At 35.7% G+C, this 288,358-nt stretch overlaps 3 protein-coding genes and 1 long non-coding RNA gene across 5 annotated transcripts; all 4 read left to right on the top strand.

Moving 5' to 3' along the window:
- The first annotated feature begins 13,403 nt into the window (after nt 1-13,403).
- On the top strand, nt 13,404-19,517 carry LOC124414826. Its single transcript, XM_046895910.1, has 4 exons — nt 13,404-13,624; nt 15,372-15,623; nt 17,775-18,051; nt 18,390-19,517. Exons 2-4 carry the CDS (start codon nt 15,488-15,490, stop codon nt 19,441-19,443), a joined length of 1,467 nt encoding a protein of 488 aa, XP_046751866.1. The 5' UTR covers nt 13,404-13,624; nt 15,372-15,487; the 3' UTR covers nt 19,444-19,517.
- Nucleotides 19,518-133,128: 113,611 nt separating this feature from the next.
- Nucleotides 133,129-137,768, top strand: LOC124414815. Its single transcript, XR_006930075.1, has 2 exons — nt 133,129-133,222; nt 137,532-137,768. It is a non-coding gene; the product is annotated as an uncharacterized LOC124414815 (long non-coding RNA).
- A 262-nt stretch (nt 137,769-138,030) lies between these two features.
- On the top strand, nt 138,031-254,867 carry LOC124414814 (monocarboxylate transporter 10-like). 2 transcript variants are annotated; one of them, XM_046895894.1, is made up of 9 exons: nt 207,145-207,390; nt 209,001-209,173; nt 245,360-245,545; nt 248,011-248,158; nt 249,770-250,046; nt 250,723-250,966; nt 251,075-251,212; nt 252,565-252,843; nt 254,471-254,867. In XM_046895894.1, the coding sequence occupies exons 1-9, from the start codon at nt 207,227-207,229 to the stop codon at nt 254,848-254,850; spliced, it is 1,989 nt and encodes a 662-aa protein (XP_046751850.1). In that variant the 5' UTR covers nt 207,145-207,226; the 3' UTR covers nt 254,851-254,867. The 2 variants fall into 2 exon arrangements, with proteins under 2 accessions (XP_046751849.1, XP_046751850.1); XM_046895893.1 differs by lacking the exons at nt 207,145-207,390; nt 209,001-209,173 and adding an exon at nt 138,031-138,827.
- Nucleotides 254,868-285,302: 30,435 nt separating this feature from the next.
- Nucleotides 285,303-288,246, top strand: LOC124414876 (DNA damage-regulated autophagy modulator protein 2-like). Its single transcript, XM_046895987.1, has 6 exons — nt 285,303-285,785; nt 286,442-286,563; nt 286,779-287,005; nt 287,118-287,256; nt 287,387-287,544; nt 287,619-288,246. Exons 1-6 carry the CDS (start codon nt 285,715-285,717, stop codon nt 287,691-287,693), a joined length of 792 nt encoding a protein of 263 aa, XP_046751943.1. The 5' UTR covers nt 285,303-285,714; the 3' UTR covers nt 287,694-288,246.
- Nucleotides 288,247-288,358: the final 112 nt, after the last annotated feature.

Raw genomic sequence — 288,358 nt, 5'->3', positions numbered from 1 at the left:
TTTGTTGAATTATTATTTAGACAAAATATTTATGAAAATAGGTAATTTTTCTTAAGATTCAAAATATCGTTTTGGTTTCTACAAAAGCAAACTTTATCTAGTAAAAATATTTTTTGCTCTTTCAGTATTACCCACATGGAAGAAATGAAAATTTGACGTCTTGAATCCAGACTCAATTAATTGTTTAAACAAAAATTGAATCAAGTAAAAACCGTCTCGGTGACGAAGTGTAAGAAAAAATGATTCGTGCAGATTAGATCCGTTGATGTGATACGATTTCGCGATCGTGAACAGTGTTGCAACTAATTAATTACATTTTTAATTACATTACTAGAGTAATTAATTATTATATATATATATAGAAAAGTTATAATTCTATTGGAATTAATTAATCATTACAACAGAATATTGTAATCATAATCCAAATAATTAGTAAATACAAAGTGAAAATTGTTATTCTACTCAAAACAATGAACAATTACATATTAATCATTATTCTTTCTAATTATTAATTATTTTTATTAAATTTACACTTTTTACTATGTAATTATCAATCATGACGAATATAATTACGATTTTCTTTTGTAATTATCAATTATTTTGAATGTAATTATCATTTTTCTCCTGCAATTATCCATCATTTTTAGGATAGTGACAATTTTCTTTATGTAATTATTAATTAAAAATTGATAATCAAGCATTTTTGCAACTCTGACCGTGAAAGTAAGGCGGCGATTTACAAGCAACTACGGTAAATACGTCTTATTGCAATCGCCTCGGCGTACCAAGGATTTGTCATCCGGCGTGAGAAATAAGAAAGAAACAGTTTTTAGCTCGGATAGACTCGCCAGTCTGTACAAAGTCAGAGTAAACGACAATTCTGCGTTACAAATGGCCGCACGAGAGATTCCAGCTCGCAAAACTTGAGGCAACAAGACTCGTTAAATTTTAATGTATCCTTTCACATTTACTCTACGTGTCTTTTCAAGCGTAAAAATCCTCTACTTTTTTACTCAAAATTCCATCCGCCTTTTCATTTTTACAGTCGTGCGCCATTTTATCGCTGCACCGGTTCACAGAATAATCAATGACATGGAAAAATTCTGCGAATCAGAAATCAAAATCGAATTTTTTAACCGTTTCAAATTATTATTATTAATTTCTACTGAATTTCAAACACGCTTGATCGAAAAATCGGTAAGCCGATCAAATTTCAAAACGTCTTCGTCATTTTCTTGACATTTTTGTTGTTGTTGTTTTTTTTTTTTTTTTTTCTGTTGTTTGTCTTCTGGCCTTGCGGTATTCGTTGCTTTTATTATTACCAACGGGGAGGGGAGGTTTTCACTTCAACTTATTTCAACCCCTGACGATATTCGTGGATGGTACCACTAGGCTCCGCCGCTATACCTAAATATACATATTGATGAGGTAAATATTTCCGGGACTTTTGAATGAAGCTGAAAGTTCCGATATATTTCAAATTATTATTCAAAGCAATCAAAGCCAGTAGATATACCAACTAAGTAACAACTCATTTGAAACCAGCCTACCGGAAGAAGATCCCATAAATATTCAGGTGAAAAACTTGAGAATAATTAAAAGCAGAGTAGAAGTAAAAAAGAAAAACATTGGGTAAAAAAAAATTATCGTTTCTTCGGAATTGTTTCCTTAGACGAGGGTTGAAATTTCGATCCTTTGGAATGCTTTGATAAGCTGGGCAAATTCTGATACCCAGATTAACCCTAGAACGTTAACGGAGGGGGATGAAAAAACACCCTGCGTGAATTGAAATTTTCAATATTTCCATATAGTTTTAAAAAAAAATTTTTTCACTACGTTTTTTTGCACTTCTAACTGATTTTTCATCACTTTTTTGGAACTTAAGCTGAAATTTCTTTGGCTCATGTGATGTGTTACTGTAAACCGAAGAAAATGAAACTCTATGGTACTTTTAACGACACGACGTATCCGAGGGATGGAATCTAAAATATCGGAACTTTTTTTCACCCCATCCTTACCGGGAGAGGTAATAAACAATAACGTCACCGTTTCAGGCTTAAGAGAGCATATCCGAGTAAAATATTTTACAAGTCGAAGGACCATTTTTTATCAAATTGGGACACAATATTTTTGTACACTTTGTTTCGTTCGTTTTTTTTTTTTTTTTTTAAACTCAATTATTCATTTGCTTATGGTCCAAGAAAGGTGTTAAATTTAGGCCCGAAAACGAACGTTAAAGTCAAAATGTTCGCGTTAATAAAGAAAAAAGAAAAAAAAAAAAAGAAGAAAAACCGGATGGAATCGGATGAACAGTTTTTTAGATATAAATTCTCTAAATTCGCCTACTTTTCTAGCCATCTATACGGATTTACCCCCGTAAAGAGTTTTGAGCAAATGGACACAAAACGGAGGAATTCAAGGGGCGAAAAATGGCCGCAAGTGGAGACGTATGCAGACCTTAGCTCGTTAAGAGTCGGCGAGCAGGGTGGCAGCGAGCATTACCTCCCATGCAGCATCGAAATAGCTTAATCAAGGAGAGACAGTTCTTGCTGAACCTATCGATACAGCCCTATTAGGAAAACCTGCAGCCCGGCGGCGCGGCGGCGGCGGCGGCGGAGGAAATGGAGTCGAAAAAAGGGGGAAATACAAAAAATATTCAGACGACTCAAGCTCAATTAAAATAGTTCCACGTACAGGCAGGGCTGGGAGTTCGATAGTCGCTTTAAAACGGAATTTATAAGACCATTCGCAATGAGTAGTAGAGAATCGAAATTAGCTTTCGGAGGCATAAAGTCATTACTGACTACACTTTGATCTTCCATAATGACTATTAGAAATCGAGAAAGTGATTAATTCCAAGCTTCTTCTATGACATTGGGAAAGCGATGTATTAATTTGAATTTGAAATCATTTGTTTGAAATTAAATGACGCGTTTTAAAGAAATTTTAATTTTACGCCCTAGGGCGTAAGGTTCAACTTTACACCCGCAAATGGTAAATAAAAGATCATTATAGACGGATTTTTTAACGAGTTTATAGCTACAGCTATAGACAGTGAGCGAAGAGTTCTCGAAGGATCAATCATGCAGTGCATGTATGCGGAATGTATGCACATAACTTTAACCGACCACAATGAAATACTTTGAGGTCATAAATTACCTCACAAGACCTTGCAAAACCTCAACGTTCTGCTGCTGGGGATAAAATTTCAAATTGGAGGATCTGCTAGGTCTCTTCTTTCAAAGAAGGACAAACACTTTTGTGCTCGTTCTCTTGTTACACATACGAACCAGTCCTCATCCCAACCTTGGCTGCTCGATCATTAGCAACGATTTGAAGTTGCGTGGGAAAAACAAATTTGAAATTTTTTTTTCTTGTTTTTGATTTCGAAAAAAGCAACCATAGCTAGGACTGGACCTTTATTCAAAAGTGTGATAACTGACTTTTGTGCAGGAATGAAAATCTTTACAATGGATTTAATATACGTAAAGAACCAAAATTTTAACTGTCAAAAATAACGAAAGTATTGGAAGATCCGACGATTCCCTGTTTCTTTTCTCTCTCTTTCTCTCTCCCTCTTCCAGATTTACTTCTCCGTCGAACAACAAAGTTTGCTCTCGAGTCTACCGTCGACCCATAATGACTCTGAACATGGAAGCCTAATTGCGAGCTGGCATCTCCGCAGTGAATGTTGAGGTAGTTCCTGCAGACCGTACGTTATAGCTCGGTTGTATTTATGTACTGGACTCTCTCCTGCTCTGGGATCGAGGGAAGTTGCTTCAGCTGATTGATACAGTAATTAAAGATGACGACTGGCCGTGTACTCGGGCAGGTTGTATATCCAGTCATAACTGTATCGCTAATATAATATATTATACTAGCGCACGATATTTAGCTCCATTCGCGGTCGTAGCTTGCCGATTTTATACCGATCGTCCAAAGATCGAGCCAATCCTTTGCAGCCGACTCAGTAAGGTGTCACCGATGATTTTGTATCCGAAAGAGAATTTTTTTCCCCAATCATGAACGCCGATTTTTACCGATCGTGATCCGATTGGCGAATTCCCAATTACCTTCACTGCAAGAAATCGTTCGGGATCCGGTGGGATATAATTCTCTCCAACAACTGGTGTTCCGCGGCAGCTGTATTATGCCGATGCACAACTGCTGGCATCCGGAGAATCTGATTCCAGTTCGTGCATCATCATCGTATTCATTATCAGGGCTGTTAAAACCGGTATTACCCGTCAGCTGGAAGGAGTACTGAGTTATCGGATTAGTCTCGGTTCGATTTTACCTGGAGAAATATATACACCTGGGTACAATATTGCAACATGATACTACCGGTATCGAGAGCGCCAGGAATCGGGAATCGGAAATTTGAAATCGTGCCGATCGTCGTGATTTCATGATGCCGATTTTTCGAGGAAAGAAACTCGCTTCACTGATATGAAAACTAGATTTACGATTCAGTAAAGTCTCCGAAAAATCGGCAAGCCAGATTTACCGATTTTACCGATCTCCCGGGAACGATCGAGCGGAAATCGATCGCGAATATGTTGCGCTTTGTTCCGGGTGGTCCGCGAGCTACCATCGACTTAAAAATGTCAAGAAGCTGAAGCTGTTCCGCTCTGCGAACCGTGACGACAGGCTGTTTCGTACATCGGAAAGTCATCACCGATGCATAATCAAGTAGATTTACAAACCGGCGTATTGGAACGAAGTTTAACATTCGAATATCCGAAACGAACTTTGGCAGGTTTTGGCTTCTTGATTCTAAAAGAATTTTTTCACATTATTCAAAATTTCAATCTTTAAAATGATTTTTCAGAAAGATCTATGAGCATATTGAATAACGGATGTTGACAAGCTCTTGCATTTCTGGTTTTGAACTTCGATACTTCAATTAGAACTTGTGTAACGTCTCAAAAACTCGAGAGCACACACGTACGTATTTAGTTTATAATTGACCGGTATTTTGTTCGACTTTCCGCAGTGCGAACGGATAGATCGGTGATTAAGCAAAGTAATTACAAAGGCTGAATCGGTACCGGTTGAAGATTCATCTCCATCATAACGTACGCCGGATGATCTATGCTCGGTTTATAATACCCGCCGCGATCCATGCGTGGTGGAAATTCAATTCTACGCCATTTATCCACCCTCGTCGTGATCAATATCGAGGATTTTTCTATCCACCAGACATTCCATTACCTCCGCTCACACCCGGAGCCTCATTCATCCTCCCCCTGCAAGCATTTATGGACCAACATGCACTCCCACTTATATTCAATGCGACACGTACGTTCCGTGTTCTCTACTTCTGAGAAGCTGCGACGATTTCAAACATGGAACTTTAAGAAACGGTACAAAGAATAACCAAGAATTTCTAAGATTCTATTTTTTTCGTACCATGGATATAAAATATGCGTTTCTAAAATACATTCAAATTCGAATTCAAAGATTTTCAACTGAGAATTCAGCAGCTGCAAAATTACGTATTTACAAAGCTTTCCAAAAACGGTGAAGCAAAAACAGACAAACGATAACAGTGATGTAAGCAATAGATCTCAATGTTTTTGGGTTAGGTAGTATCCTTAGATACTTCCAACACTTTTTTCATCATTAATCTTTGATTACATCAAAGTCTAAAATTCCATACTCGATGCTTTTTGAACCATCGACAAGAAAAAAAAATCGTTCGACATGACCATGAACCAACTTTCTGACTCAATTTATAAAACAAAATATTTTATCTCTGCTAGCAAGAATTAAATCAACGTTAAATCAACTTTTAAAAAAATACCTAACTAAAAGTCCTTGAGTGATTTTTAACCTTTAATAACTTTCGAATAAGTGAATTTGTCAGAAAATAACAAGAGACCTTTTTTCTATATCAATTAATTCTCCACAAAAATATCTCCACGAATTTTCTGTACGACGCATCGTTACTTATAGTTATAAATATCAGAACAAGCCACAAACCATTTTTCCCATGATATTCTTATGGAAAATAGAAAAATACGATGCGCAGCCCCTTAATGTTAATATCAAAATCTGAAATTTTAACAGGCGTACTTTTATCCCAGAATGGAACTTTTGTATCCGTTTGTAAGCAAGCGGAAAAAAAAAGAAAAAAAAACAACATTTTTTGCTCCTTTTGAAACACCCTAATATAAACCGTTGAATAAATTACACCGCTTGGTAATATCTGCACGTTTCAGGATGACGAGAATATGAATAACAGGATGCGTAGGAGGCTTATCATAATAATTATGCGACTTGCCGATGGGATAGTCACATTTATTTACCTCCTAGTTAAAACTGGTTGCGATCTTCAGCACGTGTGCTGCACATGCAAATATCAGAACAGAGCTTTTTCCGAGTCCTGTCGGGGCTTATGGGTGGTTACCGTCCTCTCACCTGACATTCCGTGAACTCGTTTCGGACGTTTGCTTATGGCCGAGTCCTCGTCCTCGTCCTCGTCCTGCAGGCTCCAGCCATTAGCCAGGCTTGTACTCTGACCGCGAGTCGTTCGCTTGAACGTCGTCGCGGCGAGGCAAGGCGAGGCGAGGCGAGGCGAGCAAAGCTATGCGAACCCAATGGAGATGGAGATGGCGATGCGATGGGGACCGTATAACTATCCCATACGTATATACGTATACACGACTCTTTACGAGAATCCTTAGAGATATTTTCAAACCATCCGCACTTTAAGGCCCAACAAACGCACCTTGTTCGATCGTATATATATACCGAGATGGTCGTCTTATCAGGTGTTTACATAACGCGGAATTTCATGAAGGAATCTTGAAAGAAACAGCCGCTTACTTTGACCTCACGGAAAGGGTTGTTTTTTTTTTGTTTTTTTTTGTTTTTTTTAAGGAGACACGTCAATTTTTGTGAAGAAAGTCAATTTCCTATTACTGGGACTACAATTATGTGGTAACTTGTCAGATTGCAATTTCCATGGTAACTTTTCTTCTCTACGTTCCTCCGATGGCTGTTGATTTTTTTCAGATTTTTTACGATGAAAATTGAGACGCAAGGAACTTTTCGAAAGATGCCACTTTTTCACGTTATTTTTTGACGAAACTAAGTGAAAACCACTTGTCTTCAAGGAGCTTCGTTATAAGTTCAAGTTTCAAGCGAATCGAAAAAGATTAGAATTTCACCGACGTGTCTCCTTAATTTTAATTTTTGTTGTTTATTTTTACTTTTATAAAATCAAAAGTGCACAATCTTGGTTAAATTGATTTTATCACAAGATTACTGGTAATCCAATTCAAAAAAAAAAAAAAAAATAACTTCGAATTCGTTGTGGACGGAAGACTTTTAAACTCTCACAAGAATAAATATTGCAATCTATAGTAAGAAATCAGAGATTTGTAAAGTCGGATGAGAGTTCCGTGGAATCGTGAAAAGAGAAGAAGAGTTTCTCCTTAGGGGAATTTTTTTTTTTTTTTTTCTTGGCGTCAGATTTGTCAAAGTTTTGAGGAAACAACCTGTGGCGAGAGAGAAAAATGTGTTTGCTTAACGTTGAAGCATGTGCACCGCGAGATTTGCCGGAGGCAAAGATAAGCGAGTTAAAAACATCGAAAGCTGATTTCAGAAGTATGTACAAGAGTATCTGTGGATGACTGGAAGAAGATGGAGAAAAGAGAAGAATAAACACGTGTAGGTATAAATATACAAAAAGGACTCTCGAGGCCTAACTCTCTCTCTCTCTCTCTCTCTTTTTCTCTCTTACCAGTTGGTTTTTATCTAAACGACGCCGGAGAAGGTAGAAGAAGGTGGGTATCTGCTCCTCGTCATGGCGCCGCGAACACACTGTCTATGCAAATCAAAGTCGTTCAACCCGAAGATGCACGAGATCCGATAAGAATGACCTGCGGAGAGCGAGCATGCAAGAGAATCTCGTCGACCCTCTCGACTCACTCGAACTCAACCACCCATCGACCGACGGGTCTCTGTACATGGAAAAGCTGAAATGGAAAGTGGCCGAGGCGAGGCCTCGAGGTCCAGGAGGTGGGCACTTACGTGTGTTGTTGCCACATCGTCGTCGTTACAAACCGGAGCAAACACTCACCGCTGGGACCGACGCTTCTCTGCGGTTCGACATCCTTCGATTAAGTCATACTCGAGGTCCACGGATGGACGAGTGGACAGGAAAGGTCGTCACGTGATGAGTTTTTTTTAGACTTCTTTCTAGGTTCGAACGTCCTATGTGAAGGTTCACTTGAACGTGATGATTGGGACCTAAGAAGGATGTGTATGTTTTGTTTTGAGAAGACCCAAAATTGGAAGATATTTTCATTTTTTTCACGGTTAGGCATAACGTTTCTAGGACCTCGGTGGATCCTTTATATCCATCACTATTGAGAATATAGCTGGTTGTTAGTCTTACTGCAGTGGATGAGCAGCAGAAAAATTTTTCTTCACTAGAATGTCAATGGTATTGGAATTTAATTTCAATGATCATAGATCCAATGTTGATTGTAGTATCCAATCGTTGAGATTAACGTTACTGATATTTTTTGCAGATACTTTTTTACGGCGTGGGCATTGAAAAGTCCACTTTTTGTGATAGTTTTCGTTCCGTAAAGTGAAACTTTATACGGTAGCGAACAAAGTTGCGGAATAAAGTCTTTATTCCGCAGTTTTGATGCGCAGTTCGAAGTGCGCATCCCAAACTGGCGAATAAAGTAGCTTCGTCGAACAGATTGCGACATAACCTCACTCTTCGTTTTGCTTTTCAATGCCCATACCGTAAAAAATATTGTATGTGGCATGCCCGTAAACCGTTTTTTGGCTCGGATAATTTCAGTACTCGCTTCCGGCTCGCCTTCAGCTCGTCCTAAAATCTTTATCCTTGCCAAAAAAACAAGCAGTTTATGGGCATGCCACATAAATAGCTATTATAATGTTTCAAACGACTCAAACTGCAAAAAAAAATCAATTTTTCAACAATTTTAAATCTCTAATATTTACACTCATTGTACCTGTTGTTGTCTTCCAGGATCTCAAGGTCGTGAATAGGATTTCGCGTCGAAGGATTAGGACATGTAGAGCCAATATAGGTTACAGTAGGACATCGAGGATCACGATAGGTACAAATATCGAGCAGGCAGGTCAATCAATAGGATCTGAAGACCAAAAACGACTTAATAGGGCCTAACTTAGTACCTGCAGGATTAACTGAGGCCCTAAACTTCGACTAGGAACAAAAATGGAGACCATGCGAAGACCTTTCCTTGTCCAATCGTTTATCTAAGGACTTTGGCCATAGCTGAAGAAACTAACTCAAGCTTGCGTTCACTTTGGTATCGTGTCAAGTGTCCAGTGACGAATGGTTAACCCTTCGTTTATGTATCCTTAATCATCGATCAGGTGGTCTTCTATTCCTCGATCATCATCAAGTTCCCGAGCTCGATCAGCGAGCTTGGTCGTTACGAGATCGCGTCTAATGATCCCGGACGTTGGGAGAGCCAAAGACGTAATTCATTCAGCTGTAAGCATTGCGGAATCTCTTTCGTCAAATCGTTCTTCAATCCCGAGGAAGGATAGCTGGGATGATCCAGATAACGATCGCGAGTCGAAGCTGAGACGAAACGCTTCTTCTTTATCCTTTGTTCAACTTTTTCCGGACGATGCTCTGATCCTTCATGGAGGACGGACGGACGCTGCTCATCTTTCTCGGAATCGTCGCTTCGGTTGATGGGAAAGTTTCGCCAGAGACTCAGTCAAACCAGTCGACACGCGATGAATAAAACTTTCCGAGGTTTTCCCTCGATCGCCATGCCACGCCAGGGATGAAATGGTTCTTTGAAAAGTGAGCTCTCCTCATCCTCGTCGACAATGACTTGACCACTCGGGAAGAAATGATCACTCTATCTCTCGTTGGATCCAAACCACCGATTTTTGTACTCAGAGTTCGGTGTTCCGTTTTCTTTATGGTAAAACCTCACATCTTGAAAGAGGTCATCCATTAATTACGTCACACGCAAAGTGGGGGGTGTCGTAAGCTTCGTGTCGTCACATCTAATACGAGATATTGATTCAACTGAATGTGGCTACGAGCGGAATGATCGTTGAATAAGTATGATATTTTGAAGTTTAAAATTGTTGCTGTTTAAATTTTTCTTTACAGACTTTCAATTTTTAATTCAGTAATTAATAGTACGAAAGAATGGTCTTCTAAGTCCATGGACACAGGATGAATAATCCTTTGTTCAGTACTGATTTTTAGTACTTTATCTATCTAGTCTGAGAATGTAAAAATAGTTACTTAAGTAGTTGAAAATATTGAAAAATGATGACAATATTACTAGTCCTGTTATAATCAAATTTCTAAATAAAAAATTGATAAATAATTTCGATCACGGTTACGTTAATATGATTACTCGTGACAGAGACGAGAAGAAGTATGAAAACCATAAAATTTGTCTGACATAATTTATGAATGACCCCTAAATTTCTCTGATCCTTAGTCCTTGCAATCCTGAAAGAAGAGAGACGAACGAGTAGAATATAGCTTGATGCCAATAGCCTAAAGCTGATCCTGCTAATTTTTCCGTACAGTTGAGTACCCGCATCGAAGAAGTGAGCAAAGCTATAGCTTTCGAGTAAGTACACATCGAGATGACTTTCTCCACCAGGAGATCGTGACGCGTCCTTTCAACATCCCGCGTATTTACCGGAGTCTCAATAAGCGAGAACAGTGTACACACATACACGCAACTTCCGTAGATACGAACTGCAAGCCGGTTACATCCGGTACCTACGATACCATTGTAGGATTGTAACTCGCGTGGATATCGATGCGCATGAAGTTGAGTAGGTACGTACGTGAAGGGCATGGAATGCGCCCAGGGACTTAAATATAGACGAAGGTCAAACAGCGAAGGTGGAATGTCGACTGCTTTGGTTAAAGCGCGGCGTCGAACCGAGCGAATTGGTTGCTCTTCCAATGGTGTAAGAGGGACTTGAAGTGACTTCGAACTCTGTTTTCACTGCCTCTTCGATCCTTCCAGATTCTGATCTAGAAGACTAAATTTTAGGCATTTTTCAAACTAGGATAAAAAAAAAAAAAAATGAAAAACATTTTCAGTGGCCATTTTTTTTTATATCATTATTATTGATATTTGAAGAATATAAAAAGAAAATCAAAAAATCGTCGAATTACAGGCCGGTGCAGTGGGGGCTACAAAAAAAAACGGTGCTCCCTTGTTGACGTGATTCCAACCCTTGTAGTGATCTAAACCAAACGAAATAAAAAAATTCTTCATATGAAAAGATGTCACTATCGGATTCACAAAATGGCGTCGACATAAAAAAAAAAAACATTTTTTTTACCCCCTTTTTTTGACCCATTCGAATTTTTTAAAAATACTTAAAATTGAAATTTTCCAAAATCCAAGGCAGGAGCGATAGACAGATGTATAAAAAAGATTTTTGTCAAATTTCAAAGGAATCGATAAGGTAGAACATGATATATCATGACAACCACCTCTAAAAAAGTAGTTTTGAGAAAAACGCGTTTGAAGTTTGAGAAAAAATTCCAGTAGAATAACTCAGTTAATAATATTTAATACTCACTTTGGATTAATCGGTAATCCCAGATCCATACATTGGGCATTCTTCTTTTTCATAAGCAATGTCTCGCGAAGTTCTTTCTGCTAACCGAACTGTTCTGCCTTTTCTTGAAGCAGCAGAAGCTCGCAGTTCACATCGATCAATTCTAACTTTTTTACGTCTGTAAATCCGCTGTATCTCCGAAAATAATTCGAATTTTGAAAAATCCGTTTAAGAGCATATTTTTGAGGGTCTAAACTTTGAAAATATGCACCAAAAAAAATCAATTTTTTCAAATTTCTAGACCAGAATACCCCCTTAAGCAGTTCCAGAGTCACCCCCCTTCATCTCGTCTGACAACAACTTCCGGGCAGAATCGCATCAACGGAAGACTTCTTCCGCGACCCTTATGTCTTGGAATGGAAACTGGAACGAAGGAAACTTGGATTGTGATATTTCGTGGCTCCGGCTGATCGTTTTCGCAATTTCACCGCCACTGCAGTTCCAATAAATCGCTAGTGATCTAGTGCATGCCAGCTGACGCGGATACCACCTCGTATATTAGATTCCAGAAGAGAAAAGCACTGGCTGGCGACTAAAACCTCTTCGATTCTTATTCGGGCTTGTCAAGCATCCGCTACTCCCACTACTTTCCGTCAATTTCATTGTCTGCAACTTTTCTCGAAGCGCATTTTCCGACCATCTGTGGTGAGACCTTAAACAGCACGTGCTTACCTCACTTCCGGTAGAAATTTTACCAAACGACTCTTCGTGTCTCGAGATAATCAGTTTCAACTACAAACTCTCGAGTTAGGTACAAGTATGTTGCACAGCTTTTCATCCGGCATTACAGAGCAGTTATGCAGTGCAGTGTCACTCAACTTAAAGCCACTTTACTCCAGTCAAGCCAATGATCCTTCCTTATCCGAAGTTATTTACGATAAATATCCATGATTCTTTGATATTTCCACGTGATATTGCAAAAATTCTTGCTGCGAATCGATTAACTTTATATCTGAATAATATTTTCGAATTTTTTAAGCTTTCCAACTCAAGGTACCAAAATGGTAGGAATATTTTCGTCGGTAACAAAAAAAATGCTCTGTAATCCGTTACATCTGCTTAAGAATAGTAAAAAAAAACCTAATTTTATTACACTCGATCCTATTTAATTATTTTACAACTTTGCGTCCTTGAGTGGGTAAAATTTCTAGTGATACAGATGCAAACGTTTGAATAACAATAAAAAAAAAAAAAAAAAAAAAAAAAAATCGATTTCAAAATATTTTAACAACCTTGCCAAACACAACAGCGCGTAACGAATTGCAAAATCGATGATCATCGGATGCGGAGAGAGAAAAACCGCGTTGGACGGATGAACGAACCTCGGCGTGAAATTGCGACTCGAAGCGTGAGTCGCTCGCTGACGGAGAAAAAGCCTGAGTGAAGAAAAAGTATGGAGTAAGAGCGAGGATAAAATAAAAATCGAAGGGGAGAATCAACGCGGGTGTTTTGCGAGCAGTTGATGCAGGCCGACTGCAATCTACCTTCAATTTATCTAGCCAAACGTAGAGCCGGCATTGAAAGGTTCTCTCATTCTCTGAGCTGTGAAAGAGCGGGCCAGACGTAGAGGTAAAAGGTGAGTAGAGGTAGATCCTCCGGAGGCAGAGGGTAGGGAACGCGAAACCTCGGCCTTGACGGCAGTCTGCCTTCGACTCTCGCGCAAGCCGGACTGCGGCTACCTGGTCACAGTGACGAAGGTCCACGTGCGAAGTGACGAGCAATGTAAACAACAAGGAGCGAGTGAGGCACCAACGAACTTCGAAAAGCGGTTTTTCTCGAGAGTCGAGAGACTTCCGTTTCCGGTCGAAATCGCCTCGGCGTTATGTGCCGATGCAGCGGCCCGGAGTCCGCAAGTGTTTTACGGAAATTGAGGGAGAAATCCGCACTGCATATCCGGTCGCGAAATGCCCGGAACATCCGAACGCAGAATTTTGGTACCAGATGTTATGCACGAAACGTTTCACTCGAACGACTCCCCGCATCGTAGGTTAGTCTTGGATGTGGTAAACCGATATCGCGAATCGTTTTAAGGAATTTACTCAACTGACGAGCGAGAAGATGGTTTGTTGAAGAATTTTTTTTTAACAAGTTTTAACTTTAACATTCTCGGATTAAGTGCGAAAATTTTTTTTTTATTGATTTTAATCATTTTTTTTTGTAGACCAAAATTGTAAATGAAAATCAGTCGGAATAAAATGTGAAACCAAAAAAGTTGAAAACGATCGTTTTTTTTTTTTGCCGTTTTTTTAAGTTAAAAAATATAGTAAAGATCAAAATTTCAGAAAATATCTGATTCATTCCAAAGCCATTAACATGCTGAATCTAAAAACGTTCGATTCTTGAGGAATGTTTGAAAAATTCTTGAAAAAAAAAACTTTCTTTTGCTCGTCAGTTGGGTAGACCCAGTAAGGGGTTACACGCACTTGAAAGGCCGGAAAGAGTGATATTTTAAGAGTTTTTCATAAAGAGACTTTTCAATTTGCTGATTAAAAAATTTGTATACGTCTCGGGGTAGCGTTAAACTTCATTCTCATATTTTTTATTTGTGAAAATAATGATTTTTAAAACTGCTACAGTTGATATTCGGGAGCACTACGGAAAAAAGCGATCATAGGAAATAAAAAAAAACAGAAAAGATTTTGTTTACGTAAGATATTATCCGTTCTTTGATCGATGGAATAAACAAAATATTGATTCTTAAGAAAACAGGGGCTTCTCGAAAAAGAAAGATTTCGATTTTCGATAAAAAATTTTCGCCCTAAATTGTTTATAAAATGGAAAACGTCTATCGGCGAGAAAAAACCTTTGATCAAGGACTGAAAAATATATTCTTAAAACTTGTGTAAAAATTTGAGACTGATCGGTTTTGCCGTTTTCGAAAAATCCTGCTCACTCAGTTTGGAAAGATAATTTTGAAAAAAAAGCTTTTAAATTTCTGAAGCACTGTAAAACGCTACGGGGCGTCTTGCAGATGTGCTTCGAAAATGTCAGATCGATATGAAATTCGGTACATGTATACCCTTGAATTATAAGGGTACATGCTCATTACAAAAAGCGAATTTGGAAAAAATCGTTTTTTTTTTAATTCAAATTGCGTATAACTCCTTAAAACCTGCATAAATACTCTAGTGAAAGTTGCATTCAACGATCATTCAGTTTACCAGAAGTACAGTTTTCATCCGAATCCATCAGGGTTTGAATCAATTTTTTTCTTCAACAACGACACCTTATACAATATTGATGATATACATGATTCCTCGAACGTGACGATTAGATACTTTGAATACTGCATCACGAGTCACGTATATCGGCAGAAAGACACGAAAAATGTGATATCGCGTTTTGGTATCGTCGCATAACGAGTTTAAAAGACGTTACATCGAACTGTCGTGGGCTCGTATCGATGCCAATGGTCCATTTATGGACCGGGAGGATCGAGGATTGCGTAAACTTTGAATTAGCGTGGGTGACGTGATGCCCACGGTAAAAGAGAAGAGAGAAAGGTATAGAGAAGGAGCGAGATTGAAAATCGCGTGGGCTTTGGTACAGTTGGCTTGATCCGTGTGGGATGTCGCGAGATTACGTCTCCAGCATCCGAAGTCCGAGAGCTCGGGCGTCGTTTGCAGACTGACGACAAAACACAGGACGACATTCCCGTTACTAAATTCGGACCATTCGACCCGGAAATTCACTTCGGAACTTCCTTCGAATTCCATCTTGCGTTTCCTCCGCAGGAACTCCAACCGCGAACGGATGACCCGGCGACTCTCCCTTCGGGTGGGACCAAGAGGGACGTTCGAGCTGCTTGTCCGTGAATAGCAAATGAAGAGATTGTCCGAGAGGCAACACAATGCCGGTCCCCGGTACAAGGAGATTATGCAGAGTCGGCCTCGCCGCGGTTCTAGTCACCGCTATCTACGCCCTCGCCTTCGTCGACCTGCCCCCCCAGCTCCAAGAGCCCTTACCCGAGCCGCCATCCACCCTTGGTAAGCAGATTCATCCATATTATTTTAATTGGCCCTCCAGTCAGCACTCACCTAATGTCCAGGCTCGATCAACACTCCAACGTCGGACATTATCGAGCCACACTGAAATAACAGCGATGCCTTAATTCCGTAGCTAGACTCCATCATCCGGAAACAGCACATCCAAGGGCCTTGAACGATTTTTTTATTCTCGATGTCCTTCGGTCCTCTGCAGTGTTGGTCCTAGAAGAAAGGTCCAGACGCGTTGTTTGGGGTCTTTGGTCTGGGTTCCAAGCTTCCGTTTTCCGTTTTTTGTATTTCCTTTTCCTAGATCCTGTAGCCAGCTGCTTGGGACGAAAGCAATACTCGACATTCCAGGTGTTCCGAGATCAATCTCGCGTCGTAGTGTACGTGGACGTATCATTCAGCTTGGTCGTTGTGACGTTAATTGCGTCTCTTCCTCGTGGCCGTTGGGAGTTGTGCAGATGGTTGTCGGGAAGAATTTTCACCTCAGGTTGTGCAGAGCGAGGAGAGAAAGAGAGAGAAAGAGAGTTATACGTGTCGTGAAAAGACTATATTACACACATTAAGTCTAAGGTGGAGTGTGAGAACTGCGGTGCAAGACGACACTCTTCTGAAGACAAATTGGCAAGCGCGTCAAAAAATTTTAATGTCAAGTATAGTCGTTGGATGAACGTCGAGTATAATATTCGCGTCAGAAAAGAAGAGATTGATAATCGTTCTAGAGAGCCGTTACTCGCGTTGAAAAGTTACTCCTCGACACTCCTGGGTGTCATGTCGGTATGTACGACATGCGATATAGTCCGGATTCGTAATTTCGCCTGGGAAACCAGAAACTAGATCTTCGTTATCCGGGAGGATCGATTTGCCAGCGAAGGCGTGCATTATGCATTAAAAATTCACCCCGCGTAAGCCTGCATACTGATCCAACCGCAATTGCTAGTCGAAGAGTAGCCGAGCGTTCTGTTCGCAATAAATTATCCTCCAATCGCGGATGACCTCTTGCTTATTAGCATTCCTGATACATAACTTTGCCCGCCGACAACCAAGCCCCAACTTCATTATTACGGCACCATAGGAGACGTTGGGAATCGGCAATGGACTCTCAAAGAAATGGAACACTTTCAAGTGGACCTCGTCTTCCATCGTATCGAGATCATTTGCCGATGCGGATGTACGGAATGAAATTCGAACCCGTTTAAAACTGCTCCTTGATCTCGATGCTTCAGTTCTTTGCTTATCAATATTTCCTCGGGGACATTTACTCACGTTAAAGTCACGTTATGCGAGGCAATGCGGGGTTAAAATCGCGCCTCATTCAGCCAGCTATTTATACTGTTCACCTTGTTTTACTCGAGAAGTTCACCAAGGTAAGTGTACCGGTTATAGACACGTTTAGACCCAATTATTTTGACCCTTTTATTTTCCGAAATCTATAGAATTATGGTACGAATTGTGATTTTTTTGGTGACTAAAACGAATTGCTAGAGGGTTAGATACTCCATTTTTTGGTAATCTTAGAACCAAGGATCAAACAGATGCAACCAAAATGGTCAATAACTGGAACAGGGTCAATAACTTGTTCACTTACCTTATTTGCTCGACATTCTGGATTAATGATCGGTAATTGAAATCTTTCAAAACCGTTACACGATCTTTTGGCCCCTTTTTTCGATGTCCAGGGGGAGAAACGTCGATGATAATGATGATCATCAGCAATCTCGAGATGTAATATAGCCAGTAGCGAATAGGTCCGTAGAAGCAATTAGTGTTTCCGATTAGAAGCTGCTGGCCCGCAGAACAGAGAGGATGAAATGATTGACTCGGACGGACGAACGGACGGCCGGAAGCTGCATGTATAAAAAGTGAAACTGGAGTGAAGGTAGACGCGTTGGTCGGTCGCAGGTCTGCAATTAATCTTAAGAGAGAACTCGTTCTCGAAGTCCCATCACACCAAGTATTGGCATATCATTAGGGACTCCACCACCTCCTCCTCCTCCCCAGGACTCGAGTCTATCATCGATTGCACTGGGATGCTACCAGCACTTGGACTTACTGGTCCCAGGACAGCTGGCCTCGACTTGATGCCCAGATCACCTTCGAGTGTGTACACGCACCAGTCTTAGTGACCACTGCTTGGCCTTATTCCAGGCGGAGAGCCTCCGGGCACCCAAAGCGTCGTGGCCTATTCCTGGGCCCGCAGACTGGCCCTCGATTACCGGCCCTCGACCGACTGTCCCACCGGACCCGGCCTCTCGCTCCGGGGCCTTCCATCGCCCTCGGCGTCGCCCAATTGGGTCGAGGCTCTCGATGGTCGGCTCTTCCTCTTGAGTGCTCACCTCGACCAGCGCGTCACTGCCTACCCCAATCTCAGGGTCATTGCTGTCAGGAGCAGGCCCCTGGAGAACTTGGTCTACTGCACGGTCTGGTGAGTAGATCTGCGTGCCTAGATATGGGTACAGTCTGTGAGTCGAAGAACTTGTTAGCTTGTATTCAGCTCCGTCGCTCCAGCGATTTTCAAACTCAATCAGTCACACTTCAGTGGAACCGCGTAACAGTCACACTGGGTCGAATTCACCCCAGACGTGATGTTTTGCTTTAACAATGAGTTACAAGAATTTAGCAATTTAACAAAAGTTAGCAAAGTTTCAACTGTTTTGAAATTGACCGTAACATCAAAGAATTCTTACCTTCCCACCATCCTTCTCAAGAGAATAACTTGCATCCATCCACCGCAAGTCCCTATCAAATTTCTTCTTCTTTCAGGTTAGACGAGGGTGGCCAGTTGCGTTCGGTGTCAATGGAGGCCCTGGTCTCTGACATTTGGTTGGACCAGTGGGGCGGAGTATCAGAAACATACACGGGAGTGCTAATCACGTGTCCATTGCCCCGGAATTCATCTCCACGTCCGATTCGAGTGACGGTGGTAGGATCATCGTGCGCTGGGGAAGTTAGTCAGAGCGTGGCGGTGCGTTTGAGAGAAGAACGGGAAGAGGACCGTGGTCGGCGGTTCACGGTGTGCGTGAAGGGCCTGGACTTCGACGAGGACATTTCGGCGGAGCTGGTGTCGTTTGTGGAGCTGAACCGAATCCTGGGGGCGGAAAGGATCTACTTCTACGTTTTTCACGTCCATGAGAATGTTTTGCGGGCTCTACGGGTCTTCGAGCGATCGAACGTCGTCCGGTGGGCGAACCTCACGCTGCCTGGAAGTCTACCAAACGAGGTTGAGCACCGTCGAAGGCTTCTGGAGAGTGACGTGTGGCTCAAACGGCGGTTGGAACTGGTCCCCTACAACCACTGCTTCTACGACAGTCTCCAGGAGGCCGATTTCGTCGTGCCCCTCGACCTGGACGAGGCCATCGTACCCGTCCACACCGACAGTTGGGCCCGGCTGATCGAGGACGAGGAGAAACGGCTGGGCGCTACCTTCCGCGACTTCGCTTCATACGCCGTCCGCAACGCTTATTTCTTTACGGAGCTCCAGCCTGCCACACCACGCAGTGGCGCCCCCTACCTGAATACGCGACGCGCATGCGCCGTCTCACCAGAGGGCGACGCCGTCAAGAGCTTCGTTTCGACGCGGCGCGCACTTACCGTCCACAATCACTACGCCCTGGACACTTTACGACCTGCCACGAAGCGGGCCCATCATTTCTCACCCCAGGATGTTCTCAAGCATCATCACAGGCTGTGCGACGACAGACACTTGGACTGTGATTCGCTGATGCGTGACGTTACCACGGATTATTCAGCAACGAGGTTCGCGAGCGAACTTGTTAACAGGACCGAAACTGTACTCGGTTACCTTAACATGCTTTGATTCCTTCGGGACACCTTCGTTGTGGTGTAATCATTGTTCGATACGTTGATTGACAGTTCTTCTTTCTTTTTTTTTTCATTATTGAGTCATTAGGAATCAGTAACGAAATTCGAACTTGCGATTTTCGACTCCGGCGTTGACTTTTTTCAGAAGTATTTCTACCTTGCGACGAAGAAATTAAAGAACTTTGAAAAATTATTATAAGCTTTCTACTTGCTGCTGGTTTTATGCTCTTTTTACCCCGTTTCCTCCTGTTTGTATGATATAAATATTTGATACAACGTCAGTCGAGTAAGTTAAGAAAAATCCCGTGTTTGAGTGTGAGTGTGTGTGTGTTTGCCTTGTGTTTCTCTCATTTTATTACTTGGACAAATTTCAGAAACAACAACATTGTGTCTAGACACAGACTTGATTATGGATATCTTGATAAAGTTTTTCTCTGAAAGTTACTCTGAGGAATATATCTTTCGGACAAATGTCGGTTAATATTCCTCGGGGAAATTCTTTCAGTTACGAGTTTTTTTCCCCTTATTTAAAAAAGTAGTAGACAAAATGCCGGGCAACTTCTCCTCGAAGCTCCGTAGGTCAAAAAAAATTTTCGCACAAAAATACGGTCCACTTATAGTTTGAAATAATTGTGGAAGATGAGTTCAAAATGTACGTAAAAAGAGGTTCAAATTTCAAAAAAAATTTAGAGAAATAACCATCACACAGAAATTTCTGTATCCTATTTCTTTCCACCTTGACTTCGAATTTTCAGGGTCAACATCCGAAGGTAAAAGACACGGGGGTGAAGATTAAACGCGACGAGGGGTAAGTGACTGAAAAAAATCGTCAATTCGGAAGAGGATTCAATCTCTGGGATCCTTAATTGACGGATTATTACTTTTTTGCGTAACGCCAGTGAAGGATCACGATTGAGTTCGCGTAAAAATTTTAGCACTCGTCATTTTACGTACGTGACTTTCTAATATTTCTTATTTATTCTTTGCAATTCGTTCTTCATAGAACTTTCTACCAGCGTTAATTCATCCAGGACACGGAATTTTTAAGCGAGTCACGGCCGTTTCATTAGTTTGAAAGAAGGAAGACGGGTATTAATTTTTTTTACAACACCCTAAATTAAGTTCACTTCACACCATTTTACTGTCTGAGAATTTTCTGTTATCTATGGGATATTAATAATTTCTTATCTAAATACAAAGGGCGAGAAATTTATGTGCAAAAATGACTGAACTTTGTCAGGCGGTTATAATCCGGTTAAGTATAATAATTCGTTCACAATATGATCAGCGATTTTCATTTCCGTAGATCGGGAATAATGAAATTGCTTACGTAAATTTTTCTCCGGTAGCTTTTATTACAATTTTCAGATTTTTACAATGAGAATTGTGACGCAAGGATATTTTCGAAAAACACCACTTTTTGACGTTGTTTTAAATAATAACTGGACACATGAGGAACGCAACTAATTAGAACCGAGTGAAAACCGTTTGTTTTATGGAGCTTTATTATGAGTTCAAGTTTTAAGCAAATCGAAAAAGTTTTGAGTTTCACTAACGTGTCCCCTTAATGATAACTCACAACTAATGCTTACAAAACAATTATTTTCTATTTTCAGACCAAATAACTAGAAAATTACAGGCTTGATTTAAGAGACTGATGTAATATAAGTGAAAAATCGTTCAGGAAGGTCTTTTTAATTCAGTTCTTTCCAGTAATCAACGAATCAGAACAAAAATACGTTAAAAAAATAGAAGAAAATATCTTTACCAAAAATCCGACTCCGTTTCATACATTCGCACACATATTTTGTTTCTTTTTTCATCTAACAATGAGTGACGAATCGTTTTATGGTGAATCGATAGAAGATCTCTAGAATTATTCTCTCTAATTATCAAAAAAAAAATTCAGGTATCGTTTTTCACCGAGTAGAATGTTAGAAAAAAAGATGAAATGATTTTGAAATTTTGAGAGTTGGCGTAAAATACTTTTTCGTAAAGAATTGTTAAATTACTTAGAAAATAATGCCAGCTTGTAGATTTCTTACTAAAGATATAAAAATTTTCATGAAAATCTACAAGTTCTCATAAAAAACTATGCATATTTACAACTTTGGGTGAAAACAATTTTTTCTACCAAATTGTACAAAACTTTCAATTTTCCCTAAAAATTCGTTTAAAGATCCTAGAAATCATTTTCACCAGAGTATCCACAACCAATCAAAGTCACTCAAAGTTCGAAAATCTCGAACCTCTGCAGTCCCCTTAATCCGCGAGTAAATTCGCGTCAGCAAATCCCGTTATGCGTTCGAGTTTCGAGCGAAGACAGCGCGAATTCGGGTCTTATAAATTCGGCAATTAACAGTCAGGAAGGGTTGTAAGTGTGATATCGGTGCGAATCGGTTGACACGCTGTTAGAAATCTGGTGCATTTAAGGGGTTTAATACGCTTGTAGCGGGCGAAGCGACGTGATTCTTTTGATTTTTTTTCGACATGATAATAAATGTTTATTGTAAAACTGTGAACAATAATAATTAGTACATGTTTTCATGTACTTGTACAATTTTTTTCATTGAAAAATATTTCAAAATGGCGGAAGTACAATTATATTCCAGGAGCGCCTTTTTTGGGCATCAGTTGCGGTGGAACTCAAAAACGATTCATCTGAAATCAGAAATGTGAAAATATTTTATTCGTATATTGCATTGGCTTGAGCCTGAACAAAGGATTTGTCAAAACTTTGATTTCAAAAAAGATGTCATCAATTTTAACAAAAATTTTTTCTTTCAGTAAAATTTGAGATTCTTTGTTCAGACACAAGTCAATGCAATACACCAATAAAATCTCTTCACATTCTGATTTCAGATGAACCGTTTTTGAGTTATGATATCCACCGCAACAGATGCTAAAAAAAAAGGTCGCTCGCGGAATATAACTGTAGTTCCGCCATTTTCAAATATATTCCAATGAAAAAAATTGTACAAGTACATAAAATCACCTACTAATCAATATCATTCACAGTTTTACAATAAACAATTACTATCCTATCGAAAAAAAAATCAAAACAACCACGTCACTTCACCCTCTACAACTGTATTCAACCCCTTAAATGCACCACCAAAAATATCCTTATTCATAAAAATCCAAGAAATATTAATATTGATTTTAAAACCACTTACTGTCAAGAATCTAACAATCACCACCACAAACCTTCAATTTCCCACTACTCGACGTGTAGACTTTTATCAACACCGTAAATTCCATAACCTGCAATCCCTGTAGATTAGATTCATTTCCGCGTATAAAACGCGTCCACGATTTGGCGAACCCTTAAGGGTAGGAAGGTAGGTACCGTGAGCGAGTTGAACCACATCGCGAAACGTAGGGGTAGGTCAGTAACGGCTGTGAGAAGGGGGTGGGGGTGGAAGCGATCCCTCAGCCACCCCTTAAATACAGATGTTGGAAAGAGGAAGGAGGAGTGGAAGGGGATGGAAGAGGGGGCGACGACTTCCGGAAGCGGGACGCCGGGATAAACCGCAAACCGAGTCGAGGGCAGGGAGTCAGGCATGCGCCTGGGGGCGACGATCCTCTGGTTGGGGGCGAAGGTATGCGGACTGTGTCACCGGCACGTGGGACTCCAGTTATCCTGGCCGAACCGCCGGGACCGCGACGGAGCCTTCGGGACTTTTTAATCAGGAGACGTTGAACAGTGCCTTTCGTGTCTCTCGCGTGCTTCGCCCTCGGCTGCTTTCTGGTTCCCTCAGGATTCAATCTGCGTGTTTAAGATGATCGTTGCGTTGTATTTTGCTCCTGGAATTCCTGTGAATTATTATTTAATACGGGAGTTTTGTAATAAATATTTTAGGTGAATTAAAATTTTTTATATTTGTGCGAGTTTATTGTTCTGTGATAAATTGTTTGATAATTTTTTTTTTTTTTTTTTTCTTTAACGATTACTCGGTGAATAAAATTTTTTTTTCATCAACGACGCGTGATTGGTGATTTGGTTTGATAATTTATTCTCACAACTGCTGAGGTGATTTGTTGTATCGGAGAGGTAAACAATATTCGTACCGTGGAATAAATGAACGAATGTAATTCGTTACATTTGATACCCTGATTAAAACAAGATTTCATCGCAATTCTCTGGGTTCGTTGAATCGTTCTCGTTTCGCCTGGAAAGATCAATTACCATGAGGATTATGTAGGCAGCGAACCTCCTGCTTGGTCAGTTCTATAACGAACGAGAATAAATGTTTATTTTGCAGTCCACCCACCCTCCCTTCACAAAAACAGCAATCAATTTGATTTACGTTTATAATAACGGACTTTTTGCCAGATTTATTGTTAATTCTAGATGGGAAGGAAAACGTGAGGGTTGTTTTTTTTCTTTCTTTTTTTTCGTTCATTTCGTTCAGGGGTGAAAGAAAAGGGCAAGACGATCCTATATTAGGGGTTGGATCAGGTGTGTACCGTACGGCGAAAAAGTAAATCAAATAAAAGAAAGCAAAACGAAAGTTTTAATATAATCAAATCTGAAAATAAATAATTATACCGTGTATCAAATTTTTATCGTCAAAATCTCATTTAAATTGTAAAATAAGTTATTCTTTACGCGTTTGTTTAAACAAATCTTCAGTTTCAACGTTCGTGTGCTTTGTAATTGTAATGTGAACGTTTTTTTTTTCTACCTCGTTTCTCCAATTCGATACGAAAATTTTACGTACATTCATATAAAAGGTAAATTATTCGTGTGGAGAATTTGTTTACAATGAAAATATGATGTGCATGTAGGATTCATTGAAATCGAAAAACAGTGTTTAATATATAATTTTAATAACAACACGGTACTTGAATAACTAATTTCAAAGTACTTGCTTATGCTCGAAAAATTCTTCCTTTCAATTCTTTGCTTCAAAACTTTCGTTTTATATTGTTATTTTCTTTTTTTTTTTTCATCAGACATTTTTTCACGCAGACTGTACGTAGCTCGATACATCGGTTTATTTCATTTCCACCGACGACGATGAGAATTTCCGCTAAAGCCAAAGTCTGTTTTTTCTTCTTTTCCTCTCTTTCTCATTCATCTTGTTATTCGCCACTTTATTTGCAACGAGAAACCGTGAGTCGTTTTTTGTCGAAGTGGAATGAAATGATTCATCTTTTTTTTTCTGCAACTTTCTATTTTTCGTAACGTCGCAAGTTTCTATTAAAGTACATCACCGGCTGGAACTCAGCTGGAGTGTAAAAAAAGTGCTGGAGAATTATTAGAGCCGTTTATTTCTCGTTTTTATTACGAGTCTAAAAAGTTGGTACTCGCTGTGATTATTTTTATCCTCGATATTTTTTTTTTTTTTTTTTTTTCTCTCCTTCTCTTCTTTTACAATCGCCCTTCTTAACTAATTAAGATTTCAAATGCCTGCAACTTTACCTCCTTCGTCTAATTGCCGATTTGCTATTAGCACACGGTGGGGAATACTTGAGACTAGTACTAAGTGCTTGGAAAACAAGGGCGGAAAGGAGGGTAAAAAAAAAAAAATGAAGAATGAAAGTAAAAAATATGAAGATAAAATACCGAACTACAGTGAAATTATTATTCCTGCTTGAGCAACTCTTTTGGAGAAGGGGAGAAATTATGAGAGGCAAGAAAAAAGAAAGGAATAATTGAGCCACAAAGTATCAGAGAGAGATCGAAATGCCTCTGAGTGTCGAAATAATGATCAATAAACATCTCAATGGCTCTTTCTGCCTTGAACTGATCCTCGATATTCGAACTCCTAATTACCTGTTGATCCTCGCGATTTCAAGTCCTTCGATTCGTGCTTCGGACTTCGGACTCGAGGCTGAAGTTGGTGACGTTAATTTATCGAAATGTTTAAACAAAAATTACTATTTCGCACCCTTGGAGTTGCAATCCAAAGAAGTTAAATTTGTGAAATCTGAGTTTGTTGATTTTGTATTAACCGGTTGACTGGCAGGGTATTTTTGAGTTTTTGTTCCAAAACTGGTAGAAGCATATTCTTTACTAAAATACACAAAAACTTGTTTTAGGGGGGTTTTTGATGTCGTCGATAAAAATAAAGGTTGAGATTGAAATTTCCAATTTTGGAAAAAAGTTAAATTTGGAGGTTTTTAGGGACGCTCATTCTATTCCTGAACTTGATTTTCACTCCGCGGTCTCCTGAAGGGATGAAAAATAAGGGTTGAGGGTGAAATTTTTCAGCTTTTCAAATCCAATCTCAGATTCATGAAGTTCAAATGGTAGATCCGAAGAACGTGAACGCCAAAATGTAAATTCCTAAGAATTCATTATTGTTATTTTTGTTTATTCACATTTCAACATCAATTCACGATTCAGATAACGGATTTATAGTTAGCAGCCCAAAAAAAAAAGGAGAAAAGATTTGACAATCATACGATCACTTAAAAAGTATGTACTTCAAAGAGTGTAGAATAATTATATATGATTTGGGTAATTTTTAGGTTAGGATTTTGAGTTTAATAAATCTGATTCATTAGTAGAATAGAGCATACCAAAAAATGGTTATGTAAAAATTTTCGTCCAAGTATAATACTAGTCAACCGGTTAACGGTTTGCTACATTTCAAGTAATCCTACAATTGCAAAATAACAACTGAATGTCAGTTTAAATTTCCCTCAAATTTTTGTGGCGTTTTTTTGTTTCAGATAAAATTTATTATTCCGATAATCTTATAACAAACACAAACTAAATTTTCTTTTTGCAAAATTGCGCAACGAGAAAAAATTCATTTCCGGTTACAGAATGTTAATTAATTAGTTCAGTACAAGCATATAAACGAAGAATCTACTATATATTACTATTCTTAGTTACTGTAGCGTCGAAAAACTTTTCAATTAACATGGAAAGCTTCCATGATTCTATATAAAAAGAAACAAGAATTGTAGGATGAAATATGGAAGGAAATAAATTTGTCTAAACACTCAATTGAGCCAAGAAAAATTCTTGCAATTTATTGACTCACAAGGGAAAAGCCGCTGAGGCATAAAAACCCCTTATTATTACAGTAGTAAAGTCATATGTCAAGAGTGTATAAGGTGTTAGTGTTCGATCAACGGTTGTGTCTCGCAAGTCGAGAGCTGCCGTGAGATTCATAGGCCGAAGGCATTAATCTACGGAGGTTAGATCGGCAGGCGAGAATCTACTGTTTAAATTGGAGAGGAGAGGAAGAGAACAAGAGAGTTCCGAGCGCGACCGAAACGGCCGGAGACTCGAATCGGACTGACTAACCGAGCGTCGATTCCCGGTCAGTTATTTATTCTTCCAACGATCAGCGCCATCTTGCGGTCAACGACGATACACCCAATCGCGTAACCTCGCGATCGCGCCTAACCTTACTTCTTTTCCTACCTCGAACTTAATTTTTCTGTAACTATCGCGATAGTGGTTTACCTGTAAAAAAAATGTGAAATAAATTTTACCAACAGATCTAATGTTGCTGTAATCAGAAAAGACGAATTGATATATAACAATATTTATGTATCATCGATCAAACGATTATTCAAGATTATCGATTGATCGTTAATCCGATGAATCTTTAAATCAACGATTTTAATTGTCGTTTTTTCGATTGATTGATTAATCTAGTTTATCGATTGATCGTTAATCCGATTAATCTTCAAATCGACGATTTTAATTATAGTTTTTTTCATTATTCGATTGATCGTTGTTCTAGCCAACCGTAAAACAAATTAATGGAAATCGTCGAAATTGAAATTAAATCATATCATAACTGTGACGATATCCGTTTCACTTGAATCTTCTAGTAACTATAACGAGTGAAATTTCTCTCAGTGCACGTTAGCAACGAGGTACGCGAGCATTTTTAGCCCGTTAATTGTAACTTCCTCGTGAAACGAGTCGTTTCTCCGCATTCATTGAGTTTCAGGTGCTGGTTTTAGTGTCGGGCTGGTCGTTATCGAAGCGGTCGTTGTGTTTTTAATAGAGCGTATAAAGAGGCGTGGATAAGAATCCGGCCCTCATCTTGTGTGTTTTCGAATGACCGAATTCCAGTTTAACCCCAAGTATTATCGAGAATAAACTTTGCTCCATTCCATTATACAAACCCTCCACCTCGTGCGTTGTTATAAAATGTTTTTGCGAGAGACGTTTTTTGCCTCGAAATGTAATAAATTCTTCTCGTTAGATCAGGAGTAACACGAAAAAGGAAAGGAAATGGCTCAAACACGGTACTTAATTAAAACCACATTTTTTTATTTATGCAAAAAAAATTTTCTCACCAATGATTATAATCTCCGAATAAAATGGTATTCACATCACACGAAAAGTCAAACAAAGTCGATTCTTTATCAAATTTTTTCCATTAACTGGCACTTCAAGAGCTCAAAAAGAAAAAAAAAAAAAAAACGCTACCATAACATCTTAGAAAAAAATTGCTGAGAAAGTACGTAGGAATTTTTTCGTCTCTTGCCTCTGACTTTTGAAACATTCTTTCTCAGAGTAACTTTAGGCTACTTGTACTAAACGTCCCTTACAGCATTAACAAATAAAGCACGTGATAACTTTGATGTTGAAATTTTGTTTCATTTAAGGTAATATAATTTAACATTATACGCAATTCAAGTGAATATTTCATTTACTTTGACACAATGTTTCGTAGTTTTTGTAGGGAAGGGTGGGGCAAAGTGAACCCCTTAAGAAAATAATACCTAAAATCGAGATAAAATGTTTAAAGTAATTATGGTACCCGAATAATTCATATTTAATAACAATTTCAGCTGGTTAATTTTATCCCTTGTTATTTGAATAATTTTATGGGTCCCAGTTTGCCTCCAAATTTTTTGAGACATCAAAAATTTTAAGGTGCCCACTTTGCCCCACCTTTTCCTAAAAAAAATCTGATATTTACTCGTAGTGACCGAATTTTGGTTGTCAAAACCGAACATCTTCCGAGCTTAGGTAAAAGTTGCAAAAACGATTGCATTTAACGATCGCACGTAATCGTCTCAGGAAATTTCCATCACCAACAACCGCAAAACTAATGTTGAAAGCAAGTTTCTGTGATAATTGTGCGAGTGAAATAGGTTAAATGTCGCAGAAGATGATATTGTGGGTAATCAAAGAGACTGCATCAGCAAGAGGAGCCGTATCCGTAGAATTCACCGCGTTAAGTGCAAAGTGCAGTTAATTAAGTTCGCGAAAAGTGCACGGATGTCGATCGGTTTCAGGATTTTGACGTTCATCGCAGTTCGACAATCGTCGTAGATGACGACGGCGAAGGCGACAATGAGACGGAAATGAGTTAAGAAGGTTGGTTGGCCAGCGATCCGTACGTTTTTTTTTTTTTTTTTTTTTTTTTTTTTTACTATACACAATTTCGTCAGGACATTATCCTGCGTTGGGTATTTATTGAATTATTATATTCGTGAGCTGCGATTATCTCTTCAATAATTTGGGAATAGAATGTACTATATATATAGAATTATTCATAGAATTATAAACAAGAGCTTAGATTTTTCGTTGCTGTGTTTAAAATTACTTCGAAATCATTTTTAATCTACTAAATTCGTTCGATTTCGTTCGATGGTTGTTTCGTTGTTTTTTTTTTTTTTCAATTTAAGATATTTTTTTTTTTGTTACCATGCTAGAATCGGTGAATATTCCATCTAATCAATGATCAACAAATTTTTTCGCAAAAACGATTTTGTTATATGAAAAAATATTTTTTGTCATTGGTTATTTTTCCATACATTATTTTTGTCGCTGGTTATTTTTGTGCTGTTTGTTTTTGCGATTTGTCATACTTTCGTGGTTTATTTTCGTCCTTGTTTTTTTTTTTTGTACAGGTTATTTTTTTTTTTGCTGGTTATTTTTTCACTGGTTATTTTCGTAATTCGTTTCTATTTTTCGTACATTATTCTACGCCACTGTTTAGTCTTGCGCGTGTTATTTTTTGTCATTCGTTATTTTTCCATAGATTATTTTCGTCACTGGTTATTTTTGTGCAGTTTGTTTTTGTGATTTTTTTTATACTTTCGTGGTTTATTTTCGTCATTGGTTACTTTTGCCATTAGCCATTTTTGCGTGGGTTATTTTTGTCATTGTTTTTTTTTTTTTTTTTTTTTTTGTATACGTTATTTTTTTTTGCTCGTTATTTTTTCACAGGTTATTTTCGTAATTAGTTTCTATTTTTCGTACATTATTCTACGCCACTGTTTAGACTTGGGCGTGTTATTTTTCGTCATTGGTTATTTTTCCATAGATTATTTTCGTCACTGGTTATTTTTGTGCAGTTTGTTTTTGTGATTTTTTTTATACTTTCGTATTTATTTTCATCATTGATTCATTTTGTCATTGATAATTTTCATGTGGGTTACTTTCATCATTGGTTACTTTTGTGCAAGTTATTTTTGACGCGTGTTATTTTTACGCAGGTTATTTTCGTAATTCCTGTCATTATATATTCTCGTGGATTATTTTCTGTCATCGATTATTAATTAATTTTGTCGCAGTACCAGAAATAAAAAAATAAAAAAAAAAAAAAAACAACAACAACAACAACAAAAACTAATTCTCATTTTTTTCGGCAAACTCGCAGAGTTCGATGATGACGGTGCGCCATGGAGAAGTGAGCCACGTGATGAGGCACAGCAGTTCGTGGCCCGAGCGTGCTGTGGCCGTGAAAGTTCGCATCAACCCCGTAACAAGGGCTTACACAATAATACCAGAGTTCTGCGCCAGTGACAATTACAACCCCTGCGAATTACCGGCGGGCAGTTCTACGATTCCACCCGAAGCGGGGAGGGTTTGCATTGTTAAAATTGACGAACGGCGAGCCGCAGTCGAGGCGAAACTTTCCGAGGAATGGGATCCGTTCCAGCAGGGGATGATGACGGACGTCCCCGAAATGCCGCGGAAAATTCACCGGCAATTCCACAGGCGGAACGACACCTGGCCCCCCCCCTCACTTCCGGTTGGTCATCGTGGGGTCGCAAAGTCGTTCAGCAGCGAGGCTGAGCTCAAACCGAACCCGGATTGCCGTGGCCTTCGGAACCTGGAAAATGGCGCTGCCCGTCTTTTCATCAACCAGGAGAAGGACCCTCGGGACAATATGGTTAGACTTTGTTACTCTGTAGACTCCGATCTAATCTCAAGTTATTACCTGCCCAGATGGGACATTCAATGCCAAGTTGACCAGACTTCATCCTCGCTGTTTTCCTTTTCTTTTTCTTTTTTTTTTTTTTTTTCAACCTTTTTTCCATGCAATAATGTATAGCAATAATTGTGTGGCTCACAGGTATTAAGTTGAACAAATTTTTTTTTTTTGTATATTTTATAAAAAATATGAAAAATATCGTTTGACGGTCGTACATTAAAGTGATGTTTTCATTTATCAATTTGTTTTATTCAGTTTTGTGAATGATGATCAATTGGTTTGATTATTATTATTATTATTACTATTATATTTTTTTTTTAGTCTCATGGAGTCATTTTATCTTTGACTTTCAATGATTGACTTATTGGGTACTTGAAACAGTCCTGTGGGGGACGAAACGTTGTTCAAAAATAAAATAAATCATTAAAAAAATAACTAAAAAACTTTACAATGTAACACCTCTGATTTAGATGATTATTAACCACGATGGATATGAAGAAAATTAATTTATGACAATATCGTGATCAGAAATTTGACAAATTACATTTTTTTCTTTTTTGTGCTTTCGGTTTTTTATGCGACGAATTTTGAGAACGAATGTTATTTTTGAATACATTTTTCCTATGATTTTTGAAATTGTGTCATAGATTTTCACTCCTTAATTGTTCGAATTGTTTTTGTATCGTCTGCGGCATAAACTCGATTATTTCATTCTTCTGATCACGGTTTTTGATCGCTGTTTTCGATTTAATTAAAGCTTTTTTGAATGCAATAATCTATGGTAATATCATGATCTGAAATTTTACAAATTTCCATTTTTTTTTGTGTGTGTTTTATTTTGCACTCAGTTTTTTTATGCAACAATTTTTTAATATGAATATTTCTTTGAAATGCGTTTATTTCAAAAAAAAATTTGAAATTCCGTCAACACTTTTTGTTCCTCAGCTGTTCAAATTGTTTTCGGATGGTTTCCTTCATAGTTTCGATTATTGGTTTTTGCTTCGTTTAATCAACACTTTGAGAATATTGGATTCGAAAAAACCAGTGCATGAGTATTTTGAACATTTGAAAAAAAAAAAAAACATTCTCATCGGCCAAATCTATATGATTCTGTAATAAAAACATGTTAATATCGAGAAGAAATTGAAATTGGCTATGAATAATAATTTTCACAACCAGAATAAACAGCGACAAACCAATTTATGTATAAAAATTAACGAATAAATGTTAAAAAAAAAAAAAAAACGCGATTCAAAATTTTCTGAGATGCCTGAATACAAAAAAAAACGACTGCTTCGCGGTAAAGCGTATAAAATTTTCAATTTTTTTTTTTTCTTTTTTTACAAGAAAAATATGCGAAACTACGAATGAAACAAAAACGAACAACAATAACAATCGGAATACCGTACCGTGCTGTAATAGCTTGAAAAAGTTTCAATCATGAAAAACAAAAAAAAAAAAAAAATGGCGAAATCCAGTCAAGCTTACATCGAACGAAATTTTTTGCAGAACAAAATTTATCTAAAAAAATGTATCTTCCAGCGTTTGGGGGGTGATCCGAAGCTGTCGAATCACGCGTGCCCCAAATGCACGGCCGAAACTCTACTGCTGAAGATCGATCCCTTCAGGGTTCAGCCTCAGGCGCCGGAAACTTCGAAACGAAACTGTCCGGAGAGCGGAACCTTCACCGAACGGCGTTTCCGGTCCCAATCGACGCAGCACGAATCGCGTTCCGCCATTGCGAGGTCAGGATTGGGCCAACGCTCGAAAAGCTTCGGGGGTAACTTGCAGCGATGCAACAACGCGATTGTCGAAGGTGAGAACGGATCCCTCGGCCGCCACGTCCTGGATCAACGCAAGGAAGCCACCCTTAGGAGGCACTATTATCCCGAGGGTGGCTGGGGATACGTGATCGTCACTTGTTCAGCTCTGGTCCACTTCCTCGGGGTTGGACTTCAACTTGCGGCGCCTGGGGTTTGGCACGTCACCGCTGAAGTCAAGTTCCACCATCCCGCTCTTCATTCCGCAGGTTAGATTCCATTGCATGCTGATTAACGAGGCATTTTTTATCCTTAAGGTGCTTATAAAGACCCGTTGTACACCTCAAAAACGCGGGGATGCAAAACTTCGATACCGCTTGAGTGATCAGAGTGAAACTTGGGCAGTTTATGCCTTATTTTGGCAAGAAGTGGAGCGATTTTTTAATTTTTGAAAATTTGAAAAAATATTTTACAGATTGGTTACCACACACAGAAATTGGCCCAATTTTCTAAAAAAAAATTGTAATCCCTCGAAAGCTCTGAATTATAAACGTGGTTTAGTCTGATGAAATACGACTTAATTAAACAACCGCTTAATTAATCCCATGATGTAGGAATCCGTTTGAATTTTTTTCAACCCTTAAGGCGTCTACCTAACTCCCCAGCAAAAGAAAGGGTTTCTTCAAGAATTTTTTTTGATAAGTTTCAACTGTAAATATAGGCTTTGTTAGGCTTGATAAATACACTCTCGAATTACATGAAAATTTTTTTTCTTTGATTTTAATCACTTTTTATTCACCAAAATTGTAGTTGATTTCTCGGAGATGGTTAACCTGAATCCAAAAAATCGAATGGTTTCAGATCCAGCATACTTATAGTCTTGGAATGAATCATACGGTTTTTGATATTTGAAAAATTAACAAAACGGCGGTCATTTTTCGAAAAAGTTGAATAAGACCGCTTTTTTTGCCGTTTTTTGGACTAAAAAAATATATATTCAAAATCAAAATTTAAAAAAAACGTCTAATTCATTCCAAGGCCATTAACATTCTGAAACGAAAATCGTTCGATTTTTTGGTTACAGGTTAATCATCTAAGAGAAATCAACTACAATTTCCGTGTATAAAAAGTGGAGGTGGGGTTGAAGTTACGAATTTGAAAAGTTCCGAATATGCCCAATTACGAATTTTGAATATGCCCAATTACTTGGTGGCGAAACTTGAAATAAACAAAACAAACTTTGAAGAAAGCTGACGGGGGTCAAAGTTCCGAACTGCAAGATTTCGAAAATTCAAGTTACGATTGAGCAAAGTACCGAAAAATGAAGTTTCGATTGAGTAAAATTCCTATAAATAAAATATACTCACACAGCGTTGTTTACTCGGCGAGTGGGTGAAAAATAATTAAAAACCGAAAATCAAAATGACCAAGATTCCGGATATAAAAATGTCGAAAATCCACAACAAAGAAAGATCGAAGTGGTAAAATCTCACCAAGCCAGAAATTCGTAGAATTGAAAATCTTTGATCATTCAAAATTTTGCTCATTTTTGCACTCTCGAAACTTTGACTTGGCGGAGTTATGCCCTTTAGAAACTTGGCCCACTCAAAGCTTTAATGTTTGGTCAAAACTTGATTTCGTAACTTCAAATTTCGTCCCTAGTTTCGGAACCTTTCAAATTTGGAATTTCAACCCAACCCCAAAAAGTAATTAAAATCAATAAACAAAATTTCACATGTATAATTCAAAAAAATTTTTGAAAAAACCCTTTTTTTCTGCTCGTCAGGGTTTGGGTTGAACCCTTAACGCGATTGCAGCGAGAAGCTCGTTTGGGTTCCTCGCAAAATGACCTCCGAACAAGAAATGCATTTCACCATTGTTCCCAGTGGTTCGTTTAATGGGATGGGACGTCCGTTTAAACTTCGTTCCGCGTATCGATTACCAAGCCAGAAACGATTCCCACGAGAACGTTACGCAGCAACTTCTCGACAGTCACAAATCCGAGTTAGTTGTGTATAAATTTCGAGCTTGATCACCGGGGGTTCTTAGTGGGCCAATTTGTTCTCGGGTCCGTCGTGCCTTCCGGGCACCCCTTCGGAGTATATGAGCTGCGAGTATAAAAAGCCAAGCCAAGCCAAGCCAAGCCAAGAAGCTGAGGCGCGGTTGTACATTTTGGCGTTTTCCCCTCTCTCTTTTCTTTGTCGATTTATGAAAGCACCGAAATTGAACCGCCGCTAATCCTTGATCAACTTGATTCCCTCGACTCGGTTCGGGCTTTTACTTTCTCTGAAAGCTTTTCGTTTGCTCTTCTTTTTCACTCGGAGTTAAACCAAGTTCAAGGCTGATTTGAGAAAAAACCAAGCCAGTTGTGTACGCGATTCGTGTGGCTTTCCAATGGATCAAATTTTTCTCACCTATAGCTATAAGCGAGCCGATGCTTTACGCTTGAATTTCAAATCTCAACCCTTTACAGTAAAAAAATCTAACGCAGATCGAATTTGAAATTACGAAACCTATATTTTAAAAACTGGTAACATATCTAAGCATATAAGCTTTAGAAAATTATTAAGAAAACAATTTTTAGTTATTTCAATGGACTTTTATTATCACGAGTAAAATTGCATTCAATCTTGGTTCGTTTGAATCATCAAGTTTAAATTTCATCGCATATTTATACATGCCTGAAGATATTTTTTATCCGTCAAAAATAAATTCCATCCGTCAATTTGGCGACCATCGATTTAGTATCCATCACAAATAATTTCGCATGGATTTAATTTGCGAAAGCAGCTATTAAAAGCTCTCGGAATACAACAACGCGGTGGGCGAACGTCTTCCTGCATCATCTCGGTCACCGCGCCTTAGTCGAGAATCTGCATAATCGTTCCTCGCAAAGTGTAAGCCTGAAATTTGTTCATTTCTTAGTTTATTTTTTATTATCATTATTATTATTATTATTTACAAGCGATAAAATTACAAATGTATGTACTTACATGAAAAGTACGTAAGTAATCGACAGGAATTTGCGAAAACCTGTGAGTAGGATTGTCACACTGACAGTAAAAAATCCTTTAACAATTAACAGAGAAAAAAATTAAAAAAACTAAAAAGAAAAATAACTATAATTTAGCTGGTTAATAAAATAATCTAAATTAGCCGTATTTGAAATTTATTTTAAGTTTCTTAGGTGAAAAATTTTTGATTCTTGATTTCAAATCGTATATTTCGGCTCCAAAATTCAAATTTATAGCGAATGTCTTCGACCAGGTTCATTAATTTCTGTTTCTCCATTTCCGCCGAAGGCCTGAAAAATGATAAAACGATGACGATAACGTTGACGATAACATCTTGTTTAATTGTACTTCTGAGAAACATAAACGAACAGAAAGAAAAATACGAATAAAAAAAAAGGACAACGAGAAACATAAAAAAAGTATAAAAAAAAAAAAAGAAACAGGTATCGACGGTGACGTTGACGGCGTTTGTCGCAGCAGCGATCAGTTTCCGAAAGATAAATTAAATCGGAAATCAGGTAGCCACGACGACGACGACGACGACAACGCGACAGGGTGAAAGAGAAATAAAAGAAAATCGAAAGTCTGTCTTTTCTTTTAATTTTCTACTTTTTATTTCAACTTTTCTTTTAAGGTACGTTTGCGAAACTCGTTACGCGAATCGAAGCAGCCTGCAATACATTTTTTTCTTCTTCTACGTCTTCTTCTTCTTCTTCTTCTTCTCTTCTTCACCTTTTATTCCTCGGCTCCGCTGCCGTTTCGCCGTTAAGAATTATTTTTCGCAAACCTCTGAAGTGGCGCGCGCGCACTTTTTTATTGCAAGATCAAAGCTCAGGCCGTCCCGAGGCCAAAAATCGCATCTTCAAGTCGACTCTCTCTCTATCATCTCTTGAGCTCGTTGAACTGTTTTTGCGCCTCTTCCTGCCGTGAGCCACGTTTTGCGGACCGAAGCCACTTCGCTTTTTATACACCTTCGCGATATAATCCGCTATAAAATTTATACCGCGCTTCACGCGATATCGGAACTCTTGCAGGGACGGATGGATTTTATCGGCACTCGGTTATTGTTACAACTGAACGATTCTAAGATCGATTGTTGAGAGAAAACAGATTTGTTTATTTGTTTTTTTCGAGCAAATGAAATTCTCAGTTTTTCAGGCAGGATATTAAAGTGAAAATTTTTTTTTCGTTAGTTTCAATCCAGAATATCTGAAACAATCTTTTTTTTTTTTTTAAATGTGACAATATTTCGATTTTGATTAACTAAATTTTTTCTAAATTATTATGGAAATTCATACAATCCACGTGGAACGAATTTATGTTTATAAAAGTTACGTTTTCAACGGATTTTGGTGATGGAGTGTGGCTTTGAAATTAAACATTTGATGGTCAGTTGTGCTTTGGCGGATAAAATTCAGTGAATCACTTAAGCCGAAACACTTGGTTTGAAATCATATTAATAAAAATTTAAAGCGTCAGGATTTTCTCTCGATTTTAATCGGATTTTGGTATTAAAATATTTTTTATCAAGTGGCTCGGCCGGAATTAACCGATTAAAATTGCTCAAAATTCCAGCCACATTTCATCGCTTAAATTCTATAGACTGAAGGTAAATTCCATCATGCGGCGTAATTCGATCAGATAAAAATGAAGGTTCCATCGAAGACTGTCAATCTTCATAGATTCTCTATCGATGATCAAAAACACAAAACGTGGCTTTCATTTTCTGATCCGTAAAAATCGAAAGTGATTTTAAAATCTCTCTCTTCGAACCTTGGAAAGGAGCTTTCAAACTCACCACGTGATGAGAAAACATCCAAAAATAATAATTTTAATGAGAAACAAGATCGAATCTTGAGTAAAGGATTATTTTTTTATTCTTTAGATGTTTCCGTACGTAACTCCCATGATCGAAGAACAATAAATCAGTTTTCCTTCCATGAAAAATTCCACTTTTAGTGCAATGTGGGACAGGCTTAAGGTCATGTAGCATTCCTACCTTTACCGACTGGGCAAAAATTCCCCAGTTTCCTCCGTTATTCAATGAACAAATAAACGGAAAGGGTTTAAATTTCAACCGTGCTTCGTTTTCGAAAGTTACTCATATCCTAAGACTGTCATCTTTGATGTATGAAATTATTTTAATTCTTAGTTTTCTTTTAACGAGCTCGATATTGAATGAAAACTGTCTCACGATGGCTCATTTCACTCCTCATTCTTTCCAGAATTGCTCAAAGGCGGAAGAAAAAGAAGCAAAATATCAAAGTATCTCAAAATTATGCACTTTTTGGCCTTGGAAATGCTGAAAATGTGTAAATCGAATCATGTGAAAAGCTCTGCTAAATACCGTCAAAATTTGAATCCTTTTCGTTAGTTTGTTAACTTGAATAATGAAAAAAGGTGAGTTTACTCGGTCGGTAAGTATAGGACTGCTACGTAGCCTTAAACCGTTATGATAAAAGACGCGAGGCGAGAGACTGAATGAAAAGCTGTACTAAATACCGTCACACAGATCCGTGCACGCAGCTAAGCGGAAATGGGAATGAATCTGGTCTGTGGGTCACGCACCGGAAGCTTGAATGTTGGTCATAAATTACGGATGGGGTGTGGAAAGGGTGCAGGGTAACTTTTCTCAATGAAAGCTCAAAGGCTGGACCGCTGGCGCGGGCAAAGCCGGAGGAGATTCGTGATCAGATGATTAAGATGCGACCTCGGAATCCCATCAATCACTCCGTCAAGGCCGGACACCAGTTTTGCCGAGGTCCAGGCGTCGCTCTGGGCCCCGTGGGCCTTATTCGAGGACAATGGAGAGCTTCGGGTTCCTCGGATGCCTCGGACGTCATTATCGAGTGGAATTTCGACACGTGGTAACTCGATATTCGCCCACGTATGATAGGGAAGGCAAGGGAGGCGAGGAACGAACCCGCGGGAATTCAGAGTCGAGGGATAAAGAATGGAAAAGTTAAAGAAGAAGAGCGAGAAGGGGATGGATGAAGGATCAAAATTCGCAAGGGTGGGGAGTTTTTTCGTTTATACACTGTTTGTTCGCGGAATTTATACTGTGGTACTGATGAAAAAATCAAGAGAACTAAAAGGAATTTATCGGCGAGGAATAGAAAGTTGACTAAGCACAAAAACGATCAGAAGATAAAACCAATTTATAGTTATCTACTCTATTTACCGACATTTTTATCCTTGCCGTCTAGAGTCTCGAGATATATATTTTTTTTTTTTTTTTTTTATTGGTTTTTCTTTTATGTCCTGAAAATTAAATGTACGATTCATTTGAAAGTCGGCTTTCAGATGTTCTTGGAATCGCTGTAAAGAAGAATTTCTACCGACAAAGAAAAAATTACTTTGCTGTTCATTCACCAACTCCCTTGTGGCAAATCAATTGCTTTATTTTTCTTTGCGAAAAAATTAGTTTCCAGATGTTCGGAAAATCGCTTTGTGAAAAATTTATTTCCTGTTAATTTGGCAAAAAAAAAAAAGTTGTCCAGAAAAGAAAAAAAGGCATTCAAAAAATAAAATTCCCATTTGATTAACGCGTAAGAAAAGTTTTCCGAGAAGTTATTCTCGTTTCTGTAAAATTTTCTTTCATCTCCGGAAAAAGTTTTTTCTCATTCTCTGGAACTCTGGTGGGGTTAATTGGAATTATGTCCCAGAAGCGCAATATTATATCTCCTAGCCTGTATTTAATTTCCGCGATTGTATGAACATCAACACGTGTCTTAATCTCGAACAACACCTGTTTTCGGGAAAAATCGCGCCACTGTAGGTGGAATAGTGAAACGGTGATCGGCGTGACAGCAATAATCGATTAAAGAGGAGCTGGATAAGCATGGATGGCTGCGCGTACGGCGGGAGTACAGAGGGAGGAAGAGACACGTCCTTAACGAAGCGTGCCGGGAATTTCAAGGTGTCCAGAGAAGATGGAAAGTGATTTCGCTGTCGGTGGACAGGCCATCAGTTTCCCTTAGACTCGAGTCCAGCTGAGTCGCGCAGTCCTGGATTCCCGGTTTTTTCCAAAAGTGCTATAATTATCGGCCAGAGCTCCCGACTTCCGGTCCCCCCTGGTGCCAATTTCACACCCAATCGACTTCCGGTGATTGAACAGCCGATTTCACCCGCCGATCCGACGTCACCTTTGTGCGACCCTTTATTTTACACGCTGCGGGATACCTCGGATACCTCGCCATGGGGGATCGTCTTCGGGACACTTCCGTATCCTTTAGGATACGCAGGAATTCCTACAGCGCCGCTGTTACGGGCGATGAAAACTACCAGGATGAACCTCGCGATGCTGATACGGAATCCAAAGTCTATGGTGATGACATTTCTCAAGAATGTTCTTAACGATTTATCTGTTTAGGCTATTTCTCTTTATTTATTTATTTATTAATTTTTTTCGGTTAATTTTGAAAGAGGGTAACTTTATTACAGTTGTTTCAATCTTTCGATAGACGGGAATTGCGAATTTTCAACAGGAAATAAATTTCTGGAGGATGAAAGAAAACATTGTTCAGATATTTTCAAGATATTCTCAGAATTTTGAGAATAATTTCAAAATACTTTTTTTATGGATGTAAAAATTTTTACAAATTTGAGAAGAACGTTGTAAGTGTAATGAATCTTCGGTCACTATCAAACAGTCGTCAAATGATAAACACTAAGTCAGAATCTATTCTGTACTGTGCTTGAGCTAATGGCCTCAAATGAAAATTTTTTCGAGTTATTTTCGAGCAAAAAATTGTCTCAAGTATTTTCCGCTGATGAGTTTTTTTCTATTCTGAACTGAACACCGACGTATTTTGACGAATACTGTTTGTTCTATGATTTTCCACGATTCTCCGAAATACGTTACATGCATTTCGATTTTCTTCTGAAAGTATATTTTCTTGTTTGAATTAAAACCGTCTGTGTTTGAAATATTGAAAAGCTTTGCAATTTTTTGGTAAAAAGATAACAGAAAGAAGAAACGAGTTCACATTATTTAGGTGAAACGATTTCAAATTGACCGATAACCGACCTTTAATAACTCATGCAATAATAACTTCGGATAAAAATAACTCATGACAAAAATAACTTCAGACAACAATGACTCGTGATAAGAAAAACTAATGACAAAAAAAAAAAAAACTTCAGACAAAAATAAGTTATGACATGAATAACTGATGACAAAAATAAATTCAGACAGTAATAACTTCAGATAAAAATAACTTATGACAAAAATAACTCCAGACAAAAATAAATCATCACAAGAAAAAACTCATGATAAGAATAACTTCAGACAAAAATAACTCATGACAAGAAAAACTAATGACAAAAATAACTCATGTCAAAAATAACTAATGATAGAAACAACTCATGACAAAAATAACTTCAGACAAAAATAATTCATGACAAGAATATCTCGTGAAAAAAATAGCCTGTAACAAAAATAACCTAAGCTAAGAATAATAGTTAATAATAAATAAATAATTGATATTAACTAATAGTAAATAAAAAAGAAAAATGATTGGTAGATGTATTTAGTCATTCGTATTACTATTATTATTATTATTTTTTATTAATATTGTTTTTAGGTTATTTTTAATACAGGTTATTTTGTCCGACTTATTATTTCCGCGTTATTTGATCCTAGTACAAATTTGACCATGAAAAAAAAAAAAAAAAAAAAAAAAAAAATCCTTACAGAATTGGAAAGCGCGTTGATTGGTGATAGGCGTAAATTCTCTCTGGACAGTGCGATTTTGCCGCAAAAATCATTGCGGTCAAAGAGGGAACCGGACTCAAAGCCGAAGCTCTCGCCGAAAAAGAACTCGATTCGTCGCTGCGGCTGCTGCGCGCACTGCGGCAGGCGAGCCTCTCTGAAGCAAACAGGGGATTCACTCTCAGGCAGCGCCACCAGGCGGCGAGACTCTGCAGCGTCGCTGTCGACCTGCCAGAGCGTGGTGACGCTGCCGTCAACGGGGCGGGAAATTTTGAATTTGAATTTGAATTCGAATTTGAATGAGAGAAATGGCGCGAGGTCGGCTAGGAGGGACTCGGGACTTAGTTTGAGCAGCGTGAGAAGGGACAGCAGCGTCTCCATAACGCCGAAGATGATGAGGCGCCGTTTCTCCGAACAACTGATCCTCGAGGCTGGCCTCGGAGGCGAGGATGCCCTCCAGGAGGAACCCGCTGACGAGGCCGAGGAGTCCCTGACTACCTTGAACGCCCGCAAGAGGGTTACCCTTAAAAAACACTATTACCCAGAGGGTGGTTGGGGCTTCGTCGTCGTCGGTGTCGCTCTGCTTGTTCAGGTACTATCCCACGGGCTGCAAACCGCCTCTGGACCTCTTCTCGTCGCCGCTGAACACCGGTTTCAAAAAACCGAAACTGATACAGGTACGGGATATTTGATTTTTTTTTTTTTGAGATGACGTTCTTAGCAAATGGCCGTTAAGTTATAAATTATAGATGCAATGATTAATCCAGTTCAAAAAAATAATTTGACACCACTCGATTCATTCGGGAAAAATGAATTAATTGATCGATTATTTCGGACGTTTTTGAAACGGTGTGTGTGTAATCAATGTTTCATAAATTTCAGTACTTAGTCTTGATATTATGATGATTAATCGAATTTGAAAAATATTCGATTATTTTTTGTCATTCTTAGTTCTCAACTTCTTATTGCAGCTATAAAACATGGCTGGCTATTGTGTGGAACGAAAAGTTCGTCATTTTATTCACAATCAGTGCTTATTTGTTCAACTTCCATAATACATATTTGAACAATAATTGCTCAGCGTTTTTATTTTAATCGAATGAATCTCACGCTTCAATTATTTATGACTAAAGTGGTCAGTTGCCAATTCTACGCAATTTCCAATTTCTAAGCACTCGCAATTACTCACAAATATTCTGCTGATTTTGAACTCCGATTTTCATTAATCATTGTAATATAATCAGCGTTTGATAATCCAGCTTCAAGTAGATTACTTAAAAAAAATAAAATAAAACCGCTGATTAATTTTCATCGATAAAACTCCTACACAGAAAAATAAAAATCGTTCCAAAGGCGAAAAAAAAATACCGTCACAAAATTCTGAACGGTGACAAAATACGAAAAAATTCTTATTCCACGTCTAAAGAGATGAAACATCAAACTTCATAACTATAACAGCGTGATTGGGATTCCACTTGATCTTCAGAAGCATAAATCTTTCGATCTTACGATTATGGCTCGCTCTCGTAGCTCGTTAGTCGATAAAGATTCTCTGTAAGGTTGTCACTCAATTTTAAGGCACCAATCAGTGTTCGAAGATCCTGACAAATCCCATAAAGCGAGTTAAGCGCGTTGAGAGATGATACCGATTGTGAAGGGAAAAAACGACCGAGAATTAAGTGCCTGACAGGGTCAAGTTCGAGGACGTGATCCAAGTCGCGCAAATAATAATCGAGCACAGTGTATGTATGTATGGTGCGTGCCTGTCAGTCAGCCTGCTTGCGTGCAAGACTAGCCGATGTGATAAAATTTAACGACGTTGTACACAGATTACGACGTGTTTTTCCCCCTTAAAGGTTTTCTTTTTCCACTATTATTATAGACCTGAAGTGTGATTGCGTCATTAAATGGAAAAAAAAAAAAAAAAAAAAAACAGAATCTAAAAATTGAACATTTTCCCTTAGTCAAAATATTTCTTTGAATCAAACCACAAACTCATTTTCGATTTAAATGAATGTTTCATTTTCAAATCGTGTTCCATATATATGCCTTAGAATAAAATTTCAAACGAAACTATTTTTTCTTAAGCATTATTTCTCTTGATTTTCTTCTCTGAGATATAAATATCAAGATTGTTATTTTTTTTTCCTAGTTTTTCTAATTTGTACGTTAAATTTCGAAAATTAAGTTGTCTCTTGAAGAAAATTCTTTTCCTGTTCGAGAGTCGATATGTTTTTGAATGAGAAATTAATCTGAGGCAGTGAAAGACATCAGAATACTGGCATCGATCAGTAGAAAATTAAAAAAATGCTCGCCATTTTATCAGAGGTAAAAAGTACCTGTTTTTAACGAAAAGGCGAGTTTTTTTTTTCGATTTTCCACTTGTCGATGCCAGTTTTCTTATGTTTTTCACTGCCTAGATTAATTTTCCATTCAAAAATTTATCGACTCTTCACCGGGAAAGGAATTTTCTTCAAGAGACTATTCAATTTCCAAAATTTGGTGGGTAAATTAGAATATCTTGTTATCCGATTTTTAGAAAGAAAAAAAAAAAAAGAAACGAAACGTTTCTGTATATTCCGACCTTTTGCAGGAAAAAAATTAATACACAAGAAGAAGTGATTCTGTTAAATATTTAATTTTATGACATCCATAAGTTGATTCGAAAATAAAACATTTATTTGAATCGCGACGATCCGTTTGTGATTTGATTCGATGAAATATTTTGAGCAGAAGAAAATGTTGATTTGCTTGATTCTTTTTTTTTTTTCTTCGAACTGGGAAAATTAAGCGAACAATACGAAATTCAATTTAAAAACAATCGCTTCCCGAATATAGTAATAAAATTTCATCAATTGAAAGCAAAAAATCCGTCTCGTTTCGAAAAAGGGTTTTGAAATTCAGTCGAATTTTATTTCGAGCGGATTTTATCCCCTGACTGGACGAAGTAAACGAGGTTACTTACATATATTGTTGAGAAATTCTTCCCTCTCGAGGCGGGAGGGAGGGAGGGAGGCCTGCATCAATCTCTATTCATACCTCGTCTGCAGGTGTATTCACGGCTAGTCTAAAGGCGGAGCCGCCTCGCCTCGTGGTTTCAAGTTTCATAACTTTCGTGAGGCTAGGCATCTAGTGCACTATAAAGTATTTAATATCCGGTCACATGCATATTACGAATCGTATCTTCCATACAAATGCAGCTAACCGTTAAACCGGCCGTGCAATGCTGCAATATATACGTGGTGTATGTAAAGTATTATATGTATATATGTATATTAAGGTGGCCATTAAAAAAAGTTCATGCTCTAAGTTGAAAAATTTTTAGTTTACCTCGAAAAAAAAAGATTCTGAAGGTTTCAATGCTTTATTCTCACTATTGAGGGGTGCCGGCAGATTTTTTGAATAAAATATTTTTCATTTTTTTCTCTATTCATTTTCCTTATAATATAAGATTTCATTTTTTCTCGGACCCCGATTTTTTTTTTTTTAATTTATAACGATCAAAAATACTTTTCACTGAAATATTTTCAATTTTTCATTTTTCATTTTTCAAAAGTATTTTAATCCCAGATTTGATTTTTATTTTTTTTCTGTTCTTTCTTCTTCTTTTTGAATCGTTCCAAAATTCAAAAAAATCGGGGTCCAAGAAAAAATGAAATCTTATTTTAGAAGGAAAACGAATAGAAAAGAAAACAAAAATTATTTTTAAAATCTGCCGGCACCCCTTAATAGTGAAATAAAGAACCGAAACTTTGAGGATCTGTTTTTTTTTTTCAAAGTGAACTCAAAATTTTTCAATTTAGATTATGAACTTTTTTTTTAATTTAAAAAAAGCGTCAAATGCCTCAAAGATATAGAATTTTGAAAAAAAAAATCTCAATCCACGTGTATTTTAGATGGTAAATCTTTTCACGACAAGGGAAAGTACTTAACGTTAATTTTTAGGGCTGTAACTTTCAGGAAATTTTTATTTCGACATGTTCAATAAAATTTTAGGTCAGAAATAAGAAAAAAAAATAATTGTCTCAAACGAATCACTCCAGTACACTATATATATAAAACCGACGGAGATGTTGTTTATTCTTTTTCTTTTTTTTTTTTGTCTCGATCTATCTCCCGATCCCGATCCCAAAAAGAATCTTTTTACTGGGAATTTCTCGAATTCGGCAAACAGCAACGCTGCGTAAAAGTGAGAGGAGAGAAGCTCCTTTGATTCTATCCGGAATTTTCTTATCAGACACGTTAAAGGAACGTTGAAGGAATTTCATGTAGATCTGTCACTGCAGCGAGTAAAAAATCGTCTTTTTCAATTCAGTGGTGCTGAAAGCTTGCGTCAAAGCTCACATTAGAGGGATATTCGTTTTTCAGGATTTTTCACTGCGTGAACGGAATTTGGTTTTTTCTTTTCTTTTTTTGTCTCTTTTTTCTCCCATCCTGTTTGGAAAAGAGAGAGAGAGAGAGAGAGAGAGAGAGAGAAAATCGCGAGATTTGAAACGCTGACGTTTGAATCACGCGGCGTTTTTCTCATCACCCAAATTAAATCGTGAGTGCCGGAAAAACTTTGAGGATATTCGAAATTAGGATTTCTTTTCACTTCGTATTTTTTTATCTTCCTTACGGTATTCAAAACATTTTATCTCATCTATCATGATTCACTTTGCATCCAGTGTTTCTGTTTCGATAAACGATGAATCGATTTGAAAAACTGTCATTTCCGGTGAAAATTATAGGTCTAAATTTAAAATATTCGAGATATGGCTGCATTTTTCATTTACAAAACGTTTTTATTTAAAACTGCTATTGATAGATGAAACATTACTTGACCACCGCGTAAAGCGGAAAATCCTACATCAAATTATGTTCTCATACGTCAGAACAATGGAGTCGGATTAACAAATTAAGGAGAAGGAAATTATTTCATCGAAATTCCCCAGACGCCGTCGATAAGTAGAATTTTTTCTTTCTTAATGCGTTAATCCGACTCCGTTTCCGACGTCTGAGGACAAAAATTCGATGTAGAATTTTCCGCTCTACACGATGATCGAGTAATTTTTCACCTATCGATAGCAGTTTTTGATGAAAACGCGAAGCAAAGAAGAAATTCTACTTATCGACGACGTCTGAGGAATTTTGATAGAATAATTTCCTTCTCCTTAATTTGTTAATCCGACTCTATTCCCGACGTATGAGGACATAATTCGATGTAGAATTTTCCGCTCTACACGATGATCGAGTAATTTTTCATCTATCGATATCAGTTCTTGATAAAAACGCAGATGAAAAAAAAAAAAAAAAAAAAAAAATCATCCGTTTTCTCGAAACACCGGATATGCAGCTCAAAAATGACTTCATATCTCAGTTCCTGAGGATCGGGAACCCCTTTAAAAAAAAAAAAAAAAACAAACGCAGCTATGCCCAAACATTTTTAATTCAGACTTATTTTTACTGGACTATGTAACAGTTGTTCGCGTCGTTAAAGCGCCCAGAATATAAAACCAGACGAGGCGCTACTTGAAATGTAGAACCTGACGTGTCGACGACGAGGTCTTGCAACTCGATCGCGGAACATCGCCGAGCGATCATTTCTGGCCACAATCGGTGCCCCAAATCGGTTTTATTCCTTTATGGTAGGAGCGTTAACTTATTCTTAAGGGGTCCCGTGATCGACGCCATCTGAATGATGAAAGTCTGCAATTTCCACGAATCCGGGGACGATGCTTGCGTAGTATCCACCAGACCAGAACCGACGATCGCGACGATGACGTCACGAATGCAGATTTTAACACCATTCGAATTTCGCATTTTTATTGCGCTAAACTTTGACTCGATTTTCAAATTTTCCGATACTTCTCGAACGGGATCTCACCCGTGACTTTCACAATTGTTAATTTGTAAACTTCATTCGGGCGTAGATAATACGGGACGTTCTATGTCAATTTCACTAATTGTTTCCCCTAAAAAATTTTAATTCGAGTCATTTGTTTCATACGATTCTCCGATTGTAAAAAATACTTGTAAATTTTTTCAGATCTTTTCTTGGAAGGGTTCGTTTCTTCGAGTTCGATTCTGAATATTTTCACCCAAGAACACAGAATTTTTCGTCATTGTCTGAAAGTTCACGAAACGTTGAAACACAGTATATTGTTTATTTGAAATATTGAAAGTCATAAAAGTAAAAAAAAATAGAAAACAATCGAAATCAGAAATGAGTTTGTTTAAAACTTTTAAAGATTCTTAAAAACAGCTGATTTTCAGACCAATTTGAATAATCGTAAAAAATCAACGGCTGGGGAAAAAAATTCAGGAAAAATTCAGAAATGCTTTTTCTGAGATCGGTGAATCGAATAAAAAAAATCGCAAAACGATTTAAAAATGGCGAGAGTAAAATAATCATCTAATTCGCATTAAAAGCCTCCTACGTGTATTATAACACTCGTGAATCTTATCGATTGACGCAAAAACTGAATCGTTGAATGATTTACATGGACAGCGATATTACTTTACTTCTTTTTTCGCGGTTGGAGGAAGTTTTTTGCGACAAGCACGTATCGCAATATCGCAAAGTTACGGGTGTACAGATCTGTTGTCAATTTTTTATCACTGAGGCCAAACAGGCTGGGCGAATTTTTTCGTTTTCCCCTCAGCTGCGGTGATCGTGCCTTGACTGTAAGTTTGGATATTTGAATATCCGTCGATATGTGTTTTTGCATTCAACATTGTCGTTGACAATTCTTTAGGGTGTTGCTTGTAACGCAGCGTATCGTTCCTCGGAGAAACCGATAATTTCGAAACCGAGAATCGTCCGAATATCAATTTCAATTTTTCTGTCGCTTTTCTCGTCTTTCAACGTTTCTCCTCCTGTCGTGCATTCGAAAACGAGTTGGAAAAACTTTTGGCGAGCTTTTACTATGCTTTTGCACAGATTTTTCTCTGCCAAGTTTTTTTCACCACACCATCAGACATCATTTACCATCGATTGTTTTTCTCATCGATATTACAGAGAGGAAAAAATACGTTTTATACACCAAACTTTCGGTCGTGCTTTCGCGATTTAAGGTGATGCACATTTTATGGGGAAATCAATTATCCCATCGCGGTTCAGTGGATCGAATAAGCCCACTTTTCGTCGCTGGTTTAAACCGTCGGAGCTTCGTTACTTAATACCGACGAAAGTATTTAATTCCCCATAACGAGTTGATGGGGTAAATTGGCGAGTCAAACTTTGACAATATTCTTTGATCTTTGATTACACGTGAGCTTAATACTCTCTGGAACTGACAGTAATTATCGGGTTTGATCCGATAGATCGAATAACTCGGCTTAGCATCAAAGCGGAAATGAGCTGAACGGCTCATCCGCATCGTGAGGGAAAAAAATTGTGGCCAGTCAAACAAAATTTTATGGATGTACAAAAAGTGGTTTCAATCGAATCGAATTTTTCCGTATTCGAATAATGGGTGGAATAGTTGGAATCGATTACATTATTCTATCGAATTCTCCAGTTCCGTTTCATCTGTTTTTTAAAGTGGGTTGTGAGTAGGATGAGTCGAACCAAAAACGTAACCGTCAAATCCTTTTTGACAGGAAAGTAAACGAGATTTTTTTTTTTTTTGGTAATTTTCGAATAAATTTCTAGTTTGAATTATTTCAGTAAGTCAAATGACCGAATTACTCGAATCATTCCGTCCGGATCTCAAAATTCTGGTTTATTTTGTTTTCATCATTTTAAAAGTAGATAATTTAATTTCGTTGAGATTTTGTTTGACAAAAAATCAATTCAATTTCTGAAAATTATTCGGTAAATTTCAAATTCAAAGGCCAATCATTTTGAACGATTTTCAAATTCCGTAAATGCAAGAGAAACTTTTAAGGAGAATGAGAAAAAATTTGATTTATCCAAACTTGAATCAAGTTACTCGAAAACTCGATCAATTACTTGGTTGAAAAAATCTAATCATTTAAAATTTTAAATTGTTCAATTCAATTCGAAACGTAGGTCAAAAAATTTCCTCGATAATCAGTTTTTGTGCGTCTATTTGCAATAAATGCAAGAGAAGCTTTTAAGTAGAAGTAAATTCTGCAGAAAAATATTTGCACAGACATGTTTTTTCGCGAGAATTTGTGATGAGAAAAAATTTGAATTATCCAAACTTAAATCAAATCACTCAAAAACTCGATCAATTACTTGGTTGAAAAAATCCAATCATTTGAAATTTTAAATTGCATATTCAAAAAGAATTGCTTGAAAAATCCGTTTCTGCGCATCTCTTTGTCAGTCTCTCTTTTTTTCTCGGCTGTTCTATTTTCTCCCGGAGGTGATTCTGCGATCCTAAATCCACCTGCAAGAGCTCGTCGCAAAGCTTCGGGCGAAATCATCCGAGGTTATGGCCACTGGTTGGGGTCAGCTTGATAATACCGGAATGACGGGCTGGCCTGGCCGCTGTGAGTGAAGATTCGTGTCAATAATTTAAGCTCGGACTTCCGCATTGCCGCCCGGAAGACCCTCAATATTTCATTTCCGCTTGAAAATTTCACAATGCCAGCGCCAAACAACCGGCGAAGGAGATTCCGGATGTTTCAGAAAATTTGAAATTTTCGGGACACTAATTTAACAACATTTAAACTGTACATCTTTTTTCCCGTGCGTTCAATTCATTGATTTCGGGATTTCAATTTTTCGAATCTTTGTTCAGTCGTCACTGATAAATTCGGATTCGTAAAAATTTCCGAAAAAGATTCGAGTCTGACGTTTGAAAAGTTGACTTTTTGACTCTTCGATATTTTCTCAATACAATATTTTTCCTTTTGAAAAGCTGCCGATTCTAAAAAAAAAAAAAAAGAAAAAAAAAAAATTCGTCACAAATTTATTTATACATTTTTGCGTTCTGAATTTTCATTTTTCTACAAAACATCTTTTCAGATTTCTAGTCCATCTGCATTTTGAACGACGACTTTTTACTCTTTCACATTTTTGTACCCCACCCCAAAACTCAGGGTGTGAAAATCCTGCGAATTTCGAGGAACCGAGATTCGAATAAACATGATATTCAAATAACACAATTTTCGAATAAATCCAAGCGATACGAATTCCCGAAGGAACCTGAATTTCGAAACCGTTTGGAATTTTCATCCTTTAGCTGAGTAATGGGACAAAATTAGACTCTTCAGCCGTCGCGCCATCTTTCTCACGCCCTTTTACAACCTAAATCGAATTCCTCGGGGGAGAAATTTTAACGAGGATATTACAAGCGAGTGTCGGATCATGTTATTCTCGTCGCGTCGACTTCTCACGACAGAGTTCCGATTATAAGCACCCGTATTTAGCAGAGTGATTTTGAAAAATTTCGGATCATGTTCTCAATTCAGTCGGACTGTTCACAGGGTGAAACTGACCTTCGAGAATTTAAAGATAGACACGAGATTCAGGAAATCTTAAAAATGATCGAGATCTTAATGGAATTTGAGAATCAATTTAAGGGTTGATCCGAAATATAGATATTTTTTTTTTTTTTTTTTTTACTTTTAAACATAACTTGTCACAGCAATCGAAAATAATCCGTTGATAAAAATTGAAAAACTAGCAATTTTTAAGGGGACACGTCAGTGAAACTTTAAGCTTTTTCGATTTCTTGGAACTTGAATTCATAATAACTGATTAAAACCGAGTAAAAACTACTTTTTTTTATAGAACTTTATTTCGAGTTCAAGTTCCAAGCAAATTGAAAAAACTGAAGCAAATCTATCTGTAAAATCGTGAACGCGTTCTACACGAAATTTTTCAAACACCCATCGATAACCTCCCAAAAATGAATTCAACCTGTGTGAGAGTGAAAAAATCTCAGAAAGTTGAAAGGATCGCAGCTCGGCGTAATAAACTTCCTTAAACACGGCAATTATCGTGAGATCGAAGTCCCATCCCGCGGCATTCGCAAGTCTCCGAATCACCACCGTATGGGGATGAAATTTTTCTTAGCGACGCCCTCCTCGGAACCACCCTTGGAGCCCTCGACAATCGGTGGATAAATATTATGGCCGACATGGGGAAGGAGAGAAGAGAAGAGAAGAGAATTCGTTATTCCGAACGTTTTTCTTCCCCTCTCCGAAAACTTTTTTTCCTCTTCTTTCTCTCTTTCCCAAGCTCCGTTCCACTCTCTATCTTTCTGCTTTTTTTCTTTTCTTTTTCTTCTTCTTCTTCTTCTTCTTCTTCTTCTTACGCTTTTTCTTGTCTCTTCTGTCGCTGGGGAGGAATCGCGTGTGTGATTTGTGAGAAATCATCAATATACCGCAGCTCTCCTTCTTTATACGTCGAAACGTACACCCTCATATTCATACACACCAGCAGGGGCACATTTTCCGGTTAGCCGTTACGCCCCCGATGAAATCCGTCATCGGCGAACTTCGAGATTGATATTCGACGGGACGAAGCGACGACGCGACGACGTCACCCGCCCTCAAAAGCTCGCCAAGCCCACTAATGACGCGATCCCCTTTCCCCCTTTTCCCCCTTTCCCCTTTTCCCCTTTTCCCCTTTTATAACTCCATATCCATCAACCCTACTCTGTAATACGCCCACGCGAAATATCCACCCACCCCCTCACCCCACTTGTATGCCTACTCAAAGATAAGTATGATGATCATCAGGTTTTACGTAGTCCATCGTCGAGGGATATTAATAGGATAAGAGAATGACGGGGTTGGAATTTTGAGAAGATTATTTCATTCATTCGAATTCGATTCTTTGAATCTAGAGAAATTATTTATTATAAACAGACTATTTGACTCTTTGAGTTACACGTTATTGGGCCGAGTAAACTTTTTTGGGAAAATAGCGTTTCATGGTTTGTGGGGGAGTGGATTACGCTCCTGAAATCAGATTTTGAAAATTCAATGTGGTCAGTGAAAATTTCAAATTTCATCGAACTCGATCAAAAAACTCTATGCAGGGGCTTCGGGGTAGCTGATTGGACTCGGTAAACTGAATTTTTAAAATCTGATTTCAAATTCGTAATCAGCGACCCCAAAAACCCCTGGACGGAGTTTTTTTTTCCAGATTTGTAATTTTCATTCGCCATATTGGATCCGTCATCTTGAATTTTTAAAATCCGATTTCAGATTCGTAATCGACGACCCTAGAAACTTATAATTTATGTTAAGCATGTAAAGCCTGTAAAAGAGTATCTTTCTCGAAAGTAAATAATTCCTTCAATTTCGATTTTTATATGATTTTGAAAAAACTTGGTGCACGAATCACACTTGGAAAATTTTATAAAGCTTTAAAAAATTTAAACTGAACTTCTTTCGGGTTAGTTATTGTTTAATCACAGAAACCGTTCAGTTTTTTGACTTGAAGTGTTGTACAAAAAAAAAAAAAAAAAAAAAGAAAAGAAAAAAATGTACAAGCGTTTTCATTCAAGCAATTTGCATAAAAAGGAATTTTCATAAACGAAAAATACAAGTACCGTTCAATTTTATTATCGAGTCTGAAAAACTGAATGTCTGTATTAATTCTAGTAAAAAAGAAAAAAAAATCAAGAAACAAAAACCGAAATAACCAAAATAACATTATCAATTTTTCTGCAAAACAATTCATTTCGAATTGATCACAGTCTTGATCCACTTCATCCGTGTAGATCGCTTGAAAAGTAATAGAATATCGAAAATATTTTTATCTAAAGAACTGTTGATTCCATTCCAATCCATTTTTTTTTTTTTTTTTTTTTTTCTATTTATTTCAAAGTTTATACATTCAGGTAAATTCAGTAATTTTTTCATTACGCAATTTACACACAATATTCTTCATACTTGAAACTTTGAGAGATGCGAATAGAAAGAAGGTTTAATTTTAAAATATTCTACTCCGATGTGTCCCCTTAATTTGAATCGGACGCATAACGCGATTTGTTGATAATTGATCATAGCCGTGTGTTAGAGGTTAATTCCTCTATTGTGAAGCTCGGTTTGTATGTTTGTGTTTGTGTTTTCTTTTCTGTACAGCGTGTGTGTCACCTTGTATTGTGTACGATTTGGACGATCTGATTGTGAGAGACCGGTCGTCGGATGAAAACAGGATTATCGAACAGTACGAACGCGATCGTCGAGCGATAAAGTCGAGTGAGAAAGTCGAGCGGTAATTAACATATTAATATTGATGTGAAGTTTATTGTTTTCGTGTTTATTTTATAAATATTATTCATTTTGTTTAAAAGATAAACTTTTCTCGTGTCTGACAATCTTGCGGAAATAAGTCGAGCAACACTAATTAACAAATTATTTTCTTACCGAGTTTATTGTTATCATAATTTGTGTATCCATTGAAATTTCTTGCACGTTTAACACGTGATTTTTAGTTAAAAATTTCTAACTTTTAAACTTGATTTCTTTTTCAACAAAATACAGTCTTTATAAATCGAACGATATAGATTTTTTTTAACGTATTCCTTAAAAGCGTTTATAAAATTAGAAAGACTTTTACTTAGAACTTAGAATTTCACTTTTTTTTTATCTTCTCTCAGTCTTTAGTCAAGCTTTTCATTAAGCCCCGAATCATGGCCCTCGTGGACGCCTTCGACCTTTTGCAGCCGCTTTTGTCACATCGTTGATTTAATTGTTTTTTTCTTCCTTTTGTTTCCCTTATTCGCGAATTCCGTAAGTGTGTGAAAAAAAAAAAAAAAGAAACTTGTGTTTATCGCCTCAAGATGATACTTACGAGCCGGTTTATCGAGTTTATTTAACATGTGATTTATCAGCAGTCAGACAGATTTATTATTATTTATTTATTTTATTTTTTTAGAGAGAATTTAGATTAACGAGAAAGTGTGTTTGAGGAGCCAGCTAAAAGACGTGACGATTCTTCATTCCACGAGCTTATTGCCGAAAGAAGCTCTTCTGCCTGTTCGTCTGTGTTAATAAAAGTGAAATAAATAAATAAGATTCTTAAAACAAGGGTGGAAAAAAAATCTCCGACACTCAGAATGCTCGCGTCTAGTACGTTTCACATCTTCGCTAATTCTTCCCTCAAATTTCTTAACGGTTTAACATTCGATTTTTCTAACGCATTTGTGATGGTGGGTGACGAGAGAGAAAAGAAAGGACGTCGATATCGAATTAAAGCAGACTTCTGGATCTGGGTAAGTTATTTTCGATCCTTGGATCATTGTAAGATGATTAAAAAAAAGACGAAATAATTGAGGAACGAACAAAATATTCAATCAAATTACTCGCATCGTTCTGGAAGGATAAAAAACTGACAGTCGTATATCGAATGAATATTCAGAGACTAGATTTTTTCTCTGATCCTGTAAAATTTCGATCTTACTGAATCGAGTGATTATTCCTCCAACCTAAAATTTGAACTTCTCAAATTTTCCAGCAGACTATACTTGTGAAATATTAATAATTTGCCGATAGAATCTGCGAACAAAAAATAAACGAATAAGTATAAATAAAATCGCTTCGTTTTCCTCGCCACTAATTTTCGCATTTCAATAACCGCATGCTGCACAAAAGTTTATCGTCATCTGCAGCCTGACAGATGATCGTAAATAATTAATGAAAGCACCGCTAGATCGAATAAAATGAACAACGAGTCGCTGCATTACACAATCAGTTTAGGACGAGCTCGAATTGGAATACGCTAATCTGAACAATTTATACTTTTGCTATTAACAATTAGCGCGGTTTCACCCATATTTACGAGAAGAATAAATCGTGGCGGAAATTTCCACCGGATGAGGTGAAAAGGGAAAAGGAGAAATAAATGCCACCGATATTTTCCACAGATCAACCCAATGCTGCGAAAATTTTTTAAACCGCTCACGCATAAATGAATATTGAAATTGCTTTGCAATTTTTAATGTACGAAAGTAAAATGTATACAATTTTATTTATAATTTAAGTTGAAATTATAATAATAAAAACGCGAGTTTTAAAGACACTTGTCAAATTACGCTATTTGCAGAAAAAAATTAATCCCCGCGAATTTATTTTAGTTACGGCCGATTTTTCAACCATAAATTTTTTTACCAATTATCTTTACATTTGATGGTTGAATAATTCTGTAAGATGTTTTATTTGAAATTATTGTTATTAACGTTATTCTCATTGTTATTATTGTTTTATTTTAATCCATTAAACAATCTTTCGACATTCCTTCTATCGAATTCAAAATTTACTATTTCAAAATAGTTATTAACTGGTTGACTGGCACGACATTTTATACTATTCAGGCTTGAACTGGCAAAGTCAATAAATGAAGCGAATCACATAATATTTGGAATATAGGGACGTTTTGAGTCGCTGAATCGAATTTTGGGGGTTAATTTTTTAATTTTTTCAATTCCTCAGGAAACGTTTTTAAATCTTTGAACTGCGGTAATTGCAGCAGATACTCTAATCTTGTCTAGAACTCTCAACCCCTAAAATTGGGGATGGAGGAGAATTTTTCAATTCATTCAATACCTTATAAATTTCAATTTCTCCTCTATCGTATTAAAATTTTTTTTACTAATAGTTTTTCGTGCTTTCAATTTTATCACGGTAATTATTTTTTCATCTATCATCCCTAAAATTTAAAAATTGTTATTAAGGATTGATTTTAAAATTATGACTTCAGATCCGTAATCAGTGACGGCGAGAACCCCTATAAACATTTTTTTTCTGTAATCTCTGTAACATGTGAACACTTGTAACTATTTTAGGTCGGACATTTTGCATCTGCAATATTGAATTTTGCAATTCTATCGCCAGATTCAGATTCAGTGACCTTAAAGATCATTCTACACCAAGTTTCATTCAAATTGGTTTAAAAAACAAGAAAGTTATTCGATTTGAACCCCAAAACAAAGAAGAACTGGTGATGAACTTTTGAACAGCAACAGTATCAAATTATCATAATTAAAACGATATGAGAATAAAATAGGGTTTCATGTTCTTTCCCACCCTTGAAAAAAGTTCAAAAGCAACACGAACACAATTATACTCGATGTTAATCGAAATTCTCACTTATTTCTAGACTTTGTTTAACAGAGAGCTTGAGGAATGGAAAAGAGTAAGAGAGAGACGGAGGGCTGAGGGGTGAGGGGTGGAGATAAGGGTAGAAACTTGTTTCCTGATTCCTTTTTCTCCTTCTCTCTCTCACGCTCTCCTTTATGGAAAGGAATCTTGAATCGTATACTAATAAGAGAGGGCCGTGAGAGCTGTCGACATTCGGACGAGAATTGAGAGGGTGCAAATATCTTTTTACGATAGACGTGCGCTACGGGCACTCGATATTCCCAGGCGAGAAAAGGCCTCCGCCGTCTAAGAGTGGCCCATAACGCGTCCCATGAACCCGTCCGAGTACCTTTTCCCCAAGCCACGTATACGGCTTTCTCTTTTCAAAATATATGTCTCGACATAGGGGATAGGGATGAAATAATCTTTACCCGATGAAAAAGTGGAAGCCCCTCTTTATTCTTCTCGTCTGTCATAACCATGCAGGGAAATCTTCTTCTCAATGCATTCGAAATGATTCTTTGCTCAGTTTTATCACGTCTCTGGAAACATTGGTGATGATTTTTATGATCTTAAAGGTTCTAACCAACTGACGAGCAAAAAATTGGTTTTTTCAAGATTTTTTTTTTTATATATTTAAACTGTGAATATTGATGTAGGCTTTGTTGGGCTTGATAATTATACACTTTCGAGTTACGTGAAATTTTTTTTTTTTTTCTTTTATTTTAAACACTTTTTATACACGAAAATTGTTGTTGAAAATCAGTCTACAAAAAGGTAAGTCTGCGGTGTTGATGATTTCTCGGAGAAGGTCAACCTGAAACAAAAAAATCGAATGGGTTTAGATTCAGCATGTTAATGGTCTTGTAATGAATGAGACGTTTTTTGAAATTTTGTTTTTCAACTATAATTTTTTGCAAAAAATGGCAAAAAAGTGGCCTTTTTCAACTTTATTGAAAAATGGCCGTTATTTTGTTAGTTTTGCAAATATCAAAAATCGTATAATTCATTCCGAAGCCATTAACATGCTGAATCTAAAACCGTTCGATTTTTTTTTTCAGGATAACCACCTTTTTTCAAACTGATTTTTAACTACGATTTTTGTATTGATGAAATCAAGTTCAATTTTTTCTCTTTTTGCTTTCCGTTCTACCAAATTATTTTACAGCTTTAAAATCTTCTCTTCTCTTGAGCTTCTCTTTTTAATTCGATCATCCGTCGTGACTTTCCTATAAAAGCTCTTCTTACGGAAATTAGACAACGTCTACACTTGCACTTCAGAGAAATGGAGGACAGAGGGATAAAGTCCCTCTACCACGTAACATCGGAGCTCCTTTATAGGTATATATATATAACACGGTGTAATTCTCATCTCAAAGTTATCAAATATGTACTCTGGTTCGAATTATGCGATAGCCTTTGGCGAAAATGAAACGAGCTTTGAAACGACTGCTCATCCAAGCGAGACAAGTTCCTAAATCGAGCCCTACTCGCTTCAGTATTGTGCTGGCAAAAAAGGATCGAAAGCGTAACCAGAAAATGATGAAAGCTTAAAGGATTTGTTATTATCTGGCCGTTTCTTAATTACAATGATATTTAGCTTTGGTCCTATTACCGTAATAAGCTTTCTCCAGGTATTCGGCGAATGGGTTCCGTTATACGCTGATCTAATTTACTAATGGGCTTGTGAAATGTGGAGGAAAACTTGAGAGTGGAATGTAATTATCGGCGCAATAGCCACCTGGCGAAAAGCTCGTTTCACTTTTGTTTCTCTACTGCTTTTGCTGAGAGAGTGAGGAAAATTTATTGAATCAAATTTTGGAGGTTTTTAAAATATTTGGAAAACTTCTGCCTCCGATGTTAGGTGCACTTATCCGTTTTCGTGATACGCTTTGGTTATTTCAATTCGAATAAGGACAGACCGCAATAATGTATGTAAAAATAACCCGAAACAAAAAAGAAATGAAACTAGAATAACTCAGGACAAAAATAATCCGAACGAGAATAACCCAATAGAAAAATAAGGCAAAGGAGGATTACCCAAGTGAAAAATAACTCTTGACAAAAATAATCCAAGATGAAAATAACCAAAGATAAAAATACTTCAAACGAGAATAACCCGAGTCAAGAATAATCCTTGACAAAAATAACCCACGATAAAAATAACATAGACAAAAATAACCCAAAATAAAAATAACTTGAACAAGAATAACCCAAACGACAAAAACACAAAAATAACCGAAATAAAATGACCTGATCCAGAATACGCCAAGACAAAAATAACCCGAACCAGAATAACCCAATTAAGATGACAATAACCCATCACAAAGAATTGACAAACATTAAATTACATCGAATTGAATCTAATTTGATTAAATTGAATTTTAAATGCAATATTTTTGTCATAAATTATTTTTTTGTGAGTTATTTTTGTTCAGGTTATTATTTCTGTGTGATTTGGCCTTAGTACCAGCTCGAATATTCTGAATTTCAAAAATATTCAATCAAACTGTTATATTCGTTGATAATATTATTGACGACGTAAAAGGCTAATAACTGTTGAAAGACGTGTGGTGATTCCGCCGTGAAATATTGTCGGGAAAACAAGAAAAGGGGACGAGAATAACGCGAAAGTGGGGGGAATATATGGGGCAACATTAAAATGATTCATATTTATCGCTGTTGTTACGGTCTTCTAATGTGTATACGAGTGAATTGCTTTTTCAACAAAGGTCGACCCCTCACTGCGACTCGACGCGTATGTTTCCTTATACTCGACGTCCGGATGCCCGGGGTGAATTGTATATGTATACCTAGAGTGTACAAAATGCAGCAGGGGATGGAAATGAAGATACTAAAAATAGGGGTGATCGAAACGAGGTGACATAAGTAGCGAAAAGTGATGCGGATTTTTTGTAAAACAATTCTTTTTACGTATCGTTTTGAATTATTTTTTCTTCCTCATCTCTGTGGGTCAAAGAGTTGAAATTTAGGCGACATTTTTCAGGATATTTGTTATTATACATTCAATGCTGACTTAAGAACAATAATTGGAAAAGATATGATTTTAATTAGAAGCCTGAGAATCTAGATTTTTTTTTCATCAACTGATCCTTTAAAAAGGAAAGATGTTTCGAGACGAAGAATCCATCTCTCTTTAAAATTTGACGATTTGAAATTGAGACGAGAAAATTCAGATTTTGTAAACCGTCTGGATAACTTCTTGACTCAATCGAACACTGAGAATAAATATCAATCGTTAACAGTCACCAGAAAATCCTAGTAAAATGAGCATCGCTGTTGTAATCGCCGTTATAAATATTGTTGGGATAACAATAAATTGTGGCAAAAAAAACATAAAAAAAAAAAAAAAAACTTTTCAGCGCAATTAAAGTTTTCAACAATACGTGTCCCGGTAATTATTGCAGTATTTAATTTATTCGTTTATTTTACTAAATATTTCCATTTTAATGAAGCCTGAAGTTTGATTAATTGTTTCACAAAACATGGTTTTCATGGTTTTTTCAAAGATTTTTCACATCGACCCCAAATTCTAACAACGGATTCGTGTTCAGCGGGAAAAAATTACAAGATTTATACAGTTCCAGGCCCAGCACAGGCAACTTTTTTAGTTTTGTGGTCCTGTGTTATTGAACACGTCGAGTGCCATGATTGCTAGAACTGATAGATTTTTTGTTTGCGATGGAAAATCTTGTCAGTTATAGACCGTGTAGTAGCCACAGTTATGAATTTCCATCTGCGAGAGAATGTCGGAAAGGAGGTCGCATGTACCGACTTGCAGAAATTGCGCTTACTGATAGAGCTGCTGCGCGCAGGCATGACTTTCCCATCATCCATCGGTGCAACGAAGCTTCTCTGCGCAGCAGCTTCTTGCCGACCGAGGGCATGAGATCGATACTATTCGACGACAACCGGTAACCGCGGATTTATACGGATAACAATTCAACGGCCAACTCTCGATGATCTACCGAGTCATAAATTCAAACAAGCTACTGAACAGGCTCATCAAGTTTGCCCAAATTTATCGCGGTTCGACTGTAAAAAAAAAAAAAATACGCAGGTTATTCGAACGCCGTTTATATTTAGATCGGAAAATTTTCAAGATAACAAATTTTTATCTAAATTATAAATAACGAGATTTTATTCGCACAAAACCAATTTTTCAATATTAATGCTTATCGATCAAAGAAAAAATCGACCATGACAAAAACTGTGGATGTTTGTTGACAAAAAAAAAAAAAAAAAAATATATATATATATATATATATAAAAATAAATAAACAAAGAACTGTTTCACTCGTTATCCATAAAAAATATCGATACAAAAACACAAATTCTGTAAAAATCCTTCTTTACGGAAATATTTGTCATCATGAATTCTTGTACCCTTGTTATGTTATTTCACACCGAAAATTGATGAAGTCAAATTCAATTTTTTCTTTTGTTTTTTTTGCCTTTCGTTCTACCAAATTATTTTATATAATTCACGAATTTTTATATCAGGTATATATTTTTTTTTGGCGTCGTGATTTTTTTTTTCTCCCTTGTCCCGTTGCGCGCAGGCTTTGTATTTTGGCGATAGAAAGAAAAGAGAGCAAAAAAAGAAAAAAAAAAAAAAAATCGTGACAGCTCACGACGCGGAGCAATAACTCGACAAAGAGGGGGGAAAGTTTCCAAATAAACCGTATGTAGCAATAAGAATTCATGGATTCTGGATAGATAAATCACAGGTAACGAGACAAAAGGGAGACGGGAACGAATCTATCGGAATTTTGCGGAGTTTCAGAACCGTGCGGAAGAGTCTGTAGAAAATTCAATAGTATTACGTACCTACTCGTGTCTATACCTCGTGTGAAACCAATCTGTGTAATGCATGACAAAAACTGCACCTGTACCACCATGTAGAAAACAGTGTGTAGAATAATAGAAATTCTACAATATCGAGAAACAGAAATTTGTTTTTTTGTAGTTTTTTCTTTTTTTTTTTTTTTGCTCATTCTTCGTTTCATTGAATGAAATTGTAGACTTTCGGAAGAAAACTTGGAGCGGAAAAAAATTTCACTCTCCTTAACGAAATACGATGGTTTTTACCGCTTCATTTTTTTTTTTCTTTCCTTTCCTTTTTTTTTCTCACGAACACGAGTTTTGCGTAAGTACAGATATTACGGGTCAGTTTATCGATTTCCATTCGTACGCGAGGTTGAAATCGGTGTAAAAAAGAAAGAAAGTAAAAAAAGTCGGTTTTAAACCGTTGATAAAATTTATATTCACGCGTATAACACGCGCCGCAGGTGCGGGAGATATTTTTTTTTATTTTTTATTTTGTCACAGGACAGATGATGAAAAAATTTGATTGCAAAACCTGATCATCAAGGGATGAGAATTTCGTATAATACTTTAGTTTATTAAACGCTTATTTTAACAAGTCGCGACTCTACTATTATACCTTCAATGATAAAAATATGCGACAACGAATCTCGAATGTATCTTTTTTTTTTTTCTTTGATCTGTTTTTACGTTAGTGATTTTTAGCGATCAGGAAGGATCGGACTAATGATCGAGACGCGAAATCGCTGCGAAGAGGCGACCGCCTCTACGTTTACAAATTCCGAATCACCGCGGGGGTTGTATTCTATGTTAGGATTCGGGGCGGGGATGAAACGGAAGCGGAAGTGAAGGGTCAACCCTGGCTTACGCCGCGTCGCATACTGCTGGAAGTACTAATATCCCAGATCGTTAAATTTATACGCGGCGTTGCGGGGCAAAACCGGGGATAAAACTGCCTCGTAAAATAGTTCGCTTATCCGAAGAATATCCAACTATTCTACCCCTGAACCACCCCCCCCCCCCCCCCCCCCCTCCCGAGAGAATGATTATTCCAATCTGCGCTACGCTTTCTCGAATTACTTATCGTTTCGTTTATAATAGCAGCAATTTGTGCCCGATTAATTTCAAGGATTGAAAAATGCGATAACCTATCCAGGTGTTCGAATATTTTTCACTTGTTGCAATTATAGCTGACGAAGAATTTTTTTAGATTCATCAATTTGTTGGGAATATCGATTTTTTGAAAATATTTTATCCCCTTTAATAGCTGATTTTTTTTTTTTTTTTTTTTTTTCATTTTTGACACTCTTAACTTGTGTAATTATTATTATTTTTTGTGTACTTTTTACGAAGAACTTAAATTTTGAAACATACGCAATTTTTTTTTATTTTTTTTTCATCTTGGAAAGAATTACTCTAGAAACAAGAGCAAGAAAAAAATGTTAAACACAAATTTTTCACGAATTTAACCTAATCTCTTCAATTCTTTTCGATAGTTTGGAAGCTGTCAAAATGTTTGTTTGAAAGTAAAAAATTTTTTTTTTTTTTCTTATATATAAAAAATCAATTTTCTAAACGAACGAATACAGGATTCGAAATTTTTAAGAAGGAAAATATGTATCCAATAATTTTTTGACCAAATTTGAAGACAGAATAAAAGCCTGTTTCAATTCTGTTATTAAAAAAAGTGTACATTCATGTTTTTCCCGTTTAAAATTTCAAATGAATTAATTATTCATTCAAAGAATTGATTTGTGGAAAAATTTTCAACTTCAACCGAACATTTTTATAGGTTTCAAATCATACAGCAGGGATAAAAAAAAAAAACTGACCGTAGAATGAATTTGCTAAACAATAAAAAATAAATAAATAAATAAATTGCTTGTGACAGCTTTTTTTCGTTAATTGTTGATCATGTTTCGATGAAATTTTCAACTGGATGAAAAAAAAAAACCTCCGTCCGCAGATGAGGCCGAGGCGTCGAGCGGCTCGTGCATGATTAATAGATCCGAAAGTGTGTTCAGACTCTCGATCGATAAGTCGAACTCTCGTCGGATTACGTCGGGAGGATTGATGAACCAAAGGATCGCTTATTATCGACCGAGCATATCCGCAACCAGTTGCAGGAACCCGATACTCGCCTTCGGAGCGTCCGGCGACCTGGTAAATAGATATTCTCAATTTCAGCGTCGCGTCTAGACGCGTCGAACGAAACTTGGTTCGTCATTTTTTTCACTCGATGAAAAGCGTAAGGAAGATTGAAAAATTTTTGAGGCTGAAGAAATTGATCGAATTAATTACCGCCGAAACTCATCCGGCAACGAAAGCTCGATAAGTGGCAAGAAATCAAAAACGTTTTTTTTTTTTTTTTTTTTTTTAATTCTTGTCTATTCAATGAAATCAGGATCGCTAGATGATTTTTTTTTCCAAATATAACACTTGAAAATTAAAGACCCAGAATTATTAATCGAGTAGCAGTTGAGTAAAGAAAAAATTTTCAAACATATTGATCGACGGAGAAGATCGATCGTAGAATAAATCAGTGATTAACGTGCGCTTTGGTTGTGAAACGAAAGAGGAAAAAAAAAAAAAACATTCGATTACAAATCGGTACAAATTTAGTTTACCTTTAATTATTTATTTGTTTATTTATTTATTCTTATAGTAAATTTAACTGTATTTTAAATTCGTTAGATTAAGTTTTCTCGAAAAAGAGATCGAATCGTTGAATTATTTGGATAACCGAGTGGCGAGAAAAAAAAATTTTGTAACTAGAAAAGTAAAATTGCATTTATATAAATTTCTTGAACTTGGAATTTATTCTCTCGTAGCGAAATGGCGGAGAAAATATAATAAATTCTCATTGAAACTTAACTTTCACAACGTTAAAAAACTCATTTGGCAGAAATTAAAACCTTTGATTTGACAGAGAAACGAAAAAGTAATTTCTGTTTCAAAAAACACTGTAACGATTAATTTTACTTGTTAAAATATTGATACGAATTTGTTGATAGTTGAAACTGTATTCTACCATTCTCTTGTACTGATAAAGAGAAAAGTAAAAAACTGTTATACATATGAGGCATTCCAAGTGAAACCGAGGCGTCATTTGCAAATATATATATATATATTTTTTTTTTTTAATAAAAAAGATCAAAAGATAAAAATTATTCTTCTCATTTATATTAAAAAATATGCAAAATATCAAAATTTTCCAGGATATATTTTCTTTTTCCTTTTTTTTTCGCTTCTGCATGGACTGTCGTGATTAGATTTTTTTTTAAATTTATTTATCGCTTTTTATTTTGGAAACTGAAACAAAAAAAAACCAAAAAAAAAATATACAAAAACAATATGAGGCAGCCGCGCAGCCCACTTTTTAATAATGATAGATACAACTTATTTTTTACCAAGAATCTGTGGAAAAAGTAAAAAAAAAAAAAAAAAGATCGTCGCGCCACCTGAAAGAGTAGCGAGAAAATTCTTTAAAAAAATTAGTCTTATTTTTGAGTGGAATTAATGCGAAAAGAAAAAAAAAAAATTATTCAAGGATCTGATTTCACTTGGCATGCCCCGTATACTTGCATGAGACTGATTGCAAAGCAATTTTTCGGGACGCAATTTTGTTCTGCAGCTGTATTTCTGCATTCCCACGAATTACAGCGTATCCGGTATTATTATTATTATTATTATTATTATTCTCTTCGTGAAATTTAAAAGATAGTTTTTACGACCCCGGGGGTGAGTCTCGTCTCAAGCGTCAAGCCAGGACCGGAAATCCCGGGGATCAGAGGACGAAGTAAGACGAAACAAAAGAAAGAATAAAAATAAGAATAAGATTAACAACAAGAGAAACAGGAAGCCGCGACGATACGCGAGGGACTAATTTCATTTTGCACTAAAATTCGCCCGGTGCAACGTCGAGGGTCCCAGTCGCCTGTTCGTTATGGCCGCACTTCCGCTTCCGCTTTTTACTCGGCGTTGCAGCCACCCGTCCTCGAGCGTCTCAAACTTGATCAGAATCGCCGATTTTCTCGATCATTCTTTGCTCCTAGGAGGATAAAAGCGATACTCGAGCATCGTCCAACGACCGAAAATCAATCTTCGGATCCTAACCGTTCGCGTTTCCGGTCTGCAGATCGAAAGATTGAATTAGCGAAGGAGGAAAGATCGCGTATATTTTTTGAAAATTTTAAATAATCGATAATCTCAGACTTAAGTTAAGTTTTTTTTTTTACTATTCCTCTTTTGATTTTTTTTTTTTTTTTTTGATTTTTTTTCTTGTGCCCGGATTCAGTTTTTTTTTTCACTATTCCTCTTTTTTAATCTGTTTTTGTTTTTCTTTCCTTTTATCCCGAGGTGTCCGAATATTTTACAAGAATCCTGCGATTGTTGTGCGTGAAAAGAAAAAAATTAACGCCATTTCAAAGACAACTTTAGAAAATTTAACGACACTTTCTGTCGCTTTGACAAAAGCTTGGCTCATCTTCTTTTCTTTTCTCTTTTCAAGTAAGAATGCAATTTTTCGATCAGATGTATGTAAAACAAATGAAAACACTAGGGTCGCGCAAAAAAACCGACTATCTTTTTTTTTTTTCGAGTCTCGTGTGACAAAATGTTAGTTTTTGATGTTTTAAGAGGCCACTCCAAAGGACGGTTCAAAAAAAAAATTTTAAGAGGTCGCTCCACATTTTTTAAAACTTCAGAAATCGTCAAAAATCGATTTTTTTTCGAGAAATTTTTTTCTCGCTACGGTATAATTTCATAGACAAAAAAAAAAAAAACTAAGTTTCCGAAAGTTTTAGTTCGAAATTTAAATTTTGAAAGGTCGCTCATAATTTTTTTTTCAATTTTTTGGTGCATTTCTTTAGATCTTTTCGAGCGACCTTTTAATATTCATATTAAAATTTCATACATTTTTTTTTTTCAATTTTGTAAGAAAGAATCGATAACAATACACCACGACATGAATTAAAAATCAAACAAAATACTTAAAACGTAATTTTTTTAATTTAATTTTTTGACGACTTTAGACATTTTTAAAGCGATTATTTGGAGCGACCTCTTCAATTTTTTTTTTTCCTCGAACTGTCCTTTGGAGTGGGCTCTTAAAACATCAAAAACTAACATTTTGTCACACGGGACTCGAGAAAAAAAAAAAAAAAACAGTCGGTTTTTTTTTTTTTGCGCCACCCTAATAAACACATATCGCAACTTCACTCGGCCGGTCTTTTTTTTTTTTTTTCAAAATTCAGAATAAAAAAAATGAAAAGGAAAAAGCAATCGGGAAGTAAAAATTTAACTCAACTTTTACGAAATGTAAATTTTTCGTCAACATATCGTCGAACGTTCTTTCTTTTTCTTCTTTAAAACCCGTGCGTTTCAGCGACGCGAAGTAGGGGGTTTTGATGCGATGATTTTTCGACGGAAGGGTTAGAAGAAAGTAAAAAGTGTGCGACAATACGACAAAAAGAATATGTTACAACGCTAATAAATTCACGGAAAAATGGGAATTGAATGGTACCTTTTATATATACCTACTCCCGGGGGTTACGGGTCCGAATTGGGTGTAAAAGTTTATTAAAGGGTGTGGAAATACGCGGTTGGTTTTTCCCTTGCATATACATCCCCATACTCATATAGGTATGTGATATCCTTCTAAAATAGGATCGTTTAAATTTTTATAGATATTTTTATTATTCCGCGATGTGCGGATCCGCGGATATCTGCAGAGCTTTCGCACATGTAACACACGCGAGATGCAATTCACCTCACGGTTCGTTGACCGCCGATCCGCACCCCTCCCCTCCCCCCCTCCCCCCCTCCCCCCCTCCCCCCCTCCTTTTTTCTCTCTAATCTTATTTGTCTCCGTCGAGTTGACGGGGTTTGATAAAAGTAAGAAAAATAAGAAAAAAAAAATGAAGGGGGTTGGGAAGAAAAAATAAAGTGCCAAGTTAAGAAGAAACCGAGATTCGAGCTTTGAGCTTCGAGCTGCATGCGAATATCAGATGGAATTCCCTCGAGATCGACAGAGTTTCTCTGGAAACTCTCAAAACTCGCCGTAGAGATGAGATATATACATCGGGGTGGGTACTGGATAAGAATAAGAAAAAAAAAAACGGGCCGGAATCGATGCGGAAAAACGCCGAAGACCTCTTGATTCAAACTCTCTAACCTCTCCAAATCGCATCCCGTTTTATTTGCGGTGAAACTTTTTTTCACTCGATGTTTGAATTATTGATGGACAAATTTTTGTACTAACCATAGTAATTAATAGGTATTCGACCGTTGCTCGTTTTTTTGTTTTTGTTTTTGTTTTTGTTTTTGTTTTTTTTCCCCCTTTCTCCTTTATTACTTTTGAAGAAAAAAAAATTGAAAGAAAAGAATGCCAGTTTTTTTTTTTTTCTCTTGGGATGAAATATTCTGAAACCCGGGAAGAAAAATTGGCGATCTGTTGAACTTGTAAAAAAAAACTTGACGAAGAAGTTTTCAATGAAAAATCCTCCCCGACAACATTGATGATTCTGGGTGTAAAATTATGTGAAATTTTTGAAATAATAATGACAAAAGGGAAAATATACAAAAATATGGATGACAATGAAATAATGTGATTTTGAAAATAATGACCGAAACAAAAAAGGAAAAAATCGAAAATAACGGTGATGGAAATTTTTATTCAAATCGTTGTTAGAATAATAATAATAATAATAATGATAATAATAATAATAATAATCATAATAATCATAGGTTTAATATCCGAAAAATCAGAAATGCGAACCAACTGAACTATGAATAATAACCACGTGGTAATGATTTTCTCCTCACTTTTGAGTATACATCCGTTTGCAGTGAAAACGTGGCTGAAAGAAACCAGATCTTTGACACTGGATCAGTTAAAACGTCATCGCGCTCATAAGCTACGGATGAAAAGAGGGAATCGGATATATTAATCACGGATTGTTTGTTAATCCGCATTTATTAGCGGTTATAAAATTAACTTGGAACGGTTTATGAGCGCCGCGCATTTATTACCACGAATATTCGTGATTATTATAATAATCTTTCAATTGTTTGTAAAAGAGTGGAAAAATTTTGCAAGCGATTCAGATTTTAAAGATTATTTATTTATGAATATATGCTTGCTTCTTGAAAAAAAAAAAAAAACGAATTCCACTCGCTTTAACCTCATATATTCCAAATGCAGGTATAAGTTTATTACAGATCGTAAGGCGTTTAGATAGCGGCTAAACGCGGTTTATCGGCCTATTGAGAATGAATTTACGAAGGTCGTAAAAGTCGGCTAAAACGACGATCAATAAGCCATCGTTTTGTAATTTACATTTTTGAGAAATTTAGAAAGAGAAACAGAGAGAGAAAAACAGGATTTTTTCAAAAATTTTTTAACAAGTTTTTAACTGTAAATATTGATACAGACTTTGTTAGGATTAATAGATACACTCTCGAATGATATAAAAAAAAAAAAAAATTCTTATTGATTTTAATCACTTTTTATACACGGAAATCGTTGTTGAAATTCAGTCTGAAAAAAGGTGGGTTAAACTGGAACAAAAAAATCGAACGGTTTTACGGGGTTTAGACTAAATCGTTATTCAAGTGCCTCGCGGCCAGTACTTGAGGCGGAAGAGATTTTTTTACTGAAGTGGAAGAAAAAAAAAAAAAAAAAAAAAAGTAAAGAAAGAAAGAAACGAAAAAAAAGTGGAAAGAAAGCGTTTCTTACCCTCCGAAGGGTTGGCTACCCCCCGTAGAACGGCGAAGCGCCCGTTTCCTCCCCCTCGGAGATAGTAAAAAGGAGAAATCTATATAGAGAAAAAAGAAAAAACAGTCAGAAACGTGTAAAACGAGACTTGAGCCGTGTTTCCCATCCGGGTGCAACAAGCTGCAGGGAGCGAGAGTGATTGAAACGGGAAATAGAAATAGAAAAGAACTGAAGGGGGGTGAAAAATAAGAGCAAAAACGAAACGGAGCGAAGCAAAAAAAAAACAAAGAAAATACAGCAAAAAGGGGAAAAAGAGAAAGCGCCGGGGTAGGGGGGGGGGGGGGGGGGTTAAAAAAAATGCATAGAGGGGCAAAAAAAGAAAGAAGAAAGAAAAAAAATTTGTAACAGAAACGTAGATAGAAGTGCATAAAGCTGATCGCTAGCTTGACGTCATACCTACATGCGAACCCCGACGCGACGCCACTATTCAAACTAATTTTCTAAATGCAACGTTGCAGGCGGTCCACCACCCCCCCCCTTCCACCCCCCCCCCCCCCCCATTTCCTCCTCATCGCCGAGCTTTCGCCACATCCTCGCTGTCATGAACGACGACGGTACCGTTTTAGCGACATGTTTTTCTCTTGCATGCCTCGACTGGATGAGAGAGAGAGAGAGAGAGAGAGAGAGAGAGAGAGAGAGAGAGAGAGAGAGAGACTTTCTGACTCCCTTCAACCCCCCTCCCCATAAACTCGGCACAAACGCTACCAATTCACCGGAATGTCGACTCAATTTCACCCCTTTCGACTCTTCGCTATATCCGGATCTCCGCCTGTCAGTTTCGAAATAAAAAGAAAGAAAAAGTGTGATTTTATTTAGTAGGGAAATTAGGTTTTATTGAAACATGCAGCGATAAGTCAGGGAATCGACAGGAATTTTTAACAAAAGTAGAATAATTTTTGAACTGTGTGTTTTTATACCGATTAGTCGGTATATCGATATGAAGTTTCAACGAATTTCAACTGCGATAACGAAATTGAAAACTGATTTTTTGTTGGAACGTTTTACACTGATTCGTAATCCTTGTTCGGATTTGTAATCGGTACTTATTTTTCAAACAGATTTTAAATCAACTTTCCCGATTAGATAAGAGACTTGAAATTTTAAACTTACCTCGGAACTTGATGACGGTGAAAAAATTTGTCCGAAAAGTTTTTTCATCACGCACAAAACTGAAAAGCAGAATATGGTTATTTAAATAAATTATTTTTGTTGTTTTTTTCAGTTACTATGTTTTTAAAACTGACTAAATAGTGTAAAACAATTTCTTCAGATTTAAAACGAAAAACGTGATGAGAGTGCAATAAATAATAATTGATGTATGGATAATTCATCCACAAGTCCGTATGAAAAACTTTGATGATTTGAAAAGGAAGAAAATTTATTCACATAATTATTCAACTCTGAGTTTTAATTCGTTGGAAAATTGACAAGAATTATTAGCAAATTTTTAATTAGAACAGTGATAAAAAAAGTCAGTTCATTTTTAGCTTTGAATTTGAAAATTTTCAAACTCTGAATTAGAATACATGAATTAATCGGATGAAAAAACGTTCGGATAACAAAAATCTGGGAAGATTGTCATGCGGGGAAAATTTTTAAATTATTAAAGCAGAAAGAAAACATGAATAAATAAATTTCATTAATCCATTGGAATGTTTTGCAACGAATGATGTCTGAATGAGTAACAAGGAATTATCGTAAATCAAATTCTAAGAAAATTCGTCGGAAATTTTGAGAATTATGAAAGTTTTAACGTTCGGGCTTTCAGCATTTTGTAACCGGAAGTTGAGAGATGTGGCCAAAAATTGTGTCGTATCTCAAAGTAATCGTTAATTTTTTCCCAAAATCAATTCATTCGCGAATTCATTCAACCGTTTTTCTTTTTTTTTTTTTTTTTTTTTTTTTTTTTGAATTCAGGATTGAAATTTTTTTCATTCTTCTGTTACACAGGATACGAGAAATAATTATTATTTAGAAGTTGAAAAAGGAAAGTGAGTAAAAAATTTTGCAGAAAAATTTCACCACGTGACAATTATTATATGACAGAATTTTTAATGTTTCAAAATTTTACCGGTTTTTACGCTGCATCTTTTTTATTCATTCACTCGAATCGAGACGTATTGTGATTAGTTCGAGTTCTAGAATGAAATAAATGAAATCTACTGATTTTTTAATCATTTTGAAGCGATTTATAAGCTTTTGTTTTGGATCAAAAATTATCAAAAATCTATAAAACAAGCGATTATGAAGTCGAATAGATGAAATTTACTAATTTTTGAACGATTTCAAAGCAACTTAAAACTAAACATCGATATCTGAACTTTAATTTTTTAAAAAATTATCAAAAATCTACGAAACGAGCTGTTCTAGAATGAAATAAATGAAATCTACTGATTTTTAAATGATTTTAAAGCGATTTGAAACAAAGCATCGATATCTAAGCTTTTGTTCTGTGAAAAATTTTCGAAAAATCTATAAAACGAGCTATTCTAAAATTGAATAAATGAAATCTACCAATTTTTTTCACGATTTCAAAGCAATTTAAAACCAATCATCCATATCTAAACTTTCATTTTGTCAAAAATTGTAAAAAAAAAAAAACTGTCAAAAATCTATAAAACGAGCTAATTTAAAACAAAACAAATGAAATCCACAAATTTTCTACTGATTCTAAGTCAATACCAACCGAAGAATTCTCGTCTACGTTTCCAATCGTCCAAAATTTCAGTCCAATTTCTTCGTATTTTAAACCAATGTTGATAATTAGCAAAAAAATTCAACAAACAGCATGAATTACTGGCGAACCAAAACGTCATCCTTAAAGTCGAGAGCGAGGGTTTTTCGCGCGTCTCTGGTCGACCACGTGGAGCAAAGACAGACGCCTGCGCACGCGCGTCGCCTTAATCTCGGTGAAAAGAGCGAGAAGCAAACTGGATCCTCGGCTTTCCGCGTGTCCCATTCGCGGCCCGGTTCGACTCCAGGTTACCATCCAGTCGGCCGCTTCTCGCGATGCCAACCGCGCGTTCCTCCGCGTCCTCAAATGCGGATCGTCCTGAAAACCGCCGAAATTATCAAGTGAATTATTGCCTCCACGTAGTGAATTTGAAAAAAATTTATTTATCCATTTATTCTTTTTTTTTTCGTTCGTAAACAATTTTCTTTTTTTTTTTTTCTTTCTTTTCTGTTCCATTTTTAAACCTATTTTTCGACAATTTTTGCAGTATTTTTTGATTATCACCCTCGATGAGATCTCGATATTAGTATTTACAAAGCGGTTATCGACGATGAACAAATGACAGTTAATTATTTATACAAGGATTATTACAATTTTTCATTTATATCTTTGAAATAGTTTTTGTTCCTTATTTTATTTTATTTTATTTTTTAACGCATTTATTTACAAGTTCGATGATTTATGTAAACCATTGATCCTAATTCTTGACGAATGTTGAATTATCCGAATCACGTTGAAATTGAATATATATATATATATGTGTTTTCTGTTTTTTTTTTTTTCTCTTTCTTTCTTCTTTGCTCTTCTAAATTATCTTCTGATCTAGTTTCGCAATAATTTTATCACACTTTTGTTATTGATAGTTTTCATCGTCGACGATTTATTATATAACCATCGATTGAAATACTTAACGATTAACGGACAGATTTACTTTGCGATTCGTTCACACATCTTTTTACTCTGTATTCGAAATTTTTTTTATACTCAAACCACGATTTTAAACAATTTCCGTTGATTTATTAGCATGGAATTCGCTAAAAGTTGTTAAATTTTTCATATAACTGACCTGTCGATTAATTATTAACGGTTTATGTTTTACGAGTGAAAATTGTTAAAAGTTGATGATTAATTATTTTCATTGATTATAACAAATTAAATGTAACAAAATATGTGAGAACTTTAGTTGGCTAATAAAATACGATAAATCGTTGAGTCAACTATTTGTTTATTAATTAGTTTTTCGAAAGTTTATGAAATTTGGTTGAAAATATTGTTCGGCACAAAATGAAGGTCGAGATTTTTAATAACAATATATCGAGAGTCAGTGAAAAATCAGATAAACGATTGTGATTATTGTATAAATTATCGGGCAAAGAAATATTCCAAATATTTAGTATAATTGATTGTTTATTTAATCGAAATTTTATTTTTGGAATATATGTATATATAATCTCTACATTTGATCCCTTCATCATCGTCGACTGTAATCGAATATGAAATTCTCTTTGCAAAACTCAAAGCGATGCCTGGATTTTTTCTCTTCCAATTCAAACGTATCGGATCAATCAAGTCAGAAACAAAAATAAAACTTCGATCCAATTTGTTTATATTCATATTATAATCGGTTGGAAAATATCGTTGGCAAATAATATTACTTTGAGTAGTTATTTTCATTTTTCAATTTATCTGAAAATATTGAAACAAAATTTATTGTCAATAGTCAAGCTATAGAAATATTTTATCTCGACGAATTTTTTTTTTTTTTTTTGTTTTGCAAACGATTTGCACATTTGATTTGATAGTTGACAAATTTTCTACAGGTCAATAGTACAAGTATTAAACAATTTTTCCTTGTCCAAATATCCTTCTTTGAAACACATTGTGAAATTAATCTTCACTTCTCGGAGATGTGTTTCTATTATTCTTACGAATATTAACCAATTTTCTCGGGACTCTATTGTTTGTTTAACCAGTCTTTCAAACCTCGGTACATTGATCGAAGTCTGAGATTGTTTTTCCCAGGAGTATAAGAATAAACCTAAGAATGTATAATCAAGAATTTCGAAATCCGTTTACAATAAAAATCGAACTCGAGTTACGAACTTCGCTTCACTGACGTTGGAATAAAATAAAACATGTTTAATCCGTATATAAATTTAAATTATTATTGAATATCTAATATATGTATTTAATGTTGTATATGATCATAGGATGTAAAAATCTTCGGCTATCCGTTGAAATAAAAATAAAACTATCAGAGTTCAAAGTCTCTAGCGCAAAATTTATTTTTGTCCGCAAACTAAACATCAGGTTAGCATATTGTCTCAAGATCTATAAATAAATCATTATTGATCCCATCAATTGATAAACGATTTTCAGTCGTTCAATTAACGTATTTGATATGAAGAGAAAAAAATTTTCAAACAAATTCCGTCTAAATTTGAATTTTCAGTTACAAAATCGCAATTTCATTCTTTTTTTTTTTTTTTCTGTCTTCTCTCCTCGACGATGGTTTTTACAAAGGAAAATCGATTCTATCGATATTTTGACTGTTTATTTTGCTTTATTTTTTGCATATTCATGCATATACATATATACCTATATGTATATATGTATAAATTCTCGTGACGATCTATCAACGTGAATGAAATGGATCGACGAGCTGGGGGGAAAAAAAAAAGTAAAAAAGGAAGAAGAAATAAGAAGAGAAAAAAAAAAATATCCGAGATAATGAAAAATCTGTCATTAATTACGAGCGAAGCGCGAAAAGCTAAATGAAAGAGCGTAGCGAGGAGGGCCGTCAATGCTCACGATAAAATCTTCATTCATCGTCGTCGGTACGGCGAATGGAGATTACCGCGTCATCGTGCGTGGTGGTGGCCTCGTTATAGCGTAAAAGTTCGACTCTCAAACGCCCCTCCCCCCACGGAAAATTATCGAACCCCGGAAAACCTCGCGCGTCATTCTCGATGTTTCCATATTTTTCCTTCTTTCTTTTTCATTTTTTTTTTCTTTTTTTTTTTTTTCTACCATCTTTTCGCCAAAGGTGCCAAAAGCCAAAGGCGAATAATCGACGCGGAATCGAGTACAATTATTGCCAAATGATGTATGATGATCGAGAATAGAGAGAGAAAGAGAGAGAGAGAGAGAAGAAGAAGCAGATAAAAAGATTGGATGATTAATGGGAAAATTTGACGGTTTTAGATCGAACCAAAAGTAGGTAGTGATATTAATTTTCGTTTCTTTGTCATTTTTTTAAATTTTTTTCTATTTTTCTGTTTTTATATCGACTAGAAATTTTTTCTCCTTTTCTCAGGATTAACAAAATCTCGAAATTATAATACAAAAAATTATTATCACTTTGTACACGGAACCGTGTTTTTTTTTTTTTTTTTTTTTTTTGTTTTTTATTTCGATCATATCGAAGGAATTTTAATCGCTGTTATAAAACTTTATGGTATAACCGCGGTTAGAATTTTTTTTTTTCTCTTTTTCGATACATTTTTGGGAATTTTTTTCTGTTTTAATGAAAAATTTTTATAACATATTTCAATATTTTTTTCTAAACAGGCGTATTGATTTGCTTAGAATTGTCATAAGTCGAGATAAATTGACGTTAATTATTCTTAGATTCACATTTTGAAAAAATTTTGTTTTCATTGAAAAATTTTTCTCAAATTCCACTTACTTGATGAATTTTTCTTCTAAATTCTATACGAAATTAGACACACTAATTGTTATTGACTTGTTATTCATAAATCTTGATTCACTGAATAATTTTTGAAATTCCGAGAAAATTTTATCACCAAAATAATTAATTTCATCTGATTTGACAATTTTCAATAATTTTTACATCGAATAGATTTGACATCGAATTTGGTGAATCGGGTTTCTCAGCCACGTGCAGTGAGTGAAAAAAAAAAATTTTCCCAACTACTTCCGCCATTTTAATCTATCGATTTTTGTGTCTAGCTGATGAACTTTGGGTAAAAAAAAAAAAAAAAAAATTTTTTGAATCAACAGTGAAAAACGTTCCAGCGACGAAGTGAGTGATAAAAAAACAGCAACGAAAAAGTGACTCGTAACAATTGTGATTGAAAAATGGCGAGCTGACGATCTATGAAATAATTCGAACCGTAAAAAATCGCGGATCAAAAATGACGCCGCGGTCATTGACGAGGTTGGTTGATCAAAAATCGATGACTCACACAATTTTATCGATACATGGTGACCACTGTACGGTCGAAAAAAAATTCCCATACTTGAAAAAAATAAATAAAAATAATAATATTGATTTTTTCTGAATAAAATTCAAGCTAATAATAAATAAAAAAAGAAAGCCACGATTAGACACGTTTAAAAAATTTCTCTTTCAAATCCCGCGAAATTCTCTGACTTTTTTCTGTGACTTCTTAGACCGTTTTTCGAAGCTTTGACATTTCGAATTTCCCTGGTGACTGGTGGTCACGATGTAAGAGATAGTCGTACGTGGATTATTTGTCAAATTATTGCGATCGAAGTAGTAAAGAAGAATCTGGCTTGATTTCATTTCGAAGACTATTTACCAAAAACTGATTGCAAAATAGGTTTTCTTCCGTTTTTATGAACAGTTTTTAATCAGTATTGATGTTCTTTTATCGAAGTAATCGATATAAACGCAGTGTCGCAATTTCAAATATCTAACGATGCGAAAATGGCGAAAAAAGTTTTGTTTCAATGAATTTTTAAAAAATAAACACAATTTCAAAATTGAAATTAGAGGATAGAACGAATCTAACGGATTCCCAAAGCCATTTTTAAACTTCCATTCTTCGATTTTCAAAGATATCTTCTCAGCTTACGAATATAACAAATCGCGCGACTATCTCGTGATAAAATTATCAAATGGTATCAAATTTCTTTTTTTTCGTGGGGGGGGGGGGGGGGGGGTTGAAGTTGAAGTTCAAGACTTGAAAAGTTCCGAATGCGTGAAATTCCGATTTTTTTGCTGGCGAAACTTGAAGTGAAGAAATCAAATCAGAATTAAATAATCTAAAATATCAAAATTCCGAATGATCCAAGATTTTTTTCACTCACTGAGCAAAATACGCTGTACGAGTACGTAGATTTTAAATTTCGGAATTTTACTCCGTCGAAACTTTATTTTCCCAACATTGCTCTACTTTACGGAACTTTACTTTAGTGGATAAAATATATGAGAGTTATGGATTTTAATTCCAATTTTTGCCACCATACGGCGTGACGTGAGAAAATTTTTCAGAAAAACTGTCTTCACGTGTTAATCAAAGTCAATTTTTTTTTTTTTCTTTTCATTTTCTAAAAACATTTTGCTCACGTCACGCCGTCTGACGGCGGGAATCGGAACTAAAATCCAGAACTCACGTATTATATACACTTACTTTTTCAGAACTTTGATCCAGTCATTGAAAACTTTGTTATTTCGTAAAATTTTGATTTCTATACTTCAAGTTTCGCCGGGAAATAATTCGCGATCGAACGCTCTTTGAAATTTTTAAATTTGGAACTTCAATCTCGCCCCTTTTTGGCAACCAACCTTACTGGCCAGGCGCAGGTGAAACGTGTGATGTCAATATCAATATCGCGGGCTCGATCCTGGCCGCTATTGGGTGAAGAAGGGGCGAATTGCGTCACGGCCGGAAAAACGACGCCGGGCGTCGTCGGGGGTGGAAAAGGGCTAACGAAAAGGGGAAGCCTGCAAGCGAGGCGAAAGGATCGGGCCGCCGTCCTGGCCCAACGCGAGGGCCTCAGTCCCCAAGTTCAGGCGAGGCGCCTTCTTTGCAGGCATTATTACCCGGAGGGTGGCTGGGGTTGGGTCGTCGCGACTGCAGCGATGCTCGTTCATCTCCTCGGATCGGGCCTGCAACTTTCGGGCCCAGCGACGCTCGCCTCATCCGCAGCCCTTAAGTTCAATCAATCGTCCCTGAACACGGCAGGTAAATATGAAAATTTGGATCGTAGATCATGGAAGTCGAGACGACGAAGGGTTTGTAGTGTCGAATTTTCTATGATACGGTAATTTTTTTTGTCAAGGGGAGAATTTTTGGAATTTAGAAATATTTGAAAATTTGTTGAAAGATATGGGATATTGATTTGACGAGGATGATGGAAAACCTTTTTTATTTATAGAATTTTTGAAGTTTGGAAATATTTAAAGTTAGTTCGATGGATTCTTGTGTCGAATTTTCAAAGATACGAAAGTGTTTTTCTCGTCTAGAATTTTTGAAATTCTAAAAGATCATCTCACACCTCATACCTCAATGCTACTAACTTCAGTTTTAAAATATCAAAAAGTGAAGTACGTAAAACTAGGATAAAAACCGTCAAAACTTCCCACTTTTTTTCGTTCTAATTCTGTTCACATCAATCTGAAAATTTCTAAAAAAAAATGTTAAAAAATCGAATTCTGCTATTTCGATCTTGCATCAATCATGTGTCTGAAGTTTGCGTCGGTCAAGCTCGAAGGGAAAGAATTCAACCACTTTTAGATTTACTTTTTCTAATTCGTTTTTTTTTCGTTTTTTTTTTTTTTTTTTTTCTACCTGCGTTTGCAAACAAAATTTTGTATCCGATCAATTCTCGAGATCGATTAAACCAACTATTATCACGACTTTGGTTTCGACCAAAACAATTTTTCTTAAACCGATTAAATTTCCGAGACGATTTTTAATCAATTCTGAAGACTTGGACTTTTTGTATTTATTAAAGAAAGAGAATAAAAAACAAAAAAAAAAAAAACATCAAAGATCTTGAAACATTGTCTTTCATTTATATTTCCTTCGGTAATTGTTTCCAATGAGATGTGAATTCAAAAGTGAAAACATTATACCCGAATTTTTGTCGAGACGTGTTCCTTTTTTTTTTTTTTCGCTCTTATAAAATATAGCGTTGATTTTTTTTTTTATTCCTTTTCCTTCTTCGTTTTAGTACATTATATACCCCCCCCCCCCCCATCCCCCTTTTACCGAGCTCTTTTTGCGGACAGCACACGAAGGTCGCGATAAGAAATGCGAACTTAAAACTCGATCTGATAAAAGTGGGAGTAAAATTCATTATATTCTCGAAGGATATCTCCTGAGCGGTATGTCCTTCGCGTCTGAAACTCTTGGCAGAGATTCAGAACATCCGACGAATCTTCAGCGTCGAATTTCACTCGAGACAAACGAATGCAGAAAATCAAAAAATTTAAAGTTCAAAAGACGTAAAAAAAAAAAAAAAAACGTAAAAATTATAATAATATCGACAATCTATAAAACAATTGTTAAAAATTGTTAAAAAATAAAAAATAATATCTGTCGCCTTAATTTCAATTTTACGGTTTTGTAGGTTCTTGTTAGTTTTCATTTTTTTTTTTTTTTTTTTCATATATTATCCAATCTTGTGCGGTTTTTCAAACGGCGGGAAAATTGTTTTATAAAAACGTGAATGATACGCGTTATGCCGTTATGATAATTTAATCCGTCAGCTTTTCGTATCTGTACGTATATCTACTTAATATTACAAAGTTTCCACGTCTCGTTGAGTCGAGACTATAGTGAGACGAATTTTCTCAGCAGCTCCTTATTTCACTTTATCTTCGGGGAATTCCCGAGTGGACGGTATTTCAATCAGCAATAACTTTTTCCTCTCGTCCTGCGAGAACGACGTCACGATTGCATATAACAGTGAACAACGTGAGATATGTATAATCCAATTAATATTTAATTATTTTTACAATTTTTATCGTAGAATTTTTACAAAATCATTATATTCCACAAGCGATTCTGATAATTTATTGGTATACGGAGGCAAATTTTGACGAACGATTTAATTTATTCTTCGTAACGACGACGAGGTGTCAAGATTTGGTTAAAAAAATAATTAAAAACAAATAAAGAAAGACAAAAAAAAATAACAACAACAGTTGATTAAAGGTTGAGAATTTATTGGATTTAAAGTCAGGTTGGAAAGTGTTGAAACAGAGCTTCAAATAGTTTCACTGAAGTCAGTTTAGTCTCATTCAACCAGCGTTGCAACTACTAAATTACATTTGTAATTACATCACTAGAGTAATTAATGATTATATAGTAAAATTTTAATTACATTGAAATTAATTAATCATTACAAAAGAATATTGTAATCATAATCGAAATAATTAGTAACCAGAAAAAAGAATTTATAATTATACTCAAAATAATTAACAATTACGAAGGAAAATTGTAATTATACTTAAAATACTTGATAACTACAAAGTGGAAATTGTTATTCTACTCAAAATAATGAATAATTACATAGTTATTACTTTGTAATTATTCATTGTTTCGAGTATAGTTACAATTTTCCTTTGTAATTATTAATTATTTTGAATGTAATTACCATTTTTCTTTTGTAATTAATAATCATTTTTAGGATAGTTACAATTTTCTTTATGTAATTAGTTATTGAAAATGGATAATTAACCATTTTTCCAACCCTTCGTTCAACAGTAAAAATTCCCGTGATTGGGGAGAAAATTAGGAGAAAATTTAGTAACACTGAAATTCATCTATGATGACCTCACTTTTTTTTTTTTTTTAACACACCATAGAAATCTATCAAATTCATTTGTTCTCTCTTTTTTTTTAGTTCAAAAATCTATATTGCTAGATTCGATTTTAATTAGCAATAGCTGATTTTAATCGTGAATAAATTCTCCACAAATTGTTTGAACAATAATTCAAATTTAAAAAAAAAAATTTTTTGTGCTCTTGATTGAATCCTATTTTCACCAGTTTTTTTCAATTTTTGAAAGTTAGAAAAATTAGGGGCTTGAGCTTCCCATTTCAAAGAATCAATAAAATCAGACTCACTTTACTTCATTTGGAATCGATGCAAGAATATTGAAATAATTTTATTTCTCCGACGTTTTTAATAAAAAAAAGTTTTGAAATGTTTTTATCCGAATAAAAAAGCCTTTTTCGACTCAGATTCGACTTGATCAGGCTTCTCTTGCCCAGTTAGACTTCCTTCTTTTTTTTTTTTTTTTTTTTTTGTACTCTCGATTAGACCCTATTTTCACCTGTTTTTTTTTCCAAATTTTTGAAAGTTAGCAAAATTCGTGCGAACCTTCCGATTTCAAAGAATCTTTTCCTTCCATTCTACACCTACTTTCACATTCGGTCCAAGAATCAAGGTGGCAAAAAAAAAAAAAAAAAAAAAAAAAAAAATCACCATCACAGGACTCAAGCGCAAGCTTATGGGTTTTTTTTTTGCATTCTCAAGGGTATACGCGACGGAATGGATATTCGCCAAGAAATATCCAGGCAGAATCGGTTTTTCGCACGTTACACAAGTGGCAGGACAGGTTCGCCAATAAATACAAATAACACTAGTTCAAGGAGAGACGATTTTCAAAGGAAAATGCGAAGAGCAATCGGGTTATTTCTACTTTCTATAAGTCGTGAATTTATTGAGAAATTGCAGAGGCGCGCTGCTGCTGCTGCTGCTGCTGCTGCTGCTGCTATTCGAGGCTTCGAGTGAAACTTTGGAAGCTGAAGCTGTGCACCGCGTCGTTACATCTCCAAATCAAATTTCGACGCCGAAAACTTGCTCGATTATGCTTATTGTTATTTTTATCGTTACGCGAATTACGATCCTCTTCAAACGTTGAACGAAATTTACGGAATCGCGATTTCCGCTCACGAATCCAACGATCAAATGCCAATTTTTCCCAGACCTTCTTTGTGTACAAAAATTTACACACATTCTTTCATCTAACGCTTATCACGCCAAACGCCAAGTTTCTTCGAATTCCGAATTGATAAAATAAAATATAAAAATACCGGAAGCTTGAATTATGAAAATTCTAATAAACTTATTCGAAGTTATTCGCAAGTTTTGAAATATATAGCGATTTCATTCCGATGTTTTCTTTATACTTTAGAATTTTGCTGAAAATTTTTATCGATTCTGGGCAAATTTTTTTTGTTCTTCAATTTAGCTTTTAGAAGATTATTATTAGTTTCAATCCACTTTTAACTAATTATATGAATTGAATTGGATTTTCCAAAAAAAGGTTATCAATTTTTCCTTCTGTACGATTAATCTCTGACTAAAATAATAATAATAATAATAATGGTCTTTCTTACATAGAACGATTTTTTTTTTTTTTCATATATAAAACGATGAAATGATAAAAGAAAAATTACGATAATTTGCAAAAATCAAAGTTACGTCGTTTCCGTGATAAAAAAAATTTCAGCATGAAATTGTAAACATTGTTTATTCACTGTCGGCAAAGTTTGAAGGTAAGGGAACAAAAAAAAAAAAAAAAAAAAAAAAAAAAAATCGTTCTCAAATCCTCTGAAATAATAACGTAATATGTATATAAAAATTCGTCGATATTTTTCTTTGATACGTTTACTCGGCAAAGTAGGTACCCACTTACCTATATCGGTTTGCATAACTATTACTACACACGAAGCGTTACGCGTTACGTAAGCATAAAAAATTCCGATAACAGGAGGAAAGCTTCCCCCTTGGACGTTAGCGGGAACACCCGAGAGAATCACGTGACGTACATATGTATCAACCCATATACATATAATATATATATATGTATGTATGTACGGTCATTATAAGGGAGAGGGTGGTTCTATTCCGAGCGATGTCAACGAAAAAAAAAAAAAAAAAAACAAACAAATTATAATGTAAGAAATGGCGAAAAGAATTTTGCCATCCATTTTTTTTTTTTTTTTTTTTTTTTTTCGCGAAAACTAAGAATCATATTAATACGTTTTCTGGTATATACATGCGTGACGTGTAACCAGACCTGAAACCTCTTTGAACTCGTCGTTTCCTTCCGTCATGCTTTTCGTGCTAATTTTTTTTTTTTTGGCGGTACGTTTTTTTATTTTTGTTTTTTGTTGTTCTTTGGAAAAAAAAAAAAAAAATTCTTTCACTTCACTTCTGTTCGGTCCCCTTTTATTCTTACCCTGACGAAACTCGTACGGCGAAAAAGTTCTACGTATGATTAATATTCTAAAATAATGTACACCACGTGGCTGGAACGATCAAAGCGACGAGCGAAATTATGTGTGCACTTCGTACGCGTTCAAAGTGATTCAAAATTCTCTGCTTTGCGGGATGATTGATTATTATTATACATAATACGAACGACCGACCGACCGGCTGAATTTTTTTTTTTTTTTTCCTCTTCACTCATCATTTTTGCAAAATACGTGGTTTCTACTCAATTAAGCCGCACTTTTGATTATTGCCACGATTTTTGTGTGTTTGGATTTCTTAAACTTGTTATTCGAGCAATTTGTAAAATTATCGGTGGGAAAAAAAAAAAAAAAAAATGAATAAATAAATAAATAAATGAATGAAAAAAAAAATACGATCAAATGTCTGAAATTTCAATCGAAACGTCTATACGATATGAAATATTTGTAGAAAATTTTTTCTCGAATCTGTTCAGAGCAACGGATATAAATCGAAGCGAATGATCTGAAACAAAATATTAATATTTAAACAAGCTTCTTTTTTTTTTTTTTTTTTTTTTTTTGGACAAAAGTAATTCACGGTCAGAAGAAACGTGTGAAGTATTTTGATGGAAAACAAAAGGAAAAAGAAAAAAAAAAACAAACATCATCATTTTAATATTTTGAAACTTCTTATTTAGATGCTTTGTAAAATTGAAGGTAAAGCAAAAAACAAAAAAAAAAATTAAACACGACGATAATAATATGCCTAAAATTTCAATCAATACGTGTAATAATGTCGAATATTTGTAAAAATTTGTCTCGAATCTTTTGAAGAAGAAGACGAAAAATCGAAATCTGAGAAAACGATTTGAAGAAAAAAAAAAAAAAAAATTATGAATATTTAGAAACTCATTTTTTGTTACCGATAGTGATTCGCTTGACAAAAGATGTGCGATTTTTGGAGGAGTGAAAATGTGTTTGATAAGGTTTTGACAATTTTTTGTTTTCGCAAGCTGAAATGTGTGAAAGTTTTTTAAAAAATTTGTCCGAAAGTTCCTTTGGAATACCTGCAACGAAATTTTACGAAGATCGTTTCTCGCCGAAACTGGACGGCGAAATGGCGCTTATTATTCGACGGTAAATTTTAAAAACAGTTGAGAAACTCGAACGAGAGACGTTGGTTGGCCCGAAAATTATCCACCTGCACAAGTTTTCCACTTTTCTCTCTCATAAAAACCCCTCCGATGCACTTTGAAATTATTTTCACCCCTCGACGACTTTCAAACAATTATTATATACGGGGTATTCCACGACAAAATCGTTTCAAATTTTTTTTTTTCTTCAACATTCTACGCGGTAAAAAACGCTACCTGAATTTTTATTTCAAATTTCTTTCATTAAATCGCTTATTTTTTGTAAGTATCTCAAGTCGATTGCGAATAACCATTTTTCAAAAACTAAACGAATTCCAAAAAGTTAAAGAAAAAGTGGGCTGGATTTTTTTCCATTTTTTTTTTTTTTTTTTTTATCACCGAATTCGGAATTTTGAAATTTTTTTTACCCAAAATTATCTTCACTAGAGTAGCGTATAGTCGAATTTATGAAATCGAACACTTGCACGTGGGGGGGGGAGGGGGGGGGGGGTGTGTAATTCACTGGATTTTTGAGAATTCTTCCACATTTAAAAAAATTGGCACTCGCAATCGACTTCAAATGTTTATAAAAAAAATAAACGGTTTGATAAAAAAAAAAAAAAGTTTGAAAAAACCCAGGTCGCGTTTTTTATCGAAAGTAGAATGTTAGAGAAAAAACATGAAATAATTTTGAGATGGTCAGGGTTTAACACTGATCGAGTTGGCGTGGAATACCCCATATATATTATTATTATATATATATATATATATCGAACATGCTTTTATGTATTACCGAACCCTGCAGGAAGAAGTTCATTATACGATCACATATCCTCGCATCGTCGATGTGACCTGGATTTTTTTTTCTTTTTCTTCAAAACTTTTCTGTAAATCAGTTCAAGTTTCGATTAAACTTTCCGATTCTTTTTAAAAGTTTTCCTTTTTCTTTCATTGCCGATCTTTTCTCAAACTTCGGTTTATTCTTATTATCATCATCAAGAAGAAATTTCCACACCATTTCCGTAAGCAATGCAGAAATATCACTATTTTTCCTACATCGGTCGCATGTGTAAAATATATAATATATATATATATATAAGCCAAAGTAACTTATTTGTTTGCCCGAATAATTTCAAAAGATATTCATTATATTGTACGATTTTTTTCTCACCAAGCTTCAAGCACAATAGATATATTTTTCGTGACGATGATATTGAAGAAAAAAAAAAAAAAAAGAAAGAAACAAAAAAAACATTCGAACGAAAATACTGACGAAACGTTTTCTTTTTTTTTTTTTATATATACATATATATATATCTTCCTTTCACGGACAATTGGATGAAGAAAAATCCAAATTTTTTCACGTGCACGAATAATACGAGATTCCATTTTTAATTTTCACTTTTTCCCACTCTGATGTTGAATTTGTGAATTTTGACGAAAACGGATAAAACGATCTTCAGATTCAAACTTCGGATATTGATTTCCGATCCGGAAGGAAATTTCGCGCGTCTGTTTTTTTTTTTTTTTTTTTTTCTGTTTCATTGTTTATTTTTTTTATTTTTTTTTTTTTATACATACAATTCTCGTCACCGCAATTGATTTTCGGATGCACTTTTCTCGAGGTGGAAGGGTGGAAAATTCCACCCCGGAAGGATCATAACTCAGGTCGTTTATTGCGACGACATAATACGCGAAGCGGTCAACCAGCGCAGCGACGAGTGTATATCGTCGTCGCTCAAGTACTTCGAAGCACACACAGCAAGCCAGCGTCTTGTTGCTACATTATACATACCTGTATATACATATGTACACACACACACACACCCACACCCACACGTATATGTATATATATATATATATATATATATATATATGCCAAGCTGCTACCGACGACGAGGCGAGAGGAGGCGTAAATCGAAAATCGATTCCACCGACTTTTAAGTGTCCTTCGCCCTTCGCCCTTCGCCCATAATATTTTATATATATATATATATATGTATATATGGCAAAATCGCCAAATATTGCTGCGAAAGTTTGACCCGCATGAAGAGAAATCAACGTTTTTTGGATAATATGTGACGCGGGTGTATTAAAATTTTTTACAAAAAAAAAAAAAAAATTTACGCGTCGTCCGACGATAATTATACTACGAATTATAAGCTGGACGAAAAGGAAACGAGTCGTTTTTTTGTTTATTCACTTGTTTTTTTTTTTTGTTTTTTTTTCTGACTCAACTTTGAAGAGAATTTTTTCAACTTCTTATCCAGCCAACGTTGAAGTTACGTTAGCAAAGATAATTTCACTGGAAATTTTCACAGATGTTTGCGTTTCAACGGCGGGTTTTTTTTTTTTTTTTTCTTCTTCTTGTTTTCTTCTTATTTGCCACGTGAAAGAGAAATGAAAATCCTTGAAATTTTTTCAACCACACTGAGTTTTAATCGTGTTTATTTATTTATTTTTTTTTCTCAACCGGATTGAAATACAATATTATATGATATTCGAATTTCTTACTAATGAATTTTTTCTAATATTTCTCATGATTTTGGGATTGTTTTTCCAATACGTTTTCTTGTTTTTTTTTTTTTTTTTCTCTTCTTTCTTGTCTTTTTGGGAAACAGAAAGAGAATCAATTTAATTCTCGAATCTCTCAACACGTGTACAATTATCTTTGCGAAATTTTCCTTTTTTCGAAAATCGATTAACACGTGTAAATATGTTGTGAGAAAATTTAAAAGTAAACATTTCGATGTAATTTTTTTTTTTTTTTTTTTTTTTCTTTTCGAATCGTAAGTCGTTAAGAATATAGTAGAAATTGGATTGTAAGTTTGGACAGTTTAGAATTGTGACATCTAAGTTTTTTGGTATTATCGTGATTTTTTTTTTTTTTTTTATTATCCCGAAAAACATTTTATCTCTGAATATAAAAAAAAAAAAAAAAGGCAATCAATCGTTTTACAAGATGAGTAGAAAAAATTTTCTTTCAAAAATCAAAAGTGATCGCAAAGTTTTCTCCGGAACTCGATTGAACGTAATTATTCGTAGAAAAATTATTCGCCGATCAAAATTTTATCGCAAATATTTCGCTCGGAATTCGAAGCTTATTTTATTTTATTTTTTTTTCATTTTTTCCTCTCATTCTTGACTAATCTACAATTTTCATATCTAATGCAACAATTTCACGGACAAAAGTCCATCAATGTTAAGAAAAATGCAGAGAGCTACGGAGAAAAAAAAATCAAAAACGCAAACGAAAGACATAAAAAATCAAAAATCAAATTTGATTTTGGAAAAAAAAAAAAAAAAAACGAAATCAAAGACGATATTCTTGCAGGTATTTTATTCCGCGACGCGACGCGGAGAATCGACTCGTCTTGATTTCGCACTGCACGATTCGATTGGCAAAGTTTATCGCCTTGAAACGAGTCCCCGGCTAGAGAAGGACAAAGTAGCAAAGCATCTTAGTGACTTCGCTGCTGGAAGCGGCGATGCCGATTCCCTGAAACAATAATACGCTTAAGGAATCCTCGGCGCTGAAACAGGTTCCCTTCTTGGCTCGGCTGCTTAGAAGTCAGTCGCTTTTACACATCGTTTGCGATCCTTAAAGTCGCACGTGGCGAGTTAACTGGCGAGTAAAATTAACGCCGATTATTACACCCCGAAAAAGTCTGGGATGTGCGGGCAGAGGAATTTTATGCTTGTTAAGGAAATTGTCACAACACTTGTGACTGTTTTTCAAAATTCCGTGGAATACGGTGTTCAATTCGATATTTCAAGTTTTTCAAGAGTGAAACTCTTTAAGGGATTAGGGTCACTTTAGAGGACGAAAAATAGGCTGTTTTGTGACTTTTTTTTTTTTTTTTCGAGAAAAATATAAAATAAATCGAGCTCACAAAGTCGGAAGTTTGTTTTACATTTGATTGACTGTAAAATATAATTTTTGTTAAATAATTTATTAAAAAATGCCGGCTGTGCAGCGTTTTTTCGATCACCACTCTTTTTTTTTTTTTTTGCAAAGTGTTCACGTGAACGTGAGATCAACAGTTTATGTAAATTTTGAACTATGATTGTTAACTGTTGTTTTTTTTTTTTTTTCCATTGTACATAGCAAGAGCTACAGAATTCCGTAGGATTTTTTTTGATACATAGATTTTTGGCCGAATGGTGCATTTCCAAAATCAAACTTGCAAAAGTAGTGGAAAAATCGCCAGAAAATTGTTAATAACAAATGAACGGTACGATGAAAAAAAAAAAAAAAAATCCTACGCACTTCCTTAAACAATACATTTTTAAAGATCTAGTTAAAATTTTAAGTGAATTGGTTGAAAAATGCAGTTTTCAAATAAACACGTTTGAAGTTTTAAGCTACAGAAAGTCATGAAAATTTTTTTGCTGTATTCGATTCAAAAACAAAAGTCAGATCCCCCCCCCCCCCCCCCAAAACGATTCGATTTTTTGAAAATTCTAGAATCGCCTAACTCCTTAATCTAATCGAATACTAATAATTTTTCTTACTCGTTAAAATTGTTTAAAAGTTTTGCAAATTTGTTTTTATAACTTGATGAGTTCGTTTGATTATCGAAATATTTTTTTGTTTCTTCTTTTTCAATTTACCTATTTGAAATACGAACGTGTGTTGGAAAATTTGCTCCTAGGAAAGAAAAATTTATTTATTTATCCCTTGAAACGTTTTTCTCGTGTATTGCCAAGTGGATTGTATTCAATAGGCTTATGAAAGAATATTTTTTCCATTTTTGATCAGGAAAACAGAGAAAAGTTCGCGAGTTTTCAAATCCAAATTAAGGGGGCTAAGCTGAATTCTGGATTTTTAGAAAATTGATATAATTTTTGTAACCGACTTTTTCTAGTGTCCAGAAAATCCTTGCACAGTTTTTTTTTTTTTTTTTTTTTGTTTTTCATCTGGAGATTTCGAGTTTTTCCGTATCTTCGTTGACGTTGGGAAAAAATCCGTGAATAAAATCAGTAGTGAAATTTTTTTGAAAATTTGGTCGAATAATATTTGAATAGTGATTTTTTTTTATTCTTGATTTTTAAATTGCATTAAAATTGGTATTGAAATGTGAGTTGAAATTCTGAATTCAACTGCATTGATCAATTTCCGGAAAAACGATTAAGCGGCACTGAGTTCTGGAGGAAACGCGGATTGAGGAAACGCGTGGAAGGACTGCGGAATAAATTGCGAGGAAAAACACGCCCTCGACTGCGATCGATTCGGTCTTTTATATCCTTTACTCTACAAGTAATCGGAAACGATTCTGTGATCCGAAACGTCTGAGCTGATGAACGTGTCTCCTTAAGTGGCGGAAATCGTTTGAATAATTTATACCTGCCGAAGAGACGCGGGGAGAAAATAAAACGAAATCGTAAAAATCGTCCGCGAAAGACGAACCGATCAAGCCGTTTGATTCCGAGATACGGAATGATATAATGTACCTATTTATCGCGAATCGGAATCCACCATATTTAATTTCATTGAAATTCTGCAGAAAAGTCAAGAATTTTGCATTCAATTTGTATCGAACTTAATATAACTAGCATTGAATAATTATTTATTGAAAGATTTTTTGACAAGTTTTCAGATCGATGAATAATTTTTTTTTTTTTCATTTTTTTTTGGAATGATATGGACACCGAATCGATCGTGATCGATCAATTCTTCCGGAGAATGTAAATTAAACGTTACAAGAATTTTGAAGGTACAAAAAATAAATATTAGATACTAATTAGAAACTAATTACTGTAGAAACATGGAGAACAGTTGACGTTCAGTTTAAGGAATAAACTTTCTGGCTAATAATATATAGTAGAATAAAACAATTCAGGAGTTTAACGCAGGTGAAATAGAAAAAAAGCTTCTGAACGTAGTTTTATGTCAGGACAAAATTTTTCCGCTTGATTTCTAACTCGAAATTGAAGGCAGAAGTTTCTCGTCCATGCAATAATCCTGGTACTAGAAACAAATCACCTAGAAATAATAACCCAGAAAAAAACATCACATTTAAAATTTAATTCGATTGTCATATATTGAATTTAATTCAATCTCATTCAATTTTTTCACATTTTTTTTTCCGGGTTATTTTTGTTCAGGTTATTTCTGTCTCATTGTTAGGTTAATTTTTTGGGGTTATTTTAGTTTCGGTTATTTCTGTCTGAGGTTATTTTTGACTCGAGTTATTTCTGTCTTGGCTTAATTTTTTCTCGAGTTATTTTTGACTTGGGTGATTTTTGTTTTTCATTATTGTCGGTCAAGTTACTTCTGTCTTGAGTTATTTTTGCCGTTGGTCATTTTTGTCACGTGTTATTCTCATCTTGGGGTTAGTTTTGATTGGATTAATTTTTTTCTCGAGTTACTTTTGACTTGGGTAATTTTTGTCTTTCATTATTGTCGGTCAAGTTACTTCTATCTTGAGTTATTTTTGTCGTAAGGTAATTTTTGCCATGTGTTATTCTCATCTTGGGGTTTATTTTTTATTGGCTAATTTTTGTCTCGAGTTAATATTGACTCGGATAATTTTTATCTTTCATTATTGTCGTTCAAGTTATTTCCATCTTGTGTTGTTTTTGCCGTTGGTCATTTTTTTCATGTATTATTCTGATCTATTGGGGTTATTTTTTATTGGTTTATTTACGTTTCAAGTTATTTTTGTCTCGTTTTATTCAGGTACGACAGGTTATTTTTACACGAGTAATTAACATCAGCTTAGATTATAGTTTTTACCGTCGTAAAAAAGGTTTGCAAAAAGGTTTGAAATCATCCCCCCCCCCCCCCCCCCCCCCCCTCCCCTAACTCCACCGCGCAACTCGTGAGAGGACTCCAAATTTTCGTGAGCCCTCGTGACTCGTCTTTCTCGAAGCGTATAAAAGTGGCTTATAAAATCCAAGCTTCCAAAGCATCCGCATCTGATCTTTTTTGTTCCCTATTTTGAATACCTAATTCAGTTTTCTTATCGCGATTTAGAGGCCAAGGGTCAATGACGCGATGAACTACAAACTGATTCCACGTGCTTCTAACCCCCGAGTAATTAGCATTCGACGATCAATCAGTGCCGGCGTTTATAGCCACGTGCCTTATTTCCTCTGTAGTATAGTATAGTATAGTATAGTATAGTATAGTATAGTATAGTATATTCTATACCATCCTAGTGTTGTAAGGGTGGAAAATTATACTCACAATCTTATTACACACAAAGACGAACATGGAGGCGAAGAAGACTTGTTACTCGGGCGGAACAACGAGTCCATGCCACGGAACGAGAGGCGAAAACTTAGGGGATGCATAATCTAAATTCCACCCTTAAGAGAACCTCGCGTCGAGAGGCATACGCTCCTGGCTTATCAAACGCTCCCTTAATTATATCCCGGGCGCCAAATATCCCTAGACAAACATCCAGCCGACCCGAAATCGCCACCCCATCCCCCCAACCCTTCTCTCTCTCTCTCTCTCTCTCTCTTTCGCTCTCTTTCTCTGTCGTTCCTCTCGGCGGTACGCGAGGGTAAAATACTTTTCATGGTAAAAAATTTATCCCATCGCATCGTCACGCATCAAGCAACACTTCCTGCACCGTGGTGAATGCGTAATTAATTTTTTTTTTTTTTTTTTTTCATTCATAAACTCCACGTTTTGCACGTTAGGAGACTTTTAACAACGTGTACGAAAAGCTTTTTTTTTCACTCGTCGAAAAAATTCGCAAAGCGTGTTTGAAGTGTTGTTGTTTTGATTTGTTATTTTTTTTTTTTTTTTTTTCTCTTTCAAACTCCTTTTTTTTCTGTTCTTCTTCCCGTTAAACAGCAAAGAATAATTTCGCGATATTTAATGGAAAATGGAATTTGTTAATCTTCATTCACGAAGATCGTACGAACGGTAAAGTTAGAAAGGAAATATATTTTTAATAAAAAAAAACAAATTCCAATACCTTTTCTACAATTTTATGCCGAGTGAAAGAAGTTGGAATGAAAAAAAAAAAAAAAAAAAAAAAACAACACAAGCACCGGGAATGTATTTTCTGAATTGACTTAAGGATTCAAAAATACGTATCAATGAAAAATACTTAAGTCAAAACTTTTTTATTTGAAACATTATTTTTATCGATACTAATTAATCGACTTATTAATCCGAAATATTTAATTGGAGATTGATAAACAATATAAATACTTACTTGAGATAAGTGTAGTAATTTAAGTTGTTGGATTTTAAGAAGTTTTCTCGACTCTGAATTCAAGCACGAACTTTTTGTCCGAGCTTATCGCGCTCTTTTTAAAGGGGATCTGCGCTAAGCTCTTGAATCGTCTGGATTAAAGTAATCGCAAAGTTGAAACAGAAAAAAAATCAGTACATCCCAACATGTTTTTTGGAAAAAAATATTTCTATCGAATTTGACTCGATTTATTTTTTTGTTTAATTAATTTTCTCGCTTTTTCTCTCACCGATAATTCTAATCCACTTCCGTGTGAAAATTAAATCATCATCTCCGAAGAACGATCGACGATGAAATCATCGTAACAAAATCGAAAATTCAGCCGAATTTCATCAAAATTACTAAATCTTTATGTATCGATTTATCTTACTCGCTTTATTCATTCCGATTATCCGGCAACAGGTGGAAAGCTGCTGAACGTGTTTAAAACTTGATGTTCAATTATAAGGACACGCTCGCCTTGCGAAAAAATGCGAAAACTTTCAAAAATTGTTTCACTACAGAATAGAACAGTTGAAGCAAGAAATTAGAAAAATTCTCCGCAAAAGAAGAATGTCTCCGCAAAAATGAAAGTCGGAAACAGTTGAAATTATTGCGTAATTTTTATTGAAAGAAAAGAAAAGAAAAGAAAAGAAAAGAAAAAAAAAAAACCTCGAGCGTCCGACAAAAAAACTTCAAAAATTGGGCTCACTTTCTAATTTTCCTTTTCTTGTCTCTATCAAAAATTCTTTCACTTCAGAGTATAACATTTAGAGCAAAAAATTTGAAAAATTCTCCGCAAAAATGAGAGTAAAAAATTGCGTAACTTTTATTGAAAGAAAAAGAAAAAAAAAAAAAAAAAACTTAAAAAATTTCGCTTGGCTTTGATAGTTTCTTTTCTTATCTTTTCCCTCTCTCTATATATATATATATCTTTCTCTCTCGCCTTGTTCACTTTTTTTTTTCTCATGCGGATTCGATCAGATATTTGATCTAATATCCGTAGCTCTGGAAATTAACTGTGTAAATCGCAGCTGCATTTCGATTCTTTTTCTTTCGTCAAAGAGCCCGAGAAGCGATGCCTCGAGCTTTTAATGTCGTCCCGTAAAAATTTTACACGACGATCGCTAAATCTCTTTGAAGTAAATATACATTCATCTCGTCGTTTTTTCGTATATATATATATATGTATCCTGTATACACATCGCTTCGTGTTTCACTCGCTAATCCATCGTTAGTCGGTTCGTATAACTAACTGCACAAGTGCAGAGTGTGAGTTACAAATTCAGACAATTAATGCCACCACTTCTTTTACGCCTGCACTAGAATCGGGTATATATTGTTAGTAAAGAACGACGAGTTACTCTGTCTAAGATGGATACGAGGAATCGGATTTTTTTCTTATCACTTATTTTCCATTACAATAATTAATGGGAAAGAAAATAGTTTGGTATTTTTTTTTTTTTTTTTTTGTTTTTTTTTTTCAATTTTTCCTCATGAAATTCCCACAAGACTTTTCAACTATGACTTAAGAATTTTTCACAAGCGTAGAATAATTTTTTTCGCACACAAAGATGAGAATCTGTTTCGAGGATATTTTTTTCACGTGAACAAAATTTGGGTATTTTTTTTATTTTTTTTTATTTTGTTTTTTGTTGTTTAAACAGATCGTTGTAATTTATTTTGATTAATATTTCAAGTGAATGATTTTCAAAACTGTCCAATGAGGTTGGTAAATTTTTTACAAATATTTGATCAATTTCTGTTTGTTTGAAAGCTTATATTTCTATATGAATTGAATAAAATTATTCTACAATTTCGTATTTAAAAATTTGTCCGATGGTGTGTAAAAAAAAAAAAAAAAAAAAAAAAAAAAAAAAAAATTTCTCATTCGGAGCAGAAAATTTTCAATCACCGGTTAAGAAAAAGTTACAAAAAATAAAACGAACCAAATATCTGATCGTATTAAAAGGTGCAATAAAATACGTGAAAAATTTTAAAGCACGTTGAGCAACGATCCTAGATCGTTCATGATCTATCGAATTGATCTATGTTTCGTTTTTCATCGTAATAATATCCCCATTTATAAATGACCTGAAAACTCACGCTGGGATTAATGTGAGAAGCAAATATGTATGTATGCCTTGCCTGGGATAAATCAATCAGCCTTTGACGTCCAATTAGATTCTTCGTTGAATGCAGGCTTTATACCGCGCGCGGCGACATTTCGAACCATTATTTCAATTCCCTCTATGGAATTGCTAGGCCGGTTCTCTATTTCACTTCGTTCTCTATTCTTTCGGCAATTAATGTCATTCAACGCGCGTCATTCATTCATTCATTCATTCATTCGTTCCTCAGCCTTTAATCTTCATCTTCATCTCTTAAATCTTTTGATAGAAATTCTTCTTTTCTTTTCCACGTCACGCGTGACTCTCGGGTCAATTCTAATCGTGATGGTGGATAGTTTGTTTCTTTTTTTTTTTTTTCTTCTTCAATATTCTTCTCGCAACCGTTATCTTTTTCAATGTAAAATAAACAAATAAACACAAATAAATTAATAAATAAATAACAAGTACGAAGATTATACGGACACTTGATTGGAAAAGAATTTTTTTAATTTCGATAAGTATGTGCATAATTTTCAAAACGAGAGTTTGAACTTAGAAAAGAAAGAAGAGTGAAAAAAAAAAAAAAAAGAGACAAATATTCGGAAATTTTTTTTTCTGCCAGAATATCAAAATTTAAGATTAAACCTTATTTTACATCGACGATCTTACCGTTATAATATAATATTAACTGGAATGAATAGACGGATATTTTTTTTTTTTTTTTTTTTTATTTAAAGTGCAATTGTGGTGATAAAAAAAAATGCAGAAACGGCAAGAAATTATATATATATATATATGTATACTGAGATTTCTTTTTCGATATTGTCTTCTCTTATCATATATGTAATACTGAAAGAAAAAAATGCAGAGGTTGCAAAAACTTTTCTTATAAAATGGAAATCGAGCTGCCGTCTCACTTGCAGCTCGATGCATCGTCTATGCACATTTATACAATATATACATGTGTGTGTATGTATATTTATACATCTACCTACGTATGTAATAGAAGAGCCAAGAATCGAACGACGTTCCCGCGTCCCGATCCTGCAGGAACGGTAAAACTTGGTCAATAAAAAAAAATCTTGAAACCGACAAATTGTCTTTTCTCTGCAAGCGTGTATATAAATGTACATGTATGTGTATATACATATATACATACGTGTGTGTGTGTGTGTGGATATTTGCGCGTAATGCAACTGCAGAACCGAGACTCACGGGGTATATTACTCGTAAATTTTTTATTCCCTTGGTGCATATTCAAGAAGAATCGTGTAATAAACTTAGGACGAGGAACTGCGCGAACAAAAATTGAATAGTTCCTTTCTCTGTTTGTTTTTGTTTTTTTATTTCTTCTTCTTTTTTCTTTTTTTTTTTCTCTTCATCATCAGTTTCTTGATCTCCGTTTTCCTGATCAAGTATTACGAATTATACAACGTATTGGTAAAAATCTGTTACGAAGATCGTATGAGAATTGTGAACGTAGTTCAAAAAGATGAGAAATTGAGAAAGGGGGGGGGGCGATGAGTAGCGTTTAAATAACAAAAGAAATTACACTTCGGAAAAGATGAAACCAAGAAAAAAAATGGCACTTGATGAAAAAAAAAAAATGGCACTTCAAAAAAAAAAATGGCACTTCAAAAAAAAATGGCACTTCAAAAAAAATGGCACCAACGGACTCATTTCATTCTCCTCTTTAATTACGGGGAGGAAAATTTTGTGGATTTTCATTACGAAAAGAAGAAACAAGGGTTGAAATCGGGAAAAGAGGCATCGAGGCCGAAACCCACCGACGAGAATCGAGGGGAAGTGCGGATTGGAGTTTGGGATGGATGAAGCAATAACGGGGAGGAAACGGGGCCAAATAAGAATCGAGGCAACCTCTAATGTCTTGTGTTTCCAGGGTGGTTTTCACCCGAGTGAAACAACCAATTGCCCATTGTCTGTCTGTGTGACGTGAAGACCTATGTACGTGTCTTTACACATATTATTTTCATATACACCTACATGTGTGTCTATACACGTGTTGGAGTTTAATTTATTTCAGTTAACTGGAAGAACCGAAACGCCGATAAATCCGCGAGAATTTTTCGATTCGAAACTAACCGCAAAAATACATGAAACGTTGTTGAAAAAAAAAAAAATAAATAAATAAATAAAAATTTCCTTTTCGATCGTTTTTCGAACAGTCACTGTTTAATGAAAATTATTTCGTTCGATGAAACAGGAGATATTTTTGGCGCGAATAATTTCAAAATTCAAAAGATAAATATGTTTTTATCGAATACGATTTGAGAGGGTAAGAATTAAAAGGGGAAAAAATTTTAATTCGCTCGTTTCTGAAGAAGGGAAAATTACAGAGGAATTAACGAGATGAGAATTAATGTGTATAATTTTTACCATACAATTTCCTAAACTTGAACTGCGATTTTATCAATTCGATGCCTTTTATAATGAAAATTCAAAATTTTCTCTCCGACGATTGAAGAGTGAAATTAAATAAAAGCTTCGAGAATCGTTTTATTTTTATTTGTTTATTTATTTATTTTTTTTCAGTGCCATTATTTTGTTTTTGAAAAAATGGTACTTATGAGTTGTGTTTTTTTTTTTTTCTTATTTCTATTTTCAATCTCCGGGTAAATTTCGTGAAACGATATGTGTACGAGAAAAATTCCGGCCGGTTGGAAATTTCAGCGAAAGGTTCAGCAGGTTGTTTAACCGGAAGTTGATGCATTAGCGCGGGGATCGTTCAACACGTCTGGAAATTCCACAAGTCATAAGACGATATCATGTGATATGAAAATAAAATGCAAACGTTTATGTTTATACATATACTTGTAGACTTAAACTTTTCACTTCGCTCAATGCCCAGCATTGCAGTTTAAACTGTAAATATTTTATGAATATGAGAAGAGAAATGTGAGGGGGAACGAATCGTGCATGAGATGATCTATTTCGGGGATGAATTTCATTTTTTGTTTTCTTTTTTTTTTTTTGCTCGTTTTGTCGCAACTTTCGACCAAGAAACTTAAATCTGATCCACAATCTATTTAATTATACAATATTATCATTATTATTATTTACCATCTGATTGTGATGAAACTCAAAACTGTTGGCTAAAAATCAACGAACGGAATAGGAAATGTGAGAAAAAAAAACGAAGAGTACATATAAATAAATAAATTATTATCTATAAATCGAGGAAAATGTGAGAAAATTAATCTTTTGTGTAATATCAATGCTAATTTCTGTATAACAGAAAAGTTTTAAAAAGTTCTTGAGGTTTCTTGTTACCTAGATACCAAACAAGCTCTTTATTATTCCGAAGAAAGCAAGAGTTTTCAGAAAAATCACTATAGTTGAAAAGAAAAAAGAAGAAAAAGAAGAAGAAAAAAAAAAAAGAAAAGAAACACTCGAGAGACAGAAAAGCGATCGAATAATTACAAACGAATTGCGAATTAAGGTGTTAATTTAAGTTTCGAGAATATCTGAATCCGAATTTTACACTTGTTTTAAAAAAAAATACGAAATACGAAAGAAGGAAGAGAAAATTATTTGAAAGGAAAAATTGGTAATACTTGATTTGTAAAATCAGAAAAAAAAAAAAAAAAAAAAAGCTTTTGCATCCGCTTTCCAAAACCGCAAAGGGGGTTGTTTTGCAGGGATGTTAAGGAAGGAAGGAAGGAAGGGGTGAAAACCACCCCCGGTTCAAATGACGAGTTTAATTAGCAAAGTTTAAACGTTATTTCAAAGCTCGTGTCGCGGCTTTAGGGGTGCCTTCAAAACTGCAGTAAAACTGTTGCCATTCAAACCTGACTGTCCGACAGCCCTTATACACCGCGTAACTTGCATCGCAGGGCGGCTTCGCCCCTCAAACTTGCACAATTATGCAAATTACACTCCCCTTCTCTCTCTCTCTCTCTCTATCTCTTTCTCTTTCTCTTGCTTTCCCTGCGTGAACGCATAATAATTGAGTACCAGTCGCCAGACGCCGGATTATGAGTCGATGATTAAAGCTTGCAGGTGCAACCCTTATTGGAAATGATGATACTTTAAGGGGACACGTCAGTGAAACTCTAAACTTTTTCGGGGTGGGGTTGAAATTCCGAATTTGAAAAGTTCCGAAAGCGTTAAAATTAGAATGTTTTGGTGGCGAAAGTTAAAATAATTAAATGAAACTTTGTCGAAACATGAAAGTTTCGAATGATACGAAACGTGTGACGCTCAAAGTTTTGAAAAGGCAAAATTTCGGATACGTACAAAATGCCGAAAGGGCTTAAGTCAGACGAGTAAAAAATTCCGAAAGTGTGAAATTGACAAAAAATTACAAAAATCAGAAACAGATTTTCATTCCTTGAATTTCTGGCTTCCTGAAATTTTACCACTTTGATCTTATTTTCTTTTTGATTTCCAATGTTTTTCCATTCCGAATTCCTGGTCATTCTGATTTTTGGATTTTCTCATTTCTTACACCCACTCGTTGAGTAAACGACGCTGTGTAAGTATAAATTAACTTTCGAAATAGTACTTTATCGAAAGTTTATTTTCCACAATTTTCCTCTATCAGAAGTTTACTTTTCAAAACTTTGATCTATCGTAACTTGAATTTTTGAAATTTTCAATTTCGGAACTTTGAGCCATCGGGCTTCCAGCCATTAAAAACTTTCCTGTTTCATAAAAATTCCATTCCTTCACTTCAACTTTTCAAATTCAGAACTTCAACTCCACCCCGCTTTTTCGGGGAATATAATAATAATAATAATTCTTGTTTGTCTTTTTACGGTGGGAAAAATATTGTTCAACGACTTGATTACAACTTTTTAATAACAAGTTAATGAAGTCTCTGATTCAAAAATGTAAAAACTTTAACAATATGAAATAAAATTTATATAATAATAATAATAATAATCTACAATCATGAATAAACTAACCTGACTGTAATTATTTTGTTTCAGGTAAGCTTTCATCTACTTTATCAGGATACTAATTCTCATTCACGTAAGTAAGAAACAAAGTTCAAGTAACAACTTTACAAATTTATGATTATCTATCCGTTAATCGTGGCGTTAAACCTACGCCAAAAAAAGTTTATCGTTACCCATAATAACAATAAATTATCTATCACGATTTGCGTGATGTTTAGAAGAAGCGTTCGTATCGTTAAAAAAAAAACAACAACAACAACAAAAAACAAAATAAATAAAAGGAAAACTTGATTTGTAAAAAAGTGAGAATTCTTTTTCGCTGAAATTATTGGAAAGGAAGGAAAGAAAAAATATTAAAAACAAACGAAATGAAAAAATTTCCTCCGCGTTACGTCACTTGGCAATACTTCCGATACTGAGCGTCCGCAGATCGAACGACGTGAAAGGAAAGTCCTTCGGAAAAAGTCGAGTGACAATAAGGGCCAACCAATAGCGGCCGAAGGACGAAGATAAGCGTATAAGCGATATCAGGAAACTTGGAAAAGTCGAACAAGCTAAGAAACACCTGCTACTTATACCGACAAGCGAGAGGTACAGGCCGTTGCAAAATTCTGCAAAATTGATTCACGATTTACGTAATAATACGTGCAATAAGGTTTATTGAAAACGAAACAAAAATTTTTCAAACAAAAACGTTTAATATCAGTGATTTGTTAAGGTCTTTGAATTTTTTTTTAACAGGAGTAACAATAGAAATTAATAAAAATAAATAGTATAGATTATTTATTGGTATTTAAACTTGATGAAAAAAAAATTTTATTTTACTTTTTTTTTCATAACAGTTACTGTATAAAAATATATGTCCAGTAAATTGTTGATCGATCTTGAAAATTTGAAAAAAATACTTGTCAAATAAAGTTGCGGTTATAGTATGTCGAGCCGAATTTTTGATACTTTGATTTAATAATTTTATAACAATTAATTAAAGTGTAAAATTTATGACGTAAAACGTATACTTTTTTTTCTAAACTGCCATAAATTGATAGATTTTTCGAAATTACAAATTCCCGCTCGACATACTATACTTACTGTAACTACAAGTTTATTTGACAAGAATTTTTTTATCAAAATTTTACAGATCGATCAATATTTATTGGAGATACGATGCCGATCGTGGGAGAAACTTTTTTTTTTTTTTACGCTTTCTCAGTTTTTATACAGTAACTTTTCTAAAAATAAAGTTAAATAAAATTCTTTTATAAAGTTTAAATACCAATAAACAATGAGTACTATTTATTTTTATTAATTTCTATTGTCATCTCTATGAGAAAAAAAAAAAAAAAAAAAAAAAAAAAACGTCTTGGTGAACATTTTTGTCGCTGCTGGACGTATGTAAGGCCTTAAAGTAATTTAATCAATTTGAAATTTCATCTTCACGGAGCCTTACTTTTTGGTATAAAAAAGTCAAAATTTGAATGTTATACCTAATATTGAAATAAAAAATAGGATTATCGATTACTTTAAACTCTACAATCGTCTCAATAATGTAAAAAAGAAATTTCCTCGATCACTTTATCAACCTTTTCTTAGATCACTATTTTTAGGACGAAACGATTGTGAATTGAGAAATGATTACACGTTATTATTCCTGTTAATAACGATATTATTATAATCAAAAGTGATTATATACGTACAATGTGGGATCGAAAAATCGATTTTTTGTTGTTAATTTCCGTCTGTCATTAAATGAAGAGGATATATAATTTATAATTCATAACGCAGGTGGACTTGATGTACGTTCGTACGTCGTGATCCTTAAAAGGACATGATCCTTCTGCGTCGTAACGCTGTCATTGTGTAACGACTGACTTTCGTTTAATTTTAGTGACGAGAAAATTACTGCCTTGGTATGATTATCGAACGATTTCACCTGTAATAATCGTAATTAGACAGTCTATCGGCGAGATGAGAGAGAAAAGAGAGAGAGAGAGAGAAGAAAAAGGGTGAAGAAAGAAGAGAATAAAAACAAAAATCACTGCATTTAATTTTACAATATTTTCTCTATCTCTCTCTCTCTCTCTCTCTCTCTCTCTCTCCTATCTTTTCTTCGCTACAAAAATTATTCGGTTGATTTTAATCCGTACGTGAAAATCGATCGATCGATTAATCGGATTGAATAAGAGAAAGTTTAATTATTTTTGTTCCCGGTATACAAAAAAAAAAAAAAAAAAAAAAAACAGATTAAAAATTATTTTAATTTTCTTTGATACCATAAGTCAATATTTTTCATAAACCATATCAATTTTTATATTAAATTTATATTATTTTAAAGATCGATATACTGTCGCGTGTAATTTGATTTTTGATTTTTTATCTCGTAGGATTTACTATTTATCTGTTTATTTGTTTGTTTGTTTTTTTTTTATTCTTTCTCACCCTTCGCTCTTCTTACTTCACTGTAGGATCTTATTTCTTAAACCTTGCGATCCAGCATCGCGTGTACAAAATACATTCTAGATTTTTTTTTTTTTTTTTTGTTGCCCCCGTTGTTACACGGGGAAAAAGTTTTCTCAAATGCGAATCACGTTTTGGTATCACACATATTAAACTCGCGGGCGAAAATTTTCTCATCATCTTTTTCATCCTCGCATTTTCTGTTTCCAGAATTTTCTTTTATCGATATTGCAAATCGCGGATACGAAAAGGAGAGATAGAGAGAGAGAGAGAGAGAGAGAACCAAGAATGAGAGAAAAAAAGAAAAAGTAAAAAAAAATCTAGAAATTTTGGAACAAATTTAAAATTCTTGCGTCAAATGATCGATCATTAGTTTGTTGAAAATTCTGTTTATAATTATTCTCTCAATTGAATGAATTTTCTTTTTTTTTTTTCATTTTTTTTCATTTTCTTTTTGTTTTTCGTCTTCTTCACTCGGATAAAAATAATCCAAAACGTTCGGCAGATTCATAAATACACATATATGTAATATATATTTTAGTCTAGATTTGTTTATTCTATATACGATTTCAAATCGATTGTTTAAAGGTCGACGAATCGTGCGTTGAAAAATTCCAACGACCGAAGTTGTTTCTAGGCTGATATGTTTCATCACTTTTGTATCGAAGGGCACCCAAAGCCCGCTGTATATAGTATAACACACGCACACACACACGTGTATACCTATAAGGTACATCTGTATGGATTATGTATAAACCGAAGTTGCGAAAGGAGGCTTAATTGTGAAACATGACGGAGGTATTTTACCCTCTTCATTTCTCTCTCTCTCTCTCTCTCTCTCTCTCTCTCTCTCTCTCTCTCTCTCTCTCTCTTTCTTTTTTCTTGCTTCCTCTCGTCGTTTCTTTTCCTGCATCTTCTTCTTCCACTTCTTCTTCTCGTTCTTCTTTGTTCGTTTTCCGTCGACAAGCAAGCGAACGGAGCATAAAGTCCATTAGGGTAGAACCGAAGGTTTGGTCGATCAATCAGGCGAGGCGATGCGATGGATCGAACCCTAATCAAATTAACTCGGCAGCGATCTGACACTCGAGATGAGAGAAAGAGAGAGAGAGAGAGAGAGAGAGAGAGAGAGAGAGAAGCGGAAAGAGAAAAGGAGGTTCAAGAAAGTAGAAAAAAAGGAGGAAAAAGAATTAAGGATACCGATGGAAAAAAATTAATGAAATAAAATTAATTTTAAATCAAACGGAGAAAGACAAAAGGAGAAGAAGAAGGAGAAGAAAAAAATTATAAAATACGCGACAAGATCGGTGAAAACTACCGTCAACAATTATACCACAATCATCCATCGAATCTTTGTAATATTATTTTGATTTATTGTTTTTTTGATTTGTGTTTTTTTTTTTTTTTTTTCTCTTTTTTTGCAAGAATTTTCTAAATTTATGATAACTTTGAGTAGATATATTTATTGAGAATGGAATATCGTGTAGTAACTCGCATTATATATGTATTTGAAAATACGTAAAATAAAAATCTATCGACGTATCGATACGTTACGTATGTATAACACATAAAGAAGGTTGTGCAACGGATTTTCTTGCAATCTCCGCTTACCAGCAACTATATATATGTATATACGATATATGTAGATTATTTTTATCCTGCTGTTACCTAAACTATTTGGCGAGATTTTCGCGACACATGTAACACGTCGAGAATATTTTTCTCACATTTTATTATCGTAATTCAAGATTATTTTTAGATTTTCTTTTAAGTATACGCATAAATGTCAGGAATTTCATGGTAACTCAACCAACTTTTGATTCTCACCATTTTTTGATTTTTTTTTTCAAAAATTTTTTCTGCGATTGTTCCAACTTCGAAACAGTATCCTGAATTTTATTCAAATAGTTTTATTCAACTGGTTAATTATTTGTAAATACTGAAAATGAATTTGAAAATGAACTTCTTTAATATTTTCAAAAATTGTATTTTCTTTTCCAAAGACGATTTCTGACGTTTTAAAAAATGTGGAGCGACCTCTTGAAAATTTTTTTTTTTTTTTTTTTTTGCACTGACCTTTGGAGTGGGCTCTTGAAACATCAAAAAATAACATTTTGTCACACAACTCGAAAAAAAATAGTCGGTTTTTTTGCGCCACCCTAACGTACATACGTTCATCATTATAATGTCAGATTTGATTTTCCGTAAATTTGAAATCTTTCATGTGACGATTAAATTCTATTACTTACCGAATTAGAGACGATGAATTGACGAGAGTCGAGTGAAAAATTTCGAAGCGAATAGAAGGGAAGAGAGGTCTCGCCTTGAAATACCGCGATGCATCAGTTCGCTGGTATTTAGGTACAAGAAACTGCATATCGAGCTGCATATGCATATAAGTAATCTAGAAATATACCGCGTACCCGGTACTGAGAAACAATTATTCAAACTAGACACAAACCGGCGTGGTAAGACGAGATCTTCTTCTTCTTCTTCTTTTTCTTCTTCTTCTTCTTCTTCTTCTTTTACCCTCTTCTTCGTCTATTCGGACGAGACGGAACGTAGAGAAAGGTAGTAAATTATATTTAACGGTCCCGACTGTACCTAAATCAGGTCCGCGAAAAGCCTCGTCAAAGTTATATTATTATACATGTATATATGTGTTTTGTAATTATTACGTAACACGATCTGACAGGATAAATAAATTTTCGTTACTAAAAAAGTTTGTAGTTTGATTTTTCATATATTAGATTAGAAAAAAAACGAAAATAACGTATTTTAATATGGAATCTACAAAAGGATAACGAAATTTCTTCATGTTTGATTAGAAAAAAAAATCAAAAAAAAAACGGAAGTTGCGTATTTCAATAAGGATAATCTACGACAGAATAACATATTTCTTCTCATATTCTGTACCGGTAAGGATAAATAAAAAACACCTTGCGATACAACGAGTAAATTGAATAATTAAAAATCGAAATGACTGAATAAAAAAAAAAAATGGCAACGAATTTAGAATTCTTTTTCAAATTTTGAGAAAAAGAAAATTTCGAGACATTTTTTTTTTTGTTATTTTTTCTTTTTTTCGTTTTTTTTTGTATTACGAAAGATACACGAAGAACGCTGGAGATTCGAGAGAAAAAGAAATGAAACTCAAAATTACCGGACAGGACGGAAAAAAAAAAAAAATTCATTACGATATTTTTTCGGTCTCAGGAGAGTCGGAAGAATCTGTAACAAATATCTGGAATACGTTTTGAGAGTTGGCACAACGGCATAAAAAAATCGCGAACCAAATCCAAGAGGCTGAGGATCGGACCCTAGTCAAATTGACGTGGAATGCCCTATATACAAATGACGATGATAAATACATAAAAAGTTGTCAATCGTCGTGAGAAATGTACGAAAACCACAGCGTCGATGGAGGCGAGAAGAGATTAAAAACACCCTCATCATTATAATTCTCATATATTATACCAGATTTTACGCAGAATATATATAAGCGTTGAAAACTCGAAATCCTTGCCTGCTCGACGACGAAAAAATTGATAATTGATGGTGTTTATTATTGCGGTGATGGATGAATTATATAGCAACTGGAATCCAAAGACTGAAATGTTTTGAAAAAATTTTCAAACCGCCTCAATCAGTCAAAATTCTTTAAACGTATTATTTTCGTCATAGGGTATATATATATATATATATGTATATATATATATATATATATACATATAAATATAAAAATACGATATTCACGATTCGAATTTTGTCTGTTTACCATTTTTTTTTTTTTTTTTTCTTCTTTTCCTTTCACTTTTAGGATTCAAATTTTTTTTTTTTACCCGTTTTTTTGTTTCAATCTTTTTTTTTTTTTTGCGCGTCAGAAAGCGATTAAAAAAAGTCCGAAAAAAAAAAAAAACAATAAAAACTTGTTAAATTAATCAACGTATCACCCTTGAAAGGGGAAAGAGAAAGAAAAATTTTCCCCGCCGTTTCGTTTGTGGGTTTTTTGTTTTTGTTTCCGCAACGAAATACTCATACTTGAAGTTGAATTTCAACGAATGAGAACAAATGATATATTAAACTTTGGTAAGGTGAAAAAAAATTAATCGTTGTACATGTATACAGTTTTTCAGCCTGATTTTTAGTATTATTTAACTTTTTTTGGTTATAAATGGCCTTTTTGTACAATACATGCGCAAAATGTTTAAATTATATACACGGTATTCGTGGATCGAGACGCAGACGATGCCCGTGCCGTGCGTTTGTCGTTTCTTAATTACGAAAAAACGGATATATCGTGCGTGGATAAACGTACGTCACGAGAAAATGCGACGACGCGGCGTGACGATTTATATACATATATGTATATGACAAATTTCACTGACGGAGATAAATTAAAGACCATAAAAACCCTTGTTTACGCCTCTTTTAAACACATGCACGGATATATGAAGATTCTGTATGTCTGTATGTTTGTGTGTGTGTGAAAACGAGTTCGTCAAAAAATGGATTCAGAATCTTTTTTATATTCAAAATTCACGGGCATTTGTTTTTTTTTTTTTTATTGTTTTTTGGTTCTTAATTCTTTTCGATTTTTCAAATTTTTCCAACTTCAATGTCTAGAACATGTGTTGAAATTTTGGAATTAAGTCAAAATTATCTATTACGGATCTGAAATCTAATTCTATGAATTCAAGATTGCGGATTCAATATGGAGGGTGAAAAATTCTCGGTATATATACTGAATTTTGCAATATCTTATTCCAAATTCGTAATCAGCGACACCGAGAAAAACTCGGATAGAGTTTTTTTTACCGATTCGATCAAATTTGAAATCTTCGTCGGCTATTTTGAATTTCTAAAATTCAATTTCAGATTCGTAATCAGCGACCCAAAAAACTTGTAACACAAATGTGTTAAAAAGTTTTCTAAATATATAAAAAATGTATATAAAATAAGGGGTTAATCGGTCAATTATTTCGTTTTTTTCGATATTATTCATATTTTTTTCCAATTCAATTTCTCTTCTGGATTTAACGCGTTTGAAAGTTTTAAAAAGGTGAAAAACAGAATGCCAATTTTAAGTTGAAATGACGATTATTACGAAAAGTAAAAAATTGGATCAACTCACAGCTAATCAGTGCTTCTTTTTTTTTTTTTTTTTTTTATTTGTCAACGAAAATCGATTTTCATATTCAATGATAAATACAGTTAATTTATAAGAAATTAATCATTATTACTAAATCATTGGCTTTAACTCGAATTGAAATTTATTTTTTAAATAAAAAAAGCAAAATAAAAAAAATGTAATTATGACAAAGCATTGTGCTCAATTAATTGTATACAAATTATTGAAATTTTGACTTCTTTATTCGTTTAAAACTAAACTTGCTAAATTCTTACTTGAAAAATCAGTCGATGGAAATCAGTACGGTAAAAACTTCTTTTAATACTTTTCAAATAATATTTTATACACTAAGAAATTAAAATTAATAGACAGCCCTAAACCGATTGCGTTTTCAAAATAATTCAGCTTCAAATAACAATCTCAAACGAATTACCGTCGTGTAAAATAGAAAATTTATCACAGAATTCGGTATTTAAGATTTGTATTTTCGAAATCCTTATTTTTGGTTAAATATCGTTATTAAATGTTCCCAAATCTGAGGTATCGATGAAACAATTAAAATGTCAGAAATCACTGTATAGCTTTTTGTTACAGTACTGAGAGGGAAAATTGGCAAGTTGTGTCACTAAAGTTATTATATTTTAGTTAGTATAGAAGTAGTAGAAAACGTAAATAGAGAGAGAAAGAGAGAGAGAGCGAATGACGATGAGTCGGAAGATTTTCTCTTCTTGCATTACATGCGTCGACACAAATATCGGGGGTTGAAGCAACCAACCCTTCGTTTTTCTCTCTCGATATTTTTTTTCTTACTTTCTTTTTTTTTTTCTGTTCCTTCCTTTTTCATTCAATTTCTCTCTCCTTTTCCACTCTCCTCTCTACGCAATGTTTTCACACGAAATCGCGACCCCACCGTCCATCAAAATTCGCGGGCATATTTTTGGCCCCGATAAATTTCAACCCCCGAACTCGATTTTACCGATCGAGCTTGCACGCCGATATTCCACGGGTTCTCATATTTTCGCTCGATTATTCTTTTCCTTGTTACTCGACGCTCATCTCTGCTTCTATTTTTCTCTCTTTTCCTTACTTTTCTTTTCTTTTCTTTTTTTTTTTTCTTTCTTATTTTTCATTTTTTTTCTTATTCTTCTTCCCCTCTTCTTTTTTCATCGTTTTGTCTGTTTTTCGACAGATCGTTTCAACCGTTTCCTCGTAAATAACAAACAACGATGTAATATATAATACGTTGTACAGAAATTTATACGATATCCCAGAAATGCCTGACAATATATCATAAATTCACAGCTTTCGGCCATTATTTTTTTTTTTTTTTTTCACACCAATGTCAAATTAATCATTCTCAGACTTAGAGCAATGAAATTTAACCACAAATAAAGACAAAGAGTTGATAATTTGAAAAAGAAGAAAAAAAAAAAAAAACAACAAAAAACAATTTTTAATCGCTTCTCAAACTTTTATCACTTTACGCGAGAAATGAAAACTGTAAAAAAATTTACTTTCTAAACGAGACAGCAAATTTGCTAAGCAAAAAATTGGTAAGGAAATTAATTCTACAATCTCGATTGTCAGGATTTTCGAATATTCGATAAAATTTTAGGTTAAATGTATTTGCGAGATACAAATATTTCACGAATACTCGAAGAATTTGCAGATTCTGACATTGTCTATTTTTTTTTTTCTCTTCTTTTTCGTAGTGCTTTTCAAAAAAAAAAAAAAAAAAAAAAAAAAAAAATACAAAGAAAAAGAAATCGTACGCAGTCAAGAAACATATACAGTGTAATTCAATTTCAGATAATTAGTGGTAATAATTTATCGTTACTTTAAATTATACGCAAAATATGAGGTGCAATTAATTTTTAGAATTTCAGGGTTGAGTAATGATTAAAATAATTTCACTGTACGTTGAATATTTTATTCACACAATTTGAGATGACGTTGAATAAAAAATTTGAAACCCTTGTGACATGTACAAATTTCATTCCATAATTTATAGAAAATATAAGTAATACAAAAAGCGCGATGTGTTAAAAAGCTTTGAGAAAGTTTTGCGGGAAAGATTGAAGTTTCGAAGAAATAAAGAGCGAAGTGCTCTGAACTTTTTGCTATAATGATACGACGACGCGATGATTTGACACCGGAAGTTAGCTGCTTTTTAAATTTGATGAAAAAAAGTTTTACGTGTATATTATTACCGCCAGATTTCGCACAGATATTTGCAATCTTGGGTGGAATTTTTCAAGCGGCTCGTAATACCAGATTTCACGATTTTCCAGAGCGAAAACTTTACCGGAAGTACGGTGAACGCTATTTCCGCCAGAATTCTACTTCCGCTTCCGTCTAGACGCGATATCCAGAATCCGGTGAAACTGCTTCGCGCCGACTCAAACTTGGCTGTTAAAGAGAAGAAAAAAAAAGAAAATGAAAAGAAAAGAAAATGAATTCACACGTTTTTTTATTTATCTAACTATTCATTTATACACGATTCGGATTATCACCTGCGGATATTTTCTGCTACACACTTTTTACAGAGTCTATATATAGGGAGGATGATTCAAACTTTTCCACGATTTCTCGTTTTTCTTTATTTACTGTAAAATTTCTGAAATTCGAAGGGCGAACATTTTATATTCAAATTTTATAAACTTTTCTTAAATATTCTATCGATTATCTATTTATTTTTTTTTGTTTCTTTTAATGACTTTTATTAAACAATCTTTTTTACTGATTAGCGGAATAAATTTGTTTATTTATAAAGAGAAAATTATAATTCAAAATTTTGAAAATTGCTGTAGTAGGAATCTATAATAATTCAAATATCATACGAACATCGGTAATGGAAATAATTTTCTGATTTAAACAGTGATTAATATACAATTAATTTCCTTGAAAATAACACCTTTTTTATTGAAAATTGAAAGATCGAAAAAAGTGTGAAGTTTTCATTTCGAAAGGTTGGAGAGCCGGGAAATTCTTCTGTACAGTGAAATTATTCTGCAAACATTTTGCTTATCGACCTGCGGCTAACTCGAACGACGGGAAAAACATCGAGAGTCGATAATGTCGAGATCGCTGCTACCGCGAACTCGGAGCAAAGGGTAAAACAGAAAACTGTTATTCGCATCCCACAAGCGTTCATCCGGTACATCGTACTCGAATGATAAAAGGAGGTTCAATGCTCTGGACTTTGCAGTGCGAAAAAAAATCCGGTTTTGGTCACAAAGCGGTTCTCAATTATTTTCTTTTTTCCCTATTTTCCATATTCGAAAAATGGGATTCGATAAAGTTGGGATTATAAATTTGAAAGAAAAAAAAAATTACTACGTCTTACTGCTATTCGTGCAAAATTTTCTTACAGCATTGCAATAATTTGAAATTAGTGCAACAATAAGTTGACACGAAGGTTCCATTTAGTTGCAAAAAATTTAATAATCTAATCGAAGAAGAGACCTAATGTTTTAGAATTTTTTACTACGATATTCTAAAAACCATACCAAAATGAAAGTGTTTTTTTTTTAAATTATTCACGACATTAATTATTAAAAAATTCTGAACTTTTGCAATATATTTCCAATGAAACGGATTTCTGGCTTATTTTTTACACCGAATTTATTTTTCCTTAATTAATTAATGACAGACATCGTTTTTACTTTTTATAACAACGCAGGAAAAGATTCGTTGAGATTAAATTATTTCAATCGATACAATGTCTTCTAAAAAATTTTAACTTCAATAGTAAATCTTTGTATAAAATCGAGAAATAATTTTTCCAAAATTTTTTTTTTTTTTTTCTCTTATCTATTTGTTTTTTTTTTCGAACGCTCCAAGCGTTTTTCTTATTCCGGCCGAATTTCGGATCACTTTTGCGCCGCGACGTGTCGAGCTTTAAGCTTTTAATACCACGGACCACGGCTCTCTAGGCAGTGGAGAGTCTCTCTCTCTGCTGTCGTAATTTAAAATGTTAAAGCAGCAGCTTTCAGAGATCCGTGTTGTACCAAATTACGGTAAAGATAGGCAGAATATCTGCCTCGCGGATCGTATCTCTAAAGCCGCACTGCCGCAGTACGTATGGACAGTCAGGCTCATTTCGATCTACGTAGACTCCTTGATCTCTCGGATTTTGCCTGAAATTTTTCTGTTTATGATTTTTCTCACTTCGAAAAGCCCTGTTTAATTTTTTTTTTTTTTTTTTTTTTTTTCCTTGTAATGGATTTTTTTGACACGGTTCGAATTTTCTACAATTTTTCAAAAACGGATTATTGATTGATACGATTTAAAAATTTGAAATTAAAATTTTGGAAAAATCATGCGTCAGATGTCATAATTTTTAAACTCAGAGCCGAAGTGGGGAGATTTTTTCTTCTCACTGTTTTCAAGCTTTTTCTGAAAAGAAATTTCAAAAAAAAAAAAAAAAACAGAAGCTGGAGTCGTTTTACTACGGATGGTTGCTGAAATATTTTTACATTCCATCCCGGATTGTGGAGAATATTTTCAAATTTTTCTCTCTTTATTTTGGTGACAAAAAAATTGCAAATCGTTAAATGGTTCTGAAAAATCTAAAAAAAAAATTTCCAAATATTCGGTATGACGTATGAAAATGTTTCAGCAATGATACATAGTAAAGCGACTGCCGCTTCTAAGTTTTTCAACGTGTTTTTTTTTTTTTTTTTTGTTTTTTTTACCAAAAAAAGTTTGAAAACAGTAAGTAAAAATCTCGCCACTCCGGGAAAAATTTCGATATCCGAGAAATGATTATTCAGAATCTTTTCAGATTTTCAAATGGTGAATCGAAATCTTACTCCATCGAAACTTTGTTTCTAAGAAATTCTGCTCTATCGAAAACTCTTTTAATTTAAAAAAATTTTCCTCCGTCTTCACTCGAATCCTCGAAATCCTGCATTTTGGAATCTTTGAAATTGAAAAAAAAATACTTTAAAAAGTTTTACTTCTTTACCTCAACTCTCGCCACACCAAATAATTCGGAATTAGACGCTTTTGAAACTTTTCAAATCCGGAAACTTCAACCCCGCTCCAATGTAACACTGAATAAAAAATTCCTTGGGATGACAAAAAAAAAAAAAAAAAAAAAAAAAACTCAACAAATTTGGAATAACACGAAGAACTGCAATTGACGATAACTTTTTTTATACAACCCACCACAAGGAAGGAAGGAATCTTGAATATCTCTTTGCCAGACGGTGAAAGTGCTCTCGTACGTTATATCTAAGGGTGGTTTTCTCCCCGGGACTGCAAGAGTATCCACTGCAGGCTAAAGGATAGCTACGGGGTCGACTTTCGGGGTAATAAAAACACGGGACGTCATGTCATCCCTCGGGAGGTTTGCGCCATCACCTGCATACATCAGTAGTTTTACCCGAAAGCTAGGAGTGAGTTTTGTAAGGACGCGCGTTGTAATAATAAGAAGAAGAAGAAGAAGAAGAAGAAGAAGAAGAAGAAGAAGAAGAAGAAGAAGAAGAAGAGTGAAGAGCGAAGAGCCTCGGGGAAGAGAATTTTTCTAGGCTGCACAGCAAACGAACGAACTGCAGGACCCCGTTTGCAATTGCGGAGAAAGCTTGGGAATATAAAGCTCCTGGATGTATGGCGAATGGCAACCAAGTAAATTGATGACGAAGGAAAGGGGAGGAAATAACAAACGAATAACACAGAGGGGGACAGAAAAAAGGAAAGACAAATAATGAAGAAAGGGGAAAAAAAAAAAAAAAAAAAAAACCACCACCCCACGCAACTTCGGAATCTTCTCACGACTCAATCGTTCGTCTTCTTATCCTCAATTTATTGCCCTTATAAACTCGTGTTTCTGCAATTTTTTTTTTCTGAATCTTGATTTTTATTTGGAAGTAAAATGTTGTTTTTTGTGTGTGTGTGTGTTTTTTTTTCTTTCTTCCTGTTAAACTCTTGTAAAATGTAAGAAACAGATTGGGAATAAAAGAAATTTTCGAAATCGCTTGCGATTTTTTAACGATTTGTATTATTAGCAAGTTTAAACGTAGTTCAGTTTTTTAATGACAATTGTCAATTACGTGTAATCGAGTTACGTTTTACACAGTTTGAGAGAAGAAAAAAAAATAATTTCTCTACGTTTATTCTTTCTAGTCTCTTTAGTTTTTAATGTTATTCAACATACATGAGTCTCAACGAAATCAGAGGGGGACACCAAACTGATGTTTTTTTTTGCTCTATAAACTATCCAATTATCATTAGGATTATCTGAATAAATTCGTAAAAATTTTTTCAAAACGTTTGATGATTCAGTTAAATTTCTAACTCTCACTAATGTAAAATCAACAAAATCACTCGCCAGCATCTACGTATACTACGTAATTCGATGGTAATATTTTCTGTAAATTTCGCTGTAATTCCTTGGGTGCAAAAAGATAGAAATCGGTGGTGAAAAAAAAAAAAAAAAAAAGGTAAAAGTGGGTGAATATAAAACGAAAGAAATTTAAATCTGTAGGCGGCGTGCTGCTTGCGGATGCGGTAAAACACTTTTCGGCTCTATAAAAAGGGGAATATTCACAAATGCACGGCGATGGGGGGGGGGGGGGGGGGGGGGGGGTTAGCAGACGCGAGGTATGCAAAATTCCAAAACGGTGATAAACAGTCCATTTTTTGCACCCCATATAAAACACCCTCCTATTACAATACGAATAGCGCCTAATGCGATACGCATTATGGGCGTTATTTGACCGCATTACGCATATATATATATATTCTCTGCCCATTGTTTAAAACGTCGAGTGAGTTCCCACCCCCCACCCCCTCTTTCGTTTTTTTTTTTTCTATTTATTTATTATTTCACTTATTTGTTTGTTTTTTTTTTTTTTAAATTTATTTTTCGCTTCTCTCTCTGAATTTTTACCCCTGCCACGGTGGTTAGGGGGGTGGATGGGGAGGTGGTTGAATTTATTCCTGATAATTCCCTTATCCCCCGTCGGCGAAGATTCACGCAGCGAGGAATTACGTCGGCATTGACTGTCTGGGAATTTTATTGCACTGCAGAAATGGGCGATGGGAGTAGAAGGAATATGGGGGGGAAGGAAAAGGGAAAGTGAAAGAGGGAAAGGCGTAAGGCATAAGTTGAGGAAATTGAAACGGGGAGAGGATAATTTATCTTCCGATCACGTGGTGTTTATTGCACTGTGCAGTAATTTGGATGAGGAGAAATTTAATGTAGAAAATGCGAGAAAAACGAAACGGAACGAGAACAGGTAAACAAAATTGACAAAAACGAAGGAACGAGGTTGAACAAAAAAAAAAAAAAAAAAAAGGGGTGAAATGATTTAGGAATAAAAACGTGTAAGGGTTGTATTAATTCTATTGGCATAAAATCGAAGACTCTTTAACGAATCGTGATTTTTTTTTTTTTTTTTTTACTTTTGTACTTTCCACTTTCGTCTGATTTTCCCTTTTGGCCCTTATATTGTGTAAAACTTCTGTTTGAACAATTTCAAGGATGATGAAAGATTAATTAGAGATGAAGAAAAGAGGTTCGTTAAGGTTGTTAATCCCTTCATTATGCAATACTCAGCAGAGTTGAGTAGCTGAGATTTTTGAAATTTTTTTTTGAAAAATATATTGCACTTTCAAGTTTTCTGAAAAATCTTTATCAAGATCAAAAACGTAGTAACGATGATTCGAAGATCTGGTAAGAAAGAGTGAAATTTACCAAATTCTTAAACTATTTCTATCCGAAATTTTTTTCATTTTGAAATACCGAATTTTTTTTATTTTTTATTTATTTATTTTTTTTTTTTGAAAAATTTCTGACGTGTTACGTTATATTGTAAGTTTTAATCTATGATTTATTGGTACATAATAGATAATTGATAGTTAATTGGAAAACGTACGAAATAATTTTTTTGCCCATGTATGAAGCGAAAAGAAGAAAATAAAAATGTAAAGAAAATCACTCGCATTAAAATCAGCATCGTCACTATTATCTTCATTACTAAATGAATTTTTCGGGATAAGCCTTGTAGTCTTTGGCATGATTTTTATTATTCACCTATATTCAATATGCACACACGTGTTCTTACATTCCTATCTCTTTATATACATATGGGGCGTTCCACGCCAAATAGAACGGTTTGAAAAATTTAGATTTTTGATTACCTGAATAATTTTTAATATTTTTTAGTACCCCTCGAAAAAAGCCTTTCTGGTAAATTTTGAGATTTTTTTGATCGCTTGATAAGAAAGTATCAAATTTTGAAAAAAATCGAAACATACATTCACTTTCAAAAACACGATTTAACATTTTAAACAAAAAAATCTTAATCAAGAAAACTTTGAATATTTTTTTGCATTTTTTTTCTGTAAAGGCCATCTAAAAACAAAGATTTGAGAAAAAAAAGCTTCAACTTGGACTATTATTAAGAAAGTTGTGAACAATAAGCGAAAAAACAGCGTTTTTTTTTGTTGAGAATTTGATATTTGTTCAACAAATAATCGAATAAATCTCAAAATTCACCAGAAAGGGGCACTAAAAATATCCAAAAATTTAGAAAATCGAAAATCAAAATTTTTCAGACCGTCCGATTTGGCGTGGAACGCCCCATATATGTTATTGCCTATTCTTCTCTCTCGGTTTTCCTCTCGCTAGCCACTCGAACGGGCAATCCAATCTGTATAAATTCATCGAAGCGTTATTAATTCTTATTATGATCAAGATTTTCTCCTACAGTGATCAATGAAGAAAATTACATACCGGAAAAGTCAATGTCAGGGTCAAAGTTCTGAATAAGAATTTCGCTATTGGTGCAAAAGGAGGCGATATTTTCTCTGCGTATATGGAAATCATCGAATTTTTGTTAGTTTAAAAATAATAATATATCTTATATTATTAATAATAATCAATAATTATTGCCAAAACAGAAAATTTTAATCCGCTTCATTAAAGACATATATTCATTACATTCTGCCGAATATTTTCAATTCTTATTTCAAATATGTCGCCGATTTCTGCAGTTAATAAGAATAAAAAATTTCAAGATTTTGAAAGTTATTGTTTTTCGTTTTGTTTGATTTTTTTTTTTTTTTTTCTCTTAAATACACGCACATAATTGTAGCGAGTGTGAAAAACTTCAAGACTAATATTAACTGTTATATTAATTTATTTACAAACTACTCAATATTGGATACGTGTTTAAATCAGTTTCACACTTTTCATTTTGCAGAATTGAATACCTGATACAAGATGAACGAAAATCATCTACAAATTCTTACACAAAATTTTTCAGAGTTATAAAAATTGTTGATCATTCATTTTCAATAACTAATTACAGAATGAAAATTGTAATTATCCTAAAAATGATTAATAATTACAAAAGAAAAATCGTAATTACATTTCTAACATTTAATAATTACAAAAGAAAATTTTAATGATACTCGTCATTGCTAATAATTACATAGTAAAAATTGTAGATTTACTAAAAATAATTAATAATTAAAAATGAAAACTTTAATTACACTCGAAACAATTGATAATTCCAAAGCAATTACTATCTAATTATTAATTAGTTTGAGTATAATTACAATTTTTACCACATGACTATTAATTATTTCGAGTATAATTACAGTTTTCTTTTGTATTTACAAATTATTTCGATTATGATTACAACATTCTGTCGTAATTAATAATCAATATAAATGTAATTAAAATTTTTCAATATATATATATATATATAATCATTAATTCACTCCAGTAATGTAATTAAACAAATGTAATTAATTAGTTCCAACGCTGGAATTTTTCTATCGTAATAACAATAAATATTAAGAACGTGTAGCTAAAGGGGAGAGAGAAAAAAGAATGAATGAAGAAAAAAAAAAATTTAAAAAAAAAAAAAAAAAAACAACAACAACAAGAGCAGAAAAAATGTAACGAAATTTAAGCAAACGTGAGAATAAAAAGCTTATCGTTGTTTCCGGTTAGTAATAATTGTGGACATGAAGCTAAGAGATCTGGAGCATGTGCAGTTAACTCGAGAATTAGCGAGTCAGAATGAAACCGGCTTAGTTTTTGTTTCTCGGTATATTTATATTGTATACATATAGAGGTTAAGAAGAAGTGATGAAATAAAGCGATGTCCGCGAAATCTGGAAAAGTTGAACGCGTTACGTGACTTGACTTAGGATTGCCGAGTTTCGAGTCAAGTGCATGAAGACAGAAGCACGAAATTGCGCTGCACGTAGAATTTTACTTCGATATGATAGGAACCTACGTAGGTACGACGTACGAGAATATGTATAGTGTATACGTATAATAGAGAGATCTCGCATCTCGATTCTGGCTCGACGGTCAGTCAGAAGTCTGTAAGATTACTGACTCTGGCTGGAGAGAAATTGCCGGAGAGGAAGAAACTCTCTCGGTACACAGTTTTGCAAAACACTCGAATTCGGAATATGAAAGACGGACGATAGAGCCTGAGAAATGAGAATATTTCTTCAGGGTATAAAAACCGTGGGAAAAATTTTTGGCAATTGATTTTTGGTTTTTTTCTTTTTTTTTTTTTTTTTCTTTTTTTTTTTTTGTTTTCATTTTTTGAAATTTTTCTTAATCAGGCATTTTTGCGCAACTTTTATCACTTTAATCATTAGGTGTACAATTTTTTTTCCTACCGCGAATATATTCCTCAAGAAATGAGATTGCAAACGCGATGTGGAATTGTTTTTTTTTTTTTTTTTTTGTTTTTTTTTTCTCTCTTCTGTTCCTCTTCGAACCACGTGACACGGCGACCAAAAAAAAAAAAAAAAAAATCAGTCGTCAGAATTTCTCGGAGGATTCTTCGCAGGTTTTCATTTTGTAAAAAGTTTCATTTTATTGTATAATTGTGTTTCTTTTCTTTTCTTTCTTCTGCTCGTTTTTTCATGGCTTTGTATTTTTAACGATCATTTTAATTATTGTACGATTTTTTTCTTTGTTTCTTTTTTTTTTTTTTAATCTCTCTCAGGCGAATATATTCCCGAAGAATCGGAATTCCAAAAGCGATGTGGAATTACTTGTTTTTTTTTTTTTTTTTTTTTTTTTTTTTCCAAATCAAGTGACAAGGCGAGGAAAAAAAATTAGCAATAAAAATTTCTCGGAGGATCGTTTGCAGATTTTTATTTTCTGAAAAGTTTCATTTTGTTGAATTTTTGTTTATTTCTCTCTCTGTCTCTTTTCAACTTTCCTTTATTCCTCGATGACTAAAAACTGATTTTCGATTAGAAAATGTTTCGGAAAAGATTTGATGCCTTGATTAAATGTATACATAATTTGTTTTTCTTTTGTTTTGCTTCAAATTCTCATTTCAAGAAGTCTGTGTAATAAATTCAATCGTTTGTAAAAACGTGATCTATTGGAAAAAATTTGATCAGTCGTCGTCTCGACGAGTATTGATTATATTATATTTTCTCTCATCAATATGAAAACTAATATTACGACAGGTTGATATAATATGTAACGATGGAGAAAATAGAGCGAGCCTAGAGGTGAAATATTTACGCAAAAATTGTGTTAAACCGATGGAATAAATATTTTATCTTTTCTCTACGGTTTGCTGAAAGAAAAAACCAATTGTTGGGATCATAATTTTTTAACTTTTTTATTATTGGTGGTGTTCAAAGACATCGTATTTTCAAATTTCATGTTACTATATTCTGCAATTTATTTAAAACAGTTAAATTTTGGTCATATCTATATGCAAATTTTGATCTGTTGTTATTGTTAATAAAAGAAAGAAAATCCAATTCAGATTTCTTCTGTATGTAAGTAGAAATGGTATCTCTTGAGACGTTGTTTTGGCAATTTTCTGGTGCAGTAATATTATAAAAGTTTCATTTCATCGGTATTGCGGAGAAATTTTTTATTCATTTTCACCGGGAGTTCGTGTAACAATATGTAGTTAAATAAATTCAATCTACCTTTTTCAAATCTTAAAATAAAATAAGACCGTCCTTAATAACTCGTGTAAAAATAACCTAAACAAAAATAACCCATCAGAAGAAGTTGAAAAAAATTACATTCATTTACACTAAATTAAATTAAATCTAATTAAATGTCACATGTGTTATATTTGGCTAATTCTTGTAGGTGTTATTTTTTTCTGAACTATTTTTTTATTCGGTTATTTTTCACTTGGATTATTTTTTTATTCAGTCAGTTGTGCACGGCCTAATTTTTCTCATCGGTTATTTTTATATGGGTTATTTTTCTTCAGGTTATTTCTGTCTCAGGTTATTTTTGTTTAGGTTATTTCTGCATCAGGTTATTTTATTTTTTTTTTTGGGATTATTTTCGATTAGGTTATCGTCGACTTGTGTTATTTATGGATATTTATTTTTGTTCAGGTTATTTCTATCTTGGGTCATTTTTTACTCGGATCATTCTCATCTTGAGGTTATTTCTGATTGGGTCATTTATATCTTGAGTTATTTCTGGGTCATTTGCTCCTACAACCGTGTTTCAAAATTCTGCATCACGAGTGTCCCATTTTGCGATCTTGCTAAAATGTCAACCCCTTTACCGTGTAACATGGGAAATCGAAAGAAAAAAAAAAAAACCAAAAAAAAACCAAAAACAAAGAAAAGAAAAAGTACAAAAAATAAAAATGAAATCTCGACACGTGCGGAAGCTGCGTGATAGGAAATACCTTCGATCTTGTTGGGTATCGGTACGAGGAAGGTGAAGTCGGGGGATGACTGATGACGCATCCTTTGACAGGGGGCGATGACGAGGGGCGTCTGGTTTCGGTTCGAATCTCGGGTACCCTACGCTAGCCGATAAGAGATAACAACTTTAATAAGCCACACGAGACCTTGGCTTGACTCGACTTGACTCGATATACCCGTTCTAGAGATGTGCAGCTAAACTTTTGCTCCCTGAGTTTTCCCCCGCGAAACGGGAAAAAATAAGAAAGAAGGAAGCGGACACGAGGGAGCGGGGGATACGGGGGCAAAAAACGGCGAAGCGGAAAGAAAAAGAGCCACGGTGGGGAGGCGGGGGGGGGGGGGGGGGGGGTAGGGGGATGAAAAAAGGAGGCTCGAGTAAAAAAAGCTGCTGCAGTATCCGCGCTCTAACCGGGTGGTTGCCTATACCGACCCCTTATTCTCTCTCTCACCCTACTCCAAAAAGTTTACGGCCTGCAGATTTCAACGAAAGAGAGAAAAGGGATGGATATAACCTTTATACCTACCTTCTCTCACTGCTGCAGCTTATCCCTCGGCTTATATTGCACGCTTTTATTTTTTTTTATTGGCGTGCCGGCCGAAAATCGGAAAACGCGTTTTTATGTACATTCACGTGTGTATGTATATATGTATACACACGCATAAAGAGAAAGAAAAAATCTATCCTCATTCTTGGGTGATTTTCTTTTTTTTTTTTATAATTTATTTCTCTTTCTCTCTCTCTCTCTCTCTCTTTCTCTCTGTATCCATCAACTTTATTTATTGTACGCTAAACTGTACGGTGGTTGTTTTTTTATTTCTTCGTTTATTTGTTTACTTATTCATTTATTCATTAATTTTTTGTTTCTTTTATTTACCTCGATTGATTGGTCAAAAATCGATAATCTTTTTACGTCACAAGCGAATTTCTTTTCACGGTATTGTTTCTTTTCCTTGTATGTACATACATTTTGAACCTAGTGTTTTTCCTGTTTTATTACATTACTTGTGACAGTCTCATCCTCAGTTTTCTTCTACACGCGCGCAAGGCTAAATTGCAGGGATTGGGGATGGATGTAATAAAAATCGCGCCCAGATCCGAGAGGGGGTGGCATGGCAGTACAGTAAACACTATAAAACCGACAAACCGGTACCGCAAGCTGGAAGAAAAATATATATATATCTGATAGGAAAGTGTTTATTTGGATTTATCGTTTATTGTTCTATTTCATTCTTGCTAGGGGAATATTTTTCACAAGAAGCTTTATTTTACTTTCAAGATAATTCCACCTATTTTGACTTTTTCTAACAGCGTTATTTCATTCGAAATTTTCTTACTTTCTCACTTACCCTTACTTGGGGTGGGCTGAGAAAAAAAAAAATTTTTTTTTTCTTTAGTCACCATGAAAATATCGCTCAAGATGATGAAAAAAAAAAAAAAAAAAAATCCTTCAAAGTTCTAGAATATTAATATCAATATAAAGATGTGCCAAATCGAGATTTTTCATTTCCCGTATTAATAACACAGGAAAATTTTGTTAAATTGAAAATTTATTACTCGAAAAATGAATTGGCATATCGTAAAGAGAAATTTAGTTAGATTTTTTGTAGGAAATTGAAAGATTTACAAAAAAGGTGTATCGCAATTTTTTCGTAAATCTACCGGTTCAAAAGTTATTTGAAGTGAAAAAAATTACTTGTGTCGAAATTAACGATTTTTTTTTTTCATCACCACTGTGAAATAATAGTTGAAAAATAAAAAAAAAAAAAAAATGTATAACATTTCTTGAAGTTGATGTTATCTTTCGTGCTGAAATATTGAAAATTTCCAAAAATTCCTTTCGAAGTCTCATGTTCGAAATCAGGAATTCAATACGTTTTTTTTTTTTCATTTATTTTTTTTTTCCACTCGTTCTTACGACGATACCTAATGCTCACCTTACTTTTGCCGTTTACCGCAACCGAACGACATTCGTAAATGTGATCGAAAAAAAAAGTAAACTCGATGAGAAATGAAGAGAGAAAGAGAATGATAACGCGAGAAAAATGAGGATGAAAAAAAAAAAAAAAAAAAACGCCACGAAATGTCCATTTTCTCGTATAATGTATTAGGTACATATCATACGGTAAAAAAAAATCTTACATGACTATAGATTCGGCGATATTTCATTGAAGAAATTTCGGTAGCCCAAAAAGACGTATACGTTTCGTAAAACAAAACAAAAACCATAAAAAAAAAAAAAAAAAGAAAAAAACCGCTCCTCAGTCTCTTCGAGAGTCTCACCCACCGATTTATCACATTTCTCTGTTTTTTTTTTTGTTTTTTTCTTTCGACAACCGAGTATCTTTTTTTCACTTCAACTTCTTTATTTCAATCCCTTTTTCACGTTCTTCTGTATTCTGTTATTCGAAGGGTAATATATATATATATATGTAGAAAAAAAAAGAAGAAAAAAACAAGTGAGAATAAATTTTTTGCCCCGAACCGCTACGACGTGAAGAAAATTGAAATTTTTGTTCAATTGAAATATTATCGAAAAAAAAAAAAAAAAAAAGTAAATCGAATCGACGATCTTCGTGCTAAGAAATTAATAGCTGCACAGCCTGCAGTGAAAACTAGGACGTTATCATAGTTGTTAATTAACTAGTCGTTAAAAAATTGCGGTTATTCGAATCAACCACTTCCCGTTCTCTCCTCCGCTGGGAGAACTTAATAAAAACACCACGCTGGTGACTGCGCTTGATAACCGCATGTAATAATCGCCTGCAATTTAAATACAATTTGCACCCACTCGCGTATATATATATATATATATATATCATAGAGAGTGCATATTACCTTTATACATGCACGTATGGCGATGAACTCGCCCGACAAGGAGGGAAATCGTATCACCGCAGGTTGAATTGTAAAATAACGCTTTGATAATGTGAAAAAGAAGGAAAAAAAAAAAAGAAAATCAAACAAACAATAAGAATAACAAAAATATAAAATTTAATGTAATTCAATTTTTGGAAATATATTTCTCTTTCTCTCTCTCTCACACACACACTTTCTTTTCTTTCTCGTCGTGAGTCATTTTTGACTTGAGTTATTTTTACACGGACCGTCGAGATCGATCGTGAAAAAAAAAACAAAAAACAAAAAAAAAAAAAAAAACAGGGTCCGCCCTGGAAATTTGAAACATCCGATGAATTTCGTCGATGCGAGTTTTTTTTCCCAATTGTTCGGTTTTTTTTTTTTTTTTCTTTCGACAAATCGTGAGAAGAAAGGGCAAAAAAAAAAACGGAAGAGAAACAAACGAAACAACAAAATATAACCTCAAATATGCTATGTGAAAATGTTAGATATAAGAATGAACGAAGAGTGGAGAATAAAAATCGTTAAACGATTGAAATATATGGGATATTCCACGCCAATTTGCTCAGTGATAAGCCACAACCATCTGAAAATCATTTCATTTTTTTTTCATTTCTAAGGTTCTATTCGGTAAGCAACGTGGTACCGAAATTGTTTTCAAATTTTTTTTTTGAACAGGCTTTTTATTTTTTTGAAATATTCGAAGTCGATTGCGAATTATGCCGATTTTTTTTTTAAATCGGTCGAGTTGGCGTGGAATATCCTATATAAAACACCTAATGTCCGAAGTTTTTTTTTTTTTTAATATTGTTGCTTTCGCGCGGACTGGGGGGAAAATGCATTCGGTATATTCGAAGGAGAAATATTCTCGTTTGTGCCGACAATATACAGAGACGCAGGGCGTAGAATGGAAGCTTTCAGGAATTTTCCTGCGGTCCATTCATCGATTTGCAGTTCAAACTATCGCCAGCGTCGCAGCATTACGTATTCGAAACCGAGAGCCGGCTATATATTTTTCTATTCAACTTTATTACACTCCGTCACGTTATGCAAAAATGAGACTTCGAATCGCTGCCATGTTGCTTGACTATTAAACCGAGAATCGATTCTTAGAAAGTTTAACCAACCTTGATTACGTTGAATTATTTTCAATCTAACTTCTTGCCCGGAAGAAGAAAAAGAAAAAAAAAAAAAAAATCAGAGGACCGTTTTCGGTTGTTTTTTTGTTTTTTTTTTTACTAGCACTCAAAATCGTATGTTTTTTTGCTTTTCTTCTTCTTCAAAACGTATTACTCGTCCGAATTTTGCGAAGTTATTGTTGGATAGATTATATTTTATGAAAAATCAATTGTCAAGGATAGAAATTTAAAATTTGAAAAGATTTTTGCATCGTCCGGGATAAATTTGAGATTTTATTACACTCGGTGAGGAGAAAATGTCTTAGGAAACATAGAATCGGAGACGTTTGTAATGCGAGTATTATTACACAGGCATATATGTATAATAAAATCCGTGGATCATAAAACCGCTCGAGCGGAGGAGGAAACTTGATGATCTCTCAAGTCCTGCGCGCAGATTTTCTTCCTATAATAATATAAGTATTACATATATATACATATATATATATATATATATGTATACATGCAATATATACTTTTTGCATAAATGTGGAAACTTCCCAAGAGAGCTGTACTTTCTTCCTTCAATTACGATTCTTATACAATCGCGTTACAATTCACTCGTTATGTTTTCACACAAGCAGCGTAAAACATTGGATATGGAAAAACGAATCTGTGGAAATTTTTTTGTTGAACAACGCCGTAGCAATAATAACAATGATAATGATAATAATTTTGCACAGTAAATGAGAAAATAATTAGCGAGAAATTAACTGTTGAGATAAAAAGTGTTAATTGAGAAGAAAATTTTGACGATTATAATCTTGTGAACATATATATGTATATTAGGGTGGTGCAAAAAAACCGACCATTTTTTTTTTTTTTGAGTCTCGTGTGACAAAATGTTAGTTTTTGATGTTTCAAGAGCCCACTCCAAAGGACAGTTCAAAAAAAAAAAATTTAAGAGGTCACTCCGCATTTTTTAAAACGTCAGAAATCGTCAAAAATCGATTCTTTTTTTTTAATTTTTTTTCTCGTTACGGTATATTTTGTAGACAAAAAAAAAAATAAGTTTCCGAAAGTTTCGGTTCAAAATGTGAATTTTAAAAGGTCGCTAATTTTTTGGTCCATTTCTTTAGATCTTTTCGAGCGACCTTTTAATATTCATATTAAAATTTCATAAATTTTTTTTCTTCAATTCAATAAGAAAGAACCGATAACAATACACTACGACATGAATTAAAAATCAAACAAAATACTGTAAATACAATTTTTTTAATTAAATTTTTTGACGATTTTTGACATTTTTAAAAATTTGGAGCAACCGCTTAAAATTTTTTTTTTTTGTTTTCAAGATATCCTAGCCACGGACTCGGAAAACGTAGTTTCGAGATGATCGAGTTTAAAGTTCGACGATTCGGCCGCAACTTCAATAATTCTTTGAATTTTGTTATGCAATTCAAACACAATATTCGTCATACTTGAAACGTTTAGAAACGCGAAGGAGAAGAAAATCGATTTTTTTTAATATTTCACTCGGATGCACCCCCTTAAGAACCACCCTAATTGAATTAAATAATATCTATTTAGTTTATAAGGAGATCGGCGATTGCTTCGAGCAATCGAATTAACGCCACGGAAACTCCAGGTTCGAAACACTCTCACTGGCAAGCTATTTTTAAAATGGAAATTGCATAAAATACAGTGAAATGGAAAAGCTCGCAACGCGTATCAGCAGCTGGCTTTTCTCCAAGAAGAAACTATACGGCACAATATAAACGGTGGAATGTACTATGTAAAATCTACAAGATGTACATACAAGGTACATTTCTAAGGAATATATATATATATATATATGAGAAACGCTTCTTCGCGATGCAATTTAATAGACGCGAGATGCGAAAATTTTAAAAGATAATTTTCTCCCTTTTGGCAATGAAATCAATGTGTACCGGGCATTCAACGTCAATTCGACCCTCATCCTCCTGGATTTGGACTGGAATTTCTTGCATTGTCGTTCAAACTATAAAAAAAAAAAAAAAACATTTCACAGTTTGTTTACAGATTTTTCTTTTCAAATCTCTTTTAAGCGATACGAGTCATGATTTTTTCACGATGATTGCGACATTTTTTGAAAATTATCAAAAACAATTAGAAAAATTCTATATGCAAACCAAAATCAAAGTTGGCTCGCGAAACGGTAATTTTTTTTTAGTTTTTCAACCAGTTGACAGTAACGATTTTTTTTTTTTTTTTTGTTTTCCACTCGTAATTTTTATTCTTCTTTCGAATTTTAAACCTCCAATATATCTTGTCTCTATTTTAACAGTGATTGTGACATTTTTGAAAATTATGAAAAACAATATCAGAAAATTCTGTAGCCAAAACCTACAATATCACGAAAAAAAAAAAAAAAGTGGGCATCAACAACAATCGCGAAATTTTAATCAAAATTCATAAATTAAAAAATCGAAATAAGTGAAAGACTATGATTGAGAATTTAAAATTTTGTTATGAATTTTTTTTTTTTTTATTTCACGACAGTTATTATTACGTAAGAAAAGCTTTATTAAAATCTAGAAATTGAAAAAAAAAAAAAAAAAAATTACTCAAATAAGATAATAATCTGTTAATAAATTTGGAATATTTTTGGTTATTTGGTCACAGAATTTATGTAATTGAGAAAGAAGGAGGCTAAAAAAAATCTGAACAAAAAAACCGGAATGATTTTTAGACGTGGAACAACAATATGTAAAATCTATCCCGAGCAAATTGACGTGGAATGCCCCGTACAGTAATAAACCACGATTGAAATCTTTTTTTTTTGGTTTTTTTTTTTTTTTTGCACACCTACCGCAAATTTTGTATAATCGATTCCTGAGAATCTGCAGATTTTCGGATATTTGTGTGAACTGAAATGAAAATTAATGAAATAAAAAAATCAATTCATCTCGTCTCGTATCTGAATATAAATAATTGATTGATTATTATTATTATTATTATTCAGTTCGATTATTTATCATACGCTTGCCTTCGAGTATACTCAGCGAAATAAACGTGAAACTCGACGTCCGTATGGCATAAAGTAGATCCGATCGTCTGGCCTTCTTATTGTTCTTCTTCTACTTCTTCTTCTATTTCTTCCTTTTGTTTTTTCTTCTTCTTATTATTCTCCTCCTTATTCCTTTGCTCTGCGGACCGTTTCAACTTTAATCCACTCGTATCTCTCACCCCTCCTTAACTTTCGCCCTGAAACCCTCGTCTCCATTCTCTCGGGCACCACGTAATTATACGAAAGCTTCTTTCCTTAGAAATCAAGACTCCCAACGACTCTATTAAGTCGAAAATAAATACATAAATATTTCCTAAGATCCCTTGAACTGCATTTTATATCCTTACGAGGACAAATTCAAGGGTGCATGGGGGTTGAAAGTTTGAAGGATAAATATTGCAAATGGTCGATATACCGAAATTTTGAACATTCGAAAATCAACTATTAGGGGACATTCATTAATTGCCTAAGCATCCCAAGGGTGAAGGGCGGTTAAAAACTCACTAAGGGATGTAAAAGTCATTTTTACCTAATATTTAACATGTCGGAATTTGCATAAAAGACTTTTTCCATCGAGACAAAATCGCACAGAAAATTAAAGGGCTGTTTCAAAAAACTACAAAAAGTTTTTATTCAGACGATCAACAAACTATGAGATCAATTTTTTTCATTTTTAATATGAAATTTCATTTCTATATTGTGATTGTGAAAAATCTGTATCTCTCAATAAGTTTTTTATAATCGTAAATTTGTTCATATTTACACACTTTGAAACTTATAAATGAAAACTATAGATAAAATGTTACGTATGAAATGGGAGGGGGAGTCCAAATAATTTTGTGTGTTCTTACATGGTTGGGATAAAAATCGCTAGAATCATTCTTACGTAATTAATAAATTACCCTTTAAACGAAAGTTCATTTGTTCGAAATCTTGATGTTTTGAAATTGTTGCCGATTAGTGGTCATTCTAGTCACTGATACTTTCGATAATAAGGATTACAATTTTTCGTATTTCATTTTCGCATGTTTCAAACTTCGATATATCAGCCATGTGCAATATTTATCCTTCAAAATTTTGATCCCCACCCAAATTCACCCTGCGTTTTATATATTATCTGGACATCGTTGTTTCCTCTCGCCAATTGTGATCTGGATTTTTGTTTTTTTTTTCTTTCTTTCACTCTTGGTATTCTGAGGTAAAAAGAAATCACCATTTTTTTTTTTTTTTTTCGCAGTTTCAAACTATTCAGACTGGTTTGCAAAAAAATTCAGACATACGATAAATACTCTGCAAGATAAATGCTGCATTCATTTTTCTTGATATTCGTTTTTTTTTTTGTCAATTTCTCTCAACTTTGCTTTTCGATTGTTCAATCGAAGATTCAATTAAAAAAAAAAAAAGAAAACCAATTTCTTCTTTCTCGCGACGAAATTTGAAGTCGATCAATTTCACAATATTCAATATCTTGATCAAATTAGATAACAGATAAAACAGTCGTAATTTTTTCAAAGCTTCCAGAGCCATTTTTTTTTTTTTTTTTTTTTTTTCTTCTTGTCACAACTGTACTAATAAAATCTATTATAATAAATAACACAAATTTGTTTTTACTCCCGGCAATTTTTTTGCGTGTAACGTTTTTTCTTCCAAACTTCTCTCCGCTGCCTTCCTTCTTTCCTTCCTTCCTTCCTTCGTATCGTGTTGAAAAGAGGAAAAAACATCGAATGTACCTACGGAATGCCGGAATTTCGCGCGATGGTGAGCTGTAAAGTGACAAAAAAAAAAAAAAAAAAAGAAAAAAAACAGCCGAAGAAAAAATAATCGGCGTAACTCATAAAGCGTGTAAAATTCTGACTTTTATTCGTCACTGGGCGAGTTTTATTGGCGTGTTGTTTCTTTTTTTTTTTTTTTTTTTACTTTCTGTTTTTAGCAAGGTATTTCATTCCTGTAAAAATTATTGCTAAAATCTATTGCTGAAATAAATAACGCACCCAGTTATGCGTAATGTGGTTGATATATATGTTTATACGGACATGTGCGTGCGTGTGTGTGTGTGTGTGAACTTATACTAATAAATGATATTCGCATAGGTATCTAGACGTATGGCAAAATTATCCTCTAAAAATTTTTTTGCGACCCCGCGCGACTTTTCGCTCCTGCTTTTAGCTCGGCATCCGCGAAACCCATTGATTTATGCACGATGAGATGATTTATATGATCTGCCTCCCGGTTTTTCGCTCTCTCTTCTTTCACGCCACCCGCACTTCTGCTCAATATCGCGGTTTCAATCTATTTTCTGGTCTCTCTTTTGCTCTTGCTCTCTCTCTCTTTCTCTCTCTTTAGAAAACTCTAAACCATGAACACTGTAGACGCGAAAACGACATTCGCAGAAAACGACGAGTCGTATCAGTCGTCGATTTTTTTTACCGCGGTTAACGGATTTTTATTTATCATTTTTGCAATTTTTTTTTTTTCTTACCACCAGATCTGCAGATGCTGTGATAATGATAATAATAATAATCAAACAGAGTTACAGCGATGATGATTTAGAACGTGTTCCGTCTTTACATGTAATCGCAAATATTCTTTAAACATCGTGCAATTTTCTTCACAGTATCATTTTTGCTTTTTCGTTTTCATACCGTTTTCGTACCGATTTCTAAATTTGTTTTTTTTTTTTCATTTTCTTTTTTCTTCCTTTGACGCATTAACCTTAACACATATTTCAACGATGTATTGTTCCAGATTGTCTTTGAGAATCGGAAAAAACGCATCTGAAACAAAAGTAGAAAATTATAGAATAATTCGTAGAGAAAAGAATAAATTTTTTCATAAAAGTCTGTGGGAAATTTTTTTTGAGAGCGAATTCAGTTTGTACGAATTTCAATAACTGGGTGAAACAGATTTCTTTTGGATTACAAAAATTTATGCAAATATTGATCGACTTGGGTATAATTTGTTCAAATATTAATTGATTCAAGCATAAACTGCCCAAATATTGATTGATTCAAGTATAACTTGCCCAAATATTGACAGACTTTCGTATCATTTACCAAAATATTGATAACTTTGGGTATATTTCGAACAAGTATTGATCGATTTAGGTATAATTTGTGCAAATATTGATTGACTTAGTTATAAGTTGTCCAAATATTGATTGATTCAAGTATAAGTTACCTGAATATTGACAGACTTTCGTATCATTTACCAAAATATTGATAATTTTGGGTATATTTCGAACAAGTATTGATCGATTTAGGTATAATTTGTGCAAATATTGATTGACTTAGTTATAAGTTGTCCAAATATTGATTGATTCAAGTATAAGTTGCCCGAATATTAACGGACTTTTGTATCATGTATGCGAATATTGATCGGTTTTAGTATAATTTTAATAAATATTGATCGACTCGAATATAATTTGTGCAAATATTGATCGACTTAGGTATATTTTTTTGAAATATTAATTGATTCAAGTACAACTTGCCCGAATATTGACGGACTTTTGCATCATTTACGAAAATATTGATCGGTTTGAGTACAATTTGAATAAATATTGATCGACTAGAATATAATTTGTGCAAATATTGATCGACTTAGGTATAATTTGCTCGAATATCGACCATCTCGATTGAAACTCGTTCAAATATCGACAGACCGAAGTATAACTTGCACTGATTCGTAAAATTGCAGTGTCTGAAATCGACTTTTTGCCATCTAGCAATCCTCCGACGTAAAATTAAATATCATCCACACATCCGTCTCGGTTCCTTAATCCGTTAAATAATTATTCAAGGGGTGATTTGGTGATTTCGGGTGGAGTCGGTGTCGAATTGGCCCTGCAGCATCATTCTCGCGGTGAGCATTTGTAATTACAAGGGTGCCGTCGACGCGAGTCTCCTGATTTACAGGCCTTTAGGGGTCGCCCGGAGAATCGGGGAATCGGGGGTGGCTGTCGCTGCATCCCTGCAGCCCCGTAGCCGTAACCTAACCTATATAGACACCGAACCGAATTTTTCAAGCCCAATTCCACCTCGATTTCCCCTACCAAAAATCCCCGAAATTAAGACCACGCTTGCTGCAAGCCAATCGGCCTCGGGGCGAGGTTCGTAAAACTGATTTAGAGGCAGCTTGAATTCGAGGGATGAGGGGAGAGCGCGTGGCAGAGAGGGAGGGGTGAGGGGCGGGGGGGGGGGGGGGAGGGGTGGAGGAAACCGTCGGGATAATTCTGCAAATTGGATAATTATCGCGGGATTTCGAACAGCGATTAAAGGCGGATCGTGAAGCTCGATGAAAAGGAATAAAATAATCGTTAATAAAGATTTTCAAAAGTAACGAGACGATTTGAACGAATCTTACGACAATTTGAAAGGGGAGAAAAAAAAAAAAAAAAAAAATACACAACAGTTTTACGCTGAAAAATTATTTTCGATAAAGTTAGGTTGATTAATTATCGTAATAAATAAATTTCTACTCTACCGTGTTGAAGTTTTTGAAAATCTTTTTTCTCCATTATACGTGGCGGTTACACAAGTTGAATGGGAGAGAAATTTTTTGTTTTTTTTTTTTTCTTGTGAAATCCGAAGAAAATTATACGAATATTCATTTTATTGAACTAAATTTTATTCAGTGTTTTTTTTTTTTTTTTTTTTTTTTCATGATTTTTGTTGTATAAAAAACAATCATTTTCACCAACGAATAAAGGAAACTTAGGAACGAAAATTTCTAATTTCTGATAATTTTACACTCGATGTGAATAAAAATTATTTACGGGTCTTCTAATTTAATGAGTGAAAGTTATTCGGTAAGCGTACGGCATGAGAAAGAAAGAAAACAAGAAAGAAAGAATCTTTACTTCTATATATTTCACAGTAAATTCATCGATATTTTCAATTACGACACCGACTAATCGAAACGTCGCGTCCAATTTGTTCCACGCGTAAAACACGCAGCTCGAACAAATTGGTTCTAAAACTGAAGACTCGAGAGTGCAAAAAAAAAAAAAAAAGAGAAAGTGTAACAAAAATTGCCATTAATCTAGTTCAATTAGCCAGTTAGGGATGTGCACGGGACGTACAGTCAGGTAAAAAAGGTGTTACAAGATCCACGTAATGGAAGAAAAATGGTTAAAAAAAAAACAAAAAACTCTCACTGAAATTTAAAATTTTTCAAAGTTTCCCTTACGACGGGAAAAATATTTTTTTGAAGCTAATTTATTTTTACGTGTATAAGTTGAAATACAAGAAAAAAAAAAGAAACAATACAAAACTAATGAAATCAACAATTTTATAAACGGAAAATTTATCCGATTCTGATAAACAATTACGTTCAGTTATTTTCTTTCACGCATAGACGAATTGTTTGTGAACTTTCGGGTCTTAACTTTCCGAATTATGTTTTTGAAACAGGTCTAAAAAAAAAAAAAAAAAAAAAACCTGTGTAGGGTTTTTCTGTAAAATAAGATTTGCGCTATTTTGTTAACGTTGTGTTTTATCGTTAAAATAATTGAAGCAAGATGTTTCAAAACATTCATTTTATCTGGATCACGGAAGTTTCTAGAATTAGATGTTGAACTTGACGAGGAGTTTCTAAATTGGACTATTTTCACCCTTTGTCTCGTTGTTTATTTGTTTCCGCAGGATTTTCACCCGACTGTACCAACGTTTCATAGATCCTTAAAAGAGAAGAGGGTAAAAATAAAAGAATCTAAGTGTCTGGCTATCTCGGAATGGACAGTCTAGATCTGTGAATGACCGTATATCTTGTCTTCATCACTCGAGAGGGTTCCAGAAGTTTCTCTCTTTTTTTGTAATCGACGTTTTATCTGACTTCCTGAATTTTTTTTTTTTTTTTTTTTTTTTCTTGTTTCGCATCAAGCTATCGACAAACGCCACGTAGAAATTATTCCGTAAAACATTAGATAATATCGGAAAAGAATACCGAAACCGTGTTGGAAAAATTAGAAAATAATTTGCCCAAGGCAGCAGAATTCTTGTTTTCATGGCAAAAAAAGAAATTCCAAAAAAATCATTCTTTCTACTCCGAGTTGTGTTTTTGAGCAAATTCAACGATTTTTGGATTTTTTTTTGTTCTCTCAAAATTATCAAAGAAGGTTTATTCATTTCAAAATTGAATTCCGTTTCGTCGGATGATCGAGATCGTGAAAACTTCGTCAAGTTTGAACAGAAAAAAAAAAAAATAAAAAAAATATTTTCCCGCCACTCAAATCCCATGAAATAAAAACTAGCGAAATTCGACTTTTTGCAAAATTCAATTTGCATCTCTCAAGGTCCGGGGATGAGCGCACCTACCTTGTACCTTCTACGAGGAGGAAAGGATTCAACGAACTGCAGAACGGGAGGGGGATTGGCGGGGGGCGGTTGGTTCGCAGGTCGCGTCGCGACGCCGGGCGTCCGTCTCGTCTCTCTACTCCTCGAATTCTCCCGCGGCACAGACGAGCCTCTCTTCTCGGCGGAGGTATCACAGCGGCAGTCCGCCGACAGACCGCGTGCCGAAAGGTCGTTGGGCGTATTTTATCCGTACGACGAACGGCCGACAAGTGATTTCGATATTTGCCGCGCGCGCGCGCGACAATCAAACATTCAAATTCCGCGCTCGTCTCTTTTCTTTTTCTGTTTCTGTTTTTGATTTTTTTGAAAAAAATTTTTTTTTTTTTTTTCTATCTTCTTTTTGTCACACTTTTCACCACCGTTTCGAAAATTCTTTCTCTTTGCCTATCTTTGTCTAAAAATTCGTCAATGTTTGTCAAATTTTTTATATACAATCCAACGAAAGAAGATTTATATAAATAAATTTCACAAAAATCTAATCAAACGCGTATTTAAGATACATGAGACAAAAAAAAAAAGAACACAATTTTCAAACCGTTCGTTAAAATCGTTCTACAGTTTACGTTGTTTTAAAAATTATTATTATTGTTTTATTTTTTCTGTTTTTTTTTTGTTTTTTTTTCTTCTTCTTCTTCCACTTTCATATATTTATATCTTTTCTTCTCCTCACACACGAACACCGTATATACACGGCCAAATATAATTTTTGCGAACATAATGCAGTTTAACGGTTCGCACATCGGCGGGCGTAAAAATTTACAAACCAATTTCGGTGGTGAGCTGATGCAAAAGTGGAGAAAAATTACTTCTCAGGTCCGTTGTGCGCATTTTTAGTTTTTGTTTTTCTTTTCTTTCTATGTTTTGTTCGACTGATTTTTTTTTTTTATCATTCACCATTCCTTCGTAAAGTTTCACTCTTTAGCCAATTCGGACATTCCGTTGTTGTTTTTTCTTTCTTATTTCTAGATTCTATCAAAATATTCACACAGGATTATGACGATATTTATGACAGGTTGAGAGCCACAATGAAAAAAAAAAAAAAAAAAAAAAAAAAAAAACGATTGAGATTTCCATCGTTGCAATTTGTTTTAACGAGTGATTATTTATTGACATCGCAATATTTATACACACTACATGCATATATATATATGTATATATTATTCAAAATAATATACGTGACGTGTTCACTGTAAAATAATAATGATAATAATAACATGGGCAGGAAATTAATAACGAAGCTCTCTGGCTCTAATTGTTGATTCAATTTTTAATCTTACAGTATAGAACGTGCGATAAAAAAATTTTCGAAATCAATCAACGCCAGAAGATATAAATTCCAAGTATAAAATATACATATTATGAGACGAAGTATGGGTATTAAGAGAAAATAAGAAGTTCAAACTTTCGTTCCGATTCGAATTCAAACTTGAATCACGATTCGCAAGGCATTTAACAGCCTCTGTTATATACTAAGAATTTCATCATCAGATCAATGACTCGCCTCTCAAAATATGACATCTTTGGATTATTAAATGCCAGCGATAGGAAAATTTATTTTTTCCTCGAATTTTTCCTACTTTTTATCGTGTATGAGAAAAAATAAATAAAAATTCTCTAAATTGAGGTAAAAACAGAAGAAGGAATAACAATAAGATAAAAAAAAAAAAAAAAATGGAACTAATATCTTTTGTACACGTAAATTAATTTATCTCATTTTACTTTTTTCAATCCTCTTTCCGCAAAGCAATTAATCGGTACGGTTTTACGTATGGTGGAAAAAAGAAAAACGAAAAAAAAAAAAAAAAAGAAATCAACGGAAAACGAAACTAAATGAGAATAAAAAAAATAACGATTAATGAAAATTATTTTGGTACGATATATATATAAATAATATTTATATATATATATATATATCAATTCTCATATATATCAATCGCTTCAATTTCATTATCACCTGCTGCACGTGTGATGTGATGAAAAACGACGAGGCTTGTGCGGATTTATTATAATGCACTCAAGATAAATATATAAATAAGAAAAATATAAATCTGTCGGGAGTATCGTGGCTAATTTCAACTCACCGTATGTTTTATCGCTCTTACTTCCGGTTTTCGAATAAATAAAAATTAACACTACAGTCAATGTATTATTATAATTTATTATAGATAGGCGTGACATTCGGCTGGATAATCTTTCCACGTCATTGTCACCTACGAGATATCTAGAAGCGAAAAGATAAAAAAAAAAAAAAAAAAAAAACCTACGACGAAGATCAGGTGCAAAAAAAAATTTTTTTTTTTTCTTTTCTAATTTTGTTGCAAATTTTTTTTTTTTTTTTTTTTCCTCTTCACTTTGCGGGTGTTTTCGCGGGGAAGAGGATGAAAATTGATAAAAATTATCAATTCTTCGCAATTTTCTTTATTCAATACATTTTTCACCGCGGTGAAGTTTTACTTGGGATGAAGAAAATTTTACTCTATCGATAGTTCAAAGAACTGATTTCAACGATGCGAAATCATTGGTGCGTTGATGATCGTATCGGATTTTACTAGATTCTGAAGTTTTGCAATTAGTGAAAAAAAATTGAAGCTTCGGTTTGGAAATTCGAAACTGTTTATCACGATTGTGGATAGAATATTTGAAACGGAGGTATAAAATGATGAGTGAAGAAAACGCGATAAAACCAACGTGTGCGATAATGAAATATACAAATTGAATTTGAAATTGAAATTCAATATCCATTGAATATTCATCGAGATCATCGATAGACGATTGGAAAAAGAAAATAAAGAATTTGCCTCGGATTTTTAATAATTGTTCGATATATTCTATCTCTCTCTCTCTCTCTCCTTCGTTTTTTTTTTTTTTTTTCTTTCACCTCTCTACAATAACAAAAAATATATTTATGAAACTTACGACAGATCGAACAGATTAAATTTGTAATTTCAAAGACATTGAATATACATATATAATATATAACAGTTGTTGGACTATAGATTATAATAATATACGCGTATAATAATGATTCCCGGGGGCAGTTTCGTATGAAATTTGCAATAAATCGACAGACAAAGTGCAGAGATTGCGAATATGTATACACACATATATACGTATATAGATACAGATATAGATATAGATATAGTATAATATATATGTAATATAATAGTTTCGCGGTTATCCTTGCCTTGCCTTGCCCCCCCCCGCCCTCCTCCCCACCCCCTCACCCCTCCCTCCTCATCATTCAGGATCCCTTCTATATCTCTCCCTCTATCAGTTAACTGCAAAAGCGCCGGCCGATCGAGAGTGAATCACCAGACGTTGATAGAAAACTTTCTCAGTGAAGGTATATAACGTACCTACTTCTATATATATATATATATATATATCTATCTACCTACCTACCTACCTTCTTACACTCACACAAAGCCACATTGACAGCGACGGTACTTGCAGTGGCCTGCAGACGTTGATTAACGTGATTGAAAAGAAGAAGAAGAAGAAGAAGAAACAAGAAACAAGAAACACGAGAGAACAAAAAGAACAAAAGGATCATCGATTTTTTCCCTTCCTATCTTCAAATTCAATCTCGCTGCACTCCGTTCACAAAAACGATTCTTTACTTTCTTTTCGTTTATTTGGTTGCGGTTTCGTTTGGTTATATATATATATATATATATATATATATATATATATATATATTTTTTTTTTTCTCCTTCTCTTCTACCCGTGCAAATACTCGCGTACGCGATTTGTATGGAGAGAAAGAAAGAAAGAGAGTGACTGAGGGGAAGACAAAGATGGAGGAGAGTAGTAACGGAAATAAAAAAAAAATTGACAAACAAAAAGAAATTAAGAAAAAAAAAAAAAAAAATAATAATTAGATATGTAAAAAGGGAAGCGAACCAAACCGAACCGGTAAATGTTAGGTTGCGGAGAGCCGAGGATGTGAGAATGTGCTCGGAGATCGGTTTTTGGTCGACTCTCTCGTGTAACGTGTGTGAATATAAAAGAGGTGGAACCGACTCTTGTGCTCTCTCACCCACGCAGCCTCAGTTCCTGTCTCGTTTTGCTTCTTACACACATATTACGTTTGTCATACAATGAGATATATCTCCGTGTAATGAGCGCTTGTACATACGTAGCTTTACTTATGTACAATATTGTACATATACGTGTTACAGAATGCAAAGTGGATGGAAAAATTTGCCAGCCGGTTTTAAACGGTGGTATTGATTCGAATAAAATGAAATAAGATAGTTTTTTTTTTTTTTCTTATCAACTAGTGGTAAGAAATTTTTCGCTCCGAACACACACACACACACACACACACACTTTTGCAAAAATTTTGTCAAACTTTATGTCTCGGAAGGTACGCTTTATACTTGTTTTATTTTTTTTTTTTTTGAATCATTTCTTAGTGAATATATGAGACACTGTTTTTTTATTTTTTTTTTTTTTTTTTTCTTTTTACAATTTTAACATTTAAATCGTCATATCAACATTGAATTTGTAATTTTCAGTTTTGTTTTTCTCCACTTCACTTAGTAATAGATTAAAAAATGACTGAATCGAGACGAAAAAAAAATTTTTTTTTTATAATCATGTACGGATGAATTTGAACGTCTTCTGATCTTCGATTTGTTAATTTTCGTTCAATCGATCGTGTTTAGGCTACGTTTAACGAGGGATAAACAATTTCTCGTCGAGTACCGGTAAAAATGATGGAAAGAAGAAAAAACCGATTATTCATCAACGCGGCAGGATTTTCACCGGGGAAATTTTTATCGATCGATCGAAAAAGTTACTTTAATCTCACTGCGAATTGATAGCGAAAGTTGACAGCGGTTTCGAAAAATAATTACACCACTAGTAAAACCAAAAACAAAAGCGAACGAATTGATAAAACTTTTTATGAAAACTAATCGTCATACACTTGTGTGAATATTTATTCATTTTTCTGATGCGAAGGAGTAGAAAAAAAAAGAAATCAAAAATCAAAATTCAAGATTTCGCGATAAGCGAAAAAAATTATTTCGCGTTTATTGACAAGAAAAAAAAAAAAAAAAAAAAAAAAAAAAAAAAAAAAAAAAAAAAAAAAAAAAAAAAACCATTAATAATCCAGGTGCCGAAGGAGAAGAGGAGAACATCATTGAATCGCGGTGAAACAGATAATGCCGGTGAAAACAAATCCGAATCCGAAATAACAGTGACCCTGTATTGATACAGTCATGAAGTCAAGTGACCGGGATGATCGGTGCGCGTGTAATTGGTAAGCAGCAGAAGAAGAAGAAGAAGAAGCAGAGGAAGAAAAAGAGAAAAAAGAAACCAGTGCAAACGTTGAACGGAAGACTAACCTAAACGAGGGAAAAGTAAAAGAAGAAGAGAAACGAAAAACAAAACAAAACAAAAAAAAAAAAAACACATCCCAAAAACCTACCAAAACTCTGGAAAAAAAAAAAAAAAAAAAACGAACAGTAAGCAAAATAAATAAATAAATAAAAATTAGACGTAATCGTGAGGTGAGGTGTGGAAGAAAATCAATGTGAAAAAAAAAATAAATAAATAAATAAATAAATAAATAATGAACGTAGAGAGAAATTTCGAAGCGTTTCTGAGGTTTTAATAAATAGGTTGTAAGTTGAAAATTTCGCGCGATCCTTGGGGGTCTGCGGGTCTCAACTGGGGAAGCGGATGATGGACGCTGTCCAGGCGGAGCCCGGCAGGACACCCCGCGATAAGGATCGTATCCAGAAAGTGGTTCGCGTGCCAAAAAGTCCAACGAAATATATCTTCAAGCCCGAAGTGGTCCGCAAGGCTTCACCGACGCGTCAGGCCCAAACGACACGCAACGCCCTCTGTCGGCAGGACGCTACGTTCTCACCGAGAGTCCAACCGCACCAACAACAGCAGCACGAAAAGGGGGCGCGGAGTCCTTGCAGTCCTGAATCTGCGCTCCGGACGGCAACGTTCAGGTGCGAAGCATGCGGGGAAACCCACGATCGTCTTCAGCACCATCATCGGCAGGCACGATGTCGACATCGGTGTGAGTCCCCTCTTGATGAGGCCCACGATTTACTCGCACTTCAGGATGCGGCCACCAGGCAGTTCCTTCAGGGTCCCGACGCCTCTGGACCACCCATCCTCTACAGGAGCAGGTCACTCCCGCAACTTTCTATCCATGATAGCGGCCTCGGGAGCAACGAACAGCAACCTGGAAGACCCGCGTCGAGGCTCGTCGCCGATCTTAGGCAGCTCCTTACTCTTAAACAGCACTATTATCCTGAGGGTGGGTGGGGGTGGGTCATCCTTGTTGTTGGCGTTATGGTACAGATATTGTCCCATGGGATACACGGCGCTTCTGGTGTCATTCTACCACAGATTGCTAATCGGTTCGGACCTCGCGTTGGACTTCAGTCAGGTTCGTCTGAAATTTTATTGGTTATGTTATTATTATGGACTCGTTTTTAGGGGTTCGATATTTTTGTGGATTTGTGATTAAGGTGTATCGATTTACTAAGGTGAGTGTACCAGTTTTTTGACCTTTTTGGTTGCATCTGTTTGATCCTGGAGTTATCCGAAAATTAGCGAAGAATGTATTTGTGTGGTTTGAAGCTATAGGGATTGGTCATTGTCATCGAGAAATTCCATTATTTGTACCGTTAATTTGTAATTTTGGAAAAAGGGTCAGTAATTGGGTCTAAACGTGTCAATAATTGGTGTACTTAACTCAATGATCACTTGATAACAATTGGATTCGTGAAGAATCGAGGTGAGACCTCGATTGAATTCTTTTTTGAATTATCTTTAATGAATCGAAGTGTTGACCTGTATTCATTTGAAATCCTTGATGCACTCGAAGTCAGTTGAAATCTTATTGTTAACTACTTAAAGCCTACAGTTGAACTCTTATTGAGAATTCACTTGAAGTTTTCTTCTGAATTCAGTTGAAGCCAGTTGACTTGAATTCGTTTAAACTCTCATTAAGAAATCAGTTCAAGCTACTTGATGTCTTTGACTGAATTCACCTGAAGTCAGTTAATGTCGTTTTCTGAATTCAGTTGAACTCAGTTAAATTTTTATCCAGAATTCAGTGGAAGTCAGTTGAACTCTTGTCTTGATTTAACCTGAAGTCAGTTGACCTTTTACTAAGTCAGTTGATGTCTTTTTCTAAATTCACTTGAAGTCAGTCGAATTCTTATCCTGAATTCACTTGAAGCCAGTTGAACTATCTTATCCTGCTTTAACTTGATGTCAGTTAAACTCTTATCCTGAATTTACATAAAGTCGGTTGAACTCTGATCCGGAATTCAATTGGAGTCAGTTAAAGCCACTTGCGACAATGAAATTGTCTGCTACCAATTGTTAAGCATAAGATACAGACGCAATAACTGGCCTTGAATAAGTCAAAATCAATCCAAGAGTCTGTGCATACATTTGAGTACAAGAATTCCGTGCTACTACCAACAAAACGTGTTTTTCCCAATACCAGAATCTGAACTGTAGATACTAACCATGACCATGTCATGAGATACCTAAATTTCATAACCTTTCTTAACTCAACTTCACTACGGATCACTGTGGACAACAATTCCAACGACATTGTCGTACAAATTTCAATGTCATAATATCCATATTATATCCTAAATTGATTTTGATTCTCGACACTGAGAATAAACGTGTATATTAGGGTGGCGCAAAAAAATCGACTATTTTTTTTTCTTGAGTCTCGTGTGACAAAATGTTAGTTTTTGATATTTTCAGAGCCAACTCCAAAGGACGGTTGAAAAAAAAAATTTCATGAGGTCGCTCCACATTTTTTAAAACCCCAGATATCGTCAAAAATCGATTTCTTTTTTTTTTCGTTACGGTATAATTTTATAGACAAAAAAAAAAAAATAAGTTTCCAAAAGCTTCAGTTCAAAATTTGAATTTTGAAAGGTCGCTCATAATTTTTTTTCAATTTTTCGGTGCATTTCTTTAGATCTTTTCGAGCGACCTTTTAATATTCATGTTAAAATTTCATAAATTTTATTTTCTTTAATTTAGTAAGAAAGAATCGATAACAATACACCACGACGTGAGTTAAAAATCAAACAAAATTCTGAAAACACAATTTTTTTAATTCAATTTCTTGACGATTTTTGACGTTTTAAAAAATTTGGAGCGACCTCTTAAAAATTTTTTTTTTTGAGCTGTCCTTTGGAGCTGTCCTCTTAAAACATCAGAAACTAACATTTTGTCACACGAGACTCAAAAAAAAAAAATAGTCTGTTTTTTTACGCCACCCTAGTGTATATATACATATAACGTTCTGAGTTAACGGAAGTGTTAACGAAAAAATGAAGTGACGTACTTCACTGACCTACAATTCCAATAACCATGACTCACAATCGCAGCTACATCAGCGAGGTCAATATCTCAATATTCTTCATAACCTTCCTGTTCGTCGTCATATGGCTTCACGTTTGAAGGATAATAAAAGTAGACTAAAAAAAAAAAAAAAAATTGTAGGAACCATCGAGTAATATCGAGTCCAGTAAGTAGTCGCTATACATATATATATATATATATATATATAAGGAAACGTGGTAAGCGATGGGTGCACGGCATCGTAATGGGTCGCGACGCGAATCAACAGGTGGTCGATGCACCGTTGCACACCTTAATTCCAAATCTCATTCATCCTCCTCCATCTTGTCTCCACCGTCTCTGTCAGGATACAGACGCCGCACGTAGCTGATACATAGGATGTGTAAGATGACCCGCCTACATGACTTTTACGAGTTTCGATCATTGGATAACCGATCGATTGATGGATCGGCCGATCGGCTGATTGATCGATTGATCGAGACTATGTTATAAATCGCACGTGTCTATAACTGCGGTACTTATAATCGTTACGAACCAACTCGGTAGTACATACATAAACGAATTCTTTTAACCAGATGAATAATAAACGATTCAGAGTTTAAACCTCGACGGATGATGGACAAGACCTCGTTTCATCTTCTCTCTCTCTCTCTCTCTCTCTCTCTCTCTCTCTATTTTTTTCTGCCTTCTCTTTCCGGGAAACTTTCAAGTGGTAACAATAAACAAAAAACAAAAAAAAAAAAAAATTAACAAGACAACATCTCTTACCTTGAACAGTCGAGGCCAACGACCATTGAAGTCCATTTCCGGGACTCTTGTGATTTGGTGGTGGTTTGAAAAAAAAAAAATCACTTCTAGCCGAAAAGTTGACGTGATATTATAATTAAAGGATGTAAAAAGAAATGCAAGAGTAGTAAGAAAATGACGAAGTACCATCGCTCGATGTGATTTAAAGAATATCGAGATTTTCTCGATTCCCAAAACGGTTTTGTCGCTATATACTCGTTGTTCAGAGTCTCTGTTCACCGGAGTTGATCGAGTCGCGTGTATCACGCGCTTTTTTTATCAGTCTCATCGAGGAACGGACCGTTTATAGACACCGAGGTTGAAATGTTGGCCAATTTAGAACCGTGTTTACAAGGGCGGGCGACACGCCGGCCGTAACTTTCTCCGTTATGGCAAGGAGTCGTAGTGGGAAAAAGAGGGGACAAGACGGTCCTTTGATAGGCTCGCAAACAGACCAAGACACTTACTCCTAGACTGATACAGTCTGGTTCGACGGTGGCCTGATACATCGGAAAGTCGATAACCGGATGGTCCTGGACCGGATACCGGAACAAAAACAGGAGGATTCGTTTCCCCCCCTCAAAGATGGTGAAGAATATTCCTTTTCAGAAAAGGAGGATAATTACAAAGACGTTTCTGGATTGCATGCTTCATCCGATGATGAAGTTGTCGCAAGTATAATCGGAGAACCGGAGAAAAAACTTGAGGCAATCTGGACGTTATACTTGAACTTTTTTCTCTATGGTCAGGAAGAAGAAGAAGAAGAAGAAGAAGAAGGATCTTGAGAAAAAAGGATTTTCGGAAATGTCATTTGGTATTTTTGTTCCACGGTGTGTGAACATTTAATTAGAATCTCGAAGAGAATGGAATTTGGATAAGGTGTTCGTTAGGTTCATGGTTGAACAATTTTTACGGACTTTGAAACTTTTGTTTGAAAATTCTTGAAGAAAGTTGAGAAAAAAATTTCGAAAACGTATGGTGACCGGAAATAAATTGAATTTTCCAAGAATTTTTCCCTGAGAAGATCTTTTGATTTGTTAAAGTGAAAGTTTGTACATATATTTGGGTAACTTTTAATTACGTATTTTCGTATTTCTTATTTGTGAAAATAATTAGTTGTTTTTGAAAGCTATTTGCACGATATCTCTGGACTGAATAATATAAAGTGCAAAAACTAAAAATATTTCTTTAATATAATGTATTATATTGTAATTGATCGAAGGAAAAAGCGAAATGATTATTTCTCACGAAATGTTGGCTTCTTAAAAGAAAAAAGAAATCGATTTTTTACAAAATTTTAACTCTATACAATCCCTTAAACCGTATTATCTGAATTTTTTCATTTTTTTTCTACACGAATTCGAATCGCTATTTGTCATGTTTTATAAAAATTTGCAAACATACATTATTTACAAAACATATATACGTGACTTAAACAATTTCAGAGACCTTAAATAATTTTTTAATAATTCGTTTATCGGATTTCGACGAAAATAAATCCCGCGGAGTAACTGAGAACCGGAAAACTGTATAGCGAATGTGATTTTTTTTTCTGACGAAGATAATCGGGCGATCACGCTTGTTATCGACGTTTCCCAGTTTTCTGTTTCTTCTTGATTCGCAAATTCTTTGAACGTAAGCCTGCCGGAAACTATAAAATAAATAAGTCTGAATTCTGCTTGACGAAAGCTCGGCACGTGAGGCTTAATTTTTTGGAACATTGACACCGTCTGAGCACGTGCTCAAGTCTGTTTTGTTTCTCCTATTTTTTCATCTTTTTTTTCAACAATTTTTACGTGTGCGAAATTTCCGTACCGAACGAGAAGCTTTTCGCATATTATTATTCGCCGCAGCTTCTTTTTTCCCGTCTTTTCAACGCAAACTGCGATTTTTACATCAAACTTCTATTTTCGTACGATTATCCTGTTTATATGTGAAATTAAAAAAAAAAAAAAAAATCAAAACTTGTGCGTCGATTTGTAAATAAAATTTTCAGCAACTGTTTCTATAACTTTCGATTCTTTTTTAATCGCTTGGAAAATTTTCGTGTTTCTTTTTCCTTTTTTTTTTTTTCTCTTTCTCTCAAACTCCAAATCCAGAAATTTATTCGAAACGTTTTTTCGATCGAGATTAAAGAAATTTTCATTAAAAATTAACTTTAGGCATGAATAGCGAAAGAAAAAAAACCGAAACAAAAAGAAAAAATTGCAAAGTTTCTCGTAGATCGATTGAAAAATTGGCAAAAAAAAAAAAAAAAAAAATTATTTGGGACTCCTGTGATCAAGTATTTAAAATCACTCTCATCTGTCTTCCGATTCTTACACACCCCTACACAATGCATGTAACTAAATTTTTCATTTCCTCATAACACAAAGGATAGGAAAAAATCCTAAAACGGAGAATAAAACTCCGTATAATAAAAAAAAAAAAAGAAGACGAAGAAAAGAAAATAAGGAAAAAAAAATCGTGGGGGGGGGGAGGTAAAAATCAAATTGCGACGAGAATTTCGCACAATTAAGGTACGTCATAAACCTGGTGTCTGATTTTATCGGACTTTAATTTATACTTCGTGCTGAAATCAACCGCTAATAACAGGTGCGTTTGCGACTAAAATTAGGACTCAATGGCGGATATTGTTGTGTATATTAGATTGCCCTGCAATCTCGCACGCGATGTTAAATCCGCGATCTGACGAACCGAACAACAGCTTCCACTGATTTTCTCACGTCACTGCCAATTTTTCTTTCAACTCTGACCTCAACCTTTGAGTCACGCGTTATTCGGCTGAGTCAAACTTTTTTTAACAATATAGTACAGATTTCGAATCTGAAATTAGATTTTCATGAATCCATATTGCGGACTAGAATTTCAAATTTTCATTGAATACGGTCAAAAAACTCTACTCAAGGGTTTTTGGGGTCGCTGATTTCGGATTCGACCAGCCGAAATTTCAAAATCCAAAAACCGCTGGACAGAGTTTTTTCTCCGGATTCGCAGAAACTGTGCGGTTTTTTTTTTTCTTTTTTTTTTTTTTTGACCAATCGAAGTGTCTTTAAAAAAATGTAATTAAAAAACGTTTTCGTTCGATCAATTTGCTCAAAAAGTAATTTTCGATACACGAAAAACATAAGTACCGTTGAATTTTATAATCGAATCTGAAAAACTTTTACGTTTGTATCAATCGAGTATAAAAACAATAATACAATATCATGACGAAAAAAGAAAAACGATCCAATTTAACGAAATTAAACCGTATTTCCTCGGGCTCGATTATTGTTACTGTTATAAGTATTATTATTTTTGTAATACGAGTTAGGAGAACCTGAATCTAATTCTTCCTGGATATAATATCGTCGATAAATTATTCTAAAGGCAATCTGACCTCCGATATGTTATTATAATAATACACAAAAACACAAATGCCGATCAAAAGATATCGGAGAACGAGATTTTGTTTTAACATATTCGTTAAGCCGATTAAGTTATACGCAGACAGATAGACAGACAGACAGACAGAAAGACAGCCTATAATTCGTGTATGTTTATTATATACATACATATATATAATATATAGGTATAAAAAGCTGCTTGTCGACTTCTTGATGATTCTTTTCTGGTGCCAACAAATTAGAAAATCGGCGCTTTTGACGTCTGCCACTTCCCTATATTTATTTCATTCACTTTGATTTGCAATTTGCAATTATCACTTTGCATTCTTCGATTTTTTCCATTGAATCAAACCCCAAAGCTAATTGCAAGTTAACAACTGAAAAGCAACTGAAGTAAGCAACTGAAAAAAGATAGAAACGAAAGAAAGAAAAAAAAAACAAAAAATTTAACCAAAGTTTTTCTCAAGGTCTATACTAAATTCTTTCATCTTTTCTCGTTTTTGTTTACCAATTAATTAGCAATTTTTTTTGTTTTGTCTCATTTCCTTCCAAATCCAACGAATCTTTTCTTAACTATTACTGTTATTTTTTTCTCCTCTGTTTTCTTCGAATTATCATTAAACATTGTTAAATTTATTCCTTTGAAAATATCAAACGATAAGAATGTTTTTTTTTTTTCTGAAATAATTACTATTGTTATTGTTAATAGTATTGTTTTTACCATTTAATACTACTAGAAACATCGAGAGTTAACGAATTTTCCGCGAAACATTATGAAGTCACATCGGTATTGTTTATGGATGATATAACGAGTATAAAGAGCGTTGTAAAGATGAAGAGAACAAAATTTAAACAGATTTATAAGCTCGCCTCTATTTTCGCAACAGGAAACCCGTTTGCAGTTAGTCCGTTACCACCGGCGTAATACCTTACAATCCACAATTACACGCGGTTCGTGTACCTAATATATATTCATTCATGTGTACGAAATGTGCACGGATGCATAATAATAGGGGGATGATGCTTTGACCAGATGTTTTCGACTATTCTCAATTTAAACACCGCACCGAAATACTGCCGTCAGTAACAAAGAAGCTAGAAATTTGTCATGAAAAATTTTTTAATCTATTTACCGACCGAGCTGAATTTTTTTTTTTTACCTACTCAATTCGATCGGATAAGAACGGACGATGAAAACTAGCTGGTGAAGCATTTTTTTTTTTTTTTTTTTTTTATCGCGACAGTTTTCACGAATGAAGAAGTTTTGAAAGAAAAAATGTGGAAATTATTTTTTAAGATGAATATTTAAACTGAGAAAAACGTAATCGTTGTAAAATAGGTTGTGTAGGTGTTGGATTTTTTCATCGAGCCGTTTCCGAGATCACTGAGACTGTGATTTTACTAAAAAAAAAAAAAAAAACCTGTTTTTCGTGGAGATTCGGTGAAATTAGACAAAATGGATTTTCCACCGAATTCAATAGTATTCTTGTATCACGAAAGGTGATTAAAAGTAAAAAGCGTAGGTAAAAGGAAAAGAGTATAAGGATTGAAGAGCGGAAGTTCGTCGCAATATTCTCAAAAAACCTTCTTCAAGATCAGTGGGATGAAGTTTAAAATCGTTAACGTACCAAGTAACTAAAAATTTTTATTGATGGAATGAAAAAATTTGGAGCTGTTCAAACGTTCGAAAAAGAATGGAAAGATCAAAGGAATGAAAAATGAAAATAGAAACACAAAATTGGAAAACAAACTCCGCGTAGTTGATATAGACAAAAAAAAAAAAAAAATGATGCGATAAAGCGGAAGTTGTAAAAACAGCGATCGAAAGAAATTGGATGCATTGAACGTTCTTAGCAATCAAGTTTGAGAGAAAAAGGAAAAAGATTCTGTTCGATACTTCGGACCTACCACAGATTTCCTCGCCTTTATCGAGTGTGAAATATTCGCCAGGTGGAAATTGTCTAGTTTTCTAAACTGCATTGCAGTGCAACAAGCAAGCCATGGGTGTCTCCGGATGGGCTAAACGGGGCCCCGTAACCTTCCATGCAGAACTGACAGCGCGAAACGACGGAACGTATCTAGTTTTGCATCGAACTGCGCCTCTAGACTAGGGCAGTGAGGCGATGCAACGTCGTGTTATTTCACAGAAAACCATGCGAAATGTCCGGGGCTCAGAATTCAGGTTAACACAACTGAGATGCCGGAATATCTCTTTCTGTTCCACTTGATATCCTTTCTTCTTTCAAAGATCCTTGCTCTTCCTTCAGCATGCAGAATGCACAGACTTGTGAAATTTTTGCGAAAAACTTGAGAGGAATGAGGATTAATTTCTAGTCTCAAAGAATTTTAAATGATCTTTGTTACTTCATTTAGTACCAGAAACCCAAGAAAGAGAATCAACGAATTTTTACAGTTTTTCGATTCTACATCCGCTGTATTGGATCCGCCGTCTTTCTAATCTCAAAGAATTTTAAATGATCCTTGTTACTTCATATAGTCCCAGAAACCCAATAAAGAGAATCATCGAATTTTTGCAGTTCTTCAATTTTACATCCACCATATTGGATCTGCCATTTTCCTAATCTCAAAGAATATCAAATGATATTTGTTACTTTGCATAGCCCCAAAAACTCAAAAAAGAGAATTATCGAATTGTTACAGTTTTTCCATTCTGCATTCACCGTATTGGATCCACCATTTTTCTAATCTCAAAGAATTTTGAATGACCTTTGTTACTTCGTATAGTCCCAAAAACCCAAAAAAGAGAATCATCGAATTTTTACAGTTTTTCGATTCTACATACGCCATATTAGATCCTCCATTTTCCTAATCTAAAAGAATTTTGAATGACCTTTGTTACTTCGTATAGTCCCAAAAACCCAAAAAAGAGAATCATCGAATTTTTACAGTTTTTCGATTTTACATTGGCCATATTGGTTCCGCCATCTGGGATCAAAGAATTACCAAATTCTAACTTCAGATTCGCCTCAGCAATCCCAAAACTCCTCGAGGAATAAGATTCAGGCCAAAATATTCACGATCAGTCTAAAAATGTGTGACTGAAAAATTAAATATATCTCGACAAAGGTGAAGAATATAAAATTTTCGTGTGAAAATATTTTTTTGTGGCTACTTTCGGGAGTGATAAAATTTGTAAAAAAAATATTATGCCATTCTGTAGGTCATAAGGCGTGAGATGAATTTTTTTTCATGGTCAAAAAGTGAAATTTTCATCAGAAATATATCGTAAATACACTAATTCATTCGTTTCTAGAAAAAAAAAAAAAAAAAAAAAAAAAACTAGCCTCAAAACTTTTTATTTGATTTAAATTGTTATCAAAACGATATAACGTAACATATTTATTTAGATAAATTTTTATTCAACGTAAAATTTAAAAATTATCGGGCAGATTAATCTTTCGATAAAATTACACAGGTGTGTATAAAGTAGAAATGTTTTTGTACATCTATAAGATAAATTTTCCCATTAACTGCAGCTTCGCAGCTTGAGTCGATAAATATTTTTATTTCTTGTGTGTGGTCTATTCGGTTTCATGTTTACGTTACGTCGAATATCGGGAAGCTGTTTTTCGGTGTAACATATAACGGCATCAGGGGTAACTTTTCACTCTGAAGATCCTGGATGGAGGAGATTTTGGGGATGAATAAGATGGCGGAATACGGAAGGGCGAAAAGCACCCGGTCTCGGGCCAAAGTCGTTGCTTGGAACCAATGAACCGAACGGACTGCATCAGTTCCCCGGTTAAGCGAGAATATGCTGAGGACGATCGTTTTTTACCCTGAATCTTAACTCACGGGGTGTTATTAAAAAAATCCCCCCCCTCCCCCCCTATAGGAAAGTCCCCGTTATTTAAGGGTGAAGCGTGTGCGTCGATCTTAAGCATGGAACGCGTTCGAAATTGAAAAATGGAAAACTGCAGATCACAATTTTCGAATTAAGTCGTCATCTTTCATCAGACAGAATTTTTGGATTTTTTGTTTCTAGTAAGAAACACTCGTTATCGTAAACGTTTAGAATTTGCACAAACTTTTTTTTTCCTCCAGGGAAAAATCTGAACATCAATTTTGATTTCAGATTATTATATCGTTTTAAGTATTCAAATTCAAAATGTTCAGTTTTTTTTTTTTCTCAGGAATATTACGTAACGTTGTTCAAACTGTTTCTTATAAACTTATAGATTACTTGAAGTGATTTTTTTTTTTTTTTTTTTTTTTTGTCTTCGACAAAAGTGTACTCGTTATTTCTTAATTAATTTATAATCAACATTTTATTTCATTCATTCATTCTTACGATTTTTCCTTTTTAATTCTAATTTCATTTATTATTTGTTCAGCAGAAATAAGTCGAACTTCTTGGTCTCGGAATTTAAAACCGAATACAAAGGAGTTGGTTTTTCCTTAATTTTCTTACCTGAATATTCAAAAATCTTACAGCCGATATAAAAACGAAAAGTGAAAAAAAAGTTTTCCGAAAATGAAAAGAAAGTTTTGGGAAAGTAATTTTGAAAATTGAAAAATTGGACTAACCGGAAATATTTCAACTCGATTTGTCGTTCGGTCAAAGATCCGGAACTTGGGCATGACTTTGCGAACGTTGTGTACCAATAGGTCGTTAAATTTGATCACCTCGCGTTACATGTACAAAAGAGTCGGCATATTTATACGGTTATAAGCCACGCATCGAACATACCTATAGGTAGTCACGTTGGAAACGAAGCCGGCCGTCGATTTTCAGGCCACACTCGATAATAAATATATATATATATTTGTTGTGTGTGTGTGTGTGTGTGTGTGCGCGCGTAATATGTAATGTAACGTAATGTAATGTAGGTATAATTATAACGCTCTCGCTAAAATCGCTCTCGGTATTGACGTCATTGACCACATCGCCAATTACAGCAGACAGAGCTATCGCCGCTGCTCTCTGAACCAAATAAAGTATTTCTCTCTCTCTCTCTATCTCTCTCTTTCTCTCGCTCCTTCTTCTAGAATATTGAAGAAAACATTCAGATTGATCAGAAATTGTAAAATATCTAATTTCATCGTTTGTTAATTATTAAAAATTAAATTTTTATCTAATAATAGATGAAAAAAAGTTTGTTTAAAAATTAAAATTTATGTATATATGTTTATATAATTTTAAGAACATAATCATTTATATTTTGAAAAATAAATGGTTAAGATTATAAATTAAAAGATTGATTCTCTAGATCGTGTATATTTATCTATTCGAAATTGGCAATTCGGCGATAATGTGCTAAATCTCTGGGTAACACGAAGCGCAGTACGTGTGCATTTTTATTATTTATATATTGTTATATTATATAGATTATTGGGATTTTAGTTTATTCGAAAAACTCGATAATCCTGATATAAAAAAATCCAGAAAAGCAAATTCGAAATCGGGGTTTTTGAATTTTTTACTTGTATTATTAAACAACTTCTGTAACAACTAAAGGATCAATGTTATTATCGGAAATAGAAAATTAATTCTTTCAAATCCCTTGATAATTAAATTTCAAATTCTCTTTAAAATAATTCTGATATTCCTCGTTTGGTTCTAATAAAACTAGTCATAGATTTTTTATTTATTTAAAGATAATATTTGTTCCCCTGATAAATGATTACTGGAAGAAAAAAAATGATGATGATGATGATTTTGTAAAAGAATACGATCTTGTTTTTTTCTTTTCTGATTTTTTTTTGTTCCTTTCATACAGAAATCGAGTCCAACTTCCAAATACAATTCCGAAAAAAATCGAAATTTTCCCGATTGATGTGAAAAAAACTTTTTCACTACAATTGGACTACAATTTTTGATATCGAAATTTCATTTCTTACACCTGCGACGAGCTTCGGGAGCTTAAATCGAAGAAGAATTGATAAATTCTTATCGGAAATATCGTTTCGATTGAACTTAGCTATGTCGAGTCTCCGTTTTATAGTTTTTTTCCCTTCGACTCTTTTTCTTTTCTCACTTCCAAATATGTCTCATAATTAATGACCGTAACGAAACGGGATTGTCTCACATGGAATTGCCATCAAACATGCACAGCTCAATATTGGATCGAAGGTTGTGTATTTATTCGTTTGATTAAATCTTTTTCTTTCATCTATAGATTTTTTTTCTACTGATTCACTTTCCGAGGATGAAACTATTCTTCGTCTTAAGGGGCTGACCCAACTGAAAAACAAAAAAAAGGTTTTTTCAAGAATTTTTTCAACAAGACTTAATAAATACACTCTCGATTTACATAACAAATTTTTTGATTTTTTTATTGATTTTAATCACTTTTTATACACTAAAATCGTTGTTGAAAATTATTCTGAAAAAAAAAATGGTTAACCTGTAACCAAAAAATCGAACGGTTTTTGATTCAGCATTTCAATTGCCTTGGAATGAATCATAAATTTTTTCAAATTCCAATAAAATCAATAAAAAAAATTGTCATTTGAGAGTGAATTAATTTTTCAAGCCTAACAAAGCCTATATCTATATTCACAGTTAAAATTTATCGAAAATTTTTTCGAAAAATGCCTTTTTTTTTGCACCTCACTCGGGTAGACCCCTTAATAATTTTTTGTCCAATATCGAGCACTCGCAATGTCGAACTCACAGCTGTTTAAAACACGCGGACCAACGCCCAGCCCAGCTAAACCGTTACGCGGAACGCGATATTCAATCTCGAATTACTTATGCTCTCTAAATCTTGATCCCGGTCAATGTATCCTGTACTCAGCGGCTGACGGAGTGCAAAAATCAACCTCAGAGTAGCGCCGATTTTCACCCTCAGTCTGTGGTTTTTTTCTTTTTTTTTGCTCCTTCGTTTCTATTTTTCAAAAATTAATCATAGCGCCAAATATTCATGTTAAAATTTTTTTGGCACCATTAGAATAAAATGACGAAGGAAAAAAAAAGGCAAGAAAAAAAAATACAACTCAAAAAATCAGAGGTTATATTTCAGTGATAAAAATGTTTAAAATTTTGATGAAAACTTTTTTCATCGCACAAAACGTAAAGAGAATAAATTTTTTCTCCACAATAAAATCGTTCATTAGTTTGCCTGTTTTTGGATTCCGTTTTTTAAACACCGTCCCGTTCAATTCGTCAATCAACCAAGACTGATTTTTTTTTTTTCCCCCCTTCTTTCCAAACGGAGTAATTTTTGCGACAAGTGTATTACTGATTTGTAATATAATGTTTAATGGAGGCGCGATCAAACGATTAGAAAATTATCATGGTGCAGTCATCCGGAAGAATCGCTTATACATGACTGAGTAATTTATCGGACGTGCGTTTGTTCGGCTTTTACCTAATTCTTCGCATTAACGTCCGTCAAGCGATCAGCTGACCGTAAAAACTGGCTTAATTGACCACTCGGTGTCTCACAATCGTTTCGGCACGTAGCCGTCAGACCGTAGAACGACTCAATAAAACGACCGACGAAAGCGTTTCGAATTTTAATTTCGTTTTGTAGAGGAGAGACCGAAACGCGGAGAGACTTACGTCGATTCGGGTACAGAATAAATTTTGGGGATGCAATTATTGTCTTTTTCGAACAATTGGAATGAAATTTGAATTTCGAAACTCAAGTTTGAATTGAATTTAAAGAGAAAGAAAAAATTAATACTTTTCGTTTTTTTTTTTTTTTTTTTTTTTTTTTGCGTGAAACGAGAGCTGAATTCGCTGAAATTTTCAGCGCTTGCTTGTTGGAAAGGCTTCGAGAACGTGAAAAGTGTGTAAAACAAGTTTTATAAGACGTATAAGTAGTGTGTGAGAGAGAAAAAATACAGCGAGAAAACGATAAAGGGTAAATTTCGTTTCCCCAATTTTTTCACGCGATTTGCATCGAGAATCGATTCGCCCTATATTTTGCTTGAAGGATTTTCCCCCACGTCTGGAACACTCCTCGAAATAAACGATGATTATGTCGTCGAAAATTCTCTTTGTTCAAGGAAAAAAGTGAAATTGAAATATGGAAACGTATAAACAGAAAATAAAAAAAAAAACAAAAAAAAAACACAAGTTTCGAAATTGATGAAAATTTTTTAATATAAAACTGGCTGAATAATTATACCCTACGTCGTGGAAAATACTTGAAAACGTCGTGTAAATGACGAAACGTATTTTCATGTCAAAGAGAATTTTTTTTTTTACCCATTCGCAAGGGAAATTTTTCGCGATGATAGATGAAACAGGCATAAAACTTCGGATCAATTCTTCCTGAGATTTTTTTAACCGATTATTTTGACAGTTGAAGAGTATTATTAAAAAAGGAAACATTTTTTTTTTTTTTTTTAATGGTACTCACACCTCTTTTAGATTTCACTCTTCAATTGGAATATATATAGTTAAATAAGATTACGGAAACGTAAAAATGCTGCAAGTGCAATTTTTTCGTCCGAGTTTTTTTGAAAAAAAAAAAAAAAAATGGCACCACATTTATCAATATTACTCTTTAATTACTCTATAAAATTATGAAAAAAGATTCTATTTGCTAATTTTTTTCGAAAAACGGTACTTACAGGCTTTTTTAATTCTCCAGGTACCATTTTTTTCATGTACCTACATGAAATGTGATATAAAATTGAAAAAAAAAAGAAATACATATTATACATGGTAGAAAATTGAAGAAGATTCTAAGTACCTTTTTTTGGGAAAATGGTACTTGCAGAGTTTTTTAATTCTCCAAGTACCATTTTTTTCATACATCATTATATGATATGAATTTAAAAAATCTATATTATATCATACAAAATCCAAGAAGTTTCTAAGTCCGATTTGTTTTTTTGGAAAAATGGTACTTACAGGCTTTTTCTATTCCCCAGGTAAAACTTTTTTTTATACATTGTACAAAATAAAACTTAAAAAACATATTTATAACATAATGTAAAGTTCAAGAAGATTCTAGGGTACCGTTTCTTTTTTTTTTTTCTTTTTTCTTTCAGTCTACGATTTTTTGAAAAATTGGCACTTACAGCCTTTTTCTGAATTCTCCTTTTCACCTTTATGCCACCAGCCTGAAAGTCGGATGAGCATAGAAATATATTCCCGATAAAAACTGGATTAACGTCGCTCACGTGGCCGGAGTAAAGAACTGGTCAATCACGTGCCTAAATGGCTGTAAATAATTAACAGAACTTCATTACATAAGGTTGTACAGTTGTTGAATACCTGTTTCTTCGTATCACAATGACGCAGCTTGAATCGCGTGGGCAGCCTTCATTTTTCAGTTTTTTTTTTTTGTTTTTTTTTTTCTTTTTAAGACACACGTGGTGAAAATAATAATACAATATCCACACAACGCGTTAGCTTGTTGAATTTCATTGACGTAGATCCTTATCTCTCTTTCTGTGCGTACAAGCACGTTACATGCACGAAACTACCTTGATTTTGTAGTCCCTTGATCGATGAACAATCCCTGCATTTGTTAGACGAAACTCGGAGGCTGAGTCTCTTCGTCGATGTAACGAAACCGAATTTTTCTTATTACACGTGTATCAGATTTATTTTACATTCGTGTTTTGGACGGAAATACACGAAGAGATTCTCAAACTAGTGTGGAAAGTTCTCAGGTTCATATCGTAGGCTGTTTTGTAAATTTATTATAAAAAACTGGTGTCAGCGATTGGAAGAAAAAAAAAAATCTGGGTTAATACAAGAAGCTAACGATAAATAAATTTCTCTCCACTTTCCGATTAAGGAATCGAAATTTTTTTTCTCCGTATCCATAATTGACGATTTTCAGTATTTCTCAAAAATATCCTCGTTTCGAAAATTGACTTTCGACTTGAACCTCGTCAAGTATTCTGCGTTCTTACGATTTACTTTGTATTTTGCAGGAACGAAAAATTTGAAATAAATGAAGTAAAAAAAAAAAAAAAAAAAATTTACAGACAAGTTTAAAAATAAGTTATAAGTTTAAAATGAATAAACAAATGAAATTAAAAATGCCAAAAGTCGGTGAGGTGAGCGATAGAAATATTATTTAATAATTATTATACACCAGGTTACGATTTATGCGATTGTTTTTTTTTTTATCGATAAACAATCCGGTTGAAAAATTTCGCGCTTCGACTTTTTATTCTCTAACAATTATCCCGGGGCTCTTTGATGCGATAATTTAAATCTGAATTCTCACTCACTCACCTCTCGATGGCAAGTGTCTATTCGATTCCAGTTTCCTTAAACACGTTCCTTAATTGCCTCGTATTACATTTATGTTTCAGGTGAGTCACGAGACGATATTTCGCACGGTGCAAATAACGATCTAAGAATCGGATCTACGAGCTGACGCATTTTTACGATCTCTTTGGATTTTCCTTCGAGCCGTTTCGTACGAGCCGAGAATCGATAGATCGATGATCCACGATTCAATGGTTGGGCAAATTTTTACCTTACTTAGCCTTTATCCTTCTTTTGTCTTTGCTACTGTTTTTACTCGAAAACTTGTTCGAAAACATTTTGAACTGAGAAAAGAAACTACTTTTTTTTTTTCTTGTTATCTAGTGAAAAATTATTTGACAAAAAATAGTAATGACAAAATGACGAAATTGAAATTTCAAAAGCAAAACTGATCCTGATCGAGTCGAATTTTGTTTTGAAATTTATTTCTCAACGTCGAGGGTGAAGTAGAGGAGAAACAAAAAAAAAAAGAAAACACTGCAAATTCGAATACAAATTATATTCATTTACTAAAAATGTTTTTTTTTTTTTTTTTCTTTCACTTGTTCAATGAGAATATCGTAACGTTTTTTCAGTATTCATTGTTCAGGGTTGATTTCGTCGGTAAATTAATTATCTATTCGTGACAAACATAGAAAAACAAGTTTTTGTAATAAACTGAGTATCGATATTGAAAAAAAAAAAGAAAATTCAATAATTTCAGTTGATCATTTGTACAGAATTAACGAAGGAACAAAATGTGCCAAGTATAATAAATGAAAATTGAAAAAAGGCTGTGTTTTCGGTGGTAATGAATAAGTAAAGAAAGAAAAAACTTTGCAGAATAATAAATCTACAAGGAAATTATATCGATAACCGTACAATTTCGGTTTATAAAAATATGTGGACAGTGTATTTGATTGAAACTGTATCATTTCTTTATTCTTCCTTACATATTTAAATAATAAGACTCTTTTAATTGGGTTCAACTTGATTGACATTAGTGACAGCTATTGATATCTATTTCTTTCTTTTTATTTTATTCACTTGTTTCTTGATTTCTTTATCTGTTATTAGCTAAAGTAATTTATTCAAATCAGGTTCGCTAAGACCGAAACACCGCTCCGTGCATTAATATATGTAAACAGCGATGACAGACGTGAAGATAATGAAACGCGATAATTTCTATCTCATCAAAAAAAAAAAAAAAAAAAATTATTATAATACACAAGTTCGATGTCCAGTCATTGTGCAAATTCAAACCGCTCGTCAATTCTGTGGACATTTGCTAAAAGCGTGCGAGACGCTGTGATAAGGTGAGAGAAAGAAAAAAAAAAAAAATTCTTCTCTTTTTTTTTAACGTTTTATTATCTACAGTTTGGTTATTTACTGTCACTTTTAATCGATCCTTCTTCAATTCGGCATTTTCTATCTCATCTTCTTCTTTTTCTTCGCCATTTTTTCGCCAACTAAACAGCGAATGGATTGTTGAAAAGAATTGCTGCAAAAGCTGTGGAAGAAAGAGAAGGAGAAAGAAAAGGAGAAGGAGAAAGGGAATGCTGAATCATAAATAATAACGAAAGTGAAAGCTCGCAGAATGTGCACGCGTGTGCGTGATCTCGGGAAAGCAAGATGAAAGATCGCGCGGATGCTGCGGACAGAGCGGGAGCGAATTGAGATCGTTTCGTACCTCCCGGCAGTGCAGAATTTTTTTTCCGCGATCTGCAAAAACGGGAAAAACAAAAAACGGTAAATTGGCTTAAAACAAAATATATTTACATCTCTCTAAGAGCGGGACGATAATCGACTCTATTCTTTAAGTTTGTAAGCAAAAATCAACAGATTCAACTCCTCAACGTGCTGAAATAACATTTTTCTTTCTTTTTTTTTTTTTCTTCTTCTTCTTTTTCATTAATTTTTCTTTAGTTTTTACAGTTTCTTCTTATTTTCTTTCCTCTTTAACTGTGTACATCGTATGACAATTGAATTAGAATTTCGTACGGACAAGTAAAGGAAACAATTTTTTTACTGTGAGGAAAAAAAAAAAAAATGTATTCTCGAAGTAGGGTAGAAATAAATATTTCCTTCGAGTTGCTATAAACGTCAAGTTTAAAGAACGAGTAAAAATTTTTTAAATTTGAATAAAAATCGATGTAGAGTGTGTCCCGTTTTGAAAAAAATATGCTCAAGTATATCGCAAACTGAAAGTTAAATTGAAAAGTGTTTTGTACAAAATAAAGATAGACGAGAAACAACAAAAAAAAAAAAAAATGAAAAGAGTAAAACTTACTCGCATAGTTTAATGAGAGATAATCAAATGTGAATGCAACAACTTTTGAAGCAAAAAAATTTGTCATTTAATGCTTTGTTTTTGACATATTTGAGCAAATTTCAAAAAAAAAAAAAAAAGAATCAAATTTTATTTTTTAAAAATGCGGTAACTTTGCTTATTTAAAAAAAAAAATTTTACACGCTTTTCTTTGGTGTTTCTTTTCTTTTTTGTTTTCGAGAGCCTAGAGAATGACGCGATAATCCGGAAGCGACGTAGAGACATATGACCGCGATTATGTGGATCTATAGAAACATGATCCAGCCTATTTTTCGAACGCAGCCGGTGATACGAATGTGTTTGTTAAATTAGTTTCGGGCACCGAACAACCGAAGCGTATCAAAAATCTCTCCCGGATGTGTGTGAGTAAATAATTAGCCAGAAGACGATGAGCGATCGGGTAGATCACCTTCGCGTGATTTAGTGCCCATCGTGACTCCGCCTGTTACACCTAATATCGGTGAAAATAAGAAAAGGAAGAAAATACGCTCGCACGCGCAAACACATTGAAAGTTTTTAATTAACAAAGCGAATGGGAAGAATTTGAGAAAAGAAGAAGAAGAAGAAGAAAAAAAAAAAAAAACAGACACTAAACTTAACGATACGGTAATAAAGTATAAGGTGAAGAAAAAATTGCTCGGGATTCGAGTGATTCGTTTGAGAAATAGAGAGAAATAGAGATAAAGAGAGAGAGAGAAGGATGACTTAATTAACGTTATGACATTCATCGGCGCGAATGAAACAAATGATCGTATTTATCACACCTAATTTCTTTTCTTTTTTCTTATTTTTTTCTTCTGTTTCTCTACCAACTAATTTTAATTGCAAATCTTTCGATTTATTATTCGCAATCAGTTTTAGTTTTTCAATTTTTTTTTTTTTTTTTTTTTTTTTATGTCTTCACGCGCGATCAACTTCACAACTGAATTTTATCAGCACGTAGGAAACAAATTTTTACCTTAATATTTTTGTTTCAATTCAATATGAGGATAGAAATTTTTCAAAATAATTGTCGAGTGTTTGAATTTTAATCTTATTGTTATGCGAAAATTCTTATATTACCAACGAAGAGTCGATGATCACGATTTAAACATTTATAACGTTAGAAGTAAAAATGAAAATTTTGTAGAAATAGAAATTTTTTCGATTACATGCAATTAGAAAAAAAAAAAAAATCAGCCTCTAAATTCTTGTATTGCTGGAATGAATTTATTCGTACGATGTTGGAAAATTGATGCGGAGAATCGATAAGGATCGCAAAAAATTCCCAAAACTACGAAAAAATTCACTTGTAAAAGAAAGAAAAGGAAAAAAAAAAATGAACGGTATGAAAATTTTTTTCTTTCTTTTTTTTTTCTAAATCTGCATTAAAATCGTTTCATTTTTAGCGGTAAAATTTCGCTCGTAAGAATAATTTTCCAAAAATTGTTACAATTCGGTGAAATTTTTTCAAAAAGACCGTTAGAAAGAAAATTTTTTTTAACATCGTTTAAGAGAAATTAATTCTTCTCCTGTGACGTCGTAAGTTTAAAAATGTACAAATAGGACAGAGCTGAAAAAACAGGATTTCCCAACTAAATCTAATGGCGAATGATTTTTATTTCGTTCAACATCAACTTTCGTTCATGCATCTGGATTTCTGAGGTGTTTAGTCATCGTTTCGTTTCGCTTTACTTTGATTCACGATTTTCATTTATTATTTCAATTTTTTCTTCTTCTTGTTTTTTTTTTTTTTTTTTTTAATCGTTTTGTTGGTTTTCCGTTCGCGTGCGCGAACGTTTCGTTTTTCTTTTTTTAATTTCACTCGCCACGGAGATATTTTGCGTAAACATTACGGACCGGCCGATTTATTTTGATGGTTAAAAACGATCGTTTTATCACCGGCACAGGACTTCACGCGACTTCTGGTGAAACATTAATTTCGTTTTTAAGAAGGTTGGTTGGCCAGAAGGGGACATTTTTTTTTTTTTTTTTTTTTTTTATCAATTATTTAACGAGATTACAGTCTTGGTGAAATTGTTTTTTATTCGTAAGCTACGAGGATGTGATAGATACTAGAAATTTGTACAAAAAAATTTTTGAAAATCTGGTATATTCGTTGGATTTTAATCTTCGATATTTCGTTTTATATAGAAGTCTGTTTTTTTTTTTTTTTTTTTTCTATCCTAGGAATTTTGTGAAACACTTTTTTCTTTTCCATAAAAATAATTTTGAATCATTTGGCGGCGAAACTTTTAAGTAAAGAAATCAAACTTTTATGAAATAACAATGTTTCGAATGTTCGGAAATCCGACGGTTCAATGTTTGAAATGCAAAATTCCGATAAATAAAGTTTTTGAAAAAAATTAAAATATGCCCGTAGAGCGTAGTTTACTCAAGAAGTGAGTGTAAAAAATTGGAAAAGGCGATAATCAAAATGACCAGGATTCCGAATGTGAAAATATCGAAAATCAAAAACAAAAATAAATATCAAAGTGGTGAAATTTCACTCACGAGCCAGAAATTTGCAGAACAGAAAATCTTCGATATCGATCTTTCAGATTTCTTAATTTTTCTCGTTTTCGCACTTTTGGAAATATACATTTTCAAAATTTTGATGTTTCGTTACTTCGCGTTACGCCAGCAAAAAATTCGGTATTCGGTTCTTTCGGAGCATTTCAATTTCCAAATTTCAAACCCACCTTTTTGAAGCGATACAAAACGCTTTATTAACATTGAAAATTCTTTTTTTCTAATCCGATTATTTTCTATCTCTGAATACTTAAAGAAATATCTCTCCACCTAACAATATAAGTATAATAATTTCATAAGTACCAAACGTACGACTACGCGGTAATAATAAAAAATAAAATAACAAAAACGGAACAAAAAAATAATGAAAAGAGAAGACAGAAAGAAGAAAAAAAAAAAATTGCCCGAACTGGTTGAAAAAAGATGCAAGAGAGCGCAATGCGCGATGCTATTTTAAAAATTCTCTTAATTTGAGAAGTGTTTTAGCCCCCGGAGCGCATAAACACCATTTCTAACGAGCCTCGGGCAGACTGAGCTAAAAATATTCAAACACGATTATATACTTGCCGGCAATAATTTGATTTCACTTCGCTATATTATATATATATATATATATATATATATATATATATATATACATATACATATATATTCTCCGGAAAGTGCACATCACGAGATATTTCGCAATATCTACGCGACTTGAGCGTAATTTTACGATAAAATATGAAATCATATGAGAGTTGCACTTCCATAAAATATAAATATTCTTTCATTGATGCGCGTGAAAGAATTCAGGGGAAATATTTACCCCAAATTTTCAACGCCCAAAAAATTTCTACACATTTTTAATTCGATGGTGAATTCAAAATTCCCCCCCCCCCTTCCCCCCCCCCCCCAAAAAAAAACAAAAAAAACTTCGCTTCGATTTTCGCTAAACTCTTAGCATAATAGAAATTTTCATTATCGACTTCAGAATACTCAGTTCTTTATTCATCTTTTAGAATATTTGAAAATTTTACATCTTTTTTCATTTTCTTTTCCTTCTTCTTCTTCTTCTTTATTTTTTATACACCTAGTTATAAATATAATTGACAATTGACATGTTGAAATATTTTGTACGTTATAAGTTTTATAACTTTGTGAAGGAAGGTGAAAAAAAAAACTCAACTTTCGCGACAAAAATTCAAGTATATACATATAATATAAAAGCTAATTGTAATTACGTAGAATTTTTTTTTTTTTTCTTTTTTCTTCCAATTACGATCAGATAAATTTATAAGAAAAATTATGATAAAATCATAGTCGTACAAAATTTCATATATTTTTACACGATTTCATAAATTTTGAACAAAAATTATAAAATCATATAAAAACATGTAGATGTACAGAAAATTTTGTAAAATTATTATTCGTTTAATCTTGCGTTTAATTCTATCGAGTCAAATTCGAGATATATGTATAGTTTCATATAAATTTACTGGATCATCATGAGAAAAGAACAAAAAAAATTTCCCCACATATATTATTCAATTGTAATTCTTATCTTTGCCAAAAATTCGTTGATATTCATTGAAAATTTTTTTTGCCTTAGCAAGAAATTAATATTAAGCATGAAAATGCTTATATTTCATAAAAAATATTGAAATTTCAATCGATTTTCCATCGATTGCGTTGTTATAATTTGCCAAAAATATGTTTCTAAGTCGTGCAAAAAAGAAAAAAAAAAAAAAAACACAATAAAAAAAATACGAACGATTCGGAACCCTTAAATGACTCAACAGTCGATTCCAAGACTATGAAAAACGATAATTTTTTACCGACCTATTTTTTTTTTTTCAATTCCCAAATTTTGCAATACCTATCAAGAGTGAAAGGTGGGGGGTGGAGGGGGAGGCAACGAATTAAAAAAATGTGTAAAAATAACGCAATTCGGGGCAGCGTGTGTGGGATTTGGTCGGTTAAACTTTAAAGTGCAATTCACGTTATGATTCCTCTCTCACTCTCTCTCTCTTTCTCTCTTCCATCCCCGAAGCGGCGATACGTTTCAAGTAAATCGTTGCCGGTCTGCGTCCTCGTCTCCAATTTTCACGTATCAGTACACAACGAAATGCTTTTAAGCGAAGCGTCCTTGCCTCTACGTCGTCCGTCCGGCTTGTGAAATAAGTAAAGCAAAGCAAGAGAAGTAGTGACGGCGGATAAAAATTATAGTGAAAAACGATAATGATAACAAGAAGTATATAAGAAGGATAAGAAAGTAAAGGAAATGAAAAATATTTGTAAAAAAAAAAAAAAAAAAAAACGCGTCAACTTCGCCCAAAATAAGAAACTCTTGACGCCAACCAATAAAGCCTGGCGACATACGCCGTTTGTAAAAAAGAAAAAAAGGAAAAACAAATAAAAAACCTTCTTTTTACTTTCTCTCTCTCTCTCTCACTCTCACTCTCACTCTCACTCACTTACGATACACGATGTCTCTCTGTGTTTTGCTTGGCAAATCGGACGACATTTCAGCCGCATTCCTAACGCTGCTGTGACGACGCCGCCGCCGCGCCGCCGTTTGGAAAACTGCATTAGAAGATGAAAAAGAAATGTGTAAGAATGCGAGGGAAAAGAAAAAAAAAAGAAAATAACGAAATATGAAAATTCGGGACTTTCTGCACTCGGCTAATTACTTACCGGCGACAGAAAATACACGAATCAAATATTATTCGCGCATCTTCTAACACGTATTTCGAATTCCAAAATCACGATTTTCGTCATTTACAAATTTTCGTTGTACAAAATATAATTTTAAATAAAGTTCGAAAGATTTTTCTTTCCAATTTCTATATTTCGTAATTATAATTAATAAAAATTTTTTTATATTCGGAGGATGTTTCTTTTTTTTTTTTTTTTCATTCTTCGTTTTTCATTAAACACCGTCGCCACATCGTGAAAGTTCGTCTTAAAAACGTACGACGCTAGTTTTTCCATACCGAGAATAGTTCCTTGCACGAAACGAAGAAAAAGGTGACGAAATTTTACTCGAAAATGAGAAAAAAAAATTTATCAGTGACTGTATAAAATCTATGGAATAATCCAAAGATCCTTTGTTGCCATTTTTCACGTCTTTGGAATAACGATGGAGAAAATTTTTAATGAAAAAAAATTTAGAATTTTAGCTTTTTACAGATCCGTGAAAAAAAGTACGTTATCATTATTATTATTGTTATTATGATTGTTATTATATGTTGCAAATTTTAAACCATTTGGAAGATGATTTCCTCCCCCGGAAGAAAAAAAAAACTGCGGTTCAGTCGCTGTGTGAGACTCGTGTGCAGGATATCAGATTACATTTGAAAAAGCTTTGAGAAAGAGGAGAAGAAAAAAAGATAAAGAGAGAAAGTATGTTTGTTTGATCCTGGAGTATAATTCCTTAAGGATCAAGTGCATAAGTTACAAGAAAAAAAAAACACACACACACAGAGAACTAATAATAAAATAAGATTAAATTAATGTTAATAATAATCGTAGAGAGAAAAGTATAAAGTTTGAGTCAATATCGAAATCAAAATAAGAATAATAAAAAAAAAAAAAAAAAAATCAAGAGAGAGAGAGAGAGAGACTGATGTTATTTTATATTTTGAGTATCAATCCAAGAATCTGAACGGTTTCAGATATGATTATTATTTATTTAAAAATCTCAAATCGCGAGTGAATTAACCCCCCGCTAAGATTGTTTTTATAAATATTACGAAAGCGGCGAGATTCTCATAGAAGTAACGTAATCGAGGGAATTTATTGGGAAATCAGGGCTTCTTCTTCTTCTTATTCTTATTCTCTTTCGAAAGAAGTCAAGAGGATCTTGAGAATAGATGAGGTTACATATGAAAGAAGGAAGGAAACGATGTGTGCACGCGCCTCGTACACACAAGTCCTACCTACGCACCTTCCATATATATTTTATACATATCCGTGCATATATATATATATATATATATATATATATATATATATATATATATATATATATATATATATGTATATATATATAAGAGGCGTTCCATGCCAAATCGGACGGTTTGAAAATTTTTGATTTTATAATTTCCTCGATAATTTTAGATTTTTTTTTTCTCTTCTCGTACTCGTCAAAAGAGCTTATTTGATCACTTGTTAACAAAAAAAAAAAAAAATCGAAAGACACATTCGTTCGATTTCAAAACCACGATTTCAAATTTCAAAATTCAAAAAGTCTTGATCAAACACACTTTGAGTATATATTTTTTTCTTTTTTTTGTATGTTTTGTCCGTAAAGGCCATCCAAAAAACCAAAGATTTCGAAAAAAGAGCGGATCTTATTTGAACCGGATTATGAAGAAGGTTATGAATTAAAAAAAAACCAAAACAGACGACTTTTTTTTTTTTTTTTTTTGTTTTTGAACATTTGCTATTTTTTTCAACACGTAATGAAAAGAATCTCAAAATTCAGCAGAAAGGCTCTTTTCAGGGGTGATGCAAAAAATTAAAAAAAAAAAAAATCGAGGAAATCGATAATCAAAATTTTTCAAACCGTTCGATCTGGCGTTGAACGTCCCATACATGTATACATATATATATATATAAATAAACACAAGTGTAGCACTTCATGGGGGGGGGGGGGGGGGGGGGGAACACAGTTTGTCGGACGTTAAAATATTTGCCAGGCGAATGTTTGCTGACACCATTTGTTGGCATATATGTATGTATACCTCCTACGTTTCAAGTGGTTTTCGATATTTCTCTCTCTCTCTCTTCCTCTCTTCCTCGATTTCGTTCTTCCGATAAGCTCACTGCCGTTATTTTATCCTCCCGAGGCGCCGGAGTCTTTTGATCGAGATAAAAGGGACGGCTTCCAGTTCCGATTTCCGCCTCCGACATTGCTCTCAAATCGCCTTTATATTCACCTTCTGCTGTATTGCTTTCGGTGTGATGCTTCTCTCCTTTTTCCCCCTGCCGTTTTGTTTTTTTTTTTTCAATTTTTTCTTCTTTTTTTTTTCATTTTTGTTTCATTTTGTTGTTGTTTTTTTTTTTTTTTTTTTCTATCTCATTTTTTACACACTTTCAAAAAGGAAAATCACACCGAGTCGACTTGATACAGTCGAAATTTGAATAACAAAATGGATATTTTTTTAACCCAGTTTTTGTGACAGATTTTTCCGATCTGAAACCTTCTTCTTATTATGTAACAATTCGGTGAAATGTAAGTTTTCATCATCATCAGACGTTGAACGTGAACTATAAATTTTTGTCAAGAGCTTGAAAATCGTAAGTCAGCTTGATGCTTGATTTATAATAACAATTTATGGACGGATTATAATAGATTTTTCAATCATCAACTTTTTATTTCACTAACAAGTATAGAAAATATGATTATTCATAATCAGACATTAAACGTCAACGATAAATATTGTAAAAAGCTCGATAATTTGACGTGTACTTGATTCGGGATTTATAATAACAATTTATCAATTGATCCTTTGATAGATTTTACAATTACGAATCTCTTGTTTCTCTAACAAATATATAAAATGTGATTTTTCATAATCAGACATTAAACATCAACGATAAATTTCGTCAGAGCTCAAGAATTTGAAGTGTTTTCAATTTTTTTCTTTTTTCTTTTAATCAATAATTAAAAATTTATCAACGGATCTATAACAGACTTATAAATTCAAAATCTTTTATTCCTATTCATCGCTTTGAATACTCCATATTTTCTCCACCTATTTAACCGATTTCAACCAGAGTCTAACTTTAAGTATAAATCCAAGTCAGGGTTGAACGGCACTTAAAAGAGTTACAATTCGGATAAAGCAATAAACAGCTCCGAGTATCTGTATATATTTATACAAGACAAAGTACAACGCTACGGCTGTAAATCTTTTGGATCTGCGTGCAGTAATTAAGTTTAACGATTCGCGAAAGATGTATTCATGTACGCCACTGTATATCCGCGTCGAATTTGTTTATTAAACTTAACGGACCTCACACGAATTTCGATTTACTGCGCTTTGCTTGGGGACGATCGCGAGGAGAAGAAAATCTGGCAAAAAAGAAGAAAAAAGAAGAAAGAAAGAAAACGACAACAGCAACGGAATAAAAAAAAAAAATCGAATAGCGATGAAAATTTGGAAAAAAACAATTATTATTAACGAGACTGTACTCCACGCTGCTCGTTTCTCTCTTCTTCTTCTTCTTCTTCTTCTTATTCTTCTAATATTAGACGCTGTTATATTCGCTGTTTCCTCCAGGCAGCGACAACATTTCCTTCCATTTTACAGATATTTAACGCCTCGACGAAGGGCGCGATCTACGGATCCAGAAAGTCGTTAAAAAAAAAAAAAAAAACCGCCAACCGACGAAAACCGAGTGATGTTATATCCTAGCCCAGAAACTTGAATAAGTATATATACACATTAGGGTGGCGCAAAAAAACCGAACATTTTTTTTTTTTTTTTTTAATCTCGTGTGACAAAATGTTAGTTTTTTAATGTTTTAAGAGCCCACTCCAAAGGACAGCTCAAAAAAAAAAATTTTAAGATGTCGCTCAAAATTTTTTAAAAATGTCAAAAATCTTCAAAAAATTGAATTAAAAAAATTATATTTTCAGTATCTTGTTTGATTTTTAATTCACGTCGTGGTGTATTGTTATCGATTCTTTCTTACTAAATTGAAGAGAAAAAAAATTTATGAAATTTTAATATGAATATTAAAACGTCGCTCGAAAATATTTAAAGAAATGAACCGAAAAATTGAAAAAAAATTATGAGCGATCTTTCAAAATTTGAACTGAAACTTTCGGAAACTTGTTTTTTTTTTTTTTTTTTGTCTATAAAATTATACCGTAACGAGAAAAAAAATTTAAAAAAAAAAATCGATTTTTGACGATTTCTGACGTTTTAAAAAATGTGAAGCGACCTCTTGAAATTTTTTTTTTTTGAACTGTCCTTTGGAGTCGGCTCTTAAAACATCAAAAACTAACATTTTGTCACACGAGACTCGGGGAAAAAAAAAAAAAAAAGTCGGGTTTTTTGCGCCACCCCAATATATAATATATGCTGCTGCTGCTGCTGGTCGAGATCGTAAAATTAACGGGGATGGAGAGAAGAAAATTCATTTCATTCATCCGCCGACTGGAATTCACTCCGGTTTAATCATTCTCATCTGCAACTTAGGTTATACATATATATATATACAGAATCTGACAAATGGTGTAGAAATTCCTTTGCTGATGATTAACTGAATTTTGGCGACAATTCTGATTCAATTTCGCAGAATCTCCTCGGCTCCCCTATAAAATTTGGGTGAAATATGTTCCGCAAAATTACAAGTCACCGTGTTAAGAATTATATTACAGGGTGTTTGAAAATTCTCGTTTTGTTGCGCGATTACATGGGTGAGAAGAAAATTAATCATTCATATGATTCACAAATGCGAGGTGTTGAAATTTTTTTAATATTTATTTATTTACTTTTCTTTTTTCATTCCTTTCTTCTCTCTCTTTCTCTCCTTTCGATCACTTTTCTCTTTAAACGATATTTTGGGAAATAAGTTTCTCTTTCTTCTGTTAGATATATTTTTTTTTTTCTCGTTCTCAAAGTCGATACACATATAATTTTTCATAATAATTGGATTTGAAAAAAATCAATGGAACAATTTCAATCGATCGAACGATTCAAATTTTCTTCTTCACGATTACATCGATACATATCAATGAAAATAGAAAACAGAAGAAAAAAAAACCAACGATGAACTCGAACCGAAAAGTTGTCAGAAATATTAATTGATTTTCATACCAGAAGCAGAAGTGAAAATTTTTTTATCCTCCAACTTGAATTTTATTTATTGAAAAAAAAAAAAAAAACACTGTTTACAATATAACATTTGGCTGTTTGTTCTTCGTTGTTTTTTTTTTTTTTTTTTTTTTTTTTGTTAGAAAAAAATGAAAAATTTCTCCTTATTTCGTGGAACGATTTCTCAAAATATGTTCACAAATGTAAAAATAGGCTGAAAAGGGAAAATATCGAAGTGGAAAAAAAGAAGACCGTCAAAGATGATATTCGCGTGATATTTGAGAGGGTTTAATTTTGTAAAGCGAGGGTAGAAGCCGGTCTTTAATATTCGAAAGTTTGAAGGGGGTAGATTTGCTCGACATTTTAAGCCAAGCCGGCGGTCTGATAAACGGGGTTCCTTCTTTTAATCGAGTCTCTTTATACAAGCCAGCCGCTACAACCCAGATTACCTCGTAAAGATTATACGAGGTTATAAGAACCGCGGAGGGTTCCTCCTTTCAGAGAGGGTTGCGTTTTCGCAGCTCGATCATCCCTCTGGAGCAGGCGGGATTAAAACGCCTCGATCTCGACTCGGGCATTAATTATCGGAGCTTTGGATAACCATCGCGAATTTCGACCGGCAATCGTTCAGCAATTATTTCGGCGGAAAAACTGATGGAAATGATGGAAAAACAGAAATTAAAAACGCATCAACGTGAATAAACGAGGGGAGCATTTAATAGATAAACGAATCTAAGATGAAGAATTTTGGAGAGATTTTTTTGATAAACGAATTTAAGATGAAGAATCTTTGAGAAATTTTTTTGATAAACGAATTTAGGATGAAGAATCTTGGAGAGATTTTTTAGATAAACGAATTTAAGATGAAGAATCTTTTACAGATTTTTTAGATAAACGAATTTAAGATGAAGAATTTTGGAGAGATTTTTTAGATAAACGAATATAAGATGAAGACTCTTGGAGAGATTTTTTCATTTTCTTCCATCGTTTCACTAACAGAAGAAAATAGTAATTTTTTTGGCTCACTCCGATATATACATATAACACATATATTTTTATAACTTTTATTGTGAAATTGATGAATCTTCTAAGAATTTAGACGATAATTTGATGCTTTCGACGAAACAACGTTTTCACAAAACTCGTAATGTTTTCGAAAAGTTGGCTTAAGCGGTAAGAAAACAAGTGATTTTTCGAAAAAGATAAGTTTCTGCCCATTAACTATTATATTAGATTCTTTCTCATTTTTCAAACAATTTGATTTTGTTTATGTTTTTTTTATAACTTTGAGAGAGAAAATTTTCTTCTCTCTCTTTTTTTTTTTGTTGTCATTTTTTGTCAATCTTTTGAATTTGATTAACTGTTCGTAAATTCTATTCAGCAACTTGGTTTTCTCTAAGCGATTATAATCATAGTCATAGTTTACGGCTAGAGCTGTCAGCAACGCTGAGGAACACAACCGAACCACTAATAATTCAAAAGCAGAATCTTGTACAGAAAAGCTTTGCAGGAGGATTGATACCGAAATGCGAGAGCGTCGAGATTAGCCGGGAAACGTATATACATAAGGCATTCCACGCAAAATTGATCTGCGTATCACACTCACTGTCGGCGGTTTAAAAAAGGTTTTAGATTTTTTGAACCACGGGTTCGATTTTTACTGCTTTCAAAAACACGAAAACTCATTTACTAATTATTAGCCCCGATCGATTGGCTTCAAATTTTTCTCATTGATTCTTTGTTGAAAAACGAAAATTTTGAGACCAATATGAAAAGTGAGAAAAATTAAATCTAATATGAAGTCTAAAAATATGAATTTATATTTGAGTTAATTTTTCTAACTTTCGTGTTTTTGGATTCGACAAAAACCGGTGAAACCAGATATTGAATTGTAAGAGAAACCGTGTAAAATATAGATTTGTAGTTTTTGAATAAGACTCAAAGCTGTGAATGAAAAAATCTAAAACTTGGTGAAAAATCGTTTTTTGTTTCCACTTTACACCATACGTAAAATTTAAAAAAATCGCTAATCGTAAGCATCAAAAGGTTTGGGGTGGAATGCCTCATATATACGTGCGAGATTGCGGAATGTGGGAATTTGGAGGAAAATTATTGCGGTTAACGATAAATTATACGCTCGAATGAAATGAAATTCACACCCGAGTTGTGTGTATATCTCGATGAAATGTTTATTGGAGCGGCGTGATGTATTATTTTATAACATACGAAAATAGATTAGAATGAGAGATTATCTAGGCGAAATAGACAAATTTCTTTGTCTGTTAAAAGTCTGGTAAGATTAAAAAATTCACGGTATGGAAATTTCAAATGTGTAAAAAACTATTTCGCATCATTTTCACAAACGTGGAAGAACGAAGTATAGATAAATAAAAATGCAGGAAGATCAAAGGATATATTATACAAATGTAAGCAATGTTTAAAGAAAAATTTTCCACGCGTTTGATTTTTATTTTTCATGCCCTTTTCAATTATCCTGTTTCTCATTCTGCATTTTGAATTATTTAATTTTCCATTGAAATTTATGATACGTTCGAAAATACAATTTCAATTCTTTAAGCTTCTCTTGGACAAGTTTCGCACAACACAGATTTACATTTCAGAATTCATGTATTTAAGAAATAACTTAACGATTTCTTACGAAATCTTTAATGATAATTTAGACTCAATTTTTTACGATTTTTAATACATTTTCCTCATAGCCAACCCACCATTCTGATCATTTCTAATAATTTTCATCGATTGTCACAAGTTCCAATTGACTTTCACCAATTTTTTGTACATCACTCTCAACGATTTCTATAACGATTTTCGTCGATATTGAAAATGAGTTTGAATTCATTTCTGACAACTTCAAACGATTTTAATACAACTATCATATTCCATGACTTCCGATAGCAAAATCGGTAAAATAAAAAGTGAAAAAAAAAAATCGACTCTAAAAGATGAAGAATGAAAAGAAAATCTGAACGAAGAACCTCTGTCGAAAATCGGCTGCCTCTGTGTATCTGATCGGTAATCCATTAGCCTCCAAAACTTGAAGGGCCCGATCAGGATGCGTGGATTGATGTGACCGATCTCTCTGAAAGGGCCCGGAATACCGCAGCGCCGCGAGTGAGACGTTAAAAAGTCCCGACCGATTTCAGCCCGCCGCTTCGATGTAACCTGCAACGTCGCTAACGTCAGATGCCAGGCCTTATAAGGTGCCTCGATACCCGCTAGACAGTCTCCTAAACAACCGTGAGGAGCATATGGCCTGCGGATCGATCAGATTCAGCGGAAAATCGGCAACAGATCGATACCGATTTCCCGCGTTTTTAATCCCCTTCGTTTAACGGAATATGCAAATTTTTCGAAACTTCTATGGTGGCGAAAAATTTCAACCGATTTTCTATTCACTTGCGATGATTTTTCAACACTGTTTTAGTTGCTTTCCCAGACGTCTAACGATTTCTTGATATTCGAGACAATTTCTCTTCAATTGCGTTTAATAATTTTTAATCGATCTTTAACGATTTTTAATATATTTTCTTGACGATTTTCGATCGTTCTCAACAATTTTTTATTTATTTTAACCGTGTATTCGGTTGGTGTTATTGAAAATTTCGCGGGTGGTTAAAAATTTCAACCGATTTTCAAGTCACACTATTCTCACGCTCTCTACTTATTCGCGGTTACCGATTTTCAAATATTTTCAATAACCTCAATTTTCGTACTTTGGAATAACTCAAATTTTTCAATTCTCTTCAGCACAGCTTGAGTGTCACTTTCAGTCAATTTCACGCTATTTAAAACTTAATTTCCGACTCACCAAACTGCGAACAAGGGAAAAAGAAAAATGTCAAATAAATGCATGATTCTCGAAAGTGGAACGGCATCGCCTGCCTCGTTGACATGATGGAAAATATCGATATCCACACGCTGCTGGGAGAGTGAATTATTCTGGCACACCTGTTGTCCCGCATGCTCAAGACGACCCGGCTTGCAACAGGTAGACAAGCAGAGGTACAACCACCCAAAGCTGCTACGTGACGGGCGTCCGTAAATTTGTGATAAAATACAGAGACCCGAGAGACGTTTGGTATAAGCAGAACAATTTCACGGGATCCCAATCGCTGTTTCGATGTTACTCATAAGCTGTGAATTCGTGGAGAATTGGCTATAGTCAAACGTATATATGCGCGAAACGATACGGACAGATGAATAAAATCCTATAGACGCATGTATTTTCACGTTCGAGGAAAAGAAAATACCGAAAACTCAAGATCTGAAGTTTTATTTTAATCGATCCAAGCCACGGTCAGATTTCATCGATATTTTACTGACCCAAAACTACTAATTTAATGTATTCACACCATTTCAAAGGATTTCGAACTATTTCAAACTACTTCAAGGTAATTCAAGGCATTTCGGAGTATTTCAATTTATTTTGAACGCTTTTAAACAAACAGAAACTATTTCAAACCATTTCAAACTACTTTCAAACTCATTCAAGGCATTTCGGAGTATTTCAAATTATTTCGAACGCTGTCAAGCGAGTAAAAACTATTTCAAATCATTTCAAACTACTTCAAACTAATTCAAGGCATTTTGGAGTATTTCAAATTATTTCGAACGCTTTCAAACAAGTAAGAACTGTTTTAAACCATTTCAAACCACTCCAAATTAACTTAGACCGTTCCAACCAATCTATTTTGATTTTTTAGCCAGAAGAGTGTTATTTAGAAATTCAAGAAAATCTATAATTTCAATCATTCAGCCAATAAAAAACGAGAACAATATTATTTTTTAATAAAAGTGTTTAAAAAATGTGAAACTAAAGTTCGATCAATTCTTATTCATAATAAATATTTGAGAAAATAGATAATTCTTTTTAAAATCCGAAATATCGTTTTAGTTTCTACAAAAGCAAACTTTAATTGTTTTTATAAGTTACCTGAAGGGAAATCAAAATTTGACATGAAACACCTAGACTGAAAATTCGAGTTTTCCCGTCTAACGAACCCATCAACCATTCAATTCCTAAAAAGAATTGAACCAACTTCGCTGGCTTAAGTTGTTAATTTTTGCACCTCGATATCAGGCGTAAGTAAACGGTGAAGTGAAGGGGACATATAATTGACCTGTTAATCTTCTCGGGATAGGTCTTAAATCAGGGACTGTCTTTCGAGGGGCGAAAGAGGTTTAAGCTGAGGGCAAAAGGAATCGGATATCTGTGTGTTTCTGCGTTTGTGTGCCGATATTATGCCATGGCGATAAATAACACTTATAAATTGAGCTAACGAGGCTGTCAATTAATAATACAAGACCCCGACGACGACGACGACGACGATGTAGGAGAATTACGAAGGCGGTGAAAGAGGATTTCAGCAAAGAGAACCGCTGCTGCAGCTTTTTTATTCCCGTGCTGTGTTTCACCGAAATTCTTTTATTTCCCGGGGTTATTTATCGGCGACGAAGACACGACGGCCGGCGAGATGAAAGAAACCGAATTCGAAATTTCTTATTCGGATCTCAATCTTTCTCGCCAAGGAAAGTCAAATAATATTATGTCACATGCAGCTGTCCCTTAACTCTTGTATCGCACGAGCCGAAGATAAAATCAAACTAATACTCTTGCGCAGGGTGTGTTTTGTGAAATGAAAACAGAAATCGAAGGCACAAAGCAGATCTAATTTCTTTGACAAATTGAAAAAGGACTAGTGATGTGACGTAGAAAAGTATCTCAAACCATTTTGAACTACTTCAAACTAATTCGAAGTGTTTTAATATATTTCAAAACCATTTCAAACTACTCTAAACTAATTCAAAGCTTTTCAAAGTATTTCAAACCATTTCAAACTACTTCAGACTAATTCGAAGTACTTCGAAGTATTTCAAACACTTGAAAACTATTTTACACCATTTCAAACTACTTCAAACTAATTCGAAGTGTTTCAATATATTTCAAAAGCGTTTTGAACTACTCTAAACTAATTCAAAGCAATTCAAAGTATTCCAAACCATTTCAAACTACTTGAAACTAATTCGAAGTACTTTGAAGTATTTCAGACACTTGAAAACTATTTTAAACCATTTCCAACAATTTCAAACTATTTCAAATCATTCAAACTATCTCGAGCTATTATAATTAGTCAGATTTTGTTATTTTCTAATCCCTGTTTCAAACTTCTTTGCCACGTAGCTTCTAATTCGATTTTCTATCATCAATTAATCTTCGATTTCAAAAGGTTGAAGTTAGTGACATCAACGTAACGAAACGTGACGACCAAAAAAAAACCGTTATTGTACAATTTTGGAACGATTTCCAAGGCGTTTTACTTATAAAAAAAAATGACCATGAATTTTACTCAATTCCGAGGATCGAAGTAACGATTTTTCCTGAACAAGCATTGTTAAAGTAAATTTACTAACTTCAACCTCATTCGATTTTCAGAATTCAACAGTTCACCGTACGCACAATAACTACTCGATCTCTTTTTCCACTACGTCAATATTTCACAGTCGCATGATCGTTATCTATGTAAGTTAAGAGAGGAAAAGGGCCGTGCAGTATATTATCGCAAGAATTTGAAAGTCGCCTGTCTCGAATGAAACAAAGAACACAAAAGAGAGAGAGAGAGAGAGAGAGAGAGAGAGAGAGAGAAATACATAAAAAGAACAACGAAAATAATTGATTGAATTTACAAAGAACGAATTCGGAGCTCCTAACCGATAATTAATTATTATCACAAATGCAGGCTTCATACATTACGTGGGCATACACGCACCTATATACATATATATAAATGTATATGGGGTATTCCACGCCAACTCGACCAGTGTTAAACCTCAACCATCTCAAAATCATTTCATATTTTTTTGTAACATTTTACTCGGTAAAAAAACGCGATTGGAATTTTTTTTTTTCACAGATATGTGAAGTCGATTGCGAATGCCCATTTTTTTAAATCTGAAAAAAATCTTCAAAAATCCAGTGAATGACACAAAACATCCCCCGTTGAGTAAAACGTGGGCCGAATTTTGTTTCTGGTTTTTTTTTTTTTTTTTTTTTTCCTTTCATCACCTAATTCGGAATTTTGAAATTTTTAAATCCAAAATTGACACCGTATCAAATCGAAAGGCATAAAATAAAAGTCAATCTACTTGCAAATGTTCGGTTTCACCTATTCGATGATGCGCCAGTCTAGTTGGTAGAAATAATTTTAGGTTTAAAAATTTTTCAAATTCCGGAATCCGTGATAATAAATGGAAAAAAAATTTGGGCCACGTTTTCTTCACGTGGGAGTATTTCGTGTGGTTCACTGAATTTCTGCGATTTTTTTTAGATTTTTTAATATTGCCATTCGCGATCGACTTGTAAGTATTTATAAAAAATAAACGGTTCAATAAAAAAAAAATTGACAAAAATTCAGGTCCCGTTTGTTACCGAGTAGAATGTAAAAAAAAAATATGAACTGATTTTGAGATGGTTGAGGTTTAACACCAGTCGAGTTGGCGTGGAATACCACATATATACGATATATGTATAGAAAGAGAGAGAGAGAGAGAGAGAGGAAAAATTGGGCAATTCGTGCAGAGGAATATGTGCATGAATTAATCGATTATACGGTGATACCGGTGAAAATAATAATGAACCTCGTATGTTGATATTATTATTATTATTCTTATTATTATTAATATTTATACTATCGTACCGTTGTTGTTATTATTGTTGTTGTTGTTGTTGTTGTTGTTATAATATTATGACGCGCACCTATAATTCATCTGCATAAATTATTATTATAATAATACAACGAGTGGCGACGAGTTGCGTAAATTTTTCTTCCTCGTTGTATAGATAAGGAGTAAGGAGTACCTAAGGAGTGCATCACATTTACAATTATATACAAGCATCGTTAATCATTCAGTCCTTACGATGACCCACGTGGGCATTTATTATATTATAAGCAATAGAGGATCATTAGCGTCAAATGTAGGTACTCGTCATCCAGAAGGAGAGACGATTGAAAGGTAAATTTATACTGCAGATTGTTTATTTATTTATTTATTTGTTCAATTATTTATTTACTCAGACTTAGAAACTGGCTTATTAATAATATTTATCAAACTAAGAGAAAAGAAAAAAGTAAAGAAATTATTTACAGTAAAATAAGAAACATCATAGAAAAAAAGAAAAATAATTCCGACAATTTTTTTTTGTCCAACTACACTGACTTCATTCCATATAATATTTTATTATCTATTGTTTTAGTTTTTTATCAATAGTATGCAATTTTTTACTTTTGAATATCTCAAAATTCTCTTCCTTTTGATTTCGTTCGTTTTTAGTTTTTTTCCCTTTTATAATTTTTGATAGCGAATAACGAGCTTTGTGTTTCTCAATTTACTCTTTAAACGGACAGCTTTTATTTATTTATTTATTTATTTATTTATTTTTACGATTGAACAAAAAATCATGCCGGAATTCGACTGATATATCCAATAAATAGGATTCTTTGGAATAAAATGTGAATTTTATTAATAACGTTGAAACAGCGATGAATAATAATAATCGAGGAATGGAATTCAATTACACGATACAAAGAAGAGAAAGAGGGGAAAAGAAAGAAACGAAAACTGTATTGAGTAATTGAATGAGACTCTGTAATACTTACACACTGCGTGTTAGAAAAGTAACGGGGTTTATACACTGAAGAGTGAAGCTATAAAATAATAATTGAAAATTGTGTAATTATATACCAACAAATTAGAAATAACCGATGAGTCATAAATTTTTTTTTATAACTATACAATTAATTAGTTTAGCTAATTTTATTCACTTTACGAATTTCACTGAGGAATCTTTGCTGCAACGGTTGTTTAAAACATGAAAAATTACATTGGAATTTGAAATTAATGGAAATATTTTTTTCTTCGCCACTTATCTAAAATTAAACTTAGTATTTTTGTCCGTTTTTCTATCCTTCACAGAATCTGTGACGAATGAATCGATCGAATATGTAAAAAATTGTCTAAATTTTCAAATGAAAGGAAAACAATTGCAAAAATATCTTATACTAATAATAATCGAAACTCGAGTATTTATTGTAATAATTTGAATAATATCTTCGATTTATTTATTATACTTATTTTGCAAAGAACTTGATGCAACGAAATATTTTCAAAATCTCCTAACGAATCGGAGAAAAAAAAAAAAAATGCACAAAAATCAATAATAATTCCTGAAATAATAATTGAAAATATTTTTTTTTAAAAAGTCGAGAGTCAAGTATTTATTATAAAAAGTTTAATATTCCGTTCGATTTGCATTCTAATTTCGAGAAAAACTTGACTTATTATAAAATGAAAACGGCTCCCATATTACAGCTATCCATATAAGTATCCTCCTAGTTCAGGATCCGTTCTATTCGTCGTTTGTAACACGTTCAATGCTTCATACGAGCCTGCAAGAAGTGTTGCAACGGCGGCGAATGACTAGCCGTATTTAGAACCTGAATACCGAAGCTGGGATAATATTTTTGCTGTCATCTCGAGTCAGTTTCCCATTGTATCTATCCGAGGAGTCGAAAAAGAGAGATTCTTGCCTCTCAGCTGCTTCGCTCTTCTTATTCCTGCATGAGAGCGGACGGTTCAACAGCCAGATAAACGTACGAGACAACCGCTCGACAACTTCATCGGATATCTTCAAATTCATTATTCATTTTTATTCACGATTTATAATCTCCAATTTCTCACTCAGTGATATTTAGTAATAGAAAAGTTTTACAATTAATTTTCACTGTATTTCGATGCAATTTTTTATTACAAAATTATAAAAAACAAAAAAAGAAATAGAAAAACTCTCAGGGAAATGAATATCAGGGATTGTACAAATTTTTTTTAACTTTCAATAACGACTCTGAAATTTTTGATACTGAATAATAAATTAAAAAAAAAAAAAAAAAAAACAGCTTAAATAAACTTTAACAGTAAAATATTTGGCTGAATTAAATTAATAATTAGAATAAATATAATTGATGTGGAGAATTGAATTTTCAAAAGAGAAGCAAATCTGTGTGAAAATCGATGATCGCAAGATAGAGAAGATAAGTAAAAATTAAAGAGAATTGATAAATTTCCATCCAGATGCTTTAATATTCGATTCTATACTCGAATGGATTGCGTAATGTCTTGAGAATTGACAGGTACGTGTGTCGATCCGTGTCTGCACCTAGGAAATTCTTACATGTGATTTAATGGTAATTTCTACACGAGTAAAATCACCGTGGGGCGAAAAGTTGACGGATTCAGGCTTAAATGCCTCGAGGATTGTGATATTATACATGACATAGGTACACTCGAGACGTAGGTAGTACAATCTAAACGTAGCTAAGAATAAGAACTTCCATCATCCGTCATGAATATATATATATATATATATGTGGCTAATATATAATTATCGGAAAATTTTCATCAACTATTTTCATTTTTCAAGAAATGAAAATTTCTTTAGAACAGTAAGTGAGTAGAAAATCTAGGTATAAACTCTTGATATTCTTTATAATTATTGAACGTTCACTTTTCAAAGCTTTATTTTATTGAATAAATTTAGTTAAATAAATATAAACGGATTCTTATCTTGTTGCTTCAACAAGAAAATTTAGTATCGATGCGATTATAATAAAACACTAAATAGTCACTTTTATTACAATTTCTTATCTTCTAGTAACTGCAATAAATTAGGATTTTCTTGGTGTGCGAAAACAGAGAAAAAAAGAAGAAATGCGAAAAATCGCCGGAAAACCAAAGAAACGAAACAAAAAAAAAAGAAAAAGATGAAAAAACCCTCAACCTTATTTTTATCATCGATGAATTGTTGGGGGAGAGAAGTTTTGAAGTTTGCGCAAATTTGTAAATTTATATCCAATGAAAATTTCATTCGCAAGAAGTTTGTTGAGTTGTGATTTTTTTTTTTTTGAACGACAAGACAAATTTTTATTTTGCGTTCGAAAAAAATTTCCCAGTCAGTTTAGATCCATGAAAATATATGTTTAAAAAATTAGCTTTGTTTTTAATTTGTTAAGTTATTACCGTCGCATTTGAAAATCACTTTTTCTTTCGAATTTCATAAAAATTGCTCGTATTGTTAGAATTTAACTTTACTCTTGACGAGAATAATAATAATAATAATAACAACAACAATAATAAACAGGGTACGATTAACTAAACAGGAAAAACTTCAGGTTTTCAATAAAAGAAAAACGGACGTTACGAGTTTTCCGTCAGTCGATAAAAAAAAAATGATTAAATCTATCGCCTATGGACTAAAATCGTGAGCTTGAATTTTTGCGTTGTTTCAAAATCAGAATATCTGCCTGGATCGAGAATTAACGATTGGAAGGGTGAAAAATGGAAGAAAGAAAAAACGAAAGAGAACCACTGCCTCCTTTTTTGCACTCGCGATATGCAAGACCGGGGCGCAAATAAATCAGTCTGCACATTAGACCTGCATAAATTTGCTTAATTCGGTATATATATATATATATATATATATATATATAATCCGGATCGCATCGTATAATCGTAATATTATAATACCGTCGATTGCATCGTGGCCAGTTGAAATCCAGTTTGAAAAAAAGTGGGAACGAAACGAGGCGCAACGAAGAGACAGAAATGGTACGAAGGAATAAATTTATAATTGAAAAAAAAAAAAAGAAAGAAGAAGGAGAAGAAGAAGGAAATAAGGAAAATAAATGAGACGCGTTCACGCAGCTTTCTTTGATGAATGCGTCTGACCTGATGGTTTAATAAGCCAGCAGCCGCTTGTCGTCCACTCATTAAATTGATTCCCCCCTTTTTTCCCCTACCCGATGATCGATTGCCACTCGTTGATCATTATTGGTTCGGTCTATCGATTTCACCTTGACAGAGTAGAAGTTTTTTTTAAGATTCTTTTTTTCGATCGTTGAACATGATTGTCGAAAATTTTAAGAGGAAAGTATTGATGGAGAGAAACGTATGAATAATTAATTTTTCTTTATAAGAGACAGATGAAAAATTATAATTATAAAATTATTGCGCGGTCGGATTGTGGAAAATAAAACTAAGGGGTAGAAAAAATTTTTTTTTTTTTTTTTTTACACCAAAACTGGAAGTTTTTCGAAATGTATAATTTACGGAAAAAATTACATTTCCTTGTGTTAAATTGGTGTTGCAGTTGTATTTTTTGTTTTTTCGTTTTCTCCCTAAAAATTGTATCCTCAAAGCGAAGGGATAGAAAAAAGAAAAGTATGGAAAAAATAATTTTCGTTTACATAACGACAGCTGAAAAATTTTAATTCTTGTACATCAGATTTCATCGGTAAATAAAACGAAGAGGTTGGAAAAAAACTTTATTCACACTAAAATCGATGCTAAATACAGTAAAAATGAATCGAGAAATTTTCCAAAATATAGAAATATATATATAATTTACAGATAAAATTACATTTCGTTGTTACAAAATTGATGTTGAAAGATATTTTTTTTTTTCTCTTTTTTTCTTTTTTCTTCTTCTCCCCCGAAACTTTTATCTCCTAGAAACGAAAGGGTTGAAAAAAAATAAAAAGTCACAGTTAATTTTTCACTCCCGTAAATTTCGGGCAAAGCAAAAACAGTGGAATTTGTTTAATGTCTTACATAGATAGAACGAAAAGAATTTAAAAAAAAAGTTCCCGATTCTATATATATTAAAAAGAGAGCCACGATGCTGACCTGAAATTCCTCGCCCCCCCCCCCCCCCCCCACCCCCCCGAAAATCTATTCTGTTTATCAAAAGAATTTCGTTTCTATTTCTCTATTTTCAAAAACACACACACACACATATATATATATATACCAACGAAAATAAAGCGCATTGTCTCGTATATCTCAATTAATTATACCCCCGGAGGAATTAGAGAGTGGATTTATTATAAAGGGAGACACGAAAATTTCACTTTCTGTAAATTCTTGATCATAAATCCTTGCGTATGAGATTAGGAGGACAAAGAAATCCTCGATGAATCGTCGTTAATTGCTATCGCGAGATCGACGAGAATTTTTTTCGATGCGGTATTTCAATCAATCTCCTCTGACAAATTCGATGTATAAAAGGATAAAGTTATTGCGATGATAATAAAAATAATAATAATAATAATAATAATAATAATAATAATAATAATAATAATAATAATAGTAAAAGTCTAATTTGCTTAAAAATCGAGGTTCAAAAATTTTCCAATAAGATTTATTAACCAGATATTTTGGATCTAGAGGCATTAAATTTTGGACATTTTTCTAAGTGAGGTGAAGAAGGAGAAGAAGAAAAAAAAAAAAAAAATTAATAAACAAATAATAATAAGGAAACGTTTCAACAAACATTGAAAAAACCGCAACTACTTTGGTTGTACGAAAAAAAAAAAAAAAAAATCTTGATCGATTTTGTAAAATGAATGAAAAAAGGACATTTTTTTTTTTTTTGTCGATTCTACGTTTCATGAAGTTTTTAGACTGAAGTGAGTGTGCGATGAAAAAATAAAAAAAGGGAATAAAAAACACAAATATAATCATAATAATAATGACAATAAGATCGGGATCTTACGAATGAAAAAACGGCGCATCTGACGGGGTGAAAAATTTTTTCGAAAACGAACATCCCCAAAGATTTTCGTAGACTTTTTTTTATATCTTTTCGCCGGTTCCGCCTTGTGAGTACGTATCTCAAGAGAGTTGAAAATTGATAGTGAACACGCGGTTGTTCGAACGACATTCGGTACAATCAGTGTCCAACGGGATTTACCAGAGCGAGAGAAACGCGGTTGTAACAGCCATTAAACCTCTCGCACTTCATAAACTTCACCGTTGCAAGGTAAAGTTTTCGCCTGTATGCACGTACGTGAATCGGATGCGCATGCCTTCCATGTTATACGTATGTATATAAATATATATGGGGCGTTCCACGCCGTATCAGATGGTTTGAAATTTTTTTATTTTTCATTTCCTCAATTTTTTGACAGTCTTTATTATCCCTCGAAAGAGCCTTTCTATGGTAAATTTTGAGATTTTTTTCCATTACTTGTTGTCAAAATATCAAATTTTCAACAACAAAAAAATCAATCTTTTTTTTCGTTTTTTGCTTAAATAACTTTTCATCGATGATATTCCAAATTGAAGTTTTTTTTCTTACAATTTTTGTTTTCAGATAGGCCTTTGCAACGAGAAAAAAAAAAAAAAAAAAAAAAAAAAAAAAAATACAGTAAAAATATTCAAAGTGTTTTTGATTAAGATTTTTGAATTTGAAGTTTTAAATCGTGTTGTCGAAAGTGAGCGTATATCTTTCGATTTTTTTTTTTCCTTTTTTAATTCTATATCTTTTTAACAAGCAATGAAAAAATCTTAACATTTATCAGAAAGCCTCTTTTGAGGGGTACCGTAAAAAAAGAAAAGAAAAAAAAAAAAAAAAAATCTGAGGAAATCAAAAATCAAAATTTTTCAACCCATCCGATTTCGCGTGGAACGCCTCATACGTATGTACCTACCTTACAGGAGTACAGTTGAATTTCAAACTGCGCTGACATTCTCGAATTGTGCGACCGTCGTTAGAATCCTCTACTATTTTACATGCATATATCAGTTATTCGATGGGGAAACTTACGAAAAGTTTTCAAACCCTCCCCGCCAAACCGTGCGAATAATCTCTTGCAACGGAAGGAAAGTTTTTTTTTTTTTCTTTTGTTTTTATTATCTAGTCCCATTTAAATACAAAAAAAAACGATTATCTTCTATATTTTTTTTCATTATTTATAACATTTCATTGACGTAAAATTTTTCCACACGAGGATAAATCTCAATGTTTATCAAATCACTGGAGAAATTAAAACAATGTCATCTTTTTCGACCGACATAAATATGTACATTAGATGAAAATGTGAGTGATTTTTTTTTTTTTTTTTTTTTTTTTCAAAAATTTATTCAACATTAACTCTAACAGTTTTGTTTAGAATTCGAATTTGCATAAATACGATAAGTTATAAAAAAATGTCTTGCATCGATGTAAAATAATTTCTTAAAGACTTTACTGTTTAACTTTTAATATTGCAATAATTTAACGTTCAGTTTGACTTGAGGTGTTTACACACGAAATTCTGGACAAACTTTTTTTCAGACTATTTTTTTTTATGTATTTTTTTATCTCTTTCTTTCTTTCTTTATACTCGAAATGAAAAAAATTTCCTGCCTCGATCTCTCTCTCTCTCTCTCTCTCTCTCTCTCTTTCTCCTGTTACTTTTCCTCATCTTCTTTCCTAGTGGTTTCTCTGTTTTTTTTTTTTTGTTTTTTTTTTGCCAAGAGAAAAAGACCTTTCGCCGACTAGATACATAGTTATACATATACCATATACGTGTAGATATATATATATATATACATAAGTGACAAACTGTTATGCCTACCCTATGCAGATGCCGCGGGATGAATACGTCAATTTTCAAATTTATCGACTCGTCTGAAATGATTTATGAAACCAGAAACGCCGCGACTTTCCGGCTTATGTACGAGGTTTAAAACAAACCATATATTCTCATCCCTAGTTTGTATTTATACATACATATACATACATACGTATGAAAACGCACAATGTTCAAGACGTCTTATTTTATTTCACATATCAAGTATATTATACATGGGTAATTCCATGCTAACCCAAACAACCAACGTCTGACCCTAACCATTTTCGAATTTGTTAAAAAAATTTTCTGCGATTGTCCCGACTCTGAAACAGAAGCCTGAATTTTTTCCGATTTATCATTCAACTGGTTAATTATTCATGAATATTAAGAGTGATTTTGAAAGATTTAATTTCTGTTGAAAGGGTTTGAAAATTCCCAAAAAATTGTCAAAACTTTTGCTCATCACTTGAAACATTTATAGACCGGTTCCAGTGTGAATTTGATGAAAAAAGTCAAATTTATTAAATATCAAACAAAAATTTCTTTGTAATGGAACTAGTCTCGAAATGTTCTAATTAAAAGTGAAAAATAGAAGCTTTGAGAATTTTTTGGGAATTATCAAACAATCTTGAAATTAATTGAAGACAGTAGGTTCATCATGGGGTCGGTCTTGAAATATTTTGAATAGAAAATACAGTTTCTGAGATTTTTTTGAGATTATAAAAAAAGTTTCTTTTCAGAATCACTTTATATATATATTTTTTTTTATTGTTGGTTTATACATATGTACCTCTCATGTGTATTAAATAAATCTTGACGTATTCCATACCGTTTGAATTTCGCTCAGAGCCCCTAATCGAATCACTTTAGTCTTTCTCTTCTGTCAGTTTTCTTCGTCCCTATCGCCATTCAGGGGTGAGCAGAAATAAGCCTCATACATTTTTTATGTCTTTTGTTGTGACCGATTATACCCTCTTCGAAGTTGTGATAAATTATTGTCAACGGTTTGTTTGTTTTTTACTTTTTTTTTTCTGTCCCATAAAAAAATTTCCACATAATTCCAGAATTTCGATTACTCGATTATTACGTAGAAATTATCATTACCTCGAATTTTTAAACAGACTTCTTTTCTTATATTTCACCAATTACAGAATTATTCCAATAATGCATAAATAATTTTATTATTACCTGTAACACTTCAATTCTCTTTTTATCCTATGCATTATATTTTCTGTCAATAATATATTTTTTTTTTTAAATTCGTTCAGCCACCCAATTAATTAAATTTCAAGTATACAATCTTCGCGTCGAATTTGACATTTTCAATTTGAATTTCGAATTTCGAGTTCAAATTCGTAATCAGCGAGCCCAAAAACCATGTGAAACAAAGTTTCATCAAAATCAAATAAATTATCGAATTTTTTTCCGCCATACTGGTTCCGCCATTTTGAATCTTCGAATTTCGAGTCCAGAATCGTAATCAGTGACCGTAAATATCAAGTGAAACGAAGTTTCGTCCAAATTTCAAATCAAATAACTTTTCGAATTTTCGTTCACCATGTTGGATCCGCCATTTTGAATCATCAAATTTCGAATTGAGATTCATAATCAGCAACCGCATAAGCGCATGACTAAAAAACTTCGAGTAAATCGTATATAAGAAAAAATGCACGCACGAATGGTTTGATGCACACCGGAACGCATCAAAGTCTGTAATAATTTAAAACCCATTTTACAAGTAACCGCATAATTTTAACATGCGAGCACATTACGAGTATTAATGTCCGACGGCCGAAGGATCTCGATCTCGACGAAGAAACTTTTTCCACTATGTTTGTCTGTCTGTCCACCCACGTTACCAGCGGAGAGAAACAGATGAAATTTATAAGAAAAGTATTATACGGTCTCGTTCGGTTATGCGATAACAAGTTTGGATTGAAATTAATTATGAATCAAGAACGCCGAGACAAAGAGGAACGAAAAGCGGAGTTCATTCACTCGGTCGTATATATATATATATATATATATATCTATATCTATACTATAGACGATATATAAAGACTCACTCAGGCCACCCTAAAATCTCTTCTCCAGCGGATCTGCAACTCCCGTAAGAATTAATTTGTGCAAATTGAATATTAAATTTTCAACAACGTCAAAGATTTTTCACGTTAAATTAAACCTGATTCACTGCCAGCCTCGAGGTATGTTTTTTATTTGCAACCCATATTACAAGCCGAGTTTGGATATTATTTTTTACAATTCTTTCATCTATTTACGTATTTATTTATTTATTTATTTATTCTTCCATATGAAGTAATTTATTGTTTCAATTTACATCAATTTTTACAACGAAAATCAATTCTTTTCTTCAATGGTATTCAAAATGAGTTTTTAATCAGTTGGAGACAATTGATTGATCACGAATTTTGAAAAAAAAAAAAAGTTGACCGATATTTTGAGTGAAAATTTTTCATACAATTCTCAGAGTTTTAAGTAAATCTCTAAGCTCTGGACAGAAAGTATCACCTCAAACTAGAACGTTGCTAAATTCTTCTCTATTTCATGAAAATTAAATGACTTCAATTTTTGATTTTTGATTTTTGTTTCTCAGTCAATTTATTCGCGTGGTTAAAAATGCTAAAATCGATTCAGATCTCGATGTGAAATTTTTTTTTTTTTTTGTAAAAAAACTCAACCGATGCAACGAAATCTGAATAAATCTGAAACAGGATAAAGAATCCTGACAGGAATTCTCATAGGGGTTGTGAAAACGGGGTAAATTTCTTTTTTTACGTAGCAAAGATAATCGTATGACTGCGCACAACATCCCCGTATTACATCCGTCCCAAGATTTTTTTCATCCCCTAAATTCGTATATATTCCGAGGCGAGATGCAGGGATGCGTGTTTCCGTTTTTCGCATCGTTTTTCCCTTCCCCTCCCTCCCCCTCCTACTGGTATGTAACTCCTGTAATTCGGCCTAAGCGACGAGCGCTTAAGGAGGAGGAGAAAACCGGCGGAGAGCTTCGATGCAGCGACGGGCAAAAAATAAAGGAGGGAAAAAAAGGGTGGAAAGGGAACCCGGCTTATTGTAAATCCCTTCGAAACGGCAAAAAAGTGACAGATTTGTCACTGCTATGTCACCCCCAGCACCCGCGATACGGGGGACGATGATTGGTGGCCACTGCACAAACCCCGAGTGGTCATCCCAGGGGTGAATCAATTACCCTAGGAGAAAAAAATATCAACCCCCTGGTGAAAAACGGGTTTCCTTCCGGCCCTCTTGCTCGGTGTCTTGTTATTCCTCTGCTTTTCACTCCCCAACTATATCCCTGCCCTCTAAATTTTTGAATCCCGTAATAAATTTCAACCCTCCGTCGGCAAGGTGGATCTTTTAGGGTGTTTTAGTGCTTTTTTATCTTTTAAACGAATGAAGAAAAAAAGGATCCTCTTTCTAGTCTAGTCTATAGATCCAAGAGTGTACTAGTTTGTTTATTCAGATCTTTTTTGAAATCACAATCCTATTGGAAAAAAATATTGTAGATCCACCTTGCAGACGGATGGTTAATACACATTCTTCTTTTTGTGTCAGTTTTTTTTTCTTATGTGGGTGTATTTCCGTTTCTTTTTTACCCCGATTTTTATGAAAATATTATTGGAATGTTTTCTCTGATTTCAAGTAGATTGCAAATTGGCCAGAATTTATTTATACTTTTTATTTATTGTATAACAAGATCATTTCGGTCATACGCAATGAAAGAGGAGAATTGAATTAGCCATTTTAGAGTAAAATCAAACTGATCTACCAGATTTGGAAAAAAAAAATATTTGTAGTATTTTGAAACGAAGCTTTGATTATCTCTTTTTCTTTCTCGCGCTCTCCCTCTATCTTCTACTTTTTTTTTCATACATGCTTTCTCACTTTTTTCCACCCCTGCAAAACTGCAGCGGGGGTATCCTCGACCCCTTGGCTAATGGTCGAGTTTTCTATCTTTCTGCAACCGTAGATTATTCAACCTGCAAGACTTACTGCAAGCTACACGATAAATCAGCTATCCAATGGCTCGCGATTGACCCTTTTGCGACGGCGTTAATCTTTCGGAAGGCACTGAATGTCCCAATTTACGGTTATCCTACCAGCAATAGGTATAGGGAGGACAATAATCAACCAATTGATATATAATCGTTTTTAAAATATTTTTTTTTCTGCAATAACATGAATATTACCGAACAAAAAATTGGTAAAAATCTGCTTAGCTTTTCGTTTTTTTTTTTTTAATTTTTCTTTTTTTTTTTTTTTATACGCTTGCAAAAAGCTCTCAAAATTAAGCATGAAATTCGAAACATTATTTTCCCACCGCTGATCAAATTTCGAACAATTTTTTCAACAGTCATGATTTTTCGAAGAGCCAAGAAAATTTTTTACTTTCAAAGAAGTAATTTTCGGGGTGGAATCTCGATAGAAACACCCGAGAAATGACTATATAAAATAATAAAAAACAAATATCTAAGTAGTTTTCGGAGACATGCGGCGGACTAATCGAACGCTGAATAACTTCCGCGTGGAGGGTGATGAGGGGAGTGGAGGGGAGCGAAAATTCCGCCTAAGCAAACAGGTCCAGCGATCATTAGTGCTATCACTCACGCATGAGGTGAACCAATAGGTACAACGAACAGGTTTATCTACGGGATGCGTGCGAGCCGATAACACTGATGGATTAGACCGACTTAATCAGCCGTTTTAAAATGTCACCCTCCATCCCCCTTCACCCCCTTCATCCCCCTTTGTCGCCCTTATGAGGGAGTCCCGAATTTTGGCCTTCCGCCCACCTCTACCTCCACCCCCACCCCCTACCCTCGCAGCGGGTAAATATTAAGCCGCGTTAAATTTAAGCCCGCGCAAACACCCCTTAAAGCTCGATCCTCGACGCAGGGAGCTTAATTTCCCGGCCGCAGGCCTGCAGCAGATTATCAACGCGGTTACGGAGATTGTAGAAATTAATTATTTATATACCCTCTAAATTTGCTTTTACACCCCCCCCCCCCCCCCCCCCTTTCACCCTCGGCTTATTATTAAACGATTTGTATTTAATCCGAATGAGTTTCAATCCAACGGATTGAACCTACCGCGTTTAATTCATTTCACCACGGCTAGGCTCTCAGAATCGAATGGAAAAGCTGAGTTGTCAACGATATTTTACTTCTCGTTGAATGTTTATTTTTTCGTTTCGTTTTTTTTTTTTTTTTTTTTTTCACCGATAATTCAATGAGTTTTGGTATTAGTATTTTAGATTTATTATTTCACGATTGATACAAGTTTTTTGTAAAAATTTTGTATGAGTGAAAAACTTTGAGACTATCTTCTTGATCTTGAGTTGAAAGAATTGATTCAGTGATTTTCAAGAATCGATTTGTAATTATTCATATTTTGTTGGTTAGTTTTTTGGTATTCCCTTTTTTTTTATTATCTTGTATTTATTGTCCTCTCACTTCTTTCGACGCATTTTGAACCTTTTGTTGAATCTCTCGTACCGAGGTAACTTTTTTTTTTTTTTTCATAACGACGATCAGAGATTTTACCCAGTATAAATATACATGTGACAAATTTTTTTTCTAATCGTTCAATTGGCGGAATTTTGTTACGTGAGAAGTAAATACTGTTGTAAGAAAAATACTAACCAAAACCGTTGAAATAATGAAATAATTTTTCTTCCCCTTCATCTCATAACCGAAAATTTAAACTCCGTCGATAAATCATCATCAATACTTGTCATCTTTTCAATTATAGAAATAAATATGCGAATAAAAAACATGTGAAAAACGTTCCTCCAATTCATTATTCTCTTTATTTTTCTGTATCAAACAATATATTGTTCATGAGAATAATATTATCTTTAAATTATTACCAGCGACCGCTGAGTTATCGACGTCTGCAGGGTTCTCGGTTTCGAGGCGAAGCCCGCGAGTCGTTTTGGCAGCACGCGTTGAGAATTTCTTCTTCTCGCATCTCGGCCAGCATCCCTACCACTGATGTGGACCATTCTCAGAACCGCGATCTCTGACTTTCCCACTCCGTTAGATCACACAGCTCAAAACTCACTAGCATCGGCAAGTTATCGACGCTCGGTAAAAACGGTTTCGCTCTTGAAAAAACTCGCGAGTAAATACCTACACGGTCTTTTAAGGCAAATTCATCAACGTCCGAATCAATTCGTCTTGAAAAAAGGAAATTAGAATTTACTTGGGAAAATTCAAACCTTTCTTTAAACTCTTCGATATCGACTCTATTATAAATACTATTATAAATACTATTGAATCTCAGATTCGAGATCAATAAATATTTTTCTACGCTTGGAAATTTTCGTATAACAATTTCATCCGTTTGTTTTGAGGTTTTCCTAATTCGTAATACACAATTACAGGATTATTTCAGGATACATTCATTTTCAAATTTTTATAACCTTCAAATTTTCCCGATAATAACTTCGATTTCAAATCGGAATATAAACGCTGTCGGTAGACGGTTGAAAAATTAAGATGGTGTCAATAAACTCGAATTGTTTTCGCTTCTGGTTTATTATTTTATGTTTACTATCCATTCCGTAGAATCCAGATTGAGCAGGAAATAGTTCAAGAATTTATGGAGGCTTTACGATGATGTCTTTGGACTTTGATTTCTGACGATGCTTTCAAGAGGCCATTTCGAGTTTCCGCTTTCATGAAAAGTTTCTAAATTGGACAAAAAAAAAAAAAAAAAAAAACAAGAAGAAACGTTTTACACGAATGTATACAATTTTTTTTCTTCCCGCTTTCAAGTATTTCTTCATTTTGTTTAATTTTTTTTTTTTGTCTCGTCTTGTCTTGTGTGGAACGACGAATCCACGCCTTCCCGTATCGGAGACACTTTTATCACTCCTTTGGGAAAGACCGTCGGAACTCGAAACGAGATTTTATAATTCTTCGAAGTATCCGAGCCGCGGAGATCAAAGAATATCGAAAACTGAACATACAGTTGAAGGAACTTTGAACCGGTAATCAAAATTCCAAAATTTCGTCTGTTCGAGAAACAGCAATTTTCACACATCCGAAGTTTTGGAAAATTGAATTTTCTCACAATTCTATAAACGATTGAAAAATCCAATAGTTATATTACTTATCTTATTTAAAATGTTGAAATAGTCATTTCTGCAAGATTCGAATATTCTTTAATATAAAAAATTGTACAAAAATCCGTAAATACCTCAAGTCTTATTAGTTTTTCATGGTTCCGTAAATTATTTCATTCATTCCAAGCTTAACTTAACTTTTAATAATATCCACAACGTTTTCTCATATTTTCATTGATTCCACGCCTCAGAATCACGTGACAGTTTACAATGGAACCTAGAAACGAAGCAATTAATTCGAACGAAACGAACATTTTTTCCTTTATTCGTTTTTTTTTTTTGTTTGTTTTTTATCGTCTTCCGAGTTTCGAAACTGCGCGTGGTTTCCGGCAACGGGTGGAATCGTCGGACGACGTTTGTGATAAGGGTTGATCACCCCGTAAAACTCTGCCCAGGATAACTCGGGTATTTTTTTACGTCGTGGCTTTCGCGCAATTGAAACTGATTCGTTTTCTTTTGTTCGTTCCTTGTCTTCCTTGCTTCCTTGTCTTTTATTGCTTGAATTAATGAATCAGTAAAATCAGAATAAACCGACGTCACTTTTTACAAAATCAAATAGGTACAGAGAAGTTTTTACATCGAGAACCTAATTTTTATGGTGTAAAAGTATCAAATAATTATATCGATTGATCGATTGAAATCGATTATAAGATTTTCAATTCGTATATTAATTCACGTGAAATAGAATTCAACTTTGACTATCCGGAAATACTTTTTTCGTCTTTGTTTTTGGAATTGAAATATCCGTTTATGCCACTGAAATTACAAAAAACTTCCGATCTACAAGTTTTGATTAATTCCGTCAAATTTTTACAGCATGTTTTCCACGTTTCGTCTACGATTTCGTTCCATCGTTTTTATAACCATGTTTTTCCAAATTTTTATCGGATTCAAAATTTTCTCAAATCGATTTCTATACCGTTTTCTAAGAATTTTATTGAAACCCTTAACTATTTTCCTCAAAAAATTTAATCTGCCTTATTCATATTTACTTTCATATTATCCAGACGCAGGAATCATTACTTCAATATTAATCCTTTTTGTTTGATGGCTTGATTAAAAAAATGTTGCAAATCTTTAGATTAAAAATTTCTACCTCAATCTGATTTTGTCGTAATAATTTTTTCAATATTACATTACAACTATCCGTTCTTTTTCCAATTTCAAACTAATCACTTCGTCAGCGAATATACTCAAACATTTTCATGCAAATTCTACTGCGAATAAAAAAAAAAAAAAAACAGAAAAATCTTTCAGCTTTTGGAATATATCATTGTTTTCATTAAAAACTGCAAGCAGAAGGTGTAAAAAAAAAGTATTACAACAAAACACGAGAATAACTCGAGCTCAAAGTATGAAAAAAAAATGAGGCAGGGCTTAATTCATCTTCGTTTCATCGGAGGATGAAGGCTCCTGTCAGCTAACTTCAGTGTCTGCCTCCCTCTGACATCCTACTCTCTCTTATTGCCCTTTCTTTGAAATTCTTTTTTTTTCCTTTTATTTTTTATCGATTTTTTTCTTTTTTTTTTTCATTCTTGCTTCATTTTTTTCATTCTTTCGCCGTTTTCTCCGCTCCTTTTATTCCCTGCTTGCCTTTCTTGGCTCCGGAAACTTCCTGTATAAAGAAATCGCGTGAGGTTTGCAAGATAAGAAGAAGAAGAAAAAAAAAAAGAACCGAATAAACGATGCTGTTTTCACATTTAATACTCCGACTTCAGTCATCCAATTGCAGCTCGTTTATAATAAAAAATGTTATTTTACAGCTTTTTGATCAACAACGTTTTTTTCCTCACCAAAAACGAAGACGGAAAAAATATGAAAATTAAACAAATTCAACGTGTAATTTTATACAAGATCTATATTTACGTCAACGTTAAAAATTGCGAATTCAACCGCGTGGGAGAGTGTAAAAAATGGAGTATAAATGTATAAATGAAATTATCACTGGCGGTATTGATTTTTTTTTTTTTTTTTTTTAAATACTTTTTCAAAATCACAAATCACGCATGTAACACGGGCGCATAAATATTGTGCCAATTTTCTGCATCTGGGCGTTATTTTTATTCCCTTGTAACATATAAAACGTACAGAAGGGGGAGGATCGAGACTATTTTCGAATTACACACGCACCCAATTCTCTCTGTATAAGTTTGTGATGTATTTTTATAACGGTTTGAAACGTACCATATGCCGATGTGAAATAGATATGGCCGGTTGGTGATTTTATAATATTTAAATACCTGATAAAATAAGAGAGATGAATTATTTTTAAAACTTCGGTAAATATTTTTACTTTGTTTTTTTTTGTTTTTTTTTCTTTGCGTTAAAAGAATTTTTGTAGAGAAATAACCGCTTTTTCGATTCTCCGGAGGTTGAAGGATTCGTGAGACAATTTTCTATTGGCTTAATTTTGAAATTGTCTTCCTCGAGCATATGAATTCAAATATTTATATACATTTTGGAAAAAATTTTTAATGTTCTGATCATGGTTTCAGAATTTTTCTGAATTTAACGTTCTTCGTTAAATTTTCTATTCCCTGTTTGAGGAAATTTTGACAATATTGACAATATCGCAAATAGAATTTAAATAATTTCTCGTAAGTGATTGATTATACAAAATATATGCACTTCTTTTTTTTTTCTTCTACTTTTTCAAAAGTTTTTTTATACAATTCTTTGTAAGGAAATGAATTTTTCCATATATTTTGCCAAAGTTGTTACAATTTATTACAAGTTCAAAACTTTGAGTGACTAAGACTTGGAAAAGTTATTACACGGGTATATGCTAATAAAAAAAGAAATTCCTCAAGGTAATATCTTTTTTAATCCGAATTTATTGTACAGCTCGATTCGTACACATGATTCAATTATAAACCCGGCAAGTAGCTACCCATGACGATTAATCCTGTCCGGGGAAAATTGGATTCGGTATATCAGGTGTTTTCGGTAGGTATATATTGTACCTATACATATACAAAGATACATATTTACCGACAGAGTAAAAGTATTTTTAATACTCATTACGATTGAGTGACGTTTTTATTGTTCGGAAAAAATCTCACTTTTGCTTTTTCTATGAATAATAATCGCGCGATGTTGTGTAGATTTTTCTTCTTTTTTTTCTTATCTATTATTCTTCAGAGTTTAGAAAATGAGAAATGAAAAAAAAAAAAAAAAAAATGAAAATCAATCGATTGCGATCCGGAAAATTATTAAATCATGTATTTGAAATTGATTTTCGCATGAAGAGAATTTCGGATTAAAGTGCCGAGGATAATGAATTTTCCATATATACGCAGGTGCGTCTATAAATCATCCTATCAATCGCAGCTTGAAGCTTTTAGCCGGAATTAATTTGTCTCTCTACGTTATACGGGAATTAAATCCGGTAGAGAGAATGAATGTAAGAAGAGTGGGTGAAAAAAAGCGAATGAAAAACTGTAGTTTGATTGAAACAACGCACTTTTGTCGGATTTATATTTTTTTTTGTGGTTATAAAAAACGTCCATTCACAGTTGAAAATGGGCAAAAATTTTAATGTTGAGTTTTTGTAATTACCGCAATTTGAATCGGTCAAAAAGCAGCAGCTCATCGCACCGAGAAAGACATTGATCGATTGAATTGACCGACTCTTACCTACGGTAGGTAAAAACGCATTTGCGACTATAACAGAGGCGTGTAAATTGAGAATATTAGTCTTAAATCAAGCGTTTTTTTGATCCCACTTTTCTCTTCTTCGTCTTCGTCTCGATCATCACCTCGCGAAAGACGTTGATCGATTGAATTGACTGACTCTTACCTACGGTAGGTAAAAACGCATTTGCGAATAGAACAGAGGCGTGTAAATTGAGAATATTAGTCTTAAATCAGGCGTTTTTTATATCCTGCTTTCCTCTACTTCGTCTTCTTTCTTCTTCTTCTTCTTCTTACTTCCCTGCGGCTACTGCAGGCGTTGCTTAATATTCTTGCCTCACTTCCGCGGGATACTTATTATTGGTCAGTGGGTACCTTCATAAATCTCAAGTGTTAATGAAAGAGTTTGGAATTCAATATGACGAAATACGTTGTACAGGTAAGGTAAAAGGTATGATAATATAAATAATATAATACGTCTGAATACTGGATACTGATCGGTCTCGAAAGAATTTTCTCTTTCATTCAATTAATTATTAAGTTTATTTTTACACAAGCGCAAATGAATTTCATTTGGACTTTTACAAAAATTACGATCTTAGCAAGAGACCCGTTAGATATTAATTATGAAATTGGCAGACGATAATCCTCGATTTTAATTTATTGTTAACTGATCCAGATCAATTATTACAATTGTTCAAATATCACATCGGTATCAGAGTTTAGTTAAAAACTTTATGCTTGCATCAAGCTTGACAACAAGTTGTAAAAAGAATTTTCATTTTCGTTTAAATTCTTGTTACTGGACAATTGAATTTTCCAAAAATAACAGAAAAAATAAACCCAAAACCCAACCGAATTCTGCAATTTTTCTAAGATATTGAAAAAACCAATTTTTATGATAGTAAAAAAATAATTGCTCGTCCAAAAAAACCGATTAAATTCGTACAAAAACGTGATCGAAATTTTGTTTAATTATTTATTAATAAATTTTACTTCCTCACTGTTAAATTCAAACTAAACATATTAAGATATAATAATAAATATAAAATCCAGATGTAAAATGAGTAGTAATAATAATACAAGTAAGAGCTTCCGTGTCCTCGTAGTAGCATGATTAAAAGCGTAAGAAGAAAACTTGTGGATGAAAAATAGTTTGAGAAGGGGGGGGATTTGGGGATGGCGAATAGCTACGATGGTACACCTACTCAGCATTGAAAGAGAAAGTTATGCGGCTGTCCGCCCAGAGCGAGTTTCAAGCTGAAAGCTTAACCGTCCTGCGGAGAGCAGAGGATCTTATTTATGTTCGTTAACAGCTGATCCATCTCTCTTTTTCTCCTCAATCTCTCTCTTTTCTGTTAACGTGGTGTATTATAGACTGGCCAGAGACAGCCAGCCGATTATACCGGTAAACGATCTAATCGGAGGAGAGAGGGACCTTCGATTTGTCGTAAAGATACGTGAGATTCCGGGAAACAAGGAAAATTCCAGAAATATTGAAAATATGTGGAAAAATAAATTAGGTAGTGCGAGAAAATTAGAGGGGTTGAATCGAATTCCGATCTGCGGAAAAAACTGTTGCGATAAAAGAAATTTTTTCTCACTTTTCACGACAATATTTCACACTTCCTATAGTTAAAATTTTGTAATTATTTTTTCGTTTTAATTTGACTGCGATTTTTTTTTTTTTCTTTTTTCTTTTAATAAAAACTAACAAATAACATTTCTATTTCGTATAATTAGGTCGGAGGTAAGGTTGGATTATATTTTTATTTTTTAACTGAGTAGAAACGGAGCGGAATTTATATTTGTATTTTGTGTTTTTTTTTTTTTTTTGTGTTTTTTTTATCTTCATAGCTTTTTGTAATTAATTTTGGTTGAATAAAAAATTTTTCAAATAATCTTCCATCTTTATTCACATATTTTACAATTTTTATATTTAATCAAGTATTGATCTTTGATTCGATTTTTGTATAATTTGTAATCTAAAATTTCTTCTACGCTGGTGTATTTTTTTTTTTTCTAATTTATTCCAATTACAACACAGAAATATAATTTACATTTTTTATTTCACCTCAATTTCAAAAATACAAATGTAATTCTTATTCCAACTTCTTTTTAGCAGTCACATGAATACAATTACGATCCACAATTTCATTACATAAAATTACAAATTTAAAATGTGTAATTCGTACCTTGTTTATATTCTAGATAAAAAATACTCGTGTAATTTGTAATTTGCTAATCTTAGACGGTTTGAAAGAAAATTCTTAAAATTTTCAAACACCACAAATTTATTCGATTCTTTCACACACGACTTTTACCACTTTTATCCTTTCTCTGAGAACAGACCGCATCAATTATTTTCTCCATTTCGTTTTTCTCTTTACATTTTTTGTTTTATTGATTATTTTGAAACCCTTTTATACACAAATTGTCAAGAATTCCAGACGGAAAAAGTTAGTCTATCTTTACACCGACGTTTAAAAAAAAAACGGCGATCGAATTTCCCACAACATCCGGAAGCTGCTGGCAGTCGAGATTTTCGACTAAACTTTTTTTCGAAAAAGGTAAAAAGGTAAAAAACTACGAAGAGCTTTCAGCTGGTGAAGCAGTTAACAAAACTGACAGTAAGACGCTCACGATTAGCCTCACAGATCGTCGTGTCACAATGTTTTTACTTCACGGACAACGCCTTCGACCTGATACAGCGATGATCAGGCGTTTGATTCCATCAACGTGTTTCTTCCTTCCTTTCTTTCTTTTTCCTCTCCTTCTCACCCCCTCGTCGTTCCTTCTCGCTTCTTTCACCGCTGCATCAGCCTGCAGCCACCTTTCTTCATCCCGATTCTCCGATCAATTCGAACCGTTGAAAGTACGATTCGATAGAAAATAATATATGAAAATGTCGCGAGATTCCAGCGGATTATAATTTATTGCTAAAAAATAATAGTATTTTATTTATGAGTGAGAGAGAGAGAGAGAGAGAGAGAGATAATGGAAATTATATAAAATATTAAGACGATTCGAATGATTTATTATATCGTAGGTGAATCGAGATCGATAATTTATCAATTTTAATTCCCTCTTCAATTTCTATTTGGCTTGTTTTTATACTTTATTGGAAATGGTGAAAAAAAAAGGACAATTCACTTCAATACCCAGCAAAGAAAGACTCATCAACGTATTGCTTGATGAATCGTTATTGTATTTTTTATCTTACCTCGAGCAGAAACGAAACTCATGAATTTTTAATCGAACGATTACGAGGGTGAAAAAAAACTCGGGATTTTCTCGCTACGTGTAAAGCTTTTGGGAAGGAGAAAGAAAAAAAAAAAAAAAAAAAAAAACAACGGTACCCTTTTTTCTTTTCTCTTTGATATATTAAATCTTCCTCAGCTTACTTGTTGTTGTAATAAGAAAGTTTCTCGTTGAAGATTTTGTCGGGTGGATTTCGACGCGGTTCAACGGAGCGTGACGACTGACGCTGCTGCATTGATAAGTTTTTTTTTTTTTATTCTTTTTTTTACTAGATTCTGATGGCTTAGGCTTAAGATACAGAATTTTAACGCTGAAATTTACATCCCGAATTTTTTCGGAGCGATTTTTTTGCGTTTAGAGTTTTGGAATTTTTCACAAGATCTGAAAAATTTGAAGCTTTAAAAATTTGGTGATCTGATGTGTTGATTGAAAAGATTACGAATAAGATTATCGCAAACTCATGTTTTTGTACTTTTTTGATTAAATAATTAGGGGTTGGATTGAATTTCCGAATTTGAAAATTGCTCCGAAAGCACAAAATTTTGGATTTTTTTTTTTTTACTGGCGAAACTTCCTTTATAGAAAATATTTTTTTCTAAGAAGTGAAAAAAATTAAAAAAGAAAAAACTTTCCACAAAATGCGGAGAATTTTGAAGAATTTTTTTTTTCTTATTTTCTTCAAGCGTATCGAAAAAAGTAATTTCGATAAAAAAAAAATGCGTTCAAAAATTCGTTACGGCCGGACCACTTTAGTCAACGCGTCAGAAAAATAACTGCAATCCCGAAAATAATTAGAATTTTGAAAAATTCTCTTGGTGGCTTATTCTTAAAGGTCTTGACTTCGAAAATATGGAGAAAAAAAAAAATCGATTTTTTCAAATTTCCATACTCCGTAATTAATTTTAATTATTTTTTTTTCAACCCTTCCTCAGCAGGGTGGAGGGAAAAGTGTGGGGTGGATATTGGCGAAAAACAAGGGTAGGTAAACAAATCCGCGTTCCATTCTTCGCTCGAATAACTCCGCTTATCTCATTTAACGAAACATTCATACATACATATATGCGTAATGCGTCGATAAAATCAGTTTTATGGATCGGCGTCGAGTCTGCGAATCGGATTTAAGGTGTACGTACACACGTATCTAAATCTGGGGGAAAAGCATCCAGAAATGGATAAAAAGTAGAGTCGCGATGTAAGATGAGAGGCAGAAGCAGAAGCGGAAGAAGAAAAGTGCAGAAATAGGCGGGCAGGTTGCCGACTGCTACAAAATTCTTTGCCTCGGTATTATAATATAAAATATGTACATTATTATTGCACATACATGTATTTATAGAGCTTTTTCTATGTATTCGGGGGAAATTTTTTCCTCTCTCTCTCTCCCTCTGTAGGTATATTATATAAATGTATATTAGGGTGGCGCAAAAAAACCGACTATTTTTTTTTTTTTTTTTTCCAGCCTCGTGTGACAAAATGTTAGTTTTTAATGTTTTAAGAGCCCACTCCAAAGGATAGTTCAAAAAAAAAATTTGAAGAGGTCGTTCCACATTTTTTAAAACGTTAGAAATCGTCAAAGATTGATTTTTTTTTTTAACCTTTTTCTCGTTTCGGTATAATTTTATAGACAAAAAAAAAAAAAATAAGTTTCCGAAAGTTTCAGTTCAAAATTTAAATTTTGAAAGGTCGCTCATAATTTTTTTTCAATTTTTTGCTGCATTTCTTTAGATCTTTTCGAGCGACCTTTTTATATTCATGTTAAAATTTCATCCATTTTTTTTTCGTTAATTTAGTAAGAAAGAATCGATAACAATACACCACGACATGAATTAAAAATCAAACAAAATACTGAAAATACAATTTTTTTAATTTAATTTTTAGACGATTTTTGACATTTTAAAAAATTTGGAGCGACCTCTTAAAATTTTTTTTTCAGCTGTCCTTTGGAGTGGGCTCTTGAAACATCAAAAACTAACATTTTGTCACGCGAGACTCAGAAAACAAAATAGTCGTTTTTTTTGCGCCACCCTAATGTATATATGTATTTATATATATATATATATATATTCATCGAGCGAAGAAAGGCCGAGTTATAAACGCGGAAGCGCGACCTCGCAGACATTTATGAGGGAACTTTTGTCGGAGTTCAACCGAGTTTGCATAATCGCACGCAGGACCTTCGGCCATTTATATAATACACACTACCAGCGCCCCTAACCTTGCCTAGGCCACCCTTACATCCTAGAATGCCGAGCGAGGGAAGAATATTCGAAAAAGTAAAGGAGACGGGCCGACGACGGATCTTTTAGCTTTTTTTAAAATTTGACGAGCTTTTTTCTATAAATTTTTTCTAATTTTTTCTAATTTTTTTTTCTATTTTCCTTTTTACTTTTGTTGTTTGTCGTTTATTTTCGTGCTTCATGGTTTTCTGTAGCCAGTTTCTACGCCCTTGCAAACCAATCTGCAAACCCATGAATTTGCTCAGATATCGAATCGAAATTTTTCATATTTCTATGAATCCTAAGAATTAGAAGAAAAGCGTAATTTAGAAAAATTTTAGGATTTGTTATTAATTGGATTAATACTCACGTATAAACTGTTAATCGATTATTATTATCTCTCCGATTAAATCATTCGTTAAATAATTCAAGATTGCCCAAAAATCGATCGTCTTTCATTCATTTTCTTATCAATTGCCTGGTTGAATTGAATATTGATTATTCAACAAATTGTTTATATTTCTCAGCTACGAGGAGTTTTTCATAATGCGCTAAAGATTACAGTGCAATAAAAAAAAAACTGAAAAAAAAGAAATCCTCACGCTATTATTTTTAGTAATTTAACGAACTATGACAAAAAAAAAAAAAATTCAATTTCATTTTAGTCTATTTAGATTTTTTTCACTTAGTTTCCTGGGCAAGAGGAAAATTTTTTTATCGTTATAAACAAAACATCGTAGTTCAAAGGAACCGAGAATCAAAGAACCTCTCGATTAAATTTCTCGCAACTTTACGAAGCCTCTAAATTTCAAGAATTTATAAATAAATAAATAAAACGCGAAGCAGCCGTCAAAATTTCAACAACCATGTCGATACATACATGTAACTATTTTTATTCCACGCCCGCTATGAATCTGAATAATAATTTGCCCATCGAAATCGACCATTTAATAATAATAAGTAGGTACTCGTCGAGATTTTTTCCCTTTTTTTTTTTTTGTTCTTAATTCTTTTTCAGTGTCATTATTATCATCGTCATCGTCGTCATCATCATTAACATCATTATTATTATCATTATTACATTATTATTATTATCGATACAAACGCTTGTCGATTTTATAATCGTTTCGCGAAGCGCCGTGGCGTTAATTAATTAGCAACAAGATTATTATATACACGCTTTTTGTGTCTTGAACCAGTTTTAAATCAGCGATAAAAAGAAATGATTAAAAAAAAAAAAAAAAAAAAAACAGAGAACCGCCAATCAATTTGCTCCGTCTTGTTATTATTTTTTTTTTTTTGCTTTTTTTCTTACACCCTTTTCTTCATTCCGTTATTCAACTCGGTAGCTCTGATCCTGATTCCGCTGCTTCTGGACAGCCGAACGCTGTAATTTACAACTCCATAACAGTTCCTCTCATCTCGCTCTAATTAGCCGGTGACTAAGACACTCTCAAAATATATTGACTCGGTTAATTGCTTGGTAAAGACCGAAGAAGTAATCGAACTACCGAAACCAATAACTGCCGAATAAGCTGTGCAGACGTTACAGCTTGTAATATATGAGTATGAAATTAATTAATTATGCATTACAAAAATATCGTCTGTTTTTCTGACCAAATATTTCAACCTTTTTCAGAATTTTCTTACACCTGAAATTCCGTCAAAATTTTTAACGTCATTTTTATTTTCTGTTTTTTGTTGTGTCTAATTCGGTTTCTTTTTTTTTTTTTATTTTAATTTCGTTCGTGTCAAGATTCCGAAAATTTCGGCAAATACTAACTTAACATAATTTTTTTTATCAACTTTTTGAATTATATCGGAACGAATGGCGTTTTTTTTTTTTTGTTGATGGTGTTAAGTTAATGATAATTAATGCGAATCAGGTAAATCAATATTTATCAAAGTGAGTGAATTTTTTTTTTTTCGAAGCAAATATTGCGTGCGTGTAAATTGTCCGAATCAAGTGGACGGTGAATTCTGTTATTTGAAACTTTGCTTTAATGTATAATATGTATGGAGAATTCCAGGCAAACTCGACCAACTTCTGAGCCTCACTGTTTCTGATTTTGTTTAAAACAATTTCTATAATTTTCCAAACTCTTTCTTCATTCAACTTCTTAATTATTTATAGATAATTACAGTGATTTTGAAAACCAAGCTTTTTTAAAATTTTCAGAAACTGTATTTTCGATTCCAAACATTTCAAGACCAGATCCATTTTGGGCATATTTTTTCCCATTTTTTTCATCACTTTAGTGTCTTTCGTTAACCGAAACGTTGTTTAAAACGTCTAAAAATTCCCGAAAAATTCTTAAAACTTGTATTTTTTACTTACAACATTTCTAAAACGGTTCCATCATGAAGCGATTTTCCTCCGTTTTTTTTTTTTTTGCCACATTCAAACTTTTTTTTCCCCAACTTCGTAATGAAACCAGTCTAGAAATATTCTGAGTGAAAAACAAAAGTCTTGAAATTTTTCAGACCGTTTGAAAAATTCTTCAGTCGATCAAAAAAAAAAAAAAAAAATTCGATCTCGGTGTTAAAGTGTTTGGAAAAGAAAATACAATGTTCGAGAATAAAAAAAAAAAATCCTTCTCAAAATAACTCTCTGTATTCATAAATAACTAACCAGTTGGAAAAAAAAATCTGAAAAAAATTCAGGGCAACTATTACAGAGTTGGGACAATTGCAAAAAAAATTTTCAACAAAATCAAATATCTTGAGGGTCAGTCCTTGGTTGGGGTCGCATGGAATTACCTATACATGTATATAGAAGCCAGAATGGCCCAACCTGACCTAGGATCCCAGAACCACGTGGCGGAGAAGAAATTCTATTGGTCCGCGGCTTCAGCCCCCCCACCCCCCCACCCCCCCTCCGAAAGCTCAGCGGCACGTTCGACGCTTCAATGCCGTGTTTCAGTCGACACTCGGCGTCGTCCATCGCGTATCCGGGCTCGGAAATTTCCGGTCAAAATTTGCCTGACATCTTTCGTTTTCTCTGATTTTTTAACCGAGTATCCGCCGCGATTAATTCTGTGAGAGAAAATTTTTTTTTTAATTCATATGTGTTATAATGGAAATTGATCGATCAGTTGGTTCAAATTTCAATGAAAATTCATCGAGTGAGTTGTTATTTGGAAAGATATTCTAAGCTGAAAATTTTACATAAATTTAATTGTCGTTTTCGTTAAATCCAAAAAAAAAAATAAATAAATAAAATAAAAAAAAATATGGTCAACGGAAAATTGTGGAGAGAAATCGAAAAATTTTCCAGATTCACAATCGTGGTTTTTAATTATTATACTCTTAACAATATCGCAATGATTTAACCTGTGGGTAAAAATTACAATTTGTTTTGTTTTTTTATTTTTATATGTATCAAACCTGATAATTTAGCGATTCGAATAAAAAATTGTTTTGTAAAATATTACGATTTAAACGATTTCTTTATCGATTGAAAAAAGATTTTCATGATGAAAAATACAATCGAAGTAAGACGTTTGAAAATAACGAAAAGTTCTGTGTAATAATAATAATAATAATGATGTGATTATAGCTTTTGAATCAATTTTTAGTTTCGAAAATCTTACTCTTAAAAGGTTTCATTCTAATTTACTATGAGAATAATATCGCTATTAAAGTGTTTTTGTTTTTTTTCCCCAACTTAATACATTCTCAATGAAAAAAATAGTAATTGTGATGCTATAAATATAATTTCACTATTTCCGAGTCCTCTCAACTTTTTATTGTAACGTGACATTTTTTTTTAAATATATAATTATTTAATATCAATTGCAATGAATAAAATTTCTGAAAAGATTTTTCCAAGTTCAAAAAAAGTATCCCAATAACATTCCCTTGTCATTTGTCACCTTTTTAAATAGATTTTCGACAAAATTAGTCTACAAATAAAACTATTTTTTTACATTCTCCAACTTGATTGAGCTCCAATAATTAAGAATATAAAATTTAATCCATCGGAATGAATATTAATAGCTAAATTGTTGTCGTCTTCTTCAATTGGTTGAAAATGATGACTGAACAAAAAAAAAAAAAAAAAAAAAAAAAACCATTCATTCGAATTTAGTCAAAGATTTTCCCGTTGAAACTAGGATTTTTTTTCTCTCAACTCCTCGGCCTCATTGCCTATTTTTTTTTTTTTTTTATCCCTTGCAAGATCGCGAAGATCGTTCAAAAACCTCGACGAACAAGTATAAAAGGGGGATGAAGTGTGAGATAAACCGAATCCTCGGGGTGGTTTCCCGCTATTTCCCTCCCCATTCACTCCGACAGACTGCGAATTCCGACGTTTTGACTTCCGGTGAAATCATCGCCCGTTGCACCCTCCTCTCCCCTTTTTCATCCCCTCAATTTAACCTCGAAGTGGCCGAAACCCGCGGGCTTTAAAATGCCGGACAACCCCGATTAGCATTTATTGTCAAAAATTAATCCGCCTCTCGTTGATAAAACGCCTTGAAGAATTAACGCAAAAATGTTTCCGCGCTAATTCGGATCCGTTTGCGTCGATTTCGAGCAGTTCTCGATTATTTCACGCCAGATGGCGTCACCGCTCTACGCTCTCACGGAAGAAACATTTTCGGACATTAGATCGATCCCGACTTCTCAGCGATGCGTAATTTTTTTCATTCAATTTTTTTTTTTTTTTTTTTCCTAATCCTTTCCGCACTGTTACGTGTTCTGACATTTTTGACTTATAATTTTTTTATTTTTCTCAATTCTTAACACCGTCTTTGACTTCGAAATTTCAACTATTTGCTTTGTTTTTCTTGTTGAAATATCTTTTCAATCAAGTCGTCGGATTTATTTCACCGAATTTATACAGACGATCGTTGAATTTATGTACATAATATTCAATTTCCAACTCGACGTTGCGTCGTAGGTACGTTTAATTCGTCACACCAATTTAGGATCGCCACTTTGCAGGTTTAATGCGTGCACTTGAGACATAACGTCGATGTAAAGTATGATGTAAGTGACTCTCCGTGTAACCGTTGATGATGATGATTTTTTTTTTCTTTTTTTTTTTTTTCCTTTACTTTTTTCTAATAGCTGTGGGAATAGAGTGCTAAATCGTCTTCTGCTGCCTCTGCACGCACATGGGCTGATACTTTCTGCCTGGGTGTAATAAAGTTTCGAACATACCGCGTGCAGGGGAAAAAGATACTTACTTTGGATCACAGTGGCTCATCAGAGCTGAGAGAGCTGAGAGATTGTTGGCGTGATGTAACGTTAGTTTTTTTTTTTTTTATTTCTTGTTTATCTTTCTTTGTTTATTTATTTTTATTGTTATTTTATTTTTATCCAATTTTTTTTTTTTTTTTTATCTACTCTCGCCAACCAACCATGTTTGTACAATTAAGATCAGTGTGTGTAGTGGAAGATAGACGAAGCTAAATAGAATAGAGGAAAAAAACTGAGGACGTGATTTGAGAGAGAAGTAAAAAAGAAGAAAAAAAAAAAAAAAAAAAAAATTCTACACAAACGACGCTCGAGTACCGCCGCCGCGTTTAAATTCTTCTTCGGAGGTTTAACTTCCTGACTTTTCCAACGAATTCAGATTGTCACCCGGTCGTTTTTCTACTTTAAAGATGAATACACTTTTCACTTGGCACCCACTTACTTTATGCTGTTTCGACAAAATATCGTTTTCCCGTTTTTCTTTTTCTACCTTCTTTTCTATCGCGATGTGTTCATTTCGAGGCGCAATTTTTTCTTCTATTCTGCTTTCTTTTTTTTTTTTTTTTTTTTCAACGTTAAACTTTTGTCGAAAAACTTTCTTTCGAATTAATTAATCAAATAACGCCGTATTGTTAGGTAAAAAAAAATTACTAACAATTTCGACGTAAGATTTTGTCCTGATTTTAACAGATTTTTATGACGATTAGGTTGAAAAGTTCGAAAAAATTGATTCTTTATATTTCAAATAATCTGGAAACTGATCGATGACTTTGATTTTGAGAAAATTGAAAATCAGAACTCTTATATTCTTATCTTTCCGTGTAACTTTCATCTTCTGAAATACAGTCTTAATCCAGAATTCACAAAATAATTATTACTGTCCAGACCAAAAGGATAAAATCTTACAAATGATCTTAAAATCCTCAAGATACAGAGTAAATGGATTTTCGGTCTTACAACGTAAAGATATCAGACAAAGCTTATCATCACGTCTGCGGAATTCAATTTTCCACCTCATTTACACACTTTTTTCTATTTAACTCATCGCGAAGCTTACATCGATTCTTGAAAATGTTTAACCATCTCCTCAGTTGCTTTCAGGCATCAGTTACACATAGTTTATAATAATTTTTAATTTCTGTTCCGGTTCCATCCATCTTCTTCCAGATTTTTCCCCTCCTTATCTCTTCTTCGTAATTAAACAATTATATTTCATAATGTCTAATCGCAAGCGATTCTCATCTACCAAATAATAACAATAATAACAATAACAATAAAATCCATCTTTGTTAAAGATTTTCGATCGTCAATTCGTCATTATTCTTATTCCTGGTTTTGCAATTTCATTTTTTCTTTTTTTTTTTCTTTCTCTCTTCTCTATATACGATCGTTCCTGCCATTTTATCTCTCTCTTCATCTCCCTTCCACCAACTCCACTTCTCCCATTCTCGCTGAACAATTCAGTCCTTGTTCGTGAAACTATCCGGATGAACACGTACCGCGAATAAAAGAACAAAACATCACGACACAGACGTTTCTGTTTAGGAAACGATTCGAACGTAGCGATCGAGAGTATAATTAGGCATGTAGGAACGGTACCTATCAGCTGGGCCCAACAAACCTTTCTTTTTTTTTCCTTATTCTACCTTCTCTTTTTCACCGCCTATCCGCCTATCCGCCTATCCGTGCTTCACGGTGAATCGTCGAGGCTGCTGCCTAATGAACAGGTAGACACGAGCATCGGGGTGCGGAAGAATTACCTCACGGATTATAATAATTATTATTAATAATTAACTTCAAAGGCACCAGCTGGGAAAAAATGACGATATACAGACTCGACAGATTCGTTATGTGGTGGTTTTTATTTTATTCCTCGTTCGTACGTTGATTAAAAAGTGATTTTCCCCCTCCCAAAATATAGAAACTGAAAAAACGAATGTAAGGAATTTTTAGAAAGACATAACACAGTTATTTAACAAATTTATCTCGTAATATTTCGCACGTAATGGTTAACGAGAATTTTGAAAATTTGAAAGACACGAATTGAAAACAAAAAACAAAACAGGAAGAAGAAAATTAATCCTAGTTCAAAATAATAATACTGTAGGCATTGTATTTATTCACAGGTGAAAATAAATTGCGATAACTGTATACGAAGAAATATTCAAAAATTATAACTGATCAAGAACAAAAAGAAAATTAAGAAAACAAAAAATTTCTGGACAAAATAATATCGTTAAACCTTGGGTGAAAGGATAAATAAAAATTTTGGTTCTTCCAAAATGCAGACGATTAACGGTTGCGATTTTAAACCAAGTGACGAAACTTAAGTGACCGCAGCGATAATAAATAAATGGAAATTAATAAATATGTGTAGAGAAAAGTGAACAAAAAAAAACAAAAAAAAATCAAAAAATCTATAAAGAAACAAAGAGGGAAGAATTTTACGCAGGACAATGATTCCGAAGTGATTTTTACCGCGGATATTATTATGCTCTCCGAAAGGAGGATAACACTGGCTAATCCCTGTGAAGACAGCGGTCTCGCTACTTCCGGTGAATTGGGCGAACCTTCTTGTTCTGGCGAATATGATGGCGAGGTTTGCATCGCTCGCGACGAGGATCAAAAACGTGATTACGAAAATAACGATCCGAGGTATTTTCTTCGAGGGATTATTTTCTTGCGTTTGGTTTTTTTTTTTTTTTTTTTTTTTTTTTTTTTGGGTCTTTTTACCCGAAAAATAAATTTTCCTCACCATTTTTGATTTCGTGAATAATTTTTATTCTACCATTGTCCCAACTCTAAACAGCGCTCCTGAAATATTTACGATTTACCTTTCAAATCGTTACTTCACTTTTTTTTTTTTTCTTCAATTCTTAACGATCAAGACAGAATGATATTTTTTTTAATTTTTGGAAAAGTTGTCGAAATTTTCTTCGGATCAAAGTCGATCGTTTGACGCCAAATCCGATGGTGAAAACTATTCTTAATTTTTTTTGTTCAATACTTGTTTGAATAATTTAAAAAATAAAATCAAAATTCCTGAATTTGTTTCATTTGTTATTTTTATTGGTGATTATTCATTTTTATAGACCAAGCGGATGATTATACGTGTACAAAAATTAACAATTTCAAATAAAAAAAATATCGATGTAAGCAAGTTTAGAAATGTTAATTTTTTTTTTCAAATTAGCTAAATAAATGTTAAAAAAAAAAAAAATGCTTTCCACTTCTAGCTTTGGCCTCGAACTGGGTCGACTTTGATAGAAGAATTTTTGAAAATATTTACAAAAATTTCAGAAATGTCATTTTTGTGTGTTTCGATTCTTAAAAATTTACAAAAAAAGAATAACCGTCGCAGAGAAAAATTTGAAATAATTCGGAAATGCTATTCAGAGTTGGAACAATCTTAAAAAAAAAAAATTATAAACGAAATCAAAAATGGCAAGGGAGTATCGGTTGTCGAGTTAGCGCGGAATACCTCATATATATATATATATATATATATATATATTACATGGGTATTTTATTTATGTATCCGATATTTTACCAACTTTGGAAATAAATTCACAAAACTCGTGCATGTAATGCTTATTTATGATAAACATATATACTGAAGAGAAAGAAAGATAGAAAAGAAAAAAAAAAAGAAAAAAAAAAAAATGTAAAAAGAAGAAGACGCGATGTAATCACGCGGCAGCCAGAAACGAAGAAAAGTTTTATCCTTCTTGTGTGTCAGTTTTTTTCTTTCTTGTTTTTAATTTATTTAGCTAAAATAAAATATATTATTGTTTGCTCTCCTTTTCGCGATTCCAAACATACGAAGTTTAATTCCGCGTAGAGAGAATAAAAAAGACCAAAAACCAAAAAACAACCACCTATATCTCGACCGAAGAAAAGTTTTTTCGTTTTCAACTTTTTTCACTCCAGCTCCATGGATCGAGAACAAAAATATATTTTGCTTTTCGAGTTACGAATTTTTTGCTGCCGATGAATTTGTTTTTTCTACTCACGTGCGTATTTTTTTTTTTTTTTTTTTTTTTTACATCCACTTGTAAACCAAAACAATCACTCGCGATTTCTGTTGAGAAAAAAAAAAAAAATTTCACATAAAAACAAGAATGTAAACTATGAAAAAGAAAAGATAGGAAAAAAAAAAAAAAAATGCGGTAAAATTAATGCAGAAGTGGTGCTAAAAATGGTTTATTTATCTCGCGAATCGCTGGCGAATGTCGATGTACAGAGATAATCTTTCCGATCTGTAGGTATATCGCGCAGTGCACCATCAAGCAGCATTACTATCCGGAAAGTGGTTGGGGATGGGTCGTGGTTTTTACAGGAGTCCTGGTGCACGTCCTCGGCGCAGGAATACACGGGGCTGCTGGAGTCTGGTTGACGGAGGGGATGAGAAAGTATCGACAACCCTTGGTCAGCGTAGGTACGTTTACTCCCCCAGACCTCTGCAATCTTTTGCGATATACATTCGGCAATAATTTTTACACCCCGTCGGTCGTGCAATAATTTGCACGATTTTGGAAGCGAAATTTGTGCGAAGCAAATTTTTTTTTCACCGTATAGTCAAGGGTGCGTTTTTTAATTAATCTGTTTCTGATTTTTAATTTCAAGAATTAGGAAAGGAATTTTTTCGACCAGAGATGGTTACGATATCATTTTTTTTTTTTTTTTTGGAAAAGTTTCATTAGGGAACTTTTTTTTTTTTTCACCGGATATTCAAGGGTGAATTTTTTTTTTTTAGTCAATCTGTTTATGATTTTTAATTCCCAGAATTGAAACAGGAATTTTTCGACCAGAGATAGTTACGATCTAATTTTTTTTTTTTTTTTTGGAAAAGTTTCGTTCGGGAATTTTTTTTTTTTTCCACCGGATATTCAAGGGTAGTTTTTTTTTTTTTTTCAGTCAATCTGTTTCTGATTTTTAATTCCAAGAATTAAAGAAGAAATTCCTGAAACGAAAATACGATCTCATTTTTGTTGGAAAAGTTTCATTCGGGAATATATTTTTGACGACAAGTTTTTCAAAAATGTTCCGGTTACAAATAATCGTTGAAAATCAAAAAAAAAAAAAAAAAACCTTCTCTCGAATATTAATCGAATACTTGACGTAAAATTGAAAAAAAAAAATGTAATTTCTTGAGAAATTTTTACGATGGTGGAATAATTTGAAAAAAAAAAGAATTTTTCTTTTACAAACAAAGTTTTTTAATTAGCCTGGAGAAAAAAATGATCCAAACTTTAATTCACGGAAAGAATGTTGGTACTAGTATATAATTTCGTTCAACAACAATACTTCGTATAATATAAAATTAATATTCGTAGAACAATAATTCCGCGTCAATTCTGTCGTTCGGTTTTTTTTTTTTTGCAAGAAATTCGAAGACAGTACCAAATACGGCTGTATGAATCATCGCGAAATTTGCTAATAACAAGAATAACACACCGGCGAAAAATGGGACGAGAAAAAAAATGTGAGGTATAATTAAACGCATTGTATATATATATATATATATATATGGGGCATTCCAAGTGAAATCGAGGAGTCATTTCTATCAGATAATCAGATCCATGTATAACTTTTTTTCTCGCGTTGATTCTACTTGAAAAATGCCTGATTTTTTTTCAAGAATTCTTTCGCCACTCCTTCGGGTGGCGTGACGATCGTTTTTTTGTGTAAAAAAGGGATAACAGAAAATACGCCATTTTTTAAATTTTGCAAATTTTTTCCACAGATTCTGGATCGTAAATAAGTTAAATCTATCATGATTAGAAAGTGGGATGATGCATTTTTTTTATCTTTGTTTTTTCAGTTTCTAAAATGAAAAAAAAAAAATTGATTCCTAATTTTTAAATACATATTCAACAACAACATCAAAGTTGATGTTGGTTTGGAGTCAAAAAATAATTTTTTCTCATCAATCTTGCATGTTCATCTATTTGATTAAATCTTAGAAAATATATGCAAAGTATCGAAATTTTCTGAGACATGTTTTCGTTCTCTTTTTATTTTTTGGTTCTCACTCTTGTAAAGACTATCAGGAACTGATTTTCTTTTTTTTTTTTTTTTATCTTTCAGAAACTTAAAGAGAACAATTATACAAAAAATGTTATTTACGACCCAGAATATGTGAAGAAAATTTCAGAATTAAAAAAATTGCATTTTTTCTGTTATCCCTTTTTTAGTAGCGAGAAAATTCTTTGAAATAATGTGGCTTTTTTTGAAGTGGAATCAATTCCAAAAAATAAAAAATTTATGCAAAGATCTGACGACCTGAGGGAAATGACTCCTCGATTTCACCTGGAATGCCCCATAGATACAAAGTACTTTAAATTTTATGAACAAGTATACGACGTATCAAATTACGAAAAATTCTGCAAGCAGGGTGCGTAAGCCCGGCTGTATATTATATATATATTATAAGTGTAATAATCTGGGACGAAATTATATGGCGAAGGGCGGATTTGAATAAAAAAGGGAAAACCGGACGGGCAAGGAAAGGCGCCGGTTCTGTTTTCCTTTTGTTCCGAATTTCGGGGAAGGCATGTCCTGCAATACTGCGCTGTACTTTGCTAAAAGAAAAAGAAACAATCAAGGAAGCGTTATACATTTTCACATCCTGCAGGAAGGATGCGAGGCGTATTGTTTCACTAATACCCAACCCTCGTCTCTTATTCTATTCCACTTTAAAATTGAGAATTAACCCCGCGATTTAAAGAATGAGAGAAAATATAATTCACTGGCTTTAATAAAAGGTTGTAATTTTTACACATTTTTTTTCATCTTCGAATGAAATTATTGCATTTTTTTATGCTCTTTATTTGAAATGAGATTATTTCCAACTTTTTGAGACTTTATCGCATCTCACTTCTATTTTTTTTTTTTTCCCAAGACAATCGTTTAATTTTACTTGAAGTTCAACGTTATTTCATTTTTTAACATTTTTTCAACCAATCCTCGACTTTTTTTCAAAAGCTGCACACCCTTAAAAACGAGGGAGGAAAATTTTGCAGAGAATTAAAGGGGAGGTTTCACCGTCCCGAAATTGGAAAACTAAGAAGAACTTTTCCTAAGTTTCGCCGAAACTCGATTTGCGATTAATTTTGTTTACGAAGGCGGGTAATTTTTTACCATAATTCTTTCGTACAAAAAGTTGGTTGGCAATTTTTTTTTATTTGTTTTTTGTCTTTTGAAATGAGAATCGCGATCTTTGCAAATAAGTTTATTCTACTAAATTTGTCTATCCGACAACGAAAATATACTTTTACTAATATGTGATTATTTTATTGACAATTTCTTTTTTTTTTCAGTTCAAGTTTTTTTCCGATCAATTATTACCAACAACGAATCTGTTTACAGGAAAATTTTTCCACGTCCGTAATATTTATTGGCTATCAGGTAATTTTTTTTTTTTTTTTTTTTTTTTTTCCCGAAAACGGAAGTGATGACTGGACTTGAATAAATTCTGAAACTCTGTGGAAAAGTTTTTGTATAGAGACTTTGTAATATACGTAACGAAATAATAGGGAGAATCATAGATAAGCCATTGCGAGTTAGCTGGTATAATAACTTGAAAGTTTGGGAATTGAAAATGCGGAATAAACATCGTTCGGCTTGAGAAATGGCGCGATAAAAATCTCGGCAACGGAGATATATATGAACAAGGGTTGAATCAAAAAGAAAAAAAGAAAGAAAAGAGAAAACAGGCGGTAAAGAAATTTAAAAAAAAAACATGGATCACGGTCTATGAAATGAAACGGAGTAATCAGAATCTGATTTTCTACCCTTTTTTCCTCTCTCTCTCTCTCTCTCTCTCTCTCTAAAGAGAGGGAAGACAAAACGCCTGGAAATATTAAACGGTTTGTTAAACTGAAGTAGGCGGGGTTGAAATTCAACAGCGTCCCTTCAACTCTCACCTCGAGAGGGGTGAGTAATTTTAGGGGGTAACTTCGAAGGGGCACGCGGTGAAAATTAAACCCCCATTTCGGACCATATTTATGCGGAGCGTCAACAGCTTCGAGGTAATTTTGAGGGTAATTCTGAAGGAAATTAACGCGAAGGGTGACGGACTGAATTCTAAACAAAAGGAGAAACCCGTACAAGTCGCAACGAAGAATTATTATTGCTTCAGTCAGCTGCGGAAACAACGAAATTATTTGTAGAAATTTTTTTTTATAATTAACTCATTCATTCGTTTGGTATTTTACGCACAAGTTTTATTTCAATATTTCAAAACGGTATTTAAAAATCGGACGAAAACGTTTATATCGTCAAAAATATTCTCAGTAATTACAGAATTTCGAACATCTCGTCACTTTAGAGCTTTTGGAAAAAATTTCTCTGTTTCAATTTTTTTTTTTTTTTTTTTTTTCTGTCATCTCTCACACCACGAAAGGAGAAAATTGAGAAAGTAACGGAAAAACAGAAGACACAGGATCGACCGACGAACGAGTCAATTTGCATTCAATTCTGAAAATAGGGTTGAAAAAAAAAGGGGGGGGATCGATGAAAATATAGTAAAATTAAATTCAAATTGTATAGAAATTTTTATGGATCGTAACATCGAGGTTGAATGAGAATAAATATGATGAAGTATAATAAATCGATACACCGATGAGAAAAATATTAGAAAAAAAATTATTCGTATAAAAAATGAGACAAAAAAAAAAAAAAAAAAAAAAAAAAAAAAAAAAAAAAAAACGGAAAAGCAGAGAATCTGCATCAGTGCAGCATCCTGCGGATATTCTGGACCAGCGACCTAGATACCGAGATTTTATTTTTCGGGGGATGAAGAGGGCGGGAAGGCATCTCGGCTTGTGGCTGAATAAAATCGCATTTCAGGCGCGAAGATTCGTTGATAAAACCGTTACCCTGGTCGTCGACCCTCGAGCTTCGTCATCGCATAGGGGCGAGCAATCGAGGATGTCTCGTCCCGATCTCGTCCTTGCTCCACGTGCCCCAGACCCTCGTCTCGAAAAGTTTGCCAGAGAGCCGAAGGAGGAGAGGCGGATATAGATAGATGGTTGTAGTTAGTTTTTATTATGCTGAGGGATCGGGTTCCTCCTCCCCCTCCTCCTCCTCCTCCCTCTCCTTCCGCCAACAAACTCGATTTTCTATCTATGGACAGCCCTCTAGTCGCCAAAATAATATGCGAAGACCAAGATGCGAAAATCAGAATAAAATAATTAGACGGATGACAGAAATCGATAAATTTTATCACTTCTTCCTCGGCTTAATGATGAAATTCTGTACATCGATTTGTTTTTGGTTCTTTTTTTTTTTTCACTCTGTCAGATTTAACGTCTGCGTACGTTATATTATCTCATATAATATCTTTTAATAGTTTGTAATCTTTGCAGTCTTTTTCTTTTCGTTATACTAAGTTTGTAATCCTTGAAATCCATGTAATTTTTTAAATCAATTGTAATCCTTGTAATGTTTTTTTCAATCCGTGCAATTTTTACCGATTGATTTCCTCTGTGAACATGAATTTCTCAGTTCAATTCTACGCATTTAATAAAAGTAACAAATTGCGCGATGCCAGTAAATATTTTTCTATGATCGTTAATTTCGTTCGCTGTGTAGGAATTTCCACTTCTGTTCAACCAATAGGTAAATCGCTAAGCTGTCTATTCGTCGAGATAGAGGCGTAGAATTCGCGATACAGACACTCGTCCAAACCAGATTAGCTTTTTGGAGGCGAGATGGAATATTGTAACAATACCCAAAACCGAGTAAACGTGAAGCAAAAAGAGGATTTCCACCCCAAGTCGAGGTCTGAAAGCACGCGCCATTAATTAACTCGTCACTTCCACAACAATTAGAGAGAAACACGCGATTCGTCAAGTCTTACTGCACGAAAAAACATTCTGGAGAATTCCTGCTCAGATCAAAAGGGATGCAAAAAACTTAAGAAAAGCACACGGCTCTATTCAAATTTAATCTCACTATTCATACTTTTCACCGTCTTCTGTTGCTGATCGAATATATATTGTGACGTGGCGGGTCTACCAGCCCGTCACCGACCCGCACCTCCACTCCCAGGCGGCCGCGTCGAGCGCTCTTAAAGAGCAAGGGAGAGTCCTGCCGTGCCGCAAATGAACAACCAGAGTTAGCTTTAAGATTTATGTATTGTTGCTAATGCTTTTTGTTACTCCCCCAACCCATTCTCTGAGGTGACCGCCACTGCCGCCGCCAATGCCGACGCCATCCAACGACCACCCTGCGCTGCCGTCGCGGGAAACGCGGAGGGACCACAGGACGACCGGCGCGGAGTTCGAAGCCCCGGACCCAGTAGTCGCGCTGTTGCTTGCTCGGACCTCGATGCCGTCAAGGACATGCTGCCGCTACCGCCCAGGGGTCGAGTTGCCTCCACCTGAGCCTCCGACAAGACCGGCCTTGCCACCCGGCACCCACAAATAACCGGACTCAGTCTCCCCCTGGGCTCGCCGATGCCGACCGGACATTTCCGCCTTCGCCAGACCACCCTCGCAACACGCAGCACAGCGCGGCGAACAGACCGGCTGCCTAGGCTCCCGCCGGTCTCTCGCCAATCTACCTATCATCCCCTCCCGTAGCGCCACCGCGGGATCGCGATCGCCGAGGGCCGGCGGCCACCTCACTCTCCCTTGCGCTGCCCTGTGAAAACCTCGTAACGCACCGTAGTGTATAATCGTTCTACAAGTATATCGAAATATTGAAGTCGAGTCAGTTTTGTTGGCTGTTGTCTGCGTCTCTGCCGAGGAGGAACCGTTGCCGTTTTTGTTTCGTGAAGAACCGGACGTTGTTTGCCGTAAAAGGTAGGCTGTCGCTATCCCGAATCTCGCTGGCTGTAGATTCTCAACGGCCTCAGGCCATTTTTCCTTTTTGCAACAGGTTGCCGGCCGGCTTCGGTCGGCCATTTTGTGTGAAAGCCCGCGAGCCTCGTGGTAGCTAAGCTTCTCTAATTGATTAAATTATTATTCTTGGTTGCTATTCTTATTTTATAACTAGTATTACATGCTCTGGTTGTTCATTCGGTAATTTTTTGCCGCTTTATTGTAACGCATAATTTGTAATAGATCGTGTACCGTGTCGCTTCCCGGCCGCGTACCGAGTACGTGAGTGTGAGAGAGAGAGAGAATCTGTGAGTGAGTGTGTGCGCCCGTGCCGTCGTTGCCGAGCGTAACTACCACCGTCAAGCGGCGACAGGCGACCGTGCCGATAATATAGAAAAAGTGAAGGAGGATTACCTCGTGTTTGTGAAACCGTTAGATTATTAGCAAGCTTGTTTCTAGAATTGTTCTGCCTTGGTTTGAGATTGGAAATTGTTAACGAACTTGCTTCACCACGAATCCGTAGTCGCACGAGCTATTGAATTGCTACTGATTTTATGCCGCTTATTATTCGCTTATCTTGGTCGCTTGCCGCTCGTCGCTTCTAGCTTATACTGCTTGATTTTGCCGTGTTCTATTGATTTGTTTAATTTTGTTGCTGTGTTATATTGTATGCTATTGTGTTTTATTTTTTTATTTATTTTGAATTGTATCGAAGCGTACCGCCACCGATAAGACCGCTTGCCGTGTAAATAACTATTTTGTTGCCTTCTGCCTTGCCGTAACGGCATTAGTTGTTAATAAACGCTGGTAATTACATCTATAATCATTCGATTATCACATATACTATTTCACCTCCGCGCCCACGTTCCCCTCACCGCTAGCTAGTCGGCTGTTTTTGTGTGTGTTTGCCCCTGCTATAGTTTCGTTTGAGATTTGGTGGTGTGAGTTAGGTTCGCCGTTCGAGTCGGCGAACGAATGCTATTGGACGGTAAATTTTGAATCTGGTAAGAGTGTATTCTCTTACGGCTCTCTCGAGCCTGGCGCCCAACACCTGTTCTGCAGTGCCGTCAATCTTTATTCTTTTTTCCATCTTTCTATTGCCGTGTTGGTCAACGCCATTTTTGTAAACGAGCCTCTGTGCCGACCCCGCTTTCCCCCGGGTGAAGTAAAAAGCCCGTTACAAATTTGGCGCCCAACGTGGGGCCCACGAGGTGAAATAGGTGAATTTTGGGGAAAACCAGCTTGCCGATTGAATTTATAAATAATTAAATTGTACATAGAATTTTTAGTCTGGCGAGAAGAATTTCCCGGATTCGAATCGGACGGTTACGCTAGATTTTATTTTTCCGTTATTTATTTCTCCGTTATTTATTTCATTGTTATTTATTTCTCTGCTATTGGTTTCAACCGCTATTTATTTCTGTGTTATCTATTCTGTACTTGTGCCTTTCTGTACCTGTGAATTGCGGTCTCGCTCCAGCGCGCGGAGCGAGCCGAGTTTGTTTACGCTCGGCGACTGCGGCCGGTACGCCCTTGCCGTACCGTGCCGTGCCGATCAGCCTGTTGCTTAGCCGAATATTAGTACCTGTGTGTTTGCTAAGCGTGTGTGCGACTTTCTTTTGTTCGAGCTCTACATACGCGGTCTGCCGATAATTTCGAATTTGCTTGCGATACCGGGTGTTCTGTAAAATGTCGGAAGAAAATTGTGACTTGCCGCCTGGCGTGCCAGCGTTAGAAACTGTCGCTCAGGTGCGAATCTGGGCCGAAACTTTGGTATCGGAAGAGGTGAACGCGTTTTTAAATTATTATGGTCTTTCGCGGGAGGGAACAATTTTAGTAAGACAAATACGGGCCGCATCTGCTTACGGGTTCATAAGAGGATGGTGGCGGACGTGGGCGCCATCGGAGGGACCACCACCGCGGGTGCCTCGCCGAAGGCTGCCGCCGCCCCCGTCCCTGTTCGACACGTGGCTTGCCGAAAGACAATCGGCGATGACCACCCAGTCTGGAACTGGTCCCATGCCGATTAGTAGCTCAACCAGCTTGCCGACACGACCATCGACTACCCTGCCTGAGATGCCGCCTTCTAGATCATTGCCGACGCGAGTAAATTTTGGACCTTCTGTCGAAATCTTGCCATCTACCAGGGGGGAGGGACCCAGTGCCGAACCGACGAGTAGCTCGCCGTTGAGGCGCGGGGGAATCTCCGGGGTCATCCCGGAAGGAACCCGCCGACTCGCGGCGGACAACCCATTTTTGGCATACTGCTCCCACCCTGCTTCACCTGTCACAGCCTACGGGCCTGCCGCACCGATTACCGACCGCGTTCCGGATCCGTACGCATACGTACACCACTTGCTTCCACCTCCAGCACCCCTGCCGGAGTATGGCTATCCGCACCATGCCGTTTTGCCGCCCGGGTCGCAACCGACTGGACTACCCCAGCGTTCGTATTCGCGTGCGCTCACGGAGCGTACCCGAAATTTACAAGATGTCGTGCGTAAATGGGGGGTGACTTACGCCGGGGAAAGAGATGCGAGTGCCGAAGAGTTTCTGGTTCGCGTTGCCGAGTGCCGGCGCGGAACTGGCTTAACCGACGAAGACCTTCTGGAGGCCATGCCGTTTTTATTAACCGACACCGCGCGTAAATGGTACCGCCTTTCAGAACACCGATGGCTAGCGTGGGCCGAGTTCGTAGAAGACTTCCGTCGTCGTTTCGGGGGAGTAAATTTCCAGCACCGCCTACGAGATGAGATTAGGCGTCGATTCCAGGGTCCCGATGAACCAGTTGCCGATTTCATCCTAAATTTCCGCCTAATGCTCGGTCATATACAGCCCCCGTACCCGTATGCCGAACAGCTCGAACTCACCTACACGAACTTGCATCCCGACTTCCAGGCAGCCATTCCCCGGGGTACCTTTAGAACCTTTGACGAACTTGAGCGTGCCGCCGAATCCGCCGAAGCCACCAGGGCCTTACGAAGATTTTATACTCTGCCGCCGCGACCGGAAGAATCCGTTTTGCCGGAGTTCGCTTACCGGGCTCCGGTTCGCAATAGCCGATCGCGAATGGCCGCGGCCGCGGAAGTGGAGACCACCGTTAATTCGACCGCGACGGGGACAGGCGCTCCTGCGTCTGCCGCCCGGAAGAAAGGTAGGACCTCGGGGGTGACAACGTCTGTGCAACTGGCCGCCGCGAGCGTACCTGCCGTGCCGACCCAGGACACCGTCGTCAGGGCTGGCAGCTCGACCGGCGAGAGATCGGCCGGGAGCATGGTTCCTCCGGTTCCCTCGGCCCCGGGGGCCGCTCCCTCCAGAACGACTCCGCGAACGGGGTACCGGGGGACCTGCTGGAATTGTGGTGCGACCGGCCACTTTCAAAGGGAGTGCACCGTCAGGCCACGGCGACGGTATTGCCATGCCTGCGGGTACTCGGGGGTTAGTACTGAGAATTGCCCGTTTTGCCGGCAATCGAACTCGGGAAACGCCGCGGGGAATTAGGGGGGCGAGCTGCCGCTAATTCCCGATTTATAACGAACCAGCTCCCTGAATCTGAACCTGTTGCCGACCCTGCGCCTGTCTCTGGACCTGAAACCGCCTACGAAACTGAACCTGCCGCTGAATCTGAAACCGAACCTGAACCTGCCGCTGAATCTGAAACCGAACCTGAACCTGCCGCTGAATTTCAAACCGAACCTGAACCTGAACCTGCCTCTGAAACCGAACCTGCACCCGAACCTGCCCCTGAAACTGAACCTGAACCTGCACCCGCATCTGAACCTGAATTAGTCAACGAACCTGTACCTGTTCCTGTCCCTGTCCCCGTATTAGTCCCTGAAGCTGTCCCCAGTGCCGCCGAACCGCGTGTTATTGTGCCGGAATTTTGTAGTCCAGTCACTGCCGGCCATAATGACACCCGTTATTATTTAACCGTAAGCATCGACGGGAAGTCCGTCCACGCTCTCTTCGACCCGGGGAGTTGCCGCACGTATGTAGGGAGGTTAGCTTATTGCCGCTTCGCGGATGCGTTAGCCTTAACCTCTGGGTGTGGCCGACCCCAAGTCCTGTTGCCGAATGGCACGATCGAGGAGACGGAGGGAGAACTCGTGCTCAGCGTCCGCTTTGGCGCACTGTGCCGCGACCTAACGGTCAGATTTGCCTCGTCGTTCGAGTACGAATGTATCGTAGGAATCGATTTTGCAAAAGCCTTCGGCTTTACAGTGGATTTTGTTAGAGGAACGTGGCGTCTGGAGAATGGCTCGAGGGGTACCTTTCTACCCCGGCCGGACCTCCCGCCGCCCGAACCTCTAGAAGAAGTTTCTCCAGGCCCACGAGGGCGAAGAACCAGACGACGACGTGCCGGAGTGAGGCCTCCCGTCTCCTCAGCCATGCCGAGTCGCTCTGAGGTGCCAGGGGGTGCAACATTTACCGAGGGATATCCCGTACCGTTGCCGATTCGCGTCGATGCCGTGTCGGATCTCGCGTTGCCTTCTCCAAGCGCGGGACTATCCGAACTAACCGTCAGCGAATCAGAACAACTCGCGTTATTCCTTGCCGAAAATGTGCCGCCTCCGATCTCACAACCAGGAGTCACCGATCTTGCCGTCCATCGTATTGATGTCCAGGGCCACGAGCCCATAAAGCAGCGCTATTACCCGGTGTCACCTAAGGTCAAAGCCGCGATGTACGAAGAAGTCGACGCGATGCTAGCTGCGGGAGTAATCGAGCCATCGCATAGCGATTGGTCCAGTCCGATCGTCATGATTAAGAAACCGAATGGAAAGTATCGATTTTGCTTAGACTTCCGCAAGGTGAATCAGGTCGCCAAGAAGGACGCGTACCCGCTGCCGTACATGACGGACATTTTAGATAAATTAAATGAGGCGCGTTATATCACGAAAATCGATCTTAGCCAAGCGTATTTCCAGATCCCGTTGGAGGAGGCAAGCCGCGAGATCACGGCATTTACCGTGCCGGGTCGGGGTTTGTTTCAATTTAGGCGAATGCCATATGGATTGTCAGGGGCGCCTGCCACCTTCCAACGATTAATGGATAAGTTAATCGGAGCGGAAATGGAACCGCATGTGTTTGTCTACCTTGATGACGTGATAATTGTTAACCGCACCTTTGCCGACCACCTAAATTGGGTAAAACGCGTGCTACATAAAATCAAAAGTGCCGGCCTGACAATCAATAGGGACAAGTGCGAGTTTTGTTGTTCTCAAGTCCAGTATTTAGGTTTTTTGGTCGATAAGGACGGCCTCCGTGCCGATCCAGATAAGATTTCCGCGATCGTAGAATACCCCGCACCCCGCACGGTCAAACAGGTGCGTCGCTTTTTGGGAATGGCTTCGTGGTACAGGCGGTTTATCAACAACTTTGCCGAAAGAGCCGAACCACTCACGCGTCTCCTTAAAAAGAGTCGTTCGTGGAAGTGGGGAGGCGAACAAGAAGCCGCGTTCGAAGATTTAAAATCGGCCCTCACCACGGCGCCTACCTTAGCGTGCCCTGATTTTGCCGTGCCGTTCGTACTACAAACCGATGCGAGTAATACCGGAATCGGTGCCGTCCTCACCCAAACCATCGACGATGCCGAACATGTAATAGCTTATGCGAGCCGCGTATTATCAGACGCGGAACGAAACTATTCGGTCACCGAGCGTGAATGCCTTGCGATCATCTGGGCGATACGGAAGTTCCGTCCGTACCTGGAAGGCGACCATTTCACCGTCATCACGGATCACAGTAGCCTTCAATGGCTACGGAGCTTACAGAATCCGACGGGTCGACTAGCCCGCTGGGCCCTGGAGCTCCTGGAGTATGATTTCAAACCGATCCATCGAAAGGGTGCCTTACACCACGTGCCGGACGCGTTATCACGCATGTTTGAGGACGACACAGACCCAGTTGCCGCGATTCTGGAAACTGCCGACCCCTGGTACCGAAGACGAATAGAATTAGTTGCGACTCGCCCGACTCAATTTGCCGACTGGAAGGTGGAAGAGGGTCGCTTATATTTTCACAAAGTTGACCCGCATACAGATCCGTTATTGCCTGATTTAGACGCCTGGAAATTGGTATTGCCGTCCGAACTTCGCGCTGCCGTACTTGCCGAGGCTCATGCCGTGCCGACCGCGGGCCACTTGGGGGTCGCGAAGACGCACGCTCGCCTCGCCCAGTTGTATCATTGGCCGGGGATGTATAAAGATGTTGCCGAATATGTCCGGGCCTGTCAGGTCTGCCAGGAGTGTAAAGTCGAACAGACCGGTCCTCGCGGACTCATGGGTAGGAGAATAGTAGAACAGCCCTGGCTGGTGGTTGCCGCAGATATCATGGGACCGTTTCCCAAAAGCCACCAGGGTTATACCTACATTCTCGTGTTGCAAGATCTCTTTTCGAAATGGGTCGAGTGTTGTCCGCTCCGGCGGGCAACAGCGAGCGCGGTCGTCAAGGCCCTCGAGGAGCTCGTCATATTTCGATGGGGAACCCCAGAGGTCCTGCTGACCGACAACGGGACGGAGTTCTCAAACAAACTTGTCACTGCCGCCTGCAAAGAGCTCGGAATATTCCAAACTACCATCCCGCCGTATCATGCACAGGCGAACCCTGTAGAGCGCGCGAATAGGACCATCAAAACCATGATCGTCTCCTTCGTAGAAAAAGACCACCAAAATTGGGACTTACACCTTGCCGAGTTTCGCTTTGCCGTGAATACCTCCGTGCATAGCAGCACTCGCGTTACGCCAGCCTTCCTAAATTTTGGCAGAGAGCTCCGACCCGCAAAATCGGAACGCAGGGCCGTCGAAGGTCCTCCGGAGATTTTGCCGTTGCCGACTGCCGATTGGCACACGCGAATACAGCGTCTGCCGGAGCTACGAGACTGGGTAGCCAGAAATCTAGAAGAGGCGTCCGACAGACGCGCAAGGTACTATGACCGGGGCCGACGAAATGAGGCCTTCAGAGAAGGCGACGAAGTAATGCGGCGACAGCGGGTGCTGTCCTCGGCCGCGAACTTCATTGCCGCCAAACTGAGCCCGAAGTATAGCGGCCCGTATACCATAGTGCGCGTACGTTCACCTCTTGTCTACGATTTAGCTGATGCCCGCGGGCGAATCTTAGGGAAAGTCCACTTGGATGATCTGAAACCGTACCATGCCGCGTTGATTAAAGAAACTGCCGCCGACGTAGTCGAGGATGTAGAGCCGAACCTGCCGAGAGTGAATGTCGAGAATGGAGTAAGTGTCGTACCGACCGAGCCCGAAACTGACCCTGCCTTGGTTACCCTGCCTCCTTCCCCTCAGGATGTCGCACTCCTACCGCCGGGGGCGAAGGGGCCGACAACCATGCCGTGCCGTCCCGTCCGACCATCCCCCGGGCTTTCCTCGGGAGGACCCACGGGAAGAAGAAGAGGCGACCCCCGGAACCGGGGACTGGGGCTTCGAGCCGCTCTACGGCCCGGACCCGGAGGAGGTGGTGACCCCCGAACCCCGGCAGCCGCCACCGACGATGGTTCCACCCGCGACCCGGACCGACGCGGAGGAGGTGGCCGAGGCTATGGCTTGGATCCAGGCGATCCCCCCGGATCCGCGCCTCCTGCGCCTCCCTACGCCTTGCGGTCCCTCGCGGCCTACCGCCCTGCCGGTGCCGTTGCCGGACCTGCGGGCGCCCCCGGGCTCACTGATACGGTCCCCCGCCGTATACTTGGGGCTGCCGTCAAGGCAGGCGCCGGCTCCCGTGGCCGCCCTGGGCCCGCCTCGCGCCGCGGTCGCCCCCGCACGCGCGCACCACCCGCCTGGAGCCCGCCCGGCCCCGCGGCTGGAGCGCCTCCGCCCGCCGGTGGGCAGGTGCTATAATTGTGAGCGGGCGGGACATGACTTCGGTCAATGCCCCCGCCCGCTCACCCGGAAGTTCTGTTTCCGATGCGGGCTGCGGGAACACACCCTGAGGGAGTGCCCGTTTTGTCAAAACGCTTGGCGTCGTGGGGAGACGGGCCCCCACCTTCCGTGGGGGGAGGAACGCCGCCGCCCCCGACTACACCCTCAGGGTGCCTCTCCCGCAGCCCCTCTGGCTCTCGGTGAGGACGCCATCGCACGGATTGTGCGCCGCGTCCTCACTGAGGCCACGGAGCGCCGGGGGGGCCACGCGGGCTAAGCGCCGCCCTGCCGTCATTTTTTTTTCTCTTCGTGTTTTGTTCTTTTTTTTTGCGTGTAGCTATTCGCTCACCTTGCCGTTGCCGTTTCACTTCTTTACTTTTCTTTTCTCATCTCTTTTCTGCTTTCTCTCTCTCTTGTTTTCTTTTCTTGTAATTGCCGTTTTCGCGTAAGCCTTTGCATTGTGCCGCTAGACGAGCCCCGTCTTGTCCGGGGTTGTTCCCCGTTTGACTGTAGGATTGTGCCGATAGGCATCCTCCTTCTGAGTGACGCGAGTTTCTGCCGTGCCGTTTGGGTTGCGGAACACTTTCTAGTCATGACGCGAGTCGCCTAGTCGCTCCCTCTGAGACCCAGTTCGCGATCGGAGTAAGCACCGTCACGCCAGCCCCAGGTGGGGAGCGGGGACCCCTTCTCTAGTCGTTTGTATATTGTTTTGCGTGAGGAGCTACGCCCCTCACTGCCTGTATTGCCGCTATCTGTATGTAACTGCCGACCTATATTGGGCCTGTGCCGAAACTGAGTGTGGATGTATGAATGTGAACCGAATGAACTCAACATACCGCATACTGCCGAGCCCGAGTGGGCCTCTCCCTCGTTACCTTTCTCGTTCTTAACCGCCACCAGACTCGCGGGCTCTTTATCCCAGCCAGTGGAGGTTCGGGTTGCGGAAGCCTACGAGGCTCCTTCTGAGCCCCGTACGTTCCGTCTGGGGGGGGGTGTTGTGACGTGGCGGGTCTACCAGCCCGTCACCGACCCGCACCTCCACTCCCAGGCGGCCGCGTCGAGCGCTCTTAAAGAGCAAGGGAGAGTCCTGCCGTGCCGCAAATGAACAACCAGAGTTAGCTTTAAGATTTATGTATTGTTGCTAATGCTTTTTGTTACTCCCCCAACCCATTCTCTGAGGTGACCGCCACTGCCGCCGCCAATGCCGACGCCATCCAACGACCACCCTGCGCTGCCGTCGCGGGAAACGCGGAGGGACCACAGGACGACCGGCGCGGAGTTCGAAGCCCCGGACCCAGTAGTCGCGCTGTTGCTTGCTCGGACCTCGATGCCGTCAAGGACATGCTGCCGCTACCGCCCAGGGGTCGAGTTGCCTCCACCTGAGCCTCCGACAAGACCGGCCTTGCCACCCGGCACCCACAAATAACCGGACTCAGTCTCCCCCTGGGCTCGCCGATGCCGACCGGACATTTCCGCCTTCGCCAGACCACCCTCGCAACACGCAGCACAGCGCGGCGAACAGACCGGCTGCCTAGGCTCCCGCCGGTCTCTCGCCAATCTACCTATCATCCCCTCCCGTAGCGCCACCGCGGGATCGCGATCGCCGAGGGCCGGCGGCCACCTCACTCTCCCTTGCGCTGCCCTGTGAAAACCTCGTAACGCACCGTAGTGTATAATCGTTCTACAAGTATATCGAAATATTGAAGTCGAGTCAGTTTTGTTGGCTGTTGTCTGCGTCTCTGCCGAGGAGGAACCGTTGCCGTTTTTGTTTCGTGAAGAACCGGACGTTGTTTGCCGTAAAAGGTAGGCTGTCGCTATCCCGAATCTCGCTGGCTGTAGATTCTCAACGGCCTCAGGCCATTTTTCCTTTTTGCAACAGGTTGCCGGCCGGCTTCGGTCGGCCATTTTGTGTGAAAGCCCGCGAGCCTCGTGGTAGCTAAGCTTCTCTAATTGATTAAATTATTATTCTTGGTTGCTATTCTTATTTTATAACTAGTATTACATGCTCTGGTTGTTCATTCGGTAATTTTTTGCCGCTTTATTGTAACGCATAATTTGTAATAGATCGTGTACCGTGTCGCTTCCCGGCCGCGTACCGAGTACGTGAGTGTGAGAGAGAGAGAGAATCTGTGAGTGAGTGTGTGCGCCCGTGCCGTCGTTGCCGAGCGTAACTACCACCGTCAAGCGGCGACAGGCGACCGTGCCGATAATATAGAAAAAGTGAAGGAGGATTACCTCGTGTTTGTGAAACCGTTAGATTATTAGCAAGCTTGTTTCTAGAATTGTTCTGCCTTGGTTTGAGATTGGAAATTGTTAACGAACTTGCTTCACCACGAATCCGTAGTCGCACGAGCTATTGAATTGCTACTGATTTTATGCCGCTTATTATTCGCTTATCTTGGTCGCTTGCCGCTCGTCGCTTCTAGCTTATACTGCTTGATTTTGCCGTGTTCTATTGATTTGTTTAATTTTGTTGCTGTGTTATATTGTATGCTATTGTGTTTTATTTTTTTATTTATTTTGAATTGTATCGAAGCGTACCGCCACCGATAAGACCGCTTGCCGTGTAAATAACTATTTTGTTGCCTTCTGCCTTGCCGTAACGGCATTAGTTGTTAATAAACGCTGGTAATTACATCTATAATCATTCGATTATCACATATACTATTTCACCTCCGCGCCCACGTTCCCCTCACCGCTAGCTAGTCGGCTGTTTTTGTGTGTGTTTGCCCCTGCTATAGTTTCGTTTGAGATTTGGTGGTGTGAGTTAGGTTCGCCGTTCGAGTCGGCGAACGAATGCTATTGGACGGTAAATTTTGAATCTGGTAAGAGTGTATTCTCTTACGGCTCTCTCGAGCCTGGCGCCCAACACCTGTTCTGCAGTGCCGTCAATCTTTATTCTTTTTTTCCATCTTTCTATTGCCGTGTTGGTCAACGCCATTTTTGTAAACGAGCCTCTGTGCCGACCCCGCTTTCCCCCGGGTGAAGTAAAAAGCCCGTTACAATATATATATATATATATATATATATAGATACCGAATGCAATTATTTTATGTAGACACAAAATTTTAATCAGAGATCCAAATCACTTGTTAGTAGAAAAAAATTAGGTTTTTTACGATGGGAAAATTTCGTGAAATAATTAGAAACGCGAGTTTTTTATTTTTTTTCTAAGGAGAGTAAAAAAAAGGCTGCAAGTGCGTTTTTTTTTTTTTTTTTTTTTTTATCAAACAAATGGGACGTACAACCAGTTTTTATTCTGCTCTTGAATTTTTTACTTTTGAAATAAATGAAAATAATTTTCATTTTTGCCGAAATTACGAAGTAACTAAAAGAAGAGAACAAAAATAAAGTTTATACACCGTAAAGTTTGGATAAATTTTCATTTGCCGTTGTATTTCTGTAAAACAGTTGAAAACGATGTTAGACGTCGAATCGGAAAACAGGTGAAAAATTTTATAAAAAATTGTTTGTTTTTTCTTTATTTTGTATATCTCTCAGTTTTAAAAAATTGACCAACGGTTAAACCTCAGATCGCGACAAAAGTTTGCACCACAATCCGGCGAATTTCGCGTTTTGTTAAAAAGATGAAGATCAAAAAAAAAAAAAAAAACTGACGTCGCGAGTGAAATGAATTCGTTTTTTTTTTTTTACTTTGCTAGACTGAAACCACGAGTGATAAAACGAGGTGAGTGCGGTTTAAAATTAGTCACTTTTCGATATTCAAATCCAATCCAAACATTGAGACGTTACGATAAACGCCGCGTCAGTCATCGCCGTTAGGCCGTTTCCGGTTGCGATCAAAGTTTGAAAAACTAGCCGTCAACTCAACTCCGCCTCTCGATTTCTGAATAATCGTGATTGACTCGTTTCACTCTCGCCCGATGAAACTGCGACGTGGCAAAAAACGTGGCAAAAAGCGAAACGATCATTCGCTTATTCGATGAGAAGCTCTCAACTACGAGTCTCGAATTCCACCGTAATAATCGAAGGACGATCCGAAATGCCTCTCGTCGAGTACAAAACCTGGCTGATGGCCAAAATTATACGCGTAAAAATGTTTGCGGATTTCTTGCAAACATTTTCGATCGGCTCGACGAAGGAACGCGGAATTTTTTTCTGAAAACTAAACAATTATCAATTTTAATTCCAAATTTCAGTGATTCTTTATCGACAAACTGAAAAAAAAAACAGGATTAATTTATCCAACGAGGTGAAATTCCAAAATTTTTATCGCATACGATTTGCAGACAGAAAAAAATAAACAGATAAATAAATAAATAAAGAACTCAACACTCGATGCATTTGTTTTATGCTGAATCGAAACGTTGTTCAGAAATTGAAAAACTCGAACCTGATCTCACATTTTGATATTATATAGTTTTGTAAATGATTTTGAAAATTATGGAAAATAAGTTATTTACCTGATAAATAATCGATAAAAAGAAATGGAAAACAGAATATAGTGAATTTCGTCGTAGTTTATTTTTAATTTTAATTTTTATCCTACGTAATTATGGAGAAGCCAAGTTTTTTCAAGTCACTTTCCATATAAAAATAACTCTGAATATTTCGAAAAAAATATTTTCAACAGTCTAAGCTTGGGGGCAGAAGTTGAAAAATCGATTCTTGGATTTCAAATTTGATTTTCGAGATGATAAACATGATATTAGATATCGGGACATTTTTTTGTTGAAAAGTGTAGAGTTTTACGAAACAAAAACGTCTTGAGAGTTTTTTTTTTTTTTTTCCCCATCTAATAAGAAAACAAAGATGCATTGAGTTGAAAATTCCGTGATTTTGAAAACTTGAAAATTTGCCACCGTTATTGCTCAAAAACTGCTGGCCAAAAGAATTCAAAAAAAAAAAAAAAAAAAAAAAAAAGTGGATATCTTTTTTGTACTGTCATTCGAAAGGCAAATTCAATCTTTCAAAATTTTGACCACCAGGTAAAACTTGTACCCATAATTGAAAAAATGACCCATAGAGATGTATTTGGCTGAAATTCATTCGATTTTGTACATTTTGACATTTTTTAAAATTTGAAACGACTTCTTAAAATTTTTTTTTTGAGCTGTCCTTTGGAGTGGGCTCTTAAAACATCAAAAACTAACATTTTGTCACACGAGACTCGAAAAAAAAAATACAGTCGTTTTTTTGCGCCTATTCTAAAAACCAATCCTCTAACTTGACGAAAGAATTTTCAACCGACGCATCGATGCATAAATATTATAAAACTGATCCGAATCGTTTTCTCCCAGCTCTTTTCAAATGCGGGACCCCTTGCATATTACATGTAACGTGTATAGATGTAACCTGTAACGAGCGGATTTAATATATCTCTTCCTGGCGATAAACCACGAATTATAAACTCGTTATCGCCCAGCAGGCACGTTACGTGTAGCTCATAACGTGCGTGTGTGTGTGTGTGAACGTTTCACATCTATATATATCTACACATAAACACACGAGTCGAGGCAGCAGAGAAGATATGCAAGAAATTTTCTCTCAAGGCAGGCCAAGTAAACGCAAAACCAGAATTCGAGTCAACGTCCTGTATTCCATTTTTATTTATAACAAAATTTTCTCCGCGTTTTTCATAATATTTTATCAAATTTTATCGGGAGAAAAACAATGAAAACGAGTCGATTCTAAAGGATAGATTTTGAATCCAAATTTGGAGATAAAAAGCCGAATAAATTTATTCCATTATCCGAATTCGATTTGGATTTTAATTTTGTAAAAATTTAGCAAAACAAATTTCAATTTTCAATTATAGCGAATTTTTTTTCGGCGTTTTCCGTGTTTCTTATTTTTTTTTTTTTTCTCTCTCTCTCTTCGAATTCTATCGGGCGGAAAAAATGAAAACGAATCTATTCGAAAACGTAGATTTTGTATCGAAACTTGAAGAAGAGAAAACTAATGAATTTAATTCATTATCTCAATTTGACGTTGATTTGAAATTTCTAAAAATGTATCGAAACAAAACATAGGGGGAGAGGAAGGGGGGGGGGGGGGGAGGGGGATTCAAAGCGACGATTTGTCGGTAGATAAACTTAAAAGGCCGAGATTCTGACGTTGTGGAGAGTAACAAAAAAAAAAAAAAAAATTACGTAATAGCCAAGGGATCAGGCGGCGTTAGGGTCGTCCGTAATTTTCAAAAGTGTCATAGGCAACCGCGTCTGTCCATCGAACTGTATTATCATTGCTAATACGTTAAGAGGTGGGCAGATATAAATCACAGGAAGTTATATACTCGCGTTTGGCAGGCGAAAATATTGCCGAAAGAAGAAGAGAAGAAGAAGAAGAAGAAAAAGAAAAAGAAGATTTGAAATGCAAAAGAAAAAATAAAAAATAAAAAATAAAAAAAAAAAAAAACGATGACGTTAAGAAAAGCAAGAGGTGAAAAAGGAAATAATCTACGAAGCTTTGTGTTCGAAATTTTTTCAATTCGTCACATTAGGCCCATTGTGATCACGTCACAGTTCAAAAAACGTTTAATAATATTTTCTTTAAATTATCTGTACTTATGAATTACATTTTATCGTCTCGATCGATCAACGATCCTCTTATTTTTTTTTGTTTTATTTATTTATTTTTTTTTCTTTATGAAAAAAATTCAATTTCAGCAAAAAGGTAATAACGAGTTGAATTCGAACGAAGAAAACTATTTCTGAAATCGAAAATGAGTATGTAAATTGAAATTACAACAATTGCGAATAAAAATTCTCGCATGCCTGCCTTGACAAAAATTTGAAATTTTTTCTTATTTTTCAGATATTCAGGATTCAAAAGAGTAAAAACTGGGAGTTTTTGTTATTTTATTTTGTTAGAATCAAGAACAAGATGTTTTACAAAGGTAAATTACTTTCGTTTAAAATCAAGCTTGAACCTTCTATGAAAAGCATCAGCTAACACTTTAAAGTAATTGGCCTGAAAATGTTTACCTCTTAAACTTTTTTTTAACAAGAAAATCGTTTGTTGTATGAAAAAAATTTCCTTTCTCGTCGAAAAATTTCAGCAGTTAAACTAAATCAAGGTTCTAAATTTAACTTTTACGGAATAAATTTTTTTTATTCGAGTAATAAAAAATTATTCATCGTTATACATTTATATCTTACAGTTAAATAATAACGTTAAACTACAAAGTTGAAATTACAAATAAATGTCGATTAAATGTGAAAAATATCACTGAATGTTTAACATTTTTTCTGACCGCTGGTTAAATTCGCGTTATCAGAATAAACATACAAAAAAAAAAAAAAAACAAAGAACGACATTCGTGAAAATCGGAAAAACGAAATGTGTAAAATCGAGTTAGCAAAAAAATTGAGTCGATTCGTTTATTCGTGGACAGTTTGAAGGAAGCGATAAGCGCGGGTTGCCATTCTCTGTCTGCATGTGCGGATTGGAAGTGTCAAGAGTAAAGCTCGCAGGACGAGCTTTCGGCCAATTCGAGTGTTCAAAGTCGTCGGGGTTGTTGACTCCGCGTGAGTCGTTCATCGTAACGCGTTCACTTTCTCTCGCCCCCTAAGGGGCGCGCAAGGGGTGGTTTTACTATCGACAAATCCTCCAGACTCTGGGGTCGTGCGGAGGAGAGCGAAAAAAGAGGGAGGTGGAGGGGGTGGAGAGAGGGGATGAGAATACACAATGAAAATATTTTAGCACCCAACGTCGTCGATCCGTCGGGGTTGCTTCTTTGCTTCTCGAGTGAATGAATGTCTCACCCTGTCCCGAGTGACTGACGATGAGCTACGTCACAACTGCACCCTTGCAGGGTTGCCACTCTGCTCTCTCGAGATTTAAACAAGTGGAAATTTTCTGAATCGAATTTTGTATTTAGTAGAATTTAGTAAATAGTATCGGGAAACAGTAAGAAAAGCTGAACTGGTCAATGATTTTTTGATTTTCGTTTATTTTACTTATTTATTTACTGTCTGCTTTTTTTTTTTTTTTTCTTGTGACTGGAAAAAAGCACGGAAAAGACGGAGAATATTGTCCAATTTTTGTATGTTTCAAAAAGGATCAAAATATAGAACGGAAAAATCGAGAATCTGTTGACGATTCTACAATATCGAAACGAATTATGACGATTCTACACTTTGACATTTTTGTGTGTAATTTGGTCATTAAATATTCTCAATTCTTCATCCCTCAACTTACCACATTTTTAAATTCTACTGTTGTGGATTCTACATGATCGAGACGAATTCTGACGGTTCTAAACTTTGACATTTTTGTGTATAATTTGGTAATTGCATATTTTCACTTCTCCATCCCTGAACTTTCCACATTTTTTGATTCCAGAAATCAAGTTTTCGCTTTTTTAAAAAAATCTGATATTGTGGACCTTCGATTCTGTCATCGTCCTATATTTTCACCCCCACCCCAATCCTGCAAATCTTCTCTCGACTGCACCCAGCTCATCCCCCACTCATGTCTTGTGTCCTTCTGCATACGACGTTCTGCACGCAATAAAGAAAAAACGAAACTCTCTGGTATTATGGCGATCCTTCTTCTTCTTCTTTTTCCTTTTCCTTTTCTTCCATTTTTCTTCTTATTGCTGCTATTGTTATTATTATTATTATTCCTTACAAGTCGTAAACTTAAGCACGTGTTACATCCTCGGCTATCTCATTTCGCGAACAGACGTTCGGCTCGTTAAAGATGTCTGATTAATTCTTTAATCCCTGATCCTTTTGGCGTTTTGATTGCCCCAATTTTTCGACTTTGTTACAATTCTGAAACAGATTGTAACACTTTATTTCTCTATTTCATCATTTATACAAAGTGTTACGCAATTTTTTTATGCAACAATTATGGGAAATCCGTTTCTCCGTTTCAAATTAACTTTTTCTCGAAAACGGTCTTCAGCGACACATTTTTTTTATTTTTTATTTTTTTTATACATATATTTGTTACCGGAAGTTTTTGACAAATTACTCAACGAACAGTTTTCTTATTTGAAAAAAATTCTGTCCAATAATTATTTAATCCTTTCAATTACTCTAATCGACTCACTCATCTTCCATAATATTCATTTTACTTCTTGTTTCTTTTCACTTTTACTAATCCAATTTAAAGTTGAAAATTTGAGTGCCTCGAGTTTCGACGCGAAGAGATTGAATTCATGAATAAAAACGGGTCGCCTGTGCACACAGAGACGAATCTCCGCCACGGCATTCCCCTCAGCCATTTACGTCGTGTGATGAACCGTTTCCTGATTCCTCTCGATCAATCGCTCCCGGACGGCACCGGAAACCGTCCGCACTTTCCGCTGTCTTTGAGTAGCTGACCGAGTCGGTTAGGATCAACGAGAATTCTCGATCAACCCCCTTTCTTTACGAACCTTCATCCCTCTCAGAAATTCAAGCTTCTGACTTTCTACGGTACAAAGAGAAAATGGAAGACTAAAATCAGGGGGTGAAAATATTTCAGAAGCAAGACTTGACAAAGAAATGAAACGATTTTTTTTATTTATTTTTTTATTTTGAAATGTGCGACAAAGTTCAATCATTTTTAATGTTCAAAATAACAAGTTACTTTTCAAGTTGCTAATATTCTTTCCCGAAAATGTTTCGAACATATTATTCTCACTTCCTAACTTTCGATTTAGTCGATCTGAAAGCGTTATCCTTAACAAAGGATGAAACTTCTTCGTAAATTGAGAATGAAAATTTTTTAATTTTCCAAGAATTTAATATTTTGACTTTAATAAGAGAGGGGAAAAAAAAATTCACCGAATTTTCACCGAATCACCTGTTAATAATTAATAAAAGTAAAGAACAGGGAGGAAAAATTGGAAAATTGGAACTTGGAAAATGAAACTAACTGTACAGGGAAAAGCGTCCGGAGATTGTGTGCAACGGGGTTGAAACACGCTAGTGGTTTTAGAGAGCTGGGGTTAATAGCGAATACGGTAAGACAGCTGTCGCGAAATGAACGGGAAAGAATTGGGCCATCTTTGGTGCAGGGTGAGGAAGGAAACTAGGATACAGAGGACGGCTGCAGCAGCCGACAGGACTCGGATCCTCTGGCCACTTTAATTTTCTCCCCAGTTAAGGGGGCACATCCGAGTAAAATATTTTGAAAGTCGATTTCCTTTTTATTCGCATCTCTGAAAGTTTCAAGTATGAAGAATATTGTGTGTAAATTGCATGACGAAATCCAAAGAACAGTAAAACTTGCCGCCGATTTGCTGAACTTTAAACTCGATTATCTCGAAACTACGCTCTCGAGTACTTGCCCAGGATATCTAGAAAACGACAGGACAAATTTTTACCAAATTTGGATACAATGTTTTTGTACACTTTATCTCCGCTGTGTATGAGTTTTTTTTTTTTTAATTCAATTATTTATTTTTTTATTGTCCAAAAAAAGTGTTCAATTTAGGCCGGAAAACGAACGTTAAAGTCGAAACGTTGACCGTTTCGTGAATAAAAAAAAAAAAAAAAAAAATTCTTACGCAGCAAACGGCTCGGTATATCACATTTCAAGATCCCGTTGAAATTTTTTATTTTAGATGAACCGACTGTCCAAAATCCTAGGCATCGCAAATCCTGTCGGTACGGAACATGTTTTACACTGACGACTGTAACAACGCTACGAGTGGATAAATTTTGATGAAAAAATTACTGAATATACCTGAATATATAAACTTTGAAATGAAAAAAAAAAAAAAATTGATGCAATCGAATAAACAGTTTTTTAGATAAAAATTCTGAAAATTCACCGACTCTTCTAGCCATCTACTCGGATGTGCCCCCTTAACCTGAGCTGCACCACCCATCGGGGGTTGGAAAAGAAGAGCGAAGAATGTAAGAAGAATAAAAAGACTGTCAAAGGAAGTACGTTTAGAGCGAAACGTGGTCGTAAAAGTTTCAACAAAACGAGAAAGCGAAGTCTTTTTTACACGCCAATAAAACACAGCGAATTATCATAATTCCGGAGCAATTTGCACTCTCGGAACAAGCTTGGGCAGCCTTCGAGTTGCCGCATTTTAACGCTGGAAGCAGTTTCGGAACGAAATTCTCGACGCTTTGCGGTCGTCAGATTTATTTTAAATTTAATTTTTTAAAAAAATTAATAAAAGAAAAACGAGAATAGAAAAATGTTGTAAATAATTCTCAAGTACATTATATTTTCAGCCATTTTAAGCCTATATCAGGGGAACGACAAATTTGAAAAACAAATGAACCATCAAAAAAACGAGAGATACATGTAAAACCATGTATTGTGAAAGGATATAGGATAAACGGAAGATCACCGGTTAAGGAAACTTCGTTCTGAAGATATTTGAATGACATCTTAGACGAATAGATCGTCTATATCTATATATGTATACAGTAAAAAAAAAAATGAATAATTTTTTCGGTAGTCACCATGAAAATATATATATATTAAGAGATACGTGTCGGAAATTTTAGAAAAATTTCGATCTTTCAGTAAAGACGATAACACGAACTTAAAGAAATATTATGTGTTTTTTATTTTTCAAACAATAATTGCATAGTGAAAATGAAAAAAATCGTGAAACTTCGACATAAATAATTTTTAACCTCAAATAACTTTTGAACCAGTAGATTTACGAAAAAATCGCAAGAGATCTTTTTTGTAGATCGTTCAATTTCCTACCGAAATATATATTGTTCTTTAGAATACACCAATCCGTTGTTGAGTAATAAAATTCCAAATAAAAAAAAAAAAAATTTATATACATATGTATCAAATGTTCGCGGGCTGCTGGAGATAAGCGGAGATGCTTAAAACAAAGTGTTTTAGTAATTTCGGTGCAGACATGCCTTATACACGAGATATTATTTCAAGTGAGTAATAAACCAATCACGAAGTTTGATCCGCGGCGGATAAATTGCATCGATATAATATTATGCGATCAGCTTTGGGCGAATGGAAGCCGTTCGATATTTAAAAAAGGCCGAGTCGGTCTTTAAGGAATTTATTCAATCCTAATTTTCGATTTCAGCGCTCAATTCTCGTCGAAAATCGTTTCGCGGTACACTTTACATGTATTATGTAGGTAATGCAGGCCCCTGTTTTGCATAGGAGGCGATTACCTCGTCGGATCCGCCACATTGGGCGCCCATTTATTGCCGAATTACCGGTGCAACGGACCATCGGTTACGAAATGTGCGAAACTGGTTAAAATCTCCCGATTATGCGGCCGCGATAAGATACGTCGCACTTTTATCGGTAATGATGATTGCCTCTCGCGCCTTCGGGCTGCTGCCACTCTTATTATTCGATGTTTTCCTTCGGCGTGAAACGAAGACCAACCAAATCGCTGCAATTTTCAAGCTGACAGAGAAATGACCGATTTCCAAATCGGTTGGACTCTACTTTTGTGTGATATCATTTTGCAGGAAAATTCTTGGACTCAATAGTTAATCTAAGGAAGAAACAGTTTTCACGTCATTTTGAATTGACTGCAATTTTTTAGCTGAACGAGAAATTGCCGATTTCCGAATCGGTTGGACTCTACTTTTGTGTGATATCATTTTGCAGGAAAATTCTTGGACTCAATAGTTAATCTAAGGAAGAAACAGTTTTCACGTCATTTTGAATTGACTGCAATTTTTAAGCTGAACGAGAAATTGCCGATTTCTGAATCGGTTGGACTCTACTTTTGTGTGATATTATTTTGCAGGAAAATTCTTGGACGCAATAATTAATCTAAGGAAGAAACAGTTTTCACGTCATTTTGAATTGACTGCAATTTTTAAGCTGAACGAGAAATTGCCGATTTCCGAATCGGTTGGACTCTACTTTTGTGTGATATTATTTTGCAGGAAAATTCTTGGACGCAATAATTAATCTAAGGAAGAAACAGTTTTCACGTCATTTTGAATTGACTGCAATTTTTAAGCTGAACGAGAAATTGCCGATTTCCGAATCGGTTGGACTCTACTTTTGTGTGATATCATTTTGCAGGAAAATTCTTGGACTCAATAGTTAATCTAAGGCAGAAACAGTTTTCACGTCATTTTGAATTGACTGCAATTTTTAAGCTGAACGAGAAATTGCCGATTTCTGAATCGGTTGGACTCTACTTTTGTGTGATATTATTTTGCAGGAAAATTCTTGGACGCAATAATTAATCTAAGGAAGAAACAGTTTTCACGTCATTTTGAATTGACTGCAATTTTTAAGCTGAACGAGAAATTGCCGATTTCCGAATCGGTTGGACTCTACTTTTGTGTGATATTATTTTGCAGGAAAATTCTTGGACGCAATAATTAATCTAAGGAAGAAACAGTTTTCACGTCATTTTGAATTGACTGCAATTTTTAAGCTGAACGAGAAATTGCCGATTTCCGAATCGGTTGGACTCTACTTTTGTGTGATATCATTTTGCAGGAAAATTCTTGGACTCAATAGTTAATCTAAGGCAGAAACAGTTTTCACGTCATTTTAAATTGACTGCAATTTTTAAGCTGAACGAGAAATTACCGATTTCCAAATCGGTTGGACTTTCCATTTGTGTGGTATTTTTTTACAGAACAATTCTTGAACGCAAAAGGATTTATAGGAAGTAACAAAACAATCTTCACGTTATTTCGAATTGATTATTAAAGAAAAAAAATTGAACGAAAAATTACCGATTTCCAAACTTTTTCAAAGGACAACTCTTGGATGCTTGAGTCAATTTATAGCAAGAAACAAAACAATCTTCACGTTATTTCGAATTGAATAATAAAGAAAAAAAAATTAAAGGCTAAATTACCGATCTCCAAACCGGTTGAACTCTCCTATTATGTGGTATTTTTTTTTTTTTTACCGGACAATTCCAGTACGCAATAGTTAGTACGTAGACAGAAACAAAGAATCTTCACAATTAATCATACGATCTGTCCAAGAATCGGTTTCCTCGATGCACACGTGACAAAAATAAAAAAGATTGAAAACCAAGAATGTCGAGCGAAATGAGTTTGAATAAATCAAGGCTGAATTCCGAGTGGCATATGATATAAAAATCGACGTCAATCGATTGGCGCAGATGATCGAAAGAGAAAGAGAGAGAGAGAGAGAGATAGAGAGAGAGATCGGCAAAAAATAAATCGTTTTCCATCTGTCGGCGATCCTTGCGCTGCCGATCGTAACAGAGAACAGAATCGAAAACTGAGAACAGAGAGAAAAAGAAAAAAAAAAAAAAGGAGTGACAGATATAATCTGGATAACTGTAAGAACAAAAATCGAACGATCGTGAATCGAAAGACGTGCAAAAAAATGTCAAAAAAATATGCTGCACCCATTTCAGTGAATGACCGAGTAATTAGAGCGCGTAGATCGATCGCGACTGTCTGGAACTTGGAGAGAGACAGAGACGAAAAAAAATGAATAAAAAAATAGAATGTAATGGCAGAAAAAATGCGAAAAAAAATAAGTATGTTATATGGATAGGTGTACTATATATATATATATTTATATATATATATATATATATATATATAAGCGTATATAATTCTGCGGGCAAGGAAACGAGATCCCAGAGAGATAAAAATACTGTCATGGGCGTTTCTCAGCAGAGGGCCAATAGACGCAGTGAAAGTAACGCACCCAAATTTATTGCAAATCCAATCAGCACCTGAGACTGAATCATATGATTAATTTTACCCGCCTGTCCTACTGTAGCCAACTACAACGAGAACTTTATCGGTTGAACAATTTTCCGCAATTATTTTTTCACCGATTTTTCTTTACCTACAAGATTCGCAAATTTTTGTACGCATAAGAAAAGAAAAACCTTCATTTTGTACGAATATGGTAGAAATCAAGTGAAGGGGAAGAAATGTTTTGTTGATTGAAATAAATCTGATTTTACTTAATGACTGATAAATTTTATTGATCTCGATATTTATTTTTTTCTTTCTTTCTAGTGTTATTGAAAAAACAATTCTTTCGCTGTTCTTCGTAAATTCAACAAGTTCTTTCTTCGTTTAATATGTAATTATTTATTTGACTAAATGAAAAATTGATCTGACAAATATTGCAGTAAAATGTGAATAAATATAATGTACATAAAGCAATATAGAATGACATTATCAATTTTTGAGTCAACTCTCTGGGATCGAAATAGAAAGAATATTATTTGAAGCAAAACAAAATGCTGCGATGAATAGAAATTTCAAATCGACCAACGGACTTCTCGACGTTGATTCGTTCTTGCAGATTTCTGGAACCAATCTGCAGAGAAAAAAATCATTCGGTTAAAAAAAAAAAAAAAGATACCGCTAGACTTAAAACGCTGAAATTATCTGGACACAGAAAACTCTTCTCGTCAATTTTTCACAGTTAACTTTAACCGCGACGCCGCCGGTAGCCGATCGACAAAGCGAATATCGATAATCGATTTCTTCGGCAATTTCCGGACAGTAGACGTGGAGGTTGGTTTCTGTCAAGGGAGTACATCCGAGTAAAATATTTCAAAAGTCAACTTTTTTTCTATTCGCGTTTCTGAAATATTGTGTATAAATTGTATGATGAAATCCAAAGAATTGTAAAAATTGCTGCCGATTCGCTTAACTTTAAACTCGATTATCTCGAAGCGACTCTCCGAGTCTATGCCCAGGATATCTAGAAAACGACAGGACAAATTTTTACCAAATTTGGACACAATGTTTTTGCACACTTTATCTCCGCTGCGTATGAGTTTTTTTTTTTTTTTTTAACTCAATAATTTATTTTTTTATGGTCCAAAAAAAGTGTTCAATTTTCGCCGGAAAACGAACGTTAAAGTCGAAACGTTGACCGTTTCGTTAATAAGAAGAAAAAAAAAAAAAAAAACCTACGCAGCAAACGGCTCGGTATATCACATTTCAAGATCCCGTTGGAATTTTTTATTTTAGATGAACCGATTGTCCAAAATCCTAGGCATCGCAAATCCTGTCAGTACGGAACATGTTTTACACTGACGACTGTAACAACGCTACGAGTGGATAAATTTTGTTGAAAAAATTACTGAATATACCTGAATATATAAATTTTGAAATGAAAAAAAAAACGAATGGAATCAAATAAACAGTTTTTTAGATAAAAATTCTCAAAATTTGCCTACTTTTCAAGCCATCTACTCGGATTTTCTCCCTTAAGGCATTGATGCGCGATCGGTTCGTGGTACGTTTGACAAATTTTCTATAGTCTATGTACGTGCGTACTATACTCACACGTATAAATTCACGCAAAGAAGATATTCAAATGACTCGTCGGAGTGGCTGGGGAAAAGGAAGAAGCGACGGAACTTCGCGCGGTTCTTCCAGACGTCGTAAAACAGAAACACCGGGGGAGAATATGAAACTGGTATAAAACTGTACAGTAAGAAATAAAATGAAACAAAAACGAGCGGATGGGAAGAAGAAGAAGAAGAAAAAAAAAATAAAAATAAATCACCACAACTTACCCCCTGCAAGGAAATCCAGTCCCGACGACGCGGGGGTAAAACTAATTTGCACATCCCTCAATATTCCAGACTGACTATAGAGGTAACGAACGAATAAGAAGAGCTTCGAGGTTGAATTTTCCCGATTCTTGAACCCCTGAAATGTCTCAAATTTGATTAATACCACCTCGATATTAAACCGATTTAATAAACTCGATCAATCTGTGACTTTTTCCAATGCGAAGGAAAAATTTTATTTCCTCTTTTGTTACCTACTCCCTCGATTGCAATTTCTTATTTTTTTTTTTCCAACACTTCTGCTTCGAATAACGATTATTCTATTACCGAAAAAACAGTATTACACTAAAAATCTTTGGTAAAGTTATATTATATAGATTATATTTTATCGGTATCTGCAAAAAGATCAAAAACTGAAGCCCCGAAGTAAACATAAAATTTGATCTGATTTAATTAACCCCACGAAACCCAGAGTCGGATTTGAGATTTGTTGAAGGAAAAATTAATTGTTTTATCTTCCTTGATTCCTCACACAAAAAAAAACGACTATTTTTTTTTTATTAGTCTCGTGTGACAAAATGTTAGTTTTTGAAGTTTAAAGAGCCCACTCCAAAGGACAGTTCAAAAAAAATTCAAAACCAATAGGAGGTCGCTCTACATTTTTTAAAACATCAGAATTTGTCAAAAATCGATTTTTTTTTCAATTTTTTTTTTTTTCACGTTACGGTATAATTTTATAGACAAAAAAAAAATAAGTTTCCGAAAGTTTCAGTTAAAAATTTGAATTTTGAAAGGTCGCTCATAATTTTTTTTCAATTTTCCGGTGCATTTCTTTAGATCTTTTCGAGCGGCCTTTTAATATTCGTATTAAAATTTCATGAATTTTTTTTCTCTAATCCAGTGAGAAAGAATCGATAACAATACACCACGACATAAATTAAAAATCAAACAAAATACTGAAAATATAATTTTTTTCAATTTAATTTTTTGACAATTTTTGACATTTTTAAAAATTTGAAGCGACCTCTTAAAAATTTTTTTTTGAGCTGTCCTTTGGAGTGGGCTCTTAAAACATCAAAAACTAACATTTTGTCACACGAGACTCAAAAAAAAAAAATTGTCGGTTTTTTTGCGCTACCCTAATATATATATATATATATATATATATATGTAATATACATCATTCGTGATGTATCGGATGTAATGGAAAAAAACTACCATCTCTTGAACATTTATGAATATCGTACACATACGTATTGCGGATAATTTAGATGTATGTAAGTACGCATATGTATATTATGTATATATATATATATAATACAATTACATATGTATTTCTGTAGTGACAGCAAGTACGCGGAGGATTTGAGTTATTCGTTAGCTCGACACCGGCTCGGGGCTGCATTTACGAAGAGTTTGCCCGCGGTTCTCGGGTTAGCGGGGATTTATCTGACAGATCGGGACAGCAGCAGCAGCACCAGCACCAGCACCAGCACCAGCATCAGGACCAGCCTGCGTTTCGTTCGTTGCTCGGTAGAAATTATTACCGGTGCCACGCCGCCGGGGGCGTGCGATGGGCGTATAGAAACCGAGTATAATATGGGAGACCAATGACCACCGGACGAGTAATTTAATGCCGCTTCAAAAGACGTCCGTAATTAAATCCACATTCCGTTCCATTCGTTAAATCGATCGGTGATCAAATTTTCGAGACACTTGAAATTTTTTATTCATGTTTGTTTGTTTGTTTTTTTTTTTTTTTTTTTTAAACCTTTTTTCTGTTTTCTTCTGTTTTTTGACGCAACGTCTTCTCTCTGACGCGCGTTTTTTTTTTTTTTTTTTTTTTCTTCAAACACCAGAACAACCAGGTACAATTGCAAATAATTTTTTAATCGGTTGTAAGGTGTTTTTTTTTTTTTTTTAATTTCTCTTACTTTTGTCAACGAAGAATTTCTTCTTTCGCCCAATTTACTTGCGTGAAGATGGAGGAGATGAAGTTTTGAAAAAAAAGAGAGAGAAAAAAAAAAAACAATCACCAACCGGAAATCATTCGTTACAAGGAAAAATGATTTCGAAAAAAAGTAAAAACGTGATGAAATCGTTATTCAGAAAATGTAAAAAACTGTGATTTAACGAGACGAATTTCATCAACGGAACTTCGTTTTTAATCACAATATCCTGTTTATCGTTTCAATATTCTTTGAAATTATTGAGAAAACGAGAAACGAAAAAAAAAAAAAAAAAAACAATATATGTTGAATTTTTACAAAAACTTTGGAAAATTGTTACAGATATACCAGGATCTGTAATCAGTTTGAAAATTCTTTCCAGATATTGTTGAAAAAAAAGGTGCGATAAAACTACCTTCGCGATTTGTGAAATCAAAATTGTAAAAAACTTGAAAGAAATTTATTTTGAAAGATGTGAGAACGACGTGCTTCGCGCGTTAAAATATTTCCAAGCTTGCGGATAAGTCCGAGGCTTTCAAATAAACGTAATCGGCTTAATGCTAGCGCGATGAATTATACTCGCGCGGATAAAAATGGCGAAAATGAAGAGAAAGGGTACAGAAATAAAAGGTGGCGAGTCGGAAAAATTGCCCGAACGACGAACTCGACTTGGCACGAAGAGGAGGAGGAGGAGAAACCAACTAGCTTGATTTATCGAATCTAATTCCATCAACAAACGGTGGTTACGCATTAATTCGGGCTATAAAACAAACCCATTATAAATTATTACATGCCTATATCACATACGTCGCTGTGATATTTCCGATCGGATGTAAATCTTCGGCCCACGATGTATACGAAAAATTCCAAAACTTTCCAGTCACGCTTGCCAAACTTTACCGTCAATGTGTCGCAAGTGCAGAAAATTTACAAGCCCGTTGTCATCGTTTACAAAAAACATTTTTTTTATTTTTTTTCCTCAATTCTCCTACAAAAATTTTCAGTCAATTGATCAATAACGACTGTTGGGAATAGCTGACATGGGCAAGAAAGTCAATTTCAGAAGTGAAAAGCACCCGCAATCAATGTATATATATATATATGTATATATATATATATATATAACAATATTACTCAAAGATGGCGATTCGCAAGTCTGAAAATATTTTGGGCAAAAATTTTTTCAAGCTCTCATTAATATTTACAACTTTGTGCTTGCGGTTACGTCGAAATTATATCGTTCGTGGCAAACAACAAAAACCTAAGAAAAAAAAAAACGAGATAAGGCGAAGCGAAAATACAACTTTGGGATAAAGTTTCGCGATATTTTGTTGCCGGTAAAATCCGTTTAATTTTACATCCGTATGGTCGCTGTTTTTTACGACGCGCTTCTGATTTAGGTACATGTGTAAAACGTAAGAGCCGAAAGTCACTGCGTGACTGCGGAAACCCGAGAGTAATTTCCGGTCCAATTCATCATTCGATTGTCCCGTGATATAGAAAATCGAGGACAGACTTACTCAGCTTTTTACGCCCCCCCCCCCCCCCCCCCCCCCCCCCTTAGGACTGTCGTAAACGGTCCTGTCGCCAAAAAATTGTAGTCAGAAAATAAAAGAATCGAGATAAAATAGAGAAACGAAAGGCGAATAATTTTTTGGGAGATGGATGGTCTGATCGATGCATGTTTTTCTCTCTCGCGATATTATTGCGGGTTAATTAGGGAGAGAAATAATATAGCGCAAAGAAAAGCTCGTGGTTGGTAGTTTTTGTACAGGAAGAAGGAAATAAAAGAAACAAAAATCACTGTTCTGCAACAAAATCCTACTTCAAACAAAAATATGATCGAAATGAAAGTATAGAACTGCCGAATCTAGATAAGCTTTTCATATTATGCTATCACGTATATATTACGTGATATGATTTTTTTTTTTTTTTTTTATTGCTCAAAACTTAGGATTTCCCACTTTTAGGATATTTTTTTAAAGAAAATGACAACGCTTAAATCAATTCAAGTTCAAGGGCTTTATTATTTATAGTTTTAGGAAGATTTTAAAAAAATTTTAGTTTAAAATTGACGACAACATCGCGTCATGACGGATACAAGTAGCAAACGATATGCGCTATTCCGCCATTTTGTCATTAATTTCAATGAAAATTTTTGAAAATGTTCCTCTAACTATGAATAGTAAAGTCCTCCAACTAGAATTGCTTTAAGCGTTTTCAATATCTTAAAAAAAAAAAATTTCCTAAAAATGACAAATTGTAATTTTTGAACAATAAAAAGAAATCATATTACGTTATATATACGTGATGACGTAAAATGGGAATCTGATCTAGATTCGGCACTTCTATACCTTTAATTCTATTGTATATTTGTTTTAAGGAAGATTTCGTTGCAGAACAGTGTATTTTTGGTCGATAAGTTTGAACAATTTTTACCAGATTCGCTTTGATTTGACGTTTGGAGAAGAAGTGACTCGACTTTTGCGAGAGATTTTAAAACCAGTGTCGAAGACAGAGTAAAGTGCAGGAGCTGTATGGTATACTTGGAGTTTTTCGCCGAGCAAAGTGGTGGAGTTCGAGAAGAGAGAAGTGCGAACGTTATTCGCGAACAAACAGCAATTAGTCACGAGTGAGTGAGAGTGAGGGAGAGAAAGGAGAGAGAGAGAGGAGAAAAGAAGCACTCTGGAGCTTGTCCAGTTCTCATTTTACTTCAAGATCGTCAGCATTAATGTGCGGAATAAAAAACTACACACTAATAGCGAATCTGTGATCCATATACGAAATTGTACAGTCCAAGCTGAAAAATTTTCCCAGCAAAAACGACGGTCGAAAATTGCCTGTCACGTCAATCGGCTCGAATTTTATTGAAACAGATGAATTTCAACTGAAATAACTTGATGGTTCATAATTTTTGTGCAAGTATTGTTTTTTAAAGGAAATAATTTGTAAAACTTGTTTATTTTTTATATGAATTTCATACGAGTGATATCAGAGTGATTTTTTTTCTCGGCAATTTAATTAATCACATGATGAATATTGCGTACAAAACTACAACAGTTTTTAATCAATGAATTTATACTCAAAATTGACAAACTTATGTTTTTAATAAACTTTCATTTTGAACAGTTTATAGATCATTCATTAGCTAACAATTTTAGCTAATCTCGATCATAATTGATCAAACAAGACGGAATGATGACTTGATCTTTCTAAAATCATCGTTAGAACCGAACATCCTTCACTTCAATTTTCGACACGTCATTTTTGACAATTTTTATGGTAACGATGACTTTCTCAACGTCTTATTGTCTCGACTTTGTATAAAGATCGAGGATAATTTTTTCATACTTTTCTTTCAGCGTAATTTCTACCATATTTTTAAATCAATAAATGTTCGACAGGTTCTCAAATTTCCAAAAATTACTCCGCCACTTCCGTCTTTGTCCATTACCCTAAAAACTTGACCATTGAATCACGAAATCTTGAACCACAAACTTTGATCCTGGAACTATATTGCGGAAGAAAGTCTAAAACGTGTTCTGATTATCCTTGTTTCAGGATGGCTTGGGGCGATGTCAACAGGGGTGGCGCTGCTGGTGTCGCCGGTGACGATAGCCTTTTGCCGGAGGAAAAGCACCAGGGTAACAGCAGTGCTCGGAGGTTTGGTGACAGCTTTGGGCTGCCTCTTCACCTCGTTTGCCTCGCAGTTTCATCAGCTCTTCTTCAGCTACGGAACGGTGGTCGGTGAGTGAAATTTTCTACGAGGTTGGAAAGAACATAGGAGTAAAAAAATGAAAGACCTTAAAGAATTTTTCAAGAAAGTCCCCGCAGAATCCTTATAAAAATTGACTGGATTTTCAGTATTTTATAGTACAAAGACAGAGTCCCAAAAATCAATAGTTTTTTATACACGGGCTTGGAAAGAAAGGTGTCCAGATTTTTTTTCCAGTTATATTTCTTCACTCCAAGTCACCCTGAAGCTTCGTTAATTGTCAAAATCGCGCAATCCATAGGTATCAAAAAATCTGGGTTTTTTGGGAATTGTGTCCATAAAAACTTTTTGGATAGAGAAGATATGTAACACAACATACTGAAAATCCAACCAATTCCCATATGGATTCTCCGGAGTTCTCTACAGCAGCTTTTCTCACGGTTGAAGATCGTTTGGCGCATAATTCCAAACAGAGAGTGAGAGAGAGAGAGAGAGAGAGAGATTTGTGCGAACGGCGTAAACGCCACACTTTACCCGAGTCTAAATCATTCCCCATTTCGGCCGCACCTCCACCCTAATCTTCCATTTGTCTTCCGAGCCTAGGCACTTTGGCCAATTAGCTGGGAGATTCCTCGACACGAAACCACGCGTCCTATCGGAGTATCGGACCTGCAGAACCCTCGGGATGGCCGTCAACCAAGCCTCGGTTGATCTGCAGCCCTCTCCTCGTCCTGCACTCGACTGATAAATCAATCAAGATCCGCGAAGTTTTTCATCTCCTCCACTCCCGCCTTCTCCTATCTTCCATTCTTCTCATTTTTCTGTTTCTTTTATCCTTTCTTATTCAGAGGATCAGATAAATTATGAACGTTCCGACGAGTGACTCGCGCTTCGTTCCCTTTTCACGTACCTCCATAATAGGAATGAATATCCCTTTTCTTGTCCCGTTTCACTTCCATACCATTCGAGGGCAATAAATGAAAGTGCGGGATCCTTTACTCACATCATCAGGACTCGTTGGATTGAAAGCGTCGAAAATTTTGTACCAACTTTGTACACAGAGATGAAAACACAACTCAAACAATTATGCCTTGAATCGCTATTACAGTCCAGTACCGAGTCGACTGCATAAAAAATCTCAGCTTGGATTTCCAAACACCATAGCAATGATTGGCATGTCCAGTCGAAGAAGTCAATCTTCAACCCGACAGTCGTTTTTTGCAATGTCACGAATCCAAGAGCCACATCGAAGTGCCCCAAAGCAGAATATTCGCTGACGAGGCTGCAAAGTCTATTGCCGTGGTTTAATCAAGTTCACAGTAGTTCAAGCGCCTAGAAACTGGCAATAACTCAACGACGGTGTTCCACGTTCGGCACACTAATAACCAGCTAATTCGTGTCTGAGCCCCATCACCACGGCTATCGAGCTAATGGCTATCGTCCCGAGTACGGTCAACACGGCATCAACACCATCGTGATGTCGTGGGAGTCTAGAGGAAGGAAGGGATACGCCTGCAGTGCAATGGTTATGGTGATAAGTGAAACGCTGGTTGTTCCACCGGTTGGTGGTCCTCTCCTCTTAACCAGTCGTGGTACCAAGCGATAGATATCGGGGCGGAACCTATTCTTACACGGAGATTCTGACGCAGGATGAGAATCGAATGATCTTTGAACCGCGTTCTTTTTCATGGAAATTGCTCGCCCATCAATCCTTTTCCTGCCAAGCCAGTCATCCACCTCCGATCCAGTCTGACTCGAGGAAGGCCGGTCAATCTCATGTCCCCGATATTTCGAGTATGGAGATGCGGTCACTGTGCCGGAAAACACTGCTAAACTCTGGGGAATGTGAAATTTAGAATGATTGAGATCCAGGACGGTTATTTGGTCGAATGGATTCAGATTTAAGGGTCATAATCTAATGATTCCTTTTTTTTAAGCTTAGAGCTCGATTGCACTGCTTCATACTACCTCACACAAGTTTTGTGACATTCAATTCAGGTGATCGGACGGAATCCTTAACCTTTGGTTAGTGAACCATCGGAAGACTTGACCATTTGCATTCATGACGTTGATATTTGGAAAGTAGTCCATTTGGACTTATGATAATTAGGAAACTTGATCATGTAAAGTTCCGTCCATTCAGGGTTCGGATCATTTCGAGTTGTAACCATTAGGTAGCTTGATCATTTGATGTTTTGACCATTCGGAAACTCGATCATACGGAGTATTCATGATTCCAGAATTCCAATTAGCTAGAAGTTGAAATATTCAGTAATTTCAACAACTAACGATATTCGAACATCCAGGATCTGGACCATTCAAAATCTTGATCTACACTTAATTTTCTTGGAATTCGAAGGTCAGGTTGGTGCTTAGCGATCTCCAAAACGTATTTCGCTAGCTGTTTCTCACTTTGCACGACCGATTGCGGTTGGACTGGGTAGAGTAAAGAGGATATACAAGGTGGAGGTGTGGTTAACAGTGTGTTTTGTTCCAGGCATAGGTGTGGGAATGACGAGAGACTGCAGCACGCTGATGGTGGCTCAGTATTTCAAGAGAAGAAGAGAATTCGTCGAGATATTCATTGTGTCTGGAAGCGGTCTCGGTATAGCTGTCATGTCAGCCTTCATTAAAGGAGCTATCAGGTACGATCGTGGCCCGAGGTGTGCCTACCTTTTACGGCCTGAGCGGAAAAAGAAGGAGAGAAAAAAAGAACCCTCGCGACAAAACCCGCAGCCTCTTGTGTCTCAAGCGTGTATCAAAATATTTCCACTGCGATCTGCGATCTCGAACGCGCGGTTTCCCCCTTTGAAGACATCCCAGGACGAGTGCATCTTTCTCCGGGCAAAATCTAACCCCGCTTGTGTGTTTTATACATAGTATAAGATGCTATCCAGAGTCTAGAAGTAATGGCGATTATAAAAACCCCATTTTCCCCGAAAGCGGTAGAAAAATCACAAAAACAACCCTCGCACTCGAGGGTTACGACTATAAGCTACGTAACCGGATATAGACGATAAGAAATCAAGTTAATTTCTGTCATTAACGTCAAAAGGAGCTTCGAATTGCTACCTTCCAGCTGAGTAACGACTCCACCCGACGAGACTTATTGGCCTCAGTACGTCTGTTACAGAGATTTTTCATGATAACAATGTGTAAAAAGAGGCTCAAAGTTTCTCTGACTTATTCGTGAAATGGAACACTTTACGAGATCTCTGTTTTCCCTTTCATGGTTTGCCAATGTTTGAAAAGAAAATAGACAAACGATTAATATCATCAGTCACCGAATGATTACTTATTATCCAAACTTTATCTCTTCACTAACGATTGTTCTTCAAACTGTTTGAGAATCTCTCTGAACCGTTCCAATTTCGTTTGAAACTGAGGAAGGATCCAGAGTTTTAGTTCAGCTCTTCTTAAGGTGCTTATAAAGACCCGTTGTACACCTCGAAAACGCGGGGATGCAAAACTCCTGTACCGCTCAAGCGATCAGAGTGAAACTTGGGCAGTTAATGCCTTATTTTGGCAAAAGGTGGAGCGTCTTTCTACTTTTTCAAAATTTTGAAAAAAATTTTACAGATTGGTTACCACCCACAGAAATTGGCCAAATTTTCACAGTTGCACTGAATGGATCGAACTATCCGGTATGATGCCTCTCGGCGGTGATGAAACACACATTTTGAGCCCAGTCCCATGAGATTCGATAGTGAAATGACGAAATGGCAGCTGATCTGGTTTTCGATTACGAAGAACACCGAAATCTCATTTTGGCGGCATTTGTTACCGACATTACGCGCATGCCGGTAATGTATGCGTGTAATGTCGGTAAAAAATTACCGACAAATGTCACCAAAATGAGATTTCGGTGTTCTTTGTAATCGAAAACTAGATCAGCTGCCATTTCGTCACTTTACTATCAAATCTTATGGGACTGGGCTCAAAATGTGTGTTTTATCACCGCCGAGTGGCATCATACCGGATAGTTCGATCCATTCAGTGCAACTGTAAAAATTTGGCCACAATTTCTGTGGGTGGTAACCAATCTGTAAAATTTTTATCTAAATTTCAAAAAAGTAAAAAGTCGCTTCACTTTTTGCCAAAATAAGGCATTAATTGCCCAAGTTTCACTCTGATCGCTTGAGTGGTATAGGAGATTTGCATCCCCGCGTTTTCGAGGTGTACAACGAGTCTTATAAGCACCTTAACATCCATCGTTCGTTACTCCCTTGGTACAAATTCTTCGATTCTTCTTACAGCAAAATCGGGTGGCGACTGGGACTTCAGGCTGTGACAGGTGTCGTCTTCCTGACCTTTATACTGGGCACCTTTTACCGGAGTGCGTCCCTCTATCACCCCCAGAGGCGGGCGATCCTCCACCTGAAGAACCAGAAGCGCAAAATCAAGGACAAGAACAAGGTCGATGACCGGCCGCCCTTCTTCGACTTCAGCACCCTGAAGAGCAAGACTGTCAGAATACTTCTAGTGTCCACCGGAATTTCCGCCTTCGGCATCAACACCCCGATATTTTACTTGGTAGGACTTCGTTTTATTTCACTACTTTGTGAGCAGTAATTCAGATACATCCAGTCGATTGCGATAAATTATACGGTTCGAAATGATGACTGGAAGTATTTTGGAAGTGCATCATAATGCGTGCACTGTGTATGGTGAGTATAGATCATTCCAACGGATCTAAGACTCCGCCTATCGGTTCTCGACCGGGCACAGTAATCAGGATATTGGAGGTCCCATCAGGTTCATTTATGAATTCATGAAATTATACTGCACCTAATTGAAACCTCACAAATTATTTCATGGATTTATGGAACCGAGACACTCACTCTTGAGTGATGAAAAATTTTCGGAAAAAATTTTCGGAGTTGGTGAAACAGAAGAACCCGTTCAAAAACCTTTAGTAACGTAAGTTGCGTCAATGATGGTCAATACTAACGAGACAACATCTTTACTGTGCAGAAAAAATCAATCTTTGCAAATTCAACGAGCACAGATATCGTCAATTTGGGGAAAGGTCTTATAATTAGAATGTTGATAATTATTAAACTCATTTATCTCATGGAATCTAAAAATAAAAAAAAATAAAAAAGGACCCCACCATAGTGTCTTCTGTGAACGAATGGGTGAAAAATAAATTCGTGTAGTCAATTCTACGTCCAACGTTGATTACCAGTTCTCTATTTCGGTTCGGCAGGCGCACCAGGCTGAGGAAGAAGGCCTTGGGGACACGGTGGTGCTGCTTCAGACTTACCTGGGCTTGGCGTGGACGCTGGGATGCGTGGCCTTTGGCCTTCTAGTCGTTCATCACAGCGTCGAGTGCAGAATCGCCAGACAGTACCTGACCCAGGCGGCGGTTTTTATGTGTGGCCTGTGCATCCTCGCCTTGACGGCCGTCCACGGAAACTATCATGGCTACGTTATGTTCACGTGGATATACGGTAACTCCATTCTTCGCTACTAATGAAACGAGCTGGCGATCTAACGAGCCACGTCACTCAAAATCGAATCTCCGTCCAAACACCCGAATCTCGTTTTTTTCCTTCCAGGAATCTTTTGCGGCGGTTATCACTACAGTCTCAAAATGTACACTTACGAAAGGGTTAGGGCGAGGAACTTCGCCAGGACTTGGGGCTTCGTACAGTGCTCTCAAGCCATTCCCATCGCCATCGGCGTTCCTATATCCGGTGAGACTGGTCTCATGGTTTTAAGGGGGGGTAGAGCGTGAACGGTCCAAAATCCTATTATAATACCTATTTTGAGAAGTTTTTTTTAGAGTAATTTGAGTTTCAGGGCTTTATTATTCACAGTTTCAAGATCATTTTAGAATTTTTTCGTCAAAATTTATAATAAAATGGCGATACGGCCATTAAAAAACCTTTTCGGGTTCGAACTTACAGCCCGAATGTTGACAAAAAAAACTTTCATTTTTCGACCAAAGGATCGTTGAAAAAATTTTGAGATTGAAATTTAAAAATCTAGCCTTGAGCTCGAATGAATAAACAAGTTTTGAATATTGTGTCAAAGATTCAAGTCGATCGGACAAAAATTGACCGATGAATCTGCGCCACTGGATTTAAAACGTGATCGTTCGATACTTATATACGCTACATCGCCATTTTGTTATTAATTTCAATGAAAAAATTCTAAAATGTTCTTGAAACTACAATTACTAAAGCCCACAAACTCAAATTGTTCCAAGTGTTTTCATTGTCTTTAAAAAAAAATTTAGAAAAAAAATACCTATGATTTTAGACAGTTCAAGTTGTACCCCCCCCCCCCCCCCCCCCCTCCCCCCCTAAAGAGACTAATTAGTTAGAGAATATCTATCGACTTAATATATTCGTGATAAATATATTTATACATACATTGATTCACAACTCACCAACATTCTTAAGAAGCTCAGTACATAGCGTGGAAATTAATTATCGTAATGATTCGGGTACCGTTTTTTTATTTTTTATTTTTTTTGTTTTTTTATTATTTCTCGAGTACCATCCATTCCGGTGGTTGCAAAAAATGGTTGATTTATGCTTGCGGTTTTCGAAGATTAGAAGTCAGTTTTTATGTAATCCATTACATCAGAAGCAAAAGCCGAGCGACATCAGTTGCCTTCTCATTTGTCGCGATTAGTTCTGCAGACTTTCGTTGTATACAATAATTTCAATATCCTTCTCTCGCTCGCTTCGTCATGAGCATGTAATCAAAGCCGTCAAAGAATCACGTCGACAACGAAAACGCTGTAACGAATCTTCTTCAGGTGTTTCTGCGTCACTGGATTTAATCGTGTAACTGAAATTTCCTCGTAACTTTTTAAGTCACCGTAACTTAGCACGTGAGAAGAACGAAGCGTGTCTACTGCTTCTAGATATACGTACAAACGTGATCGATGTAAATTTGAATTGTGAATCTTGGCCAAGAGTGAATGAATGGCAAACGGCCGAAAGCGATCAATCGGCTAATGCTGATACATCGACGTCTTGGTGCCGTTTCGACGTTACGTGTAGGTGATAAAAATGCTGATTAATGATTCCTCCAGGGTACATAAACGTCGGCTGCGGGGGAAAGGCCGGGTACTACTTCAGCTCGACCTGCGTCCTCGTCGGCAGCTTCACCCTCTTCTTTATCGACCTACACAGGCGGAGTTTGTCCAGGCATAAGCACACCAGGGCCAACGGCACCCGGCACCTTTGCGTTGCCGACAATTGTCCCCAGAGGAAGAGGCTCTCGTTTAGTCAGGAACCTGAGAACGAAGGCGTCGCTGCCGGCGCTGCTGCCGCTGCCCTCATGCTCGGTGCTGAACTCGCTCCTGTCCCAGGTTAGTTTTACTTTCGATCTTACCCCTTGACTGCCGATGACACACATGTGGGCAGAAAAAAGTCGTGCCACGTTTGGCCCATGACAATCATGTGGGCATTTGAAAGAAAAAATATGTTTCTACCACATCGGTTTGGCTGTAATTTGGTAAATCATCGTTTGTGGGGAAAAATTCAAAATGGCGGATCCAATGTGGTGGACGCAGATTTTAAAAATAGTTTGATTCCGACGAAATTGAATACCTTGCAGCTTTTGAGGTCGCTGAATCTGTATCTGAAATCGGATTTTCAAAATTCAGAATGGCGGATCCAATATGGTGGAAGAAAATTTGAAAAGTAGTTGGAATTCGACAAAAATTTGGATCTCCCGATGGTTGAGGTTAAAAAAAATTCTCGAAGATAAAAACGAAAAGTCGTAATCACCAATTTTTTTTTTATTATTGTTGCAAACGCTTAGAAGATTACTAAAACGTATAAAAAAATTTAAACTGAGCAAGTTATACAGTGAGGATGTTGATTTTCTAAAGTCAGACTGATAAGAATAACAATAATAATTTTTGGTGGCTACCCTCTTATTCTACCACAGTAGAGCATGTTTTTCAATTTTCATCCAACACTTACGATCTCTTAGTTTTTAGTATATAAATTTATACCCGAGCTGAAGAAAAGTGGAAAAAAATCATTTTTGTCAGATACAACCTTATGGAATTAGTCGGCATAAGTTTTTATGGTTGAGTCAATAGCAGCAAATCGTATCTGCCCGTACATACGAGTTTTTGCTCTTAAGTAAACTGGCATTCAATTTCAACGTTTCTGACTGTATTTTCATGTTTCAAACCTAGATACGAACAAAACAAATACACGCCCGTTTACCTTTTTCAACAGCAAAAAGTTGTAAGACGACGCTTACGACCTTACGCTATTAGACACGCGATATCTCAATAAGCGATCGTTCAATTCGATTTTGCTTTATTTCACGTACAAGTATGCAATTCGAACTTTGCTCACATATTTTTCTACTGAAATCAATTTCCAAAGAGCATTATTATTGACGAAAATATCATACATTTCGAACGTGTTTTGGCGTGTTTTGGCAACACCTACGATTTCTCAAAAACGGACAAAAAAACTTCAAAAATTTTAAAACATTTTTAGGAAATACTTTTTATTTTTTTTATTTCGGATATTGTCGATTCTTTTCTATTCAACCGATGTTTTTTTCAGTTTCGGAAATCCTGATTAGTGGTAAAGTGTTTCTAAAAATCTATTCTGTGAGAAAAAGTTGGCTCTTGAATAAATTCTAGATTGCAAAAATAAGATAAAATCTACGAATAAACACAGCTTGAGGTTCTGAGAGTATTAAAAAGTAGATCGACTGTCGAATTTTGAAGACACAATTGTTACCAGCCTAGAAAAATATTTGTAAAAATCTTAATGTCTCCTGTGCAATAAAACCTATGAAAAAAAAGTTCTTCAAATCAGCACAACTTGCAATAATAATAAAGTTTTTCTACCGAAATCGTTGAATTTTCAAATTCTTAAATCAATCCATCTCAAAGTAGGTACAACGTCTATTTTCAAAATACAGAACCATTTTCGACTTAAATCATTTGTTGCTCGACGTTGCAGGGGAAGTGCCGAATACGATGGCGGGAGAGAAGCCGGAACTAACGTGCATATCGGAAGAAGGAATAGCCGACATGGATTTGCCGGACAATTTGCTGGACGACCTTGACTACATCGGAGACTGCATAACGTCGTGTAACAAGGTGGAGAACTACCTGATGCTGTCCGAATTCGAGAACAACCTGATTGCGGAAATGCCCATAATCCTGGACCGGAAGGGGCGAAGATGGTCGCTGGCAAGGTCGAAGGGTCCGGTGCCCGGAAGTCAGGGTGGAGCCAGCCAAGGAGCAACGGAAGAGGAGGAAGTCAAACCGAAATGGCGACTGATGACGGCTCCGCCGAACAATCGCGTAATAACTGTGATCGACGAGGCCAGCACGTAATGCCCGTCGATTATTTAGGTTGCTAATGAATATATAGTATATATGGGGTATTCCACGCCAACTCGACCATATAATTTTGGGTTAAAAGATTTAAAAATTCCAAATTTGGTGATAAAAAAATAGAAAAAAAATTTGGGCCTACGTTTTGATTAATGGAGGGTGTTTTTATCATTCGCTGGATTTTTAAGCATTTTTTTTTGATTTTTGAAAATGGGTATTCGCAATCGACTTCAAATATTTGTAAAAAATAAACGGTTTAGCAAAAAAATTTGAAAAAAATTCAGGTCACGTTTTTTACCGATTATAATGTTAGAAAAAAACATGAAATGATTTGGAGATGGTTGTGGTTCAACACTGGTCAAGTTGGCGTGGAATACCCCATATATATGGGAAGGTGGGGCACGACGGCCACCCTAAGCCGGTTATTACTTTTTGTTGCGTCTTGACCATGAAATTAATTTTTTTTTTTTCTCTTTTGAACAAATTTACCGAAATTTTTAGGACGCAACTAGAAACCCTCTAGGAACCAGCTAAAAAAATTTTTTCTGATGACAATTTTTTTTTTTTAAGGTCCATTTTTCCCAGGAAATGGTAATTGACCCGAAGTAGCCTAAGCGGATAAATAATTTAAATTTACAACGAGAAAAAAATGAAAAAAATTCTTTGACACAATTTTTTTGGGTCTCGTTGGCCTAAAAATAAGTGAATATATGAAATTCTCCAAAATTTGGAAGAAAACAAAAAAAAAATTGTTTTGGCCAAATTTTTTAGGGGGGTCGTTGTGCCACACCCCCCTCCCCTACATTAAACACGTTTCGATAAATAATTTATCTTTGTAACAATAACCCCGCGCTATGTATATACATATTCGTATAATAGGAATAGTTTATTTATTATTCTGCGTTAGAATTATAATTTATTCATTCTTTAAACGCTTATACTATGTATGGGGGCGTCCAACTCATTTCGACCCACGTACAATCCTTGACCTCTCGGCTTTGGCCGGCAATTTTTTATACGATTCTTCTCACGTTGAGAAGCACTAATTTTTTTTACATTTTTTCTACACGGTTCGAATTTTCTACAATTTTTCAAAATCATATTATTGATCGAAATGATTCAAAGATCTGAATAAATTCTGAAAAATCATGTGTCAGATATGAAAATTTTGTAAGTTTAGAGCCGAAGTGGAGAAATTTTTCTTTATTACTGTTTTCAAACTTTTTCCGAAAAAAAATAAAATTTAAATCGTAAAATGGTTCCGTAAAATCTCAAAAAAATTTCAAATATCCGGTGCGACGTATGAAAATGTTTCAGCAATGATATATGGTAAAATGACTCCCGCTTCTAACTTTCTGAACATATTTTCACCAGAAAAAGTTTGAAAACAGTAAGAAGGAAAAATCTCTCCACTGCGGTTCTGAGTTTAAAAATTTTCATATCTGACACACGATTTTTCAGAATTCATTCACATTTTTAAATTGTTTCGATCAATAAGATGGTTTTGAAAAAATTGTAGAAAATTGGAACCGTGTCGAAAAAATTAAAAAAAAAAAATTACCGCTTTTTAAATAAGGAACAACCGTATAAAAAATTTCGGGTCAAATCCGAGAGGTCAAGCAGTGTACGTAGGTCAAAGTGAGCTGGACTGCCTCGTATATATATATGTAATACCAATCATCTTGGATCATCGATACTGCAATTATCATCCAATTTATTAAATTAATAATATAAATTTAGATAGATAGTCAATGTCAAAATTTGAAGAAAAAAAACGGAACGTTAAATTTTTTTTTTTTTTTTCCTCGATACAGTTTACGTAGACATGATAATACGATACACGTCCATAAATTATATACACCGATCCCCGGGGATTGAATAATAGAGGAACAAAGAAGAAAAAGGAAAAATCTATTCAACAAAATACAATTGAAAATACAAAAAGAATAAATAGAACGGTATATATATATATAAATTCGCGTAAACGAAAATTACATAATAATAACGAAGAATTATATTATACGAAGATTTAGGCGATTTAGTAGTTAAAAAATATATGTAATGAGAATAACGTCGTAGTTGAGTAAAGATTTATTAACTATAATATATATATATATATACATAAATACGCACCGTGAGGATGACCAATTATACAGATTGTCGAAAAATTCTAACGACCTATCGACAAAGGTATACGAAAAAGCTCTCCATCACGTTTCAAGAGACTGGGATAGAAAAAAAAAAATTAACAAAATTTAACAACAACAATAAACAAAAAAAAAAAAAAACAAAAAAAAAAAAAATTACATGTGATTTGCTTAGGATTCTCGTAAGTGAAAAAAAAAAAATAAGAACGAAAAAAAAGAAAAAAATTTTGACGGTCACGATTGTGCAAGTGCATTTTTTTTTTTTTTTTTTTAGTCGTTCAAAAAATATTTCAATTTCGGACTAGTCTGACTAGATTGATAAGCTATATACATATATATATATATATAATTAAATTAAATATATTAATGAATTGTTATAACAATATACAAAAATATATGTATATATATATATATATATGTATAAACATACGTGTAGAATAATTTTTCCTATAATAATTATTATGCAGACAAATTTGTAGAAAAAAAAAAAAAATTACATGCCTACTCGGACCTTGGGAAACATTATTTTCATTGTCCTTTTTTTATTTCATCTCATCTTTACCGATTTTGCTCTCGCAAGTTTGCAATATACATATACGTGTTTCCAAAATTTTTAACCTCTGCAATTGTGTATATACATACTTACTTATTAAACATCCTTATAATTATAGAGATGTGAAGTGTTGTACACGCGACTGGATTTTTATCTCACGGGTGTGTCTGTCCACCATTGAATAATTATGTGTATTATAACTATTATTATTATTACTATTAGTGTATAAAATAGGTGAGAAAATTTAGGAGATTGAAAAAATGAAAAAAAAAAAAAAAGAAACGAAAAGAAAAAGAAAAGAAAAAACAGTATGAAAAAATGTTTTCAACAATTAATAAATATTAGTGAATTACGGTATCGTTGATTATTAAATTATACACTTTGTACGTAGTTGAAATTCAAGAATCATCGGGTTGCCTTCGAAAAATAATCGTGCAATATCTTCATCTGCGTATATTATATTATATGTATATATATATATATATATATATATATACATGGGTATCTGTACTACATATGAAGATTTGCACGCATAGATAACAAGATGACGCGTTATTGCGTTTTAATTGCGATTTGAGACAAGGTGAAACGAAAAGACTTGTAAATATAAAAACGCGAAAGAGAAAGTAGAAAAATAATAGAAACGATTTCTGGTCATGTATGGTATCGAGTATCGGTTGATATATATATATATATATATATATACATACATACATGCATAAATATATACGAAAAAAACTGATTATGTGTGTGCGTGCGTGGATGCGTGTTCATCAAAGTTTGTTCGTACGCAGTTGTGGCAAGATTTTTTTTTCATTCGTCCTTTCATGTGATCAATGTTTAATTTATTCCTTGCAGGAAAAAACTAAAAAACAAAAAAAAAAATATATATATATACATATATATATATGTATATATATATACGTTATATAAACGGTAGACAAATAAAACAGATTATGATTTTACAACCCGCTTAACTCCACGTTTACGACTGCTGAATAATGACTAATTGTAAAGCCGTATTTTGTATTAAATATACAGTCTCTCGAGATGCTGAATATATTTTCTACGCTGAGAGATTGAAGAGCGGGGGGGAGAAAAACCTGGTGAACGACTCTCGCAATAATTAGGCAATACGATTAAATCATTTAATATATTTTTTATGGAGAGATTGAAGAGGAGACGATAACCTGAACGAATTGTTGGTAGGTATCTAACAGTGATTCGATTGAAACGTTTCTTTCTCTCTTGTTGTGAAAAAATTGTTGTTCATTTTACCACTCATCGTTGATTTATTAAAGATTGAACGTGCGATTGCTTGAAAATATTTATATATATATATATATATATATATTTTTTCTCTCATTTTCTCATTCACACTTTCTTTGAATTTATAAATACGTTTCGCGCGATGTTTCCGTTTCTCGTACGAGTATAGGAAAAAATAAGTCAGATCTCACCTGCCTGTGAAAAAGAATTTTTTTAGAACGTTGAACGCCTTTTGCGAATGATAATATATACAAATAAGCATGATACTGTAAGGAATTACTATATTGCCGCAATTATTACGATTATCGGATTTGATAGATATTTATTATAAACCAACGACGGTAATAATATGAATAATAATAATAATAATTATGTATTGTTACAGTTTAATAATAAAATATATACGCAGCGAGAACCAAGGGAACCAAATAGTGGCCGAGTTGAATTTATAATATACGTAATATGTATCATAAACATCGATATTACGAGAACATAATGAAGGTGAGGAGAAAAAATATTTGAAAATTATCTAAATCGATAACTGAATCGGTGGGATTCGTGGAAAACAGAGAGAAAAGGATTTTCTATTTAAATTCTACCAACTGTAACATCGTTGAGAAAATGTCGAATTTCGTTTTCGTACGTATAAAAAAATGAATAAAATTTTCTTTCCGCTCTCTTGCGTCTGCTGTTAAGTTTCATTAGTGAAATAACAATGATTATTACGCATATACGCATATTTATAATAACACGTTTATAATAATAATATATTATATGTGTAAATATTCCATATAAATGTAGTGTGTATTATATCTATTTATTTATCGGAATATCTTAGACGTGTATATATATATAATTATACATACATACGTGCATATATACATAAAGATTAGATTGTAGCTATAACAAAGTGGAAGTGACTTGAAGAAATATTGTAGGATTTAGCTGCGGGCTAATTAAACTACAGTGGAATTTATTAGTCATCGCAAAAATTCTGAAACTGTGGTGAAATTCATCATCGATAGCAATAACGATCTAAGAAAATGAGGATTTGCTGCGACTGAAGTTTGATTGAAAAAATTCCAGCTCGTTGCACCGAATCGGCTATATAAGATACGATAAATAAACATTATGCAAATTGTATGTATATTGTTTATATTTTATACTTTATAGAGTGGGTGAAGCGATGAATGGACTAGAGTGAAATAAACTGAAGTGAATTCGAGAAAGTTTTACACAAGCGTTAATTTAATGTTTGAAAATAGAAGATCGATTATTTTCATGTATAAATTTATCTACGATATGATGGAACGATATAACAGAATATTGTAAACGTCACTTGAAATGGTCGGAAAAAAAATATAAAAATTAGTATCTGTGCAGTAAAAGAATTTCATTCAAAAAGGAAAGTGAATACAAAGTAAGTCGAAGAGTAAAACGATGTAATTTCTTTGTCAAATTATTTACGATCAAAAAAACAAATAGCATTGAAGAAAAAATGATATAATATGATTAATAAAGGTAATTGTGATTGAGAAAAATATTGAATATAAGTATTTATAAGTGTATAAGTGAATTCCTAACCACTGCGCGATCCCTAGTCTGCTAAAATTTAATTCTCATGTACGCGCTTATAATGTGCTCACTTCGCATGATTTCAAGGGTAGCGGAAAGTGGATAATTTTCATTTAATTGTTTTGCGCAATTGGTTTTAATTTTTCATTTCATATTTTCAACTTATAGCCTATATCTACTGAACTAATTGATTACATATATTGATATTATTAGTATTAGTTATTTTTATTGCGTATTTTGTTCAGAATATATTCATTCGTTGAAACCGGCTTCCGGAATGGTTCCGGCGTAAATGTTAGGTTTTTTTGGTACATTTCGAGCCAATTGACGTGAGTTTTATTTTCCGAATTCTGACTTGATCATATGTCTCGTTTGGACAAAGCTTCTTATAATCTGTTTCACGCTTTTCCAACTAATGAAACGATAGCGTTTTCTCTTCCACTAATGATCGCGCGGTCTTCGGATCAACATCCTGCTCTTACCTCACTTTCATCTAGTTTCAGCAGCAACTGCCGCTTGTTGTGATTCCAAGATCCCTGCAGTTTCTGATCGCTGTTATCCCCAACTCGCTGCAAATCTGTGCAAAGGATATCGTGTGATTCTGACCTGCGATGGATTGTGCTAACAAGATTAACTTGTCATGCTCATCTTATTGTGATTCGCACAATGTGACCACGATGACCTATCGGGATGTCGAAAGTCACATTATCATGACCACTCAGTATTGCTCTGTGCAGCCCACATCATGATCGCTTCTATTGGCCACGTTAGTAGTTTGCACAGAAAACCGAATCCTTCTGCCGAAGCAAGTGGCAATCGGGGTAAATCATTCGCATGTATATACGAGTAGCGCGAATTTGCATGTGATATTGAGAAGTTGCAGAAGGCGTGGGTTCGCTAAATTAAAAGACCTCAAACTCCCGGATCCTTCTGAAACTTCTGAGAGTGATCCTTTGTCGTGAGATAGAGTTTCTAAGAAGCGGTTTCATTCATTAGGTCATTCTGCATCCTGGATAAATTTGATTAGGCGAGCAGTATATGAGTGGAACATTTTCCAGATAGATGACTAGGCAGTCCGTATGAAGTTATATTTTGTTGTATTTCCTACTCACAATTATGAATATTAGATTGTCATTAACAATTTGACACCTAAAAATTAGTCGATTTTTCTCAGCACTATTTTGCCTCGGTGGTTATGCGTAAAAAATCGATTGAACGCGGTCCCAATACGCTGTAAGCGATGCCAATAAAGATACAATAGCCGAACTCATGATTTTCATCGTCATTTCTCCGCTGCTGGTCCTAGGCTATTTTTCATGTGTTTTCTGAGTTCCTGGGCGTCGAATTAGTCTAAAAAGCGTCATACGGATCGATTCCCAGACAAAAGATTTTTCGGCCAAAAAAAATCCAAGGCTAACCCCTTTGCATTTTTGGCGAAAATTTCGACGACTTTGAAAAGTGCTGCAATTAATTCTTTAGGGTACTATTCCGACGTGATTTTGCGAGAGGAATCGATTAATCGCAGTCCCGATACGCTGCGAGCAACACCTGCAAAGTTACAGCCGAAAAACTGCAGATTTTCATCGTCATTTCTCCGCTGCTGGTCCTAGGCTATTTTTCACGTGTTTTCTGAGTTCCTGGGCGTCGAATTAGTCTAAAAAGCGTCATACGGATCGATTCCCAGACAAAAGATTTTTCGGCCAAAAAAAATCCAAGGCTAACCCCTTTGCATTTTTGGCGAAAATTTCGACGACTTTGAAAAGTGCTGCAATTAATTCTTTAGGGTACTATTCCGACGTGATTTTGCGAGAGGAATCGATTAATCGCAGTCCCGATACGCTGCGAGCAACACCTGCAAAGTTACAGCCGAAAAACTGCAGATTTTCATCGTCATTTCTCCGCTGCTGGTCCTAGGCTATTTTTCACGTGTTTTCTGAGTTCCTGGGCGTCGAATTAGTCTAAAAAGCGTCATACGGATCGATTCCCAGACAAAAGATTTTTCGGCCAAAAATAAATCCAAGGCTAACCCCTTTGCATTTTTGGCGAAAATTTCGACGACTTTGAAAAGTGCTGCAATTAATTCTTTAGGGTACTATTCCGACGTGATTTTGCGAGAGGAATCGATTAATCGCAGTTTCGATACGCTGCGAGCAACACCTGCAAAGTTACAGCCGAAAAACTGCAGATTTTCATCGTCATTTCTCCGCTGCTGGTCCTAGGCTATTTTTCACGTGTTTTCTGAGTTCCTGGGCGTCGAATTAGTCTAAAAAGCGTCATACGAATCGATTTCCAGACGAAAGATTTTTCGGCCAAAAAAAATCCAAGGCTAACCCCTTTGCATTTTTGGCGAAAATTTCGACGACTTTGAAAAGTGCTGCAATTAATTCTTTAGGGTACTATTCCGACGTGATTTTGCGAGAGGAATCGATTAATCGCAGTCCCGATACGCTGCGAGCAACACCTGCAAAGTTACAGCCGAAAAACTGCAGATTTTCATCGTCATTTCTCCGCTGCTGGTCCTAGGCTATTTTTCACGTGTTTTCTGAGTTCCTGGGCGTCGAATAAGTCTAAAAAGCGTCATACGGATCGATTCCCAGACAAAAGATTTTTCGGCCAAAAAAAATCCAAGGCTAACCCCTTTGCATTTTTGGCGAAAATTTCGACGACTTTGAAAAGTGCTGCAATTATTTCTTTAGGGTACTATTCCGACGTGATTTTGCGAGAGGAATCGATTAATCGCAGTTTCGATACGCTGCGAGCAACACCTGCAAAGTTACAGCCGAAAAACTGCAGATTTTCATCGTCATTTCTCCGCTGCTGGTCCTAGGCTATTTTTCACGTGTTTTCTGAGTTCCTGGGCGTCGAATTAGTCTAAAAAGCGTCATACGAATCGATTTCCAGACGAAAGATTTTTCGGCCAAAAAAAATCCAAGGCTAACCCCTTTGCATTTTTGGCGAAAATTTCGACGACTTTGAAAAGTGCTGCAATTAATTCTTTAGGGTACTATTCCGACGTGATTTTGCGAGAGGAATCGATTAATCGCAGTCCCGATACGCTGCGAGCAACACCTGCAAAGTTACAGCCGAAAAACTGCAGATTTTCATCGTCATTTCTCCGCTGCTGGTCCTAGGCTATTTTTCACGTGTTTTCTGAGTTCCTGGGCGTCGAATAAGTCTAAAAAGCGTCATACGGATCGATTCCCAGACAAAAGATTTTTCGGCCAAAAAAAATCCAAGGCTAACCCCTTTGCATTTTTGGCGAAAATTTCGACGACTTTGAAAAGTGCTGCAATTATTTCTTTAGGGTACTATTCCGACGTGATTTTGCGAGAGGAATCGATTAATCGCAGTTTCGATACGCTGCGAGCAACACCTGCAAAGTTACAGCCGAAAAACTCCAGATTTTCATCGTCATTTCTCCGCTGCTGGTCCTAGGCTATTTTTCACGTGTTTTCTGAGTTCCTGGGCGTCGAATTAGTCTAAAAAGCGTCATACGGATCGATTCCCAGACAAAAGATTTTTCGTCCAAAAAAAATCCAAGGCTAACCCCTTTGCATTTTTGGCGAAAATTTCGACGACTTTGAAAAGTGCTGCAATTAATTCTTTGGGGTACTATTTCGACGTGATTTTGCGAGAGGAATCGATTAATCGCAGTTTCGATACGCTGCGAGCAACACCTGCAAAGTTACAGCCGAAAAACTCCAGATTTTCATCGTCATTTCTCCGCTGCTGGTCCTAGGCTATTTTTCACGTGTTTTCTGAGTTCCTGGGCGTCGAATTAGTCTAAAAAGCGTCATACGGATCGATTCCCAGACAAAAGATTTTTCGGCCAAAAAAAATCCAAGGCTAACCCCTTTGCGTTTTTGACGAAAATTTTGACGACTTTCAAGAGTGCTGCAATTAATTCTTCAGGGTACTATTCCGACGTGATTTTGCGAAAGGAATCGATTAATCGCAGTCCCGATACGCTGCGAGCAACACCTGCAAAGTTACAGCCGAAAAACTGCAGATTTTCATCGTCATTTCTCCGCTGCTGGTCCTAGGCTATTTTTCACGTGTTTTCTGAGTTCCTGGGCGTCGAATTAGTCTAAAAAGCCTCATACGGATCGATTTCCAGACGAAAGATTTTTCGGCCAAAAAAAATCCAAGGCTAACCCCTTTGCATTTTTGGCGAAAATTTTGACGACTTTGAAAAGTGCTGCAATTAATTCTTTAGGGTACTATTCCGACGTGATTTTGCGAGAGGAATCGATTAATCGCAGTTCCGATACGCTGCGAGCAACACCTGCAAAGTTGCAGCCGGAAAACTGCAGATTTTCATCGTCATTTCTCCGCTGCTGGTCCTAGGCTATTTTTCACGTGTTTTCTGAGTTCCTGGGCGTCGAATCAGTCTAAAAAGCGTCATACGGATCGATTCCCAGACAAAAGATTTTTCGACCAAAAAAAATCCAAGGCTAACCCCTTTGCATTTTTGGCGAAAATTTCGACGACTTTGAAAAGTGCTGCAATTAATTCTTTGGGGTCCTATTCCGACGTGATTTTGCGAGAGGAATCGATTAATCGCAGTCCCGATACGCTGCGAGCAACACCTGCAAAGTTGAAGCCGAAAAATTGCAGATTTTCATCGTCATTTCTCCGCTGCTGGTCCTAGGCTATTTTTCACGTGTTTCCTGAGTTCCTGGGCGTCGAATTAGTCTAAAAAGCGTCATACGGATCGATTTCCAGACAAAAGATTTTTCGACCAAAAAAAATCCAAGGCTAACCCCTTTGCATTTTTGGCGAAAATTTCGACGACTTTGAAAAGTGCTGCAATTAGATCTTCAGGGTACTATTTCGACGTGATTTTGCGAGAGGAATCGATTAATCGCAGTCCCGATACGCTGCGAGCAACACCTGCAAAGTTACAGCCGAAAAACTGCAGATTTTCATCGTCATTTCTCCGCTGCTGGTCCTAGGCTATTTTTCACGTGTTTTCTGAGTTCCTGGGCGTCGAATTAGTCTAAAAAGCGTCATACGGATCGATTTCCAGACGAAAGATTTTTCGGCCAAAAAAAATCCAAGGCTAACCCCTTTGCATTTTTGGCGAAAATTTCGACGACTTTGAAAAGTGCTGCAATTAATTCTTTAGGGTACTATTCCGACGTGATTTTGCGAGAGGAATCGATTAATCGCAGTCCCGATACGCTGCGAGCAACACCTGCAAAGTTACAGCCGAAAAACTGCAGATTTTCATCGTCATTTCTCCGCTGCTGGTCCCAGGCTATTTTTCATGTGTTTTCTGAGTTCCTGGGCGTCGAATTAGTCTAAAAAGCGTCATACGGATCGATTCCCAGACAAAAGATTTTTCGGCCAAAAAAAATCCAAGGCTAACCCGTTTGCATTTTTTGCGAAAATTTCGACGACTTTGAAAAGTGCTGCAATTAATTCTTTAGGGTACTATTTCGACGTGATTTTGCGAGAGGAATCGATTAATCGCAGTCCCGGTACGCTGCGAGCAACACCTGCAAAGTTACAGCCGAAAAACTGCAGATTTTCATCGTCATTTCTCCGCTGCTGGTCCTAGGCTATTTTTCACGTGTTTTCTGAGTTCCTGGGCGTCGAATTAGTCTAAAAAGCGTCATACGGATCGATTCCCAGACAAAAGATTTTTCGCCCAAAAAAAATCCAAGGCTAACCCCTTTGCATTTTTGGCGAAAATTTCGACGACTTTGAAAAGTGCTGCAATTAATTCTTTGGGGTACTATTCCGACGTGATTTTGCGAGAGGAATCGATTAATCGCAGTCCCGATACGCTGCGAGCAACACCTGCAAAGTTACAGCCGAAAAACTGCAGATTTTCATCGTCATTTCTCCGCTGCTGGTCCTAGGCTATTTTTCATGTGTTTTCTGAGTTCCTGGGCGTCGAATTAGTCTAAAAAGCGTCATACGGATCGATTCCCAGACAAAAGATTTTTCGGCCAAAAAAAATCCAAGGCTAACCACTTTGCATTTTTGGCGAAAATTTCGACGACTTTGAAAAGTGCTGCAATTAATTCTTTGGGGTACTATTCCGACGTGATTTTGCGAGAGGAATCGATTAATCGCAGTCCCGATACGATGCGAGCAACACCTGCAAAGTTACAGCCGAAAAACTGCAGATTTTCATCGTCATTTCTCCGCTGCTGGTCCTAGGCTATTTTTCACGTGTTTTCTGAGTTCCTGGGCGTCGAATTAGTCTAAAAAGCGTCATACGGATCGATTTCCAGACGAAAGATTTTTCGGCCAAAAAAAATCCAAGGCTAACCCCTTTGCATTTTTGGCGAAAATTTCGACGACTTTGAAAAGTGCTGCAATTAATTCTTTAGGGTACTATTCCGACGTGATTTTGCGAGAGGAATCGATTAATCGCAGTCCCGATACGCTGCGAGCAACACCTGCAAAGTTACAGCCGAAAAACTGCAGATTTTCATCGTCATTTCTCCGCTGCTGGTCCTAGGCAATTTTTCATGTGTTTTCTGAGTTCCTGGGCGTCGAATTAGTCTAAGAAGCATCATACGGATCGATTCCCAGACATAAGATTTTTCGGCCAAAAAAAATCCAAGGCTAACCCCTTTGCATTTTTGGCGAAAATTTCGACGACTTCGAAAAGTGCTGCAGTTAATTCTTTAGGGTACTATTCCGACGTGATATTGCGAGAGGAATCGATTAATCGCAGTCCCGATACGCTGCGAGCAACACCTGCAAAGTTACAGCCGAAAAATTGCAGATTTTCATCGTCATTTCTCCGCTGCTGGTCCTAGGCTATTTTTCACGTGTTTTCTGAGTTCCTGGGCGTCGAATTAGTCTAAAAAGCGTCATACGGATCGATTTCCAGACGAAAGATTTTTCGGCCAAAAAAAATCCAAGGCTAACCCCTTTGCATTTTTGGCGAAAATTTCGACGACTTTGAAAAGTGCTGCAATTAATTCTTTAGGGTACTATTCCGACGTGATTTTGCGAGAGGAATCGATTAATCGCAGTCCCGATACGCTGCGAGCAACACCTGCAAAGTTACAGCCGAAAAACTGCAGATTTTCATCGTCATTTCTCCGCTGCTGGTCCTAGGCAATTTTTCATGTGTTTTCTGAGTTCCTGGGCGTCGAATTAGTCTAAAAAGCATCATACGGATCGATTCCCAGACAAAAGATTTTTCGGCCAAAAAAAATCCAAGGCTAACCCCTTTGCATTTTTGGCGAAAATTTCGACGACTTTGAAAAGTGCTGCAATTAATTCTTTGGGGTACTATTTCGACGTGATTTTGCGAGAGGAATCGATTAATCGCAGTCCCGATACGCTGCGAGCAACACCTGCAAAGTTACAGCCGAAAAACTGCAGATTTTCATCGTCATTTCTCCGCTGCTGGTCCTAGGCTATTTTTCACGTGTTTTCTGAGTTCCTGGGCGTCGAATTAGTCTAAAAAGCGTCATACGGATCGATTCCCAGACAAAAGATTTTTCGGCCAAAAAAAATCCAAGGCTAACCCCTTTGCATTTTTGGCGAAAATTTCGACGACTTTGAAAAGTGCTGCAATTAATTCTTTAGGGTACTATTCCGACGTGATTTTGCGAGAGGAATCGATTAATCGCAGTCCCGATACGCTGCGAGCAACACCTGCAAAGTTACAGCCGAAAAACTGCAGATTTTCATCGTCATTTCTCCGCTGCTGGTCCTAGGCTATTTTTCACGTGTTTTCTGAGTTCCTGGGCGTCGAATTAGTCTAAAAAGCGTCATACGGATCGATTCCCAGACAAAAGATTCTTCGACCAAAAAAAATCCAAGGCTAACCCCTTTGCATTTTTGGCGAAAATTTCGACGACTTTGAAAAGTGCTGCAATTAATTCTTCAGGGTACTATTTCGACGTGATTTTGCGAGAGGAATCGATTAATCGCAGTCCCGATACGCTGCGAGCAACACCTGCAAAGTTACAGCCGAAAAACTGCAGATTTTCATCGTCATTTCTCCGCTGCTGGTCCTAGGCTATTTTTCACGTGTTTTCTGAGTTCCTGGGCGTCGAATTAGTCTAAAAAGCGTCATACGGATCGATTTCCAGACGAAAGATTTTTCGGCCAAAAAAAATCCAAGGCTAACCCCTTTGCATTTTTGGCGAAAATTTCGACGACTTTGAAAAGTGCTGCAATTAATTCTTTAGGGTACTATTCCGACGTGATTTTGCGAGAGGAATCGATTAATCGCAGTCCCGATACGCTGCGAGCAACACCTGCAAAGTTACAGCCGAAAAACTGCAGATTTTCATCGTCATTTCTCCGCTGCTGGTCCTAGGCTATTTTTCATGTGTTTTCTGAGTTCCTGGGCGTCGAATTAGTCTGAAAAGCGTCATACGGATCGATTCCCAGACAAAAGATTTTTCGGCCAAAAAAAATCCAAGGCTAACCCCTTTGCATTTTTGGCGAAAATTTCGACGACTTTGAAAAGTGCTGCAATTAATTCTTTGGGGTCCTATTCCGACGTGATTTTGCGAGAGGAATCGATTAATCGCAGTCCCGATACGCTGCGAGCAACACCTGCAAAGTTGAAGCCGAAAAATTGCAGATTTTCATCGTCATTTCTCCGCTGCTGGTCCTAGGCTATTTTTCACGTGTTTCCTGAGTTCCTGGGCGTCGAATTAGTCTAAAAAGCGTCATACGGATCGATTTCCAGACAAAAGATTTTTCGACCAAAAAAAATCCAAGGCTAACCCCTTTGCATTTTTGGCGAAAATTTCGACGACTTTGAAAAGTGCTGCAATTAATTCTTCAGGGTACTATTTCGACGTGATTTTGCGAGAGGAATCGATTAATCGCAGTCTCGATACGCTGCGAGCAACACCTGCAAAGTTACAGCCGAAAAACTGCAGATTTTCATCGTCATTTCTCCGCTGCTGGTCCTAGGCTATTTTTCACGTGTTTTCTGAGTTCCTGGGCGTCGAATTAGTCTAAAAAGCGTCATACGGATCGATTCCCAGACAAAAGATTTTTCGGCCAAAAAAAATCCAAGGCTAACCCCTTTGCATTTTTGGCGAAAATTTCGACGACTTTGAAAAGTGCTGCAATTAATTCTTTAGGGTACTATTTCGACGTGATTTTGCGAGAGGAATCGATGAATCGCAGTCCCGATACGCTGCGAGCAACACCTGCAAAGTTACAGCCGAAAAACTGCAGATTTTCATCGTCATTTCTCCGCTGCTGGTCCTAGGCTATTTTTCACGTGTTTTCTGAGTTCCTGGGCGTCGAATTAGTCTAAAAAGCGTCATACGGATCGATTCCCAGACAAAAGATTTTTCGGCCAAAAAAAATCCAAGGCTAACCCCTTTGCATTTTTGGCGAAAATTTCGACGACTTTGAAAAGTGCTGCAATTAATTCTTTAGGGTACTATTTCGACGTGATTTTGCGAGAGGAATCAATTAATCGCAGTCCCGATACGCTGCGAGCAACACCTGCAAAGTTACAGCCGAAAAACTGCAGATTTTCATCGTCATTTCTCCGCTGCTGGTCCTAGGCTATTTTTCACGTGTTTTCTGAGTTCCTGGGCGTCGAATTAGTCTAAAAAGCGTCATACGGATCGATTCCCAGACAAAAGATTTTTCGGCCAAAAAAAATCCAAGGCTAACCCCTTTGCATTTTTGGCGAAAATTTCGACGACTTTGAACAGTGCTGCAATTAATTCTTTAGGGTACTATTTCGACGTGATTTTGCGAGAGGAATCGATTAATCGCAGTCCCGATACGCTGCGAGCAACACCTGCAAAGTTACAGCCGAAAAACTGCAGATTTTCATCGTCATTTCTCCGCTGCTGGTCCTAGGCAATTTTTCACGTGTTTTCTGAGTTCCTGGGCGTCGAATTAGTCTGAAAAGCGTGATACGGATCGATTCCCAGACAAAAGATTTTTCGGCCAAAAAAAATCCAAGGCTAACCCCTTTGCATTTTTGGCGAAAATTTCGACGACTTTGAAAAGTGCTGCAATTAATTCTTTAGGGTACTATTCCGACGTGATTTTGCGAGAGGAATCGATTAATCGCAGTCCCGATACGCTGCGAGCAACACCTGCAAAGTTACAGCCGAAAAACTGCAGATTTTCATCGTCATTTCTCCGCTGCTGGTCCTAGGCAATTTTTCACGTGTTTTCTGAGTTCCTGGGCGTCGAATTAGTCTGAAAAGCGTGATACGGATCGATTCCCAGACAAAAGATTTTTCGGCCAAAAAAAATCCAAGGCTAACCCCTTTGCATTTTTGGCGAAAATTTCGACGACTTTGAAAAGTGCTGCAATTAATTCTTTAGGGTACTATTCCGACGTGATTTTGCGAGAGGAATCGATTAATCGCAGTCCCGATACGCTGCGAGCAACACCTGCAAAGTTACAGCCGAAAAACTGCAGATTTTTATCGTCATTTCTCCGCTGCTGGTCCTAGGCTATTTTTCATGTGTTTTCTGAGTTCCTGGGCGTCGAATTAGTCTAAAAAGCGTCATACGGATCGATTCCCAGACAAAAGATTTTTCGGCCAAAAAAAATCCAAGGCTAACCCCTTTGCATTTTTTGCGAAAATTTCGACGACTTTGAAAAGTGCTGCAATTAATTCTTTAGGGTACTATTCCGAGGTGATTTTGCGAGAGGAATCGATTAATCGCAGTCCCGATACGCTGCGAGCAACACCTGCAAAGTTACAGCCGAAAAACTGCAGATTTTCATCGTCATTTCTCCGCTGCTGGTCCTAGGCTATTTATCACGTGTTTTCTGAGTTCCTGGGCGTCGAATTAGTCTAAAAAGCGTCATACGGATCGATTCCCAGACAAAAGATTTTTCGGCCAAAAAAAATCCAAGGCTAACCCCTTTGCATTTTTGGCGAAAATTTCGACGACTTTGAAAAGTGCTGCAATTAATTCTTTAGGGTACTATTCCGACGTGATTTTGCGAGAGGAATCGATTAATCGCAGTCCCGATACGCTGCGAGCAACACCTGCAAAGTTACAGCCGAAAAACTGCAGATTTTCATCGTCATTTCTCCGCTGCTGGTCCTAGGCAATTTTTCATGTGTTTTCTGAGTTCCTGGGCGTCGAATTAGTCTAAAAAGCATCATACGGATCGATTCCCAGACAAAAGATTTTTCGGCCAAAAAAAATCCAAGGCTAACCCCTTTGCATTTTTGGCGAAAATTTCGACGACTTTGAAAAGTGCTGCAATTAATTCTTTAGGGTACTATTTCGACGTGATTTTGCGAGAGGAATCGATTAATCGCAGTCCCGATACGCTGCGAGCAACACCTGCAAAGTTACAGCCGAAAAACTGCAGATTTTCATCGTCATTTCTCCGCTGCTGGTCCTAGGCTATTTTTCACGTGTTTTCTGAGTTCCTGGGCGTCGAATTAGTCTAAAAAGCGTCATACGGATCGATTCCCAGACAAAAGATTTTTCGGCCAAAAAAAATCCAAGGCTAACCCCTTTGCATTTTTGGCGAAAATTTCGACGACTTTGAAAAGTGCTGCAATTAATTCTTTGGGGTACTATTCCGACGTGATTTTGCGAGAGGAATCGATTAATCGCAGTCCCGATACGCTGCGAGCAACACCTGCAAAGTTACAGCCGAAAAATTGCAGATTTTCATCGTCATTTCTCCGCTGCTGGTCCTAGGCTATTTTTCACGTGTTTTCTGAGTTCCTGGGCGTCGAATTAGTCTAAAAAGCGTCATACGGATCGATTCCCAGACAAAAGATTTTTCGACCAAAAAAAATCCAAGGCTAACCCCTTTGCATTTTTGGCGAAAATTTCGACGACTTTGAAAAGTGCTGCAATTAATTCTTTAGGGTACTATTCCGACGTGATTTTGCGAGAGGAATCGATTAATCGCAGTCCCGATACGCTGCGAGCAACACCTGCAAAGTTACAGCCGAAAAACTGCAGATTTTCATCGTCATTTCTCCGCTGCTGGTCCTAGGCTATTTTTCATGTGTTTTCTGAGTTCCTGGGCGTCGAATTAGTCTTAAAAGCGTCATACGGATCGATTCCCAGACAAAAGATTTTTCGACCAAAAAAAATCCAAGGCTAACCCCTTTGCATTTTTGGCGAAAATTTCGACGACTTTGAAAAGTGCTGCAATTAATTCTTTGGGGTACTATTCCGACGTGATTTTGCGAGAGGAATCGATTAATCGCAGTCCCGATACGCTGCGAGCAACACCTGCAAAGTTACAGCCGAAAAATTGCAGATTTTCATCGTCATTTCTCCGCTGCTGGTCCTAGGCTATTTTTCACGTGTTTTCTGAGTTCCTGGGCGTCGAATTAGTCTAAAAAGCGTCATACGGATCGATTCCCAGACAAAAGATTTTTCGACCAAAAAAAATCCAAGGCTAACCCCTTTGCATTTTTGGCGAAAATTTCGACGACTTTGAAAAGTGCTGCAATTAATTCTTTAGGGTACTATTCCGACGTGATTTTGCGAGAGGAATCGATTAATCGCAGTCCCGATACGCTGCGAGCAACACCTGCAAAGTTACAGCCGAAAAACTGCAGATTTTCATCGTCATTTCTCCGCTGCTGGTCCTAGGCTATTTTTCACGTGTTTTCTGAGTTCCTGGGCGTCGAATTAGTCTAAAAAGCGTCATACGGATCGATTCCCAGACAAAAGATTTTTCGGCCAAAAAAAATCCAAGGCTAACCCCTTTGCATTTTTGGCGAAAATTTCGACGACTTTGAAAAGTGCTGCAATTAATTCTTTAGGGTACTATTTCGACGTGATTTTGCGAGAGGAATCGATTAATCGCAGTCCCGATACGCTGCGAGCAACACCTGCAAAGTTACAGCCGAAAAATTGCAGATTTTCATCGTCATTTCTCTGCTGCTGGTCCTAGGCTATTTTTCACGTGTTTTCTGAGTTCCTGGGCGTCGAATTAGTCTAAAAAGCGTCATACGGATCGATTCCCAGACAAAAGATTTTTCGACCAAAAAAAATCCAAGGCTAACCCCTTTGCATTTTTGGCGAAAATTTCGACGACTTTGAAAAGTGCTGCAATTAATTCTTTAGGGTACTATTCCGACGTGATTTTGCGAGAGGAATCGATTAATCGCAGTCCCGATACGCTGCGAGCAACACCTGCAAAGTTACAGCCGAAAAACTGCAGATTTTCATCGTCATTTCTCCGCTGCTGGTCCTAGGCTATTTTTCACGTGTTTTCTGAGTTCCTGGGCGTCGAATTAGTCTAAAAAGCGTCATACGGATCGATTCCCAGACAAAAGATTTTTCGGCCAAAAAAAATCCAAGGCTAACCCCTTTGCATTTTTGGCGAAAATTTCGACGACTTTGAAAAGTGCTGCAATTAATTCTTTAGGGTACTATTTCGACGTGATTTTGCGAGAGGAATCGATTAATCGCAGTCCCGATACGCTGCGAGCAACACCTGCAAAGTTACAGCCGAAAAATTGCAGATTTTCATCGTCATTTCTCCGCTGCTGGTCCTAGGCTATTTTTCACGTGTTTTCTGAGTTCCTGGGCGTCGAATTAGTCTAAAAAGCGTCATACGGATCGATTTCCAGACAAAAGATTTTTCGACCAAAAAAAATCCAAGGCTAACCCCTTTGCATTTTTGGCGAAAATTTCGACGACTTTGAAAAGTGCTGCAATTAATTCTTTAGGGTACTATTCCGACGTGATTTTGCGAGAGGAATCGATTAATCGCAGTCCCGATACGCTGCGAGCAACACCTGCAAAGTTACAGCCGAAAAACTGCAGATTTTCATCGTCATTTCTCCGCTGCTGGTCCTAGGCAATTTTTCATGTGTTTTCTGAGTTCCTGGGCGTCGAATTAGTCTAAAAAGCATCATACGGATCGATTCCCAGACAAAAGATTTTTCGGCCAAAAAAAATCCAAGGCTAACCCCTTTGCATTTTTGGCGAAAATTTCGACGACTTTGAAAAGTGCTGCAATTAATTCTTTAGGGTACTATTTCGACGTGATTTTGCGAGAGGAATCGATTAATCGCAGTCCCGATACGCTGCGAGCAACACCTGCAAAGTTACAGCCGAAAAACTGCAGATTTTCATCGTCATTTCTCCGCTGCTGGTCCTAGGCTATTTTTCACGTGTTTTCTGAGTTCCTGGGCGTCGAATTAGTCTAAAAAGCGTCATACGGATCGATTCCCAGACAAAAGATTTTTCGGCCAAAAAAAATCCAAGGCTAACCCCTTTGCATTTTTGGCGAAAATTTCGACGACTTTGAAAAGTGCTGCAATTAATTCTTTAGGGTACTATTTCGACGTGATTTTGCGAGAGGAATCGATTAATCGCAGTCCCGATACGCTGCGAGCAACACCTGCAAAGTTACAGCCGAAAAACTGCAGATTTTCATCGTCATTTCTCCGCTGCTGGTCCTAGGCTATTTTTCACGTGTTTTCTGAGTTCCTGGGCGTCGAATTAGTCTAAAAAGCGTCATACGGATCGATTCCCAGACAAAAGATTTTTCGGCCAAAAAAAATCCAAGGCTAACCCCTTTGCATTTTTGGCGAAAATTTCGACGACTTTGAAAAGTGCTGCAATTAATTCTTTGGGGTCCTATTCCGACGTGATTTTGCGAGAGGAATCGATTAATCGCAGTCCCGATACGCTGCGAGCAACACCTGCAAAGTTACAGCCGAAAAATTGCAGATTTTCATCGTCATTTCTCCGCTGCTGGTCCTAGGCTATTTTTCACGTGTTTTCTGAGTTCCTGGGCGTCGAATTAGTCTAAAAAGCGTCATACGGATCGATTTCCAGACAAAAGATTTTTCGACCAAAAAAAATCCAAGGCTAACCCCTTTGCATTTTTGGCGAAAATTTCGACGACTTTGAAAAGTGCTGCAATTAATTCTTTAGGGTACTATTCCGACGTGATTTTGCGAGAGGAATCGATTAATCGCAGTCCCGATACGCTGCGAGCAACACCTGCAAAGTTACAGCCGAAAAACTGCAGATTTTCATCGTCATTTCTCCGCTGCTGGTCCTAGGCAATTTTTCATGTGTTTTCTGAGTTCCTGGGCGTCGAATTAGTCTAAAAAGCATCATACGGATCGATTCCCAGACAAAAGATTTTTCGGCCAAAAAAAATCCAAGGCTAACCCCTTTGCATTTTTGGCGAAAATTTCGACGACTTTGAAAAGTGCTGCAATTAATTCTTTAGGGTACTATTTCGACGTGATTTTGCGAGAGGAATCGATTAATCGCAGTCCCGATACGCTGCGAGCAACACCTGCAAAGTTACAGCCGAAAAACTGCAGATTTTCATCGTCATTTCTCCGCTGCTGGTCCTAGGCTATTTTTCACGTGTTTTCTGAGTTCCTGGGCGTCGAATTAGTCTAAAAAGCGTCATACGGATCGATTCCCAGACAAAAGATTTTTCGGCCAAAAAAAATCCAAGGCTAACCCCTTTGCATTTTTGGCGAAAATTTCGACGACTTTGAAAAGTGCTGCAATTAATTCTTTAGGGTACTATTTCGACGTGATTTTGCGAGAGGAATCGATTAATCGCAGTCCCGATACGCTGCGAGCAACACCTGCAAAGTTACAGCCGAAAAACTGCAGATTTTCATCGTCATTTCTCCGCTGCTGGTCCTAGGCTATTTTTCACGTGTTTTCTGAGTTCCTGGGCGTCGAATTAGTCTAAAAAGCGTCATACGGATCGATTCCCAGACAAAAGATTTTTCGGCCAAAAAAAATCCAAGGCTAACCCCTTTGCATTTTTGGCGAAAATTTCGACGACTTTGAAAAGTGCTGCAATTAATTCTTTAGGGTACTATTCCGACGTGATTTTGCGAGAGGAATCGATTAATCGCAGTCCCGATACGCTGCGAGCAACACCTGCAAAGTTACAGCCGAAAAACTGCAGATTTTCATCGTCATTTCTCCGCTGCTGGTCCTAGGCTATTTTTCACGTGTTTTCTGAGTTCCTGGGCGTCGAATTAGTCTAAAAAGCGTGATACGGATCGATTCCCAGACAAAAGATTTTTCGGCCAAAAAAAATCCAAGGCTAACCCCTTTGCATTTTTGGCGAAAATTTCGACGACTTTGAAAAGTGCTGCAATTAATTCTTTAGGGTACTATTCCGACGTGATTTTGCGAGAGGAATCGATTAATCGCAGTCCCGATACGCTGCGAGCAACACCTGCAAAGTTACAGCCGAAAAATTGCAGATTTTCATCGTCATTTCTCCGCTGCTGGTCCTAGGCTATTTTTCATGTGTTTTCTGAGTTCCTGGGCGTCGAATTAGTCTAAAAAGCATCATACGGATCGATTCCCAGACAAAAGATTTTTCGGCCAAAAAAAATCCAAGGCTAACCCCTTTGCATTTTTGGCGAAAATTTCGACGACTTTGAACAGTGCTGAAATTAATTCTTTAGGGTACTATTTCGACGTGATTTTGCGAGAGGAATCGATTAATCGCAGTCCCGATACGCTGCGAGCAACACCTGCAAAGTTACAGCCGAAAAACTGCAGATTTTCATCGTCATTTGTCCGCTGCTGGTCCTAGGCAATTTTTCATGTGTTTTCTGAGTTCCTGGGCGTCGAATTAGTCTAAAAAGCATCATACGGATCGATTCCCAGACAAAAGATTTTTCGGCCAAAAAAAATCCAAGGCTAACCCCTTTGCATTTTTGGCGAAAATTTCGACGACTTTGAAAAGTGCTGCAATTAATTCTTTAGGGTACTATTCCGACGTGATTTTGCGAGAGGAATCGATTAATCGCAGTCCCGATACGCTGCGAGCAACACCTGCAAAGTTACAGCCGAAAAACTGCAGATTTTCATCGTCATTTCTCCGCTGCTGGTCCTAGGCAATTTTTCACGTGTTTTCTGAGTTCCTGGGCGTCGAATTAGTCTGAAAAGCGTGATACGGATCGATTCCCAGACAAAAGATTTTTCGGCCAAAAAAAATCCAAGGCTAACCCCTTTGCATTTTTGGCGAAAATTTCGACGACTTTGAAAAGTGCTGCAATTAATTCTTTAGGGTACTATTCCGACCTGATTTTGCGAGAGGAATCGATTAATCGCAGTCCCGATACGCTGCGAGCAACACCTGCAAAGTTACAGCCGAAAAACTGCAGATTTTCATCGTCATTTCTCCGCTGCTGGTCCTAGGCTATTTATCACGTGTTTTCTGAGTTCCTGGGCGTCGAATTAGTCTAAAAAGCGTCATACGGATCGATTCCCAGACAAAAGATTTTTCGGCCAAAAAAAATCCAAGGCTAACCCCTTTGCATTTTTGGCGAAAATTTCGACGACTTTGAAAAGTGCTGCAATTGATTCTTTAGGGTACTATTCCGACGTGATTTTGCGAGAGGAATCGATTAATCGCAGTCCCGATACGCTGCGAGCAACACCTGCAAAGTTACAGCCGAAAAATTGCAGATTTTCATCGTCATTTCTCCGCTGCTGGTCCTAGGCTATTTTTCATGTGTTTTCTGAGTTCCTGGGCGTCGAATTAGTCTAAAAAGCATCATACGGATCGATTCCCAGACAAAAGATTTTTCGGCCAAAAAAAATCCAAGGCTAACCCCTTTGCATTTTTGGCGAAAATTTCGACGACTTTGAAAAGTGCTGCAATTAATTCTTTAGGGTACTATTCCGACGTGATTTTGCGAGAGGAATCGATTAATCGCAGTCCCGATACGCTGCGAGCAACACCTGCAAAGTTACAGCCGAAAAACTGCAGATTTTCATCGTCATTTCTCCGCTGCTGGTCCTAGGCAATTTTTCACGTGTTTTCTGAGTTCCTGGGCGTCGAATTAGTCTGAAAAGCGTGATACGGATCGATTCCCAGACAAAAGATTTTTCGGCCAAAAAAAATCCAAGGCTAACCCCTTTGCATTTTTGGCGAAAATTTCGACGACTTTGAAAAGTGCTGCAATTAATTCTTTAGGGTACTATTCCGACCTGATTTTGCGAGAGGAATCGATTAATCGCAGTCCCGATACGCTGCGAGCAACACCTGCAAAGTTACAGCCGAAAAACTGCAGATTTTCATCGTCATTTCTCCGCTGCTGGTCCTAGGCTATTTTTCATGTGTTTTCTGAGTTCCTGGGCGTCGAATTAGTCTAAAAAGCGTCATACGGATCGATTCCCAGACAAAAGATTTTTCGGCCAAAAAAAATCCAAGGCTAACCCCTTTGCATTTTTTGCGAAAATTTCGACGACTTTGAAAAGTGCTGCAATTAATTCTTTAGGGTACTATTCCGAGGTGATTTTGCGAGAGGAATCGATTAATCGCAGTCCCGATACGCTGCGAGCAACACCTGCAAAGTTACAGCCGAAAAACTGCAGATTTTCATCGTCATTTCTCCGCTGCTGGTCCTAGGCTATTTATCACGTGTTTTCTGAGTTCCTGGGCGTCGAATTAGTCTAAAAAGCGTCATACGGATCGATTCCCAGACAAAAGATTTTTCGGCCAAAAAAAATCCAAGGCTAACCCCTTTGCATTTTTGGCGAAAATTTCGACGACTTTGAAAAGTGCTGCAATTGATTCTGTAGGGTACTATTCCGACGTGATTTTGCGAGAGGAATCGATTAATCGCAGTCCCGATACGCTGCGAGCAACACCTGCAAAGTTACAGCCGAAAAACTGCAGATTTTCATCGTCATTTCTCCGCTGCTGGTCCTAGGCAATTTTTCATGTGTTTTCTGAGTTCCTGGGCGTCGAATTAGTCTAAAAAGCATCATACGGATCGATTCCCAGACAAAAGATTTTTCGGCCAAAAAAAATCCAAGGCTAACCCCTTTGCATTTTTGGCGAAAATTTCGACGACTTTGAAAAGTGCTGCAATTAATTCTTTAGGGTACTATTTCGACGTGATTTTGCGAGAGGAATCGATTAATCGCAGTCCCGATACGCTGCGAGCAACACCTGCAAAGTTACAGCCGAAAAACTGCAGATTTTCATCGTCATTTCTCCGCTGCTGGTCCTAGGCTTATTTTCATGTGTTTTCTGAGTTCCTGGGCGTCGAATTAGTCTAAAAAGCGTCATACGGATCGATTCCCAGACAAAAGATTTTTCGGCCAAAAAAAATCCAAGGCTAACCCCTTTGCATTTTTGGCGAAAATTTCGACGACTTTGAAAAGTGCTGCAATTAATTCTTTAGGGTACTATTCCGACGTGATTTTGCGAGAGGAATCGATTAATCGCAGTCCCGATACGCTGCGAGCAACACCTGCAAAGTTACAGCCGAAAAACTGCAGATTTTCATCGTCATTTCTCCGCTGCTGGTCCTAGGCTATTTTTCACGTGTTTTCTGAGTTCCTGGGCGTCGAATTAGTCTAAAAAGCGTCATACGGATCGATTTCCAGACAAAAGATTTTTCGGCCAAAAAAAATCCAAGGCTAACCCCTTTGCATTTTTGGCGAAAATTTCGACGACTTTGAAAAGTGCTGCAATTAATTCTTTAGGGTACTATTCCGACGTGATTTTGCGAGAGGAATCGATTAATCGCAGTCCCGATACGCTGCGAGCAACACCTGCAAAGTTACAGCCGAAAAACTGCAGATTTTCATCGTCATTTCTCCGCTGCTGGTCCTAGGCAATTTTTCATGTGTTTTCTGAGTTCCTGGGCGTCGAATTAGTCTAAAAAGCATCATACGGATCGATTCCCAGACAAAAGATTTTTCGGCCAAAAAAAATCCAAGGCTAACCCCTTTGCATTTTTGGCGAAAATTTCGACGACTTTGAAAAGTGCTGCAATTAATTCTTTAGGGTACTATTTCGACGTGATTTTGCGAGAGGAATCGATTAATCGCAGTCCCGATACGCTGCGAGCAACACCTGCAAAGTTACAGCCGAAAAACTGCAGATTTTCATCGTCATTTCTCCGCTGCTGGTCCTAGGCTTATTTTCATGTGTTTTCTGAGTTCCTGGGCGTCGAATTAGTCTAAAAAGCGTCATACGGATCGATTCCCAGACAAAAGATTTTTCGGCCAAAAAAAATCCAAGGCTAACCCCTTTGCATTTTTGGCGAAAATTTCGACGACTTTGAAAAGTGCTGCAATTAATTCTTTAGGGTACTATTCCGACGTGATTTTGCGAGAGGAATCGATTAATCGCAGTCCCGATACGCTGCGAGCAACACCTGCAAAGTTACAGCCGAAAAACTGCAGATTTTCATCGTCATTTCTCCGCTGCTGGTCCTAGGCTATTTTTCACGTGTTTTCTGAGTTCCTGGGCGTCGAATTAGTCTAAAAAGCGTCATACGGATCGATTTCCAGACAAAAGATTTTTCGGCCAAAAAAAATCCAAGGCTAACCCCTTTGCATTTTTGGCGAAAATTTCGACGACTTTGAAAAGTGCTGCAATTAATTCTTTAGGGTACTATTCCGACGTGATTTTGCGAGAGGAATCGATTAATCGCAGTCCCGATACGCTGCGAGCAACACCTGCAAAGTTACAGCCGAAAAACTGCAGATTTTCATCGTCATTTCTGTGCTGCTGGTCCTAGGCTATTTTTCATGTGTTTTCTGAGTTCCTGGGCGTCGAATTAGTCTAAAAAGCGTCATACGGATCGATTCCCAGACAAAAGATTTTTCGGCCAAAAAAAATCCAAGGCTAACCCCTTTGCATTTTTGGCGAAAATTTCGACGACTTTGAAAAGTGCTGCAATTAATTCTTTAGGGTACTATTTCGACGTGATTTCGCGAGAGGAATCGATTAATCGCAGTCCCGATACGCTGCGAGCAACACCTGCAAAGTTACAGCCGAAAAACTGCAGATTTTAATCGTTATTTCTTTGCTGCTGGTTCTTCGCTATTTCCAACGTGTTTTTCGATTTCTAGGGGGGCCAATCAGTCTAGGATGGGGCATCCAGAATTATTTCCAGTCAACAGAATATCTACTCAAAAAGAAAGCAAGGCTCTGCTCGATGTTTGTTACTTCTTGTCTATGTCAATCTGAAGTTATAGAAATTTTGTCCTTTACATCGTGTAATGGTCTCTGTTACCAAAATTTCCACGACGCATTCATCAAGAAATAAATCGGAATCCCGCAGGACGACCTATTTTCCAGATCTTTTCCCTCCACCTGCACAAAATGCACAAAAGCAATACTAGAACGAAAAACCACTGCCGTCCTAGGAAAATCTGCAGACGTGTATCCGTGTGAAATAGACAAGAATGAGGATTGCGTGGTTGGATTACATCACAATAGACATAATAGTACCGACAATAATATTCAACAAATAAAAATAATATCACGAAATCTAGCCAGAAACTTCGATACTTCAGATTGAAACATCAACTACAACACGAGCGACGCTATCAGTATGAAGACCCTAGTGACATCTTGCCAACAGGCTGCCAATTACTGCTTCGACGGAGTAGACGAGCTGACTCAGATTGTAACCAATCCAACGAAAAGCAATTGAGAGATGGAAGCCGCGTTTATTGACATAAAAAGCAAAATCCAGAAAGGAGTGCTGGATGCGTTTACCTGGCGAAAAAACTCAACGAATTTCAACAAAAAGGAAAATAATGACATGGAAATCTACAGTTCGCAAATATAATTATAATAGAAGAATATAACTGATCTTAAATCAATCGATTACAATAAAACCAAAGGAGCTCTGGAGAGAGAAGAATGGAAAGAAGTGATGATACAAGCTGATGTTAATAAAGTTGCGAAAGCCTTAATGAAATAATAAAATAGAAAATTAATGGAGCAACAATTACGAAATCAGAGTCATAGACACAACATGGAAAAAATAAAACCATGCATCACACACGGTATAATCACATCTATTAGGAAGAGGGACGATATTGCAAGGAAACTACCTCAAAAGAAGAACGACCAAGTACAAAAAGAAGAATACAGGATATACACGAATATCCTGACGAAACTTATATAATGCGGTTAAGATTTTTGGTGAAAATTTCAAACACGTACAAAAATGCGGGAAGAAATTCTTCGGTGCGCTATAATTAACTGATCAAAATTTACAGCCATAAACGGTGAAACCTTTTTACATTTAAGCCTCTGTTATTTCTTCTCCATCCTTGTTAATGTCTTTACTGAATTTCTGTAATTAAAGTCAGAGATGGCTCCTTGGAATTCAATTCATCATTTCAACTGCAACGTCAACTAGCTTTGGAAGTGTCAAGAGTCTGATAGTTTTCTTCGCCGTTGTTCGTCGAAAGAAGGCGATTTCTTCAGATTCCATGTCACGTAGTCCAAGGACTCACAATATCACAGTCACAATGCCGGTCGAACCGTCTTCTACTTCAAAATGTCAGTCAAACGACATTTTATTGTTAGTTATGATTCTTTGCGGTCCTTGTACGTCAAAGTTCAGGTTCAAATTTACGTCGAGTAATCACAGAAACAGTCAAAGCCTATCGTTTTTAGCCGGACACTTGACTTGAGTCAAAATTAATCTTATAAACAAGCGATAGCGAGTACAGAAAGTAGTGATTTGGAAATACCAGAAATATGGAACGATGGATCACCTTCAACGTTCTACAGATAATTGGTGGCACAATTATAATAAATTTGTGTTGACAGTTTTTTTTTATTACATTATCATATTTTTTGGTTTAATAAAATACAATACATTTCCATTTGTATAATAAGTATCTTAAGTTAAGATTTATCTTAGATGGAATTGGTAGAATAAGCAATTTGCGAATCTAAAAAATTGTACAATAGTGTAATAATAAAACTGAATGTTTTAAAACTAGCGTTTCATAAATATTTTTGTAGCCGGAGTTACTTCACCTCCAAACCTGTGTCTTCCACGAATTTCTTTTTCCCTTAATTCACTTCATTTTGACTGTCGAGCTGATAAGAGTCACTTACGTAAAGTTCAACTTCGTTCCTTTTTTCCTTTCAATTATTTTGAGCTTCTTCTTTCTAACATGTCAACTCCATGTCACCGCGCGTATATGCGATAAGAGCATATATATCGTATCCGTTATCTATTCTTGTTTCCCAAGTACAAACTGCCTCGTTTCTACCACTTTTTATAACCTATATGTATTTACATATAAGACCTCAACTAAGTATGAACACGTGGTTCTGTATAACTTGTGAAAATTATATAAATTCTTCTCATCAATTAGAAAATTTATGAATATATTTCGATTATGCTTAACGAGCATTATAATAATTTCGACAACTCGTTTTACAAAATTATTCCGTCGTTATTCAAAATTTTCGAGATCGTTATCTGTGACCTGTTCTTGGAGGGCCGTTGCAAAAAAAAAAAAAAAAACGGAAGCTGTTCTCGCAAAAATTACGCATGGCGTTGGAAGAAAGAAGTCGGGATTTTACTTGACGAAGCAGTGACGCTAAATCGGAAAAAAACGATTAGAGTCTGGGGTCATTTGGTTCTGGAGACGACACGATAAATAATGTAGATACGTGTCGGTGTACGCATGTGGTCAATCTTCCGAAACAACAAACTAATTAAACTGCCAGTTTCTCAAGACCGCTGCTGCCTTCGACAGTTCTCTAAAAACAGCGTTTAACTGTTTCATAATTTTGCATGTAAGTTGACCATAAAGTTTACTAGCTAATCAGTAATCAATGTGTACCATAAATTCAAAACTGCATCGCGATTAAACGATAAGTGAATATGTAATAGAAACTTCCGGGCTCAAGTGGCAGTTTTGAAAATGTGAATTTTGGGTCAATACCAACGTAACAATATTTTGCTTTTTTTACTCGCAAGCATCGTTTTGATAAGGTTCTCACCTAACAATGAAAATGTCATTTATGTTCGTCCAGCGAAATTTCATGGCGTCGTTGCTAACTGCGAATAACCTTTTGACTCTTGATATTTGAATTGTCCGAAAAAATTTTATACCCGGAAATTATTATTTTTTTTTTTTTGAAGATATGATGTCAGTTATTATCTTGACGTCAGACGCAACCAGGAAAATTTCGTAATCGGGAAAATATGTACGATTTAGAGATTCATTTGCCAGGAATAGAGTGTGGAAGTCCTTATTCTCGGTCTTGTCAGTTTCACCTGCAATTTCACCACTGAAACAGAAATAATTTGAAGTCAGATCTCCGATAAGCGAGACTAATTGTGCATATAATTTATAATACATTAAAGAAACATGATTCCTGTGTAAAGTTATAACAACCATAAATCATGCATGTCTATGTTAATTACCATTTGGTAAATTAATTAAATAGTAACATTAAAGAAAAAATGAATTTATATCTAAACTTCCGGATATGTATCACGACAGAGAAGACTGCAGGCACGCGTCGCAAGTTAGGGTGAAGGAATTTATGTTCGACTGCTCATGCATGAATTAGCTTGCGATAAATTCCGTCCTTTAGTTGGATCATCTTTTCCTCCACAGTTAATTGCGTGTCACTCGTGAAACCGAAAAAAAAAAATTTCTATGTTTTTTGTATGGGATATCAAATTTTTGAAAGAGCTAAGTCTCTGATGCACTTGGAACCTTTAATCCGGCGGCATAATTTTTTGATTTTGTATAAGGTATGAGATTTTCAGGTAGCACACAGAAAAAAAAATATCACCTGAAAATGAAACACCCTAACCTGTACAGGTGCTTTAGTTATTTCATAATTGTGTTGGTACGTAATCGGTGGTAGTCCAAGCTGATCGTCGAGGGACTCCACCGAGTTAAGCGTGCGGTCAGTAGAACGAGAACTATCTGCGCTGGCCAGACGGGCTAACCGATACTCGCGTTTTTACAAATTGTAACAGCCGTCGCGTAAGGGATTGCGAAGAGGAATTAATCGCTCAATTACTGGTGTGCTTATTGTGATGAATAAAAGACGGGATTTCTCTGCCTCCAGGAAAATGTACCGTGTCTGTGCGAAGTTGCTGTGATAAAGAGGAGAAGAAACTACAAACCTCGAAAGAGGAAAAGCGAATCAAAAAAATCTGTCAATTCTCAGCATAAGTCTGTGGAGAAGAAAATAAAACTAGAAACATCGACTTTCACTGGTACTTAATTTTTTGGGGAAAAAAAATTTTACCTTCCGATGCCGCTGTTGATGGTGTTCGACGAGCAGGTGCTGCACCGATTCTAAACAGTGGCTTTGTAAAATAGTTGGACTTATTGATTGATTAATCGCAGCAACAACGGAATTGCTGGGAATGCAAAGACGATAGTATCAATATTATTGTAACCAAGGAATTGGATGGAAATTTTCTAACATCCGAATCGAGGAAGCTCGTGATCTCATGGTTCATCCACTTTATCGCTGTGCCACGTAGTCAAGGGCATATATTATTCGACTTTGGACCAGATATTTCGTTATCCGCAAACTGACTTTGCGGAATTCATTTTCACCGAGCAAGGTTTTCAGCAGCTTTTCCAAAAATGCCGTGCGAATCCTTACATGTACTACCGTTGAGTCTCTTCATCCTGATCCCTGTCACGTTTATGATCACGTGAGTATTTACCGAGACATTAGATGTAACTGATTCTCTCGTTTTTATACGATTCATCCGAAATACATATTCGTAAAAAAAAATGTTTGCTTCTTAAGAATAATTTAATACAGTTATAACGAGTGAAGAGAATAGTAAATTTGGCTCAAAGGCTGACCAGCCAGTGATACGTAATTGGATCATTTCTTTTTGTTGCGAACTCTCATTATACACATGACGTCATTGCCCCGCCATTCTAATGCAATTAGTAATTTTCAAACATTTGTGTCACTTCGATTGATTATCGCCGGTTAACAATAGCGTGGAATTTCATACGACTGGGTGTTCAGTTGAACAATAGATGTTATGGTCAGCTGAAAGGTAAACTGCGCACATGCTGGCCAGTATAATCTTGGCTCCACGATCCATTTGGACAACGTAAAGTAGGCTTTTTTGTTTGATGGGATGAATGCGTCAAAATAACAGAATAATGAAAAACCGTGTATAGAATATTTGAAATAGATTTTCAAGAGACCGTTTATAAGTATCGAACACACACAATGATATCAATCCGAGAGTGAATTCACGATATCAGAGCATCACGTTCCTATTCTTCACCTTGCTTTGTGTTTCGCACTTTCACAATCAATGACACATTAAACGGTGTTGTATTTCAGTTATACTATATCAGTACAATGGGATCACGTGGTGCCCCGTTTCCCTTACATATCAGAAACCGGCACATTGTCACCCGAGTCCTGCATATTCGCACAGCTCCTGAACATAGCAGCGTTCCTGCGTAAGTTACAACTGAAGGATGTCTACCCGACACTCCAAGTTTTTTATGTAATTTCATGTAATTTCACTTTTCACATTTCCCACCATCCAAAGTTTGCAAAGTTTAGTAAACCAATCGGAATGCTTAGATGGTGGGAAATGTGAAAAAGGAAATAACATTATGAACCCCAAGAACAAGTACGATGACACCTAATGAACTAACCTTTTCAATTGCAGTTGCCTGCTTTGTATACATCAGGCATCGGCAGGTCGAACAGTGGCGAATTGAACGGGGTGACAACTCCGTGAACCGATCCATGGTTCTGCTGACAGCATGGAGCGGTTTTCTGTCATGCTTGGGCCTCGACATCCTGGCGAACTTTCAGGAGGCCCGAGTGGTAGCGGCTCACATGACTGGCGCGATGACCTGCTTCATGGCTGGGACCCTCTACTTCGGTCTCCAGGTAAGAGTAAAACTGCGGAGTTTGTTTTTCTTCCGAGGGGATCACGTTTTGCGCTGATACTCGAAAAGTTGAATCTTTAAGGATACTAGCGTCCGCTGATTCCACATTTCAGACCTACTTGAGCCAGAAGATGATCAACGCATTGAATGGTCAGACCATCGTCTGGGTTCGCGGTGCGCTTTCGGCTTTCACGGTAATTCTCACAATCGTAGTCGTCATTCCTGGCTACATATCGACCCTGGAGTTCAAAGGTGAGCGCGTTCCAACGATTCCAACGATTCTCCATCCCGATCATGTCGAAACAAGGGTCTCAATGATGATAATCTCTAATAATGATCTTTTCTGATGACTGACGAGTAACGGGCTGATCAATTTTCCCAGGAACCGACTACAAGAAGTGGAAGCCTGAGGATGGCGGGTGGGAATGGCACGTGACTAGCGTGGCAGCCGAATGGATGCTGGCCATCGTATTCTGCGCATTTTTGGTCACCTTTGTTCCCGAATTTCGGTTAATAAATTTTGAGCCGCCTGAAGTCACTGTAAGTGAACGTCGTCCGGAGCTCATTGAGTTTATAACGATGTCGATTCATCGAAACATTGTTAATAATTGCAGCTGATTTACCTGGACAAGGAAAGACGAAACTCAAAACTGTCGGAGACGCAGGAAACTACGATGCAAGAAGTATAAAAATATGCCAAGTAGTGGTGCTTCCGGAACTTTGTCAACAATCGAAAATTCGCCCTCTGAGCAAGGACGGGAACTCTGACGATCAGACTCACGTCTTCTGCACATCTTCTACAGCATTCGTAAATTTCGCTAAAGTGTGCAGAAACTTTTGGTAATATCTCCAACGGGTCGGAGATAAGTCACTGAATCATTGCCATCTTTTACGAATAGTCCATGCTGATGTGAGGTGGACTCTAATAGTACTTAATGATCGAGATTCTCACAGTTACTATATTAATATAACCTGGTAAAAGACTTGGTCATTCGCCAATGTGATGTTGGTCAATTGACCGAGCCAGTGATCGTAAGAGGTAGAATAAATAGCGAATTATTTTAATTTATACGAGAAACGAAATGCTTACTTAAGACGAACTGGATTCGTTATAGTATAATGCAAGAAGTAGTGAACAGTTATTTATAAACTAGCACTGCCCTGTGGCTATTATCAATATGAAATATTGTAGCAACTACCAAGTATTGTTCAATAAAACATTGAAAGCTGTAATCTCGAAGCAGAATATCCCTGGTAATCAAACGATTCCTACTTGGCTTGTCGTTTCGATTGTGAAACATGGTTCAATTGCAGTTCAGTAAATGGTGCAGCTGACAATGCCAAGATGATGAAC

Source organism: Diprion similis, chromosome 14 (genome assembly GCF_021155765.1).
Source record: "Diprion similis isolate iyDipSimi1 chromosome 14, iyDipSimi1.1, whole genome shotgun sequence".
NCBI lineage: Eukaryota > Metazoa > Arthropoda > Insecta > Hymenoptera > Diprionidae > Diprion > Diprion similis.
The sequence above is the reverse complement of the archived record's forward strand: the minus strand, read 5'-3'. Positions and strand labels throughout refer to the sequence as shown.

Bases quoted from the DNA above. Each gene is read 5' to 3' on its own strand.
- LOC124414826 (XM_046895910.1), top strand. From the start codon at position 15,488: ATGCCGGTCCCCGGTACAAGGAGATTATGCAGAGTCGGCCTCGCCGCG. The intron at 15,624-17,774 runs GTAAGCAGATTC...GCCTTATTCCAG, and splicing joins CGAGCCGCCATCCACCCTTG to GCGGAGAGCCTCCGGGCACC. The intron at 18,052-18,389 runs GTGAGTAGATCT...TTCTTCTTTCAG, and splicing joins TTGGTCTACTGCACGGTCTG to GTTAGACGAGGGTGGCCAGT.
- LOC124414814 (XM_046895893.1), top strand. From the start codon at position 138,101: ATGATGGACGCTGTCCAGGCGGAGCCCGGCAGGACACCCCGCGATAAG. The intron at 245,546-248,010 runs GTGAGTGAAATT...GTTTTGTTCCAG, and splicing joins CAGCTACGGAACGGTGGTCG to GCATAGGTGTGGGAATGACG. The intron at 252,844-254,470 runs GTTAGTTTTACT...TCGACGTTGCAG, and splicing joins TGAACTCGCTCCTGTCCCAG to GGGAAGTGCCGAATACGATG.
- LOC124414876 (XM_046895987.1), top strand. From the start codon at position 285,715: ATGCCGTGCGAATCCTTACATGTACTACCGTTGAGTCTCTTCATCCTG. The intron at 285,786-286,441 runs GTGAGTATTTAC...GTTGTATTTCAG, and splicing joins CCTGTCACGTTTATGATCAC to TTATACTATATCAGTACAAT. The intron at 286,564-286,778 runs GTAAGTTACAAC...TTTCAATTGCAG, and splicing joins GAACATAGCAGCGTTCCTGC to TTGCCTGCTTTGTATACATC.